General features: G+C 45.7%; 1 protein-coding gene across 1 annotated transcript; it reads right to left on the minus strand.

The window, feature by feature from the left end:
- Positions 1-10,747: 10,747 nt before the first annotated feature.
- Positions 10,748-237,448, minus strand: WIPI2 (WD repeat domain, phosphoinositide interacting 2). The gene is made up of 12 exons (XM_085629180.1): positions 237,204-237,448; positions 205,964-206,046; positions 186,276-186,445; positions 181,578-181,674; positions 181,127-181,224; positions 180,423-180,515; positions 134,502-134,572; positions 131,795-131,902; positions 105,959-106,123; positions 69,698-69,805; positions 13,668-13,798; positions 10,748-12,830 (listed from the first exon to the last, which is right to left on the minus strand). The coding sequence occupies exons 1-12, from the start codon at positions 237,275-237,277 to the stop codon at positions 12,718-12,720; spliced, it is 1,311 nt and encodes a 436-aa protein (XP_085485306.1). The 5' UTR covers positions 237,278-237,448; the 3' UTR covers positions 10,748-12,717.
- Positions 237,449-288,358: the final 50,910 nt, after the last annotated feature.

The following is a 288,358-nucleotide window of genomic DNA, read 5'->3' on the forward strand; positions in this document are numbered from 1 at the left end:
GTTTTTTTGCAGTGATAAAGCACTCTGAAGCACAAACTATGCTGTACATTTAGGAAGTTACCCCTATATAGCCTTTTCACAGAGTTGGATAATAATAATCAAATATACCTCATTGCAAATTTTGTTACTGGATCCAATCATCACCAATATTACTAGCCATCACGTTTGGATTAAAATTCCCATAGCCAATATAGTTACAAAGAATAAAATGTACTGCATAAATTTACATAAACACAACTAAAATGGGATGAGGCGTTTTTAAATTACTAAAAAAAACATTCCTTAGATAACAACTGAAGGGAATTGATTAAGGCCATAGGCAAAGACTGATGTGACAACTTTATAAAAGTCACCTTTCCTCAGTTTTACATAGCACAAACTCTACCCAAAGGGATTGGAGCACTTTACATGATCACCGGTTACATTATAAAATTAAGAATAATGTTTTTAGGAACCTGGAGCGTAAGTGATTTACCCAGAACCACAGGATGTTGAGCTGATGCCAGGACTCAAACCAGAATCTCCAGTGCCAAAGTCGGCAGCTCTAGCCATAATACCAACTCATCAGCAGAATATGTTTTGAAAAAATACATGGTGACTAATGATTTTTATTTTACCTTTAAATGCTGGAAGGAAAACGTTTCTACATATTTCCAAACTGGAGTTTGCAAAAAAATCGGGTTTAGCAAAGTGCACACTGTTGAATGACTGCACCTTGGCTCACCTCACTTACGTTTTCTGCTACCCATTAAATTTAAGTGTGTGTACAGTTCACATTTTAGATTTAAACAGTAAGCAGCTGGACATAACGTTTTAGTGCTCGATGATAGATGGCTTGCACAGTGGTAAATTTGGCATTACTAGGTACAAAATAAAATATATATTTTTTTTTTTTACCTGTAAGCCCGTATTGTTGTTAAATGGATTTTTCAATTCTCAATTTTGTAGGTTTTGCCTCAAAGGTGAGTGGAAAAAGATATCTCTAGGCCTCGCGTGGGAGATTTCAATTTTATGCAGCATACACTATGCGGCTACGCTTTAACTATCTTAAAAAGGAAAAGTAAAATGTGTCAGTTTAATGGCAAAAACCGGCTCAATGTTTTGAGGAAAAGCACATGCAGTTAGGATCCGTTTAGAAACCCTATCTGCTCAAATGTCAAAATACCAGCTACTGAGGTGAAAATAAATGTAGAAGAGCAATGCAAAACAAGGATCTTCCAGAATATGGAAAACTGAAGGCTTTTTTTTCCTGAAGTCCTCATTCTGCTCCTATTGTTCCATTGGGCAGCTGCTAGGAGAGGATATGTGTGTGTCTGCTGGCAGAAGGGCCCTTCTGGTAAGACACCATTCTCATTACGGTGATCTCAAAAGTAACACCACTTGTTCAAAGACTATTCTTTCACAGCACCAACAACAAACTCATTGAGGAATTGGTGGGCGAATAGACTGCAAATAGAATACGATAAGGAATACTTTGAAGAAATCATGGTAAATCATAATAAAATGCTTATAGGGACACACCTCAAACTGAGTTACTATAAACGTTTGTAGAGGTGGTACTGGCCCCCTGCAAGACTCAATGCTGCGGGATACAATGGGGGCAACATGTTGGAGATGCACTGACACAGATAGGGACTTAGTCCATATATTATGACAATATAATTTCTTACAATACTGGGGCTCCATTTGGAGGAACCATGAGGAACATACTAGATATTTCAGGCCCACTGTCGGGTCACGCAGCGCTTTTGCACAAACCTGTAGATTATCTGAAAATCAGACAACCTAAAAAAACTAGTATTTGCTACGGCATTTGCGGTGGCAAACTGTATTTTAAGGCTATGGTGGATCAATGCTAGTCCTGACATTCACGTATGGACAATCCAAATTCATAAAAGAGCGTCACATGAGCAGGTGATATAAAGCTTGAATGATCAAATGGAAAAGAGTACTGTCACATGGGGCAGATTTCTACCAAACAATTCACATTGCACATGAGAGATATAGCAGAGGAACTCCAGACAATTCTTCTACTTTCTTTTTACTTGTTACCTTTTTCCCTTACCTAAAAGAACCGGATATATGAGGAAGGAGAGGTGATTATATCAAGATACATGTGGCCTAGCATGATGTGCTTTTCTAGTGCTGTAAGACGCGATATCAATTTATTCCGCAGCATGCATACAAAGTAACTCTGTTCCTACATTATATATCGGGGTTATGAGATGCGACAATGATTTTGTATGAGATACTTCCAGACAATGAGCGGTATTGGCTCCACTGATGTGGATAATTAGAGAGGGTTAACAGGGGGTAAAAAGGGAACACACCATGCAACCAATTTCTGGAAGTGGAACAAAACAAGGGTAATGCCTTCTTGAGTGGATCACTGTGATCACTGCCCTCATCTGGCACCGACAGACAGGAGCAACGGGATCACAGCGTCATGCTACTCCGGTCTATAATTTCCTGCCCAGTGTCTTGTTTAAATGTGATGCCCATCTTGTAAGAGCCATAACTATAGTGCAAGGCATCAATACAAATGTACAGCCTCCAAAATCCTAGCTTGTGTGGCCCTCAGCATTCAAGTCATCTGCTGCACTTTCTACATATATGTATGGAGGTATTTCTATCAATGACTACGAAAATGTAAACTAGCCTCATCACCGGACAAAGGTTATGTGATATTACCTTCAGTAGGACTCGGAGGAGGGAGCACAGATGGTGCAACGTTATCTTTTGTTTCTGGCAAATAGACATCACTGCACAATGAATGTACATGTAGACGTGGCATTACAGGAGATGTCACCATGCGCATGTGCATAGTGTGCTCGCTCATGCAATGGTGCAGGGTCTACCCTTACAAGCTGCTACCCAGAAACTGACTCCACTAAATGAGTATGAACGTAGCAAATTTTCTTCACATCAAACAAGGTGGTATATCAACCAGTGCGGCACATCGCGCTATGTACAAATTAACAAAATACCCAGCATGTATGAACACAATATATCCAAATTGCAAACATTTTCTATTTATATCCCCCTTTACAGGCAGCATAGTACACATAGACCAGAGGACATAAGGTAAACATCCAACATCCGTGAGACCTAGAAAGACTGCATAGTGCTTGATCTCATCTGGGGTATCCCATGACTCTCGATCACACCCCACGTAATCTCTGAGGTACCCAAAGTAGAGCTAGATGTGTAGGGCCACCAACATGTCAGTCACCCTCCCAGCAAGCATCTCCCTTAAAAGGCTTCTCCCAAAGAAGGAGGCCATTTGGGCAACCTTGTGCACTCAAGAATGACAATGCTGTTACTCTGCTAACAATTGGCCACAGAACAAAGGTCACTGTTGCATCCGCCCTTCCCTGCTAAGAATTTCCTTTTTCGATAATCACCCACAAGTTTGCTTGAAGGAAAGGTATTTTTTTGTTTTAAGTATTCCTTTGCCATGCATATATAGCCCTAAAACACTAATGCACTTCCAGGGAGTGTGACCATGGGAGGCGAGAGGTTGCATTAAAGTATTTATAAAAGACCTGCAAAAGTCAGCAACTACTTTGTGGTCTCATGAGCTCTTCAGCACTGCCTCAACAACCTCTAGACACAACTAACGAAAGAGGGCACGGTGCTGACTTCAGAGCAGGAGCCAACATCGGGGTGTGCCCTCTGCATGATGGGCTGAACCAAGCCTGCGGAGATCTTTGTGTGCGTGTCATGTTTTTGGGGATAATTACAGTGGAATGATAACTCTGGTGATTAATGCACTTGAGGGAGAGATCTGCAATGTATCTAGTCACAGGTTTGACTCATGATACAATAGCTTAGAAGATTAATGTTCCAGATGCAAAGCGCCAACGTATGACATGCAGATCACAGATTAGTATTTTCAGTAGATAGCTAAGAGGGTTGTTGCTTCTGTCCCAGAGATCTTTTTGTTGCCTTGAGTTCTTACGTAACAATCCTAAAATAGCACATTCAGCTACAAGCTGGAATCGAAGTACTGCATATAAATTGAAAGGCGTAGGTTTAGAACCCTATTGTTTTTTCATTCACAATCTTTCATTATTCTAAGGTTGCTATAAAGGCTTCTTTGGATGGCAATACAATTGTACTCGTATGACACCCCAATGATTGGTACCATTTTTGGGGGAGATTTGCTAACTCTTTGTGCCTGGTTTGCCTCAAAAAATGTATGCAATCCTGGTGCAAAGTGTTGTTTTGGGGCTTACTTTCCGGAGCAAACCATGAATTTTGTTGGACAGTAGCCCTACAAAAATTAAAGAAGCACTACATACTACTTTACATCAGAGGCCACTCCCATGTACTCACCCAAGGGTTTTGACACTAACCAACATCTACTAACTTTGGTAGAAAAGCACTGACATAAAAAAATTATGCATGCTCCAGGCAGGTGTAAAGTTGGAGAAAATATTTATTTGCTCCAAATCTTTCCATCTGTGCTGCCCTGAACGGCACACATACAAAGTGGTCAAGTGTTTAACTTGGCAAAAAGCACTACCTTTTGTGCTGGAAGGGTACCCTTCGAGTATAAAACCTAATATTACACAAACACCCTTGCACTATAGTGAAAGTGTGTGTGCATTGGTGCTAGGCAGCCTATGGTGCACAAGCACCAGAGCAGAGAGCAACAGGAACATATCACCGTACAAATGGTACTGTTTGCTCTCTCCTTTTCGCCCAGTGCTGCACAGCACGAGTGATTCCTGCGTATAGTAAAAACGTATCTAATGTGCCCCTTCGTTTTTCCAGACCAAACACGCTTAGCGTGCGATGCCTACCAGTATGGATGACGTTATTGCTCTTCCTATACATTGTTTTACACACTTGTATGATTCATTGTCTCTGTAGAATGTGTCTGTGATGTAAAGCACCCTGACAGCCTACATTGTGAGGAGTAGCGCTATAAAATAAACGCATATGAGAGAGAAGCTAGAGAGATGAGGGGCACCATTGGAGGATGGTAACAAGGGAATCCGTGAAGAAGGGAGTCATTGGGGAGGTGCCAACAAAGAGTGTGGCACCGGGCGCTACCACCTCGACAAAATGGACACATAAAATCCCTTTCTTTTCAGTCACTCCTTTTTCTGAGTCATTTCCGTGACACAGCAGATGCTGCCTTGAGGAGATTTCCGGCAAAGTTAAATCCTTCCGAAATTGTCTGTTTTTTCGAGAGCTACATTTGCTTTTGACTTTTTTTTTTTGAAGGAATAACTTTGTTTTGATGAAGTCCATTATTATTCACGGCCTGAGCTAGTCTTGCCACAGAACCCACGCAGCCTCGCCGTCAGGCAGCTGGGCTGTCTCCCGTCCGCGGCGCGGCCTTGTTTACATGCAGATCACCGCAGCCCCGCCCCCCAGGAGCGGCCTGATTAGCAGGAAGACGGATGGCGCATCCCTGGACTCATTCGCACGCTCCGTGCCTCGGTAATGATTCGCAAGAGTGAACTTTCTAATTTCCTCCTCGTGCACAAGACAAACAAGGAAGTACATTTCTCACGTCCTACGACAGCAACAAACTATGTCGGAGCGGAAAAAAGGTCAAACGCATAATGACAAAATGATGGAGTCCAAACGTTGTCTCAAGGACTCTAGCTGGTAATGACAATTATATATTTAATGTGGCTACCATGGGCCACACACAAGATCACCGCCTCCACAAGAAAGATACCTCGTGGGGAGATATTAATTACATACACACATACATACACACGCTCTCTCTAATATGCCATTTATTGACAAACATTGTTCATAGTGGGGAGCCATGACTCGCAGGAGGTGGAGCACTGAGTGAATCATATTGCCCCTCAACAAAGATAATAATTTGTATATTATACCCTATGCATCTGCATACACGGTTTCTTTTCATGCCATTTTTTCATGTGCCCATTTTTTTTAAAACAAAAAATATTTAAACAAGACCTTGTTTCCTGTACAATGGGGTATACAGAATTGCCTTCGTATGGCTGCAGGATTCGTGAATTTTGAAAAATTATAACTCCGCACAAAAGTCTTGGAGTCAAAATATTTATTATTTTTTTAAGAATCCGGCCCCCCAGAGAGATCATGGCTCCCGATATAGACAGAAATCCCACCCACAATCATACTTGAGGGATTCTTGGAAGGCGTAAGTACATTTAGTGACATGAATGACGAGAAATCTGCAATCTAAAATCCCACTTGGGCGTTGTGGGTTGGCCGGGAGCTTGGTGTAGTGGCCCTTCCAAGACATGGATTTCCTTGGCAATATGGGAATGCTCACAAACATCACATTTGTAGGCAAACCCAAACTCCAACCCAAACTGGACCCATCTAGAAGCAGCTGGAGATTAACTCCTGCCAATTGCTGAACTCCTGGATGGCAAGGAAATGGATCACCGTAAGATTTGCTGGATGTGTAAATGGGGGAAACGGTTTTCTCCCACAGAGAAAATACATTTGCATAGGATGGGCTATTCCCCTTTTGTGAAATTGTGGGCAATAAATAATTCTGCATGGCGTATAGGATGCTGTGGAACATGTCACATGACAATCCCAATAGTAAGCCTGGAAGTCACAGCTTTTCAAGATTACTACCGCCCGTCAATGTTTTTGAAGAGACCCCCCCCACCCCCCCCCTAAAAATCGTCCAGTCAGAGATGTAAATTTCCACCGGTATTTTTATGCGTTTTTCCGGAATATAGCTCTATTTTTACTGAATTATCTTAACTTCAAGAACCAAACAGCGTTTTTATCTTCAAGGTTCATTGTGCCTTATTTGTTTGGTTTGGAAGCAGCACTTAACCTGTACTGGTGGTTTTTGGTAGGCACCACCGGCTCCTATATCATAAAACAGGATAGATATCTTCGCCATCTCAGCTCGGTCTTAGACAAAAGTTGCCTTGATTTACAGTGCTGTAGCATACAGAATATTAGTCGCTCTTTTACTTCTATTAGGGTTATCCGAAGAGAAAAAAGACTGCCAATACAGTGATCTTTCACGATTCTGTGTATTGGCAGCCCTTCCATTTCCACAAACGACAATGAAAATAAAAGAAGGACTGTTGCTCAGACTCCCGAGTGGTTTGCATGTTGCTCCTCAACCATTGTAGAGCATTGTAAGCATTTCCACTTTATGGAAAGTGGTCTCCCTGCCTAGGACCTTGTGATAGGAGGTGGTGTCATCAGGCAGGATAAAGGACTGGGTCCGTGACCCACAGAGGATCCACATCCTACAAACCCCAGGGATTGTCCTGTGGATGCGGGACCTAAGGGTTACCTGGACTATGCTCCCCGAACCCTGAGTTTGGTGACCCCTGAATAGTGAATTAAAGGAGAGCGGGCCAGCAGGAGAGGGTGTGGTAGAAGGAAGGGGGTAGGTGGGTGAGTTCTGTCTCCTCTTGCCTTTAGGCGGTGGTGGCAGGTTGAGTACCTCCTCAAATCTGAGCTTGCACTTAGAGCCATCCTCGGTTGATGCCGGGGGCTGGGCGAGGATGCATCCAGTGTGAGGATGAAGGAGGATGTGACACTGACGGGCATCAAGTTCTTACCGCATGTGCTGGGGAGCATGTTCAAAAAGAAGGGGTAGCCAGCTTACAGAGAGCGCTCACTGAATATTTGGGATCTGGTAATATACTATTAATATAGTGGTGCTCTAGAACAAAGGTTGGCTACCGAGCAACCTCAAAACATAGACCCCCCTCACATAGGGGTAAATGTATTCATAAACAAAGAGTCCTGAGCACTCAAATAGTCAATAATCAGTTTATGAAGTGTCCAAGGTTCAAGTATTTATTCCACATACATCCTGTGATTCATAGAACGTCGGTACTACAACAGGCAGCCAAGAACAAATAGCCAACACGCGTTTCGTCGTATGGCAAATAAGCCTTCAACTTCCCCAGGGCTGCTAAACCGAACTGTGTAGAGTATATTCAATCAAGGCCAGTCATAAACTGTTCCTGCAAATTCCATAGTGTGCGCAGCAGTGTTATGAAAAGATGGTGGTAAATCCGGTCTATTAGCAATGTGTTTGCCGGAGAGTACTCCATGTGACAATCAACGGCGTGGGTCGTCAATGCTGACAACGAAGGTCTGCTGTCGGTACGGAGTGTGTCGGCTTCAGAATCTTCTCCGGCACCGAGGCTGGGTGTCATTCCAAAGTGTGTGCTCAGTGCCAACCATGGCCAGGAGGTAGTGGAGGACCGGACGGTAGCCGGTTAGTTGGCTTCGAGTCTGGACGACTGGGCCCTTGGTGGGAGGGGTGCTTGGAGTGTGAGCGGTGCCAGAGATCCAGGAGAGAGGGATTCGTACTCGCAGTCTGCTGGACAGGAGGCAAGCCCTCGATTTTCAAGGCGGTACCTGAGCTGGGTTCTGGTATAATGGCCTATTACTCGATGGCTGGTGGTTTTGGTTCAGGCTGGACACTTCTCTGTGACATTTCGAGCCTTACAGTACTGAGGAGTTTTCTTCGAGTGGAAGGGGTGGCAGGCATCGCCGGAGGCCACATTGTGCTCGGGAGAGATAGGCAGACGTTGCAGATCTGGTGGAGACTGGCCCAGGGGTATTTGGCACAACACCGAGGACAATAGTGGAACGGCGCCCATTCCATCACAGGCGAGACATGCTTGCTGTGGAGAAACAACAGTGACGGCCCGAATGGCAAGGCCCGGCAGATTGAAGTTGCCCAATCCCGACCCAGATGAGTAGATGCGTATCAAGTCAAAGCAAGAAAGGGGGAGGCAACATAGAGCAATTCCGACGGAAGGGAGGGGAATCGAGAAGGCCTGAACAGATCACCACAACATTGATCTGGAGCTTGGTAACACACGTCCTAACCAGCGGTGTAAAGAAACCATCCAACAATGGAGCCAATGCCCATGCACATTACCAGCAGTAGGAGGAGCCACTACACCACGTGACTCGAGAACACTTCTTTTAAGAAAAACAACCTGCACATGCCCAGGACAAACACTAAAGAGAAGTATCCACAACGTGTGTATCTACAGGTACAAATGCCTCAAACAAATCTTTTACTGTCAAGACAAAATATTTTTAGGTATACAAAACCTCAGCAGGTGTTCAAAGATCCTTCTTCCATGAACAAGAAAAGAGAACAGGATCTGAGAGGCAACTGCTCCGGTTCTTAAAGAGACAGGCTCCCTTCTTTACTATGTTTAATGTAAGCCTAACAGGCTTCATTTTTAGTTTCATATTCTCTGCTGAAAGGGGGTTTTCTCTGCATTTGAATGCTGCAATGAAGTTCTAGGAATATAATCTGGAGAGTTATTTGGAACATTCATGAAAAAAAATAAGGCCACTGTTCAGTTTCCACTCCACAGATCTGTATACGCAATCATGGATGCAGACATTCCAGGATAGTGCGTCAATGAAAGAAAATTATACAAAAAGGTGTTCCGGGTGTGCACACGCAGCAGGGTATCAATAAAGCGTTTATGACTAACAATGAAGATTCTACAATGCATTATTCCCATCTCTTGAAAGGAATTTCCTTAACTGGTTACCCATTTGTTTTTGTTTTGCTAAAGAAGGTATGCTGCCATGAGTGTTAAAATAAGGGAGCCGACCCGCCTTCCTGGAAATGAAATTCATCAACAATTTATGCTTTTAACAGGACATACCCCTTTTCTCTGAAAATGCAAGTTAAAGCCGCTAATTGGACTACTCACCAAAGTAGTACCTAATTTGAGTCGGTGTTTGTCAATGGGTAGCACCGGGACTTATTTTTGGCAACCGGCACTTATTTCTGTATTAGACATTTACAGAGAGAAAGATACCTAAAAACAAAGCTGAAAGACGGGGGAAGAGAAAGATGGAAAAACTGTCAAAGGGAAAAAGAAGGAGCTGTAAGATTGAGATAACGGCACAGGGAGTGTCCAGCAGTCAATTAAAGAGGTGGGTTCAAAACTAGCAGAATTGGTATTCCATGCACCGACAACTGTAACCTGCAGCTTTCACAGCAGAGTGTTGGGCACCGGCACTCATTCCATTACAACTTAAGCGCTGCACCAAAGCAAAGTCAGATATGTTCAATCTCCCTTCAGCAGGCACCTGAAAGGTTGGGGTTGCTTTACAGCCTATGTTCTCTGATATCCAATCTATTAATCTGCTGAGTCATCTGCTAGGTGAGTCTGCATCCTCTAAACGTTTACTTAGCTATAGCACAAGAGTACAAACACCTTTCCTTCTGCAACTCCAACTCCAGCATCAGGATCAACACAACCGCAGTGTGGACATGAGGATGCAAGCCCATCCTCTGAAAACATCTACACTACCAACTCACTCCAGCTTAACAACATTTAGATGAGTACTCCCATTAGATAGGCTTCATTGGTTAGAACTCTGAACACAGGGAATACGCCTCACAACATTTGGGACATTAAATTATTATCTGCACTTGTCCACCATGTATTTCTTCATTCTAAGGATAGCATAATTCATTTTCTGTCTTTCCTTAGCCAGTGTCACCTATCACACTGAATTGTTTAGTGTTGAATTAACTGCATCGTGAGAGCCAGGTGTGACATCTCATTTCACTTAACTTAGTTATCAGCACAAAGGATGGCATCAATTTACATTCAGGTCAACAAAAGGAGGGTCCCACCACCAAGAGTAAACAACTAGAGAATTATTAGAATTGGTCATGTTCACAATATGTTAAATTTTCATATGCACTGGTTGGGGAAAATAGCAAATTCATCACCATTTCTACCAAACAAAATAGAGTCAATTGTTTTTTATTACAAAAATGCAATAAAATTATTTTCAAACAAGCTTTTGTTGGCAGCTTTTTCATGCATGCACGAAGAGCGTTGATAGTTTCGATGTACATATCTTGAAGACATTATACCATCCTTCAAACAGGCACATCACATGACAGTTGTCTTTAATATTATTTATACTTTGTTCCAGAAAAAGTTAATGAAACATTCCGAACAGCTTTTGCGGAAAAGTGACAGATCTTCTTCAGTTATATATGCCTTGGTGCTAGCTGGAGTAGAGAACAAAGGATTCCTAGATCTAAGTCTGCTCTTGATATGTGTACGGGTTATGAAAGTCAGAAGTGGGGGGGTCTGCCTACTTCACTCGCCTCGAACATATATATTCATTGTTTGATAGAGGGCAATCAGAGTCTGGACCCACTTCCCTTGGCTGGGCAACCTTGGTCATAATTCCTGCCCCAGAGTCCCATTGTAGGATGTCCTTTATTCCTGGTAGCAGTAGAATACAAAGATTGGAAATTATTAGATCATTCAAAAGTTCAAATTAAATATCTTTGAAGGGTATAACATTTCTGGAGGGGAATTTTTTGCAAATTCCACTAGGCCCCAACTGTAAACCATAAAAACATTAACAAAAACAATACAGTATGGTACCTGGAAGCATCCCTGCACAAAACAAGATTTATTCTGGCTATTGCTGCTAATCCCATGTGAAGTGGGAATTTGAAACAGTTCCATTTTTGGTTATTTAAATTTTATTTTGAATTATACTGGCAGATCATACCTTGGAGACACATGCATCCACTGCTGAAGGCAGTCTCTTGAAAACTACCAAGACTCACCATTTGAGTAAACAAACCTGGTTTGTAAACATAGAAAAAAGATCTATGGAAGGCGTTTCTACAGTTGCCACTGTAGCCCCACAAGTGGAACCTACAGTGAGATTCCAAACATCAGTTTTACCATCGGCGGGGAAAGGGAGTACATCCAAATAGCATTTTATGAAGATTTTTCTTTTTCTGGGTCTGGCGACAATCTACTTCACAATTAGTCAAGGGCAGTGCATGATATAATTCTACGCTGTGGTCCAATAATTATTTGGCCATTTTAACACATTGAAAATGATACTTGTCAAGCTACTATGCGGCACAACAACAAATCGCACCTATTGAAACATTTGATAAATACAGAGGAAGGCTAAATTACAAACCAACAGCATCTTCGTTTATACTCAGGAGGCAGCTTTTCAACTTCACACATCCAACAGGTAGGAAGGCTTAAAATTCGGCTGTACAAATAGTTCCATTCAAAACAGGGAGGGAAAGTAGGACAATATAACATTACAGAAAAGTTGCACAAGTAGCAAAATTCACAAAGAATTTTAATTAACAAAGTGGTCCAGGAGAGAGGGGTAGGAACTGAAGAAACCAGATGTATTTCAAACAAACAGTCTCGCGTCAATCAGCAATTGTGCCTGCGAGCTCATGCACAGGTAAAATAATTTGGACCTCTATCAGTACAGAACCAAGGAGAGCTACCTTTACATCTGGATCCACCTTCATTTCGTCTGCACCTTCCTTATGTCTCCTAATATATATATATATATATATAAATATACACATTTTTCTTAAAAAAATGATACCCAATGGATTAAAGTGGCTTGTTTCTTTTATATGCTCGCTTGGCACATAAATGCATGCAAAGCTAATAGGCTTTGAGTGCTGCACGAACAGCTGTTTTTGGCAACAAAAACACAGCTAAAACAGATGAAATTTAAAAGCCACTGAAGTGAAAATTATATTTTCCGCGAGGGTAGAGATTTGGACTACAACTAATATCTTAAAACATTTTTCCAGTCTTTCTCTTCTGCTTCAGACTCATGTCAATAGTTCATAGCAGCAAATACAACAGAGTCCTTAAGAAATGTCAGATCAGAGTTCCTGGTTTCAGGAGAGGGAGTTCACAGCGTTCAGTCCGTTCTTAGAATCATTGGCGGATGCTCACTATCTTCGTCCAATCGCAGTGCATTTGTTTCATCTTCCAGGCTGGCTCCGCCCACGGCTCCTAGGTCATCCGAGTAGGCTACAGAAAGGCAGTGGATAAAGCAACTGTCAAAGTTAGTGACAGACACAAGATTTTCTAAGTCTTAACAGAATAAAACCCATGTTCTAGCTCCTAACGTTTGTCATCAAGCATTTTTAATCACGGTAATGCAAAGATAAGGCAATCGTAAAAATCAAATTTCTACTTGGTGTTTGCCGCAATAGTCTGACCCTTAACATAGTACATCTCATTTTCTAGATCGACAGTTTCCCAACTTTTGCCATCGAGCAGTTTTCCAATCCCCACAGCCAACAATGAGTCACTTTTGTTGTCGCCCCTACAGCTTGTAACAAGACATCATTTCTAGCCATCAGCTTTCCACAATCACCAACATTTGGTTTTCCTTATTCTATGAGCTTTACTAGAGAAAGAACATGGTAAAATCTGGATTAAGTATTAGAAATGAAGCCAATAACATGTCAAACACACATCTGAAGGCACTGATGAAAGGTGTATTTATTATTCACCCTTATATTTTATTAACCTGAGAGAATGAGGGGAACCTGCTGGGATCTGAACCAGTGAGCACGGGTTTAAACACGGACCTTTGAACCGGATGCATGAGCCCACAGACCTGTTGAGCTGAGCAGGAAGTCAGGCAACAGGACAGCTTAAATCACTAACAATTTACTGAAGTTAAACTAGCAAACTTTCTCATTGGCTGGCTAAAGCTGACATGTAGCTCAGTCATTTGGCACTCATCAACACATTCAATAGTAGATTATGAATTGGGGAAAAGATGTACAACCCTTCAACAATGTTTACATTTTCAATTAGTACAGGTCCCCCATTACTTCGCAAGCTCATCTGGTTTACCGTGTCTTGTAGGTGATGAAGGTACGAATGTCCCTTTTGCCACAGCGGCACTGTAAGTCTGGGTAACCAACGGTCGATCATGTGATGCAGATTCAAGGATTTCGTTGGCTGGCTCCATGCTGCCATCTAACCTGAAATGAAAGGATTTAAATAAATGGATCAACTATATTTTTATTAACAGCACAGAAATGTTGATCCTACTACATACCCGCATAGAATTGATGTGACAAAGAAATGCACAAATGTAATTCATACAGACATCAGCAGAAGTTTTGGTCAACACTGGAACTTTCAGGAAGTCAAACCAGTGAGCAATAGGGGCAGGGGGAGAGACAAACACCGTGCTCTCTGGTAGTGTATGAATACGCAGGGTATGGGGTGCCCAAAAAAATCTATATTTTACAAAAAGTCACAAATTTGTCTCGGAGGTGCACGCAGGGACACTGTTAAATAATGATAGGCATTTGGTACCTACAATCGAATCTTGGACCAGTAACAGATTGGTCCACAGTGATGGAGAGAACATACACTGTCAAGTGATGTACAAGTAAATTCCTTAAAGGGGGTGGGTGGGGGGGGGGGGGGGAGAGACACTGGTCGGTGATTTGAAGCTGGCTAGTTAGACGCGATTAGTACTCATCTTTCCCCGCTTTGTTGTATTTGTGGGGAAGATGTTGGTAAGACTTTAGGATAGGGTTAAACCACAGTGCCTATTACTATTTAAAAATATGTTTGAACTCCGGGTAAGTTGAAGCATTAGCAAACGTAATGCAATGGCGACTGATGTCAACAACTATTTTGCTTTTGGTAAATCTTGCAAAGACACAATAGAATGCATAAACAAGTCTCACCTCTTCCTACCATACCACAGTGCTCTCCATCATCTTTCTCCATGTTCAAGAAGCAATTAACAGTTTACTTAAAAAAAAAACTACTTACTCTCACTTCTAAAAGATTCACTTGCACTGCACTACCTATCCTCTCCAAACAAATACCGCATTCACATCTCCTGGTGGTCCTCACACTAACATTACCTCCACTGTGCCCTAAACAGGTAGTACCTCCGATCTCATAACAACCCAATCATCTCCTCTGCATCCGTCAACTCCTCAGATTGACAGTTCTGAAAATCGGACCTTCTTCTCACAGCTATCGGCCCTGAATGCCCCCCCCCCCCCCTAACCCTTCATGGTGAAGTCATCCCACACGAAAACAGCTTAACACTGTTAGGCCACACATATGCATGGGACCTACAGCCAAGCACAGCAAGATTGTGTAATACCAGTTGTAGGAAACTGGCTCTGTATGTGGTGTACCACTAGGTGGTTATAGCGTGCACAGAGTCCAGAGATTCCCACACAAGTGTAGAGGGCTCAATTCAAACCCAATGCGCTCTATTTGTGAAAGTGTGGGTGAGCAGCCTTAGGCCTAAAACAGAGGAGTGTAAGACATTTAAAGCACACACATTGACCAATAAGGGACACACAACTCAAAAAGGAGATGCACACCAATTTTATAAAAATAAGCTTTGTTTTGAGTTTTATTTAAGACCAAGATCTTCGCAAAAAGGTATGTACATTTTTCAGGAAAAATACTTTAGTCTCAAAAGTTGACAGTGCAATTTTTAAATAGTTCAATGTTAAACTTTTGGAGGAAAATAACAATGCGGTTTCACGGGTAAGTACCCAACTTACAGTTTTTAGGTCAGCAGAGGAAAAGGTTCAGGTAAGCACAAAGACTGCACCATCAGCGGCACAGGAGCGGCTGGGTGCAGAGGTCAAATTCAAAGATCGGCCTATTGCGTTTCAATGTAGATGCAGGTCAGTAAATCAGTTGCAGAGGCCAAGCTATCGAGTTCAAAGCAATCGCAGGGGCTACAAGGCAGCACCAACCATACACCACCAGTGGCAAAGGAGCAGCCAGGTGCAGGGTGCAAAGACAGCATTGGGCACCTAATGCTTTTCAATGGAGAAACTCGGTTGGACAAACATGATGCAGGTGTTGAACTGGAGGCTGAACGAAGGTCACCAGCGAAAGCAGAGGTAAGTGGAGATGCTGTGGTTCGTAGGACACAGTTGGTCGAGTCCCCCAAGGCCCAGGGGCTTAGGTGCAGGAGTGTTCTTTGATGTCGGGTTTTTCTTACTGGGGCCGATCGTGGTAGGAGGTGCCTCTAGATTTGACCACAGGCATCGTCGTGGGGGGGTCCAGAAGGGATCAGTCAATGCTGGACGTCAAGTCAGGATCGCTGGGCCACCTCTACACAGGCCGGAGGTAGTGTGCAGAGTGGTCAGGACCCACGGTTCTGGAGGGCACCAGAGTTTTTTGTGTAGATTTCTTGGGGACAGGATGGCTGTCCTCGGGAGTTTTGGTCTTTATCAAATGTCAAGCAGGCCTCCTAGGGTTCTGGAGGTCACTAGCTGCAGGACAGGCATACTTTTCTTTGCAGGGTCTTTGAAGCTGGAGACAGGTAGGTAGGGCTGGGGCCAAGTCAGTAGGCGTCTTCAGGCTGCGCTGCAAGGCGTCTTCTTCATCCTCCTTCTTAGGTCAGCAGGAACTAGTTTCTGGGTCTTGGGGAGCCACCTGAATACTAGATTTAGGGGTGTTTTAAGGGAGGACAGGTAGGGCCAATGGGCACCTTACCTGGGGTGTCTACAGCCTAAATTATGCCATCCTCCTGTGGGAGGGCGCATAATTCCTAACCCTGAATGGACAAGTCACACCATCTTCAAGATGGCAGGCACTGAAAACGAAAAGTTTCTTACCTGTCGGTGTAGTTTTGCAGCTTGAAGATCTTTCTGGATTCACTATGCTGTGCATTATTCCGCGATCTTGTGGTTGGGTCCGGATTCGTAGTCTTTTCTTTGTTTTTTTTTTTTTTTTTTGTAGCCCAGGTGGGCGTCGACGTCCACCATTTGGTGCACCTCCCGTGACGTCGTCGTGCTTCCTGCGGAAGTCCCACCTTTGGGGCGCCATCTTCGGGTTCTTTTTTCCCTTTTTTTTTTTTTTTTTTTTAACCCTAGGCGATTGATTAATCCTTTTGTCCATATTTCTGTACGTATCCACTTTTTTGATCCTATCCATTTCACCCCCTCTTCCTCCAGCCTCATCTTCCTGGCGGAGGTGGGTGGGTTCGCTAGTGAATCCAGAAAGATCTTCAAGCTGCAAAACTACACCGACAGGTAAGAAACTTTTCGTTTTGCAGCGTGAATCTTTCTGGATTCACTATGCTGTGCATAGATTTTGTAGCGGTTTTCCTATTTTTGTGGTGGCTGGGTGGAAGATGATCGCTGGTCGTTGAAAATGTGTTGTAGCACCTTCTGTCCGACCTGTGCTTCCTTATTCATTTGAATGTCCACGCAGTAGTGCTTTGTGAACGTGTGCACAGATGCCCAAGTTGCTGCGAGACAAATGTCTTGGATGGGCGTGTTTGCCAGGAAGGCAACTGTGCCCCCTTCTTCCTTGTGGAGTGAGCTTGTGGCCCCTCCGTTAGCTCCTGTCCAGCCTGTTTGTGACAGAATTGGATAGTGAGGGCAATCCACCTAGCGATGGTGCCCTTGGTCACTGGTCTACCCATGAAGCTAGTAGCAAAGGACACAAACAGCTGCTTCGACTTCCTGAGTTCTTTGGTTCTTTCAATGTAGTGCATCACCGCTCTTCTGGCATCGAGGGTGTGCAGGGCCTTTTCTGCATTTGTAGTCGGGTTTTGGAAGAAACTCGGTATCTGTATACTCTGATTCATGTGAAACGCCGACACTACCTTGGGCATGAAGTGTGGGTCCGTCCTCAGGACTACCCTGTCCTTGTGAATTTGAATGTAGGGCTCCTGTAGCGTTAGTGCTTGAAGCTCGCTCACTCTGCGTAGTGAGGTTATGGCCACTAGAAAGGCAGTCTTCATCGTCAACATTTGTAGATTGGCCTTGTGAATGGGTTCAAACGGCGCCTTCATGAGCTCCGTCAGAACCACGTTTAAATTCCATGCCGGCGGCGGCAACCTTTTCGGGGGTGCCATTCTTTTGGCTCCCTCCATGAATCTCTTCACCACCTGCGAGCTGAAGAAACTTCCACCCTTCTCACCTCTGGTGTAGGCAACGATCGCTGCTAGGTGCACCCTTAGGGAGCTCGAGCAGAGGTTACTCTTTAGAAGGTGTGTGAGGTACCTCAGCACCGTTGAGTCTCTTGTCATTCTGTTGTGCAGGCCCTTCTTCCTGCACCACACCGTGAATCTCTTCCACTTTGCGCTGTAGCACTTTCTTGTAGTAGGTTTCCTTGCCTCCCGTAGCACTCGCATAGTGCTCTGAGGTAACCTTAGGTGTGCGAACTCTAGGTCTTCAGGAGCCATGCTGCTAGGTTGAGGGTCTCTGGCTCTGGGTGCAGGACCTCCCCGTTTTGCATTGAGAGCAGGTCTTTTCTTCGCTCGAACCTGTACGGATTGCCTTGCGCCATTTCTTGAATCTGTGAGAACCATGTCTGCCTCGCCCACTGTGGGGCCACCAGGATCAGAGTCATGTTGCTGGTTCTGCACTTGTCGAGCACTCTGTGCAACAGGGGTATCGGTGGAAAGGCGTAGGCAAATGTCCTCGACCAGCTTATCCATAGGGCATTTCCCTTGGATTGCTGATCTGGTTGCCTGGACGCGAAGCTTTGGCATTTTGCATTGTGGCGTGTTGCAAAAAGGTCTATTGTGGGAGTCCCCCATCTCCGGAAGAGTTTCTCCGTTTCCTGGCCATTGAGCTCCCACTCGTGCGATGCTGAGGTCTGCCTGCTCAGCCAGTCTGCCTCCACATTGTCCTTCCCCGGTAGGTGAATTGCCAGTAGATCTATCCTGAGAGGTATGGCCCATCTCCAAATCTCCTGAGCTAGGGATGAGAGGGGAAACGACTGTGTCCCCCCTTGTTTGTTGATGTAGAACATCGCCGTGGTGTTGTCTGTCTGCACCAACACCCTCTGCCCGCACAGGTGTCTCTGGAATGCCTTCAGGGCTAGCAGTATTGTTTTCAACTCGAGGTAGTTGATGTGGCGGACCGCGTCTGCCGGAGCCCATAGACCCCTCACTCTGAGGTTGTCCATGTGCGCTCCCCATCCCATCTGCGATGCGTCCGTGGTAATGGTCACTGTTGGGCTTGGTGGTGTCAGGCTTCTCCCTGTTGTTATGTTGTCTCTGTTCCACCAAGTTATCTCCTCCTGCACTGCGTGCGTAACAACCACTAGATCCTCCCAACTTCCGTTTGCTTGTGACCATTGCTGTTGCAGCCATTCCTGGAATGGTCTCATGTGCAGGCGTACATTCGGCACCAGCTGGATACAGGACGCCATCATCCCCATCATCTTGCTCACCGCCCTCACTGTCAGAGCTCGCCCCTTCTGGTAGAGCTGCGTCTCCTTCAGTAGGGCATCTGTCCTCCTGTCGCTGGGCACTACTGTACTGTTGAGGGAGTTGATCTGTGCCCCCAGGAAAATCTTTACCTGCTCCGGTTCCAGCGATGATTTTCCCCAGTGGATGGAAAATCCCAGATTTGTGAGGGTGTCCGTTACGCGTTTTGCGTGCCTCTCGCACTTCTCGCGTGAGTTTGCCTTGACCAGCCAGTCGTCCAAGTAGGGGTATACGTGTATGCCCTGCTTTCGTAGGTGTGCCGCTACCGCCGACAGGCATTTTGTAAAGACCCTTGGCGCTGATTTTAATCCGAAGGCCAGGGTTGTGAACTGGTAGTGTTCCTGTTCGATGTTGAATCTTAGAAGGCCCTTGTGCCTTCTGTTTATTGGGATGTGAAGGTAGGCATCCTTGAGGTCCACGGTGACCATGAAGTCCCCTTCTCTTATCTGTGGCAGTACCTCCTGCAGTGAAGTCATTTTGAACCTTTGTGTTTTGACGAACTTGTTTAGGTACCGGAGGTCCAGTATGGGTCTGAGGTCTCCGTCTACCTTCGGAACCACGAAGTAGTTTGAGTAGACCCCTTTGTTGCGTTCCCTGAACGGCACTGTCTCTATGGCTCCCTTTTGCAGGAGTTTCCTTGTTTCTTCTCTGAGTATTGCCAGTTCTTGGGCCGATCTCTGTCTTTCCTTCGGCTTTCTGTTTGGAGGTCTTTTCTCCAAGTCTACGCAGTATCCGTACTGCACGATGTTCCGTATCCACTTGTCTGTGGTTATGCGCCGCCACTCCTGAAGGTAGAACCTCAGCCTTCCGCCTACCGGTGACGTATGCTCGTAGGCTCTTGGATCTTCTCTTCCCCCTGATGACACCTTTTTGCGCCTCACCCTTGGGGGCCTGACGAGGGTGGGCGTCTTCTTGCGTGCTGAGTCACTTCGAGGAGGGCTGATCGCCCCCTCTCCTCCTTTGGCCACGTCCGTTCCCTCTCCCTCGAAAGGACTGGCCCCGAGGTTGATATTGCCAGCTTTGCTTCTGCTGACTTTGTCCGTGACCTTCGCCCTGCTGACCTTGTTGGAACGCCTGGTGCGACGTCCCCTGTTGGCTTCCACCCCTACCGTAGGGTCTCCTCGAGGGATTTCCTCGTCTCATTCCCCTCAGCTGCAGGGCCCCCATGGACCTCGCTGTCTCGTTCTCCTTCTTGAGCTGGGTGAGCTTCTCGTCCACCGTTGCTCCGAACAGTGTCTCTCCGTTGAAGGGAGTGCCCAGGATGTTGTTCTGCACTTCCGGTTTGAATCCCGAGATTCTTAGCCATGCATGCCTCCTTTCTGTGACCCCTATGGCCATGAGTCTTGCTGAAGTCTCTGCCCCATCCAACGCCGTCTTTATACAGGAGTTGGCGATGTTCTTGCCTTCATCTACCAGGTGAGAGGCTCTCTGGCGGTATTCTTCGGGGAGGTGCTTTACTAGCTCCCCCATTTCATCCCAGTGTTGGTACTGGTGTCTATTTAGGAGTGCATTTGAATTCGCCATGCGCCAGTGCATTGCGGCGTTCCTCTCGACCTTTCTGCCTGTGAGGTCGATTCTCCTGCTCTCTTTATCTGGAGGTGGGCCCGAGGTTGCTGGCACGTTGGCCCTTCTCCTGGCCGTGGAGGCAATGATGGAGTCTGCGGTGACGCTACCCTTGATGTAAGGTGGGTCCAGGGAGGAGTGTTTATACTTTTTCTCTGTCCTGGGCGTGATCGACCGACAGGTGGCAGGCTCCTTGAAGGCTTCTCTCCCCTGGTTCATCACGCTTTGTAGCATGGGGAGGAACTGGCTCCTAGTCTGGATGGGGAGCAGTGTTTCGACGAGAAAATCTGCTTTCGGCCTCTCCTCGTCGAGCTTGACGCCGAAGGCCATTGCTGCGCTCTTCACCACCATATTGTACACCCCGATGTCGTCTGGTGGCGAAGGCCTCGAGGGGTACGTGTCCACGGCCTCCTCCGGGTTTTCGGTGTCGAGATCTTGCCATTCGACGTCGTTGCCGGTAGATGTCGCCGATTCGAAGAACGATTGTTGGTCTTCTTCCTCGGCTTCTTCCTCATAATAGGGCTCCTCTTCCTCTTCGAGGTCCCTTGTCAGCCCTTCGGCGTCGAACTCCTCCTCGACTTCGACGACATCCGCCGCTGAAACCGTTGGAATCTTGAATTCCTTCATCCTGGCGTCGAACTCCTTCTTCCTTTGAAGGATGTTCTCCATTTCGGCCTCGAGCCGCCTCTTCTTTTTCTCCATTTCGGAGATGCTTTCGGCGTCGACCGCGGGCCTTTTCGATGAAACTTGCGTCGACGTCGAACGCTCTTTCTGCGTCGATCGGCCCGTTTCATGGGATGATTTCGACGACCCTTGCCTTTCGGCGTCTTTCTGCGCCAGGGAGTCCTTTTGTAAGGATCCGCTGGGCCTTTTGTCCGAAGTTCCCCCTTTGGACGTCGAAGTTTTCGGCGCCGGGGCTCCCTTCGTGGACCTTGACTCAGTTTTTCTCGAGTCACCCTCGTGTTTTCGAGGTGTTTTTTGATTTGCGCTCGACGATTCTCTTACCTCGTCTTCTTTCTTCTTGTCGGTCTCTACGACCGTGAAGTTTTCGGCTGCCTCGGCGACGTTGTCCTCGTCGTCCGTGTCGAGGCCCAGCGCGTAGAGTGTCGGGGGTTTTCCTTGGCCCTCCATGTTGGCGTTGGCTCTCCTCTGCCTCTCTCTCACCCTGAGTGTCTTCGGCGCGAAGACTGAGCAGGCGTTGCAGTCGATACTCTGATGATCCACCGGTAGGCAGAGGTTGCAGACCGGATGCAGGTCTTTCTGCGCGAACTTGTGGTGGCAGTTTGGGCAGAACTTGAATGGCGTCTTGTCCATTTCGCTCAGGGTCTCTGAGCGTGCATTCTCCAAGGTTGTCGAAGAAAAAGGCTCGCTGGTCTTCTTTCTTCGCGTTCCTGTCGAAATCTGTTCTTTCCTGATGTCTTCTCTTGATTCTATCGATGAAACTCGCTTTTCTTCCTTCTTCCTCCGAGTGAACTTCTGGAGCTTCCCGATGACGATCCAGACCCAACGGCGGAAAAAAGAATCTGAAGATGGCGCCCCAAAGGTGGGACTTCCGCAGGAAGCACGACGACGTCACGGGAGGTGCACCAAATGGTGGACGTCGACGCCCACCTGGGCTACAAAAAAAAAAAAAAAAAAAAAACAAAGAAAAGACTACGAATCCGGACCCAACCACAAGATCGCGGAATAATGCACAGCATAGTGAATCCAGAAAGATTCACGCTGCAAAAGTGTGCTTTACTTCACCTCTTCCACCTGAGGGGTGGAGTTGGTGAAGGTGGGCATACCTCCTATTCTTACTAAGTTTTCCGGCCGGTTCTCCCGCCCAAAGTGTGGGTTTGCACCGGGGACTGCCATCTGCTGCTAGCAGCAGAGGCTGGGGGTCGCACTACAAAGGCAAAAACAACAGTTGATGGACAGAATGCAGAACAATGTCATACATTCACCCCAGTACAGAAATCTGGCCCTAAATCCATCGTTTTTTGCTCACCATGCCATTCCAGTTTGAACCTAGCCATATGCAAATCTTGACCCTGTGCCTCATGGGAACAGTCCAGTCCGAACTGCCAAGCCAGGTCCTCCCTGGACTGGAAACAAGCATCCTAGGACCGGTTTCGGGGTTTCACCCCTCTTCAGCCAGGATAGCTTGATTCCAGTGGCATGGAGAGCACGGGACCCACGTCTGGGCAAACCCGTCCCACTCGGGGTGACAAATGCAAAAACAACAGTTGATGGACAGAATGCAGAACAATGTCATACATTCACCCCAGTACAGAAATCTGGGCCTAAATCCATCGTTTTTTTGCTCACCGTGCCATTCCAGTTTGAACCTAGCATAGGATCTGCAACATGAGAGCAAATGTGGCAATGCACTGGGTTCCCGACAGCTCCACGAAAAAAGGTGGTTCAGTTCATGTCAGTCTAGTTCTTGCAGTGGTTATCTGCTTCAGACATCAATCTTTCTTATCACAGGTGCACATATTATCTGCAGTTTGTGCTGAACCCCAGCCCTCTTTGCTGTGCAACACCAACCACCTGTTCATCTGAAGACAGATTCTTCCTTGACAGTGGACCCTGGAGAACCAACTTATGGAAAGTCAATTTACAGTTATCTCATTTGCTGTGTGAGGTGTACTACACTGTGAGGGTTTTATCAGGCATAAGTGAATTAAATAACGAAAAAGTTAAGTATTCTCCTTCAGCAAGCTTACAGCAAAGCTAACCATATGCAGATGCCTGCCCAAACCACTGCATTGTCGTGCGCCCTCTTATGCTCTTTGAAAGGGGTTTGCCGAGCTCTTCCACTTTTCAGTTGTGGGAGATGGACCGTGGTCAATGATGTGTCCCTTGACAGAGACAAGTGCTACATCATCAACACTTCCCTTCAGAGGATGGGGTTGGGTTCCCCCTGGTTTGCTGAGATAATGCATCCTCGCTGTGGTATCAGTCCCTAGCAGAATGGATGTCACTGAGCCACACCTCAGGTACGATTTCGGAGCTAGGTGGCCTGCCTTCAATATCTACGTACTGATGTGTGCTGGGAGAGCAATTCTCTATATGTTATTCACAATTAAGCCACAAGAGCAAAGTGACCACCTAAAGGCACAGAGAAATAAGGAAGCCAACGCCTCTTCCATGATTGTCAAAGTTTAGCCCTGTAAATCAGACACCTGAGCCACATTTTCTTCCTATTCAATCGCCACTACTCATCTCATCACTAAAAACAGAAATTCTTACAAGACCACCCTGCGGCTCTCCTGCTATTTGAACTGAAAATGTGCCATGCATGCTGTCAAATCCTCACTTGCTCGTGTAGAATGTATGCACCAGGGTACGTTTATGGTCATTTAGCAGGATAAAACTCAACCATCAGAAGTATCCTGCATTTGCTTCTTATCCTCTTTAAACACATTTTGTTGTTCATCCGACCAACAATACTTCCATCCCATTTACAACTTCCTTAGAGCACATTTTATGGAACATATTTAAACTGGTAGAATATTCAGAAATGGAACAGAACTAAATCAACACCTCCCGGTTCTTTGGACAATGCTCTTGCCATAAAGGCCTTGACCAATGATTCTTTGGGCCCCATACCGTCTGAAATAATATCCCTTTAGTAACTCACGTGGGTCTCATCCACCCACACAAGCTTATCACATGTATGTGATAACATGTGATTACTTGTTCTGAGCTAAAACAAATATTTTGTTCTGGAAGCCGCAAGTACAAATTCATGACCTTAAAACCTGTGACATCTCCAAATGCTAGTTCAAACAGCATCACCTTGACCTGATTCAGAACCTCTGTTTATAAAATACATCAATTCTCCTGACTCAGGATTCAAATGAATATGTGGTAATCTGATCTCAAATCAAATGTCGTGAAAACTTTAGGCTCTCCTGGCAACTGAAGAAATGTAATGTTGAGATGTTGAGCAAAGGATGTGCATCGAGCAGAATGCGGCAAGACTCATTTTTTTCCCACTGAGGAGAGAATGATACATAAGAGACAGCTGCAATATTTAAATGAATACTTAATTACAAATCGAATAAATCAGGTGCCCTTAAGATTTCATTTGGAGCATCAACATTACTGCATAAAGCAATACAATAATTCATTAGTTATGATGGGCCGTCCTTTGTTATAGAAAGCCTACCTACCATCCCACCTAACAATTTTCCATAATAATACCCCTGCCTGCTGCCGGATTAAAACTCAAGGTTTCAGTCTAGATACTCAGTTACCCACAGGTGTTCAGACCATGGCTCCCCAATTCCTCGCCATTTTACCCACATACATTCCCCTCAAAATGATACATTGACAAGAGTCTGGATAGACACGGATAAGAGAGGGATCTGGATTTAATGAAGCCCCAGCTATACAAACACAAGCAACTTCCATGGCAACAAAAACGTAATAAAAAAGTTTACCCATATCCATAACATATTGCTCATCTATTGCCAGCAACATCCGCTGTAATTGAAACCTGTGTGTTCAGGGCAGCACATATGCACGATGTTCGAATTGTTTACTCAACATCGCGGATAGTTAGAATTGGGTCTTTTTCCCCAGCTATAGAGCTTAAAGGGAATATAGCTTATATAATGCTATAGTGCGGACTCTTCAGCACTGTTGAAAAAAGAATCTCCTGGCTTAAATCTGGCGATAGCTGAAAAAATAGGTTGCTCGAATTAACATCTAATCTCCTGGCCCGATTCTCTGCTTGCAGTGCACAGTCATCTACATATACATCAAGGAGTCATTTATAGATTGTCCTAACATAAAGATTAAGAAAATCAAGACTACTTAAATAAATGTGCATGCTCCAACTGCTGTCCTCTTGCATGGTACGAAGCAGACCTTGAACATAATTTACAATTTCTCCTGCAACAAAATAGGAAGTTAAGTTATAACCATCAGCATCCTTCAAGCACGCCTGGATTTTGGTCTAAAAATCAGAATCAGCTCTGGGTGTTCCTTGGTCCAGATATATCAAGTGGTAAGTACACCAAAGTATGGTTCCCCATCTCCAGCTTATAACAGCCTCAACTTCTACTACTCCTGCAGTCCCATGGGAGCAGAACAAATGTCTCGGGGACAGATAGAGCAGAAACAACTGTGCTCACCGAGCATTTTTCCATGAGATCACTCCAGAGTAGAGAGAGCCACAGGGAGAGACGCTCCTCAAGTGGGGTATCGGGTTCCAATGCCCCACCACGGCTGTAGACACATCCAAAGTCAATCCACTTGGTTCAGCGCACAGGTTTCTGGGTAACTATATCAAGAGTCTTTGGCTTTGTTTCGACAAGGACAAGCAGGAACGCGAGAGGGGCACCTAGGATGCAGAATTATCTTTATTACAGGTGAGTAGTTTCTGGCAAGGAGATCAATATTTCGTTCACTCATTACTGGGTGCACAAATTCCTGGAAGGATCGTACATGGAGGTAGAATCAATAGATTGTTGAAACTTTGCGCGTGGCAATGAGTCCGCCCCACATTTGGTGTCCGGCCTAACTCCATGACTCACTTTAACATTCGAAGAGCAAAATTTAAGCAGGACTGTACGTACTTTTAGCAGAATATAGAATTCTTATGGACAGCAAAGGTATTTTCTATGTTCTCCATTAATGATTATGTGAAAGAAGCTAAAGAAAACATTACAGAGGTCCACAGATCTTACCTAATTCTCCTAAGTCTAAGAGTCATAAGGTGGAAGAATTCATGATGGACTGATTCAGGTTTTGCAAAGTAGTGTTTTAATGCCATGGTTTTCATGGGTACAGGAACACATTTCCTTGTGTTGGTGTTTAAAAATAAACATGTGTATCTCTCCTCCAGTACTTTGTGAAACATTATTGAGTTTTTTATGGAGATAAAAATGCATCTGGACAGAGAAGTACAGAATATCTGTAGGAAGTTGGATGGTTAATATAAGGAAGAGAAAAACCTAAATCTTCATGTAAAGCATGGCTGAGCTCTCACACAATAAATAGCTAACTGCAATAATAAAAAAGGGCACCATAAAGATAAGGGATAATAACTTATGAGTTCATGAAAAAAAGACCAAAATGCAACGTTAGAGCACAATAGGAATCTAAAATCTAAACAGTACATCCAATCCTATTAGATGGGGCGGACTGGTGCTAGAGTGAGCTCAGACAAGGCCTAGAGGTTGGACCCTTTCAACAATTTTACCTTCTGACTTGCTCTTTCATTAGAGGGTCAAAATTAATCACAAGACATGAAGCTGTGGCTGATACACGCTCCAGGAGCTCAGACATGCATGGTAAAACCCAAACCATAAAATCATTATTTAAACATTGTGATATGGTCTTGCCACATGCTGGACCGGACTTTCTGGTGGTCAAAATCTGTCAGAAGGGGATGGATGCGGATCACAGTTACACCTGGCTCTATGAGATTAGATACTTCCTCCTTATAGTTGCCTTTAAGGCTTGGATTCTAGGAAGACTTGGCCACCGCGTCCAGTCACGAAGCCCCAGCAACTTGTCCCAGTCATCCAGAGATGAAAAGGTTTCCAAATCACAACTTTAAGGTGTCGCCGGGAAATTCTTGTAACTACAATTTGATTGGTCATAAAGTCCCAACTAACTTGTAACAACAGTTTTATAGCTTGTGCGGGTTTAGCTTCACACCCACTGCGCTGCTATGTACTGTATGGGATGGAGAGCTTTAAAAAAAATTGACAGCATTAGTCAGGGAAGGCATCAAACAGGGATGTCTTTAATGAGACCGTGAGCTGATCTTTGCCTTCCCTCACTCTCTATCACCTTCAGATTAGAATGCGTGCCGCCGTTATTTTTATGTGGGTGTTGTACGTGCACCCTTGTACGTGCACACCTAGATACAGAGGCTCGGAGGTTCACAGATAAATATATACACCATCTTAATCTGTAAAACAATTGATATAAATAGCTAATTTCTTTTGTTGCATGAATGTGCTACAGATTCCAATCAGTGAAAATAACAGCAAAACCCCTAAAATGGGGGTAAGATTGATATTAGAGTAGCTTGGAACAAATTATGTAGCACAGCTTGCCACTTTAGTGAATCTCTTATTCTACTGATGTGATTATAACGATTATGAGTTTGCACCCGTTTTAAACAGGTCTCTTGATGGAATGCTTGACACAAAGTGAATTGTTAAGTCCTATGCTATTGACGGATGCCCCCTTTAACTAAGAAACCATTTTCAACCTGCATTTGCAGGGTTCCTGCTCAGTAAAAGCTCTTTATTTCTTATAAAGGGTTTCGTATTTTTCAGACTGTACATTATGAAGCTGCACACACGCAAAATATGATGGCTCATGTTGGCACACTTCTGTTGGTTTTTCTAGAATGTAAGCGACTCAATGGACTGGTCGATAATAAATGTTGATACATGTTTTGATATGAACTAGTCCCGTCTCTGGGTGAAAGCTATTAAATTGTAGGTGCCTGCAATCTGCTTACTATCTATAGCGATAGAATGTCAATGTCCTTTATGTTTCATCAAACAAAAGAGGTGAACACAAAGTGCATATCCAAATTTACAGCTAGTGGTCTTAACAGGGGTAAATTACATTTCAGGCCTTCCATAAAGTCTTTAATTAAGGGCAGCATGAAAATTATGTGTTTTGCAATATCCCTTTGTAAGCTAAAAGGGCTACTAAATGTACACAGAAAGGCCGTTCTTTGTTAGGTTTAAGAGGTATTTAAGAATATCTTAAACCAGATAGTGTAAGGGTGAGATGTTGTTACTTAAACATCTAACACATCAATTCTATTTATTAAAGTAATTGTTTATGGTGGTTGGTCTCATATCTTCCCAGATTATCGACATATCTGCAGGTTAGACTATCAGGTTTCCAAACACTTTAATCTCAGTAGCCATATTACTAAGTGCAGGGGTTGGGACCACATGAGTGTTTGCTCCCAAATTCGAACAGGAATTGGGGTGGGCTTTGATGTACATATGCTGTACAAATGAGTCCACAAGTAGGTGTGATTATCACAAATGACGTGCCCCTATGGGGGCTACAACTAATAAAGTCATGCAAAATGTATTCATAATTCTAATTACATTTTGAAGCAATCAATTTAGTGTAAAGATATAAACATATGTATTAATTCTTAGCATATATGGATGTGGAATAACAGCAATTTCCGTTTTCTCTCATGTTGCACAGATCTGTGTTTGGTAAACCCCATCTACTGATAATGTACTGAACGGCCGAGTTGTTGTTTGTGAAAGACTAGGTATTGGTAAGATAATGCATTTTGCTAAGCTATGGAACATGGAGTGCTGTGAGGAATATTCTTCTCTCAGTGGTACAGTAACCTCATTTTCTACCCTTTTCTGGATAGTGGAAGAAAACTTTGTACGCAATTTTCCAGGTGAGGTGATGCACGGTTGGGGTTCTAATCTCCTGGATTGGCTCATTCTTCTAATAAATGTCTGTTTCCAAGAATTTGAGAGCATCGCTCAATGTCGTGAGTTAGAGGACATCTATGCGCAATTTGTTTCATGATTTGGTCTTTTGCCCTTGGATGGGTGCTCCAACATCCATTCCAGCATCCAATCCTGCTTGTACCAAAGTTAATTTAGGGTTTTGGCTCCAGAAACGTTCTGCCTCTTCAGAACACTTCTGAATTTTTGTTTATGGAGAACCTCTAGAACTTCTTGGCTACTACCATTAGATCCTTCTCACTCCTAGTTCTTTGACCATTGATTGTGAAGCAATACCTGTATGTTTCACATGTACAGACAACCATTTGGAGTAGATAAGTGCATTAAGTCATTATCCACAACATCCTCATCACCTCTGTCATTGTAAGAGACTTTGAAGTGTTCTACAAGGGACTGTTCTTCTAGAGGGAGGCAACGCATTACTCTCCCTGAAAGACAGGCATGTCTCGGAGTATCTATAATTGCCTACACAAATGTTATTTGGTGGCTGGGAATTGTCTTGTTAGGTCGAGCCTGAGCAGTGCATGCGATGCTCTGCGAGGCATGCTGCATTCGAGTATGGACTTGAATCTACCCCCACTCTCCGCCCATATTTTTCATTGGCTTGTGTCATTGCCCTTTGTAAATGCGGACTTCTGATTCGTTAATAGGCTTGTTAGTCCCTCCTTAGTACCGCCTTGTCTTCATTTGTAACTTTCCATGAGGACTGGCCCGTTTACTTCTGTTGTAACAAGGTATGTCTTAATTTAGTCTGTAAGCACTATTTCCTTTTATGAATTTCTCCTACTTCAGGCACGACATGCTTTCCTGCAACATTCAGCGTGCCATGCCCGCTTTCACTTTCCAAGCAGCCCGGGACAATGGCAGCCGCTTCTTTAAAGTGAAATAGGTCTTGCATTTACAAGAGTTTGAGCTATTGGCATTGTAAATGACAATGCCTTTTATTTATGTGTTAATTATCAAAACAGATAAAAGGCATTGGCTTTTACAAAGCCAATAAACTGTTGCAAATGCTAACCTATTGCATTGCAAATGCTTGTTTTTTATTGGTTGTGAACCTCAATTGTTATGGATGACCTCTTGTAATCTGTGTAGTCTTGAAACAAGAATCACCAGTTTGCCCAATTATCAACCTGTAATTTAGGCAGTGATACACACATACTTCTTTCCTACTTGTATGTACTGACCTAGCACACAGGAAGCAAACTTTACGAGAGAGGATACAACTTTGAACCGATAGTGATTTGCACCTAACCTTAACCCGAAACACTTCTTGAGGATTTGTTTTGATTAATTGTGAACCTGAATTGATGTTTAAGATCTCTTAAATTCTGGATAGTCGTGAAACAAGAATAGCCAGTATTCTTAATTACTAACCTGTCATTTAGGCATCGATACACCTACTCCTACTCATCAGATATGTGGTGACCAATGTCAGACATGTCATACACACTTGAAGCAAACTTTGAACTGATAGTGATATGCACTTAGTCTCAAACGGATGCACCTCTTGTGCATCTGATGTATGGAAATAATCATCCTCCAGACCGATGGTTTTGAGGATTTAAGCTGTTATCAACACAGATACGGCACCCTAAAAGGTGGTCTTCTTAAAGCTCTACATTATAATTCAGTGGATGAGTTGCCTCAGGGCAAGCAGTGATCTATGTATTCTTGTTTTGGTATCAGAAAGTAAGCAGAGGGTAACACTGTTTTTCTCTGACACGGGCACTTTCTATGTTGCTCCATTGTCCATTATCTCCTGCAACTTCATTGCTAAAAGTTGCATTTTCCCCTCTTGCATGCTATATTTGTGTGTGTGATCTTTTGTAGCCTTAGTATAAAATGAAAGGAACATCTGCGTTTTATTGTATGCAGCAATCATTTTCGTGAACTCATCTTGTTACACTGGTCTGCATGGACCACCAAACAGGTTGCTGGTTTCAGGGGGTGAGTAGAAGAGAGAGCATCAGTGTGTTCAACTTTTTCAAGTGTCACATATGGTTTGTGATAAAAAAATCTTGATAATATAGAACACCATCAAAAGATAAATGGTGAATCTGCACTTTGGATTTTAAAGTAGAGATCTGTAACCATGCATGTCTATCCAGTGCTGTATGTACGCAAGTCTTTGCCACGGTGAGTTTTTTGCCTAGGTAAGCGCAGACTTGATGTGTCGGCAATGGCTTACTGCTGCACAATGGTTATTGTCTTGCTTCCAAAATGTTTTGAGACTTTTTCTTGTTCCGATCTATCCATCAACTTCTGCATATCTTTGCAACATAGCTGCAGCACTTGGTAGCAACTCTTCTGCTTACAGCTCCTACCCCAATTAGTAGGTCATAGATAGTTCAAGTATAGTAGCTCTAATCATGATGACAGTCAGCCAACAATCCCCAATAAAAAACTGAGTTGACGGCACCAGCTAATATTTCTTCTCAATTATGGGATTACTTCTTCTTGCTGGTGTGAGCATATGTAGATTGGAAGATGCTGGATTTAAGGCGGTATCCTTTAGAAATCAGATTCTTCTGGTTGGCAAGGATACTGAAACTTGTGCGTTTGCAATCAAAAAGCTATGGCGCACCGACCCCTGCTGTTGAGGTACTGCGCCAAGACTCAATAGAGAATTTAAAGAAAGGATTACACTACTTACCCAGTAAGCATCTGTATTCTCCCAAAGCGGTGGTTAACCAGTAATGTTGCAGTTTGAAAAAGTGTCTTTAGCATTGCTTGCCCTACATTGGCTTGTTGACATAACACATCTATAGAGTAGTGTTTGGTGTATGTGTGTGTTGTGGACCATGTTGCTGCCTTACAAATGTCAGCTATAGGAAGGTTACCTAAAAAGGCCATATACACTCCTATTTTACGAGTGGAGTGTGCTCTAGGAGGTATAGGTAATGTTTCTAGCTTTAGCACAGCAGGTTTGAAGGCACTTAACAATCCATCTTGCACCACCAGATTTAGAGATTGGATTGCCTTTGTGAGGTGTAGCAAATGCAACTAACAGTTGTTTTGTTTTATGAAAATCCTTTGTTCTTTCAATATAATACAATAACGCTCTTCTGACATCAAGAGTATGAAGAGCTCTTTCTGCTACGGAATCAGGTTGAGGTTAAGAACACAAGTAACTCAACTGATTGGTTGATATGAAAAGCAGAAACCACTTTGGGAAGGAATTTTGGGGTGGTGCGTAGTACTAAAGCTTGTAGCTCACTAACTCTCCTCAATGAAGTGAACACAATGAGGACGGCAACTTTCCATGAAAAAAACAGTAGCGGACAGTTGTGTAATGGCTCAAAAGGTGGACCCATGAGCCGTGTAAGCACAATGTTCAAATTCCAAACTGCAGGAGGTACCCTGGAAGGTATTACTCTTTTAAGGCCCTCCATAAAGGCTTTAATTACTGGAACTTTGAATCAAGATAAATGTTGCCTGTTTTGAAAATATGCGGCTACTGCCGCAAGATGCAATCGAATGGAAGTGTAGGCTAGACCAGCAGGCTGTAAATGCAGAAGGTAACAAACAGTATTTTGAACAGAGGCATCTAGTGGATCAATATTGTTGCTGGTACAATATATAAGAAATCATTTCCATTTTGCTGCATAACATGCTCTGGTAGTAGGCTTTCTTGCTTCCTTAAGAATAGTCACACACTCTGGTGGTAAATAGAAATAGCCAAACTCTGACTTCAGGAGCCAAATCGCTAGATTGAGCTCCTTAGGGTTGGGTGTCTGACTTATCCATGATTCTGAGTGAGAAGGGTGGAACTGAGATGCAGCTTTTGATGTGCAACTACTGATAGTTCCAAGAGTGTTGTGAACCACAGTTGATAGGCCCAAGTGGGAGCCACTAGAATTAATGTGAGGGATGTTTGCCTGAGCTTCCGAACCAGAAATGGAAGGAGAGGGAGAGCCAGAAAGAGTAGGCAAAAATCCCCGACCAATTCATCCATAGGGCATTGCCTTTGAATAGAGAGTGTGAGAACCTGGAGGCAAAGTTTGGGCATTTTGAGTTGTCCACTGTGGAGAACAGATCTATTTGTGGGAATCCCCATCCTTGAAAGTATGTAAGAAGAACTTGGGGAGGAAGTTTCCCACTCGTGTATTTGTTACCGCCTTCTGCTGAGGAGGTCGGCAATCTGGCTGTTCACTCCTGAGAGGTGCTCTGCCAGAAAATTAAATCTGTGATGAATTGCCCAACGCCAAATGGTTTGAGAGAGGCGTGACAGTTGCAGAGAATGTGGTCCCCCCCCCTGTTTTTGTACATAGTACATAGCTGTCATATTGTCCGTGCTGACTATGACAACCTTTTCTATGAGGTGAGACTGAAAAGCTTTCAGTGCTAGATACACAGCTAGAAACTCTAGATAGTTTTCTACTTGTTTCCTATTGACCTTAAATTGGCAAATTGTGACGATGGGCACCCCAACCTGTGAGAGATGCGTCTGCTGGTAGCACGATCTGTGAAACAGGGTTGATGAAGGGTTGTGTGTTTCACCAATGCAGAGAGCGATAGGTGCGGCTGTCTATCAACACTTGATCGGTTAATTGGCCCCGAGACGGATTCCACTGACGTGCTAAACACTCTTGTAGAGGACACATGGGTAACATTGCATGAGGCACTATTGCAATGCATGATGCCATCATTCCTAATAGTTTTTTTTTGAAAATTTTATTGAACAACAAATCAATTACAAGAATGGGCCTACAACCACCGGGGCCGGCCGCTAGATTCGGGAAGGATCATACAGAGTTTAAGGCAGTAGTCGACTCCCGGGGTCCAGCCCCGTACATGACTCCGGAAAGTCCTAGGGAAGCAGGATACATAGGTTTAACATAAATAACAAACAAAAACAAAAGGCGAGGCGTAAAGGCAAAAAAAAGGTGGGTAAGGCTACATTCGGGGGACTCTACTTCTGATCTTCAAATAGCTACTAAAAGGCAGGAGTAATAATAGGTCGGGGGGGGGGGGGGGGCACGGGAGAGGAACGTCTATATTCGATCATCCCAAAAGTCGCAGGGAACCATCAAGGGTCAGGGGGACAAGGCAATGTCGGTGTCCACCAGGGGGGGGAACACAGATACCCCCACGATACGCATTCCATTGCCCCCAGATTCTACCCCACGCCCCCGGCTTGCCACGAGCAACATACACAGTCTTCTCCCTGAACATGCACCAGTCCATGTTCTCCTTCCATACGGACACGGTGGGAGGCCGCTGGGAACCCCAAAGCTGCGCTATATCTCTCTTGGCAATCATGTTCCCCAGGGCCGCCCACCGAGTCTGAGCCGCGTTATAATCATTGGGCTCCCACACATTCAGGACACAGCGACGCACCTCCGGCAGCAGCACAACCCCGGTGACTTGTCCCATGACCACATGAATCCGACGCCAGTATTCCGCCACCTCGCGACACTCCCAAAGGATATGGAGAAAGGTGGCTCTGAGTCCACATCCCCGCTTACAGAGCCCGTCTTCAGAAAATCCCATCGAGACCAAACGGGGACCCGTCACATACACCCGGTGGAGAATCTTAAGTTGGACCAGACGGAGACGGGCTGGAATGGCCACTTCCTTGGGGGACGACAGTGCAGACTGCCAGTCCTCGTCGTCCAGTTCCACCCCATCCCCCGTCCACGCCTCCCGGAGGCGCACCAAGAGGTCAGCCCGATTATTGATAAGTTTTTTATAAATTAATGAAATAGTACTGTCGGGGACATGACCATCGAGTATGCGGTCCTCGAGGGGCGAAGAAGCCGGGATATTGGTCCCCTCCTCAAAAACAGAGAGCAGGGCATGCCGAATCTGGGCGTAGCGGAAGAACTCCCTTTCCGTAAGTTCGTATTCGCTCTGGAGCGCCGCAAATGTTTTAACAGCACCCTTAACCCATAGGTCTCCCACTCTACTAATACCAATCGTGTCCCAACGTTCAAACCCCTTCGTTGTCCAGAGGCTTCCCAGGCGATCGGAGGCAAACAGAGGAGTAGCACATGTTAATCGCTCACTCCAGCCCAAGGCTACATTGGCCGCCTTCCAGATCCGTACCGCAATCTTAGTAGGGCCCGTAAGGGTCCGTCCCGCCGAGCTGGAGTAAAGTGCCCTGTTATAGTTCCCGCCGGGAAGCAGGAATTTATCCATTTCATACGCCGGATTCAAGCCAGGCGCATACGTGGCATGGTTTATGGCCGACAGCTGTGAGGCCCAATAATACCTGCGAATGTCGGGAAGCGCGATGCCCCCGTCGTACCAGCGGAGAGTAAGCTTCGCCAGAGCGATACGCGCCCGTCCATCCCACACCAGTCTCCTCTGCAGGCTCTCCACCTCCCGAAAGTAGGACACCGGAATAACGTCGAAGGAGTTCTGGAGTGCATAGAGAAATCTGGGAAGGGACATCATTTTGAACAGCGCTGCCCGACCCAGCGGGGACAAGGGCAGCCTACACCACCGAGCCGTGTCCTCCCTCAAACGCCGAAGTGGAAGCAGGAGATTCTGCTCATAGCGAGCCACCGGGTCCATCGAGACGTATATTCCCAGGTATTTAAAGCCGGACAGAGATAATTGGATCGGAAGCCGAGGCGGCAAGAGAGGAGGGTCACCAGAGATAGGATAGACACAGGATTTAGACCAGTTGATCGTTAGACCCGAATTTCTCCCAAAGGAAGTCAGAACATCAAAGAGAACATTAAGCGACTGCCGCGGCGAGGTGAGATACAGGAGAATATCGTCCGCATACAACGAGATCCGATCCTCGAAGCCCGGGGCCCACCGGATCCCTCTGATCGAGGGCTCCCAGCGGAGCCAAGCAGCGAGCGGCTCCAAGGCGAGAGCAAAGAGCAGAGGGGACAACGGGCACCCCTGCCTCGTACCCCTACCGAGATCGAAGGGCCGAGAGACCCGCCCATTAACTACCACCTGAGCCATGGGTCCCGTGTAAAGAAGCTTCACCCAGCCAAGAAATCCCTCCCCAAAGCCGAATTTGGTCAAGACAGCCCAGAGAAATGGCCACTCGATGGTGTCAAAGGCCATCGTGGCGTCTAAAGAAACCAGCACGGCAGGTTCGGAGAGGTACTCCGCCCTGGCGAGGGCGCCATGAAGACGCCGCAAGTTAAGAGCGGTGTTACGGTGAGGGATGAAGCCGCATTGATCAGGATGAATCAAATCACAGATGACGCTCAACAAACGGTTGGCAAGGACTTTCGCCAGGATTTTAGGCTCTGCATTTAGCAGCGAAATAGGCCTGTAGGAGGCACAGCGGTCTCGTGGCTTACCTTCCTTAGGGATCACGACTATCGTTGCCAGACGTTGGTCGTCAGGAAGGGAACCCGCATCAAGGGACTCCTGAAACATACGACGGAGGAAGGGCGCGAGTTTATCCGGGCGCAACTTGTATAATTCAATAGGCAGACCGTTGGGACCCATCGCCTTGCCCGAACGAAGGGACCGAATCGCAGTTGCTATTTCATCTACAGACAAGGGGGCGTCCAGCTGCTCACGGTCTTCGACAGACAAGCCGGGCAAAGCAATATCCCTCAGCAGAAGGCGAGAGTCTTCTTCATCCCTATCAGTCACCGGGGAGTACACGGCCCGGAGGTGGTCAGCGAAACATTCCACAATCTCACCAGGCTCAGTCACACACACTCCATCCGCGACACACAGCTCCGGGACCACTCGGTTCACTCTCTCCTTCCTATCCAGCCATGCAATCAACTTTCCCGCCTTGTCCCCGGCATCATACAATCGACCCTGCTGTTCCCTATACAACGTTTTGGCGGCGTCAGTGACAAGAGACCTGTATTCAAACTGTTTCAGGCTGAGGGCATGGAGCCCGCCCGGTGTGACACCCGCCTCCAAGGCCGACTCCAGCCCCGAAATGTCAGTCTCCAGCTTCACCACTGCCTCACTCTTGAGTTTCTTAGCCACCACTATCTGGGAGAGGGCGTGTCCGCGGATTACGGTTTTAAAGGCTTCCCACAGGGACATTGCGGACGACACCGACCCCTCGTTTTCAAGGAAGTATTGGTCCATAGCCTTAACCAGGCTGTCGCGAGTCATAGGGTCTCTCAGGTACCACGGGTTAATGGGAGCAATCCGCCCTGCAGACCGCGTCTCGGCGTCAAAGAGCAGCCAGGATTTTAGGCTCTGCATTTAGCAGCGAAATAGGCCTGTAGGAGGCACAGCGGTCTCGTGGCTTACCTTCCTTAGGGATCACGACTATCGTTGCCAGACGTTGGTCGTCAGGAAGGGAACCCGCATCAAGGGACTCCTGAAACATACGACGGAGGAAGGGCGCGAGTTTATCCGGGCGCAACTTGTATAATTCAATAGGCAGACCGTTGGGACCCATCGCCTTGCCCGAACGAAGGGACCGAATCGCAGTTGCTATTTCATCTACAGACAAGTGGGCGTCCAGCTGCTCACGGTCTTCGACAGACAAGCCGGGCAAAGCAATATCCCTCAGCAGAAGGCGAGAGTCTTCTTCATCCCCATCAGTCACCGGGGAGTACACGGCCCGGAGGTGGTCAGCGAAACATTCCACAATCTCACCAGGCTCAGTCACACACACTCCATCCGCGACACACAGCTCCGGGACCACTCGGTTCACTCTCTCCTTCCTATCCAGCCATGCAATCAACTTTCCCGCCTTGTCCCCGGCATCATACAATCGACCCTGCTGTTCCCTATACAACGTTTTGGCGGCGTCAGTGACAAGAGACCTGTATTCAAACTGTTTCAGGCTGAGGGCATGGAGCCCGCCCGGTGTGACACCCGCCTCCAAGGCCGACTCCAGCCCCGAAATGTCAGTCTCCAGCTTCACCACTGCCTCACTCTTGAGTTTCTTAGCCACCACTATCTGGGAGAGGGCGTGTCCGCGGATTACGGTTTTAAAGGCTTCCCACAGGGACATTGCGGACGACACCGACCCCTCGTTTTCAAGGAAGTATTGGTCCATAGCCTTAACCAGGCTGTCGCGAGTCATAGGGTCTCTCAGGTACCACGGGTTAATGGGAGCAATCCGCCCTGCAGACCGCGTCTCGGCGTCAAAGAGCAGCCACAGCGGGGAATGATCGGAAATACCCCGCGCCAGGTGCCTAACCTCCCGAATCCGACTAGTCTGTGCCGCGGGCATAAGGAAATAGTCTAACCTAGAAAGACTCCCATGTGCCCCAGAGTGAAAAGTGTACTGACATTGGGTCGGATGCATTAATCTCCAGCTATCTACCAGGCCGAAGGTATCCAGCAGGCCACCAAGCCATGCCTGGGCAGCGGGGAGGGCCCTGGGTGGGTGACGATCCAGGTCACCCGAAACCACCGAATTAAAATCCCCGCCCATAAGCAAAAGGCCATCCGGAAGTTCAAGCAGCATTCGACCCAAGTCCGCGAAGGTGGAGTTCTGGAGGCCCGGGGGGACGTAGACTGAGACCAGGGAAAGGGGCTGCCCCTCCCATCTCCCAGACAGACACACATAGCGCCCTCTGTCATCCGAGACTACCCTAGTGATATCCAACGGAAGTGAGGATCGCAGGAGAATGCCCGCCCCCCTGGAACCAGTTGTGAAACCAGAATGGGCCACGAGGCGGTATCCTCCCCTGTTCATTGCATGACAAACATTGCCCACCAGATGCGTCTCCTGGATAAACACCACATCAGGAGTAAGACGACGCAAATACTGCAGTACTATACCCCGTTTGATACGATCCCCCAACCCATTGACGTTCCATGACATCAGTCTCAACCCGTCCCCCCCCATCCCCTCCAATAGACCAAAGGCCTCCCCGTCAGTAGCACAGTTCCCGTATCTGGACAAAAATCAATACCTCGCCCTGTAAACGAAAAACACACAGCAAAACAGCCCCTCCCTCCCCCCAACCCCCCCCCCAAAAATCCCAACTCCCCCCACCCTGCACCCCTGCGGGCCTGAAAACCCCCCCAACTTGCAGTGTGCCTGTCGCCCTACTAACCCCATTCTACGAAAAGACCCCGGAGGAGGAAAGGGATCCGTCCCCGCCCGCCCCCCACACTGGTCCTAGTGAGACAAAATGAACAAAAGAAGTAAAACCCAGATGAACAGTGCAAAATGGCAAAATCAAGGACCAAAAGTTACTCCAAAGGGGACCCGTCACCTTCGGCGCCCGCAGAGGGCCCGGGACGGTCACCTCTGTCCGGCAACGAGTCCAGCCAGTCACTCACGGCCACAGGAGAGTCAAAGAAGGCAGTCCGATCCTCATGTTCCACCCGGAGTTTTGCAGGGTAGAGCATAGAGTACTTCAGGCCCAGTTCACGGAGACGGCGCTTCACCCCCTGGAATCCCATCCGCTGTTTCTGAACAAGTTGAGTAAAGTCCGGATAAAAGTTAATGGATGAGTTCTCATGACGCACCGGGCCGTGGACCCGTGAGGCCTGTAGAATCGCATCTCGGTCTCTATAGTGGAACAGTTTGGCCACGATAGGCCTCGGGGGGGCCCCAGGCCGTGGCCGACCGCCCGGAACTCGATGTGCCCGCTCCACGGCAAAGAACTTACTTAGGCCAGCAGGGGCCAACTGTTGGAGGATGAGTTCCTCAACCAGGAGGTCAACCGGTCGGCTGTCGGAGGACTCCGGTACGCCTATGACACGGATGTTGTTGCGTCGGGCCCGTCCCTCGAAGTCCTCCAGCCGCCGGGCCATCTGGTCGTTGACCGCCTTAATGTCACCAAGCGCGGCCTGCAGGTCCGACACATCCGTACCAAGGGTGGAGGTCCGCACATCGAGAGCCTGAACCCTCTCATTAGTTTTGGAGAGATCTGCCCGAATTAAGGTGACATCGATCGCCACCGTGTCGATTTTACGGGCCAGGGCCTCATATTGCGTGGCGATAGTTTCCCTGATGCCCTCAATGGCGCCCATGATGTCCTGCAGGGAGAGCTCCGGAGAGACGGTCGTGCCACCACCGACGGCATCCGGGGGGGGGCCGGTCGCTCCAGGGGACCCTCTGCCCTGAGTGTAACGGTCCATGTTGTTGGCCTGGACCGGTCCCCCGCGGAGAGAGGCCTTAGTCTTACGCCCCTCGGGGCCCCCCTTGCCCCCCATGTGGTCACGGACACCGAAGGGGATCGCCGATCAAGAGTCGTGGGGGGACCGGCACCACAGGCCAGCGCCTCACCATAGACCACAATATAGCGGTGCGGGGGGGCCCAAGGCGACGGGCACTCTAGTGGCAGGTGGAGACAAGGCCTCGCGCAGAGGCCAGGGGAACACCCCGCCACATCAATTGCAGTCGCAGGCCAGCCCCCTGAAGTACGAAAGTGAAACCGAAAGTGGTAGAGCGGCCACTGGCACCGCACTGCAGCCGCTGTTGTTCAATTACGACACGGCTCCACGGTTCACCTTCGCCCCGGGCACCTCCGTCGGGTGGGTCCCAAAAGTTCGAACGACGACAACTCAGGATTCCCAGGTCCGATTCGAGTTCTGAAAAGAGATACGTGCTCATCCGGTCTTCATCTGCCAGATTCCACAAACCACATCAGGATATTCTCAGGATAAATTCCGAGGAGCAGCAAGGGTCCGGGGAGCCCTGTGCTCACGCGACCATCTTGGATGCGCGCTAGGCTCCTCCTCCTCATTCCTAATAGTTGCATGAAATTCCTGACTGCTAAGTATTGATTGGTCTGAAACTGTAGTAGCAGAGTTTGAATATCTTAAATTCTGGCTGCATTGGGAGAGGCTAGAGCTGTGCAGGTGTTTAGATTTGCCCCCAAATAGTACTGTATTTGTGAAAGCTGAAGATGAGACTTCTGTGCATTGACAGCGAATCCTAAGTGGTGGAGTAGGTCTAATGTAGTCTCAGTGTGTTGTAAACACCTTTGGTATATGCTGGCTTTGATGAGCCAGTTGTCTAGGTATGGGAAGATATTAATCTGTTGCTGCCACTACTATTTGACGTTTTGTGAACACTCTGGGAGCAGTGGTTACTCCGAATGGGAGTACTTTGAATTGATTGTGTTTTCCTGCTATCACAAATCTGAGATATTTGCGATGTGCTGGGTGAACCGGAATGTGAAAGTATGCGTCTTTTAGGTCGAGTGTGGAAATAAAAATAGCTTTGTTGTAGCAGCGGAAGCACCTGTTGAAGCGTGATCATGTGGAAATGTTCTGACAGCATGTACAGATTTAACGTCCTTAGAGCCAAAACTTTTCTTAAGGAGCCGTCCTTTTTGGGAATCAGAAAGTACAGAGTGTACACTCCTGAACCTTGGTACTGTAATGGAACTGGTTCTATGGCTCCTTTTGCTAAAAGAGTTTGTACATCTTGTTTGGGGAGCTGTAGGTGTTTTAACGAGAGTTTGCGAGTACGAGGTGGAATATTGGGAGGATTGCTGGTGAGCTCCAGGCAATAACCATGTTGGATAAAGTCTAACACCCATTTTTTGTCTGATGTTATAGATTGCCAAATAGGGAGAAATTGTTGAAGTCTTCCCCCAACAGGTGCCAAATGATTGGGGGAAGTGTAGGGAAGCCACTGTTTATTGGGGGAAGGGGAGTTACTCGTTGGTGTGCTCTTACCCCTTCCTTTAAAATTGTTTCCTCTGTACTCTCTCTATAGAAGCCTCTAGAGGAAGAGGGTTACGCGTTGGACTTATATGAGGAAGTGTTAGGGTCTGAGGATGTATTTTTGGACCCTCTCTGTTCGATGGAGACTTATGCGCTCCCATGGATTTCGCCACGTCGGTGTAATTTTCCATCTTTTTTAAAGACTCATCCACTTAAGGTCTGAAAAGATGTTGCTCGTCATAGGGGCTATTTAAAATAGACTGCTGGACTTCTGGTTTAAAACCCGAAATCTAAAGCCAGGCATGTCAACGTAAGAGAATGCTGGTGTTAACTCCTCTCGCTGCAGTGTCAGCAGCATTAAGAGCACATCTAATAGAAGAATTCAATGAAAGTTTTCCTTCTTGGACTAGCTCTTGTGCCTTTTTCTTGCGCTCTCCTGGGACGTATTGAAGTAAGCTTTCCATCTTGTCCCAGTGTGCCCAGTCTTATCTAGCTAGTAGGCCTTGCGTGTTGGCAATGCACCAGTGGTTAGCTGCTTGAGCAGCCACTCTTTTACCAGATGTATCAATACATTTAGACTCTTTATCTGGGGGAGGTGCATCCCCAGAGGTCTGCGAGTTTGCTCTTTTACGAGCATTCAAAACTACCAGCGAGTCTAAAGGGAGCTGTCCTTTAATAAAAACAGGATCAGAGGGAGATTGTATTTCTCATCAACCCCGGGTGTTAAAATACAGGCACAAACAGGGTCCTTAAAAATCTCATCTGCATATCCCATCATGCCTTTTAACACAGGTAGACTCTGACTAGTTCTATGTGAAGACCCTAGTGTCTTAAGTAAAAAATTGTCATCCAAAGCCTCTTTATGCAGTGTAACTCCATGATATGCTGCTGCACTGGAAATCAGCTCTAGCTAAGAGACATTATCATCTGGAGGTGATTGTTTTGCAGGGTAAAGATCTGGATCATTATCCATGGGTGGATCAATATTATAATCATCCCAAGGATCTGATGGCAAAGGGACATTGTCATCACCATCTCCTTAAATCAGGCTGTGTATGAGATCATCTCTGTGGTGTTATGTGTAGTAGATCTGAACCTGGCATTTGTGGTAAAGAAGAAGATAGTGGAGGGGATGGCAAAGTAGGATGGATAGGACTTGTAGCAATGTTCTTCTTTTTATGAGGAATCTTATATCCAGTGTCCTCTGAAGTGACTCTCCTTTTGGAAGGAGTTTTAGCTAAAATGTGTCCAGTATCTGGATTAATGTATAGCTTTCTCTGTTTTGAATCTAATCTGTGTTTCAGAACATCTAAGATCGGTTCCGTGGGATCTGGAAGATCTTCTTTTGATTTCAGTGCCGAAGTTTTCGAGGCCGAACCGGACTTGTCCTTTTTGTACTTTGAAATGACAGATTTCGGCTCCGAACCAGACTTGTCTTTCAGAGCAGAATGTTTCAGATCCAAAGACTATCAGTCTCAACTTGATCCAGAGCTGGAAGGCTTGACGGTTTGTTTCGGTGCCGAACTCGAGGGCGGAGCATCGGAAACATCGTTTCGGTGCCAACTAAGGCCTGACGGCAGAGGTGGTGCCGAAGCCATATGTTTAGTGGAAGATAGTTTATGAGGTACAGGGGTTTTAATACTCACAACACCCTGTCCCTCTGGAATGTCTTCGGACTGCAAAACGATCTCTTGGTCGGAATCCGATTCTGCAACTGAGAAGGCCTCCTCTTCTTCCACAGCTGTCACTTCATGTTCGGATTCTTCTCCAAAGATATCCAGAGTATGTTGAGTGCCTTGGCGGTGCATTTCTCGTTGTCGAGTCGGACGATCTTGAAGAGTATTTTTCGATCAGATCAACAGACAGGACTCGCAATGTTCTTCTTTGTGCTCCGGTGAGAGTCACAAGTTTCAGACTTGGTGTAGATCGGTGCAAGGCTACTTGGAGTGGCACCGAGGACAGAATTGAAACGGCGTCCGTTCCATCAGCAGGAGGCTGGACCGACACGGCTAGGCCCGAAGGCTACCCACGATGTTTTCGACCAAAGATGAGACTTTACGGATCAAATGAATACGCAGAGAGAGAGGGGAAACGCATACGATAACAACACAGTCGAGGGTATAGTAGATTGCCCACCGAGGGGAACCAGAAGGGTATCATCGAACCGGCGCACAGCAATACGCGTCCGAACCCGATGGCAGAAATAAAATAATCTAACAATGGAGTCGATGCCCATGCGCACTATCACCAAAAGGAGGAGTCACCTTACCTCGTGACTCGGAAAGACTACTTAGAAGAAAAAAACTTGCAAACATCCGGACCCAACACTAGATGGCAAGAGTATGTAAAGCATGTGTATCCAGCACACATGCATTGAATCAGTTTTTTACTTCAAATTAAAATTGTTAAAACTATGATTTTGAAGTTACGAGTGACCATCACAGGCTTTCTTTTCTTCATATGTTTACTGCAGTGAACTGACTACTACTTCCATAAACCTGTGCATATTTTCATGCGATGTGCTACTGTGAAAATATTGCTCACTTAGTATTTCCTTACAGTTAACGTGCCCAGATGTCCCAATTTTACAGTTGGTAGTGTCCTCACATGGTACTAATATACTATCTGGACCATACCACTGCCCCAGAAGGCGCTAGGGTCTAAACCTTGTTACGTTATTGAGTTTTTGTTAAGCTCACATACATATTCGGTTCATGGCATTGAGAGAACTTAATCAAATAAAAGTGCCAGCTAAAGTTACTGGCTAAATATGTAACTTCTTAAGAGTTTGCAAAATTTTACAGGAGAGGGTTTGATCCAATACCTGAGGCGGGAGGCTTTTCCAGATTCTTGAAGCAACAACTGGTAAAGCTGTGTCACCGGTACCAACTGTATGCAAGGAGAGAAATGGCGTTTCCAAGTTTGAAGAGTGCATTGCAGTCCGGGAATCGTTAAGAAGAGTAGTGGTTTAGGACTTCTTTGTTCATGACTTCGTTATTCAGGATTTGTCGTTGTTCGGATTTCGTTGTTCAGGTTTAAAACAATAAAGAATTTAATTGCACGTGACGAGACAAAGCCCCCCGAACCCTGGACTTCGATTTTGCGGACTGATCACCTTGTCAGCGTCTTCCCTAGCTCCTTCTTCAGCAGCTTGCCTCCCTGCCTTTTTTGGCAGCTCGCATTCCTGCCCTTCCTGCCTTTCCTGCCTTACCTGCGGCTTGGACACAGACTCAACTGTAACCGGCTCCTGGTTCCAGGCTCGCTACAGAGGGCAAAGGCATGCCAACACAGGGAATCGCAGCTTGAACTACAGCCACAGTTTGTATGATATGCAAAGCTTTCTGTTTGGAGGAGGTTGCTGTGTCTCAGACAAGGACTGCAAGTCCCAGGGGGCTTGTTGCCGATTGCCCGCACCTGAGCCTACTACACATTATTTCAACGCTCGCCACTCCCGCTTCGCGGGACGTGCCGGGCGTGCGCCGGGCGAGGCCCGGGCCAAGGGCGGGCCCGTTTGAGTCCGTTAGAGACCAGATGAGGCCGGGCCCACTCTCTAAGACTGCTCACCCCATAAGGTTAGTCCTCGACAGCAACCTGGTGTTAACTAGAGGAGTACACAGAAGACGCCTGCTGTGTTTTGTTTTAATTTTACTTCCCATTCCATCTAAATATACACCTTAGGATGAATCTGCGAGAGGGTAAGGGGAGAACTGGGCCGCCTTCAGGAAGTATGGTGGGGACTTTGGACCAGTTTTTAATCAGAGCCAGCACGGTCCTCGCTCATGAGATAACATTGACGGAGCGTCGTCTATATCTTGAAACCCCAATTGTCTAAACGATCATCTTTGGGCGTTATAGCATCTGCACGTACTCCTGACCGTTCATTGGTTGTAGACACTGATTCCCCTGATAAGACAAGTGATGCTGGCCAGTTTTATAATGGGCCATTGGAAAATCTTTCATCGCTGGTCACTGATAATATATCCTACCATGTGGAGTCAGTCCAGACGGATGCAGTATCCACCCAAAGCAGCCCACCTCTACGTGTTGCTACAAGGTCAGCACCCCAACGTAAAAACAAAGTTCCCGCTCCAATCCCAGATCCACCGCTTAAAAGAAAGCGGGGAGGGGGGCCCCAGAGACAGAAACCGGCGAAAACTCAAAGGACAAACACTAATGGAGGAAGTACTATTTCAACAATGGTAGCGACGGGGGAATCGGCTCTTAGTGAGCCTGGAATTTTGACCTCAGGGACCACGGGTGTTTCCTCTGCTGAAGCTAATGAGGCTATGTGGAAAAAACTGGGGGATTTAATTACAACATCTTTAACTCCTATTATCCACAGATTGAATAAGATCGAGGAGAGACTCAATAATTTTGAACTGAGGGTCATGACAAATCATAGTACTATAGAGGGTTTACTGACACAAGCCAATCGATTATCTACATCTAAAGAGCTGAGAAATGCGGTAGTAACTAATTCCAAAACATCAAATCTACCGCCAACCAGGCTAATGTCATTGTTGTCAGGGAACAATGGTACTGTGTCTATTAACCATGAAGTTGGGGTAACAAATGTGGGAAGTGAAGTGGGTGAGATAGAGAATGTGCCCAGTGGTTCTAGTCTAGTTAATCAGGGTGCTCGGGGAGGGGAGGATAGTAGACCATGCATAGGGCTAGTAGGTGAAAATGTACAACAGCCAATTACCCGTGCATTAGTAAATCGGGTTAGCTCTATACCAGGGCCTTATGGCCGAGGGTACCCCCGGATGCGTGAGGAACTGGATAATAGCCCAGCTTTAGAGGGTTCTCGAGTATTACATCTTCCCCCGGCCGCAGCCCCTTTGGCGGAGATCCTGACGAACGTCCCAGTATTACAGGAAGGCCAGATTGAAACCACCGATCAGTTGATGGCTAAAACCATGCACTGGCTTACAACACAAATGAAGGAGGTTGGGGTATGGGACTGGGATATCTGTAATCAGATGATTATGGTCAGATGATCTCCATGGATAGGTTATTCTACAAAGGATGGGGGAGGGGACTGTATAGTTGTTAACTTTAACAATGAGAATGTTGTCAGATTTCTCTTAGACCATCTAGGTAGTACCAATCTAGAGTATCATAAAAGGAAAATCTCTTTTGCCCCTAGGGTTCTTTTATAGACCCCGTCATACTCCTATGATGGGATGGGCGATTTCGCGTCCAGTGAACCACGTAAAGGCACCCCACAGAATCCCACACAGACCACCTGTCATAAATGTAGTTAATAGATTTGCTCCTCTCTCTGGTTTAGATGCCTGTGATTGACTACCAACTGTAAACTCGCCCCTGTTAGAGAACACTGCTGTTCCGGCCGCCTCCTCTTCTGTGATTGATGCGAGCCCCCAGCAAGCTATACCACCTTCCCCAGACAGCAGAATGATTAGGTCTTTTTCAGATAGGAGGGTTAGCATTGCTCCCACCTTATTAAATATAATATCATGGAACATTGCTGGTCTTCAAACAAAAACTACCTCTAGTGAATGGTCGTGCTTTATAGAGAATCCTTATGTTCCAGGAGACTTGGTCATTGAATATGATTTTTTGCCCTGGGTATTTGGCTTTTGGTAAATCGGCTATTGCAAGTCATAAAGGGAGACCATCTGGGGGTTTGCTCATATGGGTTAGACAGCAGGCATGTTGCCAGGTGGAAGAGCTAATAATAGATAACCCGGACATCCTGGTTATTAAAATTCGATTTGAACATGGGCTCGATCTTATTTTTGCCAACGTTTACGCAAGAGGGTTAGGCGTTTACGCAAGAGGGTTAGGAGGAGGGAAAACCTCTCCTACAATTTCTAAACTGGATTCATTTATTAAACCACTGAAAGGGGCAAACCATCTAGTAGTAGCGGGTGATTTTAACTGTACATTTGAGCCCCTGGGCATAGAAGATGGAAGTTTGTCCAGGGAGGAGAATGCGATCTGGGGTATACCATCGCTTGAGCTTTCCCCGATTAATAAATGGTCAGAGGTGGTCCCCCAGCTAAAACGTCTATCTCTGGAGATGGGGCTGAGGGCTGTAAATGGAAGGTCAAAATCCGACTATGAGGGTACCCATACTTTTAATAATGGGATAAGAAGTAGCAGAATTGACTACTTCCTCATCAATTTGGAACTGTGGACAAAGCCTTACGAAGAGGAGCAGGAAGAGTTCTATAAACTCAATGAGACTGGAGAAGTAACAGGGTTCGATGAAGAATCGTGGCACAATCTCGTAGCCGAATTCTGAGAAGAAGGGATGAATGGCCAACTTCCCTTCGAGCCCATCACTACTGGGTGACCTATCCCTCTACAACAGCCTCATTAAAAGATCTGCAGTTAGGAGGTAAAGGAGGCTTGTGCTTCATCCTCAACACTTAGATGCCCTCCAACAAGTGGAACATGTATTTGCCCCTGCTACCAAGCATACAGGACCATGGGAAGGAGGCATTACGTGAACCAGCCACTACAAAGGCTGTAAAGGCAAAAGTAGAGAGGAAATACTTACCATCTACTCGGGACCCTAAATAGATCCAGGAAAACGCCCCAGCACTCAATAATTGTGATGACCACAAGGAAAAAATTCAATGCCTACATATCAACATGCCTGAAAAGGAGAGCAAGAGACTCAACCTGATGAGCAAGAAAATAGAGAGAGGCTGCAACCCAGTGGCGGATTGCCAACTTCAGCGCCCTCTTGAACAGGTAAGGACACCAGCAGTGGGATAAGGTGGAGTCCTTCATGCAAAACCTGCCATAGGAATATAAGAAAAGAGCCAAGGCTGTGATGCAGGAGAGCAAAAACATTGCAATCACCTACTTGAAATCAGCATTAGACACTGTCAGCAGACAGATGTGCTAGGGCACTACACTAAGGAGGCATGCTTGGCTCAGGGTGTTCAACTTCAAAACAAAAGGCGTAAGCCTCAACAATTAACATGCCGTTCACAGGAGACGCGCTGTTCAGACAGGCGGTAGATGAGTCCCTACAACAACTCTAAAAAGACAATGAGAAGACAAAAGGGGGGGGGGCACTACAACACTCAGGCCGATTTAGAGGAGATGGGAATGTATCACAAAGGCTCACTGGCAGAGTGCCTTTCACATCAGGACACCAACAACAGTAACCACAGGGCTGCCCAAACCAAACCAGCCCAGCCAACAAGCCACTTACCAACAATGGAAACACCCTGCAAGACAGTCCTTTCGCAAGCAAGGAAGGGGAAGAGGCCAAACTTCCAGAGGGGGAGGAACAGCAAGCAAGTGACTTGTCAGACAACACATGCCACCACAAAATACCACTGGGGACCCAATAGTGAATTACCCCTAGGAGTGTGAAAAAATCCACCTCAGGCATTTGAATTTTGAATGAGATATGTCACGGATACAGCATAAAACTACTCAAGGAACCCCACCAATGCCCCCTAAACAAAGATGTTTCAAGGTCAGGAGTTCATGCTGCTCCAGGAAAGAAGTCAAAGAACTTCTATAAATGAAAGCCATACAGAGATACCAACAAGGGAAACAGACAGAGGAAACTACTCACCTTATTTTCTGGTACCAAAACAAGACCTCACCCCGAGCCAAATCCTGGACCTCAGATTCATAAACTAATTCATTTGTACACAACACTTCAAGATGGCAACACTCCAAGGAGTAATACCATATGGCAACCTTAGCAGTAAGGGATACCTACCTATAAATAACCATAAACCAAAAAGACAAAAAATACTTAAGTTTTGTATTGGACAAAATACACTACCAATTCACTGTACTACTATTCGGCATACAATTAGCCCTGCAGGTCTCCGCAAAATGTCTCGCAGCAGTAGCAGCAGCAGCAAACCTAAGAAGGCGGTTTATCCATGTCTACCCATACGTAGATGATTGGCTGGTAAAGGCGCAATCAAAACAAAAACGTCACAAGGATATTCAAACTGATCGCCAAAGTACAACGTCTGGGTTTCACAATAAACCACAAGAAATCATCATCACAACCAGAACAGGAAAAGGTGTTCCTGGGAGCAACTTTAAACTAAAGGACAGCACAAGCTTACCCAGTTCTAAGGAGAGCAAATTAAATCACAGAGCAGACTCAGTTCTACCACAGGGGTCGGTCTCAGACAGTGACGACTGTAATGAAACTAATGGGCATAATGGCATCATGCATACCACTCATAACCGTTGCGAGACTACGCATGCGACCAATCTAGGAATGGATCTGCAACAAATAGTCACAAGCCACCAGGAGTTTGGAGGATTTATTATTAGTCACAGCAAAGGTACAAAAATAGAAACAATGGTGGAAATCAAGGAATGCGACACTAAGGAGATCATTCAAAATGCTAACTCCCATAGTGACCATCAGAAAGGATGCATCTCACATGGGTTGGGGAGCACACACAGGCAATCTGAAAATATGGAGACAGTGGAACAGCACAGATACGCTGACACACAACTACTTGGAGATGAAGACAGTTTTTCTAGCCCTGAAAGCGTTCTAAGCACATAACAGGCAAATCCATCGTAATACGAAGAACACAACAACTATGTTTTACCTGAACAAACAGGGAGGTACGATATTGTTCACCATAAGCAAATTAGTCAAGAAATATGTAAATGGGCGATAGTGAGAAGGATCACTCTGCAGACAGTCCTCCTACCAGGGAAGCACAACACAGAGGCGAACAGACTAATCGGAGGAAAAAGCATCTCCCACGAATGGGAACTGAAAGAAGAAACACTGGAGAGAGTCTTCAAAGCCTGAGTAAACCAACAGTAGATCTGTTTGCAACTGCCAAAAACCAGAAATGCCTACACTTCGCCTCCAGGTTTCCATACCACCAGTCAGAAGGGAATGCTCTGTCAATAAACTGGTCATGGAGATTTGCTTACACTTTTCCTCCGAAAGTGCTGAAAAAAGCCAAACAACCAGGGACAAACCTCATCCTCATAGCCCCTCAGTGGGCGAGGCAGACCTGGTACTTGGACCTGCTAGAGATGTCCAAGTGACAAATGATCACGATCAAAGCAGACCAGGATCTGCTAACAATGCAGGAAGGTAGAGTGTACCACCCAAACCCAGCAACACTCAGCCTAGCGGCCTGGCTACTGACTATCTAGAGTTCGGGCAACAGCTGTCCAGAACAATGGAAATCCTTATAAAAGCAAGAAGAGCTACCACAAGAAAGTGCGATGCTGCAAAATGGAAAAGATACATTCACTGGTGCACGGAAACCAGAAATATGGAGACAAGGACCAAACAGGAAACTGAATTAACATACCTCACTCACCGGTTAGACACTGGGTTAACCTATTCATCTTTAAAGGTACACCTGGCAGCGATAGTAGTCTACACCAGGGGCACATCATGTAACAACTTCTTCACATCCCCAGTGGGGGTAGAGGTTTGTGGAGGGATCAAAGAGAATTGCACCCCTAAGATCAGTGCCAGCCCATTGTGGAACTTAAACACAGTGCTAACGCAGTTAATGACAAAACTATTTGAACCTATGCACAAAACAGATCTCAAATCAGTTACACTCAAGACAGTTGAGCTGCAAGGACTAACAATACAGAAACCATACATGCAAACACACAGGACATGGTGGTGCTCAGAACAAACCCACAATTTTTACCCAAAGTGGTGACCCACTTTTATGTCAACCAAAGCATACAGCTACCAGTTTTCTTCAAACAACCTAAAACACATATGGAAAGAACCCTAAATCAAATCAAATTGAGCTTGCAAATGCACAGCTACTCTATAGTGAACCCGGCGCTGCAGGCTCATTTACTGCTGATTTCATAGGTGAGGAACAAACTAAAAGTCAGGTTTTCAAGCTGCACTTAAAGGAACCAACACCCTTAGTGGCATGAAGGTGCAGGGAAGAGCATTCCAGCCTGCAGCAGCTAGCGCAGAGAAGGAGGTAACTCCCGACCTCTTCCTCTTAGGCACTACTCCCAGCAATGCATCAGCAGAACGTAAAAGTCTGGGTGGATGATAGTGAGAAGTCTTTATATTTGGGGCCTAGCCCATAGAAAGCTCTGTGGGCTACCACTAGTCCCTCGAACTTCACTTTTGCCCGGCTAGGAAGCCAGTGCAACTTCTTGAGATGGATCTGGACAGAAATGCTCCTCAGAACTTTAAGCAGGAGCCAGGCTGCAGTGTACGGCACCAACTGGAGTCTGTTAAGTAGATACAAAAGGAAGACCCCAGTATAATGCATTGGCATAGACCTGCTGAGATGTTATAGGAGCATGAACTACCATCTTCTGACCAGCGGCCAGGATCAGGGACAAGAACTTCCTCAGAACCCGGAGAAGGCCAAAACATGTCCGACCACACTCTCCACTTGTGGTTTGAGGATCAATTTGTTATCAAACTTCACTCCCAAGATTCCTAACCCCTGTAGTGGGGGTCGGAGGAGATGGAGCAGAACTAGTCCAAACCTCACCACCTCAAAAAGGGTGCGCGGGGGTGGAGGGGAGATCCAAAAAGTACCTCTGTCTTACTGGTGTTGCACTGAAGATTGCTCGAACACATCCACTGGAATACCGCAAACAGGCACCCTTCAAATCTATTTGGGGCACTACAAATGTTCGAATCCCAACTTAAAATGATTTGCGTTTCATCATTATGAGAGATGACCTGCACTCTAAAGGATTCCGCCAGGGTTGCCTAAAGAGACAAATAGACATTAAACAATGCCGGACTCGGGGCAGATCACTGGGGCAGTAGTGGCTCCTCCGCTATGACAGAGGAGTGTCGCCCCACTGCTTTTAAGCAGTGCGAAGAAGAAACACAAAATGATAATAACTTTAAGTTATTATTATTTTATGCTTCCTGCTGCTTTGCGGGCGGCCGGGGCTACTCGGCTCTTGGAGCAGGGGAGGAATGGTTTGCCCACTTCTAAGTGTGCAATGACTGTTTGGTCGGCCCTCTCGGGCTGCCCAAACCAGTCATGCGCACTTTCCCCGTTCTCCATGCAGGCTGCAATCCAGCCTGCACGGAGAACAAGCCCAGGCTCCCATTCCCCGGTTGAGCATCCAACCAGGATGCTCAAGACCAATTGCACTGCAGCGTTGTGATTGGTCAGGGGGGCCTGGGTGCCTGCCAATCACAACGCATTGCAGCGTTGTGATTGACCATTGGGGCCTGGATGCACTTCCCTCCAAGAGCAGGAGTGGAGACGCAGCACCCGGCGCAACGGTAAGTTTATTAAGTTTTTATTTTTTTAAATGCCTCTTCCACGCAGACACCCCCTGGATCCGCCGACCTAACAATGGAGGACGTTCCTTCTTGCACCTGGCGGCCATGGAACAACCTCCCCCTGCACCTCAGGACCGCACCATCGATCCAGCAATTCAGGAAAGAACTCAAGACCTGGATGTTTGTATGAACAAACCAACGCACAGCAGCAAGCTTCTCCAGCACCTTGACGCCCTTCTGAATGACCTGGACTGTGCTATATATAAGTATGATTGATTAACAGTCTACCTCCTAGTCATCATCGCTGTCATGAGGGACATTCGGTATTTCTTGGGCCACATTGGAGACGTAGCCAAAGAGGGTCCTATCCTCTGATGGACACTGCCATCGAGGGAGAGGCAAAGTATGTCTGCGTAACAAATGATTGTGCCTTTGTGATTTCATAGACATAGGCATGGCACAGACAGACTTAACTGGAGTTGAAGAGTCTCGCTTCGCTTTCTTGTGCTTATGGTGTGTTTTCAGCTTCCACTTACTGAAAACTTCATGCAGAAGAGGACTTTGAGCAAGATCAACCTTGTGACTTGCGATTGAAAATGCCCCCATGACTGGGAGCAGGACCTCTGTTTCGAACACAACTTCTTTTGCGTAGCAATGTAAAACTTCACTTGCCGCTTACTAATTGACTTTTGATGCACAAAGGCACTTTTTGTGCACAGCTGAGTTGTGAACGAGCCTAAGCACCACTGTGACTGAGATCTTGTCCTTGCAGTTCTGGTACAGTTTGAATCTTGTTGCTTCCAATAGAGATATCTACATTGGCAAACGGTCTATAAAACAAAGTTTGGAGTCATGGGAATACCAACAAATTTGGGTGCAGATCTTTGGATGCTGTAATGTAAACAAGGATATATAGTTTTTAGGTCTCGCCTGAGCCAGCGCTTATAGCGCTGATCTGGCGAGAGTTTTAGTAAGCAGGTTTTTGAAGTGCTAACCTAGGTGCTTTTTTCAGGCCTCCAGCTTGCATTTGCGATTTCGTGCAGCTGCTATCCTGGTTTCTAGCATTCCTTTCCTCGCATGGCCGTCTTTCCTCCCCCTCTCTCACCCGCTCCTCCCCCTCCCTTACTGCAGGGAAGAGTTTTGTGAGATGCTAAGTTCCCCTCTTACTTCTCTTCCTCACGCAAGCAAGCAAAAAGCGCTGTTCAATCACTTTACATGGTACCATAGTAACTTTATTTAGTTAATATTTTTCTTTTATTTACAGACTCTAATCGTAATTCTTTTTAAATAAATTACGCTTGTTTTCAATTACACTGGGGCGATTAAGTGATTTGCCCAGGATCACGGCATATCGAGCCAACGCCTAGAGCTGAACCCAGTTCCAGGGTCAGCAGCTCTACCTTAGACGTGCACTCGTTGTGTTAACCCACTAGCCCCTGACCTGCTGCCATGGTTTTTAACAAGCCCCCCTGCTTTTAAAACACCACCTCATCCTGCTCCCTGCAGTGGCATAATGAAATTTGAGCCCCCCCCTTGCAAACTACGGGGTCAGTGGGGGCTTATTTTCCTATCGTGTCAGCGCGTGAGGTTTCACTTTTGTTTTTTTTTAATTATTATGTCAGTGCGTTAGGTTTCACTTTCACTGCTGCTAGTCATCCGGTAACCATCACAAGGGACGCGCACGGCTTCTCATTCCAGCCACTCCATTTTAAATCTGCATTCCTTGGTCCCTCCCGACGTGCGCAGCCGGGACAGGGGTTTTACAATCTGCGCAATGCCGAGAGCTTGTTGTTTACAGACAACATCCCAGCTGCTTTTGACCCACCATGTTCTTCTCCCTGCTCTGTTGCTTTACCCACCCCCCTGCTTCAGCCAGGCCGCGCTTGTTTTTTTTAAGTCTCCGCGCTCAGAAGGGGAGTGTTTCAGCTTGTGTTCTTGTGAACATGTGAGTGGAGAACATCCATAAAACGCATACGACGAAACCAACAGAATCTTGTGACCGTGCTGCGTGATGTCTGTCTGTGCTTGTTCATTTTGCACCTGTGTTTATGTCGCTTGTTGGTGCGTGTCACTGAATGCTCATGTATGAAAGGTGTCATCCCTCTGCCCACTTGTCATTTGCGAGTGCCCTGCCCGTGCTCTGGCCGCATGATTTGTTTTTAATTAATGGCGTGTTTAACTTAATCTGGGCTCGCAGTGTTGTGTGTGTGTCTGGTTGTCGTGGTGAATGTGCGCTTCCCTGTATGCATGTTGGTTGTGGGTGCCTGCATGTATAATCTGTTTTGATGTGCCTGTAGAGTCCCAACCTGCACATGTGCCTATCCGACGGTATATGTCAGCTAGGCCCCTTGAATTTACCAGTGCTTGTTCTTCATCTCATCCATCCCCAGCCCTGCAAGCCTTACCGCCGCTGGGCACGGCACGCTGGGGGGCTGAGCCACAAGTACGCGCAGTGCATGTGATCCTCAACGCATCCCTTGCCTCAAACCCCAGGGGAGCCAGGCAGCGCACGCCCTCCTCTATGTTTGTGGTCCCGCATGTGAAGGAGGGGTCCGTGATGCTGACGAGGGCTCGCGCTATACATCCCTAAGCAGCTGAAGCCGCGAGCTGGAACAGGGGTGGCTGCAACTCATTGCACCGAGTAATGGAATTAACCCTTCCGATGTCTACGCTCAGCCAAAGCACTGGTTTTGTATGTCAGTGGGTATCATTTGTACAGCCCCTGTGTGCAGCATAGAGACTCCTACAGAAGGAGCACATAAGGGTGGCCTATCTTAGCATAACTGCCCCTGGCTGCGTGCTCTCAGTGGGGCAGAACTGCTCCAGTGACAGGGGAGCAACTTTTAAGTTACTGCCCTCAGTTGCATAACTCAAAATGATGGGGCTCCCCTGCAAAATCCAATGACGGACCCCATAAACTTCCGTATCCCACCCAGTGCTACACGTAGTAAAACGTGTAAATGTTAAGCACCCAGAATAATGTGCTGCATGGCTAAAAACGTATAGGGTCCCAAAGGCGAGACCTATTGGCTATGCCTCCGTTCGTAGGAAAGTTACTACAAGCGCTGATGTATTCTTTTTGTAAATCAGACAGACCCAATGTCCGCGTATTTCCTTCCTACATGGACACCCTAATGGTTAGCAGGAGTTCATCCCAGCGAGTACGATTCAGGAAGTGCGAGTCTTGGGTTTTGGGAGAACCGCTGGGGGTCCAATTGAAAACGGTGTAATGATGGTGACGTGGCCGGGAGGACGTCGAGCTTACACATTTTTAATGATGCAAACACGACTGTCATGACATCATGTCTGATAACCCAAGCACTTCCACATAGAAATGATAATAGAACATCAGGGCACAGTTCCCTGATGTGAGAAAGTGCCATCTTTCTTGCATGGTGTGCCCCCACTTTTTGCTAAATTGCTGAATGTACTTTTACTGAGTGTACCCTGGACTCCTGCCAACCAGGTGCCCAAGGCCTATGTGCCTTCCTTAAACCACACAAACTCCAAATTGGCAAACCCTGGCCACATGTCAGCCCCTAGTAATGGTACCCTAGGTACTCAGGGCCTTGTGACCAGGGAAGGCCTCTGATGGCTGCAGCACTCATTTGTGCCACCCTTAGAGGCCCTGTACCCTTACACACACACACTGCCTTTGCAGGCTGAGTGTCTGGGTGCAGGACAAAATGAAGAGTCGACATAACACACCTCTCTGTGTGCCATGCCCATCACCTACACTGCCATGGCATATATCAGCCACCCCTCTGGCTGGGTGCCTTATGCCCATGGTGTGGGCACAGGAGCAGGAGCCCTGTGCCCCTACAGTACCCAGGTCCATTCCTGGGCACTGTAAGTGCAGTGCTGCCATTTAAGAGTACATGGTGCTGAGAGCTCGTCAAACACGAGCTCCACAGCACCATAATGGCAACACTAAAGACTGGGAAGTTTGGTATCAAACTTCTCAGCACATTAAACCCACCCTGATGCCAGTGTGGGATTTAATGTACCAAGCACCCCAGAGGGCATCTTAGAGATGCCCCCTTACAACTAACCTGCAATCCACGTCTGCTCAGAGGCTGCCCAGGCTGCCACACAGCAGACATGTTGCTGGACCCCTGGGTGGGAGAGCCCCTGCTCTCCCGGGCCTGCAACAATGCACATCCTGGGTGAGGTGATATATCTCCTCCCCCAGGATGAGCAAAGGGAAGCTTCAAAGGCATGCGGCCTCTGGGAGTTTCCCCAGGCCACTGCAACCCCCCACTCTGGCGGGAAGCTTGGCCGGAAACCCCATACAAGGACAGGGGATGTGCCAGCCTGCCCACCCCACCCCTCAGGTGGGGGAGGCGAGGTGAAGCACATCTCCGGGATCTCGCCATCTTGAAGATGGAAGGCCCTACCCTATCAGAATTAGGCTACTGCCCCCCTCCCACAGGAGAGAGGCAGGATAGGGGGTGTACCCACCCCAGGACAAGAACCCATTGGTCCCTGGCCTTCACCTACCTGTAACACCCCTAAATCTAGTATTTAGGGGCACCCTGAACCTTCCTTCCCCAGATTCCAGATTCAAAAGACTACAAGAAGAGCAAGAAGAACAAAGACCTGCCCTGCAGCTGCTAAAAAGGGAAGAAGACACCAACTGCTTTGGCCCCAGCCCTACCGGCCTGTCGACTCCCGAACCTTCACCAGCGCGGCATCTCTCGTGGCCAGCAACCTCACCAACCCTGGAGGACCTGGCTACCTTTTGGCTCTAAGCCCCTGGGACTCCCATGAGTAGAGGCTCTACTCAGAAACCTATTTCTAACCCCTGGCAGCAGCCCGGAACCGCGAACCCAGCACACTCTGCACCAGCCAAGCCTGGCCAGTGCCGGAGTGGACAAAGACCCTGAGGACGACCCCACGGCGAATGTGACCCCGAGTCCGGCACCCAAGGACCCCTCTCGACATTCCGGAAGAAGCCTGCAGCCTCGGAACAAGGTGCCCCCCCCCAACCGCGATCATCAGAGGGTAAGATTTCCCGACACCAAAAGGCACCACTGCACGCGGCGCCCTGCGGCCCCCTGTGCCCAATCCCGGGGTACCCACCTAACCTACAACTACCCAACTTACCTCTCGAAGTGGTGGTGGCACCTGAAGCATCATCGTCCCCGAGCTTGCAGCCTTTTTCCTAACCGGAACATTCCCATTGATTTCCATTGAGCGCCCGACGGCTCAAAAGCACCCTGCACCCAGCCGCCCGAGTGGCCCTGGCAGTGCAATCTCTACACTAGCCTACTTCCCCACTTGCCCTGAGTGAGTGACCAGGAGCCCAGCTCCCAAAGCTGCGTGGCCTGCTAGTCAGCAGCCACCAAACCAGGCCCCCCTATTCCTCATAGGCTAACATTGGGCCTAACTCTCTCTGCACCCGGCCGTCCTGAAACCGCTGAGGGTGAACTGACTGTACCTACCTGACACTGGGAGACCCCCGAGTCTACGCCCAGAACTTCAACTCTGCCAGTCGAGAACTTACCCTTAAACCGCTAACTTCATTTTCCTCGTAGGGTAACATTGACTGGCTTTTTCTTGGAAATTCTTTTAAGTGTGAACTTTTCAAAACTCAAAATATTCACCAAAAATCAGCAGAGTACCAAAAACGAATTTACTCACTTGCTCTTAGGTGAGCTCCCAGTGCTGGATCTTGGTGCCCAGCACTGACTCTGAAAAGTACCCACAACTATACTTACCTTTAACTCATTTTTTTTCCATAGGAAACCATTGACTGCTTTTCTATGAAATTTCTTCTAAGTGTTGATTTCTGCAATTTCTAAATATTCCTCAAAAATCGTATAACATTTGAAAACGTAATTACTTACCTGTTTTGGATAAATGTCCCAGTACTGAGTCTAGCCACACAGTACTGGATTACAAAAGTAACGATAACCTACTGTACCTGTAACCTATATTTCCTTTCATAGGGAATCATTGATTGTTTGCTCTGATATATTTTCTAAGTGCTCACTTTTGAAATAGCTAAATATTAGTTAAAAATCACTACAGTACCAAAGTCGACTTTCAACAGCTGATTCTGAGAACTGACCCAGGACTGGATCTAGGGTCCAAGCCTGGAATTACAAAAGTAATCTAAAAAGTAATCTGTTGCATGTAAATTGAATTTAGCATTGAGCTCAATGTATTGTGTTTAGAAATAGAGTTGCCTACTGCAACTATTTGTAACTGTTTACTAAAAAGTCTATTGCATATACAAAAGTATTTTTATGAAACATCTCCTGTCGAGAAAGTATATTTTAATTCCAAGTGTTGGTTCTAAAATAAAACAAGCATATATTTTTTATATACAAACCATTGGCCTAGAGTTCAGTTATTGAGTGTGTGTAACTATTTGCTGACTGAGTGTGTACAACAAATGCTTTACACGTCCTCTGATACTGCCTTACTGCTCGACCAGGCTACCACTTTGGAGAGTAAGGTTATATCTAACTTTAACCTCTGTTAAACCCTTGGGGTCTGTGGACTCTGTACACCCTGTACCTATTAAGGAACAGTATATACAGAGCCACTTTCTCACATTGGTGGATCAGCGGTGGGATACAAACTTGCATTTGTTGGACTACTTGGTTACCATCTGACCACACGACAGAACTCCTAAAAATTGCCTTTAGAATTCTGATTGGTCTTTCCAAAATTACTAAAAGTCTTGCTAGGGCTTGTTTAAGTCCCATTAGAATTCTAGAAAAATAAAAGTCACTATAGTCAGGGTAGAGGGTTAGAACTGTCAGGTTAGAATGTCTCAAACAAACCCAGCTATTAGTGATAATAATAACATGGACCTGGTGGAGGAGCTCGACCTCACACCTTACTTACACTTGTCTTTCAAGGAATTGAGGTCCTTATGCAAACTTAAAAAATTACAAATCGGCCTGCATCCAACCAAACTAGGGCTCCAGGAGCTCTTGGCTGAGTATGCTAAGGACCACCCATCTGAACATGGTGATGGCCAGTCAGATGAGGAGAGGGAAGCAGAGGAGGTTGACAACAACCCCCTTGGGCGATTCCCTAGGGAGGAGAGGGCACCCATACCCTCCCTCTCAAGAATTAGCATCTGGGAACCTAGAGACTACACAGGTGGCTCTGGTCCCAGAGAGAACACTGGGGGACCCCCCAGTGAAGAGGACAGCCTTGTGAGGCTGGCCAAAAGATTAGAGCTAGAGTCCAGGCTCCTGGCTCTAGAAAAAGAAAGGAGACAGATGGGTTTAGCACCCATCAATGGTGGCAGCAATAACAAAAATAAGGATAGGGAGGAAACTTCTGACCTTAAAATCCCCAAAGGGATTGTCCCTAAATTTGAGGAAGGTGATGATATCACCAAATGGTTCACAGCCTTTGAGAGGGCTTGTGATATCAGAAAAGTGAAGAAACCTCTCTGGGGGGCACTCCTGTGGGAACTGTTCTCTGGTAACTGCAGAGACAGGCTTCTGACCCTTTCTGGGCCAGAGGCAGGATCCTATGACCTCATGAAGAAAGCTCTGATTGAGGGATTTGGATTCACCACTGAGGAGTATAGACTTAGATTCAGGGGGGCTCACAAAACCCAGACCCAGTCCTGGATTGATTTTGTAGATTTCTCAGTGAAGACACTGGATGGTTGGTTAGCTGGACATGGTGTGCAGGATTTTAATGGATTGTACAATTTATTCATGAAGGAACATATTTTAAGTAACTGCACAAATGAAAAGTTGCATCAGCATTTGGTAGACCTAGGTCTAATTTCTCCCCAAGAATTGGGAAAGAAGGCAGACCACTGGGTCAAGACTAGGGTGACTAAGACAACCACTGGGGGTGACCAAAAGAAAGTGGTCCCAAAGCCTCCCCAGGGGAAAGGTGGTGAGAATCCCCAAGATAAAAAGTTTGAGTCTTCCAAAGGGATCAAAAACCTGTTCAGGTGGGTGGGACCCAAACGACTCCCTATGTGCCCCAACCATATAGGGGGAAGAACTTTGATCCCTTAAAGGCCTGGTGTAATACCTGCAAGAAGCAAGGACACTTAACTGTAGCTTGCCCCCAAAACAAAGCCCCTAAGGCACCCAGTACAGCTACTTCTGGGGCAGCAAGCATACAAATGGGATCAGAGGTGTACCCTGAGCAAATCTGGGAACACACTGAAGCCAGTCTAGTCTCCTTGGGAGAAGTGGAGTTTGCCACTGTAGCTGTGTGGCCACCCAACTTAAAGAAATACTTGCAGTACCCCTGGGTGAATGGAACTAGGGTAGAAGCTCTGAGGGATACAGGTGCCAGTGTCACTATGGTGAAAGACACACTGGTTTCCCCTGAGCAATACTTGATTGGGAAGTCTTACCCAGTCACCAACGCTGACAGTGTCACCACTAGTCATCCCATGGCCTTGGTAACATTAGGCTGGCTGTCTGCTTGGAAATGATCTGGAAACCTCAGCCTGGGCTGAGGTTGAACTGAAGGGCCATGCAGCCATGCTGGGCATCCCTGAATTGGTGTGTGTGCAAACCAGAGCACAGAGCAAGAGGAAGGGTGAAAAAGTAGGTCTTGAGCCTGGAATAATGGCCCAGCCAACCAAGAGAAAAGGAAAGAAGACTGGGGAACCAGCTTCTACACAGCAAACCATTCAGGACCCCTCTCCCCAGGGAGAGGATTTGGATACCCCTGAGGGAACTGAGTCCATGGAGCTTGACCCTTACCAGGTTGAACTCTTGGGCCCAGGGGGACCCTCTAGGGAAGAGCTGTGCCAGGGTCAGCGAGACTGTCCCACTCTTGAAAGCCTGAGGCAGGAAGCTGTTTCAGAAGCCAGGGGAGATGTCAGTGGTACCCACAGAGCTTATTGGGAAGAGGGATTACTGTATGCTGAGGCAAGAAACCCCACTCCTGGAGCCACCAGGAGGGTGGTAGTGCTACAGAAGTACAGGGAGTTCCTCCTAACTTTGGCTCATGACATCCCCCTAGCTGGACATCTGGGGCAATCCAAAACTTGGGAAAGGCTAGTGAGTCACTTCTACTGGCCCCAGATGCACCAAAAGGGGAAGGAGTTTGTCAGCTCCTGTGTCACCTGTCAGGCCAGTGGCAAGACAGGTGGCCACCCAAAGGCCCCCCTCATTCCACTACCAGTGGTGGGGGTCCCCTTTGAAAGGGTAGGAGTGGACATTGTGGGTCCACTTCAGCCACCCACAGCCTCAGGGAACAAGTTTATTCTAGTGGTAGTGAATCATGCCACTAGGTACCCTGAAGCAATTCCCCTTAGGACTACTACAGCTCCTGTAGTAGCCAAGGCCCTCCTAGGTGTCTTCACCAGGGTGGGTTTTCCTAAGGAGGTGGTTTCAGACAGAGGTTCCATCTTCATGTCTGCTTACCTAACACACATGTGGAAGGAGTGTGGGGTGCAGTATAAGTTTACTACCCCCTACCACCCACAAACCAATGGCCTTGTTGAGAGATTCAACAAGACATTGAAAGGTATGATCATGGGGCTCCCTGAAAAACTCAAAAGGAGATGGGATGTCCTGTTACCATGCCTGCTTTTCGCTTACAGAGAAGTGCCACAGAAGGGAGTAGGTTTCTTACCCTTTGAACTTCTGTTTGGTCATCCTGTAAGGGGACCACTTTGTCTTGTAAAAGAGGGCTGGGAGAGGCCTCTTCAAGAACCCAAACAAGACATAGTGGACTATGTGCTTGGCCTAAGGTCCAGAATGGCTGAGTACATGGAAAAGGCATCCAAGAACCTTGAGGCCAGCCAGGAGCTCCAGAAGCACTGGTATGACCAAAAAGCTGCACTGGTTGAATTTCAACCTGGGCAACAGGTGTGGGTTTTGGAGCCAGTGGCACCAAGGGCTCTCCAAGATAAATTGAGTGGCCCTTACCCTATCCTAGAAAGAAAGAGTGAGGTCACCTATCTAGTTGACCTGGGCACTAGCAGGACACCCAAGAGGGTCATCCATGTGAACCGCCTCAAGCTCTACAATGACAGGGCTGACATCACCATGCTGATGGTGACTGATGAGGAGCAGGAAGCAGAGAGTGAACCTCTCCCTGACCTCCTCTCTTACAGCCCAAAGGATGGGTCAGTGGATGGTGTGATCTTATCAGACACCCTCTCTGCCCAACAGCAAACTGACTGCAAGCAAGTCTTGCAGCAGTATGCTAGCCTCTTCTCCCTGACCCCTGGTCTGACCAACTGGTGTACCCATGATGTGGACACTGGTGACAATGCACCTGTCAAAATTCAAAATCTATCGACAGTCAGACCAGGTCAAGGAGAGCATCAAAGCTGAGGTCAGCAAGATGCTGGAGTTAGGGGTCATTGAACCCTCTGAGAGCCCCTGGGCCAGCCCAGTGGTTCTAGTCCCCAAACCTCATCAACAGGGTGAAAAGAGAGAGATGAGGTTCTGTGTGGACTATAGAGGGCTCAACTCTGTCACCAAGACAGATGCTCACCCTATCCCAAGAGCAGATGAACTGATAGATAAATTAGGGGCTGCCCAATTCCTCAGTACCTTTGACTTAACTGCAGGGTACTGGCAGATTGGCATGGCGCCAGGAGCAAAAGAGAAAACAGCATTCTCCACCCCTGATGGACATTATCAGTTTACTGTGATGCCCTTTGGGTTAAAGAATGCCCCTGCCACTTTCCAGAGGCTGGTGAACCATGTCCTGGCTGGGCTGGAGTCCTTTAGTGCAGCTTATCTTGATGATATTGCTGTCTTTAGCTCCACCTGGCAGGATCACCTGATCCACCTTGGGAAAGTTTTAGAGGCCCTGCACAATGCAGGCCTCACTATCAAGGCATCCAAATGCCAGATAGGGCAGGGCACTGTGGTGTACTTGGGCCACCTTGTAGGTGGAGTCCAGGTACAGCCCTTACAACCTAAGATCCAGGCCATTATGGACTGGATAGCTCCAACAACCCAGACCCAAGTTAGGGCATTCCTTGGCTTGACTGGATACTACAGGAGGTTTGTGAAGGGGTATGGGTCTATTGTGACTCCCCTCACAGAACTCACCTCCAAGAAAATGCCCAAGAAAGTGAACTGGACAGTTAGTTGCCAAAAGGCTTTTGACACCCTGAAAGAAGCAATGTGCTCAGCACCAATTCTAAAAGCTCCAGATTATGCCAAGCATTTCATAGTGCAGACTGATGCCTCTGAGCAAGGGATAGGAGCGGTCCTATCCCAGACCAATGATGAAGGCCAAGACCAACCTGTTGCTTTTATAAGCAGGAGGCTACTCCCCAGAGAGCAGCGTTGGAGTGCCATTGAGAGGGAGGCCTTTGCTGTGGTTTGGTCCCTGAAGAAGTTGAGGCCATACCTGTTTGGTACTCACTTCCTGGTTCAAACTGACCACAGACCTCTCAGATGGCTAATGCAGATGAAAGGGGAAAATCCAAAGCTATTAAGGTGGTCCATCTCCCTACAGGGAATGGACTTTGAAGTGGAACATAGACCAGGGACTGCCCATGCCAATGCTGATGGACTTTCCAGGTTCTTCCACTTAGACAATGAAGACTCCATAGGACAAGGTTAGTCTCATCACCTTTCGTTTGGGGGGGGGGGGGTTGTGTGAGAAAGTGCCATCTTTCTTGCATGGTGTGCCCCCACTTTTTGCTAAATTGCTGAATGTACTTTTACTGAGTGTACCCTGGACTCCTGCCAACCAGGTGCCCAGGGCCTATGTTCCTTCCTTAAACCACACAAACTCCAAATTGGCAAACCCTGGCCACACGTCAGCCCCTAGTAAATGGTACCCTAGGTACCCAGGGCCTTGTGACCAGGGAAGGCCTCTGAGGGCTGCAGCACTCATTTGTGCCACCCTTAGAGGCCCTGTACCCTTACACACACACACTGCCTTTGCAGGCTGAGTCTCTGGGTGCAGGACAAAATGAAGAGTCGTCATGACACACCTCTGTGTGCCATGCCCATCACCTACACTGCCATGGCATATATCAGCCACCCCTCTGGCTGGGTGCCTTATGCCCATGGTGTGGGCACAGGAGCAGGAGCCCTGTGCCCCTACAGTACCCAGGTCCATTCCTGGGCACTGTAAGTGCAGTGCTGCCATTTAAGAGTACATGGTGCTGAGAGCTCGTCAAACACAAGCTCCACAGCACCATAATGGCAACACTAAAGACTGGGAAGTTTGGTATCAAACTTCTCAGCACATTAAACCCACCCTGATGCCAGTGTGGGATTTAATGTACCAAGCACCCTAGAGGGCATCTTAGAGATGCCCCCTTACAACTAACCTGCAATCCACGTCTGCTCTGAGGCTGCCCAGGCTGCCACACAGCAGACACGTTGCTGGACCCCTGGGTGGGAGAGCCCCTGCTCTCCCGGGCCTGCAACAATGCACATCCTGGGTGAGGTGATAAATCTCCTCCCCAAGGATGAGCAAAGGGAAGCTTCAAAGGCATGCCGCCTCTTGGAGTTTCCCCAGGCCACTGCAACCCCCCACTCTGGCGGGAAGCTTGGCCGGAAACCCCATACAAGGACAGGGGATGTGCCAGCCTGCCCACCCCACCCCTCAGGTGGGGGAGGCGAGGTGAAGCACATCTCCGGGCTCTCGCCATCTTGAAGATGGAAGGCCCTACCCTATCAGGATTAGGCTACTGCCCCTCTCCCACAGGAGAGAGGCAGGATAGAGGGTGTACCCACCCCAGGACAAGAACCCATTGGACCCTGGCCTTCACCACCTGTAACACCCCTAAATCTAGTATTTAGGGGCACCCTGAACCTTCCTTCCCCAGATTCCAGATTCAAAAGACTACAAGAAGAGCAAGAAGAACAAAGACCTGCCCTGCAGCTGCTAAAAAGGGAAGAAGACACCAACTGCTTTGGCCCCAGCCCTACCGGCCTGTCGACTCCCGAACCTGCACCAGCGCGGCATCTCTCGTGGCCAGCAACCTCACCAACCCTGGAGGACCTGGCTACCTTTTGGCTCTAAGCCCCTGGGACTCCCATGAGTAGAGGCTCTACTCAGAAACCTATTTCTAACCCCTGGCAGCAGCCCGGAACCGCGAACCCAGCACACTCTGCACCAGCCAAGCCTGGCCAGTGCCGGAGTGGACAAAGACCCTGAGGACGACCCCACGGCGAATGTGACCCTGAGTCGGGCACCCAAGGACCCCCCTCGACATTCCGGAAGAAGCCTGCAGCCTCGGAACAAGGTGCCCCCCCCCCCCAACCGCGATCATCAGAGGGTAAGATTTCCTGACACCAAAAGGCACCCCTGCACGCGGCGCCCTGCGGCCCCCTGTGCCCAATCCCGGGGTACCCACCTAACCTACAACTACCCAACTTACCTGTCGAAGTGGTGGTGGCACCTGAAGCATCATCGTCCCCGAGCTTGCAGCCTTTTTCCTAACCGGAACATTCCCATTGATTTCCATTGAGCGCCCGACGGCTCAAAAGCACCCTGCACCCAGCCGCCCGAGTGGCCCTGGCAGTGCAATCTCTACACTAGCCTACTTCCCCACTTGCCCTGAGTGAGTGACCAGGAGCCCAGCTCCCAAAGCTGCATGGCCTGCTAGTCAGCAGCCACCAAACCAGGCCCCCCTATTCCTCATAGGCTAACATTGGGCCTAACTCTCTCTGCACCCGGCCGTCCTGAAACCACTGAGGGTGAACTGACTGTACCTACCTGACACTGGGAGACCCCTGAGTCTACGCCCAGAACTTCAACTCTGCCAGTCGAGAACTTACCCTTAAACCGCTAGCTTCATTTTCCTCGTAGGGTAACATTGACTGGCTTTTTCTTGGAAATTCTTCTAAGTGTGAACTTTTCAAAACTCAAAATATTCACCAAAAATCAGCAGAGTACCAAAAACGAATTTACTCACTTGCTCTTAGGTGAGCTCCCAGTGCTGGATCTTGGTGCCCAGCACTGACTCTGAAAAGTACCCACAACTATACTTACCTTTAACTCATTTTTTTTCCATAGGAAACCATTGACTGCTTTTCTATGAAATTTCTTCTAAGTGTTGATTTCTGCAATTTCTAAATATTCCTCAAAAATCGTATAACATCTGAAAACGTAATTACTTACCTGTTTTGGATAAATGTCCCAGTACTGAGTCTAGCCACACAGTACTGGATTACAAAAGTAACGATAACCTACTGTACCTGTAACCTATATTTCCTTCCATAGGGAATCATTGATTGTTTGCTCTGATATATTTTCTAAGTGCTCACTTTTGAAATAGCTAAATATTAGTTAAAAATCACTACAGTACCAAAGTCGACTTTCAACAGCTGATTCTGAGAACTGACCCAGGACTGGATCTAGGGTCCAAGCCTGGAATTACAAAAGTAATCTAAAAAGTAATCTGTTGCATGTAAATTGAATTTAGCATTGAGCTCAATGTATTGTGTTTAGAAATAGAGTTGCCTAATGCAACTATTTGTAACTGTTTACTAAAAAGTCTATTGCATATACAAAAGTATTTTTATGAAACATCTCCTGTCGAGAAAGTATATTTTAATTCCAAGTGTTGGTTCTAAAATAAAACAAGCATATATTTTTTATATACAAACCATTGGCCTAGAGTTCAGTTATTGAGTGTGTGGAACTATTTGCTGACTGAGTGTGTACAACAAATGCTTTACACGTCCTCTGATACTGCCTTACTGCTCGACCAGGCTACCACTTTGGAGAGTAAGGTTATATCTAACTTTAACCTCTGTTAAACCCTTGGGGTCTGTGGACTCTGTACACCCTGTACCTATTAAGGAACAGTATATACAGAGCCACTTTCTCACACCCGAGTCTGCCACGGCATTCAATAAACTGCATTTTATTGCAGGCAGGAGTCGGTAGGGCAGTAAGGGTGGCAGGCACCCTTGTACAAGCAGACAAAATGGACACCCACTCTGCTAGTGGGCTATAAAAATAAAACCATAACTGCAGTTCAGGTGTCGCCTAAAACTCCTGCTACCCGGTGCCACTGCACCTGATGCACCAAATATAGCTCCGCCCCGGCACGTAAGCTCTCTCTCTCGCTCTAAATCTCTCTATCTAAATATATCTCTCTCTCTTAATCTCTCTCTAAATCTATTGCTCTCTAAATCTCTCTCTCTCTCTCTAAATCTCTCTCTTTCTAAATCTCTCTTTCTCTCACTCTGGTCGGTTGACATGCTAGCTGTCTATTTGGGAGTAGGACATAGCTGATACTCAACAGTTACTATGTAAACAAGCATTGGCATAGCCAATAGGTCTTGCTTTTGGGACCTTATAAGTGTTTACCCATGCAACAGTTGATGTTGTTGCACCAAGGATATTGTGCTGCATAACTAAATACTTATAAGTCCCAAAAGCGAGACCTATTGGCTATGCCAATGCTTGTTAAACTATAGCTCTGGCTCAACATTTCCCATTAGGGAAGGATCGTGATGTAGATGAGTTCTTAATCCATAACATTCACTGTGACTACTCAACCTCGCTACCTCAAGAAAACCGAGACACCTTTGAAAATGTCAATAGTACCCAAGAACCTAGGACCAACACTTGCAACACTATCAATAAGTATTACCAACTAATATCATGATTAGTCTAAATACCTCTTACCAGTTTCTACCATGACCAGTTGCTCTGAACCTGTGGTACAGGGACCCCAGAGAAGTACATAAAGCTTATTAAGGGGGTCTGTGACTGTTTAGAAAATTAAATAATATTAGCATGTTAATAAAGTGTATATAAAAAATGAAGCAAAATGTAAAATTTTAGTTTTAATCATTACGTAAATGTGAAGGAATTCGAAAATGTAGGTTGAAAATTAAGTTAGTATGTTCAGAATAATTTGTGGGAGCAGTGGAAGTGCATCAAGCAAAATATAATATGGATCATGAGTGGCCTCAACTGAATATTGGAAATGTTACGCCGTTCCCATTAAAACACTTTTTTTTCCAAATATGTGCTTGTGAATTAAATGTAATATTTTATCATTTTGTATTTGTTTGTGTATTGTTTTGCAGTCCACATAATCAAAAATGCCTAGGCTGGGTCCCCGGCTTCAAGTAATAACTCAGTGGAGGACCCCGGATTCCAATAATGATTCAGTGAGGCTCCTTAGACTTCAGTAAGGGTTAAGTGTGGGTAGACAAGTCATAAGATTAAAAACCACTGACAAAGACTGGAATTGCATCTTTAGAGACCTCAACCAAATTTCAGCACCAAGGTCACAGGGACTCAAATAACTGACATTTCTGAGTTTAGAATAAATGCTGCTTGCGGTTCAACTGGTGAAACATTTTATTCTCACCAAATACATTGCTTGATGCAAAAGGCATGGGGCTTTTATAGGAGAGAAGACAACCATTCTATTTTCTAAGGGAAACGAATTTAGACACCACACCACTATTATGCGAAACAATCAAAGAAGTTTGTATCTTCAAAAATAGGGCATGCACACTGCCCTACACCGTAAGGAGAAGACATAGAATCATTAAATTGGAGTAAATGGCAATAACTAAGTAGTAGGTTGAATCCTCAAACATTGTCAAAATGCCATATAAAGATATGGTCCCACATACACTGAGTTCCCACTAAGATTCCTAAACTCAAAGCTTACTTTTAGAGAGAACCTTTGAGCCGGTCTTTGGGACTACAATATTCGTCCAACCATTTGGAAGAAAGGAGCATGGGTAACAAAATAACTACTTCTACAAGAAAAACAAATGAATATTTACATGCTGCTCTTGAAAATTTGTTTCAAAATAGCAATCATTTGGAATCTTTAAGATAATAAAAATAAGAGCCAAACAAAAGTAATTTGGTGCTGGCAAAAATAAAAAAGAACTCAGTAAAAATTCTGGACAATGATGTAAGAAGACACTTTTGCGGTGCTTACTTGTGCTGTTTCATTAGTGTGCACTCGCCCCCTTCCTGAGGATCCAGGTTGTACATGTACAGATAACCATCAGCTGCACCAACCAATAGCCTGGGTATTTTCTGAATCCTAGTAGAGTGTGATAAAAAAAACAACCAAAGAGTAAGAGTTGGATAGTGAAAGTAAAGGCCATTTTACAAACAAAAAGGTGATGGATACCATTTTTATACTGTCACCCGCTGACAAGCCAAACCGGAATCTGTGACTATGCCGAAAGAAAAATGATAATAATGAATGTATGCGATTAATCTTTTCTTGATTCAATAATGATTTCAATTCTTTTGCATTTTTAGAGTTAAACTCCCCAAGTCATAAAACAAGACTGAGGCGTAATGACAATGCTACAGGGAAAATGCAACAAACTGTGGAACTTGCTTTTACGCAATTACCATCAGGGGGTCATATATTATTTTGAAATCTGAATATATTACTTTGGAAATTTATAAGATACTATTTATAGAACTTAGTGTTATTTTCGTTCCTCACACAAGCAATATCAGGTGAGCAAAAATATATTTTCTTCTGAAAATTTATTTATTTTAATTATTGGATAAGGAAAATAGTACAATAGTAAAAATCAGCGATAAGCAGGTTAATAGTATAGTGACCACTTGCCTTTTTAAAAAATATTTCAATATACCCTAAATATTTTTTTGCTGTTGGGGAAAAAGAAACAAGACATTGAAGGGTAAGGATAAAAAAAAAAAAAAAAAAAATTAATAAGAAAAAGTCAAACACTTAAATATAACTTTAAACCACAAAGCGCTGGTCAAGAATTAGCACAAGGATTCCAGTCAGCCATAACACTTATTCACTCATATTGCTCACATTACTTTTAAAATAATTAACTTTCTCATATTTTGAGATCCACTCTTAAATAAACTCCTTGCCAGGATTCTTCCAGATTTGATCAATTTGGACTTTTCCCAATAACATATACCATTTGCTACCCAGGAAATTGAGAAGTATCAATGAATGCTGGTAGATTGACATTGAAGGTATGGATATTTTGAAACCAGATTATTCCCACACAAGTTCATGTTTTTCAAGTTTTATTTATTCAATGTTTTGGAACACCGAAGGGATCCACACAGAAGATCATACAAATAAATACTACGTGCATAGTTTCGGTGACAAATTAAGATTCATAAAATTCATTGTACAAATTCAGACAATTAACCTGCAATTCATAGAAATAGGCTAAACCTGAAATGTTTCTCTGAAACATTAAAAATACATTAAGACACCCAAATTCAAATCTTTTAGCACAAGGTTAACAGCTAGACTAATAAAAATTTAGGAAGCATTTGAAAAAGTAAAAAATTCGATAACAAAACAATTCATTAGGAGGGTCAATTAAAGTCTGTAAAACGTCAGAAGATTGAACTGAAAGTTTCAGGAAAATAGGCCTCAGCCATTTACGGCAATGCAATAATAGAGAGAGGCAAACGAATAATACAGGATTCAAATCCTGAATCCCTTTCTGACAAAAGTTATGAACTTCAGGGGTTCCATACTATTTAGAGGTAAAACAATTTAAAGGAAGGCTATCCCATCGCAACAGAATCCAAAAGCAACTGACGCTGTGTGACATACTCCGCATCAATATGGTTGTGTTTTTATCATTAACAGTGTCTTTTACCTTTAGAAATCCCCTTTTTTGGCACAGGCCTCGCTATCCAAAAGAAAGCTCGAGGGCTGCGAAGCATGCTTTAAACTAACTTTTAGTTGAGCGGGAGGAAGCGTAAGCACCAGACTTGATTCTAGCCCAAGTTGAGATGTGACATACTTAAAGTTCCTGAAGATTACTGTCTTATCCTTCTTTTCATCCAAGATTTCCTTTCTCATTTGGTGTCTTAGTGTATCCTCCTCACTACTCTCAAGACAAGCCATCCAGAGAACAACCCCTGCCAAAACCTTAACGTATACACTTCTAATTCCCATTTCCAATTTTAGTGCAGCCACTGCTATTGATATGTGAGCTTTCTCAATACCTGCCCTTCAGTTCTATTCATGAATTCCCATCTAAAAATATCAATGAGCTCCACTCCATATAGTAGGGTGGTGGGGACTTTAGCCCGAGAAACCTCTAGGAGGTGGGAGAAATGTCTCCAACAAGTAGCACCATAAAGTGCATTTAAACCCTTGGCCTGAGATAGGGCCTTACACGTGTTGTTTTTAATGTGATCACTGTCACTCAGATTGCTGCACATTATTTTCCCGAGGAGCGTATAGGTTTTTACCACTTCCAGTTTTTGTGAAGCCAAGTACCAGGGAAAGTTGGGATATTGAAGTTTTTTTTCCAATGAAAGCAGAGTATTTTTCCTTTAGAGGTGTTAACTTTTAAATAATGTGCATCAGATTACTATTGTAAAGCCACAAACTGGTTATTAAGACCCTTGGGAGTAAGATCCAAAATCAATGTTGTCTGCATACTGAAGACATGAGATTGGTCACCCCTCAAAAATCGGAGATATGGAAGAACTTTGTGAGAGAGAGGTCGGTAGGTCCGAAATATATAGGGAAAATAGCAGTGGGGCTAATAGACATCCTTATTTTAAACCATTCTTTGTCTGAATTTCCCTAGCATGACCATGATAACACCCTAGTAAAATTTTACACCACATGGAAAAATGAAGGGCAATGATTATTGCAGTAAGGTACCCAGCATTGCAAGATCTTACAGTTTTTTCCACAGCACTGGAAATGCAGAGGAAAAGTCTATAAATGTGGCATATACAACACATCCTCCAATAGACACATACTTCTCATTGATTAATTGTAGAGCAGCTATATTGGCAAGAGTACCAGGATTGTTTTTTAAAACCCGCCTGCTCTAATAGCATGATTTCACTGTCCTGTGACCAGGTATTTAACTGAGCTAGGAGACATTTAGAAAAGACTTTGCCCACCGTATCGAACAACACAATCTGGTTATAATTTAGTGGTCTATTGCGATTGCCCTTTTTAAATAGATGGATGATAATACTACTGGTTCGAGGGGAGTGTCCTGCACTCATAACATGTTTTAAAGACCGGACAAAGTAATGCAGCCCGAAGAGTGGCTTGCTGTTTTATTACGGAGATTGGCACTTCATCTGGTCCCATAGCAGCAGAGGAACACATTCCTAAAACAGCGTACTCCATTTCCTTTTTATCTGGAAAATGACATGTGGTTAAACTAGAGTTCAGAATGTGGGGCATTTTAAACTGACCATTTGCTGCATATAAAACAGAGATAAATTAATCCAGCTATCTTCCCTGATTGGGGAAGAAGTGGACCTAACCCTGGTCCCACACCCTTCTGCAACCATTTACCAGAAATTTCTCACCTGCCTCTTAAAAACAGCTTCTCACAAATCAATAGATATCCGATCGCAAGCTTTCTTTTCCAAACTTGCTTTTAGGCGGCGTATAAGCCTTTTTAATAAAGACAAATGAGAATATCTCTCGTAAGTATATAGAATGAATTGCTTCCTGAATTGAAGAATTGAGTAGGGAGTTAGCTTCCTAGAGACCTTTGGTTGCCTTCGAATTGAATTGGTTAAACCTGCTTCATAAACGGATCAAAACACTGTAGAGTGTCAACCTCCCAAGTGTCAAAATTATTAACAGTATCTTCTAATATGCCCTTCAGAACAGTTATAATTTTAGGGTTCCATTGCGTTCTTCCTGATTTTTTAATAAATTTAGAGGAGTCCCCATCTAATTTCCAGGCACTAACTGGGGAGGTATTTACCCTTAATGTAAAAACCAATATGCGATGATCGCTAAGGATGGAGTTAACTATTTGCAAGTTGCCTAGCAAATGGAATGAGGTAAAGCCAACAACCAAATAGTCCAATATTGCCTCCCCCTTCCAAGATTAAGGGGCATAATGGACAGGGTAATCAGATGGTAATCTCCCATTTGCTATTAAGTAGTCATCGCTTCTCAGCTGTTCGAGGAGGATCGTCCCACTCTTACCAGTTTTAGTGTTAAAAGGAAATAAAATGTTGGGGGGGAATACGAAGAGCTTCCTCTTTTTACTTTTCACGGAAAAGATTAAGAGCATGTTTGGAAATTTTACAGTTTAGATCTTGTACCAAAAGTACATGGGAAAAATTGTCTAAGGTGTGTTTAACAAATGTAAAAACCTTGTACACTAGTTTATTATACAAGGCATCTTGAGGAATATATGCATTTACTGCTAAAATTGGTGCAAATGACTCTCCTCCACATGGAAGGAGAGTGACCTCCACAAAAAAACTGGAGGGTTCCTTATAAGTTGCATATGTTCATTTAATTTTACTGGTCATTAGAATCGCTACCCCTCCTCTTCTGCATGGCCTTTCCTAGCTGGAGTCGCTTTACAATCTCCAGAAAAGTCATCGTCACACTGAATCTCATCATTGTACAACACCTCCTGGAGGCATTTATATCCCTTAAACAAAGCAGCTTCTCTTCCTGCCACGTTCCAGGAGACCACTTTTAATTCATTGCTGGTTATGAAAATGTAGTGAAGTGGGCGACGTATGGTTGTTATTTAATGCACCTGCCAACCAGTTCCATTTCTGGATTTCATCATTAGCACAATCAGCAAGAGAGTTAACAGATTGCCCAATAGTCATGTCTTCCATTCTTACCTATGTGAATTTCAACTCCTTTGTGTCAACCGGCAGACCCTCGTTATTCACAAAAGACCACCAGTCCACCCCCTTCTAGATCCCTCAGACCTAGTCTCTTATTCTGTTTACTCGCTCATAAGCAGGGACCACATTGATACCTTTGCATTGCAGACATTTGCTGTTTTGCAGTACCATATTCGCAAAAATATTAGAACAAAATGTTACCCTCGTTTTAGTCCACAGACTAGAATGGGACAGGGAAACCAATGGCAGGTCACTGCTTTGGATTAAATTCAAGTTTTTATTTTCTTCAAAACATGCAAGTAAAGAAGAAAGAGTCAAGATTAGGTCAGTCAAAAATGGTGAAGAAGACTAATGTCGACGTGTTTACATTAGAATGGAAAAGCTCAGTGTCTTCCTTATCCTAGGGTATCAAAGTTTCTTTCGTTTTACATGTGTCCACAAAGAGAACAGTCGTTGGATTAAGTGAAGAGGGACATGCAGCAGGCAAAATAGAAAAAGTCGCAACCACAGTCTGAGAGTCAGTCCTCTCATCTGGGGAGGTAACAGGGATTAGAAAGCTCGGGCTTAACCCTACCATTTGGTGACCTTGGGTAGGGTCCTCCGATCGTTGAGGGGCATCCACTCATCACTTAAGCGACGTTTATTTTAGCGATTCACCTATTAGGTCTTTTCTTCCCTCTCCATTTATTTTTACTTACCCTTGAACTTGACTTGAACATTTTCAGTTGAGGCTACCATGCTTGACTGTAGTCTGGGTTTGGTTTTAAAGATAGAAAAAAATTCAGACGCCATATTTGACGTTTTCACATTAGAGTCATGTATTACAGAAACCAAAGAGCAAGGGTCAAACATATATCTTATAGAAGCAGCAAGGCTTTCTACCATAGATCCATTTCTGGTAGTGCCTCCTGATACTTTTACCATAGGTTTTCCTGATTACGAGCATAAATCAAGAGCCGTGACCTGGGGAGACAGAACACTATCATCTTCTGCTGGATTTGCACAAGTGCCGGGCGGTCTCAAAATACTCTGACTTGGCTTTTCCCGCTCTTCTTTGGTACTAATTAGCACCTTCAGTATCATTCCAACTATGTCTTGTATAGAGTCAGACCCTGGCAAAATGGTTCTAATAAGGTTAATAAAGAGAATACAAAACCCAGCAGTGTATGAGACGCTTGTACCTTCTGGCCTAAGGAATTATTTGGGCCAATGCCAATTAATTCTAAAACCAGAGTAGCCGAAATTTGGAATATTATTGAGGAGTGTTTCAAGGGAGTGCTGCTGAAAAAGATGAAAGCCAGTTGTAAGTAGGGGCATAGACTTAGGTTGTGAACTGTTACTTTTGACTTTATCATTGTCAAATCTGCCTGTACCTGCAGCTAAATCCTGAATCTATACCCACAGGGGTTTTAATTCCTTTCGATAGGCCAGGCAATTTCTCTTGATTTATTACTTCGACTTCTCTAACAGGGGGACTTGTCGACTGAAACTGCGCTGAGAGATCAACAACACTTTTCCCAGGATCAGGTTTCGCGCTGCAAGTAATCTCTTCTAGGACTGTTTTCTCTTTACTCCAAAAGGAAACAAGTATTTGCAATGCAATAGGTCTTGCATTTGTCAGAGTGTCTTTTATCTATGTTTTGATTTGGTGTGTGGTGGATGTATGAACAGAGACACAGCTGTAGTACTGGAACCAGCAATAAAACTTGGCCTATACAAAATGTAGTCCAAAATCAATTGGCCCTGTCTGGCCTGTTGTCAGAACATAGTCACCAAGTGACCCCATGCCCTGTGTTACACCAGCAAGTCCCGACTGTAGACCGCTCTCGGGATTCTGGAACTTGCAGGTTTTTTTTCTTATTTAAATGCATCGGTTTCCATGTGCAGCATGCTAGTAAAAGGAGAATTTTTCCTGCGGGTTGCAAATCCAACCTCTGAAACCATGCAAATATTCTCACAGATGTAGGATAAAAGAATGTGATGTGGATTTTAACTTGGAGCGCCTTATGTATGAACTACTTTCAACAAAATAAGCAGTTATTGAGATATTTTCAGGTAACTTGTAGGTGGAATGTGGAAAAGTGTGCTGAGTTGTGATATGTATTGCTGGACATGGATATTGCGTAGTAATCACACTGGATGTAAAACTATTTTTAATGCACCTTATTTGAAAACGCTGCACTCTTCCTATTTTTGAAGGATTTAAATTCCCAGAGTTACAATTCGGTCTTCTGCTTGAGGGCAGATATTTCACAATAAGCGATAGTCCATATATACTTTCTTCGGTAGCCAAGTACCATCAAAGTGTACCATGTGCAAAACATAACAAAAATACATCAAGAACCATTTTAAAACATCTCAGAACACAGTTAATCTAAAACCAATACTACTTGCATTTCATTTTCTTTGACCATTACTTATGTGGAAAATAAGAGTAGGGTCAAGCAAGCTATGCGCAAGTTAAGCAGGAAGCACATAAAAACACATAACATTTTTCTTTCAGCTTTGAATATAAAACGAACATTATTAGATTAAAAAAGTAGTTAAAAAGTTTGACCTAATCACTTGCGGCCACAGTCAGTAATCTGGCACGTTTGTGCCAGACTGCCTGTAGAAATTTGCTCATAGCAATAACTATTACTGGAGTAGTGTCACTCTTTACAATTCTAAAAGCCACTAAATATTTTGTCAACTTCAGGTTACGACACATGGTAATAATCCATTTCCGGCAAGGGCCATGATAACTAGGGCAGAAAAATAATGTGTGCCTCATCTTCATCTGCCAAGCCACACGACGGACAAATACTGGGGCCTTACGCCATTTATTACCTCAGGGGTAAAGTGGCAAATCAAAAGCGAATATAAAGACTTTTAGCTAAAGGGGAAGAAACAAAATCTAAATATTCCTCATAGTGGGAAACCGGTTTAATATCTAAAAATCTGTTAGTGTGCCAGTTAACAGGTTGTTTAAATTAGTATCTTGAATATAAGTCCAGTAACTAGATTTCATGATGTTAAGATCAATTTTACACATTTTTTCAGGGTTAATCCATAGCCTTGTCACTCCCAGCTTATTTAACCAGTCAGAAACAAATTTGACCCAAGGTATTGACTTGGCACCTCTAATACACAACAGTTCAGCGATGCAATCACTAAATTCCTTTAACTCAGGCGTAACCCATAATAGAACCCAATCAACAAGTGCTCTAAAGGCGGCCAGATCTGCACTTCTTTTAAGTCTCAAATCAAAAAACAGAGGAGTTAGTGGTGTGCTATTGGGGACAGAGACCAGTCGTCTAGCAAATCTATTTTCTGTAGCAGTAAGTTGAGAGACGTTAGTACATCCCCAGCTCTTGGCCCCATATAGTGCTGCGCCTTGCCGTGATCTATTTCCAGGGATTGCGAAATTGCATGGGAGTTTGTTTGCCTATGCAGCCTATTAATAGCATTTGCTCTGTGCTCAAGTAATAGTGTGCTTTTCCTTAGCTGATCTTTCCACTTCAGGCTCTCCATTACCATAACTCCTAGATAATCGAAGCTCCTCACCCTCTCTAATGCTTCCCCCCGCCAGGGTGGTAAAACTGAATTTTTGACCACTTCCTTTCCAAAAACCATATTTTTGGTTTTGTTAGCATTGAGCTCCAAGCCCCTTGACACACAAAAATCTGTGAATTCATCAACAAGGAGCTGGAGGCCCATTGGAGTCTTATGAGATGAGAAGGGAGTTGTCTGCAAATAAATGAATTGGTACCTTATTAACGTTCTGTGAAGGGGAGTCATTTCTACAGTCACACCCTTGTCGTACACCCCACTGTATAGGGATCCGTTTAGCTAGTTTTGCCGCATGCCCACACCGTACCTGGGCAAAGATGTTACTATACAACTGGGACATGAGGTGGATCAAGTTTCCCAGAACCACCCCCATCTTATTTAAAACATGCCACAGATTAGTACGTGGAATAAAATCAAAAGCAGCCTGGAGATCAACAAATGCCACCTAAGCGTTCGGCTGTTGTAATAATGTATATTTCCAGTGCAACCTGCTGAATCTACAAATGAACAAGTTACTTACCTTCGGTAACGATGTATCTGTAAGAAACATTAGTTAGTTAGATTCCTCACCTTAGAATATCCCCAGGCGTCAGACTGGATCCGGAAGATTTTTCGTCAGCAATACCCCTTGCGCGTCGCTAGGCGTCGTCTGCGGCTCCGCGTCCGTCGTCGGCGTCGTGCGCCGGAATGACGGAGTACTTAGACGCCGCCCTCGCGCGCTGACGTCAGTTCTTGTACATAGCTTTCCGCGCCAGGAACGCAGAGCCATGCAAAGACCGACACTGGTGCCAAAAATAAAATCTAGGGGCCTGAAAAGGATAACCTTAACCCTAGATGTCAGTTCGCAGAACGGGGAGGATGGGTGGGTCGGTGAGGAATCTAACTAACTAATGTTTCTTACAGATACATCGTTACCGAAGGTAAGTAACTTGTTCATCTGAAAGAAACACGTTAGTTAGATTCCTCACCTTAGAATAGATACCCAAGCAATACCATCCCCGGTGGTGGGTCTGCGAACCAAGATCACACCAGAAAGTCCTGGAGGACAGAACGGCCAAAGAAGCCATCCCTCCGGACTTGGCTGTCAAGGCAATAATGCCTGGCAAACATGTGTAGCGAAGCCCACGTTGCCGCCTGACAGATGTCCTGCAAAGGGACACCCCGTCCCAAAGCAGCAGTAGTAGCCGCCGTGGCCCGAGTAGAATGGGCGCGCAGCCCAACAGGAGGGTCCTTTTTGGCCAAGGAGTAACAAATTTTGATGCACAAAACGACCCACCGAGAGATGGTCCGTTTGTGCACAGCTTTCCGCTGCTTAGCACCCACGTATCCAACGAAAAGTTGGTCGTCCAACCGGAACTGCTTTGTGCGGTCCAGATAAAAGGAGAGCGCATGTTTTGGGTCCAGACGGTGGAGCCTCTCTTCCTCTTTGGAAGGATGCGGAAAGAAGGTGGGCAAGGTGACAGACTGCCCAAGATGAAAGGGGGTCACCACTTTCGGAAGAAAGGAGGGACGAGGCCGAAGGACAACCTTGTCCGGATGAACAGAGAGAAAAGGAGGCTTTGATGATAAAGCCTGGAGCTCACTCACCCGTCTAGCCGAGGTGATGGCTACCAGAAAAGCAGTCTTAAGCGTCAGCAGACGAAGAGGACAATTATGAAGAGGCTCAAAGGGAGCGCACATTAGAAATGTGAGAACAAGATTCAAGTCCCACTGAGGCATTACAAAAGGGACAGGAGGGAACGTGTGAGTAATGCCTTTTAGAAAGCGTGTAACTACAGGGGACTTGAAAAGAGAAGGCTGATCAGGAAGCCGCAAGAAGGCAGAGATGGCAGCAAGATAACCTTTCAAGGTGCCCAGGGCAGAGCCCTGCCGGGCCAAAGAAAGAAGAAAGAGCAGAACCTCAGAAAGAGGGGCGGAAAGGTGATCCACAGCCTTTGCTGTGCACCATGCCACAAATTTGTTCCACCGGCAGGCGTATACCGTCTTTGTGGAGGGACGCCTGGCTGCCAGAATGATATCACAGACTTCAGGAGGCAAGTCAAATGGCGTCAACTGCCGCCGCTCAATCTCCACGCATGGAGGTGGAGGCTGGACAGGTTCGGGTGGAGGACCGCCCCCTGCTGCTGCGACAGAAGATCCTCCCGAAGGGGCAGACGTATCGGAGGATCGGTCAACATACTGAGCAGCTCGGGATACCAGTACCTTCGTGCCCAATCCGGAGCCACCAAGATGACTTGGGCCCGGTCGTGCCTGATCTACTTCAGCACTCTGGGCAGAAGTGGTATAGGCGGAAAGGCGTACAACAGACCGCAACTCCACTCGTGACGAAAAGCGTCGCTGAGCGAGTGCCGCCTTGGAAATTCCAACGCGCAGAACTGCTGACATTGCGCGTTCTCTACGGTGGCGAATAGATCTAACCAAGGCTCTCCCCACTGCTGAAAGAGACCTTGCGCCACTTCGGAGTTCAGACGCCATTCGTGATCCATCATGCGCCGGCGGCTGAGTTCGTCTGCTCTGGCGTTCAGAGAGCCCGCCAGATGTTGAACCACCAGGGTGACGCCCTGGTGTTCCAGCCATGTCCAGAAGCGCAGAGCCTCCTGACAAAGGGTCCACGACCCCACCCCGCCCTGTTTGTTGCAATACCACATGGCGGTGGTGTTGTCCGTGAACACCTGCACGACACTTCCTCTGACAGAGGGAAGGAAGGCTTTCAGTGCAAGTCGGATCGCTCTCAACTCCAACAGGTTGATGTGGAGGCGAGACTCCGCCGGAGACCAGAGGCCTCTGATCTCCGCCTCTCCCATATGGCCACCCCATCCCAGGAGGGACGCATCCGTCACTACGACATGCTCCGGTTGGGGAAGGGAGAGGCTCTTGCCCTTGACCCAATCGCGGTCCGTGAGCCACCACTGCAACTGCTGTGCAGTGCCCTCCGAGATCAAGACATGGTCGGACAGGTTGCCGTGATGCTGGGCCCACTGAAACTTCAGGTCCCACTGCAGAGCCCGCATGCGCCACCTTGCGTGATGCACTAGTAGGATGCAGGAGGCCATCAGCCCCAGAAGCCGCAACACTAGCCTGACCGAAACCCAGGCTAGAGGCCGAAAGATGGGAATCAGGGCCTGAATATCCCGGACCCGCTTTTCCGGTGGATAGACCCGGAACTGCGCCGAATCGAGAACCGCTCCGATGAAGGAGCTTCTGAGAGGGACTCAGGTGTGACTTCGGCACGTTGATGGAAAATCCCAGCAAATGCAGGAGATCCGCCGTAGTCTGGAGGTGGGAGACGACTGCCTGGGGCGAGCCGCCTTCAACAACCAGTCGTCGAGATAGGGGAAGACTGGAACCCCTGATCTGCGCAGATGAGCTGCGACCACCGCCATCACTTCTGTGAACACCCGAGGGGCACTGGTAAGGCCGAAGGGTAGCACGGTAAACTGAAAGTGCTCTTGACCCACTGTGAACCGCAGGTAACGCCGGTGGGCCGGCAGGACGGGGATGTGGAAATATGCGTCCTGCAAGTCCAACGCTACCATCCAGTCTCCTGGGTCTAGGGCAGCTAGAACCTGAGCCAAAGTTATCATCTTGAACCTTTCCTTCCGGAGGAAGGCATTGACGTTCCGGAGGTCCAAGATAGGGCGTAGGCCCCCTTTGCCCTTCTTGGGAACCAGAAAGTAGTGGGAATAACAACCACGACCTACTTCTGGGCTCGGAAGGCGCTCGACGGCCCCCTTGGCCAAGAGGGACGAAACTTCCTCGTGGAGAAGATTCAAATGATCCCCCGAGATACGGTGGTGCTGCGGTGGCATGGCTGGAGGGGTCGTCTCGAAGGGGAGGGAGTAGCCCCTTCGGACGATTTGCAGCACCCACCTGTCCGATGTGATGGACCGCCAGTGGAGCAGGTGATGGCGAACTCTGCCGCCCACAGGCTTGGAATGGGCCTGAAAGTTCGGACTAGGAAGGCTTTGAGGCGGATGCTGCCGGGGTGGATGTGGGCTGACCGCGTCGTCCTCCAGAACCGCCTCGGCGGAAACCACGTCCGCGACCGCGCGCAGGTTGGTTCTGCGGCTGGTGGCTAGGCGTACGTGAGGAGGCACCCCTTCCTTGGCCACGAAAGGCGGAAGTTTGCGACCGCGGGCCGAGAGGCCCAAGGACTTGGCCGTAGCCCGGGAGTCCTTAAAGCGATTCAGCGCACTGTCCGCTTTCTCGCCAAAAAGGCGAGTGCCATCAAAGGGCATGTCCATGAGAGTGCTCTGGACATCACCCGAAAAGGACGTGGACCGCAGCCAGGCGTGACGTCTAAGCGCCACCGTGGTAGAAAATCGCCCTACCCAGCGAGTCCGTAGTGTCAAGCCCACATCGGATAGCATGTCGTGCTGCATCCCTCCCATCGGCCAGAGCCTGGGTAAGTCGTGTCTGGACCTCCTCCGGACACAGGGGCAGCACGTCCTCCACCGTATCCCACAGAGAGTGGGAATAACGGTCCAAGAGACAGGCGGTGTTCAAGGACCGCAGGCCCAAACTAAGGGAGGAGAATAGCTTTTTGCCAAACTGTTCCAGTCTCTTGGAATCCCGGTCCGGCGGAGCGGTCGGGAAGGAGGATTGGGAGGTAGAGGCCTGGATAACCAGGCTCTCGGGGGTAGGGTGTTGGGACAGAAAACTGGGGTCGCCCGGAGCAGGGCGGTGGCGTCTGGCGACGTTCCTGTCCACAGGAGGAACTGTGGAGGGCTTGGACCAGGTGCCCTGCAGAACGTCAATGAGGGCCTCATTGAATTGCAGCAGAGGCTCTGTGGAGCTTGCTGCAGACTGAAGCACCTCAGTGAGGACGTTAGTCCTCACAGCCACGGCAGGTAGCTCGAGCCCAAGGGCTGCGGCCGCCTTGCGCAGCACCACAGAGAAAGCAGCACCCTCCTCCGAAGCCACAGTCTGAGGAGAGATGAATCCAGTGTCTGGAGAGGTATCCAGACCACTGGCCTCCCCCAGTTCATCTGCCCAGTCCTGTGACAGCTGAGCCTGAACGGCCATAGGATCCTCGGATCCCTCCCATTCGCCCCCGTCATCCGATTCCTGGTATGCAGGAGGAAGGATCGGAGCCGGGCGATAGACATAATGTGTCTCCAGCGGCGCCGAACGCGGTGTCCATAGACGCCGTAACGGCGCCGGGCCCGGTGCGGGGCTGAACTGGGGCTCGACGCCGAGCGGAGCCGGCGTCGGAGGTGGTACCGGTGGCAGAGGAGGCGCGACGAGGTCGACCGGCGTCGGCGGGGACTCGGGAACGGGTCCCTCGGGCACTTGCGGCGTCTAGGCCGGAGCCGTCGACGGCGCCGGAGCCGCCGGCAGGCAAGGTTGCCCAGTCGGGTCCGCGGGGCCCGAAGGCGGGCCAGCGGGCGTCGACGGCGGAGCCAGGTTCCTCATAGCCGAGAGGAAGGCACTGACTTCCGCCGGCGTCGCGTCAGTCCCAGGGACCGGCGGGTATGGGGACTTGCGCGGCGCCTGCGGCTCCGCTGGAGCCGCAGGGGTGGAACCACCCTGACCCTCGGCCGAGTCGCGCGAGGGGAGTCCGAAGAGCGGTGTCACCTCTTGGACTTCTTGGAGTGCTTCGACTTACCCGAAGACTTGGAGCCAGACGATCGATGATGACGTCGGCTGCGGCTCCGCGACCGATCTTTGGACCTCCTCCTGGACCGGGATCGAGAGGGGCGCGGAGCCGAGTGGCGAAGCTCGAGAAGCTTACGGGACCGCTCCCGTCTAGCCTTTGAGGTCAGGGCCTTGCAGTCCGAACACGACGCCGCGTCGTGGTCGAGGCCCAAGCAGTAAAGGCACCGGCGGTGATGGTCCGTAACCGACATCAAGCGGTTGCAGTCAGCACAGGCTTTAAAACCAGGCATCCTACCGGCATCGAGACAAGATCAAAAAAGATCAAAAAACTTAGTCAAAAAAGACTAAAAGGGGTAGCTCTCCCGGATCTGCGCTTACTGGCGCAGAAAAAAGAAGAACTGACGTCAGCGCGCGAGGGCGGCGTCTAAGTACTCCGACGACGTCATTGCGGCGACCGACGACGGACGCGGAGCCGCAGACGACGCCTAGCGACGCGCAAGGGGTATTGCGGACGAAAAATCTTCCGGATCCAGTCTGACGCCTGGGGATATTCTAAGGTGAGGAATCTAACTAACGTGTTTCTTTCAGATCTGATCTACAGTGCTCATTTTGGAGCGAAATCCAGCTTGAAGGTCTGACACGATATTATTTGTATTTATCCAGTGTAACAATTTGTCAAGGATTTGCTTAGCAAAAATCTCCTGGGCATTGTCAATCAGGCTGATCGGATGTAGTTCGAGGGGGCGCATGCATCACCCTTCTTATATATTGTGACAATCTCTGCTCCTCTCCAGGAATCAGGTACATCTCCCCCTCACGCTATAGCATCAAAAAACAAATTAAACTAAAATGACCAGATCTGGGATTCCGATTTGTAAAGGTCCCCTGGGATTGTATCAGGTCTTGGTGCCTTAGCGGTTTTTAGTGCAGAAATAGCGCTCACCGTATCCTCCAAGATAAAGGTAACAGTTGGACCGTCAAATTGCGTAGCATCATAACAAGATGAGCCCCAAAAGGGCGCTATGGCACTAGAAGGACTTGGGAGGAAGTCCACCTTAGACTTATAAAGGTCAGAAAAATGGGAAACCCACCTGTCAGCTGATATATGATGTTGGTGACTCTTAGCGTTCTCCGCTCAAGTTTGGGACACTGTGTGCCCAAAGAGGCTATTATCATTTGTTTTTGCTGCAAGCAGCATGCCCTCCCAGATTCTGTCGTCCCGGCTTTTTTTTTTGCCACTTTTATTGAGACTTCATAGGCATGTCTGGCTTGAGCTATTTGGACCCTGTCACATTCTAGAACAGCAGACCTTAAACAACATTTAGCTTGCTTACAAGAAAGATCGAACCAAGTAGTATTTTTTCTCATAGCTGGATTCTTATTGGCCATGTCTTTAAAGAATATATGTTGTAGCTCTTTAAAGAGTGAATTAAGTAAACTCAAAACTGGGATTTCTCGTTCGTTCACCCCTTCATAGTTAGCAAAGAACTTGGCATATATCTGTGACAACAGCGTTGGATTCGTCATGATTTTAGGCCCGGAAACATAGCGTCTGCAGTTAGATAGTGCAGGTTCGGGTACTACTGTGTGATGTGTTCAATGCCCTTGCCAGTGGGGCTTCAGCCAGTGAGACTATCAAGGAATCATGATCACCATCAGATCGCCTGTCTACTTTCATATCCACCAGAAGTGGCCAAAGTCTCACATCTAGAATGACAAAATCAATGACACGCATGTGATTACCTCTTCTGAAAGTAGGAGCTCGATCAGGGTCAGAAGTGGTGCGACCGTTGCATGCCCTCAGCCCTCTGCAAACTATTAAGGAACCTAATTTACGTCCAGTTGCCGTAAAAATCTTCACAAAAAGATAATTTTAGCATTGACCGGCAGTAAAACAAGATTTGGTGTAACTTGATTATATGTTCACAGGCTTCATGATACACTCCATCTATGTAAATGGACAACAAAAGACTATTAAATCTGACAAAGAAAATTTCTATTTTACCTTTTCATGACGTGATGGCCCTTTCTTTTTCTTTGTCCGCATATTTTAATTATTTAGCTGAATATGCATTTTTTGAAGAATATAGTGGGGCTGCTTTAACGGTTTGAATGAGTAGCTGCATGCAGTCTGGAATGACACTACACAGAAAGCACAATCTGCAAGCCCGGAGGGTGCAGTTGTGGAAATAATCTTGTTAGTGGTTCTGCCCCTGCAGAAAAAGCAGCTCTGTGCACCCATGACTGATGTTTAGTGTGAGCTTCAGCAAGCCGTGCCCCACGGTGAAATAAGGAGAGGGATCAAGTGTACTGCCATGCACTCTAACTGCCCCTCACCCAACATCTTCCCCAACCCTTAGGCAGACTTAAGTAAAATAACTATTTTAAGCCCTATGCACATAACATGAGTTTACTTGCTGCATAGTATAGTCAAAACAATTGCATAATGTGAGCACCGATGTTGCTTAAATCCAGTGGCCCTTATCATAATCAATCCCTGCATGCTGGAAACAGGTGAATGCATGTATGCGCTAAAGGGCTGAAATAATATATATGTATATATGTATGTGGTTTTTTTCCTCCAAGCCTCATCTAAACCAGCTGCTGCAAGCGAAGGCAAACACAAATGTTAAGGCTTCACAGACAAACAGTTTGTGTAATGAATTCCGGGTGCCTACTGTGTAATTTATTTCATTTAGTGTTGCCAACACATGTTTTCGGTAGATTTTGAAAATCCTGAACTGCAGGATTGCTTTGCAGTTACTAAAGTAACCGCTCCTTCGAGAACTGAAAGAGTTTAAGAGCACATATTTAGTTTCTTCTGAAATTTACCAATGTAATGTTGCTCACTTTAACACCCATCAACCTGCTCTTCCCTCTGTGCCTCAGCCTCTTGAGATGGTCGAGTAACGTTACCCTAGCCTGCCTCCCTTTGCCTCTCCCTCCTCTGCAGCCAGCAGTGCTGCTCTTCGTGTGTGAAATCCTTCACTTTTGGTTTTATAAAGAGTCGCTGGTAGCACAGCCTCAGAGGGGTGAACAAGGACTGCCAGGGCGAAGCAAAGGGAAAATTCTTTCTTTTTCGCCAGCAATTCAGTTTTGCAGGTATTAAATATCCAGGACCCTACCCCAGCAGTGCCACGAAGCAAGCCAAGAAGCACGTTGTGAATTCATTTGTGATCTCACCATGTACCATGGTACATTACTGAGGATAGGTTTTACACCTCATAGTGACTGAACAAACAAATGTGTAATAAAAGCAAAAGAAAAACTAAACTCCTAAAACAAAACCATTCCATAAATCTCTAACGGTCAGGTTTCCTGAACGGAAACCAGACAGAAAAAAAGTGCAAAAAAAGTTGTGTAATAAACAAAAGAGCGATTATACTTGCATAACTGGGCCAGTCGACAGGAACCAACCAAAGAAAGCCACAGATAGGAGGGACAAATGAAACAATTAACCACTGAAAGCAAGGAAATTTATACATGCACACATAGGAACGATTGGGAGCGAAAGGTGTGATTAGTGTCCAGAAGGAGATACAACATGTCTCACAGAGCGGTGCATGCGCGCTGCGCTAGGCTCGACCTAAAAATCACGTTCTTGCCTTTTAGCGCATTGGTGTGAGGTGCTCTGTTTATTAGCAGATTAGATCTAGTTTTAGCGCATGCCCTAGGCATAATCAAACAACCCGAGCTCAGTTTTCTTCCACTAATTTTGATTCTTCTCCGCCTATAAAGACATTTCTCAGGGTAGGTAAATCAGTGGCTGACTAAACTCCTTAGGGTGAGCGAATCAGTGGCCGAAGAGACGTTATTCGGCGGTTTGGTTTCCCATCACTATATGGTTTATAGGGCACTGCGCAACAAGTAAGAACGGGAGCGTGGTCCCACAAACCACACCGAGACCTAGGTTGGCTGCTTCCGCTACTCATCGCTCAACCCACCTGGAAATGCTTCCCCTAATGGAGGACAAATGCTCCTTGCACTCCTCTCCGCCTAGATTTTCCCACCTTCTTCTTTCTTAAAACAGTTCACGCCACAACCAGGAAAGATTTACTCATGTCCAGTTCCCATTTGGCAAAGTATACTGCCAGTAAGTAGAAAGTTGGCAAATCTACAGCCTTTGCTCTAGCCACTGTCAATTTTTTGTCCTTTCTGGATGGCTTTTCAAAGCAACTCATGCAATGGGGTAGGAAAGCAGAAAGAATTGGTTACTAAGCAACCAATGGATTGTGGGCCTCTTGGGCCATTCCCAGGGCTCCACTTGGCAGCACAAGCCAGCAGTACTCAGTCCACAGGGAGGAGGGGAGCAAAGCACCTCGCTTACCCTGCTCAACCAGTAACTCTCCACCTCCTCTACACACTTGAGGCTGGACTTACTGGCAGACTCAGGCCTCACTGTGTCCGGGGATCGGACGCTGTATACCTTTGCCACACCTCTACTCCTTTATCATGGGAGGGGGCGCCCCTTCAGCCAAGCGGATCGGCCTGGGCCTCGACATCTCGTTTCTGCCTACTCCTCGCTCTCTCGCGTCCATGCCATAACCATCAAGCACAACGTATTGCCATCAGCGTCTCTCCTTCCTCCTGCCGCACACCAGCCAGGCTACTTCAAAGTCCAGGGGAACGTACCCATGCCCATACAATAATAGTGAGACTTAAAAGGTAACCACCCTAGAAAGCTCAGTCCAGGGTCCAGCGATGTGTCTAACTCTGCGTCATTAAGAACTTTCTTACTTTAAAATTGTATAATTGCTCGGTGGACGACACAGTTCCAATCAAGCAGAGTTCCCCATTTTTATCATCTTTTTATTCAGACCCTATGAATGAGGTTTAACTAGCAAAAAGCTGAGGAAGTATACATTTCTTAAGTGTCCTACTTTGTGGGCATCTGTCGCAGTCCAAATCGTAACAGATCGGCGACTTCATTTTATTTCCGAAGATGAATATAATAAGATGTCTAAATGAAGGCAAAAACAACATAGATGGCAGGATGTACCATGCTCTAGAAGAGTTTCATTCGCTGCACGTTCCTTTGATTTTAAAAACTGTCCACACTTTCAACAAAATGCGTAGTCAAATCACCCAAAATCTTTTCTTAAGTTGGAATCCTTTGGATCCTGATGCTTTATGCCTCTTTGAGTAGCATCTTCTTAAACAATTAACTATCTTAGTTTCTTCTCATTTCTTGGTTTTTGACCTCCAAACCAGTGGAAAACGCGATAGCGACAGATGGTTCTCCTAGAGAGCTTCTCATTTACCACCAGCTTGATAACTGCTTTTCCAGTCGTAGGGTTAAAATACTGTCTTACCATCACAAAACTTTTCATCTCTACGATAGAGGTCCTGACATTAATTTTAGTCTGTTTTTCCTTACTTCTAAGTATTGGACTGTGGCCATCAAGGGAATGATTGATATAATGTCCAAAAACTTCACTTTTTAGGTCTCGCGCCTAGCGTTGCAGTGCGCAATATGCGCAACACTGCTTGCACAGCGAAGACCTCTTGTACAGGGTTTGACAATGGACCTAGGAAATCGCACACGCTCATGCGTGTGCTTTTCCTTTTGGCCCACGCTATTGGCCTTTGCGTGCGTCTTTTTATCAAAGACAGCACGTATGGCCTATTGGTGTCTATTACGCGTACCGCTGCCATGTGGTTTCAATTATCGTGCCCAGACACGGGCGCGATAATTGAAACCACATGGCTCGCTGTGGCACGCGCACCACTCGTTAAACTGATGACTGAATACATGATTGTTTGAAATGGAATATTCTGATTGTGTGCTGCCACAAAGTGATTTTTCTTCATGGGTATTTCAGAGAGCTGCATTGCAAGGCTCAGTGCGCGCGGCTTCAAAGCACTGTTCCTTTGTGCTGTGTGTTGTCTGTGCGCTCCGCTCTTCGTTTATTCTACACTTAATGCATGCTCGATGCCCTTCATGTACTATTTGCACGTTAAGAACATAGCGTTGTAGTCATTGTGTACTTTCCTCAGGGTTCTGAGTGTGCTCATGCATTCTGCTTTTTTTTGTATTCTGCGCATGTGCTGTGGTTTACGCCCGTTGTTATGGTCGCTATTGTGGCACACGCTTCACGGAGGCGCGGGATTTGTATTTGGGAGCAGGGTATCACTTGTACTGATGATTGTTACTGGGGCAGCTGCAGCTCGGAAGCGGTTAATTCCAATTCTGCTGCTTTGTCATGTTATATGTGTGTATTATGTAGTATGCATGCACCCTATACACAGCGATATGACCATGTTAGGGTCTCTGCCTCTACTTCGATCTGTCCTGCACGGTGGTTAACACGTTATCTCGCGTGGTCCCCCAGTTGCTTCCCGTATCTGCCAAGACTGACAGCGCCTAGAACCTGGCTCCGTGTCACACCTGGCTCCGTGTCGCACCTGGCGCCATAAAAAAAAATAGGACCTTTGCACTGCTTCCTAGCAGGACATGATTACCCATTTCAAGCGCAATTCCTTCTTCCCGCTTTTATCTTAGAAGATGAAATGTATATCAGTTTTCAATACAATCATTTCTATGTTCTTATACATGTCCCCGGAACATCCCCCACTAGACACTTGAGTGCTCTTCCTGTTGTATATATTGGCATGAGCTATTGGTATATTCAATTCTGCTTTGTCCCGAATGACACCTTGTGTGTTCATCTTCCTTTCGGTACACGCAGGATGCCTCCTCTGTGTATGTACTGTGCTGCATTAAAGTGCTCTAAAGATGCAAGAAGGCAGCATGTGACGCTGTACAAAACCAATTAAGTCTCTCGAATAAGTCATCGTGGTATGGATGCGCGTACCCCTCCTCCAGCGGGTTGCCCGTTGAAGCAGAGGGGTCATTCGCATTGCAGATGACCACCAACACTCCCTTAAGGTCGTCACTAACCCCCATTTTAAAAGTAGGTTGACCACCTCTCGGCCCTCGGTGTGGCCTGGGGATAGGAGGCTGATACTGTGGGCCATCTGCTGGTTTATTAGCCGTGTACTCCAAAATCCCCCGCCCCCTTCCTTCCTCCGCTTGCATAAACAGATCTGCATAGGAAGAGCTCCCTGCACAGACATAGGTCCCTGCATTCACGGTGGTGCCAGACAGCGCACGATACCTGCCTTACCTGTAAGGAGAGCAGGAGTTACCACCACAGCCTGGTGAGACTGACATGTGACGGACTCTACCCCAGCCCTGCCAGCCGGTAGCCTGTCACAGAATCTCCAGCGCACCCAGTACTTCAGAGGCAGTTGCCTATCACACAATTTTCAGATTACCATGGCCGACTTTGCCCTAACCTTACCAACCATCACCCATTCAATGTCTTCAGAGCTCCGTGAATTACACATTTGACTGGCTCGGCCCCATCCCTAGCAGCCATTGAGAAGGGAACTGTCAATTAATATCCAGATTTCCAGCTGGACACAGGACTGGCTGCACCTCAATCTTACCCTCTTTCAGGGGCAGCAAGCTGTATTTTTTCTCGTAGTTGCATAAAAGATACAATTTATTGCATTGAATACTTAAAATCCAGGATGATGCCATGCAGAGGTGCAACTAGAGCCAAATTTTGGAAGGGGGGGGCGGGGGCTACAAAAAATTTCAGGGATTATCCGGAAGGTGTTTTGTGACTGTGCTTGAGCCCAGCAAGCATCAGTATCAGAGGCACGAGCCTGGCTGTTACGCACTCTCAGGTATGGAGGCCAGGCACTCCAAGAATGGGGCCTTCTACAATATGTGGTCATTTGCATGACGGTTTGTGCACCACATACTTTTGTCAAGTGCCCTCCTATTGAATCGAGACACTAAACAGCGCTGTGATGCAGATGTGCGCTTGTGGGGAGAATGGGCGCGAAAGAAGGCAGCTGGACGGTGTAATCAGAGGCCTATCTGACTCACCCATCTCTGGAGGGGGTCTCGCCTCCATCTGCACAAACCACAAGATCAGATTAATGGAGTGAAAGTGCAATCTCCCCCTCTGCAGTGAGATGTGCCCAAGTGAAGTGGTTACTCAATGACCTCCCTTTTTTCAAATTTTAAGAAGAGAGGACTACAAATCTTGCTGCATAATGTATGCATCCCAGAATACACTTCGCTGCGAATTCCAAAATACAGGTCTGTACCTTAGAGTAATATTTTACATCCATGTGGACTATAGAGTGAATGAATAAGAATGAAGAGCAGACAAGGGAGCTCGATGGCTCACTCCTGTTGAGTAACAGTACTACCTATCATTAAAAACACAAAGAAATACAGCTCTGATGTCATCTGCTTGTGTTGCCTCTTTGTCTCTTCTTAATGTGGCCAAATTTTCAAACACAACACCCATGAGAGCCCTTTAACCTCCCTGTATAATAAGCACCAAGAGGCTATAGAATGAAAGTGCTGCATTATACAGGTTCTTTATTTATTCATTCTTTCATTCATTTAATCGTTCACTCATTCATTCATCCATTCTTGCCAAGCTACGCCAGTTCCTCTTTTGTTGGTCGGTTTTGTGTTGTTCTCATTAGGATATCCTTTTAGAACCAACTTTTAAGACCTGTCTGTATCCAGGTGTTCTAAAGTTTAGTCTGCATATTGAGTCAATATACCCTACAACTGTATGCAGCTACACCTATATTACAGCCTGTGGCGTCTGTTAAATGCATCACTGCTCATATGTTACACTTGATAAGATTGTCCTGGCAAAAACATGTTTTTATTTACTACCCCACCTGAAGTTCTTCGGTGGTTCTTTACCACACATGTATCACATTTACATGAGTTTATGGTATTAGCTCTGAAAATGCATTATATTTATGTTGTTAAAAAACAATCACATTAATAAAAGCCAGTACCATTTACAATACCAATAGCTCACACTAGTGTAAATGCAATGCAATAGGTTTCACATTTACAATTTTTTTTAGCTATTTCCATTTTGTTACTCTGTGCGAGGGCAGTCCAGTCCGACTGGTGGGAGAGGACCCAGGCTGCTGAATGCTAGAGGCTGAGTGATGCAAGCATTCACCCTCAGCCGTATGTCACTGTTGATATGTGCTGTGCATGTGGAGGTCAGCTGGACTGGGTGCAATGGGGACATGTCTGGAGGGCCCTAGTGGGAGGGCAAAGATTGAACTGGTACGAACGCTCCACTTTACATTTGAAAAGGGATTTAATCTGCAAGACCGCTAACAAAATCTCACGCTTGCATCCACCGCCAGCACCAGGTATACGCCCATCTACCCGCCTGACGCGTGTCCGCGAGTACTCTGTGCATGCATCACTCCATCGTGTGTGCGTGGAGCCTGTATACAGGGCACAACTGAAGGGTAGACGGTTCCACTCACCATTTTCATAGGGTGGACGGCGTCCACCGTGCTTAGTTGGGCCATACGCACATGTGCTGCAATGGGCCCGGTGACATTTTCAGACACCGGGGCAAATTCAGCAGCGCCTGCACCTTGCCTGCGTTGGCTCTGACCAGCAACATGCAACCCACCTGCACCTACCCTCTAGAACCAACCCCACCGTGCCCACACGGTCCCCTCGTATGCCCAACCAAGCTCCAAGCTGTGGCAAGCACCACAACTCCCGTCCCCCACCCCCAAACCTCCATGACGCGCTCTTCCCCACACAGATCTCCTGTAGTCCTGTCCGCCCTCCAAGAAATAAACTCACTGAGCTATTGGTATTAGAAATGACAATGAGTTTTATTTTTATTTTTTCCTAAAAACATAAGTAAAAGGCATTGTCATTTACAATGCGAGAGCTTAAGCTATTGGCATTGTAAATGACAATGCCATTTATTTATCCGTTTTCAAAACCAACACATAGATAAAAGGTTTGTCATTTACAATCCCAATAGCTCAAACTTTTACAAATGCGAGACCTATTGCATTGCAAATGCTTGTTTATTGTGTAGCTACTATTTCACATAAATGAAAATTTATTTTTTGACTAAAATAACTTCTTCAGATCAGATGATAGACCTGCACATTGTGTGCTTATCCATAGTCCCATTTTAATTTTTGTGAGACTAGTAGGGAAACGATCTGATAGGATCCTCAATTAAAGCATTGTCATCTATTTAATTATTCAATGCATGCATATACATCGCTTATATATCTAGATACTGAAAATAAGACAAGCATTATCCACACAGATTTTCCAGTGAGCACATGACTAATTACGACAATTTACGAGAAGCAAATCACAGGACTAAAATAAATAGCACTTACAAGAATCATGCCAAATACCTAAAGGCTTTTAAGGCACACTCAGTTGTAGTTTAGAGCCTCTTGGTCAAAAAACTGCAAACATACCTATGGCCAGGTAATTTCAAACATATGAATCCCAATGGTTACAATCGGAAAATATTATTTAAATTTGTTCTTGCAGATGTCACTATGTCTGCTTAATTGTGAGATCAGAAGTCCATATTCCTGAAGAACTGTGAGATCAGTAAATAAAATGATTACTTTTTCTGCAATGTTTACGCATTTGCTCTGCTAGGGTGCACCCAAACCAGCAGCAATGGAAATGCAGATATTTTAGGTTTGGGTTTTTGAATGTCACTAACAGCATCCATTGTATTAAGATAGAATAGTACATTGTTGGAGAGCAGCTGGGGAGCAGTGGAAGAAATTAAGTCCTGCCTTTTCAAAAATGAAGGAAAGAATTTGCTATGACTGCCTGGTGATGCATCAAAATACATTGTGTCCGAATGACCTTCAGAAGCCATGGATGTCAGGGTCTTGCGCGTCTCACTGAAATAATGTAATAACTGTACAAGGCACCATATTGCATGCAAGGGGGAAAGCAAACAGGTTCATAATAGAGATCACAGAAAAAGAATGCACAACAGGGTCCAAAGAGTTTATTTTCCACCATCTACTTTATTGCAAAATGCCAAAAAAATTTAAATCTGTGTTTATGTTGTTGACACAGAATTCAATGGTGGTAATGTTTGCCCTAAAAAAACACGATATTATTTCTTAACCTCTACTGAAGAAAGGCTCTTGTAAGTTACTCAATTCAGGAACAAATTCAAACAATGACCATTTTTTATTTTATTGCTTGATGTAGATCAGACTAAAATATTTTCCACTTACTTATTCCTGAAGAAGTAAAACGCAGCTCTTCAAAGGGCAAGGAGTGTTACAAATTACGAAGCAAAACATACAATGTGACAGCAGATAGAGCCCAGCAGTACCTTCTTGTCTGCCAATTTCTTTCCCGCTCAGGACAGGCAGACCTTTGTGATGCCGCGCTGTACCATTGCAATTTCAATACTATTCCTGTCTTTTTTCGCCAATTAGGTTTAAAGTAATTTAATGTGAAGCTTTTTTTTAACCACTCCTGTTGAACAAGTTCCAATTTTACTACGGAGTTTCCCAAGTGCTATTTCGTAGTATGCCATTTAGATCTAGAAGCACACTTATAGTAGAAACGCAGCTCTCCACACTGTTCCAATCACTTATTAGTCATCCTTGCATGGTGAAAGATAAGCCCCCAAAACTCAGCAATCATGTTCTGTTACATTTTATTTCTAGACTGCATGCCTACCTTTGTTTTTTTTGGCTTGGCTTAGCAGTACAGGTCTGACTTTCCCCTTGGGTTACAGGATCAAGACTGCTATGCATAAGCTGAGCCCAAACTGGGGTGGCGTAGAGAGCAAAAGAATGATGGATTAAACCAAGATCTTTGTGCGGAGGGTGAATGTTTGCATCAGCATTCCGTCTATCATTTGTTCCTTTTGTCACCCCGAATGGGACGGATATGTCCATAAGTGGGTCCCGTGCTCACTGCGCCACTGGATTCAACCTAGCCTGGCTGATGAGGGGTGATGCCCCGAAACCGGTCCCAGGATGCTTGTTTCCAGGCCAGGGAGGACCTGGCCTGGCAGTTTGGGCAGGACTGTTCTCATGGGGAACAGGGTCAAGACTGATCTGCATATGGCTGGGTCTGAACTGGAAAGGCATGGGGAGCAAACAACTATGGATTTAGTCCCAGATCCCTGTAGTGGGGTGAGTGTTTGACATTGTACAGTATTCTATCCATCATTTGTTCCTTTTGCTTTTACCTTTGTTTTTTGGCACTATGGGTAATGAAGAGGCAATATAATATAAAAAGGAAAAGTAAAGAGAAACTTTATTTTCAAATAATTTGGAAAGTAATTGTAAAACATTTAAACTGAGAAAGCCTGATTCACACACAAAAGTCTTAACATTGGGAATGTCTAGCAGACAGAACATAAAACACTTCGGCATGGCATGAATAAGGAACTAAGAAGGGGGTTGAGCTGTAAATAACTCGAACATTAACTAGAGATCTTACCAAGACTCTCTTCAATGGGCAGACGCCAAAGCCAGGCAAGAATTGGGGAGACATGATCCCTGTCCGAGGAAATTGTGACCATGCGAGTTGCAGCATTCTCTAAGAGCGGAGGTCTCCTGAACAGTTCCTTAGGAATGGCACTGTAACATTCGTTTCCATAGTTAGTCGGGACTGCATTAAAGTTGCTACAGACTTCTGGCGAGTTGATTAGACGAAGGCCAGGATTTTTCTCAGAGGCCTAAAATGCCAGAAGCAAGTCCTAGAGACTCTATAGACATCGGAGGTTCACGAGTAAGATTAGTCGATGATATTACCCAGAGTTCAGAATGATTTAACCTGGGTTGTAAAGGACTCATAATAATGGTCAACAGTCAGTGCTCCATTTGTCAATAAAGTTCCTAGTAACAAAAAGCTCTGTTTTGGCAGGAGTAAGCTTTAAAACGTTGGAGGCCTTCCAATGCTGAACTTGTTGACACTAGTGACTACTCAGATCTGACGCTCATCACTGAGCAATAATTTATGGGCAGATTTGCCACCCATTACTTCTTAATAAGTCACGCTCTGATTTGTCAGTCATCACTTCAAAATAGGTCATGCTCTGATTAGACACCAGTCACTTAGCAATAGTTAATGCTAGGATTTTCAACAAAACATTTAGTAATTCCTTCAGGGTGCATAAGAGACTTAAGCAAGTAAAAACAAGTTACCTGAATCAGTAAAGGAAGTAACCCCAATCTGACTAATCCGCTCTGAAAGGCACTCCTGGTTTTCTTAATTTACTACTTTAACACTTTAACACTTTAACCAATGTTTTGGCACAGAGACTAAACGATTCAGTCACCCTGTAGAACGGATTTCACCAGAGAGAAGCGAAGAACCAAACAAGCCTTGGCACTCTTTTCTCTCACTCCAATGTGATTTTCTCTTCCGAGAAGGTCTAAACATGAGGTCGACGTGACGGCTGTACAGATTCATTCATTCCCTAGCCATGTATGTGGGCCTACTTGTGTGTTGTCTGAATACAAGTGCGTGTTGTATGATAATGTATGTGGAATCTTTTTCTGTACAAGTACCAATTGGTTATCTGGTCTGAGCATGAGTGACTGCATGTAGGATTGTCGTAATGCACGAGTGCCTGAAGGTTGTCATCAGTGTGCTTGCTAGTCTGTTTAATTAAGTGCCTCAACGTATTCTGATCTGTATGTGGGTGTGTGCATGGAAGCCTTCAGGTGTGTCGGCAGGTTGGTTTTATGTGTGACCTACGCTGATGTTTGCTTAGATGTTGTGTGTCTGCTATTTTCTCATAATTTTTATTGGCAATATTTCCAGAAGAAACATTTTATCAATCACATGACAGCAATTATAAAATGAATGAACAATAATAAAGTTAAACTAACAAGGAACATTTAAAACAGTGGGCCTATCCTAAAGTAGTTAAAGGGAGAACAAGAAGAATGGCTGGCAATATTTATTAGATGGCCCAAACCAATTGGGACCTGCCTGATGGGTCATTCGGACCTCTTCTCATTGCAAGGGCTAGACAGGCCTTTTATTCCACTGGGCACTTCTTCAGTGAACAGGAGCTATGGCAAGGTGGAGGCTTCAAGAGAACGTGAGACCAAAAGAAAGGAAGGGGAAGCAGAGCATAAGTGATCGGAGATGAAGACAAGAGGGGAAAAGGTGAGAGGAAAAATGGAAGAATGTAAATAGAGTTACATTTTGGCAGGACTTTGATGTCCTCATGCTACAAGAGACCTGGGCTCAATCCACTGTCCCATTAACAGGCTTTGTAGAGTTTTAGAAACCAGCCATTAAAGTCTACAGGTGTGGTTGCCTAATGCGGGGGCTGGGGGGGGGGGGGGGGGGGAGGAGAAGGGGGGCTATCGATCTATATCTCCTCAGCTCTGCACCATATATTGGAAAAAGTTAATTTGAAAGTGCCCTGGGCTCAAGCTATCAACCTCATTCTATGCCAACACGCTAAAGACCACTCACTCATGCTTATTATCATCTACATTAACCCAACCAAGCATAGGAAAAAGGAAACATTAAAGAACATAGTATTAATAACAACCAATCTCAAGTTAAAATATCCCTCCTCCAATATCCTGCTATCCGGTGACTTCAACATCAACCTATTTGGGGGGGCTAATTGGCCGCGAGGCCAAAAGCTTAGATATTGAGAACAACCTTCCAGTTCAAAATCTACCTCAGGCCACTCGTCAGAACAACTTACGTGATTTCTTACTAAACCAGTGCGACTCTCTATGCCTCTGGCTCAACGGCCACTTTAGTGATGACACCCCACCTGGCTGGACAAGATCTGTGGGTTAGTCTATTTCCTACATAGATTTTACCCTCAGCACTGTGGGACTTTTGATTACATCGGAGATTTGACCCTGAGGCTTTGCTATGACAGCGATCATAGGCCACAGCACATTAAGTTCTCCTTCAGCCCTTAAGACCGGAGGCCGCTCTGCCCACTAGCACCGTGGTGCAGACAGAAAACCTAAAACAACTGAGATGGGACGACGAAATCAGCCAGGAAGAAAAGCCATGGAGCAGAGCTCTACTTGCTGAAGTCATAGCCCAAAACAACTCCCCTATCAGGCAGTGGTCTCTCCTAATTGAACAAATTATGCAGGAACACCTAGTCAAACCTTCACCACGAGCAAAGCCACGTAAACTGCCCTCTTCTAAACTCAAATGAACATATGAACTGAGGCTGCTAAAAAGTCAAGTCATTCGTAACACACAAGCTGTTATTCAGCAACCTTCTACTATGGCTGCAAAAAAACTGTCTGAATCTATCAAGATCCTTATTCAGGAGAGCACTCTGGTGTGCCAAAAGGGAAAGAAATGAGGACTTCTGGCTTCACCTGCTAGCAGCCAGTAAGGGAAGGAACCCAAGAAAATGTTGGTCTCTGATTAATCAAGCCATAATTTGAAGCAGGAGGGGGACCAATGCCAACATTTCAGAAACAGAGTGGGTCGCTTTTTTGTCGGCCTACTTTTCATCAGGGCCCAAATGCTCAACTAACCTCAGCAGCCCGACAGGCATCCACAGCGCCAGACTTGTCCCCCCAAAGGCCAGCCAAATGCCTGGCCATGCAAATCCTCCAGAAGCCTGTAGTAGTCTAGAGGATCGCTGCACACAAAAGCTGGCAATTCTGTGCAAAGACTGAGCTCCTGGCCCTAATGGGTTACCCACTGGTTTCCTCGCTTCCGACCCAGCTCTTTGGTCCGAGGTATTAGCTCTTCTGCTCAAACTCTGCCTGGCAACAGATTCCATCCCCGAGTCTTGGAGAGGATCTATAATCCAACCAATTTTTAAAAGGGGCTTGAAATCCAAGCCAGCCACTACCGTCTCACAGCTCCAATTGACAACCACACCAAACTGTACGCCAGCCTGCTACTTGATGACCTCAAAGCCTGGGCAGAAATTCATCAGATCATACCCAATAATCAATGCGGCTTAAGGGACAAGTGTGGCACCTCCTCAAACCCGATGGCTCTGGCCCTAATGTGCGACAAAGCATTCAAAGGCAAAAGGGTGCTTTACTCCTGCATCATGGACTTTAAAGCAGCCTTCGACAGCATTCCTGACTGATCTTACCCTCCCTAACCAGGAGGTCAACCCCCCTCACTCTCACCGAGCTCCCTTTCCTTCCCCTGACTCTCCTCTGTCCCCAGTGACTGCCTAAACCCCACTTCTCTTCCCTCCCTTCAGCCATAAATCGGAACTCCCCTCTACACCCCCCTACCCTGGCACCCTCCCCTCCCTCTCCCCAGGCCTCTCATCTTGACTAACACAGAACACCCTCCTAGTCCCCCTGAACTCCCATCCTCCATCCCTTTCTCCCTCATTCCCCAGACGCTTTTTAATTTAGAACTCCATCTCGCTAATCTATCGTTTGAACTCACCTCTCTCAGAAAATATGTCAATTTCCTCTCCTCACTTAACCGCCCCAATCATTCTAGCTCCCTGTGCACTGAACAAAACAACTCTACATTCACCCAGCTACAGGATACTACCCCCCTCTGTAACGATACACTTAGAACCTTCCGTGCCCGAAAATCCCCCCCGCATCTGACCCCCCTGACCCCTGTAATCCTTTGCCCCCCCTGCTATATAACTACTGACCCTTTGATCCCACAGGCTCCTATCCCCGTGATCCTTGGAACTAACAGAATTCCAACTTCTCCAACTACACCTAGACTTCCCCCGCAATTTACCACAATCCACCCATGCCCTCCCCCTACAACCAACCCTATACCCCTGTCTTGAATGCTGGTTAACTGTCGTTCGGCGGTCTGACATGCGATTGAAATTACGGAAACCATCCTCAGTGAATCCACTGACATTGCCTTTCTTACTGAAACTTGGCTTAAAGATCCCTCCTCTTCCATTCTTGATATACTTTCCCCCCCTGGCTACTCCATCCTCAGAAAAGATAGACCTGTCAAAACTGGAGGCGGTCTAGCAATAATCTATAAAAATGAACTCCAACTCTCCCCTGTGCTTATCCACGATCTTTCTACATTTGAATACCTCGGAGCTGAACTTAAAGTGCAGGGCTCCCCGCCAATTAGATTACACAACATCTATCATCCTACCGGCGACTCCTTTTGTAGAAGAATTGTCTGACGTTCTCCTCCAATTCTCACTTTCCAACTCAAAAAACCTCTTCCTCGGAGATTTTAACCTCCATTGGAACAAAAAGGACAATCCTATGGTCAACCTCCTCACTGATCTACTCGACATCAATGACTTAAACAACTATGCCGCTCTCCCACTCACTCCAAGGGAACCACTCTTGACGCTATCATTACTAACAATGAGTTAGCCTACATTTCCTCCATAGTTCCCATCGATTGGTCCAATCACCACCTCATCCTTTTCACGATCTCTAATACTGTTCTACATCCTCCACCCAAAACCATAAAACAGATGAAACTGACCAGGAATCCTCACCTTATCCCCCCAGGCAAACTTGAGGCCAAAGTTAAAGCTCAACTTCAACTCTCTCCTCCCTCACAAAACACCAATGACCTCACCGAACACTTTAACAAATCCATCGTTGAGGTCCTTGACCAAATTGCCCCAGCCAAACTAAAACGACAGAAAAACTCCTCCAATTCCTGGTTCAATACAGATCTCAACAATGAGCAGCGCACACTTAGATAGACTGAACGCTTATGGAGGCAAAACCCTTCCCCCTTTAACCCCTCTCTCCTTAGATCCGCTAGATCCAACTATAAAAAACACATCCTCAATGCCAAGACATCATTCTTTTGCTCCCAACTTGACCGGGCCAAAAACAGACCTAGGGAACTCTTCAGCATTGTGAAAATCCAAACTTCCTCTGCCCCCCCCCCCCCCCCCCCCCCCAGGTCATTGCCACCACTGAGAGATGCGAGGAAATTGCCAACTACTTCTTAGAAAAATTCTCCAAAATTGATCAATCCTTTGCCCTAACTCACCTCCTTCTTAACCCACTACCCTCACCGGACATTTCCTCTAAATCTCCTTCACTCTCTACGCTCCCTCACGAATCCTTATCGCTCCCTCTTATCGTCCCTATTCTTGAACCCGGCCCCATCATACTTGAACTAAAAAATATTGCTACTTGGCTCAACTTCCATCCGGTCACTGAACTTGATGTCCTTAACATCATTTCCAGACTGAAACCATCATCTCACACTAAAGATCCTCTCCCGTCCAACCTTGTCCAAGACCTAAAACATATCATTACCCCCTATTGGACCTCCATCATCAACTCCTCCTTTACCTCGGATTGTGTCCCTGCGTCCCTCCAATTGGGACAAATCACTCCCATCCTCAAAAATCCCACTGGCGACCCTAATGACCTAAATAACCTTTGTCCTATCTCCAACCTCCCTCTTCTCTCAAAAGCCCTTGAAAAATGCGCCGTGCTCCAACTAGATAGGCACATTGATTCATTCAATCTTTTAGACTTGTTCCAATCAGGCTTCAGAAAGGGCTGTAGTACAGAAATGGCAATGCTAAACATAATTGATGACATCCAACACGCCCTTGACAAAGGCGAATCCTCCCTACTCATTCTCTTTGATCTCTCCGCTGCTTTCGACACGGTTAATCACTCTACGCTACTTAACACACTTAAAGATCGTTTTGGCCTCAACGGTTCAGTCCTCAAATGGTTCACCTCCTTTTTCCAACACAGAACCCAGCAAATTAAAATCCTTGACTGCCTTTCTAAACCTCTGCCCCTCTCCCTAGGGGTCCCACAGGGCTCCATCCTCTCCCCCTCTCTATTTAATCTCTTCGTGGAACCCCTCACCCTCATCCTTAAACAAGCGGGAATCAATTACCACCTATACGCTGATGACACCCAACTTTACTATAAAATCCAATCCTGCTCAGATGTCCTTCACCTCAATGATGCCTTGAGTAAGATTCAATCCTGGTTCCACTACAACCACCTCAAACTCAACACAAAAAAGACCGAAATCATTCTTTTCTCCCCTAAGAATAACTTGCTCCCCCTTCTATCCTGGATCACTGACCTTACTGCAATCAACTGCTCTCTCACTATATCCAACTCAGTTAAATCCCTCGGTTTTAACATTGACCAGAACCTTACTCTTATCCCCCACATAAAAAATGTGTCCAAAAGCGCTCTCTTCACACTCCATCACTTAAAGAAAATAAAACTCTGTTCATTCCAGCAGACGATTTTAAATTAGTCGTCCAATCAATGGTATTGTCAAAAATCGACTATGGGAACTGCATCCTCGCTGGAACTCCTAAAGCCCACCTCGCCCCAATCAAAACGGTCCTGAACCTTGCCGCTAGGCTCATTAGCGACCTCAAACTGTTTGATCATATCTCCCCAGCCCTTAAAGCCCTCAAGTGGCTGCCTGTTGAAGGAAGAGCCTCCTACAAGGCAGAGTGCACTACGCACAAAGCCCTGCATCAACGCTCCCCGCAGTACCTTACAGATAAACTTCACAAAGCCGGCTGCTCTAGATCACTGAGGAGCTCCAACACCCTCGCTCTTGTCCCTCCTCTATTAAACAAGAAAACCACACAATCCCACTCCTTTCCGGGAACGCACCTAACATATGGAACTCCCTCTCCAAAGACATTCATTGCAACCCCTCTAACGCCAGCTTCAAAAAAGACCTCAAACTTCTCCTGCCGAACAAATACTGGGGTCCTTAAATCTGCCCCTGGGCACTCATCCCACCCCTACCTCCTATTATTCTCCTCCCCCTTTCTCATTTTCCTTCGCCCACTAACTCCTCCCTCCAGCCTTTCCTATTGACCTACCCCATCCCACCAGGTATTACCGAATCCCCCCCCCCTCCTCAGCCTCCCCCATTCACTTACCCTTCCCCCCTCTTCTCCATGCTTTCCCTCCCACGCTAGGGTAATCTGAGGACTTGCGGCAACCCTTTGCAACACATGTAATGCGATGGTGTAAAACTAGAGCTGTTTTGACCTTCTCGTTGGGTTTTGAATACTACCTCATTATGATCCTGTTACATTCAATTAATGTTATCTATGTATAGCTGTCTGATATCGACTTAACTATCCCCCTCTCTTGCCTCTCCCCATTCCCATACCCCCTCTTTTACATCCTTTCTCTCTCTCACTAGCCTAATCTCTCTTGATTTGCTGTAACCCTCTGGCAACTTGTTTGTTTAGATTGCGTAATATTTAAATTGCTTTCTACCATCTGTATTTGTTTCTGAATACTACTTCATTGTAAATTTTGCTATATTTCAATTAATACTCATGTAAAGCGCTCTGATATCCCCGGGTCCAGCTAGCCCTATATAAAACATGTTAAATAAATTCCAAGTGGGCCCCTCTGGCGTAAACTGCAGGATTGGGGGCTGCCAGACGACCTACAAAGAGCAACAATACAGCTGCACACCAATACATGGGTTTGAATGAAACTAGGAGACGGTTCCTGCATCTCAAGGTCGATCCCCACGAGCTGTGGATTGAAGCAAGGCTGAGTGCTGGCCCCCATGCCATTTAATTTATATATAGCGGACTTGCCGCAGCAACTCGACGATACAAATTGCCACCCGCATAAGCTAGGAGGTAAAAGCATGTCACATCTGCTCTATACGGATGACCTGGTGCTCCTCAGTCAGACAAAGGTCGGCCTCCAATGGCTCCTGACCACCTTACATGACTACACAGGCACGAACATGCTGGAAATCAATCAGAAAAAGACAAAAACGGTCGTATTTAGTCAAAAGTCATACCAGGCTCATCGGTGGCTGCTCAAGGGCACCAGGCTCCAGCACCGTAAACCTACAAATTATAAGGAATAGTGCTAGATGGCAAATGGTCACTCACATCTCACATATCCACCATAAAGAACAAGGGCTCTAGCCTGTTTACCTGTCTGCTATCGCGCCAAAGTTACAAGGCCCTAGCCTTGACCCCCTCCTCCAGGTGATGAAAGCAAAAAAGAAAAAAAAAAAAGAAAAATCACACCAACTCTAATATACTGCAGCGAAGTCACCCTGGACAAGGAAGCAGGGACTGTAGACAAACTGGTCACAAAGATATACAAATCCACTCTCCGTTTCCCCAAAAGAGCATCACCGGCGCAAGTGAGACTGGAGTTCAACATCATAAGACAGCACTGGGCAAGAGGCAGCTGCTTCCACAACTTCTGCCACAGGCTCAGACAGGCACCACCTAACACCCTGCATTACCTAATCTAGCGTGAACTAGAGCATTGTGACTCAAGATCATCTTGATACAAACAATACCCCGAGGCCACACTGTCTGAATTCTCTCTAGCCGAAGCGTGGAACAAACACCTCTCACAAAAGGTCTTGAAGAGCTTAGGAGCCCACAAGGCCCAAAAACTGACAAAATTAGAAGACAAGACAACTCTGTGTAAGTGCTCTCACACGTGGTCAGTCATCAACTCATATTCCCAAACCAAGCAGTAGTGCTACATCACCTGCACCTACTCAATATGGATCCAACTGCGACTTGTGGCATTAAGAATGGGCAAGTGGAACGTCCATACCCACTTACCGCCATGGCACCGCCTAGCTACCCACGACACCAGCTGCCACCTATGCGGACAAGGTAAAGAAACCCTAAACCACATCTTAGGCACCTGTCATCAGCTCATGGAGCAAATGAGAACTCTCCTCCGAGTTGACTTTATACGACTAGGAATGCGCACATGCCAGCAAGCAGTAATCGCCAGCCTGAACCCAGCAAATACATCACTAAACATTAAAACTGTCAATTTTTTTTTTGAAGTGCAGCAAGTAAACAGGACTCAGCCAACTGTACTGACACTGACATCCCACCCCCCCTCGTACCCGATGTGCCAGCCCCCATTACCATCTGCACAAAAGAGGCAGGCGGACCATGCCACATTTCTGTAACGCATCAGGCCATACCTTTTGGACTGCACAAGGCACACCCTGAGCAAGAGAACCCACCTGCAGTCCGCCACAGCTCAGTTGATTATCGCACTTCAAGTACTATGTTATGTGCCATTTTCACATTGCTTTAAGCGTCTTTGTCAAGCCAGCCCTCCTTGGTGCCTTGTTTGCTTTCCTAACTAATTTTAAAGAACTTTCTCTATTCCTTTTAATTATTTAAAGACTCACGCTCACCCTGCTGAGTCACTTTTTATGCCCTGTCCTGCACGAGATCTGCGGCTTCCTCTTCGGTTCACTGATAAACTTTGTATTGCACCAGAAGCAGCATGACCTACAAGAACTAGGCCACAGGCCCTGGTGAAATCTATTTTTGATTTTATCTGCATGTTGTTCACTTTATCTTTTGTAAAGGTTTTTAATAACCATACAATTAAATATAATTTAAAAAAAAGATAGCATGAGCAGACAAAGAGAGCAGGCTGGTTTGAGCATTTGTGCCAGGGCTGCAATTGGATTCACAGTACAGCCCTACTCATAGCCTCCTTTTGCTAGTGCCTTTTGATGACATACATTTAATATGTCCTGGGCATCCAAGCCATGAGTTTCCATCACAGCAAGCTGATACACTAGATACACTCTTAAAACTTAGAAGCATGTGAACAAGACTACTTAGAAAATGGAGAAGGGATAGTTACTCACACAGCAAGCGCACATATGTTCTTATGACCACAAAAGGGCAGACGAACTGTTGCAAATGCTCTTCCTTGGTTAAACATTTCTGTGACCTGAGAAGGCAGGTAATTAGTGGATGCCATCAGTACTTTTCCAAAATAGCCCGTCCAGGTTGTGGGCTCCTCAATGGGTCTGAAAGCAAAACAAGTAATTTTTAGGATTCTGCATTAACGTGCAAACGTGCAATATAAAAGACCACCACAAAATGAAAAATGGTATAGATTCTTAGACTTGTCTGACATTTATCATCATGAAGCACCATGCAGTGAGGAGACCAAAAAAAGTTACAGAAACTATGAGCACATAAGTAGAAACACTATAAAATGAGAAAAAAAGGCAAATGGACAAGGTAGAAAAGTGTTTTAACAATGCTGCCTGACACACACTAATGAAGTAGTTTGTATTTATAATAGAGCAAATTGTCCATACTAGAGACATCCTATAACCTAAAATAGGTGAGATGTGACAACAAGATGAATTGCATGTTACAGAATGGTCAAAACATGGGATATGTCAATTTGAAACTACAAATATATCTCTAATATCTACACTCAAGAACATTCCTACTTCATTCTGTGTGATTGACATAGATCAATAAGACCATCTGTGCTCGCTCCAGAAAGCCAGATATGGGGGACAAATGAGATTAAGATGGGTGAGCAGGTACCAAGTTCCTTGTTGTAGCTCATAGTACAGCAAGCTGAATTTGCTGTGAAAAGACTATACAAAGCTAGCAAATGAGCTGCCTTTAGAGTTTTACGTAACAATAATACCAGCATACAACGATAGACGCTGTTTAGTGAGATGAAATCATAACTACCAGATAAGCTTTGGAGACATGCATCTACACACTTGGCCAGAGCAGTAACTGCTCATTGGTAAAAGCAGTGAATGGAAAAACGTGCAGTTTGGTAGGGCTTTTTGGGTAGTGGACCTGCTTTACATTTTAAGGCATTTACAAGCACCTACACTTCATGTATTAGAAAGGGGGTATATCTGCAGTTTTCAGAAGAACTCCAATGCTTCCACTGTCAGCGTTCCACTTCCCAGTAAGCAACAGAACCTCTGGTATAAGAAGCACCTGGTCTTGGTTTTATATAATAACAGTATTTGTCCGCTTTTGACTCAAAGACCCTGCATGGACTCCAGCTTTGTTCGTATCACGCTCGATTGCAGGACGTATTTGTCTGAGACCAATGTCAACTCAGTTATTACTTCTGCCCCATCACGTATGCTGAGAGGTCTAATCCCAAATAATTACATATTGATTTATGAATACAAACTGGACATAATATTGGCATGTAGTAGCTCTCACATTTAAGCAGCTGCAAAGGACAGTAGAGGTGATGACTTCCTTAGGTGTGTACTTGGTTTGTATACTGTTGTTGAAGTTCAAATTCTAGAAAGGCTAAGAGGTCCCAGGCTTCACAACTATGATTCCATGGGGTCTACAGAAGTCAAAAGGTTAAAAAACATTGGTGTAGGCCAGAGGTTAACCTTTGTTCCAGGGAACCCTGGGGTCCACAAATGCAACTAAGGAGTTCAGTAAGTGCTTAGAAAATAAATGAAATAATATTAACAATAAAGTGTATATAAATAAAGAAGCAAAATGTACACTTGTAAATTTAAAAATTTGCTGTAGATGTGCATGAATTTAACATTGTAGGCTAAAAATTTATTTTGAACGCTCATTATGATTCAGTGGAGCAGTGCAAGTGCATCAAACAGAATATAATACGGCTGATGAGTGGCCTCAATTGAATTTGGAAACTCTCCACCCTTATTATTAAAGTTAAAAAATATTTACCTTATATAGGTCTGTGAAGTAAGTAAAATATTTCCTAATGTATGTATTTATTTATTTGATGAATGCATGTTGCTGTATTTTTTGTGTATTGTTTTACGGTTCAAATCATTGAAAATTCTTAGGTCGGGGTCCCCAGCTTCCAGGAATGACTCATTGGGGGTCCCTGGTTTCCAATAAGAATTCAGTTGGGGTCCCTGGGACCCAGTAAAGATTAAGTGGGGGTCCTCAGAAGTCAAACAGTAAGAACTAGTGGTGTATGCTTTTGCCCAGGGACTTTGAGAAGGTAGGACCTAAAGACTGTCCTCCGACATCATTCATGACAAAAGTACATTTCTAAGCACATTTAAAAACGAGAAGGATCAAAATAAAAAGACTGCACGTTTGGGGCTTATAACGCAAGCAAGAAGAAAGGTCTCTTGTTGTAACGCCAAAGAAAGACACACACCGAATGGATGAAACACAGACATCAGGCTACTGGAAAAAGTTTACCACAACAGGTTTTGGAATTTAAATATACTACACAAGGATATTGACCATCAGACCCAAGAAAACCATGAGCCATCATTAAAATTCATGTTTACTGAAATCTTGCATAGAATTGCTCTGGTCTGTCTTTAAGGTTAGAACCAGAAAGAAGAGGGTTTCCAACAAAAAGAGGACTTGGGGCCCATTACGATGGTGTAACGATCGTTATGCTATCGTCATGAGATTTACCCCCGCCATATTATGATGGCGGGGGTATCGCGGCATACGGAAAGTCCGTAAACCGCTTTTCCGCCAGTGGCAATCGTCACGATTGCCTGCTGGGCGGAGCAGGGCCTCTAATATGGTGGTGGTGCCTAGCAGACACTGCCCGCCATATTAGGATGGCGAGTTTTAAAGGCCTTTCCATAGAGGCAACGCCGCCATGGAAAGGCTGGCGGGGATTGTGTTTGGGTGCCCGTTGGGGTCCCCCCTTGTGTCTGGGGGAGGTGGGGTGCACTTGGGAGATACCTATGGTACCCCCCTACATTTCACTGCACCAAGTGGCAGGCACCATGTGGTGCAGTGAAATGCCTGGCTTGCGATTTTAACATCGCGGCGGGTGCTGCTGTCAGCAGCACCCGCCGCAATGTTAAATCACAGAATGCGACCGCCATGGTGGCGGTCGCATCCTAATTCGCAGTGCGGGACCGCCGCATGTCTGGCGGCCAGTCCCAACACCGTGGGGATGGCAGGCGGACTCAGGTCCGCCCACCAGCCTAATGTGCCCGATTCAAAGTTTATTTTGCAGGGTCAGCACGGAGTGAAATATATAGTTGACCAGCAGACTAAAACAACTGTAAGTAATGCGACTAATGGGACAGAAACCTAAATCTCTCCTTTAGTGGATGGAGATCTGCTTAGAGAAGACAAGTTTTAATGAAAGAAACGCTGCATGTCTATTCCCTTTGCTATGCCACCTCATATGTCTGTGTAGAATGTTTGGATTGAGAATGGGCTATGGAAAGTTTTGGTAAAAGATTGGTGCCCAAAAAAATATACAACTTTACCTACTCCTTGCAGGAGAGGACATGACTGATACAAAAAGACAAGAGAATTTATCAAAACGTTGTTAAGCCAAAAATGCATACCTTTCTTAACCTAATAGTCCAGCAGCAGATCAATCAAGGGAGAGGTTTGGTATCTAAGATGGGCTGGTCAATCTGATTGTCCACAAAATCTCCCCAAATGTGACCTAACAGATAATGATGACCTTCCGATTTTCTTATAGTCTAAAAGCACCATAATCCAATACACTGTCTCGAAACTCTGCCTCCAGCAAAACTAAAAGGATAGTGACCTAGCTGAAAATGTTTCATTTCCATGTGCATGAAGAAATTCTTCCACTCCCTCAAATCAGATCCAACACCCTAGATCAATGGCTACTTTCTCACAGGCCTCGGCTCCCTACCATTCAAAACGTGTCATGAAAACATTACCCACAGGCCAATCTGACATATCTTACCCAGCGACCTACCTTATCCATGGTCATGAAAAGTGAAGCTATATGACAACTCCAGGAATATCTAGAAAACCCATCATGCAAATCCACCAGTCCAGGCTCGGGGCTAGAGAGGCACCTTATCTCCCAGCAAATATCAGAGAAGAACTTGTGCCATCCTTGAATTTTTTTAAAAAGTGAACCACGGATATCATTGCTATCTCAGTGATCTAGGATACTGAGGACCATAGAATATTTGTCTAATTCAGGACAGTTCCAATCTGATTTGCTAGAGTTGATTTGTTTTCACTTGCAGCCAATAAATTCGGATTAAGTCAATGGACTCATACTAACATGAGCTATTCTACAGAATGTCTCTTTGGACACCCTGACCATGATGGTTTTCAATGTTTACGTGTGACCTGAAGCACAATGCATTGGACAGTATCATGTCGATTTTCAAAAGTATGCTACTACACTTATATCCATTTACAACGTAAGAGCTAAGTGGACTAGACATTCCTCACATACTTGGATAGATTTTCCATTGGATTGTAAAGCCCCGATTTTTTAATGGAGTCAAGTCTAAGACCTTGGGGCACAGAACTCAACTTGGTATGCTTCTCTTGACCTCCCAACTAAAGAACACCACCATCTACAACACTGGCAGTGAGAAACTTAGAAGTCCTATTCAACGCAAAGCTCTCCTTATGCCCCAAGTCAATACAGTGGCAAAGGATTTCATCCTCAAACTATCCCTTCTTTGGAACCCTGCACACCTCTCACCCGACCAACTAGAGCAGAAAAGAAGTCTGGCAAAGGCACACTTCAAAAGGATGCGATGACTTACAAATTAGAGTAATATTGTTTGCTTCGCCTCAAGATTACACCAACACATAAAACTAGACTTTTAAGATCTCCTCTCATTTCGGATGAGGCAAGGCTCAAGTTCACAGTCCTCATCATGCACAGGTTCTATTGGGGTAACCAATAGAGTATGAGCTAAACAGAATGCCCCACTGTGTTCAAAGGGATACCAGCACACCTCACTGCCCAAATCCACTTCAAACAGATTAAGCAGGTAGGTGGGCCTTGGTACTTAAGAGACTCGGGCTGTGGAACCCTGAAAGAAGAGCCAAACTTAAGTGGTTTCAGGAAAGATTCGAAAGCGGACCATTCCAGACTCGCCTGCAACTGAAAAAGAATAGCTAACTTGGGCCAATCCACCAACTGAACTCCCATATTCTCCTTTTTACTTAACCCTAACTTTGCTTCATCTCATAGTCTGAAGTAGCAGAAAGGAGACTACATCACTTTCCAAAATCTTGAAATAAATAAATCGTGCTATTGGTGCAATAATAGTGAAATAACATTGCAAACTCTTCAATGGGCAAGAACTAACATGTAAACACCAACTGTGAAGAAGACAGTTGGAACTCAATGGGACATAAGGTTGACTCTCATAGACATGCAAAAGTAACAACATGTTGATTTAATCATAGCTCACATCTACACAAAAAATACAGATTTAAGAGCACAGTGAATAGCGGGTTATTCATCTTCATAGAATATCTAAGCTCTTTTACTGTTGAAACTGTCCATTACGTTCAGATCCTGTTAGGACGGACGTTGGCATAAGTAATGAATCGTATCAACTCAGAAGAGAGGAACCACAAGGATTATATTGCTTACCCATCTCAGAAGCTGAGGAGCATACCCAGCTTATAGCCACTGGTACTGAACTGTGGTGTACTTCCTTGCGTTGGAAGGTCAGAGACAAAGCTTCAGAGCTATAGACCTGCTGGAATTTGTTGTATGGTGGGCAGTGCTCCTTGAATTTAAGGACCTTCTACCCGTGCATCCTCCCTTCATAAAGCCGAGTTCTTGTGAGACTTCTGGCATACAGTGGCGGCTTACTTTACAGGAGAACTGTATGCAGTGATGTCTTTGAAGTCCTTGACTTCAAGGCCCTGTGTTTTGCACCCTCTTTCCATAAAGTGGAGAAATTAATTGAACTTACCCGCCACTGTAAAGTACTGTGGGGCTGAGCAGTACCTGCCAATGTAAAACACCTCTTTAACAAGGCTCATTACTATTCGTTTTCATTCTTTCTCTTCAAGGAAGGAAGGATATTAAAAAGGCAAAAACAACGAATGGTTACGTCAGGCTAATTCTGTTTTTTGACAGAAAGTAAATGCTATTTACTGATAAACAATATTTGAAAAAATCTTTTCCTACAAATATTTTCCTTTCGCAAATACGCGGTGTGATTCTCCGCAGACACATGAATAATTAATAGAAAATTTAATAATTGAGAACTGCAATTGCAAAGGAATCTTTATTGAAAACATTGCCGCTATTTAGATTTTGGAGAAAAAATAACATGTTGCTAAAATGTTATTATAAATGGAATAAGGGTGACCAGAACTTACGCTTTAATGATGAAAACTACAGCACTTTGCCATAGTATCTTTGGTTCTGTATCTACTAACTGCTGGTTAAACATAAGCCTATCAAGAATGCTCAATCTTTTTTGCTAAAAGAACCCTTTCCAAGGAACATCAGTGGTAGTGGCTTAAATATACAGTGTTCATTAGGGGTAGTCACACACAGAAAACAACATTTTCATACTATTGCTGGTTTAACTAACTGTCAGAAAATAAAATCAATAAAGGTTGTTTTTTTTAAGTCACCAGTCAGAAAAAGTTCTTAAACAATAGGAGAACAATTTTCCTCTAAAATCCATTTAAACACCTATCCCATGGTGAAGACTCAATGAAATAACTACAAGGCATCACATATAGACATGTTACAAAATGAATAAAATAATAAATGCACTACTTTTTATACACTTGTATTATCCCTAGTTTAGTGTTCCCAAACTGTGGGTTGCGAGATGATTTTTGTTGGGTCGCCATACTCCAGGCAAGAACTAAAGTAGCCTTTAAATTCTATATTTATCATTTCCCAATGGCTGCTCTTCAACAGCAGAGGCCAAATGTCAAGCTAGGTCTTCTGCTGCTTATTGTTTTTTTACACAGGAGTTTGTCTTTTATAAACTCCGTACACTTTGCAGTCTGAGAAAGAAAAGTAGAGTGAATTAGATGACAATCCTGCTAGAGTACATGAAGTGTGAAAGGAAAGCTGGAGGATGTCATTTTTTCCTAGCACTCAACAAAATGTAAATACCTGTAAATTAACTGTACGCATTCAGCAGTTAGGAAAATAAAATGAGGCCATTTTCTTTGTAATTCTGAAGTGTGATGGAAACACTGATTTTAGTAGGATTTGAAAAAAATCAAGACACTTTACTTGGTGGTGCACAAATAATAAATATTCACTGAAACACAATTTGAGCAAATTTTCATTTGTGAACAGTGTAGTTGTATCTATAATACTGTGTCTGTACAAATTTGCTGTCTGAAAATAGAAATAAGCTACCACACAATGCTTTATTACATTAAAAAAAAACAGTCACCTCATTTTCATTAAAGATAAGTGGATTGCAAAAGTTTTTTGTACTAAATTGTGGGTTGTGTTTCTAAAATGTTTAGGAAGCACTTCTCAAGTTGGTAAAGCCAATCACTGGAAATACAAGCAGCAGAGAGCTGTAACTACCAATGACACAGGGCTGTGCCAGTTACACCCAAACCTGAAATAAGGATTTAGCATTCCATTTCATCAGACTCTCCTCTGTCGATGCAAAAGGATTTAGCAACACATAAGCAGATTTGGTTACTGCAAGGAAATTTGACATCAGAGTCTTAAAGCCCCGGCCAACTTTTTTCCTTTTCGTTTTCTTACGCACAAGAAAGCGTAAGGAGTTGCAAGTAATGCCAATCAAAATTTCCTATTGGAACTATTGCTGGTTTGTGTAAGACCACAAACAAGAAAGGTCCATAAGAACAAAAACATATCATTTAACTATTCTACTTATTTGTCATGGCAATGTGCCAGGCCACCTCTTCACACAAACATGCAAGACTTGTGCAATTACGTGTAGTAGGTTCACTTGTACTACAAGGACTCTTTCACAGAGGTTTCTGTGGTACTCCTCTGAACGGCACAGAGCTCCTTTATTCATTATGGGATAGTGTACTGTAAAGACATTCTCCAATATATTATTGCTAGTATGGCACACTTTTGTGTTTTTTTTCTGAGGGACATTGATGCTAGCATTAAGCTGAAGTCTGGTAAAGGGCTTATGGGAAGGGACAGAGTTTGCCCTAACTTGAATGCTTCACCACTTATTCCTTCATGTGTATCTTACAGCACACACCAATATAAAAAAGTGCCAGCAGCTACACAGAAACCTTTGTCAGTGTGTGGACAATACATAGGATGTATTTTATGTGCCTGATATTTATAGCGGGAATATATTTCAGGAAAAAATAAACTGGTGAGTATTATCATGTTAGGCCTTTTCTGGGAATCCTTGAGAAATTAAAGCTTATTGGGCAGTATCATGCATGTGAACCATGGTTCACCACTGGTGTCCCAGGACTTCAATACAGGTTTACTGTAAACACATCTGAGTTACTCCCTTTATGTGCATTACTCAGAGTAGATGAGTCAAGCGAACGATGCTTACTCAAGAATGTAGATGATATCAAATCAAATTAAGTATGACAATACATAACACTGCATAACCTCCTTGTCCAGTCAGTGCTTTGTATTAAGAGGAATACCCTACTTTAAAGAGAAGAGACAAATAGGACTGTTAAAATGTAGATAAACGAAAACCAGAAGGTTCTAACTCCTCCAGGGGTCAACATATGGCACTTAACATTTTTATAGGTCCCTAGTTCTAGGGCAAACATTTCATTAACGTTAACCTATTGCCGATAATAACCACATGGGCCTTATTTTTGATTAACCTAGGGATCTTGTTGTTAGAGATCTAACACAACACTCCTAGCTTTACATGGATGTACCACACAGGTAACCCAAAAGATGCTTAAAAGAATAGAATAATAGTCTATGGCCAGTAGATTAACAAATATATAGTCATTTCCAAAGGTTTAGCAGCCGCACAAGTCCACACAGACAACAAAGTCCTTAGGTGCTCAATGTGCAGTCCAGCTGAACCAGCGACCATTCACTGCTGTTATGTTGGGAATATGTTCCCCAACCTTATAATTAGGCAGTGGTCAGTCAGGGGCCCAATTAGTTCCTTTCCTTAGCACAACGGCAGAAAAAACAAGCATTGGCATAGCCAATAGGTCTCGCCTTTGGGACCTTATAAGTGTTTAGCCATGCAGAACATTTTCCTGGGTGTTGTGCAGCCAGGAATTGAAGAGCTATACAACTGCTACACACTAGTTCAAGTAGTCTGATTTGGAAATATATGCTTGCATTAGTAAACATTTATGGACACATTGTAAGGCACTTTAAAGCACAAGTTGGGCGGCTGAAGCAAAACTTCGAGGGAACGCGGAATGTTGCCCTCTGATGGTTTATGCGAGTTAGATATTCTGACCAATGTTGCAGCTTTTTGGTGCACGGTGTTCACAGGAAGCAATTGTTTTAAAGCTGATAATGTGCTTTTGTTCTAAGAGAGAGCTTGCTGCCGCAAGCAGAAGATTTACAGAGCTCTACCTGAAGTGAACTGACAAAGGTGTTTGTTTTGGAACTAAAAAGGAAAGGACGTGTCCTAACCTGGTTACTATAGAGTACTTACTGCGTGAGCATTTGAATGCGTGAATTTCAATTTGCACACAGAGTTCTGCACCAGCTACGTTTCTGGAGAGCATACATCACTAGTAGCCGCCTCGCACGGGGTAAGCGAGGCCGTGCAGGGTGATGGGTGGAGCGGTTACGCTTGGAGGCTGAGCTCGGGCTGGTTTCAGTTCTTCGTGAAGGGGCCGACTGGCTCTACCCTCACACCCGCCTCTAGGGCTGCTTACAATATACAAATTAAAATTAGAAAAATAAAGCGACACAAAGAAGGGAAATGTATTCCAAAAAAACAGACGGCACATGCTTACTGAGTGGGCTTGTGGGAACCGTTTGCAGCAGCGTGAGCAGAGTCGGGGGGGGGGGTGGTGTCGAATGAGAAGGCAACAGACATGGGGCAAGCCGTCTATTTATCCCTCTGTGTGTAATTAAAGATAACTCGAACCAAGGAGGGTTTTACAGGAGCACCACCAGCTACATTATACAAACACTCACTCCCGCACCCAAAGTTCACACATGCCGAGCAGGCAAGCAAAGCGGTTTAGAGCGAGGGATAGAGGGTGGAGTAGATTGGGAGTGCGAGGGCAGAGGGCTAGAGAAGAGAAAGATTATTAAGAATTAAAGAATCAGCCGATAGTAACCAGCCCCTTTTAACAGGGAGTAAAATATCAGGAATGAGAGACAGTCGCTTCTCGAGTGGTGCGCGCGTTGTAAGGAAAACAAGAGCCCTGCGCTGTAAACAGAGCCCTTCAAAGCCTAATGCCAGGATAGTCTCTGATGGATTTTTAAGCACATATTTTAAATATCAGGCATAAACAATTAAATCATCCACTACAAAAGTACCTAAGCTGGACTGAAAGAAATGGATTAGGAGTTTCCAAAACTATATTAGTGTCAATGACAGGCTGCAAAGGCGACAAGTTTAAATGCTGTGCCACTAGTAACCTTTGAAAAATTCTGCCTCCAGAAACTGCTTGAACAAGAAGCACTCTGGGGGCGGTTGTTGGTGGGTGGAGGCGGTCGAGGAGGCGGCAGCGGCCGAGAGCAGTGACTAGGGCAGGCAGGGGAAGAAGTAATCAGCTCCTGTGACCTCTCCAAGGACCGTGCCGGGCTTTTTCTTAAGCTCCTCGCACTTCCTAAACTTGCAGCTGCTGCAGACGCCGCAGTTGATAAGCCGCTTGCAGGGAATGCACACCCGCAGCGCTTGCGCTTCTTCTTCGCCGGGTTGCTTCCGGCCGAGCCTCCGCCGCCAGCCCCCTGGGGGCAGACCTCCAGGTTGGCAATCTGGAAGGTGCTGTCCGTGACGGCGGCGGCCGCTGCAGCGGAGGCATGGCGGGTGAGTGCAAGCCCGCAAAATAAACAAGTGGGAGGGGTGGGGGAGTGCACAGAATGGAAGAGACGCCCTGGGAATGCTTCTAAACACGCACGCCCGAAATAAACAAAGGGGGCTTAATGACTGTGAATAACTAATGCTGAAACAAGCAGTAGCTGTTTTCAAGCACACTTGTGCTTGTGGCGGCATCCACCTTGCGGGAGCGAGCAGCGGCCAATTAGCATGTGCGCCGCTGCTCGCTCCCGCACGGTGGATGCCGCCACAAGCATGAGTGTGCTTCAAAATGAGCAGACTGATAGCTAAAGGCCCTCCTAGAGCAGCGCATGCGCGCAGCCTAGGCGAGACCTAAAAACAGTGGGCTAGTTTTCGATATACGGTGGAACAGATGCATTTAATTTTTTAGGTGCCTCTATCCAATGATCTACTCTGAATAAACACTCCTAGCCATTGGAAACCTACCCCGTAATGAGACGGATCCTGTAGTTGCTGTTGTGAGCACACTCTTTTTAACAAAGACATCTATAACCTGTCTTTTTCACCAGAGAAGGCTGAAGCTCATTCACCTCCTGCTATCTAGCAAACACTGTGCCTTGATGATTGAGGTTACTATGAATACTCGTCAAGACTAAACCTTCCTAAATTCTTGCTACAGCAGCTGCAAGGAGAACACAATGCTGCTTTCAATCCTATATTTGATTTTGAAACGAGAGATCACATCTCAACTTTGTCGTTCACAACCCTGGTTTCCCATGGTAAACCAGATTTGTTATAAAGTTGCACGCCGACCTATAAGTGTCTGCACCATTTGACTTCAATTTATCTTTTATCCTAAATTGGATACTAACCCCCAGGTAATCTATCTAAAGTTCTCTTGATGGAACGCAAAGTCACCTCCATAATGTATGGATGGCGCTTCTTTCGGTTCAGGCGACCACTGTCTGGGATTCTCTGCCCACTAACATGTGGCTCTCTACACTGACTATTTTCAAGAGAAAATAGTAGTCTATTTGGCATCACAGTACGATTAGAGGGCAGAATGTGCTATATAAATGCTATCACATTAGTCAGTAGAAATGGTGGCGGTGATTCCAGTGTAACTGCAGAGGAGATCTGGATTTTGAAGAAGCTCTAGAAGTATGTGCAGGAGAGAGGAATTTGGTCCAAAAACGTAATCTGTCCTCACCAAAAAGGGGCTTCGATGATCATCTCCAGATGATTGAAGCTGCTGTGGACAATCATGTGAATGAGAGCAGGCGAGAGAATGTGTACACTAATTTCCCCATCCAATCAAACTGTTTGAGAAATTATCTACTGATTCCTTTCCTGCTCCCTGAAGAGAGGCACCAGTGAACGTCCTCCATCAAAGATTTATCTAAGAAAATCCACACTTGTAGAGGAATTGGGCTATTCCGCAGTCCCATAATCTACAAGAGTGTTTATCTGAACATTCTTTGTTCCGCTCTACATATAAACACAAGAGGAACATATCTTGTTGCACCCAGATCCACAGGGGGAACAGCTAACTTACACAGTAGTCTCTCCCTAGGTACACAAGCACAACAAGCATTGGCAAAGTCAAACAGTCTCGCCTTTGTGAGAGCTAAATGCTTTGTCCATGTGTTTAGCCATGTTGTACAGCATTATGGCTGCTGTGAAGCATGGCTGAAAGTAAAGGGAAAAAAAAGCTGTATAACGCGGTCAGCACTAACTGCATCATAGATCTTTTTTCTTCACTTTCAGCCAAACTGCAGATCAGCCTGCCTGCCGAATAACATGGTTAAACAAAACATTTATGAAGTCAATAACGTTTTCGTAGGTGAGACCTATCGGCTTTGCCAATGTTTGTAATATCAGGCTTACCACGCAGCAGGGAGTTAATTGACTCACTGCAGAAAAGTCTTTCAATTTGACAACCTTTTTTGCTGCACAATCTCCTCAAGACTTGTAGCAATGCTCACAGTAATAGTGCTGTGTCTTGTTCCATAGTGATTCATGCTGCATTTACAGACGTGTTAGGAGAAAATGATTGGTTGGGACTGTTCATGTGTGGGCAGTCCAAGCCATCAGACAGACGCCAGAAGGGTGCGTGTGTAATTATACATTTGCTGGTCCTTATTGGTCTGTGCAACTGGATGCTCTGCAGATCTTTGGAAAGGGAACTGAAACAACAGATGGTTGCCCCTGCTGCCAGAGCTCACCAGAGTTACACTGATCGAGCTGCTGTTTTCCCCCATGCCTGCAGGCTGGGGGAACTGAGTCCTCTGAGAGAAAGTCTGCTCTTTCGCAAATCTGACTGCTTTGCACACATCAGGGCAAATGAAACCAGAAGCCTGGCCACTGACAAGGTTAGCACAGCTCATTTTGTAGAAAATAGACCCAAAACAAGCCCAGTCCTAACAAAATAACAAGGAGCATTTCAGTGAGCTGTTGGTACTGCATAGGCATGCTCTTCTGCTAGATAGAAACCAACAATCACTATAACCTTTCCGATGCAGTTGCTTTTCCTGCTTCCTGAATCCATTTTGGGATATGATATACGTCTGTGCCTTGCACAGAAGCTCTTTACATATCCAAATGACTGCCTACCTCCACATTCAAAGACGTTGTGTAAATGAAGCTTGGAATTTTTAGAGCAAAGCAAGCCGGCGTGGATTGGTTGGCAAACTAAACCATCCAATAAGTAACCTTATGGTGCAAGAATAAGATGATATAAAAATAGGGGGGTGAGGGAGCCGACATGAGAAGAAAAAAATAGTACTCGAGTCAAACTGCAATCAAGATGAAGCAATTGGTATTTGGTCCAAGCTCCAGCCAAAAGAACAAAAGTCAAGCTGGCCAATTACGAGGCAGAAACAAGTCGCAAAGAAGCCAACAAATGGTATGCTATGGATAGGCTTTAAGTCCCTTATGTATACAATACCGCTTGCAAGCGAATGCACAAGCAGTGCATGCGCTGTCGCAGAAGAGACCTAAAGGCCACTGTGTTATCGCCATAAACGATAATGCATTGAAGAAGGAGAAATTGCTTAATCTCACCTACGTCACTTAACTCGAAATTTTAGTAGAGCATCAATCCCTGCATGGTCATATTCTGGGTATGAGTTTCACAACAGTACTGAGGCGTTGCACTGTTTTTCACAGAACTGGTGGCTAACATGACTGACATTTGGGGATGTTAGATTCCTGAGGCCACAACAGGAGAAAGGCCATAACTGCTTGCTGGAGGAGTATTTTCTCTGACCACGTCTCTGGCAGGAGGTCACAATGAAGAGACAGTTTGTGTAGCAAAACCTTAATTCTTGGACAAACCACTTAAAATACATGGACCCAAAGACTATGAACTCTAGAAACCTTTGAAAACACAATGCTCAAGTATGATGGCTCAGTGAGAACAAGATAATCATTTTAATCAAGTGCTTGTACCCTCAGAGAAAATATCCCACAGCCAGAGAGTTTTGGCAAGGAGCTGGTGAGAGGCTTAATTAAGTTAATTGCACAACAGTATTTGTGAATAGTGTTGCACACTTCCTGCGAGTTTTTGGCTTCCTCCACTGAGTTCTTGGTGCAAACACTGCAGGTGTGTATGGGAAGCTACAGAAGATAGAATATTTGTCCCATTTTTTTTAAACAAACTTTATTGCAAGTTTATTACGACAAGACAATATACATTACAACGATTACTGCAGGATGGGCCGTACCTAAATAAACCGCTCCCTCCAGGGCCCCTGTCAAGCCCCCCTGATCAAATTCCGGTATATCGATACCCCTCTACCATCTCCACCATAAGACAGGGTCTTTCCTATAACTCTCCATGCTTCTATCCTGTCCTGCACCTGCGATATCAAGGCCCCCGGGAGGAGCACCCCTCCCCCTATCCCAATGCCCCCCTGCTGCTCTGCCAGCCCTCCCCTACGGCAACAGTGTCAGGTTAGGCACGGCCTATAATCCCATCCAGAGCATCCGGGTCAACAGTGTCCTACTAGGCCTTGCTGCAAGCCTCCTCAATAAATAACAAATTAACTAAACCCCCTCTGCCCCCCCCCAGCCCCTCCAACTCCCCCCCCCCCCCCCCCCACTGCCAGACATGTCGCTCCCTCCGCTATCTTCCAGTATCACTGATGAGCCCCTCTGATTGGTCCAATGGTAACGTACTGCCAGGGGGCGAATGACCAGAAGTAGCCACTCAAAACCCGCTATCCCCCAACCCCGCCGCCCGCTCGGGGAGGGCAGATCAACCATGCGTGTGCCCTAGTGGAATTGTGAAGGAGATCAGTCCGGGTCAGCAACCGACATCCTAAGCAGGTCCACCAACGCCACCCACGCTCTGGCTGCAATCAGCATTTTATCATTATCAGCTCTCTGGGCCATTTGGAGTCTGAGAGTCCCCTCGCAGTCAGCCCACTTTGTAAATTCTCGCAACCAACGCGCAGCGTTAGGCGCCGTGGTCGCTTTCCAGTGACTGGTGATTTCTCGCTTAGCTAGAACTAGTCCCAAGTCAATAAATTTACTGGTCACCTTGTTACGGGCAGTGTGGGGAAACCAGTGAAGGAAGCAAAACCCCGGGGTCTGTTCAATGTTTCTATCTGTCGTGTCGCCCAATGTAGCCGTTACCTCCCCCCAATACTCATCCAATGATGGGCACTCCCAAAACATATGCAAAAACTCATCATTTTCTGATTTGCAGCGGGGGCAGGCGGTGCGGGATCCAAAAAATGTGTTAATTTTGTGCGGGGTGAGGTATGCCCTATGGAAGACATAAAACTGTATCAGCTGAAATCTCGCATTTCTAGAGCATTTCCACGCCCGCTCCATTAGATCCTCCCACGGTCTCTCCTCAATGGGCATCCCAAGGTCCGCCTCTCATTTGGTTCGCAGCCTCTCCAAGGGGGACCTAAGCTCCTGAGTAAGACGCCTGTAAAGGCAGGTTACCGCTTTAATCGTCCCCGCTGCATACACTACATATTGACAGGGGAGAGAGGTCGGAGGCTCCTCCATCCCCCTCCTCCAGTGCTTCCGGATAGCTGCTGCCACGGCAGCATGTAAAAGAAAGTCCTGTCGGGGCAGGTCGTACCGCCCCAAGAGGTCCTGGTAAGGCAAAAGCACACCATCCTCAGAGGTCTCCAATAGTGGTGACCCCCACATCCTACCAGTTTCGCAGACGCTGCCAATCCAATCCCCCCGTGTGGCAGAGCCTCGCAGACCCTCAACGGAATCTCCGGGGCATACGGAGGATTCATCTTGGCCCTCCTACTCGCCTGATTCCAGCACTGCTGCACCACCCACAGCTCCCTTGGGGTCTCCCGCTCTCGTAGGGGGAGCTGGAGAAGCATCCGAGAGAGTCGACGCAGATCCAGACCCAAGCCCCCGCTGCCCTCTTCCAGGCGCAGTTCCCTGGCCATCCATTTAGTAAACCATTGAAATTGGGCTGCATTGTAATAGGCCTCAAAGTCAGGGGCTGCGAGTCCCGCCTCCCGTCTGGGGCGCTGCATGGTAGTAAGCGCCACTCTGCGTCTCCCAGACCCCCACAAAAACCCCGTGGTCATAGCGTTAAGCTGGGTGAAATACTTTTGCGGTATCCATAGGGGGAGGGAGCCGAAGTAATACAGAAGGCGTGGCAGGGTGACCATTTTTAACAATGCCACCCTTCCCGCCACTGAAAGGGGAAGGGTCCCCCAGAATTCAAAATTGCTCCTGGTGGTCCGCATCGCCCTTCCGATATTCCCTTCCAGTAGATCATGGGGCTCATGGTAAATCCGGGCCCCCAGATAAGTTAAGCAGCTGCTTTCCCACCTCACCTCTGCAACACCTGGAGGTGCCCCTCTACCCCCCCCCCCCGAATAGAGAAAAGGCACGTCTTATTCCAGTTGACCTTGAGGCCCGCCACCCGGCCCAGTCTACCCAACAATTCGCGGGCCCCCCGCAGCTCCTCATCAGCATTGGCGAGGAACATTAGTAGATCATCCGCGTACAGGGCGATGCGATGAACCTGACCCCCCCCCCCCCCCTTCCAATCCCCGGAAACAGCGTCCCAATCGGGCATCCACCGCCAGGGGCTCTATCGCCAGCGCAAACAGGAGGGGAGACGAGGGACATCCCTGCCTCGTCCCCCTGCCCACACTGCAGGCCTCTGAAATCACCCCCCCGTGCGAACCCTGGCAGTCGAGAGGTGGTATAAAATCCTTGTCCAGTCCACAAATCTCTCGCCCAGACCAAACGCCCTAAGAACTCGAAACAAGTACAGCCACTCCAAGCTATCGAATGCCTTCTCCATGTCAATCGATAAAATACATGCCTCTTCCTCGAAGTGCCCTGGATTATGAAGCAACTGACATAAGCAGCGAACATTCATGGCCGTGTCCCGGGAAGGAATAAACCCGGCCTGATCCGTGTGGACCAGAGTGGTCATGTGGGTCAGGAGGCAGCTGGCCAGGATACTGCTCAAAATCTTATAGTCAAGATTAAGCATTGCGAGAAGGCGATAGGCAGCCCGATTCCAAGCCGGTTTTAGAAGTAGTACGATTATTGCCTCTCTGGTAGTACGAGGTAAGTAGCCCTCCCGCCGCGACCTGTTGTAGAGGGCTAATAAGCGGGGGGCCACCTGATCCACGAATGCAGCATAAAGCTCTATAGGGAGCCCGTCTGTGCCAGGGGTCTTATTCCTGGCCATCCGCTTTATCGCTCCCCGAATCTCCCCCAGCTCCACGTCCCGACCCAGTGTCTCCGCCTCTTCCGGCTGAATCCGAGGGAGTTCAATACCCAGGAAGTCATCCTCCTCCAGCGCCCGGGGGTCTAATTGACTGTATAGTATTCTAGGATCTGTGCATTAATAGTCTGCTGCCCGTAGTGTACCACCCCTTCTCCATCCCGCAACTCCAGGACTGGCGTCCCTCTGCGCGCTGGGTTGGCCAACCAGGCCAGTAGAGCCCCTGATTTGTCCCTCTCAGCGTGCGCCCGCACCGCGTACGCCCGATAGTCAAAACAGCGCAGACGTTCGACATGGGTTGCCAAACCCTCCCTGGCCGCCAGAAGCCCCTCCTTCCCCTCCACCCGTTCAGGTCTCTCCCTTTCCATTTCACGAGTTCTTGCTCAGCCCTTTGGACCTCATGCAACAGGGTTCTGCGAACCCCGACCGCCTCTCCAATACAGCGACCCCTTATCACTACTTTAAAAGCATCCCACTCATTATGGATGCTACCGGTCGTGTCAGTGTTGGTCTGGAAATACTCTTCAATGGCCGTGCCTATTGTCGTTCGGAAGACCTGGTCTTCCAGTGTCTCCGGTCTAAGGCGCCAACTGGGAATAGCGGACCGAGCTCGCAGCCAATTCAGGGACACCAGGAGGGGATTATGATCGGACACTGTCCTGGCCAAATATTCACTCATGGTGACGCTTCCATGCACATCTGGGGAACAGAGAATGGAGTCCAGCCTAACATGTAGCTCATGTAGAGCCGAGAAATAAGAGTAGTCCCGCTCCCCTGGGTGATGCGCCCTCCAAGTGTCTATCAGCTCCCAGCGCCTCTGCCAAGCACGGCGAACCTCAGCTATTCTAGGCGAGGAGGCGTCAGGGAGGGGAGGATGAGACCTATCCAGGGTCACATCCGCGATACAGTTAAAACCTCCCCCCAACAGCACAGAACCAGTCAAGACCCGCGCCAGCTTCTGAGATAGCTGTGTAAAGAAAGCCGGCTGATCCACGTTGGGGGCGTATATGCTTGCCAGAGTGATATCTCGGCCATCCAGACGCCCCACCACCACCACCACAAAGCGCCCCTCAGGGTCAATTATCTGTTGTACACATTGGAAGCGAACCCCCGCTGGCACCCATATCAATGTCCCCCGCGCAAAGGCAGAGTACGTAGTGTGGAAAACCTGACCCCTCCAACGGTGCTGTAACGCAGCCCCTTCAGTCTTAGTCAAGTGGGTTTCCTGAAGCAAGGCTATTTGGACCCCCCTTCTTGTCAGATAGGCATGTACTTTGTGCCGTCTGTTCATCGTGTGCAGCCCCCTGACATTCCAGGTCATGATTTTTATGCCTACGGAGGTAACCATAGTCCGGACTCTATATAGCGAGCGCACCGACTCCCTTGAGCGACATGTCTGACCCCCCCCCCCCCCCCTTGTCCCAAACCCTAAACCCTACCCAACTCCCACACTCCAGGACAGGCACACAAAAACAGGTCCCCATCCAAACTAAGGCAGTCATGCTCAAAACTAGGGGAAGGTGGAGGTACGCGTCTCACCCTCGACGTCCCCAGAACCCCCTGCGGCACCCTCCGCCAACTCCTGGTCATCCTATCAGGCCCCGTGAGATAGCCAAGCCCCCCCAGCGGATATCAGGCAGTCCATCGGGCCAGAGCCCATAACAGGTTGCCCACCGGCTCCCCACCAAGAGACAGGCCCACAACCTAGCCAAACACCTCATCTGCAGTCTGTGGGGTGACATCCGGAAGTTCAACATCAGAGAGCCCCCGGACACTGCTTGTCCCTGAGCTCGCAGAGCTGTCTCGCTCTCGGTCCTCAACAGCGCCAGCCGGATCACCAATCCCACGGCTAATAGTCGCCACCGCCAAGACTGCCCTGTCTCGTTCTCGCCAACTGTCAGCAGGAGAAAGGGGCCTCCGCAATGGAGAGATAGGGGACATCCGCCGCCGGGGTGAATTCAGGTGTGGTGAGCTTGGCCCAGCGTCACCTCGGGTGTCCAGCCAGTCCCAGGCGGCCTGCGGAGTGAGGAAAAAGTGCGTCTTTTCCCCAGATGTTACCCGGAGGCGGGCCGGGAACAACATCGCATACGGAAGATGAAGTTGTCGCAGTTTCCACTGCACAGCCAAAAAGGAAGATCTCTGGCGCTGCACCTCCCTAGTATAGTCCGGGAATATCATCACTTTGCTGTTCCCGATCTGAAGGTTCTGTTTCTCGCGGGCCCTCTGCAGAAGAAAGTCTCGGTCCCGATAATGCAGCAGCCGCACCACAAATGGACGAGGCGAAGCCCCAGGCCCAGGCGGACGCCCCGGGACCCTGCGAGCCCGTTCCAGCGCATAGAAGGGAGAGAGACCCTCCGGGGCCACTGCAGCCTTCAGCCAGCTCTCCAAGTAGTGCACCGCATCTGCCCCCTCCTCTCGCTCCGGAACGCCAATTATGCGGAGGTTGTTTCTTCTTGAGCGCCCCTCGCTGTCCTCAGCCCTCAACTCCAGGATCTTAACCTTATGCACCATCTCTTTCAATGAGCTTTGGAGGACGGCGACCGCATCCGGGATGGGTTTCATGGTGGTCTCGTTGGTCACCACCCTCTCTTTAAGCTTCCGGTGATCATCTTTCAGGAGAGTGAGATCTGATCCAATGGAGTCCATCCGCGCTTCCAATGCCTCTCGAGAGTATGATGGCCTGCATAATGTCTCCCAATGAGGGGTCTTTGGGCTGCTCCCCACCACGTCCCTCGGCCATATCTCCCTCGTTATCAGTGTCGTTCCGGCTCGGACGGCCGCAGAGCCTCGTATCTCTTGCTCCTGGACACTCTCCCCATCCTCCAAGTTAGAGTTGTGAGAACCGTGGTGCGTTCCCACCCTTCCGCGGCAAGCAATGAACCGCCTCGCTCCCACGTGGGCACAGTGGCGCCGCAGCCCACACACGAAGAGCCCGGCAGCTTCGGGTCCCAGCGTCTCCAGTCCGGTTCACCCCCGGGAGTTACTCTAGCCTGCCCAGCGGCCAGTTCGTCTGGGTGCAGGCGGGCTCGCCCCCAGGACAGCGCAGGACACAGGAGGACCCGCAGGACTGCCGCTGTGGCCCTCCGATGCAGCAGGCCCCAGGCTTTAGGCGGGACGGGCCCGAATCTCCAGGGAAGGTAGCTCCCACCTCTCGCACCGCAATGCAGGCCCCGGTGCCCGCGTGATCCAGTCACGAACAGCGACCTCACTCGCTCTCTGGCGAAGTCACCGTGCCACACCGCTCAAGCAAGGGGGCCCGCCAGCACCCACCAGGGGGGGAGCCCGCACTCTCCTCTCGCCTCACCCTGGAATCGCCACCCTCGCAGGTGCCGCCGGCCACAGACTACTCACTCCCTCGAAGGGTCCCCGGGGGTCCACGGCAGTCTCGGCAATCGCCAGTCCCTCCAGGCGTCGCAGTCATCCGCAAGCCGCAGTATTCACAGCCACACGACCACAGGAGCGCCGGCCACAAGCCCAGCACAGGGGGACGAAGCCACCATCAGCCGCCGTAGCCAAGCGGGTTGCCCAGCATCTCTACTCCGCGCCCGTGGGCCCCGTATACAAGATATGCGGCCTGGAAGTAGTCAGGCATGCTGGAGGACCGGCGGCGTCCCGTCATCCGCCATCTTGAGGTCAGGCAGTCCGACCATCCGTCGAGTCGATCTCGACCTCGCCGCCCCGCAGCCTCACCGTCCCGGGGGTTCCCAGGGCGCTCCTCCTCACCAGGCAGCCAGTCCGCACCAGCCAGCAATCGCGCCAGAGCCTCCTAGACTCCCCACCGGCTGGCGTCGCTCCCGCCAGTCATAGCCGCCATCTTGGGGTCTCGCTGCAGCAAGAAGCAGCTCGTAACAAGAAGCAGAGTATCTCTCATGATCTGAACCCCTCACACCTCATAGAATGTAGCCGGGGAGGCACCAGGTATGCCACTCCCGTTTTCAGCATCGGGAACCTCTGTATGTCAGCAGGATAAGCTTCGGCGGAGGGCAGCCACGGAGGAGCTCCGAGGTCCGCTGCTGCCTACATCGGCGCCAAGCCACGCCCCCATAGAATATTTGTCCCATGGAACTAATATGAGGTAAAAGTGGGAGTCAGAAGTCCTGAAAATTCCTGACAATCTAGCTCTAAGATACTGCCAATGCTCTTTGTTTAATATGAATATGAAAGTAGGCCCTATAACCATAAGAGAGACAACTCAACTCAGATGCATGTTAACCATCTCTAAAATCTACAGTGAGGGGCATCCATATTTGTTAAAAGGGACCCTCACCCACTAGAACCACTAGTGGCATGTTTCAGCCTCGGGTCCTTTCCCAGGATACCTTGTGTATTTGGGCGGGCTCTATGCTGCGGACCAGTGGAGCTCTTCATTTTCTTGGTGAGGGATCTCTATTTTAAATGGACTGCAGGTATCCAGTACCCTACTGTATTTATTTTCAGATCCTTTGGCAGGTTTAAAACCAAGATGTGATGTCAATGGAGCTTCAATGCACTCCCACATCAATTGTGATGTGGGTGTCCATTGAAACTCCATAAATAAACATCTTACTCCCCCCTTTTTTGGTCGGTTATATAAAACTAGGTCTCCAGATACTAAATCAGACCCTCCGGCAATGCCTCCAAAACAAGTGCAAAAGTGACCATATGAAACGTGTCCTCTAGGAGAAATGGATTCAGGCTGTACACGTTTAGCATAAGTCTGATAACCCCCTTTTTTGAGGGCCTTGAAGTATCTGGTGTGAACTCCTAACCCCTTTATTTTTATTTTAAAACTCTTTTTATAAAGACAAACAATAAACAATACAGATAGATAGGCATTACGGGCTCCGTTAGCATGTCGCTACATTTCTGTACACTTATTTGGTTGACAATTTCTTGCCCCCCCCGTCCCTGCCCTACATCTCCACATCCTCCCCGGAGGTGTGATGCAATAGTCTGGGTGGAGCACATATCCCCTCTGTGAGAGTTCCACTTGCCCCCTATTTGCATCCATTTTTTGGGTCAGCCCCTTGAGACAAACTGTTTTCCCTCGGAACATACACCAGGCCATCCTAAACCCTTTATTGATCTAAAATTAACACCACAGCCCTGAAAAGTAAAAGCTTTTTAATCTCCTGAAGAGGCTCGGATGTAGATTTCAGTAATGTAAGAGGCAATGTTGGTGCAACAGGAGGAAAGTTGAAGGAAAGAGCTATTGAGATTTCTTTCAGAACCCATTTGAGATGCACTGCGAGAAGGTAGATTACTCTTTGAAATAAGAAGAATTCACCCCAGTCTTCACCCAAAGCCACTCCTGGGGGAAGTAAGATTCTCGACTGTAGGATTCAAATGAAGCAGCAAACCACAAAGGGAATCAAACTGATTTTTGGTAATATCTGGGGTAGTTCTAGATCGGCTATTAAAAACGTTATAAAGAGTTTGGAAGATGTCATCTCCACACTATTTAGTGTGTGTGGAGGCCCTACAGAGGCAGAAGTGCCCCTTCTTGGGAAACTGCATCCGTCAAAATCTTAAGAAACTCTTTTCTATGACTAATCAAATTCACACATTCTATGAGGAGCACTAGTAGAAGAATACTCCTTCCTTTTGAGGAAAGCATGAGAAGGTTTGTAAGTACACTTTTGCTGGTTGGAAGTTATAGTACTGAGCAACACCATTTTTGCTTTTTTCTATGACTAACAGTCATAGGACAAAACAGTCAGGCTGTCAAACCGTTAAATTTATAATATTGTCCTCTATGCCCCCATACAATGATATTAAGATCTAGGGATGTCTGTGCCTACTAAAAACTAACAATCACTCTACCTTTAGTGTTAACCAAATCGTTAAACAGTGGAGAGCAATTTCCATGGTAAGAAATTCCACTGCTGCTTCTGCAGTAAAAACTTAGCATAGCTATCAAAGTTGCCTCAATATAGTTAGTAGTTTCCTGGAACAAAAATATTTATTTTGTCATGTTGGTTCCATGCTCCAAAGAATAATCTCTTCTGCTAATGAATGCCATGTTGCAGAGTCCCTTTTGGTGTCAACCTGTGAAGCTGGAAACGGAGGAAGAAAAGGGCCAGTATTCACAGTGTTCTTTAAGACTGAAAACTACAACTGTAAGGACGTATATGTCAAGAACTTTGAAAGAGATTAAGGGAAATGAGGTGGAGGAAGCATAGGAGATGTGCAAGAGCCTTTCAAAGAGCGGAGTTCATCCAGTGAAAAGCAAGTGTGGGGTAGAGTCAGAGAACATCATTAAAGTGTTGATAACTCTGGAGGTGAAACTATAAAGTAATGTGAAGGTACAAACTCTTTTCCCAATGAAAAACCAAGGAGTTTAATTATAGCGCTTCGATTTTTAAATTCAAGTTCAACATGCTCTACCAAATGAGTTGCTGGTATGACTTTTGGTACTGGAGAAGAACTGCTCTCCTCTTATGCTTTTCTCTTTTGTCCTTAGTTTAACAGTTTTGGGATGAGCAAAATAACATCGAAGGTCAAACCTGGTATACGTTTCAGTTCCATACAATGAGTCCTTTCCTCTCGCACTAAAATGAAATATTTTTGCTAACCTCCTACTCACTGAAAAATGGAAGCTGAACTTTCAGCACCTCTCTTCTGCACCAGTGCCAGTTTTGAGTGCTTTCTTATTAAGCCATGTAATGCACTTTTCAGAAGCTTCAACAAGTCTTTGATTTTAATCCAGCTGTCACTTTACATCATCAAATGTAATTAGCCTAGAACTTAAAGCTTTCTAGATCAACATAAACAATAAAACAGAAGAAACGGGGATATGCCCTGAAGTTCCCGAGAATGGTAGCAATTCGGGTTCGCTACAGATTGATACACCACAAGATCTTACATCGGGTATACAATACCAGGTTCCTCTCACTTAAACTAGACAGAATACCAGATGAGAAGTGCTTGCGAGGGTGCGAACCTAGGGGAACTTTCCTCCATACACTGTGGGATTGTTCGACTATCCGTGAGTACTGGGAAGTGCTGACCCATCGGTTGGAGGGTTCTACTGACATGCGAGTAGCCCCAGGGGAACAACTAGTATTGTTGGAGATATGGAGTAGATCTGATGCATCTTCCTGTCAACGGCTGCTATTTAATCTTGGCTTCCTTTTGGCTAAGAGCGAAGTGGCACGCAAATCGGGCTCCCTAGTGGTACCTGAGGTAGGAGACTGGAAAAGAGAAATTGATATTTGCTATGCGAAGGAAAAGGTGATCTATAAGGGGAGGGGATGCCCCAAAAAGTTTGACACGAATTGGAATGGCTGAGTCAGTGCTGATTAGAGTAGTTCTAGCCGGTGACCTCAATGGGTGGAGGAAAGGGATTTTTTTTGGGTTGCATAAGCTTTATGTAATGTGTAAATAGAACAGAATAAACAGCACCCAAATCTTACAGGATGGAGAGAGAGATGTTTATGGTAAGTGATGAAAAACAGGTTCATGTATTTGTTTTCCGACCACTGGCATCACAAACTTACAAACACACATTTCCAAATAAGGGCCAAAATAAATAAAAATTCACGTGATTTGGCAAATAATTTTAGCGAAAAAAGAAATTAAAAAGGTATCACTTCAACAATATGCCTGCATTAACCATTACTGAGTTAATAGATCTTCTGTGGACCACTACGGTCTGGGATGGGCTTTGCTCATTCCACTTTAAGGCAAAAGAAAGCAAATCATGGCATTCTTGCAAGGTGCAACTCAGTAAACTATTTTAGGCATGGCTGTCCTAAAAGGAGCAAGAGACTTCTCCATGAACAGATGTTCAGAGAAATTACAGATATTTATTTCAGACTATGATGATCTATGTAGGAACACGCTGTAATGAAATAAAATATGACTTATCACATAGTAATTCAGGGAAGAACGATTTGGCACGGCCACAGTTGGACAACATGGGGATTGCGCACCCAAACAAAAGAACACTCTTTAAGCAATGTAATGACTGCCCAGCACAAATCCACAATGAACACACACAATGGTAAGAGGCTCATACGAAGTAAAAACAGAAATAACAGTGGCCTTATTTTTCAAATGTTCTCAACTAACCTCTGAATAAAACAGTTAGGATGGCAATACGATATTACATTGGTTTAAACATAATATTCTATTCCAGTTTCTGGACTGCAACATTGCAATTACGATTAGCAAATAACAAATCAAAAGTCATGAGCAGAGTCAGTCCAACACTCCAGTAACAAAGAACTCTAGCTTATAAAACAAAGTAGCAGGCGTTTTGAAAGTAGCCCTTTTAGGCGAAGCTCGTTTCTATTCAGTGGTTGAGAATAACAATATACTTTTATGATGTTATGACTTACTTCTCTTTCACCGTCTCCAGCTTGAAGATATGAACTGTTTCAGTGTTACTGGAGGTAGAAAGAAACATGCCATCCATGCTGAACGCCAATGAGCAAATGCTGACACACCTATAAAAAACAGTAACAGTTATCTAGTGCACACTTTACACCCAGACAACACTAATTTATTCAGTCTATTTGATGTCAATAAACTCCACTCCCAATGTTTGATCCATGATGACACTGATAAAGATAATATTTGTATTTCTGGATGACGTATTGTTACTTGATAAGCTTTATGGGCATATTGAGAACCTGCTATAATACTTAAGGAGTGTTTTAAAAAATCTATATGCATAACATCATGTAAGACTCATATTAAAAACTGCTTTTGTAGCATAAATTATTGTTAACAATTTGTATATTCATATGGTGACCAGGACTCCCTTGACACTGTCTAGTCCATTTTCAAAGATGTTTAACAGAACTACTAAATAGTGGAGGACTACACTGTGTTAACAAGCACTGGGAAAGTCAACAAGTTGGGTGTTGGCTGCCAGCCTTTTGATTTTGTCAACAACTTATTTTACTTTTTCATTGTTTTTGCAAAACCTAATTTTTGGGAAGCTGCCTGGTCTTCACGACGATAGAAGAAAACATTTGCAAAAAATAATATATATTTTAATCTAAAAAGTTACACAATGCTATAGTATTCCCTGGCAATGAAGGGTACTACTTTATGTGTGGATGTGCTTCTTGTAAAAGAGTGGAATGCAGTCACTCACAGTCATGTTAACCACTAGTTGAAGTGGGTTGACCCTCTGTTGCATGGGGTAGAGGGCAGAAGAAAAATATGAATGAGAAGAAACCAATGGATGAAGGGTGTTGGTTGAAATATAATGAAAATGTAGATTTAATTTCAGTGAAACCAAAACATCTTGGCTAGTGACAAACCAAAACATTAATCAGTTGCACTATATTTCGCAACCCTATCTATGTAGGTGACTAGCACAGCACCTCTCCCCACTCTCGGACAACCCATTTGATAAGACCCGTTTAGGTTGACCCCTATGCGCCCTAGCTATACATAAATAATGGAGGAAGTGAGCACTCTAACCTGCTGCTATCAAATTTATGGGATGTCAATGCACAAAGGAGGAGACCAGAACGCTCCAACAGCGTGCAATCAAACAATTATACCGTTGTACTTACACATGTGCGGTAGCATGTGGAGGAGCATACCACTGAAAGGCAGTAAATGCTTGCAGGACTCTTCCTGGATAACAGTGGATGCAATCCAGAGGAGTGAGGAAAATAAATCTTATAATCTTATAACATTAAAGAAAACAAGTGCACATCAAGTGGGTGATGAACGTCTCCGCAGCCAGTTTAGCAGTAGAGGTGCTCCTCTATATCACAAGAGACATCTGATGAGAACAGTTGCATGGCTTTCATCCTGCTAAGGTTAAACTACAGGCATGTACCCAGCGTCACTGCTGCACTAGAAGACTGATTCCAAATGAAAGAGGTGAACACTGTGTTCTAATTATGTGAAACTCCGAAAGAATTGATTGGAAAGTGACACATTTTTCCTACCGAAAAATATGTAAGATAGCCTACGACCAGTTCATCATCCAAAAAATTACAGTCGCTATAAAAATGGTCTCATAGTCACTAGAAATACAGTCGCCAGTTTAACATTACGAGTGGCCAGTGGATTTCAAAACTTAGTGGAAAAACGAAAGGCCCAAATTTAGGTCCCAGATGTTGTGTGTCATTGGAACAAAAAACATGTAATGCTGAAAAGGACACTGGACTATAGCATTATATTTGTTATAAAGACAGTCTATCATAATTTTTGAGTGGCCCAATGGTAGCCAGATATGACAAGGATTTTACTTATATTACATATTTTACTAGGTAGAAAACAATGGGGAAAAATGTATTAGAATTTCATACAAGACTACAGGGGTTGCACTTAAACTGCTTGCTCTTTTTACTTGACCCTGGTAGAACACATGCCCATTCCAATAAAAAAAAACAGATTGGCTTTTAGGAAGGCAAGCAGCTAAGCTCAGAAATACAGAGAAAGGCTTGGGAAATAGTCATCCTGCTGAATTGGGACGTAGCTGATCTTTATGTTATTTGGTTTATTCTCAAACCAAAATAACAATAGTGCAAACAAATGACACCCAGGCATGGTTATAGCACAACAGCAAAAATCACACTCGACAATGTAATGTTCACGACAAATTCCAATGATTTGCATTCCTGTCCAAATGTGCAGTAATTATTGTCAGTTAGAAAGCTGGCACAGTAAAAGCTGTGCTGCTGAGTACATGTCTGGCTAAGAGTAGAAAACCACATATCCACAAAACCAATAACCACAGTAATCAGAAATGCAATTAAAATGTAGATGTCTATTAGAAGAGCCAAGGTTGGCAATCTCTTTAACAGCAAGTAACAAGTTGTACAAAAATAAGATTTGTAACTATCACCTGCCTTTAAAAGCCTGCAGTTCAAAACAGCAGCCAAGTAGGGCAAGGGTTTATTGGCAGTTAATTACTGAAATCCCTGGAAATCAATGGTTTCATGGCACTACAACGTTCAACACTTCAAAAGATGGAGGAGATTATTCAATATGTTGATAAATGGCACCAGTGAACTTTAATGTAACTGCATTAACATAATTCAAGGAAAGCCAGTTGAAAGAATAGGCAATTATTACCTCTTCACTCCTCGCCGGAACTCAAAGACTTTTTGTCCCTCTGGAATGGAAAACACCCTGATCACGGTTCCCTAGGAAGAAAGGAACCCATGTCATCTCAGATGTTAGCCATCCACAATATAAGAGCAGCCTGGTTCAACATTACTTAGTCATGGGACGTGGCGTAGCAAGGGCGCCACTTGCCTCAATGTCCCCACCAAGGGTTAAGTTGAAAACAAAAACATAGCTATGAAGAGAGTTAAATAGCATCTTCTAGAAGACAATCCAGACTTTAAAACTACCCACAATAATACTACGATCATAATACTCAGTGGTCAATTGTAACTAACATCTCTTACATTCCCATACAACATACCTGCTACAAGGATTCTCCACCAATAGTACTGTACAGCCAGAAAATCAGACATCATCAAATGAACATGCAAGGAACATCTGAAGAGATCTGTAAGACACTGCTTGGCAGTCGGAAGAGTTCAATCTGGTATACCCTGCAAGTCACAAACATCTATACACTGTGACTGCTTCTTTACATCTCACACTGAAACTTAGATGGGGGGGTAGTAAACATGCCCATCCCAGCAGATCTCTCCACTTCTCCCTCCCTCCCTCAAACCATGCCAGCTCAAGACCACAACTGTACACAAAATCTGAGATTGGACAACAAAATTCAGTAAACCGATTATAATCCTACAAAATACTACAAGGAGACCTGCAGAGCTGTTCAAGGCTGCCAGCACACTAAAACTGCATGTCTCTCACCCACACTTCATCATTCACCACACTGCTACGCGCTGCATCCCATGACACAATAACCACACCTCAGATGTCCTCACTCACGGCATAAAAACTTTAACATCAAGGGAAAAAAGACAACATGCTTACAACCACATTCCCTACATGGCGTAGCTTACTACAGATGTAGGTATTTAGGATTGTTGAAATCCTACGCTACTGTAGGTATTTAGGATTGTTGAAATCCTACGCTACTGCTCAATGCATATCTTTTATTTTTTTTTTTTTTTTTTCTGGGTATTTTTTTTTTTTTTTTTTTAAAACCTTTATTACAGAATGCAAAAGATATACAAAGATGGGCCTACAACCTTCAGGCCGGCCGCTAGCAAACAGTTGGAGCATAAAACACAGTTATTAAACACAAGCGGCAAGTGATAAAGGTCCCAGAAGTCGAAGGAAGCGTTGGCGGCCACACCGTCCGGACCCCCCAAATGGCGTTTCCATTTTTTATGAAAAACTACAAACAAATCCACAAGGCAGCAAAAGTCAAAGCAGCATTATGAGCTCCCCTGGGGAGGACCCTACCGATCCACAGGAATAGGGGGGGGTGGGGGGGGGAACGGGCCGGGACAGAAACAAAGTGAACACAATACCCAGAACCAAGGTAACAAGCAGACTAGGGAGACTGGGCCACTGCCAAATCAGGCGTCAGCGGCGGGGTACAAATCCCGCCACGATAGGAGTTCCAGGGGCCCCACACTTTCACCCATTTCCCAGGCTTACCTCTCGCCACATACACTACCTTCTCCCGAAACATACACCAATCCATGTTGTCCTTCCACACCGAGACCGTTGGTGACCTCTGGGAGCCCCACAATTGTGCTATGTCACGCTTGGCCACCATATATCCCAGAGTCACCCACCACGTCTGCGGCACCGTGTAATCAGTCGGCTCCCACACATTTAGCAGACATCTCCTAGCCTCGGGAAACAGTGTCACATGCGTGACCGCTTGCAACACCGCATGTACACCACGCCAGAATCGCGCCACCTCCGGACATTCCCACAAAGTATGGAAGAAGGTCCCTAACAAACCACACCCACGCTTACACGGCCCATCCACGGCATATCCCATACGCATCAGACCCGGCCCCGTAACGTAGACCCTGTGGAGTATTTTTAGCTGGACGAAACGAAGGCGGGCCGGTATGGCCACCTCTTTCGGGGAGGCCACCGCAGACACCCAGTCCTCGTCATCCAGCTCCAATCCATCGGCAACCCATGCCTCACGAAGGCTAGTCAGCAGTCCCGAGCGATCGTTGATGAGCTTTTTATAAATCAATGAGATAGTGCCATCCGGTACATGCCCATCTAGCACTCTATCTTCCAGAGGGGAGCACTCCGGGATGGACGCCACATCCGGGAATACAGAACACAGCGCGTGACGAACCTGTACATACCGAAAGTACTCCCTGTCCTGCAACTGGAATTCCGTCTGCAGCACATCGAACGTTTTGAATCCCCCCCTCGTCCAGAGATCGCCCACCCTGCTGATGCCTATCGTGTCCCACTTCTCAAAGCCTTTCGAGGTCCACAAGCAGCCCAATCGCTCAGATGCATACAGTGGCGTCGCCCGGGTCAACCGATCCTTCCACCTCATCGCCAAGTTTGCCGCGTGCCACACCCGTACCGCGACCCGCGTAGGACCCGTCAGACGTGCGTCGAGCGATCTAGAGTAGAGCGCACGATTATAGTCGCCACCCGGCAGTAACAATTTGTCCATTTCAAAAGCCGGGTTAAGGGCGGGCCCATAAAGGCCGTGGTTTATCGCAGCCAGCTGGGAGGCCCAGTAATACCGTTTGATGTCTGGGAGGGCGACCCCCCCGTCATACCACGGGAGCGTCAGCTTCGCGAGGGCGATACGCGGCTTCCCATCCCAAAACAGGTGGCGCTGCAGACCCTCCACCTCCCGAAAGTAGCGCGCCGGGACGACGTCCATCGTGTTTTGTAAAGCGTATAAGAAACGTGGCAACTACATCATCTTAAACAGTGCCGCACGGCCGAGCGGCGAAAGCGATAAGCGCCTCCAACGCGCCACATCCTCCTTCAGGCGCTGGGGGGGGGGGGGGAGTAAATTCTGTTTATATCGGGCCGCAGCGTCCAGGGTAATAAAGATACCCAGGTACTTAAATCCCTGCGGAGCAACCTGGATAGGACAACCCCGCGGAAGGATAGGTGCCTCCCCCGAGAGGACATACACGCAGGATTTAGCCCAGTTGATGACTAAGCCGGAGTTGCGGCCAAATGAACGCAACACATCCACTAACACAATCAGTGATTCACGCGGGGAAGCAAGGTACAAAAGAATATCGTCTGCGTGAAGGGAGACGCGATCCTCATACTCGGGGGTCCATCGGAGACCACGAATCGAAGGGTGCCACCGCAGCCACTCCGCCAGGGGCTCCAAGGCAAGAGCAAAGAGGAGCGGCGACAGCGGGCAGCCCTGCCGCGTGCCCCTGCCCAGTTCAAAAGGAGCCGATACTCTACCATTAACCGCCACCTGCGCCAGCGGTCCAGAATACAACAATTTCACCCAGCCAATGAATCCCGGGCCAGACCCAAACTTAGCCAGCGTCGCCCAAATATATGGCCACTCAAGCGTGTCGAACGCCATAGTGGCGTCCAAGGACGCCAAAATGGCTGGCTCTCGTATGAATGGGACCCTCGCGAGCACCCCATGCAGACGCCGCAGGTTGAGCGCGGTGTTGCGATGAGGGATAAAGCCGGACTGGTCCTGATGGATCAGATCGCACACCACGCTAACCAGCCGATTAGCCAGCACCTTGGCGAGAATTTTCGGCTCCGCATTCAACAGCGAAATGGGCCTGTAAGACGTGACCCGATCCCGCGGCCTCCCCTCCTTATGAATAACCACAATAGTGGCAAGATGCTGGTCCAGCGGGAGGGAACCCGCCAACCGGGCCGCGAGGAACATATCACGGAGATGCGGAGCCAGCGTATCCGGTCGTAATTTGTACAATTCGATGGGAAGGCCATTAGGACCCATGGCCTTGCCAGAGGCGACCGAACGTATGGCGAGGGCAATCTCCTCAGATGTCGGAGCCGCGTCCAACAACAATTTATCCTCCTCCGAAAGGGAAGGCAGCGCAATGTCTTTAAGCAGGTCATGGGAATCCTCTTCCGAGCGGGAAGATACCGGGGAATACACCCCACGGAAATACTCCGCGAAACAATCAACAATCTCCTCCGGCTCAGTGACACACACACCATCCAGTCTCTCAATCGACGGGACAACTCGACCTCTCCTTTTTATCCAGCCACGCAATCAGTTTACCAGCCTTATCACCCACATCATACAGTCGCCCCTGTTGCTCTCTACTCAGGCCCCTGGCTGCCTCCGTGACTAGGGCCCTGTAGTCCGCCTGTTTGAGTCTGAGAGCATGCAGTTTGTCGTCCGTGACCCCACACTCGTCCGTGACCCCACACTCCAGATCACCCTCCAACTCAGTTATCTCAGATTCGATACGGGTCACCTCCTCCCGCTCGCGCCTCCGGGAATGGGAAATGAGGGATAGGGCCTCCCCCCGGAGTACCGTCTTAAACGCCTCCCACAAAGAAACAGCAGACGACACAGACCCCACATTGTCTTCAAAATATCGCTCAAGAGATTTAACCAAATCTGCGCGAATTGTGGGGTCACGCAGGTACCAGGGGTTGATCGGACCACCCTCCCCTCCCCCCTCGGGACAATGTCGAAGTGCAACAGGAGCGGGGAGTGATCTGAAATACCCCGAGCCAGATGTCGCACCTCCCCAACCCTCCCCGCCTGTGCTGCTGGCATCAGAACATAATCAAGCCTCGAAAGACTGCCATGAGCCCTGGAATGAAAGGTGTATTGTATCTGCGTAGGGTGTTTCAGCCGCCAACAATCCACCAGCCCCAGGGTATCCAAGAGGCCAGATAACCAAGCTTGGGCGCGGGGGAGATCCCTGGGCGGGTGACGATGCTCAGTTCCGGAAATTACAGCGTTAAAATCCCCCCCAACCACTAGAATCCCCTCCGGCAGGCCAAGAAGAAGGCGCCCCAAATCAGCGAAAGTAGTTGTCTGCAACCCTGGCGGGACATAAACAGAAACCAAAACAATCACTTTACCCTCCAGTCTACCCACCAGAGCCGTATATCGTCCCCTATCATCATGGAGCACCTCATCAACCTCCAACGGGAGCGAGGTTTTAACCATAATGCCCACACCCCTCGAACCAGATGTGAAGCCCGAGTGAGCTACAAGGCGATAGCCCCGTCTGTTCATGGCACGAAAGGAATTTCCAATGAGGTGTGTTTCCTGCAGAAATACTATATCGGGTGAAATCCGTTTTAAGAACTGCAGGACCACCCCCCGTTTTATCCTGTCCCCCAGTCCATTAACATTCCAGGACAAAAGGCTCAGTCCCCTACCCCCCATCATAGCCAAAACCGATCAGTCTCCCCCCAGAGAGCACTTTAGAGATAGCACAACAATACTTCTGCCTTGTGGTACAAATAAACAATACCCAACCCCAACCCCACATCCCAAACAAAACTCCCCCCTCCCTGCACCCCTGCATGAGCCCAAACAGCCCCCCCAACTTGCAGTGTGCCTGTCGCCCCTGTGTAAACTAAACTACAAAGACCCCCTAGAGGAGGAAAGAGAACCCCCTCGAGACACAGCACAACCTCCAATGGAGGGGGAACAAGACACAACATTCAAGAGACCCTAAGCTTGGCCGAAAAGTGGCATCATCAGGAATGAGCCCCAGTGTCAATACCTCATACCCGGTCCGGTGGGTACTCTCCTCCCGCTGCCCCCATCCCATCCCGATTATGTCCCCCAGACAAAGTGTCCAACCAGTCCCCGGCCGTCTCAGGATGGTCAAAAAAGTGAGTGCGACCATCAGCCTCCACACGCAGCCTGGCCGGGAAAAGCATTGCGTATTTTAAGTTCATGTGTCGAAGCCGCCGCTTGACGCCCATGAAACTCAGTCTCTGCTTCTGGACCGCCTGCGTGAAATCAGGATAAAAGTTCACCTCCATGTTCTCCAGCTTAAGCGGCCCTTGCAATCTGGAAGCTTGCAAAATCGCATCCCTGTCCCGAAAGTTGAAGATACGGGCAATGAGAGGCCGCGGGGGAGCTCCGACCTTCGGTCTGCTGCCAGGAACTCTATGGGCCCTCTCCACCGCAAAGAATTTACTCAGTCCTCGAGGCTGGAGATGGGTAGAAATCAGGTCCTCCACAAAGAGATCCGCCGCCGAATCCTCCCGTCCCTCAGGCACTCCGATAATGCGAACGTTATTCCTCCGGGCCCTGCTCTTGGAGTCCTCCAGGCGCCGATCCGTGAGCGCACTCGCCTGCCGGAGCCGGCGCACCTCCGTCTGGAGGGCCGCTACCTCAGTCGTGAGGCCCGACGCGGTATGGGCCAAAGAGTCAACCCGGTCATTTGTCTTAGATAGATCTGCTCTAACAAGGTTGACATCAATGAGGACCGCATCGAGTTTGTGCGCCAAGGTGTCGAATTGTTGGCCCACTGAGGTCTTCATCTCAGCAATGGTGCCCATGACGTCCTGCAAAGTCAGATCCGTAGGCAAATCCGGGGCATCCGGCGGGCACTCGGAAGACTTATGAGATCCGCCGGGAGACCCCTTCGGGAGGGTGTAGCGATCCATGATGTTGACTTGAAGTGCGGTGCCACGCCGGGTCGATTTGGCCTTCAGCCGATCTCCATCCTGCTTCGTGGCCATCGTCGTGTATCTCGCACCCTCACTAGTCACGCAGTGGAGAGTAGGCAATCAAGGCCGAGAGCCCCGGAGGTCACCTCAGGAAGGCGGAGCGGGTCCCCGCAGACAGGCAGGCAGGGTCCCCCAGCGAGGCCACCACCACACAAAGAAGCGCCGTAATCCCACTCGCGATGACGGCAAGGGGACTCGAAAGTGAAAGTGTGGGGTACGCGACTCGCCAGGCTCGTCCTGCCGTTGTTATTCACTTCTCCACTGGATCACCCCCAAACTCGAGTCCGGGGTCAGGAGAGAAGCAGGCCGCAAACTTCAGTCGATGCTCACCCCGGCACCCGGGGTCCGATTCAAAAACGGAAAACGGGTACCACCTCGGCTCAGGTTCACCGACACAGTCCCCTCAACCGATTCAGGATGAAGACAGGATAAACGTAGGAGGTTGCGGAGGTCCTCGGGAGCCTCGCACCTACGCGGCCATCTTGGTTGCGCGCTAGGCTCCTCCGCCTGCATATCTTTTATAGAACGTTTCTGCAACATATAGACAGCCCAAGGATTTTGCAAATTATGTAAGATCCATATGCCTTTGCTGGAAACAAATAGAAAATTTTTGGTTTTCTGCTGCATGATTTCAAATGAGTCACATTTTGTAAAATAATCAAAAGCATTCTTTTAAACTTCACAAGATAATTCATGCTTATGTTGGCTTTTTCTGGGGGAACACCTTCAATTTCTATGTGCTGTTGAGCCAGGACTCTTTTTGAAGCCAGAAGGAAAATGTCGTCATAGTGCATTTGATTAGGTGTGTTGTGAACGTGGCCCTTGTCAGAAAATTAAATTATTCTAAAACTTCCAAATACCACATTCGCACGGACTACATAGAACCTTGGGAGGCAAGCATGGATTCTCAGTCTACCAAATATGTTATGAAACCAGGGAGAGTTTAACATGCAATGAGTAAAGTATGAGGGAATGTTTTTCAGCAATGCTACAAACAGCCCAAAGTGTTCGGGACTGGGTATGAACATATGACAGCCTCGTCATGGCATTAAAGCAGCATTGCAGAGTCTAATTAAGACTCTGGAAATATGACATTGTCTGGGGTTTGTGCAACAGAACCCCATTTAAATGTTCTGCCAATTTGTGGCAGAAATCTATTCTTTTCCCGTTTGAACCAGTCCATCAGTTGGTTAAATGTTACTGATAAATGTTCCTGTATAACCCAGCTGCATTGTTGCCTGCAGAAGCATTTTGGGGCCTATCTTGTCCATTCTGCCTGTGGAGAATCTTCACAATAGCAAATCTTCCTCAAATTCAGGAACTACAGTGACAGTCTTGTAGTTCTCCATGCCGGTAGGGTGCTGGCTCCATCTCTGCACCGGAAACACCACTGTGACGTCACTGGAGTCATAAAGCACCCCACTTGTGCCTGAACATCCTTTTTCAACACATTTTTTCCGTGCCTTTAAGACCAACAGGATGAGATTGACATCTTATCAGCAAGGTGTAGTGGAAAATCTAAACTTCGACTTTTTTATAATGATTCTAGTAGGAAAACCGGTTTCAGTAAGAGGAGGTGGGTGGGTTCAGTGAGGAATCTACAGTTAGGTAGAGTACTCGAGAAAGACAGTTACCAAAGGTGCGTAACTTTTCTTCTGATGGATACTTCTACCTTCAGATTCCTCACAGTTTGAATAGATTCCCTAAGCAATACCAATGCGATAGATGGGGGAACTTGAAGAAGTGGTTAAGCCGATAGGTCATGGAGGATACTGAGCACGCGATGTCCTTACCTCCGCACTCTAGTGTTTTGCACAGTTATGAAGGGAAGCCGGAGAAGCCGCTTTGCAGTTCTGACACAAGGACTCACCATGCCAGAGCTCCAGTTAAAGATTTCGTCCAAGTTAAATGAGCTTGGATGCCTTCTGGAGGTCCTCTACGTGCCTAGGTATAAAATCTTATTTCACAATACGATCCACATGAACAACGTCCTCTTTTGGACAGCTTCTTTGCCCTTCATCTTGCCAGAGTCCCTGATGAAGAGGAGGTCATCAAATTGAAAATCCTCGGTACGTTCACTATAAAAACTGGCCATCTCCTTAGGATCTCGCCTGCGGTGCCTCCTCTTCTCCTTAGTGGGATGTGGAGGCGGGGAGAAGGTAGCTAAGGTGATGGACTGCCCCAAGTGAAAGGGTGTGACCAACTTTGGCAGGAAAGCAGCAATGGTTCCAAGGGCCATCTTTTTGGGAAAAGGGACATAAAGGGAGGCCAATGCTCAATGCCTGAAACTCACTGACAAGTCTAGAGGACATAATCGCAATTAAGGAAACTGTTTTAAAGTAAGCAATAACAACTGGATTAAAAGGGTGAACACATTAAAAACATAAGCACCAGATTAAGATCCCATTAAGGCATAATGAATGGAGAAGTGGGAATCCTAATGATAAAACCCTTCAGAAACTTCATAACTATAGGGGACTTGAACAGGGAAGGCAGGTTGGGAAGACACAGAAGAGCCAACAACGTGGATAAATTGCAATTCTAGATACCCACTGCACTACCCTGCTGAGCTAATGACAGAGCGACCCATAGGATATCCGATAAGTGTACCTTGAGAAGATACAGAAAGTGCTTGAACACCACTTGACAAACTTACTCCATCTTCCAGAGTACACCATTTTGGTGGTATGTTTGCAGACAATAAAAATAAAATCCACCATTTCAGGAGGCAGATGAAAAGCATTCATGTGTCCCTGCTCAATCTCCAGGCATAAAGGTGGTGACTCTGGAGGTAGAGGTGCAGCACCTGCCCATCCGACAGAGAGGCGTTCTACCCTGTAAGGATCAGAGCAGGTGACGCAGAAATGTGCACTGGGCCTGAAAGCCACACTCTTCTCAGCCACTCCATGGCTTTTGCACCCAAGACCAGAGTCATATTGCTTCTCTACAGAGAAGAAGTGACCCCGCTCGTACCTGCTTGCTGACATACCATCATGGATGTGTTTTCTGGCAAGCTCTGGGTGGTCTGGCCGCGAAGGGATGTCTGCTCCACCAGATTATTATGTAACATCTGCTTCTCTGAAGACTAAATTCCTCTGATCTCCGGCTTTTCCAGATGAACTACCCAATCTAGAGTGTAAGGAGCCATTACCACGGTGGTCTCTGCTGGCAGAGGTTGAAAGGACATCTCTTGAACTAGGTTCTCATTCACACTCCACAATGTCAAACCTGCAATAGCTTCCACCGAGATTACTATGGAATGCAAGAGAGAAGATAATGTTTATTTTGCTTGATTAGTTAAAATCTTTGCAAATACATAACAATACAAATTCCCATTATACACAAATTACTACATTTAAAGACCATTAAAAAGGATTGTCAATAAAATATTCCCAATTTGTGCAATCAGCTGTTTTAAAAGCAGTACTCATAAGTTCTTGTATTTCAGGTAGTGCAGAACTGACAATGACCATCATTAATTCCCAAGCCGCATGGCACAGCTTGGCCAGGTCCATTAATCATGTTAGAAGCTTGGTAATAAAAAGTGCGAGTGCAACTAAAGGAAGATATTTTACATATGAGAAGCATTTTCTTAACCTTTGAGCAATAAGTAAAGTTTTTTTTTTGGAAGCTCCCTCCAGGGGCCCTTGTACTCTTGTCTTTAACTTATTTCTGATAACGACAGGTTTTTAAGTCTCTTGGTTACCGTTGCAAATAATTTTGTTAGCCACCAGTTAAGCTGGGTGTCAACGGAGTTGAAGCAAAGCTTCACTGCCTGCCTACAGGACCGGATGCCGTAATACCTGAAAAAGGGACGTAACAAGGTGCATCTTATATCCTTTAAGTTGGGAGAGTTACAAATTACATGACTAATGTCCTCCTTTCCACTTCCGCATAGACAAGTCGGAGTACCTCCTTTCCTTTCCCATGGTGGAAGACTGGGTTTAATCGCAATGACCCCCAAACACAGCCGTAGGAAGTTTTCCTTCGTTCTTATCTTGATTCCTGGACTCAAGTAGGCTTGGGGTGTGGGCCTTACATAGTCGCTGAGCACTATCAAGCCGTGTGCCTTTTTAGTAAGAATCGCTTTGTCTTCTAAAACAGATATCATAGATGTTGTTGTTTTCACTGCTTTTTTGAATGAAAGATGATCTGTTGGAGCGGCCCAGAGTTCAGACAGGCCCAATAACTCAATAGAGTCAAGCAGGTAGTCCCTGGCTGAGCATTTTTCTTGATGAAGGAAGGCGTTCCAGAGATCCAGCCTCAGCACCTCGGATTTTATGCCAACTTTTAACATAAGCACTCCTTCTTTCCACCGTTTGTCTATGGAGTGCAAGAGATTTCTACCATGTTGCAAACACTGCCTGCGGAGAAACCAACGGAGATCCCTTGTTTACCAGTGTGCATAAGTGACCAGGAGGACGCGGGAAGCTAGTAGACCTAGCAGGCGTAAGACCATCGGGAATAGAAAGCACGCTTTCATCGGGAATAGAAAGCGTGCTCCTGAATAACCCTTATCCTCCGAGGAGGGGGAAAGACTCAACATTGAGCCAGTAGTGCCAATATGAACAGCATTTGCTGCAAGGGCCACAAGTGAGTATCAGGTATGTTGATAGAAAAGCCCAGGTAATACAGTAATGACGCTGTAAACTGCAGTTGGCATCAACTCTGGAGACTTGACTTTCAGGAGCCAGTGGTCTAAATACAGAAACATTGGGTTTCCTGATCTTCTGACCCACGCATCAACTTTGTGAACATTCATGCAGCAGAAGCATCCCCTCCAACAAGCACCACCTGCTGGACAAGAGGGGACTAGGGTTTCTTCCTTGCTATGGTTGGGGAAGAAGAAGAGGAGGAAAAAGATGCAAGAGGTAAGGCTCAGCCTCTACCCTTGAAAGTGTGTAGTGCCTGCACTCCTGTATTCAATGCTAATCTATTTTTTAAAGGGTATATAAATCAATCTTAACAATTATCTGCGTGCTGTCATGTGAAAGGGTTTCAGCCCTAACCCTATCTGTGTAACAAAACGTAAAGAGGTGTGGTGTGATCCATACCTGCATGACGCACAGCAATCATACTCAACAGAGTTTCAAAAAAGTAATGATTCTTTTACTCAACAATTCTTCATAGAGTAATATCAATCTTTAGTTTTCATAGTAAAACACATCATTTATACACGTATTTCTTAGACATACGTAATGGGTACAGCGGGATTCATAAGTTTAAATGTCTCCTCAACAAATGCTGTACATAAACCAATATAATTTCTTCTATTTGAAAAATCCACCAAAATTTTTAACATCTATCCCAATGCATTTCGGGTTGTCAGCCCTTCTTCAGGGGATTCAGTTCATGTGCTTCATTCAACAGTTCCGCATATGTAACACTACAAAAAAATTGAAACAATATTGCTTAATTCACATGTATTTTTAGGATTTGCACTCTTAACTGACAATGTGTTCAAGCGCTTAAGGTCCAGTGTATTAATAAAGAAAGCGAAAAGAGGAAAATGTGTGCGATAGTCAAGTCGACGTGACCCTTCTTAGTGGACACCCGAGGGTGAAGCGCAAACCCATATCGGATTTGCCTTTAAGTGAACAACAAAAATGTCTGTTTAACGTACTCACTGTCACGAGTCCAATAGTGTTTCTATGCAACATTATCAAGAGGTGACCCTCGACTGAAAAAAATAGAGGAATCCTATTAATGCTTAAACGACTGCGTGTCAACACTAGTTGTCAGGGGAAAACTAATAAAGGCTTACCCTTCGATGGGCTGTATGTAATCCTATCCAGGAGTCTGTGAGAGTAAGGAAAGCTACATTAGTTACGGTGCAGGTCCGACGCACGGTCGGTTAGTTCACCATGATACAACGGAAGTGGCTTACCGGTCAAAGGTCAGAGGACACGTAACGTTGGAATCTTGATGCGTGCATGACAGCAACGCGTCGTCATTGGGAGGCGTAAAAGGGCTGTTTTTATACGTATCGTGTATTTGAAAAAACTTTATTGAGTCCCGGGAAAAACATTAGGTGAAGGACAGTATCCCTTGTCTAGTGCGCATTTGAGAATTACGTATTCTACTAGTACTTCGACTTTCTACAAAGGACGATGTCCGTGTCTATCAGCTGCTTGATGTGTTTCAGAAAAAAGTAAAACGAAATAATATTTCTAAATGAACCCATCTGGTGTTTCGAAACGAGTGCAAATCCTTTACAAAACATCAACAACATTCTATGATTGACGGGAGAGCATGCCTCTACTCAAGAAACATAGAGAATGTTAATTTGCATACATTATAAGAAACAAGAAAATTCAATCTGATCATTGAGCCCCCCGGGGATCAGAGTGCCCAATTTTTTAATCCAAAATGTTTCTTTTCTTGCTAACGTATTATGAATGTCAGTGCAATTTGTGGTGTTAAGTTTCTCCAAGATGGTGAAGCGTAATTGTGGTATGGTGTGTCCTATGTTTATCCAATGTGTAGCCAGACAGGATTTCAAATTTTTATTTCGAATTGTACTCTTGTGTTCTATGATCCTCGTTTTTATCTTCCTTGATGTTCTGCCTACGTATACGAGTCCACATGGACATCTTATCGCGTATATCACTGTTTCAGTATTACAATCAGACGAGTGTTGCAAAGAAATCTTTTCTCCTGTCTGGGGGTGGTTAAAAATCTGTCCCACTATTACATTTCCACATTGGCCACAGTTATAACATTTTTGCATTCCTTTGTGTTTGACTCGTGGATTGGTAGGTTTAAATTTCAAGATTTCTCTTAGGTTGTTCGACCTTGTGTGTGCGAATATCGGCGGGCCTTGAAACAAGTTGGCAAAGTCAGGTTCTGTTGTGACAAGTTCCCAATGTTTATTGATGATTTTCTTGATGTGAGGTGCCTGGGAGGAGTATCTTAAAACATATACTTCACGTTGTGATTTTGTTTTCTCTGCTGGAAGTAGTAAATCTTCTCTTCTTTTGTTGCGAATTTTTTTCTCTGCTTCATCCAGAATGTCGTCTGGGTATCCTCTTTCTTTGTACCTTTCCTTTTGTTCCTTAATCAATTGTGTACTTTCTGCTTCATTGGATGTAATCCTTTTTATCCTGATGAATTGTGAAATAGGTAAGTGCTTTTTCAACGAGAATGGATGTCCGCTTGAGAAATGCAATGCATTATTAACATCCGTTGGTTTTCTGTAAACCGAGGTTTGTATGCCCTCCTGAGTTTTGCGAATTTCTATATCCAAGAAATGTATTTTTTCGGATTGTATGTCATATGTGAATTGTATTCTGGGATTGCAAAGATTTAACTGTTGTATGTTGGTTTCAAGAGCTTGTTGTGATCCTTTCCAAAGACATAAAATGTCATCAATATATCTCAAGAATAATATTGTGTGTTGTTGCCATGATGGGTTTTGAAGAATATGAAGGGATTCAAAGTGCGCCATGAAGGTATTCGCGTAAGCTGGTGCTCCGGGAAATCCCATCGATGTTCCTGTCCTTTGTAAATAGTATTCATCTTGCCAAACAAAGTAGCTGTGATACAGCGAAAAATGTAGAAGTTCAAGTAGAAACACGCTCAAATCCCGTTCTGTGGGAGAATCTAGAAGTCGCCATTCGATGGCTTCTAATCCCTCATTGTGAGGTATTGAAGTATAAAGTGCTACCACATCTATTGTGCACAATAAGAAATCTTCGTTCAAAAGATGATTTGCTGTTCTCAGTTTTAAAAGGCAGTCCGTGGTGTCTTTTACATAAGTAGTCCATGATTGTACCAGTGGTTGAAGGTGGTAATCTAAGAACTGTCCGATTGGTTCATGGATGGATCCACACCCTGCCACAATAGGTCGAAAGGGTGGGTTCTCCAGATTCTTGTGTATTTTAGGGAGCATATAAATATGCGGTGTCTTCGGAGTAGGGACTGATAAGAATCTTCTGGTGTTTTCAGAAATCACAGCATTATCACAGGCTTTCTGTAACAAAGTACTTAATATTTCCTGAAAAGTTTTGATCGGGTTTCCTTGTAGGTGAATGTAAGTATATTCATCCTTTACATGTTCATCCACTTTTTGTTTGTAGAATACAGAATCTAAGATGACTAGGGCTCCGCCTTTATCTGCTGGTTGACAGATGATATGTTCGTCTTGTCGCAAAGCATTCAGTATACGTGAATCTTTCGATGTGAGATTGGAATATTGTGATCTTTTGTATTTGATCCGAGTGAATTCTTTTTTCACTAGTAATTCAAAATTATCCAACGTTTTGTGTGATGTAGGAGCCATGAATTTGCTTTTAGGTTTGAAACGTTCAATTGTAGGTTCAGTTGCATCAAGTCTATTTTGGGAGAAAAACCATTTCAACCTTAATTTTCGCATGAACTTAAAAAACGAAATTTCTGTTTCCAAAGAATTAGATGAATATGTGGGAACGAATGATTTCCCTTTGTTCAAAACTTGTAGTTGTTCTGAGTTCAACTTTTTTTTGGAAATGTTGACTACTAGCGAATTCATTTCCTGGGGTTCCTTTGAGGTCTTCCTGATTCCACGGTTTTTTTTGACTTGTCCCCTACGGGTGTGGTATCTTGGGTTGTGATATTTTTGTCTGGGGGAAGATTGGAAGATTGACCTTCTGCCAAAAAAGACGGTTTATTTCCTGAAGTTGAGGGCATGGATTCATTGGAGACTTCTGAATGTTCTGTTCGTGCCTTTGCTGGCGGGCGTCGTGTGGAAATGTCCTGATCATCTACTACACTCTCTTCGGATGAAGTGTTTCCTGGTTTCCTGGAAAAACGTTTTTGGGCATATGTTTCGGCCCATGTATAAACTTCGTCCAATTTATAATCGATCGTGTCTCTTCTGAATTTTCGAATCTTCCTTTCATGTACTTCTCGTGCATAATTGTCTAGGCGACCATTAATATCTTCAAGGACTTTCTTCCAATTTTCTTGTTCCATTTGTACCTGTATTTCTTCTTTAAGTCTGTTGATGTCGTCTGTCAGTTCCGTAAGGATTGTTGAGATTTCTTCGACAATAAGAAGAATCAAATCTAATGAACATTTGTTCAATATTGCGTACCATTTAAGCATAAATGTTTTATTGAATTTGAAAAGCATAGGTTTCAAAGCTATGCGTAGTCCTCTTGGTATTCTTTTGACTTTGTGGTATTCAATCAATGTGGTAGCATGGAGTCGTTGGTTAATCTCCTTCTTTAGAGTGTATTCTAGTTGTTTCAGTAATTGAGTTGTAGTGTTAGTGGAGGAACTGAATGTGCGGGCTTCTTGTACCAAAGAGTATATTGATTCTGCTTCATCCGTTGTATAAGCTTTAGTATCTGCTTGGTTGGTGGTAATGTCGGCTATATCTTTAAAGGACATGGTTAATTCGTGGGTGCTGGTACTAAAAGGGCTTAGAGTAAGAACAATGAAAGTGTGTAGTGCCTGCACTCCTGTATTCAATGCTAATCTATTTTTTAAAGGGTATATAAATCAATCTTAACAATTATCTGCGTGCTGTCATGTGAAAGGGTTTCAGCCCTAACCCTATCTGTGTAACAAAACGTAAAGAGGTGTGGTGTGATCCATACCTGCATGACGCACAGCAATCATACTCAACAGAGTTTCAAAAAAGTAATGATTCTTTTACTCAACAATTCTTCATAGAGTAATATCAATCTTTAGTTTTCATAGTAAAACACATCATTTATACACGTATTTCTTAGACATACGTAATGGGTACAGCGGGATTCATAAGTTTAAATGTCTCCTCAACAAATGCTGTACATAAACCAATATAATTTCTTCTATTTGAAAAATCCACCAAAATTTTTAACATCTATCCCAATGCATTTCGGGTTGTCAGCCCTTCTTCAGGGGATTCAGTTCATGTGCTTCATTCAACAGTTCCTCTACCCTTGCCATGACCCCAGTACTACCAGAATAAAGTTTTCTGTTGCTATTGTTGCTGCTGCTGGCCTTGCTGACAACTACAAAAGGAGAAACATCTGGAAAACCTGTGAAATGTATACTTGTCTGTAAACGAATTGCCCGGTTTGGAGTCGAAGAGTCCTATTAATGTCCTTAACTGTCCTTGAAACTCTGAAAGGGCTAAGTCTGCATATTCCACCGAACAGCCATGAACCATCAACAGGGAGGTCCATTAGAGTTGCTTTAGCGCGGCTGGAGAAACCTAAGGTTGTGCAAGGACATAGGAAGCCTTTCTGTCATGGAAGTATCCATCGCACGGGCTATGGAATCAGCAGTGTCGAGGCCAGACGTATCCCTATTTTTTTTTTTTGAAGGATCCTAACCCACTATTCAAACAAGTGGCATACTTCATCATTAAGGTCTCACCCAGCATCTCATACGTATCTGGTCGAATCCACGCTTATTTAACTGTTTAAAAATGCCTGCAGGTATTCCTACTCTTTCAAGTTTTATTAGGGAGAACCCTTGGTAAAGTTAAAAATATAAAAGTAGAAGATCTACATGTTTCAGTGGTAAACGTATTGCCACTTAGGTCAGACGGCTTTCTTCAGGACCAATAAATTATAAAGATCCCTAGTTCAGATTATTTCAGAGAATAAGCAATTATTGAGATACAAGAGATTATTGGTAATACCAGTGTCATTTGGGTGCTACGCAAAATGAAGGTAACATGAAGATGAGCTGAAAACGCAGCGTACGTACTATTCCTCAACCAGTTTAAACATTCCTAAAACTCATGGTGCACAAAGGAGCTGTCCTTCTTAACACCCATTTGCCGATGATGTGATGACAAGAGTCTTGTGCCATCACAGAGTCAGGGTGGAGCACTCTTAGACCTCATAAATAAATATGTAAAAAAGACCTGCAGCACAAAGAGTGGTGACATGGCAAGCTTCATGAGAGGCCAGAAAATGAACAGTTGGAAGAAACTGCAAAAAGCAATGCAGCCCAATGGAAAATAGTTTTTCTTCTAAGAACATTTCCCAAGTAGGAACTAAAAAAAAGCTCATTCTAGAAAGAAAAACGCATACGGAGGATGCCATTGCTCAATGCATGGAGTAAAGTAAAACAAGGACAAAGTAGGGAAGTGCACAATAGAAAAATAGGAAAATCTCTGCCACAGAATATAGCCACAGAGACCTTGCCAGCGATGTATTCTGAATCAAAGTAGAAAATTAAATATTCATAAACACAGTCAATGACCTAGAGCACCAGTCCCACTATAATAATGTGGAACTTTTAAGAAACTGCACATTGAGGTGAATATTAAAAACAGTTCTTTCATTTCAAAATAGCTGTACATAGAGTCAGTCAATCCTTTGACAATGTGAGCCAGTGCAAGGTTCCAAAGCTAGTGTGATCTGGTCCCAGGATTTCAAGTGTAGGACTAGCCAAGCCACCGACTTTTGCAGAAAATGTATTGAAGAGAAATATCTGAGCTACTAGGTATAGCTAGTTCATGTAGTCCAAATGAGAGAGCACAAGAGAGACTGCAGCTAGAACTCTGACTCAACAAGGAATACTGAAAGGGTGGGTAATTAAGAAGTTAAATAGGTGTTTCTGATTTATGAAAAGTGGGGAAGAAGTCATAGAATAGTCTTTTTTTTTTAAATGACCAACTTCGCAAGACCAAGCCAGGATTGGACAAGGCATTAAGCTAAGTTTTTTTAGTTAAACAAGCGTTTTCAATGCAATAGGTTCTGCATTGTTGGAAGTTAGAGCAATTGGTGTAGTTAATCCACTTAAGAAAGAGATGCTGTACTTTTAGAAGCGTTGCTTGTGCATGGTCAGCTAAAATAAGAGTTGATCTGCCCTCCCTTTACTGTGTTGCCCCCGATTCCTGACGGGCTTGACTTTTATTTTGTTAAAGGACTGCAAAAGGCAACTGAGCCCCTGCGCAGGGTGTGTAATGCGTGGGCACCTACTAAGGGGACTGGTGTTTGATACTGGCAAGTGTAAGTAAATACAAGAACCCAGGCCACCCCCTTTCATCAGTAGAAAGCAAACAGGTACAACAGCATTGTGGGTTAATGCTCCAGCTGCTGACACCTATGAGAAACCTGCTGATGAATGGTGTGAATTTGTGTCGGGCCTCTATATCGTTTTTATTATTTTTCTGAGATTGTTAAACTAGACTTTCAGACTGTTGAATAATACCGGTTACATTTTACACATACATTGCCTTTCGATTCAGTGCCTGGAAAAGGAGGGCTGGGAAGCTAACATCAGACTTAGAAAATGTGCTCACAACAACCCATTTTGTATTGAGTGAATGTAGCAAGTTATTCCAGCCATTTCCAAGTGGATTTGGGGGGCACATTTTATACGTTTGTAGCAGAAAACGTGTGTGTTCCCCAAGGGCAGTTTGCCAGACTGGGCAGCCCATGCTCCACTCCTAAAAGCAGCTCGCTGGCCCTCTGCAAGGGGGTTTTTCCTGTGCCCTGCAGTGCCAGTCCAGCCTTGCATCTGGAGCATGTAGCCTTTGCAAGCACATTAGAAAGATACGGACTGACGAGACACAACTCAGATGTTTACAACCATTTTACAGGCACGGTTTTGTGCCTGCTGTACGAACTGCTAGGTCCATCCACAGAGGACCGAACTTTGTCCTAAGAGGATGTGATCCTACAAGAAAGAAGACCGCGTTTGCTGAAGTGCTGAAAATACAAATTATTCATGCCTGTTGAACTACAGCAGAGAGCCCCTTCAGCTGTATAAGGGCTTAATGAAGAGAGAAAGAGCCGGCGCAGCCAGAAGCAAACTGAAACCATTAGGTGGTGTGGGAAGTGGATGGGGGTGTTGACGTGTCTGGAAGGGAGTTTGTGTATGTGTGGGGGTGTGTGTGATTAGGTGTCTACAGGAAGGTTGTGTGTGTTTGCTATGGTCTCTCTGTGGGGAGTTGTGCATGTTTGGATGTTTATAGGGATTTTGTGTGTGTGCGTCTGAATGCGCGTTTGAGTGTATTTAGGGAGTGTGTGTGTGTATGTGTGCTTGAGTTTCTATATAGTGAGTTAATGGTGTTTGTATGCATAGTTCTGTGTTCTTTGTGTGCATGTGTAGGAAGCTGGCTCTGTATATACTATACCAAAGTAAGGTATAGTGTGCACAGAGTCCAGTGGAACCCCAAAGTTAGGCAGAGGTAAAAGTAGATAGCACCTTACTCTGCATTTGTGGTAGTGTGGTCGAGCAGTAAGGCTGTATCAGAGAGTAGTGTTAAGCATTTGTTGTACACACTCAATCAGCAATTGATATCACACACTCAAAGACTGAACTTCAGACCAATTGGTTTTGTATACAAACATTCTTTTAGTTATTTTATTTTTTAGAACCAAACAAGCCTGGCACAGGTAAGCAGTAAATACTTTACAGTAGTAATGCAGTATGTAAACAGTTTGAATTTCAATTGTAAATGTACTTTGATTTGATTACAGTAGAGCTACTAGTAATGCAATGCTTTTGATATACTGTACATATACTTTGTATTGGCTTTTTAATAGAATATCATGCAAGTTACTTTTCAGATTACTTTTCTTACACAGTGCAGTATACCTGGATACTGCACTGGGACATTTCCTGTAAACAGGTAAGTAATAGCGTTTTGGTTGTTTAGTAACAGTTTTAAAGGATTTCTTAGATTTTCCAACTCCACACTGAAACTTTTCATAGGAAAACAGTCAATGTTATCCTATGAAGGAAGAACAAATGTTACTTACCTGTAAACTGTGGTTCTCCAGTATTGGTGTCTTTCATAGATTCACATGCTTGAATATTCCCCGTCGTCGAAGTGGGAGTCCCACGGTATATAAAAAGCAATAAGTGTCATGTATATACATAAACATACATAACCACATAATAGCATATACATATCCAAATAAGCTTTATATACATTTCAGAACTAGCATATCAAGTGAAAAATACCATAGGATAGTATTGACACATAGGAAAGCATTGAGAAAAAGAATCACTTTACTGACATTTCAATGTCGTTTTATAGTCCAAACTCCAGCCAATCAGGCGGAAGCACCCTCTAGAACCTTCTCCTCAGAGGCTCAGGTCCTCAGATTTTCGAGCACTAGAGTAACAACAGAGCCGAAGGAGGAGAAGAGAGCCTCTGAGGGGAGGAGGGTGGGTCGCATGTGAATCTATGAAAGACACCAATACTGGAGAACCACAGTTTACAGGTAACATTTGTTCTTCTCCAGTATTTGGGGTGTCTTTCATAGATTCACATGCTTGAATAGAATAGTGAGCAGTAAGCAGCAGCCTTGGAGAAGGCCGTAATCATATTGCCTGAAATACAATGACAATGTATTTAATACGCAATAAAGAATTCCCAAGGAGGAGGGAAGTAGCAGAGGCTCACCTTATTTAAACAGATTCCGTAGAACTGCTTGTCCCACAGCTGTGTCCGCTTCATTAATCGATTCCAGGCAGTAGTGCTTCGTGAACGTGTGCCTGCTGGACCACGTAGCTGCCCGGCAAATCTGGTGGATGGGTACACAAGCGAACAGGGCAGTGGAAGATGACATGGCTCTTGTTGAATGAGCCCTTACTCCAGAAGAAAGAGGCTTGCCAGCCCTTTGATGGCAAAAGGAGATTGCTGAAGAAACCCAACGGGCAATCGTGGGCTTGGTAACCGACTGTTTTTTACAAGTGCGTCCGTAGGCCACAAATAGCGGATCCGATTTGCGAAAGGATTGTGTTCTGCTAATGTAAAATTTCAGACATCTCTTCAAGTCCAGAGAGTGTAAACTCTGCTCCGCCGGGGACTGCGGATGCGGGAAAAAGGTCTTTAATTTTACTGGTTCATTGAGATGGAAATCGGATGGCACTTTAGGCATGAAAGCCGGATTAGTGCGGAGAATAACGCAGTCTGATCTGAATTGAAGAAACGGGGGTTGTACTGTAAAGGCGTGGATGTCACTGACTCTGCGGGAGGAAGTCAGAGCAAGGAGGAGGGCCACTTTCCAAGTTAAGAATTTGAAATCCGCCGAGTGGATTGGCTCAAAGGGCGCCTTCATGAGCTGAGCCAATACAATGTTTAGACGCCATGTGGGTGGAGGTCGCCGAATGGGCGGGAACATTCGGAAGAGGCCCTTGAAAAATGGTTGTATTACTCTAGATGAATAGAGAGAGGACGACCCATCCTGTCGAAAGCGAGATATTGCCGCTAGAAAGACCTTTAAGGTAGAGTGTGACAGTCCAGACTGCGCTAACTGCAGGAAGAACGGCAGAATGTGTTCCGGGGAGGCGTGCACTGGATGAATGTGAGCGGACGCACACCAAAGACAAAATCGCTTCCACTTTAGCTTATAAGTCTTTACTGTGGAGGGCGCCCTTGCCCTAGCTAACACCTACCTGCAGGCTGGCGGAATGTTCAAATGGGAAAATTAAAGGTGCTCAGGTTCCAAGCGGACAAGCTGAGTGAACTGGGATTCGGATGGCATATCCGTCCTTCGTTCATCGTTAACAGATTCGGCCTCGGGAGAAGAAGGATGGGTTCGGATTGGGAGAGGAGGAGCAACTCCGAGAACCATGCCTGCCGAGGCCACCGTGGAGCTATGATTAGTATCTGGCACGGTTGTTGCCGCATCTTCCGCAACACTAGAGGAATCAGAGGGATCGGCGGAAAAGCGTACGCAAATATCCTGTACCAATTTATCGAAAGGGCATTTCCGCACGATCCTTTGTGGGGAAACCAGCTTGCGTAGGACTGGCATTTGGAATTCTGAGGGGTTGCAAACCGGTCGATACTCGGGCGACCCCAACGGCCGAAGACAAAGTCCAGAGTCGGCTGATGTAACTCCCACTCGTGGGTCGATGACGTTGACCGACTGAGTGCATCCGCCAGAGTATTGGAAATGCCGGGCAGATGGACTGCCTGTAACGTAATCAGATGGGCTATGGCCCAACTCCAAATCCTCCGAGCCAGACGTGAAAGCAGTAGGAGATCTTGTCCCGCCCTGCTTGTTCAGGTAGTGCATGCAGGTGGTGTTGTCCGTCTGAATAAGGACCGACTCCCCTTGGAGCTGGAGGCAGAAGGACTTCAGCGCCAAGAAAATGGCCATCAGCTCCAATCTGTTGATGTGCCAGACACGCTGAGCCGCTGTCCACTTGCCCTTGATGGATAAGTCTTGAAGATGTCCGCCCCAGCCTTCCATGGATGCGTCCGTGGTAATAACGAGCTCTGGGGCTGTTGTTAGAAAAGATGTTCCTGCTGCGATGTTGGAAGGACGGGCCCACCAATGCAGCGCGTCAGCCATGCGGGATGTTACCACGAGCTGGTCGTTAAAGGAACCGGAGACTTGACGCCACTGCTTGTCCAATTCCTCCTGAATGGCACGACTCCTCAGTCTGCAATTGGGGATCAAAGCGATACATGAGGACGCCATCCCCAGAAAAGACTTTAATGTGCGGACTGAAGCTGACTGTTTTGCTGCGATGGAGCTTGCAAGCTGTCGAATTCGTGCTTGACGTTCCGCAGAGGCAAAGGCCATAGCAGTGTTCGTGTCGATGGTCGCGCCCAGAAAGGTCTTGCACAGAGCTGGTGTAAGCTGAGACTTTTGCAAGTTGATCGACAAGCCTAGAGACTGAAACAGATTGAGGCAGCGCTGAGTATCGAGAGCCGATTGGTGGGAGGATTGGGATTTGATGAGGCAATCGTCCAAGTACGGGTATATTTGTATCCCTGTCAGTCTCAAATGAGCCACCACCGGAGCCAGGATCTTTGTGAAGACCCGTGGAGCTGAGCGGAGGCCGAAGGGCAGGACCTTGAATTGGAAATCCCTGTGGCCCACACGAAAACGTAAGTACTTCCTGTGGCGTGGAATTATGGGCACATGGAAATAAGCATCCTGAAGGTCGATTGTTGTCATGAAATCGCCCTGAGAGAAGAATTGAAGGATGTCCTTTAGTGTGAGCATGCGGAATAATTGTTCCTTGAGAAATTTGTTGAGCGACCTTAGGTCGAGGATGGGGCGCCACTCCCCTGATTTCTTTAGTATGAGGAAAAAACTGGAATAGAACCCCAATCCTTTTTGTGATTTCGGAACCACTTCAATGGCCCCTTTTTTGAGCATTATCTGAATCTGATTGAAAAGTTCTGAGGTGAGCGGGAGGAGGCCCGGATGGAGCGGTGAGTGGGGGAACCTTCACGAACTCTAGAGTATGGCCCCTTGAAATAATGTCCAGAACCCAGCGGTCCGAAGTGATTGAGGACCAAGTTGAAAAGAACTGGAAGATTCGTCCTCCAACAGGAGAAAGGGGAAAACTTGAAAGAGGGGTCGTTTGATGTAAGCAGTCATTGTTTTTTGGAAGAATTTCCCTTGTAATTTGACTTTCCTCTAAAAGACTTGCCAGACTGCTGTCTGTAAGATTGTTGTTGTTGAGACGAATAACGTTGTTGTCCTTGGTTGTAGGAGCGGTACTGGGAAGAGGAGCCACGAAAGGAAGAGGAGGTGCCGCAGCCGCGCGCACCCCGAAATGGCTGCTTCCGGAACTGGAGAGTGCCGAGGGAGCGAGTCGTCTCCGTATCCTTTTTGATGGTTTGCAAAGCGTCCTCCACATGCTGGCCGAATAAAGATTCTCCGTCATACGGCATGTCCAGAATCTTGGCCTGTACCTCCTGACGGAACGAGGTGGAACGAAGCCAACCCTGTCGTCTTAACACAGATGCTCCAGCCAATTGACGAAAACCCGTGGAGGCAATGTCAACTGAGCAGTCGATGATTTCGGAGGATGCCCTCTCACCCTCCTGCAGGATCTTTAGAGCCTCCGCTCTAGAATCTTCCGGGATAAGCTTAACCAAAGCCGCCATGTCCGACCACATTTGTCGGTCGTAACGACCGAGGATGGCCAAAGAGTTTGCTGCCCGGACAGTTGTTGGAGCCATAGTTGAGAACTTCTTGCCAATGGCATCAAGGCGGCGGCCGTCACGGTTTTCCTTTTAATCCATCCAAATTTTTCTTTTAATCCATCAATCGTTGTTACCAATTTTTTATGATCCAATCACTTTATCATCCTTTTGATCCATCCATCGTTTCTTTCCAATTTTATATTATATTGTATGATCTAATCATTAAATCCAGAGGTTACACTTCTATTCCTAATGTCCAATACTCTCAACAGCCGACGCGTTTCGTCCCCTCCCGGGACATCATCAGGGCTGTGAAATAAATGAGAATATGCCATCAACGGATCCACCAGGGAGACCCATAGTGTCCAGCATTGGAAGTGTTACGGAACACCTGTCTGAATTTGTAGACTGTATTTTAAAACCCTTAGTGGTAAATTTACCAGCATATATTAGAGACACTATGGATGTCCTAAATAAATTACAGGACTTTAAGTGGGAAGATGGAATGACTCTTGTGACTTTAGATGTAATCGGGCTTTATACTTGTATCGATAATGGTAAACAAGCCTTAAAACACTTTTTGAGCAGGCGCAGTGCAAGCCTACGTGCACATTCGGAGATGTTGGTCCAAATGAGCACTTTGATTTTGGAGAATAATTTTTTTCTTTTTGAGGATCAATGGTTCCAGCAAATTAAAGGTACAGCGATGGGGTCCAGGTTTGCTCCTTCGTATGCCAACCTCTTTATGGGGTTCTTTGAGAAGGAGCATGCCTGGGGCCAAGGGGCAGCAAGATGGACGGATTGCATTTTATTTTGGGTCCGATTCATAGATGACATTCTATTGATATGGAAAGGGAGTGGGGGAGAACTCCATGAATATTTTGATTTTCTTAATAAGAATGAGTTCAATGTAAAGTTCACTATGAATTACAGTTCAAAGGGTTTAGCGTTTCTGGATGTGGAACTTTTTACGGAAAATGATCAAATTAAGAGTAAACTATACAGAAAAACCACGGCCACTAATCCTATTTTGTGTGCAGATAGCTTTCATCCATGAACAATTGGACATTCTCCATGTTAAAAAATATGAGATTTGAGAATAAATGTTTTTGAATCAAAGATATTTGTTTGGAAATATTGTGTATATATGTAGTGCTCCTTACAAGTGTGAAATCACTTCGCATTTCTCACTAATCGCTTTTTGATTTGTTTCCGATATCTCAAATTTTGAGAAAATGTCTTGACGTAAAGCCAAAAACATCTTCTCCATAAGAGGTGGACCTCTATCCGTACTTAAATTATTGCTTAGATCATCCTTTTTATGCCTGGGACTCTCTGTCTGACCTCTGATAATTATTCCCTCAGATGACTCAACAATGGAGTCAAGGCTAAAACCGGGACTAGACTCAGTAATCCTCTCAGGGCTTAAACTATCTCCTGGTGACTCTGCATCTTGCGGTGACGTTTCCAGCGGGGTAAATCAATTCTCCAAAATAAGTGTGGCTTTTGATGGTAAATCCTTACGTATCTGTGAGGATTCAACCTGCTCCATAATTTTAAAGTAGGACCTCAAGGAGGGTGCGGGTTTTACAGACACCCCCCCCCCTAGGGCCACAACGTTTAAGCTTTTCTCCGTTCTTTAATAACTTCTTTTTCGGAGAAACTGCTGAGGACTCAATGCTAGTCAACAAGTCCCTACTGCTACCACCCTTGCTTCCCTTGCCAGTCCCTTTTACCTCTGGGAGCGACCGAAGCTGGTAGCGATTTTTTACTGAACCCCTAAACTATATTTCACTATGTTCTCAGTACCCCCCTTATCGCGAGAGTCTTCATCGAATCCTCTTACTTCTTTGCGTGATTCTTGCTGCGATATGGATGCTCGAGGGTCACTTTCCATCGATCGCTGAGCCCCTCGCCCGGTACCTTGGACTGGAGGATTTATCCCTTTAACTTCCCTAACTCGTGTCGCAGTGTGCTGAACCAGGTTAGCTTGAGGTTCTTGGAGCATAAGTCTTTTACCAGAACCGCCGCTACACACTCTATTCTCCAATCCTCTCTTTGCCGACACCGCAGGGTCCGTTGTAGAGGAAGTATGCCCTGTGCTCACTCTGCCGTTCGAGCCCCGGAAACCAGCCAGCACGAAGACTGCACGAGCCCTCTGGATCGAACGCGCTGCGTAGCACCAGACACCCTGTAACTCCGAGTCGCGAGCCATAAACAAAAGGAGAGAATGACTTACAGGAGAAAACAGGTAAGCTGAATTCTTTAAAATGAATGAAGAAATTTTACATAACTGCGGGGGACATCCATAATCCGTATTCCGAGGCTGTTTCCTCTAAGCAAACGCTCTCTCCACCCTCTGAGATCGGGAGCTCGCGCGACTGCCTGTCAGCCAGCCGCCATGTTCCCCCACAGTTATTAGCATTAACTGGTCTGCGCAGTTTCTAGTTAAACACACACTGCTTACTCGCAATAATAGTGTTATCCAGATTCGGCCGAGAGGTCTTTCAGTAGACAATAAAAGACACGCGTTTAAATTAATTGCCCACCTGGTCTGTGTCTGGAGAGAGGCCTGCCAGCGCTACACAAACACACTGCCATATGTTGATACCTGTCAACCTCCCGAAATGTCACCTCTAATTCACACATTCTGACATTCTTTCTAATCCAGAATGTGCGTGTTACTTCCGGTGCCTGCCCCAGCACACCTCTCTGCTCCCCGCCGTCGCCTAACAGTCTCCTCTCCTTATTTCACTCACTCCCACCCCGCCACCCTCATTCCAACTCCCTTTTACCGCATTCTCTCGTTTGTTACTCCTCTCATTGTTCTATCATAATTCAATCAATTTCTCATGAGCTCGACATCTTCTCGTCTCCCTTGCTTCTCTTTTTGTGGCCCCCGTTGTCTTCTCATTAAGCCTCTATTCTCCTGCACCCTGCTTTCCACGAGCAGTATCTCACTTGCCTCCTTTCGCAGCTTTCTATCGACATGTTCACATTCTGCCTCAACGCCCCAGTGCTCTTAGCTTCTCTTCCCATTTCAGTCCTCCTCCCCCCCCTTTCTCCAGATTCCAGATGCTTTTTTGTCCTTTTCCTTCCTGCCTCCTGCAGTTTCTACGTCCTGTCTCGCGGTTTTCTTTCAGCCTTGTAAGTAAATTTTCCTTCCACTTCATGCATATCTAACAGTCGGCCTCTCCCATCTCCCTTTAGGTCCCTCCTGCTCTGCTCTTTCCTAGACTAATATTTGGTTTCTTATTCCAGCAGCTCCTCACTACATTTTCCTGAATTCCCTTCAGCTCTTTCAAGTTCAGCTTCATATTCTTTGTCTTTTTATTTTCCCTCAGTTTCCCCTCACGCTCATTCTGTTTCTTGCTCTCTTTCGCTCTCTCTCAGATTTTCTCTCTCTAGCCACCATCTCTTCCTTTTCTCTGTTTGCCGTCTATCTCTATTGTCTCTCCCCTTTTCTCTGATCCTTTCTCCCCACTTCTGCAGGGGTCCTTCAACATGTTGATGTCTCTCTCTCTTTCCTGGCCTCTCTTCCATTGTTTCTTGATTATTATTCTCTTTGCTGGACCATGGCTCTCGTTTTCTAGATCTGCTTAACACGTATTCTTTTGTTCTTCTTTCTCTACTGTCTCTTTCATCCCCAAGCCTCATTTTTTAAGCTCTTACCACTTACTTTTTCATCTCTTTCTCTCAGGGCCCCTGTACTTTCATTAGCTCAAACTGTCCACCTCTCTGCCAGCAAATTCAAATGATTCTTATTGACATTACCAGTTATACCAATGTTGCCAAACTCAACACATGACGCGTTTAAACTGAATTCACAGCGATATTGATACAGTTTCGGTTTTGAGAGAAAAGTATACACATTACAGTGCCTATAAATGAGAAGTCATGCTTGACATTTCATGTCACATCTAGCATCATGCTAACAGTATGGCAAAAGATTTTGTTGACTCCATGCTCCTCAGGGACGGTGAATAACTTCCCTCTTAATTTTTTTTTCCAGTGAGGAAATGGAAAATTGCGAGACCTATATGTCCCCTACGTCCCCCTCAAACGCCTTACTTATACATGCATGTATCCCATGCATTTCCCCTCCATGGCCTGTCTATCATGTGATGCTTATGCTATAAACGTGGCCTGTCATCATCCAGTCTCCCATGAGAGAAACGACAAATCTGTATTGAGGCCTACACGTTTTACATCATGTTTTCCTCCACCACATGAAAACCCGTGTTTTGTGGCTCAGCCAGACCCGAAAAGAGGTTTCAGGTCTCAGACGTTCAGAAAGCTGCAGCTGCGTATCCCTGGCCTTGCACACTTGGGCCTCAGCCAAAGGGGCCCTGTCCGAGACAGTATTGAGCACGGTTATCTGCTTACTCCTACCGCGCCACATTCCTGCCTGGAGAAGGAGGAATAAACACGACCCGTCTGCAAGGAGAGAGCCTAGCCTTACTGTCTCTTTTTTAGGAGATTGCAAAGCTCACGTCAGTAAAAAGCCCATAGCCCCCATGTAAGGCCTCTACAGTAAATGAAGTAAATGAAGAAATAGATGCCACATCGGCTCTTGGTGATGGGCAACCTATGTCACAAATCAGTCCCTGCTCCAGACTTCAGATATCAGATAAAACAAGATGTGCTGGTCGTCCTGACACTGAAGGCCTCACTGAAGGCATCACTTCCAGACTCCCCGGTTGCACAGTAACCCCTCCCCACGTCAGCTACACGTCATGCTCGAGTCGAGCACAAGTAAGGCAAAGTTCCAGTACAATTCCAGCAGATCACGCAACCCCCTCCAGGTATCCACCCACCTATGACAATTACCTATTATCATCAAGTGGACGCCCACATGGACGCCCACCTCACACCTACCTACACACCCACATACTCTTATCTCATTCTCTTTTGCTCACGTATATTATAAGAAATGTATATATACTGTACTCTGTGAATAATGTTTGAGAATACTTTTGAGACCCTTCCAGATCCCTTGTGGTGATGGAACTATTCTCCCTATAACTCGAGTTATTGGAATAAAGCCCTTTTGAACCTGATACCACAGACTCAGCCTCTTGCTTTATGCATGATCATATTGATATATAGAAATTCTGAGTGCGTAATACTTTATTTACGACATTAATGGCGCCCGAACAGGGACAAATCTCCTTCCCCATGCGCCGGAGATGAAGGTCCAGTTTTGCCCCCTTCCACAGCCGTGACGGACTTCAAGTGTACACGCCGCGGGTTTTCCCCGCCAACTCCCTCAGGCCAACGAAGGAGTCGGACTGCGACCAAGCATCCATACGAGGCGATGAGGATTGCGGATTGTCCCGACCCAGAGCCCACCCTGCGAGAGAGCTGTGTCCGAGGTTTCTAGAGATCCACCTAAGATACGCCATTCCCTGCGCAGCGTCAAGTGTCCGAGGCCTTCAAGTTCAAGTTCTGCTTCCCGGTGAGTTTCTCATGGGGGTTGCAATATAGACGGGTTCATTTAATGAACACGGTAAAGACGTGTCTCACTTGTGAGACCGGTATGTTCAAGAGCATGCATCAAGAATTAAAGAATTAAAGTCCAAGTTTTCAGGTGCACCGATTTAACTGTATGAATGTTATTGTCTTAGTCAGGTTCAGTTAGGTTTGAATGTGTCAGGTTTTTATGTAAGTTTGTGTCATTGTGATTTTTGTTTTTGGTTCATTGTGATTTTTGTTTTCGGTTACATGCCAACATGCCGTTGTTTTCGAAACTGCCTAAGATATGTACCAGAAAAGGTGTACTAGAGGAACCAGTTAACATTCCGCCTAGAGACACACCTGGACATTTCATGTACTGTAAGCATGGTTTAGATGCCGTGTTGTTTTTAGAACTGTGGGTGGATTACACGAAAGATTTAGAGACAAAATATAGATGGCCTATCACGGGAACGTGGGATGCGGAAAGCATTATGAAAGTAGAGGAAGAGATATGGAAGAGAAAATCTAGACCAGCTCAGAAGGACGCCATTGAGTTGTGGCGCAAGGAGTCACATAGAAGAACAGAAAAAGAGTTCCACAAAATAGAGAGAAGTAAAAATGAGTCTGAAAAAGCCAAAGGAAAGAAGTTACAGGAGGAAGGGGAACGGGTAAAAAGAGAGCAGATCGAAAGAAAAAAGAATACTGTCGTTGCTGGTATTTACCCCGTCCTTTCAGAGGAACTAGCAAGAGTGACCCCAGTAGAAGGTTCCATTAGAGAGCCACCGCCAGTACCCCGAAAAATAAAACAAACAGCATCCGAAAGGTTTATTAACACCTACCTAGAGGAATCCCCACCAGCATACGTGCACGGATCTTTCCCTGCACCCCCAACGCAAGACCAGCTCCAGGAGCTCGAGGACAGTGGGGAGGGAGGATCCGGAATAGCGTCAGGAGGGGGCCCGACAGTAAAAGTAGACATCCCCGAATGTATATACGATCCAGATCCAGGAAAGGACAGAATGCTCGTGTTTTCACTACGGCTTAGACGAGCAGTCACAGATTTGGAAAAATTACCAGATATGGATAAACATCTAAAGAAAATGTACACATTCATAAGAACAGGGAAAGGTTCTGAGAGCATAGCAGATGCTATACAAAATAGAAAAGTGATTAAGAACTATATCCTTCGCTTCCTAATTAACTGTCTGATCAGGGAAAAAGACGAAGGTAACGGGGATGAAGACCGTCGTTATATTGGTTGGAGTGATCGCATAGATGCCGGACAGCATGATAAATCAGGACAGACAGACAACATGTTGACCAAAATCCGAAAGGCAATAATAGCGTCACACGAAGCAGGACCGAACGAAAAAGCTGCGTTATCATCTGATGATGAAGTAGGGGACCAAGATAAAATACAATATGTGGGCCATGCCCGACGATTCGAAAGGCCCAAGGGCCTCAATCACCGTAAACAGGGAACGGCTATAAAAAAAAGATATTCCCTTGAAAGTTTGTTCCAAATCACCGACAAAGCGGTGAATGAATGGTTAGGTAACGAACAGCCCTTCACCCCGACCGAAAATGAACTAGCACGGTCAGCCACTCTGTGGGTATCCCAATATGATTTATATAATAATGATATCGTAGCACAGACGTTCTTGAGCCTTCCACCAAACGAACAGCGCATAGCTGGTGTTTACATGGTCCAACATTTAATAACATTGTATGAGAGCCAATATTCTGGTCCTGGTCTATTGTATAGGTTGCTGGACGACATAATACTAGACAGATGGATGAACTTGGGTACAGAATTGATTAATGTCATCTTGGATCAGCGACACAAATATATAGTATACGTAACTAGGTCCCTCCTTCCCGCTCCACCCCAGGTTAAGGGGCAGGCATACGACAAGTTGAACCCCCTACGGGAGGTTCATCCTGTAAAGGGTGCAAATAATGAATTGCAACGGGTGTATGTCTACACCCCTCTGTCAAAATTAGAGATACTGGAAATGAAAAAAATGTTACCCTCCCATGATAAAGATCCAGGGGGTTTTCACAGAGAACTAAAAGACATTCTCCGCTTAGGGGAATATACATATGCAGACATTCTAAAGCTATTAAAAGTACTATTGCCTGCCGGTGTTTACGAGAAGCTTAAAGAAAAGGACTGGGAGGTGGGAGAGAAAAAGATCGGCTGGGATGTGTTGCAAAGAGAAGACGCAAGAGGCCCTGGGGTTGGTCTGGGTCCTCGAGCTAAAGAATTACCTGAACTCCTTGTACAAGTTTTGCAGAGATTATTAATTACCAAGAAAGAAGACTGGGATGCTATTTCAGCTTGTAAACAGAAACCAGACGAGGACACTAGCGATTTTTACTCTAGGTTTGAGAAATGTTTTACTATCAACAGTGGCCTTAAGCCCGGTAGCGATTCATATCCCCATCTTTTCGTGAGCAAATTAGTAGAAAATTCCATACCTGAGGTAAAGTATAGGGTACTGAATGTTGAGAGTACTTGGCAAGCAAGCAGCCCTTCCCAAATGTTACAGATGTTACAGTATCACCAGAACAGAATTAGAGAGGAACATGACCAAGAAAAGAGACGCATGAAAGACACAAAGATGAAGATGCTGGTGGCCCAATCGACACCGGCAAACACAAACACGAACAAGAATAGCACAAAACAAACTAGTGGGACTTGTAATTATTGCAAGAAGCCAGGCCACTTCGTGAATGAATGTGCAGTGCTTAAACACAATATAGCCATAGGTAAAACAAAGCCTCGTCAGTATCCTCCCAAGGGCAGTAACACACATCAGACATCAGATACGTTTCCACCGCCGCCACCGCCTGTCCATGCACCTGCACCAGCCCGAGCCACAACACAAATGTATGAGCACGCTCAAACTAACTATCCAGACTACCAAGCATATTCATGAAGCAGCCCAGAGAGGGAATTCGACTTGCTCCTTATTCCAGTTCCTGTGGACCAAGCGGGTCCCTATGTACATGCACGTTTACTAGGACAAAATAAAAAGTTTTTGATTGACACTGGGGCGAGTAGAACTACTATCAGTCATTCCGAGGTGCCAGGGGCACCCCTCTCGGGCTCAAAGAGTGTATCCCTGGGTTTTTCAGGTAGACCTATTATTAATGAGGTTTCGGAACCAATCTCCTTAGGAGTTGGTCCACTAATACATACTACAGACTTACTGCTTACTAAATCATGTCCAGAAAACTTACTTGGTATAAAAACATTAAAAGAACTGGGAGCAATTATCTGTTGCTCGCCAGAAGGAGTGCGACTGTATTTACGTGATTTCAAGGGACATTTTGTAATGAAAGATATTGACATCAGGCTCCAAGACATACCACAGCACCTATGGGCACAAGGCCCGACGGACGTAGGTTACATGAACATTACACCGCACCAGGTCACCCTCAAGGAAGGTGTAGTGCTGCCACGGATTAGACAATACAAAATACCACCTGAGGCTGAAGTAGGGTTGCTGAAAATAATAGACGACCTAATTGCACAAGGGGTGGTGATTGAGACTGATTCAAATATATGCAATTCACCAGTTCTTCCTATTCTTAAAAGAACTGACCCCAATACACCACCTGTATATAGATTAGTTGTGGACCCGCGAGAATTAAACAAATGTGTGGTGCCACAGTACCCTGTGGTCCCGGACATCTCTTCATTATTGACTGCCATTGATGCACATGCTACTTTCTTTACAGTTATCGATCTGAAGAACGCTTTCTTCAGTGTCCCAATACATCCAGAAAGCCAATATCTTTTCGGTTTCAGTTTAAAAGGCCGCAGCTTCAGATTCACAAGAGCACCACAGGGCTTCACGGAAAGTCCTAGCATCTATAGTCAAGCACTCAAAAGACAACTAGACAGTATTCATATGCCTAGCTCTACAGCACTGATACAGTATGTCGATGACATTCTCATCACTGCAAGATCGGAGCATGATTGTGAAGATGCTTCTCTGACGGTCTTACACTTTCTGGCTGACAAGGGGCACAAAGTGTCCCCTTCGAAGTTACAATTCTGTGAACAGCAAGTGGCGTACCTTGGGCACTTACTATCCAAGGAGGGTAGGAGACTGACACCAGAACATATACAATTGATTTCTGGCCTTTCACAGCCCAAGACGCAAAAGGAGGTACGTGCATTCATTGGCCTTACTTCATATTGCAGACAGTGGATTCCCCAGTATGCTTACATAGCCAAGCCCCTCATACAGTTGACGACACAGGAGGCACTTTCTACTAATGTCCTCCCTTGGACACAAGAACACACTGTAGCATTTGAAGAATTAAAAAGAGCTTTATGTCAAGCACCAGTTTTAGCGATCCCTGATTACAACAAATCTTTTATGCTTTTTGTGACAGAGCAGGATGGAACAGCACGATCTGTCCTCACACAAGATCATGCAGGGAAACACAAGCCCTGTGCTTATTTCTCTAGTACATTGGACCCAGTAGCACAGGCTTTGCCTGCGTGCCTAAAATATGTTGCAGCAACGGCCTTAGCCATAAGACAAAGTGACTCGATAGTGCTGGGCCACCCCCTGACAGTACAAGTACCGCACGCAGTGGAGGTTCTCTTGAACCGGACACAAACCCAACACCTGACTGTAGCGAGACTGACAGGTTATGAGCTGACGTTATTTCAACCACACATAGAGATCAGACGATGCAACATACTAAATCCTGCAACTCTTTTGCCCTCCAGTACAGAAAGCGTTTCCCCACATGACTGTGTTGAAGTAATACATACCGTGACTAAGCCAAGACAAGACTGGACAGATGTTGCAGACCCTGACCTAACACTATATGTTGACGGCTCATGCATGAGGACGGCGGCGGGAGAATTAGTGGCAGCGTATGCAGTGACCACTGCTACTGAAATCATAGAGACTAAAAGAATAGACATACTGTCAGCACAAGCAGCAGAGCTCATCGCCCTGACACAAGCGTGCATAAGAGCTAAGCACCTGAGAGTAAACATTTACACCGACTCACAATACGCATATGGGGTAGTTCATGACTTCGGAGTACTGTGGAGAGAAAGGGGTTTCTTGACCTCTCACGGGGCCAAGATACAGCATGGCCCCCTTATTCAAGCCCTTCTGGAAGCGATACATTTACCAACAGCCATAGCTATCCTGAAATGCAAAGCACATACTAAAGCCACAGATACCATTTCTCAAGGCAATGATCTGGCAGACCGAACTGCTAAACAGACGGCTCAGACCCCACTAGACATGACAAACTCACAGATACCATCAATGACCAAAGCCATGACAGTCAGGGATCCTTCCACGGATGTCCAAGACATACAGACACATGCTACTCTAGACGAATTAAAGAAATGGTCGGAACAAGGAGGGGTACTGACTGATCAGGGTTGGATGACTAAGGGCAAAACAACATGGTTTCTTCCTGATTCGATGGTACAAATGATCATAAATACCGCACATAGTCCTGCACACTTAGGAGAGAAAGCAATGCTAGACAGCTTACAGAATATATGGTTCAACAAGCACCTGCGTGCAGCAGCGAAACAAAAGGTCAGAACATGTATGATCTGTTGCCAATTCAATCCAGGTAAAGGCATACCGATGGAACAAGGTGGATTCCATCCACCTGACCATCCTTTTGAAGTCCTCCAAATGGATTATATCCAAATGGACAGATGTAGAGGTTACAAATATGTCCTGGTAGTAGTATGTTCACTGTCAAGGTGGACCGAAGCTTATCCAGTCCCTGATTATACTGCTGTAACTACCGCCAGACAACTGGTGCGAGAGTTTTTCCCACGTTATGGATTACCGCGTGTCGTATATTCCGACAACGGTCAGCCTTTCTCCTCTGAACTCATGAAACAAGTGTCCCTTCTGTTAGGGTATACCTGGAAGTTCCATTGTGTACGACATCCTGAGGCAGCAGGCCTTGTAGAAAGACATAATCAGACCTTAAAGATAAAACTAGCGAAGATTTGCGCAGACAAAGGTGTAGATTGGATGGTAGCCCTGCCGGTTGCCCTCTTTTACATGCGAATGGTAGCCCATTCTAGAACAGGCTTATCTCCCTATGAAGTGGTCTTTGGTAGACCACCGAATATGTGGGGCACTCCAATACCTAAAAAGATTACTGATGTCGATAGTAACATGCTGACAGATTACCTGGCTTCCTTGATGTCTGCACAACTCTCTTGTCGTTCGCAGGTTGCCGCCGCCTTCCCTGACAACACCCAGGTCAAAGAACACTCGATTGCTCCTGGGGATTATGTATTGATAAGGAACTTTGATAGATCAAGTCCTCTTGAGCCGAGGTGGAAGACGCCAAAGTTGGTGTTGTTGACCACAAGGACCGCCGTTAAAGTCGAAGGACGGAAAGGATGGGTTCATCTTCATCATTGTAAACGTTACTTCGGGAATAACGATTCTTTCAAAAAGGACACTAACTTTTCGGACTTTGAGCCCCCTTTACTAGAGGAGACTCCGCAGCAGGAGTACAAAGCTAAACTTAGATATAATAAGTCAGAACCCGTTTGATCAATTAAGTCCACTAGGTGGTGAAGCGGTTGAACATGTATTCTGGCTTGCATAAGATCTCGAACGATACGAACGATAAAAAGAGCAAGATGAAAAGCAAATACTGTAAAATATTACGTGGTAGATGTATAGTGACTTTGATTTTTCTATCTCTTCTGTGTATCACGATAATATGTATCAGCTTAATACTACATGCTATTTTTCCTCCTATTGCTTCACTCTTACAGTCCTCCACTAATGATACCATAATACACACATTTAGTGATCTGCCATCCCATGAGCTATCATATCGACTTGCTTTACGCAACAATACCTTTATTCAGATGCTGCACCGTTCACATCAGACTAGTAATGCTACAGACTGCTGGGTCTGCGGTCGACTTCCCCCGTATCAGAAGGTGAAGGGAGTGTTGCCTCTTTTCCCTTTTCCGTTCTCCCATAATGGATCTTGCGGAGCATGGTTTGCCTTAATGACATCCATCAACGGTGTTGCCAAAGAATGTCAAGACAAGTAGTGTAGGGGCGAGTGGGTATGGGGTAACTTGAATAAAGTCATGAATGAAGCATGTTTTCCAGATGAAGAGGGTCTTCCCCAAAGGAAAGGTACAGATCTAGAAAATGAAGAGTATCTGCAAGGAAATGCGACCCTCGATTTTATAGTGTTGAATGTAAAGCCCATACACATGTCAGGTCCATCCTCAATTACAGTCCTGCCAGTGAAAGGGAACTTGTGTGTCAGAAAAGAAGGTTCAGTACATTTGGGACACAGCGAGTGTAATACTATAATAGTGTTTAAAGACAAAGGAAAGTCCTTCTTCAGAGCATCACGACACACCTATTTTATTTGTGGCCAGACAGCCTATGTGCAACTGCCCTTAGACTGGGGTGGGACGTGTTACATATCATTTCTTTTACCACCCGTTTTCCTGGCCCCATCGAACTATCATCAAGATCTTCGACTCGCACTTGTCAGACACAGACGAGGGCTCGGTGCCTCTGGCATTGACCAGACTGAGACAGCTTGGGAGCAATATACAGATTTCAACAAAGGATTCTTTTTCTTCATAGGTCCCGTCCAGAATAGTAAACTTATCCGCAGGCTAACAAGGATTCTAGAAACAGTTGCTAATGAGACTGCATCAGCCCTGGGGAATTTGACCCAGGAACAGTCTGCTATGAGACTGGTCGTTCTTCAGAATCGTCTTGTTCTTGACGTCATCCTGGCGGATAGGGGCGGGGCTTGTAGGGTCATCGGTTCTAGCTGTTGCGTTTTCATTCCTAATAACGCACCGTCTGTATACAAAGCAATAACAAGGCTCCACAAGATTGCCCGAAGCATACATCAAGACCCAGGCATGTGGACTTGATCCAGTTGGCTCTGGGGATTAATATCGGCATGGGGATGGAAAGTGTTGACCATCTGTGGATTAATACTACTAACGATATTTAGTTGTTGTCTATGTCTACAGTGTGGTCCGGCCATTTGCAGCCTGTGTGCTACCGCATGTGTTCCACATCCCCATTTGCAAAGAATTGAAAACGGAAAAATAATGCTGCAAGAACAGATTGACTGTCTCATGAGAATAGACGTGACATGAAGCGTCCACTAGGGGACAAGGAGGGAATGAGGAAATGGAAAATTGCGAGACCTATATGTCCCCTACGTCCCCCTCAAACGCCTTACTTATACATGCATGTATCCCATGCATTTCCCCTCCATGGCCTGTCTATCATGATGCTTATGCTATAAACGTGGCCTGTCATCATCCAGTCTCCCATGAGAGAAACGACAAATCTGTATTGAGGCCTACACGTTTTACATCATGTTTTCCTCCACCACATGAAAACCCGTGTTTTGTGGCTCAGCCAGACCCGAAAAGAGGTTTCAGGTCTCAGACGTTCAGAAAGCTGCAGCTGCGTATCCCTGGCCTTGCACACTTGGGCCTCAGCCAAAGGGGCCCTGTCCGAGACAGTATTGAGCACGGTTATCTGCTTACTCCTACCGCGCCACATTCCTGCCTGGAGAAGGAGGAATAAACACGACCCGTCTGCAAGGAGAGAGCCTAGCCTTACTGTCTCTTTTTTATGAGATTGCAAAGCTCACGTCAGTAAAAAGCCCATAGCCCCCATGTAAGGCCTTTACAGTAAATGAAGTAAATGAAGAAATAGATGCCACATCGGCTCTTGGTGATGGGCAACCTATGTCACAAATCAGCCCCTGCTCCAGACTTCAGATATCAGATAAAACAAGATGTGCTGGTCGTCCTGACACTGAAGGCCTCACTGAAGGCCTCACTTCCAGACTCCCCGGTTGCACAGTAACCCCTCCCCACGTCAGCTACACGTCATGCTCGAGTCGAGCACAAGTAAGGCAAAGTTCCAGTACAATTCCAGCAGATCACGCAACCCCCTCCAGGTATCCACCCACCTATGACAATTACCTATTATCATCAAGTGGACGCCCACATGGACGCCCACCTCACGCCTACCTACACACCCACATACTCTTATCTCATTCTCTTTTGCTCTTTTGCTTACGTAGAGTATAAGAAATGTATATATACTGTACTCTGTGAATAATGTTTGAGAATACTTTTGAGACCCTTCCAGATCCCTTGTGGTGATGGAACTATTCTCCCTATAACTCGAGTTATTGGAATAAAGCCCTTTTGAACCGGATACCACAGACTCAGCCTCTTGCTTTATGCATGATCATATTGATATATAGAAATTCTGAGTGCGTAATACTTTATTTAAGACACCAGGATATCTTATCCTAGGAGATAGGATGTGTTTTATATCACAGTGTTAAATGGACAGTGTAAGACTCAACGTCACTCAGGTTCTACTTTTCCATATGCGTGGATATGGTTCTCCATTGTCATCCTAGTGCAGAGCATGGCTTCTCTTGGTTTCCACTTCTGTTTTTCTCGACGTTTCGATCTCCAGTTTGTGGCCATTAAGTCTGTGCCTGGTGACTGTCTGTCTTTGTTGGCTTCCCTTTGGATCTGTTGTTTGCTTGGCCATAGCCCATGTTAAGGGATGGTCAACAATCTAAATTGGTGTTCATCTCAGAAATGGGGCGGCACTCTTTTTGGGGGCAGCAGATGTTTGCAAGTCTTGTCTGTCAACTAACACCACTACCCCACCCCTGTGAACAAGTCGTCAGTTGGCTGCCATCCCTCCCGCACCCCGAGAACAAGCTGTCTCTCGCCCGCTCTTACCTGCACCTAAACTTACGGTCTGCCCTGGGTGGCAGTAGGTCTAGCTACCCCACTGGCTATATTTAGTGTGTACATCAAGACCACTGAGCTTACCCTGGCTCTCATACCATGTCACTTCTCCTCAGAGAGCACACATGATCTAAAAACTTGAAAATATACCAAAATATGCTGTAAATCAGGGCAGGCGTTACGCACTACTGAGCCATGCTTGAGGACATTTCTGTCCTAACTCTATGCCTCCACATATTGTTTTCATGATAAATTTATTGTGTCCATGATAATTATGATGAATTATTTTTGTAGCTAGGTGAAACTTCATCCCTAATCACGGACCAGATATGGCCCATACTCAGCTCTCAGTAATCCCACTTTCCAAATACAGATCAACCAAAAGTTCAGAAATTTCTAAGGAGTGGCAAGTAGAGCTGGCATTTAAATAAATCTAAATCAGGGCGAGTCCACTCTACCAACCATCTTGAACCTCTCCATATGGACCCGGGTCAGGAGATGCTGTGAATGCTCTCAGCCCTCTTAAGAGCTTCCTGCACTGAGGACAGCAAAGAAGGAGCAGGAACCTTGAATTGCACAACAATGTAGATGGACAATGGTCAGAGGTGGTTGACTAATACATTTCCAACTCGTATGATTTACAAGTAAACCATTGAGACGATAAGTTAAATCTCACCAAAAAGCACAGTGATAGTTCTGGCAAGGATAGCCAAAGGAAACCTGAAGTCAACTGTCAGCATTCTGTGCTCCCTGCGCTCTCTGCACACAGACGGGCGCAAATGGGCTTGCTGCAAGTGCATCTTCTTCACTCTAGAACTGGGGTCTTTAAACTGGGGGGGTGGGCCCCCCTAGTGGGGCCTCAAGTGATTTCAGGCGGGGAGCAGGATTCGTCCAAAAGAAGCATTATGCTATTAACAGTGCTTAGTTATCAGCAGGGAAAAAATGAGTGGCAGTAAGCCACTCTGTAATGGGCCATCACTAACATCTTTATTCATTTAAATCCTGGCTGGGAGAAGGTGTCAAAAGGGAAGGGACTCCAAATATCTTTCAAACCCTCTGCCCCCATTTTTAATAATCACACTGTGGATATTTTTAAACGTTAGTAAGGCCTGCCTGACCAGAATAGTATGTTTGGCCATCATGTATTTGATTGCATCTTTAAAATGTTAACAGAACTTAGCTGCAATGTTTAAATAAGTCTAGACATATTTTAAAATTGCCAATTTAATCAAATAAATCAGAAAATATTCAGGGGAGGGCATTGAAGATTTTGTTTTTCACTGGGGGGGCGTGTCATTAAAAGGTTTGAAGGCCACTGCTCCAGAAGTACTTCCATTGCCGGACAGGCACACACTCATATGAAATGGCCACCAGAGTAGAGGAGTACAGAAACAGCAAACGGGCAACAACATCAATATCCAAAGAGACATAAAACATCACTCACCCTTCCAAGCAGGTAATAAGACTTAGATACTTGCCGCCTCAGACTGGTCCAAACCAGGTGATACCGCCCTAATGTGCAGTGGGGGGTAAACAGGAAGTGAATCTCACTGTACTCAACCCTGACAAGAAGGACTCACCTATGCCTTGAACCCACCGACTATTTTTGGAGATACAATGCGCAGCTGCACTTGAAATGCTACTTGTACTACCCAGCCTCCTCGGAGGCGGCTGGAAAGCGATCAGAGAAATCCTGAGGTTACACGGGATTGGCACTGTATTTTATGACTGTACTCACAACGATCTATCGACCTATACACCGGGAGGTTTAACAGCCACCAATTGAAAACCATAATGCAGAAGACAGGACTTCAGAGAGCAATCTCAATAGGGTGACCAGGCGAGCCGGTTTTCATCAGCTGTCCTGGCAAATTTCGACCTATATGGCTCTTCCCGGGTGTTAGAGAGGGCCAAGTGAAAACAGTGAGAGGCACTTTTTTGGGTGTTCCAAAGCAGGGCTGGTTGGCTGCTGTTATAAGTAAGCTTTTTTTATTTAACAGGTATGATGCTGGTTTTAAAAATTACATTTTATTTATTTGCTTAGTGCCCCTTCTGCGTTTCCATGTTGATGAGGGGTGTTATTTTTTACCACTTCGTTGATGTAAGACACATTGCCAATAGGTCTCACCTTTGGGACCTTATAAGTGTTTAGCCATGCATCACTTGATGTTGTTGCACCAAGGATATTGTGCTGGATACCGAAACACTTATAAGGTCCAAAAGGCGAGACCTATTGGCTATGCCAATGCTTGTGTCTGTTTTGTAGTGAGCCTTGAGTCGTAGTCCTATGTCTATATCCCTGAATTGATGTGGCAAGAGTAGTCCTTTCCCCATTTATATAGTTATGCCTGCCATTTTGAGGAAGGGAACAGGTGGTGTTTTTAGAGCGAGCCCAAAATGGGGACCTTGCACTGCCCACCAGGTCATCAAAGATGTCAATTGTGCAAGTGCAAGAATGAGTGTTAAGTGTGCAACTATGAGGGGGCCGCCCAATCGACCAGTGGCATTGATAAATCCGAGGGTTTGGCTTCCCAGACCACAATTCAGCGCTCTAGTGCTCAGCAACGTGAGAATGACGTGCATAAGTACATTTGTTCTTACTTAGGAATCGGATTGAGCTGGGCTCCTCCGTGGCCGATCAGTGTAGATTCCAGGGTAGTGTGTACAGGACATTTGTATGAGAAGGATAGTGTGCACGTGTTGGAAATTCGATTAAGTGTGTTTGTGTCGGATTGCTCGCATGCATAATGTGGCGCTTCTGTGTTTGTGTGTGTGATGGGTTTGTGAAGTCTAGATTCACGAGTTGTGGCTAGGTTGTAAATTGCGCAAAATCAAAATAAAGTATACCACAAATAGATAGCCATAGAAAGAATGCTCAAGGGAACAAGGGGAAGCAACCACAGAGAGTCCCCAAATCTTCAACTAAACAAGTTAATTGACGATGAACATGTAAGAAAATGGTTTGTTCCCGAGCATAAGCAAAATCAAACTGTCCAGTGTAGTTTGACAATTGACAAAAATCAAGTCCAATCCCTTTGTATGAGGATTTATCTTTTCTTTATTTTCTCAGTTGTCCTGATCGCATATTCCACAGCATCGAGCCAGAAGTGGATGCGGCCAACACGTGTTTCGTCTTGGGGTAATTGAACCCCCACGACTTCCTCAGGGCTACAAACAGAATGATAAAAAAAAAATTTCAGAGTACAAGAAACAGTAGCACATAAGCAGAGTTGCATTCTGGTGATAGAGCAAAGGAATCAGAGAAAAACACCCTGATATAGAGAGTAAATATTTACTCTCTATATCAGGGTGTTTTTCTCCTACTCTCCTTCTCTGGTTCCCTTTTATATTTAGATTTAATACTCGATTTTTCATTTCTTTCTACAACTTCTATGTGATGGGACTTTCTCAACTTACCTCACAACACCTTTTAGTGAGCACTCACTGAGGAGTCTCGGGTTTTTTCAGGTCGTTTTTTTCAGGTCGTTCCTTTGCTCTATCACCAGAATGCAACTCTACTTATGTGCTACTGTTTCTTGTACTCTGAAAAACATTTTTTATCATTCTGTTTGTAGGTTTGTGAAGTCTGTTAGGGGTTTGTGTCGTGAAAGAAATACATTTTAAGAAAAGGCCATGGTGGGAGGGATAGCTCGAGGTTTAAGTGGGCAGTTTTACTGCCAAAAAGAGCTTCAACGAAAACACTTTCAAATAAGCTATTATTTTTAATCTAAACTAGATCGGCAGTACAGGCATATGAACTCAAAAGCGGGATTCAACTTGCAGATCGTGTATGCTGCGAGACGCTAGACAAACCATGCAGGAGCAAAAGAAAACAAGCAGGTGCATGTAACAGATGTTCTAGGAATGCCTCTGACGAACTGCAAATGCTGTGTGGGTTTGTTAGCTCGAGGGGGAAGTGCACCAGACATGCTCCCTCGGAATGCAACAGATGGCCAGAGATGGCCAACCAAAGAAAACCAATTTGTGGTGGCCAGTGGGAGGGAAACAAGCACACATGGAACAGTATTGACCAACCAGAGTAGAGGAATTTAGAAAGGCAGGCCGACTAACCAACCAGAAGTACTGGGCATGTTAAATGCTCGTATCCTGACAGCATGTCTCGAATAGACAGCGCAAGCGCTGCCTCAGTGAGACCTAAAAAAAACCACATCAAACTTGCATTCATGGATAAGATCATATAACTCTCTTTTGACAGAGCGCGTGTATTCTAGAGACCACATAAAATACACGGAGATTTATGCACAGGAGGCAGATGCACTGGACTTTTTTGGTGCAGAGTTGAATTGCTGAACAAAATACTTGGTTAAGTGCTAAGCATGGTCAATGAGGGGGAGCAATCTTTGAATGTCTAGGTGTTGCATCAAGCGTGAGTGAGCATTTTTTCCACTGCTCTGGATGAATTTCACAGGCTCTCTCCCTTCCAAAACTGGTCAACGCTGTCTCAGGAGCATGTGTAATGGAAATGTATGTACAGCCATTTCAAAGGGAGATGTTGGTCACAAAGAGGTAAGGGGAGGGATGGGTTAGGCTCTATTAAAAGGAAGCGACTGGCTACTATCTTCTGACCACCAGGCTTATCTAGTCTGTGTGTTTATTACATAGGCATGTCCCAACAGGAAAACACCAGGCCTGCTCACTAAAGACTAGTGCTTTGTGAGGCACACTCAATTCAATAGTTCCAGTATTCATCAGTTCATTCAAACAGTGTACTCCCCACACTTGCCATTAATCAGAGGACTCCTTCAAACATGTCATTCATTTTATTGATTAGTAGTTTTAAATAGTGCAAACCAGGCAGCAGAGCGCTTTACATAGGATTATGTTGCATAGTGACATACTTATGCACTATTACCAGGAAAAAAATGTGCTGTTATATCGAATACAGGCATATTAAGGAAATAAAAGTAATGTCAAACAACTCAAATGTATACTTATAATATGTCCTCATAAATAATGAAGAAACAGTACCCTAGTTGGTAGGGGACCGAAGAGAACTTAATAAAGAAAGCAGGCAAGCAGTCCCTTAAATCAGTAAAGGTAAATATGTGTGTGGCCAGACAACAAAATATGTTGCTGCCACTGTCAGCCTCCACACAGCCGGAGAGGAAAGTAGACACTTTTAAAACACTAGGGAACTTTTTGCTCAACCAGAGTTCAAGCAGCAAGACTAGGGATTCGCCATTAGCCATTGAAAGTCTTCAGTTGAGACTCCACTGGCAAAGAAGACTATTAAAACCTCACAGCCAGTATCCTTGGATACTTGCGAGAAAAAATATTAGAAGCCTACCTTAAAAACAAAAAAAAAGCATGCTGTCAGGCATGCTGAAGAGTGAAAACCACTGGTTGCCCAAGCCAGCACCATTATCTGCTACACCTTGCCCACAAGAAACGAGGTAACCAAACATTCAACTTGAAGTCCCCAAGTGCAACCAGAACGCGGAAGAAGCAGCAGAAATGTAAAGCTGAAGTAAAGTGTGCGAGAGTCGTGGTTGAGCTGGTTGGACAGTGGCAAATTGGAAACACTTGATACTGCATGTGCTAGCCTCAATGGAGGTGGATTGTCGTGTGTGAGGAAGTGAGAGTGTAGCGAGTAAGAATGTAAGAGAATGTGTTGTGAAAAAGGGTGCAGGAGAATAAAATGAGAGCAAAACAACAAGAGTAGCAGAGCATCTTTCACTGCTGCTGGCTTGTGTGTGCACAACAGAAGAGATGGTGCGGCATGTGAATTCCTGGAGCTTGGGAAAACATTTACATTACTTACTAGTCAAAAAAATGAAATTAATTGTTGTCTTCCAGACTGGACTTATTAGTAAGCTGGCCCAAATAAGGCAAGGGATGGGGATTTTTAAGGGTCAATTTGCCAACTTAAAGAATGTTCTTTATCCATTGTCCCAAGGGTTGGGTTTATCAAATATATAAAGAAATGTCTTGCTAGATGATTTTGAAATGTACATTTTAAGTATTTAGAAAAAAAAAATTTAAAACAGCAGCCCCTTACCGTATTCCGGTGGAATAAGCCGTTGGATGGCAACATAAGATAAACGTCACAATACAACTTAAAATTTTTCAACTAGTATAAACCTCCCTTGAAAGCATCGAAATATCCAATTACTAAACAGAAACATCTGAACAAGTTATAAAAATTAAAACAAAGGATACAGGGGCAAATATTTCTTTACACACCAAATGCAAATACCACAAAAAGTAAAAAGAAGAAAATCTAATTTAAAATATTAACTTCAATGGAGAAAAATTAGCTGATCTTTCTCAAGTTACCTACCTTTTCTGAGGCTGTGGCAAGCTTCGTGCCACTTGCATCAAATGCCAGTGCAGCTAAGGGACTGTCATGAGCTGGAATCATGTTGGCAGCTCGCTAAAAAACAACAAAAAAACACTTTGGCACAATCAGCTAGCACAGCTTTTATAATAATATGCGAAGTAATACCACATAGGGAAGTGTCAAAGATTTAAATATCTAATTCTTAAGATACTGAGTATATATTCCGCCATAACCACTAGATTTCCACACGCTTCTCTGCCTCTGTACCAGTGTAAAGACATTCAATACTGAGGTTTGTTTAGGAGAGCAGCTTTTTTTGCAAAAAGAGTTAATGATTGCTCAGTAAATATTTCCCAATGCGGAGATGCAAAGAACTCAGAAGAAGAGGGATGAGAGTGTAGTATAAAAGTTGTGATTTTAGGTAAATTTGGTTTGTGAACAAGGCTCACATTTGAGTCTATACTGATCGAAGACACAATGCACTTGTTATGAGGTTAATTTCGTCTACTTAAGAGAGTACGCAGGCATGTTCTCTATTTAGTACAAGACCCAGATACTTCTGGATTTGAACAAGCGAGCAACAGGCTTAGATTTCTGCCTCTACGTCACCGTAACCTATTACCTATAAACGGTAATAGCCTACATTTTACCATTAGTGATATATATTTTATTGGCAAAGGCAAAAATGTGAAGGTAATCCTCACCAGATTGATGGTGTCAAACACCTGGACCTCTCCAATGGTGGCACTCCCAGGATAAGCCAGATAGCAGTTGTCACCGTTTATAGAAAGTGCACACAATCCTGTGGGGACCAGAAAACCCAAAGACTTCAAATTCAGACAAAAACTCAGCATAAAGTATGTTATTGTTAGTAAAACTTAAGGAGTTAATAGAACTATGTAAAATATTCTTTACACAACATATACAATACTATGGCTTGATTCCGGCAACGTTTTAAACCATGCAGCAAGATGAAACTCTAATTAAAAGGCATATAAATTGTTTTTGGAACACGGTCAAGGTGCCTTATTAACAAAGACAACGTTCGAATCATAAGGTACATGTTCCACGTCACTAAGAGGTTTATCTACACTTCTGTATGAAGGGGAGACAAATTATTCCATTAGAATTTATGCAGTAAATAGGTGACCTTACCTGTTGGGTTTGGGGGAGTCTCCCGAATAGTGTGCAGCACTTTCATGTCTCGTATGTTGTGTATGTAGAGAGATTCTTCCAAGCATACTATCAATCTCTAAAATGTAATTGAAATAATAAAAACATTTCAGATTAAAACGATCTCACTAAACACCAAATGACTATTCATGAGCTTTCTAAAACAACTCAAAGCGTGGAGATAAATACGTGAGGCACCTTCCCGACAGCAACAGGCGCACAGCACTGCCCCATAAAAAAGCGTAGTTATGTTTTATAACGGGATACTGATCTTCAAGAAATAAGTTTAAAATATCCCTATCGATGTGTCACCCAGATGTTGTTAGCAAGGCTTGAACTACCTTCTTCTGTTATTTAACTTCGGATTTAGGATTCTGCACCCAAATGAAACTGAACTTCAAGCAATGCGGATTTCGATTTGAAAGAGAGACTTGCCTGTAATGTATCTATTTATTTAAATATGCACTACAAAACAAGCTATTTTTTCAAATTCGTTTTTTTTATCTTAGTGTAAGTGACGAAATGGATGCCACACCCAATCAATACCACGGGACCGTAGTAACTAGACTGTATGTATTTATTTCATGCATGAAATAATGCAGGTATTACTTTTCTTTGAAGGTGATATTTAATTTATTGTACCAGACTGACCTCTCTTGGGCACTTCTTAATGAATTTCGAACCGTATTTGTTTCCACCGTCTAGTAAGAAGCTTTATGAATAACTTTTCAAGTCTAGACAACGCCCCTGGTCTCCACCGGTGTCTGAATATCCTATGCTCAATGTCCATGCTCCCTGCAGTCCAGGGACTTATCCACAAGAGTGGGAAGGCAATACCTCCTAACCAAGCCAATAAGGATTTGGGTTCGAAAGGGGCCCAGTCCGCTTGACAGAGCAGTGTGTTGTGGGAGCACTGATAAAATCGGAGGTATACTACAAGGTTTAAAACAAGTGAGGCACCCAGGGCTTTAACATTGGTTCAAGGAAGTATGTGAAAAGATGCAGGCCAGAACAAATGAACCCAGGCAACATGTGGCTCTGGCAAGGACACTGGAACACATGACACTTCACCAAAAACAACTCCTGGGAAGCAGCTACTAGTAGTTCCCTCCTTGGCCAGGTTTCTGTAACTACTGGCCACGCCGCCCTTTCCTCTGCTTTAGAGTCTTTGTCTTTTTTCCAAAGACATACAAATTTGGTTCAAGAAGCTAACATTAGCCTTGATTCAAATCTTTTGTAAGAGCCACCAGTTCATAGCTTATTTGATGGTCAGCCACCTAATTACCATTAAGGCCCTTTCGCAAGGAAGGTGCGTTCCACTCGGGTACAATAGGGTTTTCTCTACTCCTTCATGTAAGTGGCATATGAACAGCAGGAAGTGCCACGTCTGAAGCCTCATAAAAAATTGATTCTTTAGATGTTGAAAATTCGGGCGGACTGCTCTGTCCAGTTCACACAATAAACCCGTTTCTTCTGCAGAACTGCATACATAATGACAGCCTCTCAGGTTAAAATATACAGGGAAAATCTGCAATAGTGCCTAACCATATAAAACATGTCCTACCAACACTGTAGGTTTTAATATACAGGAACAATACACCCTTGAAGGCTTATTGACTTTAACAAATGCTTATCAATATGCCAGGCCTTCTGCTTTTATTGTAAACGTTTATAATAAACAATCAAGTCTCATAGCCTTTATATTTCGTTTGTCACCATACCCAACTCAGGCCTCGTGTGTTGGTCATAAGCTCTCCTACAAGCCGACCATCAGGTATAAGGTAATATTAGAAAGATGTGCAAAATTACAGCTGTCAACAATATGAAAGGACTACCATCGTGCAAATATTCTGTCCCCAGGATTTGTTCGGGTGAATCACCAAAACCCTTGCCAACTACAGAAATCTCCAAATTCAGTGTAACAAAATGCTTGCCTACAAGCTTTTGCACAGAGCAATAACAGTCCTTCCATAAAAGCATATTGCCTTTAACACATACTTTTCATACTAAGTACTGTGTAGTCAGGATACTCAGATTCCCAAGGGTTAAAGGGCAATCTCGATAGCACAGAACATGATTATAGCACCAATGCAGGTGAGAATGTGATACCTATTAGAATAGGTGGTCCTACTACAATGTCAAAGAAATAAAATAGAGTTCACATATCATCTTTCCCTATACTCTACCTTAAATTAAAAATGTCAGAGGCTTACATGGATCGTTATACAAAGGATCAGATTAACAAACTACTGGATAATTGATTGCTACTCAGTAGCATCCCTGAAAGCACAAAAGTCTGAAAAGTTAGAAATGTTAAAGACTAAAGAAAAACAAATAAAGACTCACTTCCATGCCCACGTTCCGCTATAACACTAAAAAGTAATATTATTCCATGAAGCTCGCAGGTAAAAAAAAATAAGACTGTCATTTTCATTGAGGGCTAACAAGATCTAACAAAATTCAGTAGAGTAGGCACTAAATGATCGAGCCTGGCTTCCACCATAAAAAGGAGCGAATCCAAACTCAAAGACTAAGAAAAAATTGGACAAAATAAATTTGGCCAATCGCAATATAGAAGAAAGGAAGGATACCACTTTTTCAGTGGAATCATACAAGTTCTGACCAATCAAAACATGTACACCTATCCAGAAACATATGGGTAAAGCCAAAGCCCCTTGCTATAGTACTCCTGAATGCTCATGTTTTTTTAAGATTGATAACATAATGTCTCAAGACAGCTGCATATCAAGCCACGACTAAAACAAAATGTGAGATCGGGATTAATAGCCTGTTTGTGAGCATATGGATCCTAATCAAAATCTTCTAGTGGTATCAGCCCTATCAACTTAAAACAGAACAAAATACATTTAAACAGCCAAAACCGGTTTAAATTCACTGAATACCTATTGGGTCTGAGTTCTTTGTTACATTCGCTCACGTAGAACTATAGTATGGCCCTTGCCACTCATCTTCAAGCTTAATGGTAGAGGTGAATGTATGGCAGCACAAGTTCTTAGTCTCCCAGGTAAAAAGTGAACAATAATACCCATTTGTCAGCTTGCAATGTCTTTCTAGCCTCTTTACCAATGCTCAAACTTTAGCCATGTAGTTACACTGTCATTGAGAGAAGACCAGAAGTTTTTCTACCAGACCATAAATCTGTGGATGGCAGAAAAATAAAATGGTACAGACAGCCATGATTCTGCCAAGGAATGCAATGTCTTCATGGTTCCAGCCTACCATGGAGTAGGTCGATGCTGCCTTTGTTATCTAGATTACATTTTAAATTAATCTCAATTTAGCTCCACAACGTTTTTAAAACATTCCCAATTTTCTTTGCTCAAAATTATTATGCTGTCATTATTTCTTCATTTCAAGAAAAAGTCAATCGAAGCAACAGCATTTTTGCTTCTAAAAACTCCAATCCGGATTCATGAGAACACTCCTACACAGTAGGTTTTTTAACTATTAGCAAGGCATTGACAGATCAGATATAAACATATCTTGATAGTCATAACCTTCTTGACCTTACTGCTTGGCATGGTTCATAACATTCTCCACTGCAGTGACGATCGAAGAATTTGCCAAGAGAGAACATTCATTATAGGTTTGCTGATTACAAACTGGTTCAGAAGTATCCTAAGTTATTACTGTCAGGTTTAATCGTGGGAAAAAACTTGTTAAAATGGTACCACATCCATCAATCCTTCGTGTGGGGTATTCCAGCACTCATCACAATCACAGTTTTCTTTAAAATCTACTTTAAGCTTTTGCTCGGCCTGATCTGATATCATGGTCTTTTTTCATTCAAAAGGAATCAACACTTCAAAAATAGTGAAAAGAGAGGAGTCCGTAGACAATCATGTTGACAAAGTCATGAAAAGATCTTTACATTATGTCAAGAAATTACACCCAAAATAAAAGAAACTGTTTTCGTGTCCAACTAGATGACATTAGTTTTATTTGTGTATGGGTGTAAATGATCCTGAAAGGATCCAGTTTAATTCTATTTTTTATTATGAAATGCACTCACTTGAGCAAATCTAAACTGAAAATTTCACAATTAGAGCAAGCATGGCCCTTTGAGTGGTCTTCGGTTTCCATCAACAAAACCATCTTTAACTGGTGAGCTTACCATGTACAATTCAAAACCCTGTGTGTCGTCTTTAAATGCAGGCACGGACTAGCCTCAAAATATACAGAAATTATCTGGTGCTATAAAATTTAAATATTCCTTTTAATATAATGATAAAATCAAACTCTGAATCTTCCTTTTAAACTTCGTACAACAGAGGGAAAAATACCTACATTGAGATTGAGAATATGAGAGAAAGTGAGAGAGAGAGCAAAAGAGTAGCAGTGTAAGTGAGCGAGTGTGCGTCTCAAAGTGTCTGTATAATGCAAAATGACACACTTGGGGGGAAACTGATTTAAGAAAATTAAGAAAAAATAACGAGAATGATAAAGTAGTAAAAATGGCATCTACTTAGTCTTCACCTGTTTTTGTAATTAAAGTTCTCAAAGTACACCTGGTAGGAGTTTTGCAGTCTAAAAAACTACATCTAAATTCTTGTACTTTGTTCAGATGTGTGTTTCTTTTTGTCTGTTGTATCATAGGATCACAGAACTTTGAATGCTTTTGGCCCAAATACTTAATTGATATTGGAAAGAATTACTCACCTGACGGTTAAGTTTTACTGCCAGGATTGTGTTGGAGTAGCTGTAATTACATATTTCCGTGCCCTTTTTAAAGTGACAGACTTTCAGTTTACGGGGAGCTTTGAGGCTCACAATAGCTACCAGGCTACTGGAGAAAAGCCTCTCCACAATGCACACATCTTCAGTGTCATCTGCAAAGATAACAAGAGTGACATTAGGTCAGCAACTTAGCATACTCAGGTTACATAAGAGTACGTGTGTGTGTGTACATATATACACAAACAATTCTGCATAGGCTACTGTAACAATTTTGCTTCAAGTATGTAGGTCTATAATAACAATTTTTCATACATAAGCAAGGATGGATAAAGTATATTTTTATAGAATTTTACATGCACAGAAATTCATGAGTAGTAACAAACTGAGCCATGTTAACATTAATGCACATATAAAATAGCAATGAAAGAGCTTCCAACAAAAAGTGAAGCACATAGCTGTACTGAACTCCGCGAAGTGCAAAGAAAACTCTGCTGCACTATGCGGAGCTCCGCGAGCGGAGGAGTTTCTTTAGATAAATGCAGTTCGCGGTGACTTTCAGTGCCAGGTGCTCGTCCGCACTGTGCAATCATCGCAAAAGGTCACCTCCTCTAGGCAGTCCCTCATGCTGTTGCGTGGGGCGGAGGATTGATTGAGAGCCACCACTAGCTGAGTATCGTTGGCGTAGGTGACTATTTTTATTCCAAAAGGGCGGACTATCTCAGCTAGGGGGCTCATGTATATGTTAAACAGGGTAGGGCTTAAGGAGGAGCCCTGTGGCACACCGTAGCTGAGGGGTTTATCAGGGGAGGTAAAATCTCCCTTCGAAGACCTGGAAGTAGCGGTTGGAAAGAAAGGATTTGAGCCAGTCCAATGCAATCCCTGAGACTCCTAAGTTGGTGAGTCGATGTAAGAGGATATTATGGCTAACAGTGTCGAAGGCTGCGCTTAGGTCGAGAAGGATGATTGCCGCGCATCCTCCCTGGTCCAGGATGTTTTTGGCTTCCTCCGTTACTGTGAAAAGGGCGGTTTCGGTCCCATGCATGGGCCGGAATCCAGTCTGGGAGGGGTCGTGTAAGTGGTTGTTTTCAAGGAATTTTGCCAGAATGGTGTTGGCATATTTTTCCCAGAATTTTGCTCAGCCATGGCAGCAAAGATATTGGGCGATAATTAGTGGAGTTGCCTGGGTCTAGATTAGGTTTTTTCAGAAGGGCCTTGACCATAGCAAGCTTCCAGGGAGGCGGGACGCTGCCAGTAGATAGGGACGCATTAAGTAGGTTGAGTATGGTGGGGAGGATGTTGCCAGTAGCAGTCAGCAAGGTGCGTGGAGGTGCTGGGTCATTGGGGGAGCCAGATTTTACCTGGCGCAGAAAGGGTTCTAGCGTGGTGGGGTTAAGAGGGGGGAAGGAATCAAAGGTGGACCGGGGCTGGAATCCTAGCGAGGAAGGTAAAGGAGGGGTTGGGTCGGTCAAGGTGGGGGAAAAAGAGGTATAGATAGTTTGAATTTTTTGGTGGAAGAACTCAGCCCAGTCACTACAACGGGTTTGTGTGTTAATAGTGTTAAAAGGTTTGTCCGGGAGTTTGAGGAGGGTTTTTGCAATACGATAGATTTCTTTTGGTCGGGAGACAGCTGCGTTAATTTTGTCTTCAAAGAAAGTGGATTGGGTATTTTTTTATCTCATGTTTGTAGGTTCGGATCGCTTGTCGGTTTTCCTGGATGAAGAGTAGTCCAGCCGCCACTGCCTTTCTAGTTTTTTGCATTGGCGTTTCAGGTCCCGCAGTTCGGTGGAGTACCAGGGAGCGGTTTTTGTGGAGCGCTTAATTTTAGTGCATTTCATGGGGAGCACAGAGTCAAGTGTGTCCGAAATCCACTGATTTTAGTCCTCGTTTGCTATGGTGGGGTTGGGACTGTAGGGAGGTCTGGAGGTTTCGAGGGCTGCCTGCCATTTTTCTAAAGGAAGCTTAGACCAGTTGCGATCACTACGAGTGTCGTTGATGGGAGGATGGAAGACGGCAGTGGCCCATAATAGGGGAATCGACCATGGAAGAGGAGAGGGGATTCCTACAGAGAGGTCTTCACTGTTACTAAATACAGGGTCAAGTAGGTGGCCTTTGATGTGGGTAGGTTTGGAGACTAGCTGTGTCATTTGTAATGCAGAAAGACTTGAGGATAGTTCTGAGGCAGTGTGGTCCAGGATGTTATCGAAATGGATGTTGAGGTCGCCTAGAAGTGTAAAATTGGATGAGCTACAGGCTAGGCTGGCAATGATGGGGGGAAGGTTATTGGTGAATTGTCCTAACGTACCGGGTGGCCGGTATACGAGTATACCGGAGAACGTGCTGGTAGAGGAAAAGTCAATGGCAAAAGAAAGACTTTCGCAATCAGGTAATGTGTTAGGGGTGCTACGGCACTTATAGCAGCCTCTAAAAATGATCGCTAGGCCACCTTTCCCTGTTTTCCAGTCTTCCCATGAGATTAGATATCCCGGGGGGAGAGTCTGGACAAGGTCGGGCTCTGAATACAGATTGAGCCAGGTCTCTGTGAGGCATAGGACATCAGGATGAAGCTCTTCTAGTAGTAGGGAAATTTCCATGGAGTGTTTAGGCAATGACCTACAGTTCAGGAGGTACATGGTTATTTTGGTCTTTTTAGTGGGTGGGGCCGAATGAGGATGGAAATCGCAGTGTTGGCACAGTGTATGCAGTCGGCGAACGGCATCATGCACAGCGCAAGCGGGTGCTGCTTCCTTTCTGCCGCTCAAGTAGATTTTTACTCGAGCGGCAGCTTTCTCAACGCGAGCGGGTAGTTTCTCAATGCGAGCGGTTGCGAGCATACGCAACCACTCCCAATGAGAAATCTGACTGCCCGCGTTGAGAAATCTCACCGGGAGGTTCATTTTCCTTGCTCACACTCACCAACTTGACGTTGATGAACGCGAGCAAGGGAATAAAACTCCACTCCGCGAGCTCCACGGAGTGCAGAAAACTCAGTGAGCGGAGCAGAGTTCACCACCCAGACTTAATCAATACTACTTTTCTTCATGTTTAAATGATCACCCTCTCTGATATCCTTTAGTTTAGCTATAAATATTTTGTTTTCATGACTCATGTCCTTCACCCAATCTGATGTGTTTTCCATCACCTTCTATGATGAATATGGCTTTTTTCAAATCTGGATTCCTCACAATAGCTTCTCTTTAACTTACAAATGTTGGTGCAACGCACTAGTTGATCTCTAATCAGCCCTAGTTCGAAACTCAAGTTCTTGCCTAGTCCTCAAAGAGGCTACATAGTTCCCTATCTTCTCTGTTTTATCTTGCTGAAATGCAAATAATGTATGCCTCTCTAGAACTACAATCAGCTGCGTACTGTGAGAAAGTGGCTCTGTATATACTGTTCCTTAATAGGTACAGGATGTACAGAGTCCACAGACCCCAAGGTTTAACAGAGGTTAAAGTTAGATACAACCTTACTCTCCAAAGTGGTAGCTTGGTCGAGCAGTAAGGCAATACCAGAGGACAGTGTAAAGCATTTGTTGTACACACTCAGTCAGCAAATAGTTCCACACACTCAATAACTGAACTCTAGGCCAATGGTTTGTATAAAAAAAAATATATGCTTGTTTTATTTTAGAACCAACACTTGGAATTAAAATATACTTTCTCGATAGGAGATGTTTCATAAAAATACTTTTGTATATGCAATAGACTTTTCAGTAAACAGTTACAAGTAGTTGCAGTAGGCAACTCTATTTCTAAACATAATACATTGAGCTCAATGATAATTTCAAGATATTTGTAACAGATTACTTTTTAGATTACTTTTGTAATTCCAGGTCTGGATCCTAGATTCAGCCCTGGGTCAGTTCTCAGAATCAGTTGATGAAAGTCGACTTTGGTACTGTAATGATTTTTAACTAATATTTAGCTATTTTAAAAGTTAACACTTAGAAAATATTTCAGAGCAAACAATCAATGATTCCCTATGGAAGAAAATTCAGGTTATAGATACAGTAGGTTATCGTTACTTTTGTAATCCAGTACTGGGTGCCTAGACTCAGTACTGGGACATTTATCCAAAACAGGTAAGTAATTACGTTTTCAGAAGGTATACGATTTTTGAGGAATATTTAGAAATTGCAGAAATCAACACTTAGAAGAAATTTCACAGAAAAACAGTCAATGGTTTCCTATGGAAGAAAAATAAGTTAAAGGTAAGTATAGTTGTGGGTACTTTTCAGAGTCAGTGCTGGGCACCAAGATCCAGCACTGGGAGCTCACCTAAGAGCAGGTGAGTAAATTCGTTTTTGTCACTCGGTTGATTTTTGGTGAATATTTGAAGTTTTGAAAAGTTCACACTTAAAAGAATTTTCAAGAAAAAGCCAGTTAATGTTACCCTACGAGGAAAATAGAGTTTACGGTTTAAGGGTAAGTACTCGACTGGCGGAGTTGAGGTTCTGGGCACAGACTCAGGGGTCTCCCAGGGTCAGGTAGGTACAGTTGGTTCACCCTCAGCGACTCTAGGGCAGCCGGGTGCAGAGAGAGTTAGGCCCAATGTTATCCTACGAGAGATAGGGGGGGGCCTTGTTTGGTGGCTGCTGTCTGGCAAGCCACGCGGCTGTGGGAGCTGGGCTTCTGGTCACTTACTCAGGGCAAGTGGGGAAGTAAGAAAGTGTGGAGTTTTCACTGCCAGGGCCACTCGGGCGGCTGGGTGCAGAGGGCTTTTGAGCCTTCGGGCGCTCAATGGATTTCAATGGGAAATCTCCGGTTTGGAAAAAGACTGCAGGCTCGGGGACGAGGACTCTTCAGGTGCCACCACCACTTCGAGAGGTAAGTTGGGTAGTTGGAGGATAGGTAGGTACCCCGGGATTGGACACAGAGGGCCGTGGGGCGCCGGGTGCAGGGGTGCCTTTTGGTGTCAGAAAATCTTACCCTCTGTTGATCACGGTTGGGGTGGCACTCTGTTCGGAGGCTGCAGGCTTCTTCAGGATTGTCGAGGGGGGTCCTTGGGTGCCGGACTCGGGGTCACAGTCGCCGTGGGGTCGTCCTCGTGGGTTTAGTTCACTCCGGCACCGGCCAGGCTTGGCTGGTGCAGAGTGGGCTGGGATCGCGGTTCCGGGCTGCTGCCAGGGGTGAAAGGTAGGTTCTGAGTAGAGCCTCTACTCATGGGAGTCCCAGGGGATCAGAGTTCAAAGGCAGTCAGGTCCTCCGGGGTTTCTGAGGTTGCTGGCCACAAGAGATGCCGGGTTTGGCGCAGGAGCAGGTTCGAGGTCGACAGGCCGGTAGGGCTGGGACCAAAGCAGTTGGTGTCTCCCTCTCCTTCGCAGCTGCAGGGCAGGTCTTCTTTTCTTCTCGCTCTTCTTGTAGTTTCGGAATCTGGAATCTGGGGAAGGAAGGTTCAGGGTGCCCTTAAATACTAGATTTAGGGGCGTTACAGGTAAGTGAAGGCCAGGGACCAGCGCTCCGGTCTACTCTCAGGCAGGGATAAATAAGCAGTTCGCTAGTTATTATGCAGGGTTGTACGACAGCACCATGCAGGGGGAACCTGAAGGCCTGGACGAGTTTCTATTGGCGGCTCGGCTGTCCCGGTTGGACCCGGAGCACGGGAAAGACCTAGGGGGTGCCATAACATTGGGCGAGATTCGCGTGGCGATTAAACACATGGCCCGGCGAAAGACCCCAGGGGCGGATGGCCTGCCCGTCGAGTTTTATGCGGCGTACCCGGAGCTGTTGGCTCCGCGGTTGCAAGCCCTCTATAGTGAGGCGTGGCGAGTAGGGCGTTTATCCGCCTCCGCTCGGGAGGCGATCGTGGTGCCCCTGCTGAAACCCGGAGGGGATGCTAGTGCCCACACGGCGTACCGTCCGCTCTCCATGCTGACGGTGGATTACAAAATCTTGAGTAAAATATTGGCGTCGCGCCTATTGCCTCATATGACCGCCCTGATTCATCCGGATCAAGCGGGCTTTATTCCCCGGCGTAACACGGCCACCTCAGTTCGACGTTTGCTGCAGGTGATGGAAGTGGACCGGGACACATACCCAGAGGCCTTCACACTGTCGGTCGACAGAGAAGGCCTTTGACAGTGTGGAGTGGCCATACTTGTATCGGGTGTTGCAGGCATTTGGCCTGGGGGATGGCTTCGTACGCTGGACCACCTTGCTCTATAACGATGCCACGGCCCGTGTGAGGACGGGGGCGACCATATCAGCCCCCTACCGAGTGTGGCGGGGGACGAGGCAGGGCTGCTCGCTATCCCCATTGCTGTTCGCCCTGGCCATTGAGCCATTAGCGGTGCATGCCAGGCTGGGGCGCTCCTATGCTGGAGTTCAATTGAAGGGGGAAGCCCACTATATATCCCTTTATGCGGATGATCTGCTGATGTTCTTGGCGGACGCGGCTGGCGCATTACGCGGAGCAACCGCCTTATTGGAAGTCTTTGGTCGCCTGTCCGGGCTTAAGGTCAATTGGGGCAAAACATGCTTGTTCCCGGGTGGACAAGCCCCCCAGTCGCTGGGAGTGATACGATGGGAGGGTAGCTGCCTGCGCTATTTGGGGGTTAATATCTATCCCACCCAGCCTGATTTGCTGGAGGGGAATGTTGGCAGGGCCATCCGAGGCTTGCGCGGTAGCATGGGTTTCTGGAGTACGCTCCCACTTTCGTGCGCTGGGAGGGTAGCGCTGCTGAAGATGGGGGTGTTACCCCGCCTCCTATACTTTTTTCGCACCCTGCCCATATGGATACCTGCGTCGTTATTCGAACGGCTTCGAGCACTGTCTACGGGCTTCGTTTGGGGCTCGGGACGGCGGCGGGTGGCTTTGACCACATTGAGGCGGCCGAGAGCCGAGGGGGGGCCTAGCAGTCCCGGACTTTGAATGGTACTATCTGGCGGCACAGCTCCAATGGCTCACGCAGGCGGTGGCTAGGGAGTATAGAGGCCCGGAGGGCCCACAGGGTAGGGTGATTCCGCGCCATGTGCTCGCATTCATAATCCTTCAGCAGCGGCTGGACCTTACCCAGCTTACTCTAGAGGAACGCACCCTCAGGTTGTGCTGGAACCGGTGCCAGAGGAGGGCCGCCATAACTCACCCCTATGCCCCGGAGATCCCCCTGGGTATGTGCACGGCGCTCCCGAATGGGGGCGATTGGTCGGGGCTAGCCGCTTGGGAGGAGCTGGGCGTACAAGTAGTGGGTGATTTATTCAGAGAAGGGGTGCTGCTGCCCTTCCAGGACTTGCAGGACTCTTGTGGGCTCCCGTGGGGGGATTATTTACTTCATGCAGCACTAGTAGCGAGCATCCAGAGGCATTGGAATATGGGGCTCTCTGAGCAACCGATGGCCGCGGGCTGCCAATATGTAGTAATGGCGGCGGGGACGACCAAGGCCATTACATGCCTCTACCGCAGACTGTCGACGGAATGCCTGCGGCCTCTTGATGCGTTGAGGGATAAGTGGGAAGCGGACCTCGAGAAGTCGATCCCCGAGACGACATGGTCCACGCTGGTGCGGAGGGCCTGGAAGGGAACGCGTAATGCCCGGTTTCAGCTGGTTCCGTTTTTTACGCTACACAGGGCTTATCTGACGCCGGTTAAGATATTGCAATATTTCGGGGGCGCCCATTCTCCGTGCCCGCGGTGTGGGGGAGATGGGGCTGATTTTCGCCATATGTTTTGGTCCTGCGCGTAGCTGGGTGACTACTGGGAAGCTGTTAAGGAGTGCCTGAATCAGGTGACAGACCGCTCTATTGCCCCGGAAATGGGGGCCTGCTTGTTGCTCTGGTTTCCCCATACCCGCCGAACGAAGGTTACCAGCAAGTTCTACGACTTAGGGTTGATCATGGCTAAGAGGGAACTGACTATGCACTGGAAATCACGGGCGGGGCCTAGCTTTTTGAGGTGGAGGACGGCGTTTGCGAGATAGGCAGGCGCAGAGGGTACACTCCGGTTGCAATTAGCCCTTCGGAGGGATGACGAAAAGGCACTGGCGACGGCCCGAGCATGGGAGGCGTTGGTGGTGGAACTTCAGGGGCTGATGTCTGATGCAGGGGGCGAGGGGAGCACTTCTGACCGACAAGAGGAAGTGGCGAGCGGGGAGTAGGAGGGGAGCAGTGGTGAGAGCTGGATGCATAAAGTGTGGGTTGACATGGGGGACAAGCCCGAGTTGCCTAGGGAAGGTTGAGCACCCGTACATGATTCATTGTAAGGTGGGGGCACATCAGGAGGGGGAGAGGCCGAGGGGGGCACACTGACGTGGGTGGTGGGAGGGAGAGGGAGGGGGGGCTCCACGTGGGAAGGGTGAATGATCTTTTGCCTACTTGGTAGCAAAGCTACATGTAACAGTCTCCGTTGGAAGGGGGGGGGGGGCAGTGGAGAGCTGTGTTGAGTTGTTGTTACGAAAACAATAAAAAAGGTTTCAAAAAAAAAAAAAAGTGAAGGCCAGGGACCAATGGGTCCTTGTCCTGGGGTGGGTACACCCCCTATCCTGCCTCTCTCCTGTGGGGGGGGGGGGGGGGGGGGGCAGTAGCCTAATCCTGATAGGGTAGGCCTCCCATCTTCAAGATGGCGAGCCCGGAGATGTGCTTCACCTCGCCTCCCCCACCTGAGGGGTGGGGTGGGCAGGCTGGCACATCCCCTGTCCTTGTATGGGGTTTCCGGCCAAGCTTCCCGCCAGAGTGGGGGGTTGCAGTGGCCTGGGGAAACTCCTAGAGGCGGTATGCCTTTGAAGCTTCCCTTTGCTCATCCTGGGGGAGGAGATTTATCACCTCACCCAGGATGTGCATTGTTGCAGGCCCGGGAGAGTAGGGGCTCTCCCACCCAGGGGCCAGCAACGTGTCTGCTGTGTGGCAGCTTGGGCAGCCTCAGAGCAGACGTGGATTGTAGGTTAGTTGTAAGGGGGCATCTCTAAGATGCCCTCTGGGGTGCTTGGTACATTAAATCCCACACTGGCATCGGTGCGGGTTTAATGTGCTGAGAAGTTTGATACCAAACTTCCCAGTCTTCAGTGTTGCCATTATGGTGCTGTGGAGCTCGTGTTTGACGAGCTCTCAGCACCATGTACTCTTAAATGGCAGAACTGCATTTACAGTGCCCAGGAATGGACCTGGGTACTGTAGGGGCACAGGGCTCCTGCTCCTGTGCCCACACCATGGGCATAAGGCACCCAGCCAGAGGGGTGGCTGATATATGCCTTGGCAGTGTAGGTGATGGGCATGGCACACAGAGATGTGTGCCATGTCGACTCTTCATTTTGTCCTGCACCCAGACACTCAGCCTGCAAAGGCAGTGTGTGTGTGTAAGGGTACAGGGCCTCTAAGGGTGGCACAATGAGTGCTGCAGCCCTTAGAGGCCTTCCCTGGTCACAAGGCCCTGGGTACCTAGGGTACCATTTACCAGGGGCTGACATGTGGCCAGGGTTTGCCAATTTGGAGTTTGTGTGTTTTAAGGAAGGAACATAGGCCCTGGGCACCTGATTGGCAGGAGTCCAGGGTACACTCAGTCAAAGTACATTCAGCAATTTAGCAAAAAGTGGGGGCATACCATGCAAGAAAGATGGCACTTTCTCACACGTACTCAAATGCAATTCACACATTCTCACGAGGTTCTCGAATAAATCTCTAGGCTCTGCCTCTGAATTTCTTATAGGTATCACATCTAAAATGTCACGTTTCTGCCTTCTGTGCCCAAATTGTGCAACAGCACTTCTTGTTTGTGATATTCTTGCAACTGCAATATTTATGTAAGCGTTCTACTTTTAAGTATTCAAGCAACAAACTAAAATAAAGAACAAAACAAGCCAAAAAAAATCTGAAATAATAGACTAGCATAAATAACCAATCCGCAATCTGTCAGTTGCTGTTAGTTATTAATGCAAGTATAGAACAAACAGATTCCACAACCAGTTTGGCTTCTTTTCTGAAAGAGTACCTTTGCTGTGAGCTAAGAATGCTAAACTCTACCAAAGAGACTTACTATTATATTTGTCCAACCACCACCTGCAATGACTAAATCTATGCTTCATGTACTCTGTTGCACTACAGGTGTGTTCAGAGATCTTCCTCTCCGATATCCTTCAGTTTAGCCACAACAAACTTTTTTCTCTTCATGTCTCATTTCCTTCGCTCAGTTCGATGTGTCTTCAATTTCTTTTATGATGGATATGGCTTCTTTCAAATCTGGATTGCTCACCAACAGTTTTTCTTGAACTTATAAATGTTGGTGCAAGTGAACCGGTTCCATGTATTGACTCTATTGTGTTTCAAGTTCTTCCTATATGGCTGCCATGAGTGACCCATGCTGGTTCACGCAACATGTTGACGTTTCTGGGAAAGTCCTTTCTCCATTTTGTAGCAGTCATGCCACACTATTTGAACCTTGCATTAACTAGTCCTGTGAACATACAGTCATTATGCAATGTTATAAGCAGCAGTTCTAGGACTACAAAAAAGACACTCATATCAAAAAGCTCTGTTATTTTACATCAACATGTGCCTTTAGCTTGAGCTTACTGGGTGCTGCAAAAATAAATCTAGTTTCCAGCACAGGAGATTTTTTTCAGATGCTCAGTCACTCAGAGGCAGAATTTGGTGCCTGCTCCCGCCCTCTGCTCAGGATCCTGAATTTGTTGACAAAACTGTGTTCTTTTCACACACGAGAAATACTCATGAACGGATGTAATAATCCTCTTTAATGATACGTCCAATAGCAACCGAAGCAAAACTAACAGTTAAGCGAACCAGTTGTGTCTCAACATTCCCCATTCCATTAGAACCTGCCCATTTTACATTTTTTAATGAACATAAAGAAAACTTAACCCCAGCGTTGATCTCACTTACAAATTTTCAAGAAGATTAGCCCAGACAGAAAATAGCCAGTAGTTCAATAACTTAATACTGGCCCTTCTGTAGAAACAATGGTGCTACATGCATTACTCTTAATTGAAAAGCTATTGGAGTTTAAGGACTAAGTTGCAGGATCAGATCTTATATTAAAGGATTTACCTTTCCAGTATTGAACATAGGAGTCTGTCAGTGACAAATCTGTTGAGATTCCTTTCACTCTATCACAGTGGCACGAATTACATCTGGATCCCCTTTGATCCCTTGACCTATCTGTGGAAAAAATTAATTTCACAACTAGGGCCTTGCCTTTGGATAAGACTATGTCAAGAGGAGTCCCTGGCCAGATTAAATACCAGCGTTAAAACCTTTACTTAAAGGGGAATGTGATGACGTGCGGCTGCTCCTGCACTGGCCTCAGATCCCATTCCTGGATTCTGATTCTGGTGTAGGCAATTAGGCCAGCTAGCAGCCCCACTACAGGGCAGATCTTGCAGGGATAATTTGGAGGTTGCCAGATTTGCCGGGGCCTGATTGAGGACCCCGAAGGTAAGAGTGTGCCAAGACTGTGTGACCCAGAGTGTGGTTTGCCACCATCCTTTTCTTGGATTTCAACACTGAGAGAAGCTCAAACTGCTCTAAATACTCTTAGTTGGTGGCCCTTACCCACCCACCGAAGCAATCTACTTCAGCCTCAGTTCGTTGTGTGGCAGGGGCGGCACCAGAGACAACCAAAAGTGGAGGATTGAGACATATATATGAACCGAATATGGGATAAAGAGGCTGGTCCCCGTCATGCAGAGGCATAACCTGAGAATTAGACATAACTGATGACTGGAATCCCAAAATTAGTGTACGGATGAAATGTCGTTTGTCATGACTGCTCGTGCCACAGACAGGAGTTTGGCCTGTCAGGTCCGCCTCTTGCTTCTCCATGCAATAGCGAAAATCTAGAGGGGATGTGTCCCTTCTTCTGAGAGACTATATTTCCACTGCAACTGGGATAATGGTCAAGGACAAAGCTCCACGTGGGCAGGGCAAAATGAATAACTTTGCTAAGCCAATCCACTTGCCTGACAAAGTGATCTCGACAACAGATACTGAACATCCACAGTGCTCGGAGGTCGCAGAAGGGATTCACCCAGGAACAGACGGTATTGTGAAAGCAAATGACTTGTCATGACTGGCTTTTTAACCAAATTAGAGGAAGTGGGGTGGACATCCCCTCCTCAGAAAAGATCAATGTAAGACAATGGGCCACGTGACTGAAGTGAAAACACAAGTGACGTAACTGGAGGATACAATCAAGAAGCTTTGACAAACTGTGCATATGCTGAAATCTTCACCTAGGGAGATAGCGGCTAGTTCTGAAGATATGATGGGCCACTCCCATTCACTTTAGGTGATTTTTATAATTGGACAAATACTTCTAGGTAGGAAGGGTGGGTGGCTGGGACTTCAGGGGTTGTTGAGGAAAGGGTAGTTAGTTTGTTTAAAGTAGAAGGAGTTTCAACTAAACCAATAATGCACAGGTACTTATTCAATGAGTGGGGCCCATGGAAGTTCTAAATCACTGACTTGGAATGTGAAAGGCTTGTTTGATAAAAACCAAGTAAGGAGCGGTCATGGCATACGCCAAGCACTTCTCCCCTGAGATTCTGTTACTAGAGGACCACAATTTGTTGTGGAACACATGTGGTTTTCTTAGTCAACACGGTTATTGACGTTCTGTGCAGGAATTACTTGGGGGTCTGCTATTTTGCTGTCTAAATCATTACCTATGGTAGTCTCCAAGATTCATTTAGATGGATTAGGCAGGTTTGTTATAATCAAAAGTTACACTAGAAGGTCCCCATGGACTATTGGTAGTCTGTTACTGCCTCCTACCCTAGTTGGCAGCCCTTTGTTGGGCACACTCTGAGGTTCTACTTTGATCTCAGATTGGTATGTCAATTCTAGGGTGGGATTTTAACGGAATTATGAATGCGGCCCCTTGATGTAGAAACACCTGCAGTGGCCACCAGATTCCTGCAAATAAATGTGTGACCACAATGGGACTGGGAGATGTGTGCAACACCCTCACCTGAGCGAGAGACGCAACATGTATTACTCGGCACCTAAAAGTGCCACTCTAGACTAGACTACCTATTTATTCCATTGACTGAGCTTGATGTGCTAGCTGGCTCCCTCGTACTACCAAGAGAACGGTCTGATCATGCACTATGTGGCATACAAGGACACAAAGTAGCCAGAGGGCTGTATGGCACTTTAACATATGGAGGTTGAAGACTGAGACCCTGGGTGGCCAACTTTGTGATACAATTGAGGAGTACTTTGAGATTAGCAGGCCCTCGGATTTTGTCCCCCTTTGCTAGGCCCTTAAATCGGTATTTATAGGCTTGGCCTTCTCCTATGTACGAAGAATGGAAATGGACAGGGAACAAGAGATCAAGGAGTGAGAGTCGCCGATATTGCTACTTGAACAAAGTGTGGCCCAGAGTCATACGGAAGACTACGACAGACACCTGGAGAAGCTTAGGCACACACTTACACAAAAATGTATTGATACGGCTAAAGTAGCCTGGAAAATATCCAGACAGAGAATCTCAGTTGGGGAATAAGGCTGGCAAGCTGCTCTATTGGCTACCTCAAAGAGACCAAGCAGTTCATATTGTCCTGGCACACTGAAATGTACACAGCCACAGGGTTCCAGACTCCTTGGGCATTGCAGACATTTTTCCAGATTATTATTAAGAATTATACCATAGATGACCCCCCCCCCCCCCCCTCAGAGGCAACACATCCCTTGAATGTAAGCATTAAAAACACTCAGAAGAGTATAGAGAGTTCCACTCTAGTCGGAAGAGGTCCAAAAGGCTATAGTCGAGATTTTCTGAGCAAGGCTGCTGGCCTAAACGGCTAACCTTTTGAGCATTAAAAAAAAAATCCTACCGGCTGTTCTCACATTTGTTAAAGATTTTTGAGGAAGTAGGTTGTACAGCTTCACTGCTGAGAAATCTACAAGAAGAACCAATAATCACTATTCTCATACCTAATAAACACCTGGACGAATGTGACTCACAGTGGCCCATTTCATTCCTTAATGGTGAAACCAAGATGCTAACCAAAACTCTGGGAACAAGGTTGGCCAGGGTGATTCAGAAACTAGTGCAAGAGGATCAAAATTGCTTAATGCCCAGCAGATCTACTAGACACTGCCTGCACGAGGTACAAATGGCTTTAGCCAGAATCTCTCTCCTACGTATTCCACCTGCAATATTACTCACAGATTATGAGAAATCGCTCGACACCGATCATTAGCTCTTTCTGTTCGAAATGCTCTAAAAAATTAATCTTGACCAGAGGCTCTGGGCATCCTATTTGAGGGTCCGATTTCACAGGTGAGAGTCAATGGAGTATTGTCTTCGTCGTTTCCTGGAGTGCGAGGAACCCGGCAGGGGTGTCCCCTCTCTACACTGCTTTTAGCCCTGGCCATTCAGCCCTTGGAAAATGTGGATCAGAAGGAATTCTGACATTGATGGCTTCGGATGGCAAAGTGGGTGAGAGGGTAAAGTGTCTCTTTACACTGGTGATAGCCTTCTGTTTTTGCTGAATCCTCTAGCCTCTCTACAATGATTAGTTAAAATCTTTGAGATCGATGAGGAAGCATCATGTTTGACAGTAAACTGGAGAAAATCAACTTACATTTAACTTACTGGGCCTCCGTCGAAGCTATCCACTTGTGCACTAGTACAGGGGGCGGCTGATCGGTTTCAATACTTAAGGGATCATGAATTTTTGCGATATTGCCCCTCTGATGAGACGTACCAGGGAGGAGCTGGAGGGATGGTCTCTACTACCTATTTAATTGATAGGGAGGGTGGCTTTGTATAAAATGATAATGCTTCCCGGTTTTTACACTCTTTGCAATACAACCCCTTTGTCTTTGCACATGCCTTTTTCGGTGGACTGCAGAACTGGCTACAAAATTCCTGTAGGCGGGAACGCTCCCCACGGTCTTTTTCTGGAAATGCACTATGTCAGTTTACGATACGGGGGCTCGAGCGCCAGACCTTAAGCTTTAATTTTGGGGGGCCCAGCTGGTCCCCATAGCAGACTGCCTTTTCGGAGACAGGCTAGATTCTGCCCTTGCACTGGTGTTGGGAGGTTCAGGAGGAGGTTGCGACTCAGCATTTCCTATACAGTGGCCCACTTTGATTATTTTACCACAAATAACTAGAATCCCAGTTCTTTGTTGGTGAGATGGCCTAAGACACATCAAATGTTTAAACAAGATGACTAACCAGATACCACTCTGGGCCAGTACTAAGTTAAAGCATGTGACACAAATACCTGGGTTTAGGGCATGGGATGTTATAAGGCTATGGTGTTTTTGGGGGGGGGGGGGGGGGTATCTGGAAGCAAGACCATATTGAGTCATTTGAGCTGCTTAGAGGAGCGTTTGAGCTGCACATGCCATAATTTTACAGATATCTGCAACTGAGACATGCACTATACAGATATAGAAAGAAGCCGAGAGGGCTTCTAGATTCAAATGCATTAGAAGTCAAGCTAGTAATGAAACCTATTGGTCGCAAGGGAATATTTCAACATTATAGCTCTTTTATATGCATTATCCCCTGACCGGTTAGTGGGGGGACATGTGCAGTCTGAGAGCAAGATGTAGGAAAATTGGGAGACAACAAGAGTCAGGAGGCCAAAATAGCATCCAGAGTACTTGCAATTCCCTCTAATCTGAGAATGATTCTATTCAATTAGTTTCACTGGACAGGTTTCGGTTCAGAAAACATTTGGAAAATAGGCGAACTGGAGGGGGTACTGGATTGAGGTTAACAGTCCACTTTGTGTTCGATGTAAAGGAGCTTGACTAGAGGAACCTTCTGTCACTTTATCTGGGAATGCCCCTCCATCCAAAGATATACGTCTCTGGCGATGTGCATAGGTATCTTGCCTAGCCCTGATCTCAAGCGGGGGGTGTGTTCCTGTCTGCAAAATGAGACATAGCATGCTGTTGGCGAAGCAAGAGTACCCTTAAAGTGAGAAAATTATATGGAATAAGGTGCAGCTGCGAAACTGATATATACAAATGGGGGGTTGCAAGGCGAAATAACAGGATATATGGGATCGATGGCTGTCCAACTGATCTTAATTGCATGTGGCTACTGCAAGACTGTAAAATATGCAATGAGATGCGGCTTTGAATTGTGACTCCGTGATACACGCTGTACATCAGTTAAATGTTTGTGTAATGAAGTTATAAAACCAACAAAAAGAGACCCTAAAAGACCCTTTACTTGAAAGACCCTCTATGGATTTGGAGGATGTGTTCAATTTTAGACAGTTTTACTTCTCCATGTTGCAAGAACTGTTACCTGAGGACTTTATGGAAAATAATACTATTTTGAGACCCTTTTCAGGCAGGTGTTCACCCACAGAGAAGAGTTGAATCTGTTCTACTGGCAGTACTAGGTGATCTCATTGTGGAGGCAGATCTGAACTGTTCATGGCTTTGATTCATCTGGAACTAGATTTTCTTATGGGTGACTATGCCATGCTCCTGAAGTGTTTAGGTATATCCTTATGACCCAGTTGTAAGCCAGTTTGAATTTAATTGTTCATTCGCAGGCAGATGTTTTTCCTTAACATAGTGTAATGCGAATTTCTGAAATCCACAGGTATCTTTTTCTCTGTCGTCTTAATCAATGTTTATGCTCGCCCTATGACTTTGCTCATCAATGTCTCCAGCCACCAGCTGTATTTTTATGCATGTGACACCCAGGTTCTCCTACAGTGGAGTGAAGAAAGAAATTTCTTTCAACACTTTCAGGCATGAATGCTGGCTGTAAACAAAAGGACTGGCATCCACTGATGGGGATCAACTCAGACAAAACGGAGGCGATTACTTTGGTCCATGGTTTAGGACCATAGAGGTTAAGTGAATGTCCCACAGGGCTAAACCAGGTTCAAACCACAGCATTACAGTTGGAGGCTTGACATTTACACGCATCCAGGTACGTTTTTTTCCTAAAATTTACACATGATAATTGCGAGCAAGGCTAACACTAGGGGGGGGCAGTAATTTTGGGGGGGAAATTAACTCCTGTCTGGATTACAGCGATAGAACGCATCAGGGTCAGCCAGATACTCAATCTACAAATCAACAACACAACTGCTTATCTTGCTTTAGGCAAGCCAGGGGTTTAAGCATTCATCCCATTACATCCGAAGGCTGTAGTGACTCACGGTGGAACAGCTCTCTTTAAGGCCAAGTGCTTGGCACACACTTTTTTCCAGGCACCCTGTGCAGCAGCTATGCTTTTCGGAGCCATGGAACATACAGTAGACACGTGTTCCAAAAGCCAATATAGTCTGAGCTTTGCAGTTGGTACATTTACCTTCTTACACAGCATTTCAAATGCACTTTTAGCCAGACCTGCAAAATGTCTTTTAGAAATGTGCATCAAAACTGAGAGACAATAATAGTGGAAAACCCACGGGAAGTGGAGAATATGCTACAGGACCCAGTCATCAAATGACTGGTCTTAGGATGCACTAACGAGGGGCAGAAGTACATGCTCTTTTTGTAGAGATAAATGACCCCGCCACCGCCAGAACCAGCCTACACGATGGGATGAAAGACGTCGCCGAGTGGATGAAGAACAGCCGCCTGAAACTGAACTCAGACAAAACGGAAGTCCTCATCCTGGGATCATCGCCCTCCGCCTGGGACGACTCCTGGTGGCCCCCTGCCCTGGGCACCACTCCCAAACCAACGGACCACGCACGCAACCTGGGCTTCACCCTGGACTCCTCCCTCTCGATGACCAGACAAGTCAACGCCGTCTCATCATCGTGCTTCAACACCCTGCGCATGCTCCGAAAGATCTTCCGGTGGATCCCCACCGAAACCAGGAGGACGGTCACCCAGGCTCTCGTCACCAGCCGTCTGGACTACGGAAACACCCTCTACGCCGGAACCACAGCCAAACTTCAGAAAAGACTCCAACGCATCCAGAACGCCTCCGCACGTCTCATCCTGGACATCCCCCGTCACAGCCACATCTCCGACCACCTGAGAGACCTGCACTGGCTCCCCGTCAGCAAGAGGATCACGTTCAGACACCTAACCCACGCACACAAGGCCCTCCACGACCTGGGCCCCAAGTACCTCAACAACTGCCTGAACTTCTACACTCCCACCCGCCAGCTACGATCAACCAGCCTCGCCCTCGCCGACGTTCCACGCATCCGCAGAGCCACCACCGGAGGAAGATCCTTCTCCTACCTGGCAGCCAAGACATGGAACTCCCTCCCCATCCACCTCCGGCTAACCCAGGACCATCTCTCCTTCAGGAAGCAACTCAAGACCTGGCTTTTCGAGCAGTAACGTTCCCCTCTCCCCCAGCGCCTTGAGACCCCTCCGGGTGAGTACCGCGCTATACAAATGCAATGATTGATTGATTGATTGTGCAGATGGGACAAGTCCCCGGCGGAATATGTTAGGAAGAAGTGACGGACAAAAAGCCATTATTTGCTTGCAGGCTCAGAAATTATACCTTTTGCTAAACAAACCCCATGACAGAACCATGATTTACAGAAAAGCGAAGCTGCATTAGGTCACACCAACACGATCCCCAAAAAACATACAGGTTATGATCACCCTCTCTAAAGCCAAATTGTGTCCAGACATCAAATGTAGTTGGCAGGAAAAAAGTGCAAGAAGAGAAGTAACAAGACTGTCAATGATCCCTTCGTCATTACCCTAAAAAAAACTAACGATTTTTGAGGTGTAATTATTTTAGGCTTGGAGTAAGACTAATGATTTAGGTGTTCCCAAAACATCAGAGAATCTTGCCTCCAGTTTCTACCTTCACATCAATATAATAAATAGGCTGGTGTAGGCTTTTGGTGAGGACTGTCAGCAACTGAGCTCAAACATTAAACCCATGATCAGCCAACAAAAATTACATTTTCAGAAAGCCTGACACTGAAAGGAAAGTCATATTTGGAGGCATGTCGAAAACTTGGGCAGTCTTTAAAACTGCCCTGTAAATGCTGATGGGCCCAATAACAGGAGTTACTGGGGCAGTTATAAGTTTTAGCTTTTCACATGGTGATTTTGGCAACTGAAAGAAGCCCAACATAAAACGCTAGGGAAAAACATCCATAAACTGGAGTGTAAAACCAATTACTGCATGTTATTCTCCAAAATACTGAAATCTCAGTTATTTCAAAGGAATTATTGGGACACCCAAGAATTTTAATTCTGAGACGAAGAAATAACAGGGATTTTTTTGGTCCACTCGTACGAAGGGCCTCAGTATGGTCTCTACATGTTAATGGCTAGTTAAAAGGAATGGATGGTCTTTTTCTGCCAATAACATATCTGCGCATCATTTTAGTACTTTAAGAACACTTTAGCCTCTTGAAAAGGACAGGCACAAAAAGATAAAATGCTGTCACAAGAGAGGCAGATCTGACTAGTTGCAATGAAATGTCAAATGTAAAAAGAACTAAATGAAAAGCGGTTATACTCACAAAAATAGAAAGTTAGAAATTAAAACAGAGCACTGCGCTTACAAAATAAAATGTCTGTAATATAGTTTTCATTTTTCTGAATACGAGATAAGCCTGTAAGTTCTGTGTCGTATGTTAGGTTTAAATAGGGACTTTGAGATGAGCCAACATTTTAAACAATTGCATTGTACAAATTATATATTTACAAACAGTACTCGATTCCCACTAAAAAAGAATTCCATTCTCTCAGTTCACACCAGAATTAAAAGGACTTTGAATATATTTAGAAGAAGGAGCACTTACTGCATTCATATATTTGTTCAAGCTTATCCACGGATGAAAGGGAGAAGAATTTGTAACCCACTTTACTACCAACAGCTAATGACCTGCAAAAAGAAAGGGACATATTTTAAAATAGAAAACCTGCCAAGAATCTTATCTAACAGAAAAAATAAGCATAATGCCCTGGGTTCAGAGACCCTGGTCCCTGAATCCACAGATTAATCTCTGTAAATTTCACAGAAGTAAAAACTGAGACCATTTTAAATTGGAAATTACTTTGCTATATTTTGCCTTAAAATAGTTATCTTCATCAAAACTCCCCCTACTTTTGCAATATTTGTATTTTTCTAAAAGAGTTTTAAAAAAAAAAATATTCTGAAACTTTAACATTACCTCTATCTCCTTCAATATGTTTGATCCTATAGAAAATTCTAATCTAAACCCAGCACTGCCTGTGCCCACACCTTTATCCTAACCATTATCCTTTGAACCCGAAGTCTCACCATTGTCCCTAATCTAACATTAGTCCCTAACCCTAAATATGAAACAAAGCTTTGCCACAATTCTAAATCAGAATCCAACACTATTCTTCACCCTGCATTCTCCCTTCATCGTATTATCTTAGATCGGATTAAATGTATTTCTCTAATGGTTATTTCTGGGTTTGTGTGTAAAAAAAAATTCATTCAATGATTCCAGTGGAATGCGTTAGCTCAGGAAGTTACTGGGATGAAATGGAAGAATGGCCTCCTTCCTTTCTGTTACCACACCTGCTAATGTCTTCTTTCCATCACTTTAACACCGTGGTCCTAAAAGATCAACTGGTCCTCTCCGCTGCTCCATTTGTGAAAATTTGCAACTATGGCCATTTCCTTCTATTTAAACACAGTCTCAGTACCCCATCAATCCTCAAACACAGAGAAATACCGGATAAAAGCTACCTCACTGGCAAGAGAGCAGCAATGGATTCGAACACAGTAGGTGACTGCAGCCTTCTGCAAGTAGAAGGAACTATGCAGGGCCACAAGGAATCAGTAGCACCTTGAAGGAAGTAGAAATCAAAACATGTTGTTTTAGAAAAGATAGAGCATTTCCCCAAACAGGAAATTGAAAGGTATGCCGCCTGCCAAATCACGTTTATATTTAACATTCTAATTGAAACTATAGTGATGAAATATTTTACATGCAGCTTGTGGAATTCTTATTTCAGCAAAATAAGGCACTACATCAGGTACAAGTAGAAATATTTATGTTAAGTACAGAGCACGTTCACCACCAAATAGAGAACAGAACGTGGTCCATGTAATGCACCAAATGAAGGTAATGATTTCATGTACAGCAACATATCTGCAGCCCAGTACAGCACACAGTATATGTGCTGTACATCCACAGTACTACACCAGGAACTTAGATCACTAATATTTCAAGGAAATCCGTGTGTTCAATACTTGGCACTGTCCATGTACTGATCAATGAAGCATGAAGTACTCATGTAGCCAAAGTAACATAACGTACATTAAAACAGCAACTAAATGTACAATATCACTAAGGCACAGCCAAGAACAGCACAAGCTTTGCTCTTCACAACATTCACCCATGGCAGACAAGTGCCATTCAATAAAATGAGACAGCAAATAAGTACTATGCAAATGTTTACAGAACATCATCCACTAATGTTGACATAAGCATAATATCTGAAAAACAAGAGAGGGGAGGTAGAGGAGATAGACAAAGGTCTTGTCCTCTGATTGGTCTTAGTTTAATTAAAAAGAGCCCACGGTCTTTCAGGACTTTCTTTCCACTTCAGTTGTTATTTGTAAAACAGAAATTTTTCTTTTAATAACCCTCGCCCACCAGGGTTTCTCCTTGGTGGCATGCTTCATCATTGGGTTTTTCCCGTTCCGCTGCGGAACGGGGCATGCTGCAACCTACAGGTTATGTGGGAGCACTTTTTGGTGTTAACTATAAAGGATGGAGAGACAAGAGGAGTGTGGGGGAAGTTTGTGGAAGATTAAAAATACCTGGCTAGTAGGAAAATAATTGATTCGTACCTCTAGCAGGTACAGTTAATTAAAATGGGGAGAGTAGAAACTCATGGACTTATTTTGCTGAGTTTCTACGGTCTACATGTTTCAAGCCCTAACCCACGGTTATGGTAGTGTGTTTCATACAAGCATATTTAGATTCCAGCTAAAATCCATAGGCTTCCATTTTGACTCACACCAGGATTTCAAAATCCATATGACAAACAAACATGGACAGCCTACGGCAAACTTAATCTCTTCAAGAAAATAAAACCATTCCTTCTACCTCCCATCATCAAACAACTGAGCTGGTTCTTATAGTGCACAAAGATCTCCAAAAACATGGTAACTAGACTATTCTAATCTCACACTCCTTCCATATGCTAAATCACTAGACTTACATAATGATTCACAGTTGCTGCCGGTATCATATTGCAAGATGTATAGGATAAACATTCAAGCATCTGTGTGCAAAAGGTAATACTTTTGTTTCATGTGGGCCAGTTTATTTAACTTACCCTGTCTAATAGCTCTTGGTCGCACTTCTCTCGGTTACCCACTTGATTACCCAAAATCGTGCCAACAACACTAAAGTCTAGATAAACTGTTCTGCTGGTGATTAGAAATATGCTTCTCCAATATAAATATTCCAGGTAAATAAGAAAATAAAATCCAGACTAAAATTACAGCAATTGTGTATGGTTTTATCTTGTGGTATGTCGGATTTCAGTTATAAAATATATGACTGAGGAAACAGCTTGTTGAGCTGCCAAGCAGATGCCTCTTTGCATACTTCCAGAGCAGTTACTACTCAGAGGCTGGTGGCGCCAAGAATGGGCATGTTGAGGTCAATACCACTGAAAGTCAGATGTTGAAAAACATAGAAGCATGCAATGGAATGCCCTTGACGTCCACAGTCTTGCAAAGTGGCCAAAAACCTCCAGGGAGATGGCGCTCACTACTGAGTGTGGTCAGGGGTCTGCCTGAAGAAAGGCCATGCTTGCTGCTCAGGGACGGGAATAACAAGGGTACCAAAGCTGTGAGCAAACAGATCTATGCGATGAAAGAGGGGGCACAATGGAGAACCAACTCCTGCAATGCTCTCTACTAGCATCCAAAGTTACAGTTGTGTGTGCCCAAATATGGGCGGAGCTTCAAATCCCTAACTCAATACAGCATGCCTTACAGAGGAGCGCATGCGCTGCCCAGGCTCGACCTAAAAATGAAGGGTGGATCTGGACAAGTAAAGGGCATTTTCTTTACCGATATCTTAATTTACTATGCCTTTAAAACTACTCTCACTTCTGAGTGGAGGTTGTAAACAGGTTGTCCCACACCTATGAAACCGCTCCACCTTAGCTGTCTCAGTTCCTGTAATCATCAACTACTCCTCAATCGATTTCATGGTCAGACCTGATGGCTCTGAAATCAGATCAAAAGAACGTTCCGCTACTGTTTGGTGGAAAACTATAATTATAACTGTTATTGCAGTATTAGCACTCTGGACTTCAGAGTGGTCTTGAGTAACATTTTCAGAAGTTGACGCATGAAATGAGATGAAAGAAATATTCAATAGAAAAAAATGTGTTGCGCTAAGCTAATCATTCAATACCTACTTCCGTGGAAATTAAAGTTGAATAAAGACCACTGGGCTGACACTGCAAGTAGTTCACACTTCACAAATAAAAATAGTACAGTTCTCTAAATAGGAACATGACTAGATAAGTAGTGTAGGAATCAGACTTACTGGTTATACAGTACTGCTGATAATAGTAGAGATGGAAATCTAGACTAGAAATTTTACATCAGAACAGATGCAAACTTAAACTGTAACCTGTTTAGTTAGAACTTTTTACTGATCAGATAATCCCCAAGGGTTGTCATTACCAGCGGACAAAGACACAGCGTCACTGTTACTCATTTACACGTACACAATAAACCAATCTTCTCTTCCTTGGAACTAAAGGAAAGAACTACAATCACTTCACAGGTGATCAGTCACCATTTATATAAACAAAATGACAACGTTTTTGGAAACAGCAACATTCACATATGCAATGCCGTTGAAGGCAAAACTGGATCAGATCAGTCAAACACATGTCTAGTGACTGCCTTGCATTACATTTGTACATGGATACACAAGCAGTAATTTCGAGAGGCTGGTCCAGATAGGCATGCACCAAAACATTCCTGCAGAAGTAACTGGACGGGACAGGGTAAGCCTAACCTTAGTACTACCATCAAAATGGTACACATCTGGGATTAGTTTATAAATGAATAGTCTCGGCTGAGCTACTCAGACAGGTCTGTAGTCTATTTATGAATTATTTCTCTCGAGAGTAATCAAAGTCTGTTCTATTTCACATTTGATTTGTTGCATATTTTCAGTCTCACCTGCACGCCCTTCTTCAAGACACTGCCTGACTTCCATATAGCCTTGCCCTATTCACTGCAAAATTGATTCAGAGTGATGAGCTACCCGATATATGCGGTGGTTGGACTTGAAGTCTGCTCTATGTCAATGTGGCCTCCCACAGATACATTCCCTCATTATGAGAGGTACGCTTTTTCAGATCCCCATGAACACACATTTGTTAGGAACCACAAGTTTAGCAGTAATTACTGCATCCCTCTAAATATCTTCCTGGTGAATGTTGACAGGCCAAACTTTGAAAATCTACTGGGTGAAAATACCAGCATATACAGATTTTGATGTGGACAGCACCAACATCTGCCGTGCAATTATCCATTTGGATGTGGAAACCTTGTAATAGCAGTTATGGGCCCTGATAAATACTGATCCATATGGTACCTGTATTTAATGAGTATCCTATGGTTAACTACGCCTGCCCCCACCCTGGGCTACTCATAATGAAGGCCTCGTTGCTGCTTAAATGAGCCATCCATTGATGGCTCTTGCTAGTAAAGTTAGACCATGCCCATTAGGCAATGCCTATTGTTCAGAATATATTTAAACAAAGAGAGAGAGAGAGAGAGAGAGAGAGAGGGAAAACAATGGAGCCAATGGTCCCCCTAGTGAAATAGCAAATAAACAACAGAAGAGTGAAAACAAATTTACGAAGAGCTAGCAAGAGAAGTCACTCTGGTTTTTAGAAGAACCCTTACTCGCCAACCTAGTTGGTGACATGCTTCATCATGGGGTTCGCACCAGAGAGGCCGAGTGCCTCCCTGGTGTGCCGCGACGCCCGATTACAGTGGAGCGTTTATTTTTTATTTTTTTGTAGGTGCTAAAAGTGAAGGTGAAAATGTTAAAATTGCCTTTACCAATCCAAAGTATTTAGTGGTGGAGTAGTAAGGCAAAGTTGTTATAAGCAATTTAGGTGAGGTGGATGTATGACTGTGTAGATTGGCCGGTCACATCCTAATGTGGCAATCAAGTGTGGTCTACATGTTTCAGCCTCATAATGCCCATAGCGAGGCTTTCTTCAGGACCAAATGCCACAGCGGTATGCACACGCTAAGGTGCACCCTAACCTATGGCATCCAAAAAAACGTGTGACTTGCGGTTACTGTGGCGCCTTCAGAACTCCTGAAAGCGACGTGACTATAAGGTGTAGGAAACCCTTACAACATGGGTCCTGGCAGGGGGCGGTGGCTTGTAGTCACACGTACTCCAAAGCCAGACACTTGTGTGGCGCCTGGATCTATCCATCAGCAGGACCCCGAAGATGTCTGAGGCTGAAACATGTAGACCACACTTGATCGCCACATTAGGATGTGACCGGCCAAACTACCCAGTCTTACATCCACCTCACCTAAATTGCTTTTAACAATTTTGCCTTACTACTCCACCAATAAATACTTTGGATTGGCAATGGCAATTTTAACATTTGCACCTTCACTTTTTGCACATACACAAAAATAAAAAATAAAACGCTCCGCTGTAATCAGGCGTCACAGCACACCAGGGAGGAACTCGGCCTCTCTGGTGGGAACCCCATGATGAAGCATGTCACCAACTAGGTTGGTGAGTGAGGGTTCTTCTAAAAAGCAGAGTGACTCCTCTTGTTAGCTCTTCGTAAATTTGGTTTCACTCTTCTGTTTATTTGCTATTGTTCGGAATAGAAATTTAATTTACACACATGGAAGATCTGGTTTCAATCCTTGCCATCTGTCGGGGAAGAGGTAAATAAAATATAAAGCAAAAAAAAATAAAAAAAAAGAGGAAGCAATAGAGTTCAGACGCACAGCAGATAATTTGTTTGGGCACTTTCTCCAGCTCACCAACAAACATATCCTAGATGGTAGCTAGAAACCTTAAGTCCATTAGTGGATGAGGAAGTGGTCTCCCAAGTAGGAATAATATCTGCATGCTCTGATGTAAACAGATTGGCCACTACACTTCCCCAAAAGACGTTTCCTATCGCTCCACTATCACTAGGAGTTTCAAGGGAGTCAGTCCACACTTCTTGAGAATTTTTAAGACCTTTTTGTAACCACTTCCTGAGTTTCATCAACTATAGTTATTTCCTGGAATATCCATTGTGCTGGCCATCTCCGTGTGTGCCCTTCATAGGGATCTTCGCTCTGTGAACCATCACTGGGATGCCACATATGATGCCAGCACAAAAAGCAATCTCATGGTTGCCTTGATCCATATGTAAGTTCTGGCATTCCCCTATCCTTTTAGTAGGTTTAGTGTGTCTTTTGATACATTTGCTGAGCTTTAGCATATGTTATTAAGTGCATTGACACTTGTTTTACTAGAAGGTGTTGCAATTTATGAATTAAAACATCCCGGTCATCCTGAAACCTGGCCATCCCGAAACCTGGCCTTCTCCATGACCTTTGCTCCTCTTATAGGTCATTCTAACTTCTCAATGGAGAGGTGAAGATTTGGGCAAAGGCATGGGCCAACAGACTGACTCCGTTCACTGGCTGTCTTCTCTACCTGCATCAAGTGGGCTTCATGCCCAATCAGGGTACCAGACATAACGTTAGGTGGGTCCATGCACTCTAGCACTGGCAGAGAAACTGCCAGGGACACAGGCCATCCTCCTAGTTAGTTTCACAAGGTGTTCAACTCCGTGGGGTGTGACTGCCTGTTCTTTCTTCTGACAATGTGGCCCTGACTTTTCAAAATCGGTCCAACTTCTGTACACTGTTCTTAGGGCGTGGGTCAAAATTGGGGGCTCAGTCTGACACTTTTCACATACAGCGTGGCACCCGATAGGGATGCCCCCTTACTTTTTGCCATTGCAATAGAACCTTTGGTCAACTGGCTCAGAATGGACGCCCAAATTAAAGGAACAGAATGGGCACCTGGCATATCAGAGTGGTGCTATATACAGACGACGTCCCTATATTTTAGATGAGCTTCATCGCTAAGAGCCCTCTAGGTATTGCAAATTGTGAACTTTCCTGGATTACATATTAATAAAGCCAAGACCTCGGTATATCCCATTGAGCGCTCCCCACAGCGAATGGAGTGGGCTAGTGACATGCAGATGCTGCTGTGAGTATTTAAGTACCCGGCGGTGTACGTAACTGGCGACACACGACTGGCATGGGTGGATGAAGAACAAGTGGCCACAGGTAGATCGATTAAGCAAAGCCCTGGAGTTTTGGTTGACGCTCCCCCTCTCCTTGGGAGACTTGGACATCGTTAAGATGATGGTCCTCCCTCACTTGCTATATCAGCTGAAAAACTACCTTATGCTATTCCTAGCTTGATCTTAACCTGTGTCAACGCCTCATTGAGGGGTGTTCTTGTGAAACCAACATCACGACGAATAGCATTGTCGAAATGTTTCAAATGTACATACGACGGGGGGGGCTGACCACCCCAGACCTAGCTTCTTAATATAGGGACGCCCAACTGATCGTATTACTCGAATGGTGGTTTCACACCTCTGAAGACTCAGTGTGTGCCTCTGAGAAATGGGCAATGTGGGATGAGAAGATCCCCCATTTTCTTCATGAGGGGGGGGGGCATCTCCCGGGACCTGCCGCCAGCCATAAGGGTAGTGTTCCAGGTGTGGGTGGCAACTGTGAAGACACCGGGTTTGAAACGATGCCCGACAAAGGAAACTGGAGGATCTCCTTGATCATAACCTACTGGAAACAAAGGCACTGCTGTCAGCATGCCTGGGTCTCGGTTGCTCCTCTTGATGCTCTGCGCTCTCTGCCTTCGGGCCGGCCTCGCAGCGCCTCCGGAGCTAGTGGAAGAAAGTCAACAGGAGGAGGCGCCGCCATTGCCCCTTGAGCCATCTAGCTTCGGCACTCTGTGGCCAAAACCTCAGTCCGTGCACATTTCCCCGGTGGTGTACCACCTCTCCCCCGCCGCCTTTAAAATTGTGCACGGACCACAGTCTTCAGCCGGACCGTTGTGTGTCATTCTTCCGGGAGTAGCGCTCTTCGCTCTATTTTTTAAAAAAAAACTGCTTATTGTGTGTATTTTATACTTCTTGATTGCACTTACCCCTGGCATATCTTCATCACTTGGCTCTGACACCCCCCGCACAGCGGAGCTATCGCTGCAGCGGGTGAGGTGTTTGAATTGCTATTGCCGCCATTTCGCCGCGAGCCTTAGGCCACGCCCACTCGCGCAGGCCACGCCCCCTCCCAACCCTCTCTCTCACTGGTATATAACATGTGTCACCCCCGGCAGCGCAGCGGACGAGCGCAGCGGGTGCGACGATTGCGCGCCGAAGGCGCGCCTAAGGCAAGCCCGTCTGCGCCCGTCCACGGCCGGCAGGGGCCCGGGGCCCGTTACTCTGCCCAAATCACATCCTATGCCCCTAGGGACCTGATTGCATTACACTCTCTCTGGCCGCTGGAACCCTCCAGCCATTCAAAACTACTCCAACTGGGGATTTTCAACGCCCGTAGTGTTTTTCCAGAGCTCAGGGCACTTTCATCCTCCATCACCCCTGAGCACTCTGCCTCCTTCCCACCCTCTATAACCCGGCCTGCTCAGTCACCTGTCAACATGGAGCTAGCAGTTGCATACCTCAACACCCGGTCTCTTGTCAGTCACCAACACGACATATACCACCTTCTGGACTCAGACCGTCCCGACATCTTGTTCCTAACTGAGACCTGGCTGAATGAGGACTCCTCCCCCGACATCTTGGCAGCTATTCCTCCTGGGTATTACATTCTCCAAGCCAACCGACCAGCTGGCAAATCCGGAGGTGGCGTAGCCGCTATTATCAAACTCTCTCTCAGATTCTCTTCCCTCTCTCTACTCACCATCCCCCAGGCTGACTGCCTGGCTATTAGACTCGAATCCTCGGTGTCCCCTCTTACCTGTGTCCTGGTATACCGCCCCCCTCAACCCATGCCCAATTTCCCCTCCCTCTTTGGCGATCTTCTATCCCAGCTCACACTCAATAACTCCAAACTCCTGGTCTTAGGAGACTTTAACTACTGGCCATCTGACCCACATGAAAGCCCCCACTCTTTGGCTTTCACCGATCTATTAAGCGGCCTCAATGGCCGTCAACATGTCCACACAGCTACTCATTCCAAAGGCCACACCCTAGATCAGGTCTGGACTTACAACCTTGAAATCAAATCACTCACGATCCTTCCTTGCTTTTGGTCGGACCATTTCTTAATCTCTTTCCTTCTTCTGGTCCCCCCACCGCCCCCCCGTAGTCGAGGCCCTAGCCTCCTGGCCCGCAACTGGAATAAAGCTAACCTCGACCTCTTTCTCTCCTCCCTAACATCTTCGGCTCCGCCCGGCCTAGGTCCTCTAGACTCCCAGGAAGCCGCAATCGTCGATTGGTTGGAATCTGCCAGCGACAAAGTCGCCCCCCTTAAGTCTATCCGAACGAAGCGCCCTCACGACGCACATCGCTGGTTCTCCGACAGCCTCAAAACCCTTAAACTGGGACTTCGCCAAGCCGAGCGTCGCTGGCGCCGAAACTACGACCCCTTAGAAAAAGCCCACTTCCTAAAATTATCCGGAGAATACAAACATGCAATCTCAGCTGCAAAATCTGCCTACTTCTCCACAAAAATTCTCAACTCCGCGCAAAAATCTAAAGACATCTTTGCTATTGTGGAGGAACTTTCACACCCGGATAGGGTGACCATCAAACCCCTCCCCTCTCAGGCACTCTGCGATTCCCTTAACCATTTTTTCATAGACAAAAATCAGTAAAATCAAAAACAGTATCTCCTCCGGGGACCAAGCAATGTCCCTCCCAGAGGCCGCACCCTTTCTCAACTCTCGCTCCCTGATACAGCTCCCTCCTATACCCGAAGAATACTTCTTCCCCCTGCTCCACAAAATCTCATCTGATTCCCCCACAGACTGCTGCCCTCCGGCAATTCTCCGGACCGCTTTTTCGACCTGCCCTGGCCCTCCATTGGCCCTCCTGAACAACTCTCTCCTGCTCGGCGTGGTCCCCAGTCAGTTCAAGAACGCCGAAGTGGTCCCCATATTAAAAAAACCCAACGCCGACCCCACGGTCTTGGGCAACTTCCGCCCCATTTCCCTTCTGCCTTACCTGAGCAAGGTACTTGAGACGCATGTGACCAGCGTCCTCAGCTCCTTCATCGAGGACTCCAATTTTCTAGACTCCCAGCAAGCTGGGTTTAGACCTGCCCATTCAACAGAGGCGGTTATCCTCTCTGTTATGGAGGAACTTCGTAGAGGCGCTGACTCCAACATCAGTCAAGCCCTGGTGCTCTTAGATCTGTCAGCGGCCTTTGACACGGTCGATCACACCATCTTAGTCGACCGTGTCAAAGAGGCAGGCATCAGCGGGACGGCCCTTAACTGGGTTTGTTCTTTCCTTGCGGACCGCCATCAATCGGTCCGTCTTTCCCAGTTCACGGCAAACCGGACGAGAGTCACCTGCGGTGTGCCGCAGGGTTCATCCCTGTCACCCCTTCTTTTTAACCTTTACCTCACCCCCTTGATCCGCTCCCTCCGCGGTAGGAATGTCACTGCATTTAACTATGCAGATGACATACAGCTCGTTTTCAATCTCAACTCCTCGGACGAAGCGGCTCAAGATTTCCAGTCCACCCTTTGCCATATCAGTAACTGGATGAGCACTCACCATCTTAAACTCAACCTCGACAAGACGGAGCTCGTTCTTGTCGGAGGCCCATCCAACCCCTGGAATTCCACCTTCTGGCCCCTTTCCCTCGGCCCTCCCCCCCACCCTGCTGACAAAGTGAAAAGCCTCGGGGTTTACATCTCCCAAGACCTCTCAATGAAGCACCAGGTCAGTGCCACTGTGTCCTCCTGTTTTTTTCAGCTCCGGAAGATCCGGAAAATAGCCCACTTTCTGACCACTGAAGGCCTCACCTTGGCACTGCTGGCGTTCGTCATCTCTCGGATCGACTACGCCAATGCCCTGTACGTTGGCATCCCACAATACCAAATCAACACATTGCAGCTGATTCAGAATCAGGCAGCTCGCCTTATCTACCACCAACCAAAACATCACCACGTCCGTCCCCTCCTCAAGGCCCTCCACTGGCTTCCTGTTTCGGAGCGCTGCAAGTTCAAACTTGGCTGCCTGACTCATAAATCTCTGGCAGGCACCGGTCCCTCCTTTATTTCCTCCCTCTTGCATCCTATTACCCCCTCCAGGAACCTCCGTTCCTCTCATCTTGCGCTCCTTCAAACTCCCCGCTTCAAGCGCAAAAAACACGGAGGTCTCAGATTTTCCTTTTTGGCACCCTCATTCTGGAACTCTCTGCCGCTGGAACTGAGACTTTCTCCCTTTCACCTTCATTTCAGGTCTCTCCTAAAAACCCACCTCTTCCATGGCATTTACTCATAAATTCTTCTCTCCCCGCTTTCTGCCTCTTGCCGAATAAAGTGAATAGCGCCAAGAAACCGTCCGGTGAATGCCGCGCTTTATAAGTAATTTTTACATTACAAGAGATAAAGCCCCACAAGATCACACAGATTTACCACTCTCTGGTGGTAAACACTCTTGAGAGATTGAGGGAGTTTTGGGAGGGAGACCTGGGCTCTCTTGCCGACAAATGGATGGAGGCGCTAAAGTCTCGAAGGGAGGCCACAATACTCTGCCATTTAAGTGAAGTATCTGCATTGTGCACTGCTTTCACACAACAGGTTCTGGAAGCTTGAGGTTTTGTCTTCACCACTGCTTACAGTGCTCGACCCAGATGGAAGACCTGCCCCACATGGTATGGGAGGGTGATAGGTTAACCTCCTTTTGTGAAGGTGTGGTCAAGTGTTTGGGTGAGGTGCTCAGTTGGAGGCTGCCCATGGATCCCAAAATGACTCTCTACATGTCAAAGTATACACTGACAGATACAAAGTGGCATTGTTGTGGTTTGGGCTAATGGTGGCCAAGAGAGACAAAGCAAAAGCATAGAAAGATCCTGAGCCTACATCACTAGAAGACTGGATGAGGGGTTGGATTGATGTACGACCATACCATGGAGAGGCGTGTGTATATTACCAGAAGGTGTCCAAGGAAACATGCTAAGATCTGGGAGGACTGGTGCCAATATAGAGTTGTTCTCATTGGACCAAATGCTGGTCACCCGCGATAGTTGGATGCAATGTCGGATGTGCTTGGGGAGCGGCGGCATTGCACAGGTAGAGTGGGCCATGGAGACCATTCAACTAAAAAAACGTAAAATGTTTCATAAAAAGATTTACGTAAATCCCTTGTTCCACTGTCAAGGCTTCACTCCTGTAGGTTTCCCTTTGTGTGCTTTTTTTGTGTCCTGGACTCTATTTAATGTATGCCATCTTCAGTCAAACCCCTCGCTATTTTAGGGCCATTCAAAGAGGACCCCTCTCTCCACATGACAGGTCCTGGGTTTTCCCACTGTGTCCTTTCTGTGTGGTATCTCCCTCAGTATGTGTGTCATCTCGTTGGTGTCCCAGAAACCACCGTTTAGGGACTCTGGGCATTTGGCAGTAATTCAGGGCCCCAATAAGTCAGTTTTTGCTGCCCTCCGTCCCCAAGCTACCTACACCCTGCTTCGCTCGGTATGTCATCTCATTAGTGCCCCAGATTACAGCTTTTAGGGACTCTAGGCATTTGACAGTTGTTCGGTCCCAATAGGCCTGTTTTTGTTTCCCCAGCCTTCCAATATGCCACATCCTAAATATCACCAAATTGCCATCTCCTAGGAGCTGTATATATCGTTCACTCTTCCTGTGACACCATAATATATTCTAAGCAACGCTCTGTTACCCAATGAGTTTCGTTGTCAATAATTAGTAGGCAATTCCTAATTCTTGATCCTACCTTAAGGAAGCGGACATTCTAGAAAATCTTCATTGCAGGTGCTAGCATTGTATCCATTTTCCTGTTTTTACTAAAAATAATAGTGAATGGGACCACAAAAGCTATCAAAGATAAGTATTGTGGAGTCAATTGGATGGGGGAACATGGCGTCTGCTAGCTGAACAGCCGCGCGTGTCCGGACTACCTATCCACATCCCCGTCTTTAACAGAGCAATGTTACCTGGCATTTGAGAGGAAACTGAGAGGGATTTCTTTGTGAAAATTTTTGGCGGTGCTGTGCGTTGGCTTGGGCTCGGCGGAGAGAAGCAGTGAGAGAAGCAGTGAGAGAAGCGGATGCGGAGGGTGGATTCTCGGCGCTCCCTGCCCGCCATGCCTTCCGCGTTGGTGCGGGCCGCCCTGGAGTTGTGGCGCGGACGCAGCGCGGCAGCTCGCAGGCTCCTCCGGGTCGGCAGTGGCAGCGCCGGTAAGGGCCGTTTTTTCGGAGCGGCGGCTTCTGGCTGAGCTGGGGGAGCGTCTGCAGCTGCCCCCGAGGAGTTGGTGGCCCGTCTATCCCGCCTGACCCAGGTACTCTTAATGTCTTGATCAGCTCGGGGTTGCCCTTGGCCAGTGCAGGGGTATTGTCCCCTGGCCAACTTGTGGAATCCCCCAGTTCATCCTTATATGGACACAAGCACCTAGGAGGTAAAAGTTTAACACTTGGTACAGGTGACCGCGGGGGCACCAAGAAGCCCAAAAACCTAGAAAGCCGGGATAAATCTGGACCAAAACAAGGCGGGAAAAAAAGGCAGGAAACGCGGGGGGCATCTGGTAATAGCAAGAGGAAACTTGAGGAGAAAAAAAGCGAGAGACCAGGAAGTCAGCTGGAGGACAGGTCTTGGAAGGTGTCAATAATAGAAGTACCTCTAGTACCCCCAGAGCTCCCAGTGTCTGTTCAGCCTTTCAAACATACCAGGTCAAGGGAAGGAGCATAAAAGGGGGAAAGAATAAAAATATCTCCTTACATAGCAAAGTTAAAGTTACCCCCTCATTGAGGTCCTTCTTTAGGGTACAGCCCGAAGTTTTGACTATAACAAAACAGGGAGCGGACCACAGAGAGGATTTCAATATTTGCTCCATTGGCTCTACATTAGGCTCTACATCCGAAGTATCCAGAGATAACATGGAGCCCACGGGAGCCCCCCTCAGTCAGAAGGACACATCCATCGTGACTTCTGAACAGATCCCCGATCCGTTGTTGAGGGAGGAGGTAGAGCTAGATGTCCACAGCCAAGCTGAAGTCACTGGTCAACTTATTGACCAGACTGAGTCAGGTCATATGCATCAAGAGCAGATTGGGAGGAGGATATCAAGCAAGGCTTCGCGGTATCAGCCGCTAACCAAGGAGAGATTAGAAACTCTTGTGAGATTCTAGAGAAGAAGGTGGATCTACTAAATTCTAGAACTGAATCCCTGGAAAATTCTGTAGACGAACTTAAAGCTAATTTAGGGGCAGCAGAGTCTAAGATCCAGGACCAACAAAGAGGGGAAGCCGCTCTGCGGGATAGAATGGAGACGCTTGAAAATAACTCTCGTAGAAATAACCTTCGCATTATGAACCTTCCGGAAGGAAAAGAAGGGTCAGACCTCAAGACCTTCTTGGTTAAGTTGCTTAAGGAAGTCCTACCATTAGAAGAGTCAACAGAATTCCTAGAAAAGGAGATACAAAGAATTCACAGGGACCCGTTCCGCTTGAACCCCAAATAGGGCTAAACCAAGGAAGATTCTTATTAACTTTCTCACTTATGCTGTAAAAGAAAAGATTCTGAACTTGGCTCTGAAGACAAAAACGCTGAGGAGCAGGGATTTTTCCTTTGAAGTTCAGTCGGATCTCTTGAAAGCTACCCTAGAAAGGCAGTGGGAACTCGGCAGAAGGATGGACAACTTTAAGAAGATTGGCGCAGTAGTACAATTCAAATTTCCGGCCTTGTTAAAAGTCATGCATAACAAAATGCATAACATGAAATCAGCCCAGGAGGCAGATGAGTTGCTTGATACTATCAGCAAAAATGTTCCATAGGCAAAAAGGTCCCATAGGCTAGTATAGAAAAGCCTGGTTAGGTTGCTAGAGGCTCAGGATAGAGAATAACAGAGTTGGGCCGAATAGAGTCTCATATTGTTTTACATCTTAACTATTTCATCATAGTACCTGAAAACCCGATCAGCCGGGTAACAAGGGTTCAGACCCTGCATAAGCAAGTCAGAGAAAAAGAAATGTATAAATGAAGAACGTAGTAAATTTAGGAGGTCCCTTAGGCTGTGGGGGCAACACAATTTTCATATTTTCCTTTGTGTTTCATAGCATCTACTATATATAAAATATATTTTTTTTTTTATTTTTTTTTTGGGTTGGGTAACACACTTGTAATAGGGATGGGGGGGGGGGGGTAGATCACGGACACAGTATCTGGATAACACCTGGTCCACACAAATGGGAGAAGGGTTCTCCAAGGGGGGGTGGAAGGGATGTGAGGTGTGTAGGGGAGCACACCGCGGAATTTGCACAAAGCTTATTTGCACCGTTTTAAAGTGAGATACCCACTTCCCTGATTTCCTCCGCTGCGGTCCCTGAAGGAGTCACCCCTCCCCGGTCCACCACGGGTCTCGTCCCAACTGAGTGGTGGAGGGAGGAATAGGTGACTTGCGGTCTGAGGGGTGTTAGCGCTCTAGTGGTTGCACTCCCCCTCTATAAAACCGTATGCCCTGCTCGACGCGTAGCGGGCGCGCTATCGGCGCGCCAAGGGCAAGCCCATCTGCACCCGTCCGCACCAGGACGTCGCCAGGAACCTTGCCGGTTCCTCACAGGATTCTGTAATACCTTTTAGAATCTCTTACTCCCGTGAGGCATTGCATAATATAAGACTTGGACTCTCAAACCATAGTGGGGATCCCGCTAAGTCTCATCCACAGCCTCGGTTAACACTTGAAGGCCCTTTTTCTTGTATCCATTGCCAATTCCAATGCAGCTCCCTTAGTAGCACAACAGCCTCAACAGATAGCTTGTCCCCTCCAATCTCCGTCCCCAAAGCAGTCTCTCCCCTCTCACCAGTACCTGGGAAAGAGCCTAACAAATCCATCAAAGGATGGAAGAGTGTTTTATGTAATGTGAGATCCCTCCCTAAACATGCTATAGAAATATGGGATTTAATCACTTCAGCAAATCCAGATTTAGGATTTTTGACTGAGACTTGGCTTAAGCCACATTCTATCCTTGCAATCACTTTAGCGCTCCCTCATGGTTACAGGCTACTCAGGGTGGACAGACCATCAAAAGTGGAAGGTGGAATTGCTTTAATCCACAAAGAAAACACTGCAGTTTCAATACTGGAGCAATGCAGCAACATCAATATAGAAATCATGGTCTTTCGCATTGACTTACACCCCCGGCTTAGCTGGAAAGGGGCCTTAGTATATCGGCCTCCCGGTCCGCTGGTAGATTTCTCTATACAGCTTGCAGAAATTATCGCTACCTACGTAATTTCGACTAACACATTTTTACTGTTGGGCGACTTCAATTTGCATAGTGAATGTGAAGCACTGACACATTGTTGCTCCTGGCAGACCTAGCTCTCCTTGGCCTCACAAAGCTCAATGATGGCCCAACTCATTCTGCGGGCCACACACTGGACGTTATTTTTTCTAACGCATCCTGTATCCAGTGTGAACCCCCTCAACCTTTGACGTGGTCAGATCAAGCGTTCATTAAATTTACTATTCAGGGTCATAGCATGACTACTACCTCTATTGCTAATGTCCCCAGCATCCGCCGACTATGGCATAAGATCTCCCCTGATAACTTCAAGGCAGCTTTCTTACCTTCCTGGAAAACCAAAGCCAAACCCCCCTTGTTGAGGAGGGACTAGCTAGGTTTAACCCGCTGATCATCAGGACCATCGGCTTACTGGCACCCCTTAAATCATTTTCTAACACACCAAGGCACCCTCAATCAGCATGGTACTCTCCTGAGCTGCGTGGTGAAAAACAAAAGTGCAAAAACTTGGAGAGACGTTGGCGTACGTCCCATGCACTGAGGGACAAAGATATATTCAAGAATGCTCTCTCCCGCTATCATAAGAATATAAAAGGAGCACGGAAAACGTTCATTGCCCATCAGTTAACTAAAGCAGAGAACGCACCGAATACCTTATTTAAGATACTGCAATCCTTTACTTGTCCAAAGGTGTGCGAAAATCCCGATACTGCTTCTCAAGCCCTTTGTGACGACATTGCTCAGTATTTCAAACAAAAAAAAATAATAATAATCTTATTTATGATAAGATCGCCCCCTTGGGGAGTTATCAACTGATTACATCTGCTCCTACTTCTAATGTTTTCACCACCCCACTATTGCTTGACAGTTTTTCCCCCTATGTTACATGAGGTGGCAGCTGTCTTACTTTGTGCGGTCAAATCTGGCTCTCCTATGGATGTTATTCCAGCAAAAGTTGCCTCCTCCCTTTACAACGAACTATCCTCATCTGTAGGCACCTTACTAAACCTTTCTATTGAAGAAGGACATCTTCCACGGGCCTGGAAGGCGGCTCAGATCATCCCTATTCGAAAAAATACCAAGCCTCCATGGAAGAACTATCCAATCTCCGCCCCATCTCTCTATTACCTCTTCTCAGCAAAATCTTGGAAAAATACATCAATCAACATCTATCCGCCCATGTCAAAAACAATAGCTGACTGGACCTCTCTCAATCTGGCTTTAGGCCCAATTACAGCACGGAGTTGGCCCTACTTGAGGTCATTGATAACATCAAAATGACCTTAGATAGTGGCCACTCCACCATTCTTGTGCTTTTAGACCTTTCCGCAGCATTCGACACGGTGTCGCATCCGATTCTGCTGAGGAGACTAAAAGAGATTGGACTCAGTGGAATGGCCTTGCAGTGGATGACCAGCTTCCTGTCTGATCGCACTCAGACTAATAATTTGGGTCCTTTCCGGTCAAAGACCATGGAATTGATCAAGGGTGTTCCCCAGGGCTCTTGTTTGAGCCCTACATTGTTTAACATCTATGTTGCCCCCTTGGTCAACCTTCTAAGGTCCCATGGTTTTCAACCCATCTCTTATGCTGATGACACTCAGCTTCTCTTCTTTTTTGAGAAATCTTCTTCCCAAGGCGTGTCCACCTTTTCAGGAGGAATGGCTGCTATTGCAGAATGGATGAAAAGTAATTTTTTACAGCTTAACGCTGGCAAAACAGAGATAATGCTCTTTGGAGACGCCTTTCTTTGGTCCCCGAATTGGTGGCCGGTAGCGCTCGGCTCATGCCCTAATCCCAAGTCCTTAGTCAAAAACTTGGGCATTCGCCTTGATCGTGCGTTAACATTAAAGAAGCATGTCACTCACACTGCTAGCACTTGCTTTTATGTGTTGGGTCTGTTATGCCAAGTTTTTCCATCTCCTGCCAGACTATACGCGAAAAACTCTCAACCAGACCATGGTCATGAGCCGTCTCGATTATTGCAATGCTCTCCTGGTCTCTGCCAATGAGTCATCCCTCAGCAGGTTCAGAATACTGCTGCGTGACTTGTTACGAACTCTCCATTCAAAACCCCGTCCCTCCCTCTACTACAAAAACATCATTGGCTTCCAATTCGCAAGCGCGTAAAGTTCAAGGTTTGCTGCACAATCTACAAAGCCTTACATAACAAAGGCCCATCCTATATTTCAAGGAAGATTAAGCCTTACGCTCTCTCAAGAACTCTCAGATCAGCAAGCAAATTACTTCTACATATCATCAGAATTAGGAAAGCAAGATTAGGTGGTAAATCCTTCTCATACCTCGCTCCCCTCTACTGGAACCACCTGCCCCTTCATTTGAGGCTCTGTCCCGATTAACCTTCGCTTTAGGAAACTTCTTAATTCCACTTTGTTTTAACTCCTTTTATTCAGCCCGCCAGCAGCCTCTCAGGGGGAGATTCAGGCGCTCTACAATTTAATTAAATAAATAAATAAAAACAGGGGGATTCAAATATAAAACAACCTCATTCGTCTTAGATCCTTTAAACATATTAATCGCAACTTGGATAGACTCATGTCACCTCTGCCTCAGCACAGTGTGTGTTGGTAAAGTCAACCTTCAAATAGCATGACAATACTCCAGATCCTGTCCTGGAATGTAAATGGCCTGCGTGTGAGGTCACGAAGAGCTAGAATTTTGCAATACCTGAGAGATTCCCCAGCGCAGGTCATTGTCATCCAGGAGACTCATCTTTTGAAGGCAGAGACGAAAGAAATCTTTAGAACTAAGAAATGGGTGGATTCTTTTATCTGCACCGACCAGACGGCTAATATTAGAGGGGTGTTAATTCTTTTCAAAAGGCAAGTTAAAGCCCAGATTTTAAAACATAAGGATGATCCAGGGGGAGGTGGTTGATACTGAAGATCACTTTAGTGGGTATCCTCTTTACTTTAGTCGGGTATTACGGTCCGAATCAGGATGACCCATCTGGTCTTAAATTGATCTTTTCACATCTCCTGGATTTTCCAGAGCCAGTGATATGGGCAGGAGATTTTAATATCGTTCTCGACCCTAAACTGGATAAATCTTCAAACAGTAGAGCGATGGTTCCTTCGAGATCTAGGGCGTCTCTCCTGACAATAATGTCCCAAACAGGCCTCTGCGATATGTGGAGGGAAAGGTCAGGTCAGCAACTGGGGGTATTTTAAACACACATAAGTCAAGAATTGACTATATTTTGCTCAGCTACAATCTCAGAGATAGAGTTAAAGATATAAAATACCTTCCATCTCATCTATCAGACCACTCAGGCATCTTATTGGCTCTAAATTGCATACAGTCACAGCAGACAAAAGTATGGTCCTTTGATCGATCATTATTAATAGAAGAGGAAGAGATAGGCTTTCTCTCCAATGAAATGAATTTATTCTTAGAGATCAATTTAGGTACAGCTGATATTACTATAGTCTGGGATACTCTCAAAGCCTTTTTGAGGGAGATTATTACCAATAGATCAAGCCATAGGAGTAAAAAATATAAAAAAAGAGACCTCAGCCTTGGATGCAGAAATGAGGGAAGTGGGGCTAAAACTGAATAGCCAGGCCGGTATCGGTTCAACGGAAGATCTGGATAAACTTAAAGAATTAAAGGAACTGCTGGAGGGTATTCTCCAAAACAGGCTCATGCGTAGATGGGAGGCAAGCAAGATCGACCACTTTGAATATGGGGAAGAAGCAGGAAAGTTACCTGCATGGAAAAATCAAAGCAGATCAGCTCCAAAACCACATAAAAGAAATTATTGGGGGAAATGACGCAGCCCCTATATCTTCAGGTGAAGGTATTGGTGAGGCCTTCCTGGAATATTTCCAGGACATATATAAAGAGACCTCTACCAAAGATAGAGCTAAAGCTCAGATATGGTTGGAGGAAACCAAATTAACATCTATTACTTCCAAGCAACAGACAGATCTGGAACAAGTTATTACTAAGGAGGAAGTGAGGAAGGCCATGGTGGGATGTAAAAAGGGTAAAGCTGCTGGACCAGACGGACAACCAGCTGAATTATACAGCTCTTTGGGGGGAGGGCTTAATTCCAGTATTAACCCAGAGAAGATCCTAACATAAAGCCTTTTAAACGCGGGGTATGGGGGAGAATGGTGTCCTTGTATGCGGATGATATCCTGATACTTTCTGCAGATTTGGATACATCCTTACCGGCAGTCATTAGACTAGCAGAGGAATTTGGGCAGGTCTCGGGATATGAGGTAAATGCGGGGAAGACCGAGATCATGACCTGGAACATCATAAACAATTTGCACCAGGTCAGCTCCAGCATGTGTTACGTGGGGGTCAGAATTGTCCAAGATATAGACAAAATTGCAGAAACTAACTTAGCACGAGTCCTCAGGGAATGCCATACACAGATGAAGTCATGGACCCACCTCCCCTTATCCATCCTGGGGAGGGTGAATCTGGTAAAAATGACTATACTACCCAAGATCACTTTTCTTTTTAATACAATCCCCCTACACTTCAACAAATGCACCATAGATAAATTCCAGCAGGAAATAAACTCCTTTATTTGGGTATACAGATCCACTAGAATAGCGTGGAAAAAAACTAAGGCGTAGGAGAGAGAAAGGAGGTCTCGCGCTACCTGACCTACAGTATTATGCTTGGGCGTTCCAGCTTTCACACTCCCGGATGCTATTAAAAATGCATGCTAGTACTGGGGAGACATGTTTCTGGCCATGTAAAGAGGGGCGCGTCTACCGGAAGAGGGCTTCATGTTCAAATTTGGAGACCAAACGTTTTTTAAAGAAAGTCAAACTTAAGGTCCTTCAGGCATTCGCCAGAATATGAGCAAGGTTAAAAAATATGGTAGGTCTCAATTACTTCTTGAACCTAGCGCCACTTGGGAATTCACCGGGCTCGCCGGAATGCCTTCAGGACAGGCTGGCGACACCACTTAAAGAAGCTGGGCTAAAAGTATGGGGAGATATGGTTAGTGAAGAAACACTCATCTCATGGGAAGATCTAACAAGCATTGGCATAGCCAATAGGTCTCGCCTTTGGGACCTTATAAGTGTTTAGCCATGCAAAAGTTGCATAACTAAATACTTATAAGGTCCCAAAAGCGAGACCTATTGGCTATGCAAAGCGGCCGTGTGGCCGCGAAAGTGAAAGTGATCGCGATCACCATCAAACATCAAAGCGGCCGTGAAAGTAACCGCGGTAAAGCGCGTTGCGCGCGCCCGCGCACATGCACTGTAGCTCTAGGCTGGCCTGGTAGCACTTTTTGGAGCCCTCTCAATAAGTCTCGCCAGACCAGCGCATGCGCTGGGTCAGGCGAGACCTAAAAAAGCAGGTGGGCTGTGGCCTCTCAAGATTTAAGTATATCCAGTTACAAAGCTGGATCCAATCCCAGCTAAGACAGAAAAAATCTATAGGTGGGGGAAACAGTCTTGAGCAACAGTTAGCCGAGAGGCCAGTAGGGAAGAAGGAGGTGTCACACTGGTATTGCCATAACAGTGGCGGTGGATGGTGAATTTAAGCTTGCAAATGATCTATGGAGTGAACAGATCCCAAACACACAGTGTGATCTCTTATGGCAGGATTCGTTTGAAAGTCTTTTTAGTTTCGTTAAACCTGCCTGGTTGAAGAGGAACCATCTATTCACAGTGCATAGAGTATATCTATCCCCCTTAGGCTATCTAAATGTTTTAAAGAGTCTCAAGTTAACAGTAAGAAGTGTGGGTTGGTTGAAGCCTCAGACTGTCCCCCCATTGGGTTATTTTGGGAAGAAATACGGACAACGGTGGAGAGCATCTTGAGAGTACCAATCCAAATGGACCTGACCTTGATAATCTTTGAACTTAACAACCACATTGTAGGTCCAGCCAGATCCCTCCTCTTCGATCTTGCTGGCCAGGAGACATATGTAAATATTGGGAGGACCCAGCCCCTCCTAAACATTCAGATTGGTTGACCTCACTATATGAAACATCTAAGATGGACTTGTCTAGAGCTTGCAGTAGAAAAAAGACTGCGTATTGGGACCTGCTGCTTCAATGGAAATAACTTAAGAATTAATTAGTATATTATCTATGCTTTGTTATTTTACTTATATATTGGATCGAAGGGCCTGTCCGAGGATTATGCCTTTTGGACACTCCTTGGACGATGTTGGGTTTCCCCAGGTTATCAAAAGCATCCATCTGGTTCACATAGACCAAGCTGGAGTGAAACCTATTCCCTGTCTGAGGGGAAGTAATATTCCGATCTGACATTGTACCCTTACAGGCTGAATGCACTGAGAGATTCCATCAAAGAGCCTATGTCATCTCAGGTCGTTGAGTAAGGGTACGAACAGATGGTCTGTTTACTAGGGTTGAACGAGGATAAAAAAAAAAAAAGATAAGAATTGTGACAAAGTTATTTTGTACTTCACCTCTTTATTCCTGCAAAGAAGCGCTGCTCCTGTGTTGTTGCTGTCTGGCCACTACGCCTCGCGGCCCCCGCTTTGCGGGTGCCGCTCGTAGGCTTAGACTCTCTCTGGGGAACATCCTTTTTGCCTCCCTTCATGTGCTTTGAGCACCAACGCGCCCCTTGCAAGCTGTCATCTGGTCAACAGGGGTAGAGGCGGGACTGCGAGGACCAGCATTCCTAGCGGCGTGGATCGGCCGCAGCTGGTCCTCTTCCCGCCCCCTCCTCCTCCTCCTCTTTAAAATCTGTGTGGATTGAGTGAGCCTTGGGACCCTTCCTGCAAAGAAGCGCTGCTCCTGTGTTGTTGCTGTCTGGCCACTCCGCCACGCCTCGCGGCCCCCGCTTCGCGGGTGCCGCTCGTAGGCTTAGACTCTCTCTGGGGAGCATCCTTTTTGCCTCCCTTCACGTGCTTTGAGCACCAACGCGCCCCTTGCAAGCTGTCATCTGGTCAACAGGGGTAGAGGCGGGACTGCGAGGACCAGCATTCCTAGCGGCGTGGATCGGCCGCAGCTGGTCCTCTTCCCGCCCCTTCCTCTTGTTTTTCCTTCATAGCTTGTGTGGACAACGCGCACGCGGGGCAACGGCCGGGGCGAAGACCAGGCTAAGAGCGGGCCGTTTGAGGCCGTTCGAGGACGGCAGAGGACGGCCCAGGCCCACCCCCCTTATTGCTCCTAACCTGCTTGTTATTGTATCATCGTGCTGAGACAGGTTAGCTTAAACTGAAGCTCCCTAGTTAGTAAGTCGAATGACGACCCTGATCTCATCGTAAGCACCATGAGTACTAGGATGACACGTAGCAAAGCCTCCAAAGGTGGTTCACAAATCTGTGGCCCTATGGACGACTTCATCACCCGCACAAATATAGCCATCGATGAAGAAATATCTAAACTTCAAACCCGGGTATCCCTAGAATTGGTAGCTGCACGTAGGCTGTCCGAGGTAATTGCCCTCTCGAAAAAATCATCCCTAGGACATATAGCCTCTGCTGTCACTCCAGCACGCCCTGCCCGCCCAAATAGTATTACCGCCCAGGTTGATTTACACCAGCCCCCGATTACTTCCACCCTCACTCCGCCCTTAGAACAATCACGCATTACAGAAGAGCTAAGTTTCGCTGCACCTTCTCACGCCCAGACCCCCACCCTTAATCCCCTTTCCCAAGCATTCCCAACTACTTCCCGTGTTAGTGGTGCACAACCCAAAAGAAAACGCCAATTACGCTCGGCCTACTCTCGTAAAAAGGCAAAGGTCGCAGTCTCCCACCAGCTTACAATGACCAACACTCAGGCATGTAATGCTTTACCTGAGGGTTCCTTGAGCACACAGTCAGTATGCCAAAGTATGGGAGAGGGTCCAGCCAACACCACCCCAGTAGACGAGGGGGCGCAGGTACAAGACCAGGGAAGGAATGATAAGGAATTTATCGATCAAGTCTGGGAAACATTAAAAAAACTTCTCTCACCACTCGACTTAAGATTGTCTAGGATAGAAAACAATCTACTCGAGATGGAGAAGAGCATTATTGCTCTGGCCACTCTCGGCCTAAGAAGTCTCGAAAACCAGGGCGTGTCCTTATCTGACCCACTTTCGCCAGCCCCTGTTTTGCAAGCTGAGCAGCACCCCCCACCAGTACCTGTTGCTGTAAGGTCTGTTCCTAAGTCGAGGACTGTGGCTGTGGATCAAGTTTCCATAACCGCTAAACCTCAGGCTACCAAACCGCAGATTCCCACACGGAACTCTAAGCCTGGAAAAGTAAATCCAAACCTGGTAGCATCCGCCAGACCCCAGCCTGCCGAAACCCAGGGTCCTCGTCCAAAAGAAAATTTTAGAGGAGGCTATATAGACCTTCCACCAGAGGCCAATGACTATGTGGTCGTGTTGACAGGCGTCCCTGTGATTGGCACCGACCAACACGAAAACCACTGGTCATTGAAAAATAAAACTATGCACTGGCTTAACGGCAACAGACCGATTCCCAATGGCAAAAGAAGCCGAGTAATGATGGTCCGTAGAATACCCTGGGTGGGCCCAACCAAGAAATCTAAGCAAGGGGACTGTGTAGTTGTAACTTTTGAAGACCCACATACGGCGCACCATATCTGTTCCTGGCCAACTAGTGAAGATTCTTTAGTCATACCAAGGCCGCTATCCTATTTTTACCCCCCACGCCAATTGCATACCCAAGCGGATAACTGGTCCTTGGTGCAGCACCACCCATGGAACACCCATCCCATGAGGCAAAAGAATACTCTCTTACACTGGAATGGCCTTTCAACCTACAATAGATTTGGAGGCCTGGAGGAGGTCGATTGACTTTCTATGTTCCCAGCATGCCCACAACTAGAAAAAGCATTGTCTCCACATGTTATAGACATAATTGGAAATCCAACCAACGGCCCTCCAACTAGCCAAGCCGGGCTTCTGACTCTCTTGCCCCGGGCCATGGAACCGATCAAAATGGCCATTTTAGATTGCAAAAGAGTGGAAATGAGGCCAGACAGCCCCTGTTCGATCCCCCCCCCTCCAGTACAATCTAATCCAATGGAGATCGACCTGCCTGATAGAGTTGCCTCCCCAGGCGATTCTTCACTGAGGGTCTTAAGCTGGAATGTGGCTGGCCTTGCACGTAACTTTGATAACCCGGAATGGAACACCTTCCTGGCACCCTATGACATTTGCTTGCTACAGGAAACATGGTGCCAGGAACCTAGACATAGAGTGGGGTTTTCGACCTTCTATGTTCCGGCTGTATGTCACCAAGGTTCTAAAGGACGCCCATCCGGTGGTCTTCTCATCTGGATCAACATAGCACTAGACCTCAGTGTTTCTCAAAGGACCACCGAAACACCTGACCTTCAATGGCTAACAGTGCACTACAAAGGGGGAAGGAAACTAGAACTATTTAATCTCTACTTAAGGGGCAATAGGAACGGAGGATCTCTAAACTCTTTAGGCTTAAGTAACTACCTGTTTGCCTGTGACGCCGACTCTCTCGTCCTGCTGGCAGGCGATTTTAATTGCTGTTTTGAGCCTTTAGCCAAAGAAGATATTCTGGATACCAACGAGGAGGATAACAGGAGGGGCATCCCTATTTTGAACCTCGAACCGATCCCTAAATGGACACAAAAGGCGATCGATATAAATGCTCTTTGCATGGAGCATAACTTGAGAGCAACGAATGGGCGTTCTAAATCAGATCCCATGGGTGCCCATACATACAATAGGACGGGCCACTCATCCAGAATTGACTTTGTTATGCTCAACTATAACCTCTGGCCATATCATCATGACATGGAGGTTATAGAGACCTGTGACAGCGACCACAACCCTCTCGCTTTAACCATTTTTGTTCCCTGGCAAACTGGGTCTCAAGAAGCTACTAATCAGTTATGGAAAGCTTCACATGAGATTCTTCCCTCAAACTGTGGCAGACGTCTTAAATGGGCAAGAGTCTCAGCGGATGAGGCTAGGATGTCACAAGCTGAAACCATCTTACTAGAGGCTGAATCTAGGCTTGATAGCACGAATAGCGATAGCAAGATGTTTTTATCGTTATTTACGGAGACTGTAACGGCACTAAGTGGGCTGTTCATCATTCCCAAACCCAGCTCCAGAACTGCTTCAAAGGGGGCCCTGAGAACAAGTGAAAAGTGGTTCACAGCCAAGTGTCGACTTGCTAAGGGTGATCTTGTTGCTGCAGTAAAAGGAAAAGACCAAGCTACCATCAGGTCTGCAAGGAAACTTTATAGGAAAACTGTGACTGAGGCCAAGCGGACATATGATTTCAACTTTTGGCGTGACCTAACGGAGGCGAGCACAAGGAAAGATGCTAAGGGGTTCTGGGACTTGCTAAGATCAAGAGACAAGCCCATTGATCAACAACTGACTTGTAATATCCCTGGTGTTGCCTGGTTTGCCCACTTTTCGAAATTGTATTCGGCTCAGACAGGGCCTCCGCAACCAGACCCGCTCCCAAGGCTCAGTTCCACAGATCTCCCACCAAATGAAGTCCTATTTACCACCTTGGAAGTAGAGAAGGCAATCAGGTGTATTGTTTCTAACAAAGCGGCAGGACCTGATGGGATCCCGGGCGACTTGATAAAAAATAATCCCCCATTTTGGAGCAGATTAATTGCTGCTCTTCTTAATGAGGTTATGTTGGGGGGGGTCTTTCCCTGACTCTTGGAGGGGCGCTGAAGTAGTCCCCATTTTCAAGAAGGGTAGCAGGGAAGACCCAGCCAATTACCGCCCCATCAGTTTGCTGGATTCGACGCAAAAGGTAGCGGGGAAAGTGGTATTGGGCAGGATTCTGGAGTGGGTGGATGAAAATCAGATATTGTCTGATTTCCAAGCGGGTTTTAGATCAGGGACAGGCACCGTCGAGCAGACATTCCGCCTTTTAATGCTCTATTGGAAGGTAGTGGTGCTAGGAGGGGGCAGCTTATACTTAGTCTTCATAGACTTAAAAACAGCCTTCGACCTGGTTCCAAGAGCATTATTGTGGAAGGTCCTTGACGAGTTAGGTCTACCTCCCTATTTGTTGGCCTTGCTGATAAAATTCCATGAAAACAACTTTGCCCAAATCAGATGGGGTGCCCAGGGAGAAAAAACCCCGTGTATTCCAGTAGACAGGGGCGTCCGCCAGGGGTGTGTGCTTGCTCCCACTCTGTTTTCGCTTTACGTCAATGGAGTGGTGGAGCACCTTCTTCAACATCCTGCAGATGCACCATCCCTGGCTGGAAGGAAAATCCCGACGCTCCTGTTTGCGGACGACACCCTCCTGATTTCGAAATCACCTGTAGGCATACAGTCACTACTTTCCAGCTTCAAGGCCTTCTGTGACACCAAGGGACTGGCCATAAATATTGGCAAGACCAAATTTCTTGTCCTCAACCCCCCTAAGAAATCTGTTAAACCCCCCACTCTAGACTCTGTCACATTAGAACGGGTCAAAGAATTTGACTATCTAGGCATACGTCTTTGTGATAGTATGAGCTGGAAGGCCCATCACCAAAAAGTGTTTCTAACCCATAAGAGGGTTGTTGGTGCGTTACTTAAAGAGCAGCGTGCTTCCTTCATAAAACCTATTGGGGCACTTCTTGATATCTATAGGGGTAGGGTTGTGAGTGCAGCACTGTATGGCGCAGAACTTTGGGGTACCCAGAGAGTGGATACTTTGGCCCACCTAGAAAATAAATTTCACAAAGATCTGATGAGGCTACCCCAGAGCACCCCCACAATCCCCCTCTTGCTGGACGCAGGTACCCGTCCAATCTGCGAGCAAGCTAAATTACGCCCCTTACTACTATGGTCTAGAATTTGGAACGTCCCCGAACTCCACAGCTATGCAGACGCCCTAAAAGATGTACTGTCCTTACCTGGCTGGCATAAGATCGCCTGGCTCAGAGAGGTCAAGAGGGCATTATACAAGCTCGGTCTGGGAGCTGCGTGGGAAAATAAAACAGCACCTCCTAAACAAGAACTGAAGAAGGCTTACTGGTCTTGGGTGGATAACGAGAGACTTGGTAAATCAAATCACCCAAGATCTGTTGCCAACTTCTTGATGGTTAAAGATATCCCCTCCAGAGAACCATATTTGGACTTGATTCACAGTCCACATGATAGGGCATTATATTTTAAATTCAGGGTTGGGGTCTTACCTTTATGTCAGTTTACCTCTACCTGGAAACCACCACTGCAAACTGTACCCTATTGCCCATTCTGCGAGTTAAAAATCGAATCAGTCGCACACTTTCTATTTGAGTGTCGAGTCTATATGGCCCCTAGACGGAGGTGGTTGAAGCCTCTTTGTAGGAGCCTGGGAACTCGCTCACATCTGGAAGCTATAAGAATACTGCTCTCAGATACAAGACCCTTTTTTGCCATTTGTTTGGCTAAATTCCTAGGCTGGGCTTGGCGCATAAGATCTGCTAAACAACTGACGATACAGTAAAGTGTCCCTTTTTCATTTTTCATAAATTTTAAGATTATCCCGTGTAAATATGAAATGTTTTTAATGGTAATATGAATTGTAAATTGCTTTGTTTCGACCATTGTTTTTATGCTGTCATGTTTTGCTTTTATGATATGTTTCTATATCGAAATAAAGCTTTACTACTACTACTACTACTATTAAACAGAATTTATTAGCAAACATCTCACTTTCTGAAACATTGTACTACATTAATTTAAAAAAAAAATCCTATTCTCGATAGGAATCGAGGGCCTCATCAAAATAATGGTGACTTGTATCCTAAATAAGCCTCTGACTCCCTAGGGAAGCATACTGTGCAGCTGTATCTGTACGGGGTCCTTTAACTTTGATATTTTGTACTAGGCAACCCAGAACTGAGAATGTTTCTTAATCAGTTACTCTAACCAATAACCTCTCAAGCAACTTCATGAACTAGATCCCATCACATCTCAGGCATCCAAGCATGCCTTAACCAATGACTCACCTCACTACTTGCCTCACTGTGTGCCCAGACTTCCTCTCTCACCTCAATCTGACAGAGCCTGTGTTTGGAAGCAATGTTTACACACATCCTGAAGGAATGTCCTCTTCTGTAGAGTCCACCTTTCATCTCAGCCTATTTCTCAGGAACTTGTTTGCTCCTTCCGTTGAATAATGCTTCGGATTCGGATCCTGTGATCTAATACGAGGTGCCTAATAGTCCCATTATTAGACAAAGACCTACTATTCTTATCAGTTGGACTGCTGAACTAAATTAATCCTGGTGCCCCCTTTGGTCAAAATGTGTCAATACTCAAAACTGGAAATTATTTACTGCTCATAAACAAAAATAATTCATAGTAAGCAAAACCTTAAAACCGGGAAATTTTCACTCAATTTACATTCTCTCTGAACCTTTTCAATCTGTCCTTTCACTAGACGCTAAACACACACTCCTAAACGCGCCACCCATTTGCCCTCAACATTTGCACTTAATAAATACCCTTGCCCATCCCCAATCCTTTTTCTAGCACCCATGTCGTTTGCCGTCTGTTATGATAAACACTGTCTCTCCTTTATAAATCCCGATGGCATCTCCATCTGTTGATACCTTCTACGCACCCGGCCCATTTTCCACTTCATTTACGGTTTACCTGCATATGCAATGTGCTAGCCTTCTAGTAAACGTGACACCAAAACTCGAAGAACATCAAACAAAGGCTCATTTACGAGTCCTTAATCTAAACAAATAGCTGTGCGCAGGATTGAGAAAACAAAGCATCACGTGTCATTAATTTTCATAAGGCCCATACAAGGTATGAGTGGGTGAAATCTATTTCACATAAGCACAAAGTTACAATGTGCTCATTTATACTTTTCTAAAAGTTCCTCCATTCCCTGTCATTTTATGTGAACTTCTCGTCTGACAATGCTACATGGTACAGTTAGCACAAGATTCAATTATGCTAAACGTTCAATGAAATGTTCGTAGTTACTCAATGCTACCCAAAGTATGGCGCCCAACCCGCCACCCAATGGGTTCTGTATCCCTGGTCATCCAATGGCCACTGCCCCTATGCCGTCCCCGGGTGCTCATCTAATCGTCATGCCTTTGTACCCACCCTCTGTCTCGCCAGTGGCTTCTATCCTCTATGCACTCATTACTTTTCACATCCCTCATATACAGCAGTCAGCCAGTCAAGCACCCTGCCGTAGTTTTCAAGTGACTCGTCATATGAGACAGTTTCAACAAGTTCCAGAGCTAATGCTTTGTCTGCTGCTATTATTACAACTGTACTTATTGGTAAAAAGAAAAACTACACTGAAGTTGGTTAGCAGAAGTGGTCACATATGTCATGCGACCACTTGGCAGCTATAGCCCCATATCATCTCTTACGAGCACACCCATACACACACCATAATGTCGGATTTCTTCCTTCTATGCTGCCCAAGTGAACCATCCGACACGATTTCATGGTCTACTCACCGCCCGCATTCACCACAGTATGGCCCTGCCATGTCCCCCAGCATGGTCTAACACAGTCCCTCCCATGCATTTGGCCCTTACGTGTTGTCCTGGTTGAAGTTTGCGAAAAGCAGCTGTCCGTTGCCGGCATCGCCACTCTGACTGGCCAGGTTCATGGCTGCAGCTGATCTCGCCGCCCCCTCCTCCTCCTGCTGGGGCTCAGCGGACCTCTTCAGGTCGCCACATTTCCCCAGAACCCGGTTGTTTACGCTCGGCCACTCAGACACTTGAGCATCGGCTTTGCACAGGCGCACTTCCCAGTTCACCGAAACTTCGTCACCTGTGCGCGTGCGCAGTCGCAGTATCTAGCGAACCAACCAACCCTCGTCAAGTAAACCAAAATTTTACGGAACTCCGAGCGCAGAGTAAAGCTAGGATGTCGGCCATCTTGAAATTAAGTCTCACGATGTTGCTACTATTGGTTTAGCGCTAGGAACAATAAAGGCAATGTATGTTATGCATAAATAGTTTTTAAAAGGTTTTGTTCTCTAAAAAACACATTGTACGTGGTAGGTTTTGTTCAAAATTTAGAAAATTGATTACCTCAAACCCTTTTGTTTTTTTTAGCTCTATCATTTGCAGATATTTAAGTAAATTTATATGTATAATATTGTCCTTCTTATCTGTTGGTCTCTTGTCGTGTCATTTAAATTTTTCGTGCTCCCACTACTGCATGAAGCCTTTGGCTGACCCCCTGTGAACGACGGGGTTCGTTTCCTTCAAAAGGAGCATATTCGCACATACAATAGTTCCCTTTAGTGTGAGTGGACTAATATTGCAATGTGGGTTTTGGAGAACAAAAATAGTCGGGTTTTCCATAAAAAAAAAAAATATATCAGTAAGCTCCGAGAAAGTTGTTTTACAAAAGAAATCATGGCAAAACACGCAGCGCAAAGCCAAAAGTTTGGCACCCAAGAAGCCAGACCGATTGGCTTTGCAAATACCTGTTGAAATGCCATACATGCCAATAGACCCGATTCAGGCCGGAGACTCACGATTTGTGAAGCTAAAAATTGCTCTATTTTGGCTGTCACCCGCCTTGAATTGCCTCTGCTTTAACAGAAGTCAATTGGGGGAAATAGTACATTCTCCCGATTATTTTGTTTAAACCTCCCTTCCTTTCCTCTTCTAAAATGTTTCCATGTTTGAACTGTATACTTGGCTAGTATGGCCAACCAGTTTACTGATCCTAACACAGCAGTTGCTGAAAGTAGAGAGTATCCTAATTTTTCTGGCATAGGTTCCACTGATGACTGGCATATTTTAATACAGGAAATTGAAATGGTGAGTGTTCAAAATCTAATACTGCATAAAAACTCAATGTTCCCTAGGCTTAGGCTTAAGAATATTTGCATGTTTGATAAGTGGAATGTACTCGGATTTGTAACTTGAGGTTATTGTGCTACGTTAAGTTAGCTGCCAAGTTATCTTACATTACGTTAACGTACATTATCATACTTACGTTAGCTTCCAAGTTATCGGTATGCTTATGATGTGTTACAGTTCCAGTTTTTCGGAGTGCCTATTCGTAACTGACATTTCATTGCCGCAGAAGAAGTTTGCAGCGATCTTGATCAAATTTAATACGATCTGTAATCAAATTCAGGATTTCTTTTCTTATGTATTATTATTCTTATTGTATGTTCAAATGCATTTTATTCTTGGTTGTACATCAAAGGAGGGGGGATGCGTGGTGCTCTATCCTATCCTGGCCCCTGGAATGTCTTGGAATGTCTTGGGACAAACATCTATGGAATCCAGTACATCCCCCTAAAACAGGAACAAACTTTTCTTTCCAAACCCTCTCATTAACGATCTATAGGGTGAACCTGAGTCTGCTGTGACTGTTATCAGTAGCCTCCTATAACAATGTCGCACTTGTGTTTTTTTTCTCTGTTGCTCCCCCATATTGGGAACTCCTTCCTTCGACATTCAATACACACAAATTAACATGGTCATCCATAGAGTCTTCAGAATCTGTTGAAGAATCCTGTGTAAGAAGGTTCACTCCTTTGGCGTTCCCTGTCTCCCACCTGCACACTCTCTGGAAGTGTCCTACTAAGCCTCAACCTGAACGGTTTTGGTACCTCGCAGGACATTTCTTATCGTTCGCTAAATGCCTTTTGTTGCCGCATCTAAAACACCTACCGCTGAATGTAAAACAATCAAACTGTTCAAAAGTTTTTCCTTCTTTCGTACCCTTTTTTGTTTCTCAAATTTAACAGTACTCTTGAACTTATCCTTTGTTCGTAATTTGCTCATACTCCTTTTTCCATTTTATCACACACTTTATCTCCTTTCTGTGGAACAACTGTGATGGCACATCTTCCAGTCAATTCTGCTTTCTTCACCCATTTATCACTTCCTGTGTGTATGACTCCCCCATTGTCCATAATTTATCTTGAATGTTGGAATTTGCGCAACACATGACAATTTGGTCTCTTATGAACTCATTGTGTAAATTGTCAAATCTACATGTTAATGTGAGGTTTTATAAAGCAGCCACTTAATCTTCCACTGGCTCTTCCTTCTCTTGCCTCCTGCGCAAAATGTATATCTATCTACCTATACGTATACTGTAGGATTGAAGTATCTAGCTAAATCCTCAAGAGCATGCTCATACACTTTTTCTTGACCTTCTGGCCTGACTTTCTTTTGTATATAGTTGTAAATTTTCAACCCTCCTGTGCCCAAGCAAAGTAGTAGAAATTTCTTCATCTTTACCAGTGTCAAATCTTCATAATCTGCAAAGGTGGAAATATAGTTAGCAAAATACTCCTTCTACTCATTCCACTTTAATATAGGTTCTCCTTTGCCTGCTAAGAACACTTGCGGTGGAGATAAATTCCATATGTTACCTGAAGCCATACTATTCAATAGGGATGTTATGTACTTAAAAGAGAAAAAAAAACAAATAAGTCAATAGAATGTACAGGACGTATATATTTTTCCTTTTTTTTTCCTTCCACAATTAATCCCAATGTCATGTGACAGGCAAAAGACCAGACTTTAACTACCCAGAAAAATTGATTCTATCTATGGGCAGTACTTTAAAAGTACTTTTTTGTAGCTAGAACAATTATGAGTAAATGGGATGACGCAAGGAGCCTGGCACTGGGAACATCAGTAGTATAGACATTCCTTTGCGTAGGCAGCATTTGTTTACAGGAGAGACTGTGAGGAAGGATATCTAACACAATAATTCTATGTCAACAGAAAGTAGCAGCATAATTGTGTCCCGATATCTGCTAGGCAATAAGTGTGCAATTTGGGTACCTGTAAGAACCGTTTTATAAAATTAGTAGCACATTGCCTGATTGAGCAAAATTGTTTCAAATAATATCAAGCGCATTTCAGATGGCCTTTTTGGGACATGCCAGAGACAGCGCATGCGTTGTCGCTTGCAAAACTATTTATTGCTCTTTAAAAAAAATATAAAAAGGGCTTAGAGACCACCGATTACTTACCGTTGGTTGGCTTCCTTATCACTTTTATTTCTTTTACTTTGATTCCTCCGCGGAACCTGTATCATTTTGCTGTTTGTTCAAGACAGCTTTGGAAGGTTTTTAGTTTCAGCTCGTTAGATTCAACACACATACCAAAGCACTGCGGGAAATTAGCTGCCTGTGCTTGATATAAGTTGCTCAGTAGCCCTACCAGGTCTAAAACACATTTATTTGCAAACAAACCAGTTCTCGCAGAAGCGCCATACATACTAATAACCTCCTGCTAATAAGCTTCTGCATTGGATCAAAGGCATCAGATGTTTACAGAGATCATAGTTCGAGATAATTTGAACAATACTGGATTATTATTGCATTTATATAGCACAAGGCTGTGAAGGGCTATAGGGCAATTTATTGGCAACTTGGGCAACATTCCATATCATACAATTCCACTCCACTCCACTCCACTCAGTTGCACTCCATTCCACACAATTCCATGCCACATATTGCCACGCCCCTCCATGCCACACAATTCCACTCCACTCTATGCTATTCAATTCCATGCCATATAATTCCACTCCACTCCAGGCCACACAATTCCACACCACAAAATTCCACTCCACTCTAAGCCATACAATTATACGTCACACAGTTCCTCTCCACTCCACGCTACACAATTCCACATCTCACAGTTCCACACCACGGTGCACAATTCCACTCCACTTCATGCCACACAGTTCCACTCCACGCCCCACAATTCTACTTCACGCCACACAATTCCATGCCACACAATACCACTCTACACCACACAATTCCACTCCACTTTATTCCATTCCACACAATTCTACTCACTCCATCCCATACAGTTCCACTCCATTCTACTCCCCCACACCACACGGTTCCACTCCACTCCATGCCTCACAGTTCCATGCCACACAATTCCATGCCACACAATTCCACTCCACTCCACACAATTAAACTCCACGTCACACAATTCCACTCCACTCGATGCCACACAATTCCACTCTACTCCATGCCTCACAATTACATTCCATGCCACACTATTTCAAGCTACACAATGTCACTCCACACAATTCCACTACAGTTCACTCCACACAATTCAACTTAAGTCCACTCCACACAATTCCACTCCACTCCACGCTAAACAATTCCACGCTACACCATTCTACACCACTCCACACCAAACAGTATCACTCCAATTGGTGCCACACAATTCCACTCCACTCCCTGCCTCACAATTACATTCCACACCACACTATTCCAAGCTACGCAATGCCAACAATTCCACTACAGTTCACTCCACACAATTCGACTTAAGTCCACTCTACATAATTCCACTCTACTCCTCGCAAAAAAATTCTATGCCACACCATTCTACACCACTCTACACCAAAGAGGGTCACTCCAAACCACACAATGGCACACCATGCCACACAATTTCACTCCACATCACACAATTCAACTCTTGTCAGTGCCACTCAATTCCACTCCATGCCAGACAATTCCGCTCCACTCCATGCCACACAATTGTAATCCATGTCATACAATTCCAATCCCAGCCACATGATTATACTCCATCAACACAATTCCATGCTGCTCCACACCACACAATATCATGCCACACAATTCCACTCCACTCCACACAATTCCACTCTACTCCACACAATTCCACTCAACTCCACAGCACACAATTCCCCTCACCTCCACACAATTCCACTCCAGCCACACAATTCCACTCCATACCATTAAATTCCAGTCCATGCCGTACAATTCCACTCTGTCATGCAGTTTTCCTCCACGCCACTCCACACAGTTCCACTCCTCACCTCACGATTCCATGCCACTGAATTCCAACCACTCCACTTAAAGACACAATTCCACTCCACACAATTCCATTCCACTCAGTGCCACACAATTCCATGCTACTCCACACCATGCCAAACAATTCCACACTACACAATTCCACTCCACTCCATGCCACACAATTCCACTCCACTGCATGCCACACAATTCCACTCCACTCCAAACCATACAATTACAATCCACTCAGCGCCACACAATTACACTCCACACCACTGAAATCCAAGCTGCACAATTACACTCCACTCCAAACAATACCACTCCAGCCCACTCCACACAATTGCACTCCACTTCATGCCACACAATTCCATGCCACATAATTCCACACCAGTCCACACAGTACCATGCCATTTCACACTGCACAATGGCATTACATGCCACACAATTCTTCTCCCCGCCACACAGTTACACTCCACTCCACACCACACAATTCCACTCCATGCCACACAATTTCACACTATACAATTCTACTCCACACCACACCACACAATTCCACTCCGAGCCGCACAATTCCACTCCATGACACACAATTTTACACTACACAATTCTACTACACACCACAGAATTCTTCTCCACTCCACACACACAATTCCACTCTACTTAGATCATCCCATGCCACATAATTCCTTGCCACATAATTCCACACCACACAATTCCACTTCACTCTACACAATTTCACGCAATGCCACACAGTTCCACTCCACTCCCAAAAAGTCCTCTCCACACCTTGCATTTCCTGTTCACTCTACACCACACCACAGAATTCCACTGTACACCATACCACACAATTCCACACACGCCACACATTTTCACTCCACTCCACCCAGTTCCACTCCACATAAATCCACACAATTCCATTCCATTCTATGTCATACAATTCCATGCCACACAATTCCACTCCACACAAAACAATGCCACTCCACTCTACTCCATTGCACACAATGCTACATCAATTCACTTAATGCCACTGCACCCCACGCCACACAATGCCACTTTGATCACCTCCACTAATCATCACTCACTGCCACTCCATTCCACAGAATACCACTCCACTCCATGCCACACATTGCCACTGCACACCACCCCACCCAATGCCACTTTACTCCCCTCCACACAGTAGCACTCACTTCACACCACACAATGTTAGTCCACTCCACGCCACACAATACCATTCCACTCCACAACATACAATGCCACTCCACTCCACAAAATGCCACTCACTCCACAAAATGCCACTCAACTCCATGCCACACAGCTCCACTCCACTCTATTCCACACAATGCCACGCCACTGAACTCCACACAAAGCTACTACACCCCATTCCAGTCCTCTCCACTTATACCACACATGCCACTCCACTCCATACCACACTCTGTCACTCTACTCCACTGCAGACAATGCCACTCAATTCCACACAATGCGACTCCACGCCACATTATGCCACTCCACACCACACAATGCCACTCCACTGCACTCCACACAAAGCCACTCCAATCCAGTCCTCTCCACTTCAATCACCCAATGCCACTCCACACCACACCACACAGTGTCATTCTTCTACCCTCCATATAATGTCAGTCCTCTCCGCATCACACAATGTCACTCCACTCCACGGCTCACAGTACCACTCCACACCACACAATGCAACCCCATGCCCCACAATGCTTTTCCACTCCACAACACACAATGCTACTGCACTCCACACAATGCCATGTCCAAGATTCTTATAGATGAACAACATTATAGGTGATTAAATCAAACACAAGAGATGTTTTTGTACAGTGTACATCATGTAGTTGTGTATTTGAAGGTGCCCTTATATCTGTTGATGAACAGACAGGAGGCTCGGTGAGATAAAGTGCATAGGATCGAACAATTTAGTCAAGCAGGGAAGTCAGGATTAATCCCATATTTTCCAGTTTCTAGCCCAGATCATTAGGGCACATAACTGACAGAGACTGCCTTACATTTTTTTACAGCACTCGTAGATTTGCCAGGATTCATAGGAGTCTACATCGAGGCCAGGATTCGAACTGGGTTCCCCATGCTACATGGTCAGCAGCTGCTGCTACTAGGCCACATCACCTCCGTGAAAGCTCGGCTCGTTTTAGGCTTTAGGTTCCAAGAGGACCTAGAACTGTGCCAGGCTTAAGGCTCGAGCCTTGCTTAAGCTTTCAGTGGTTTGCCCACCTCTTTGACTGACAGCTGAACAAGGATGGCCAAAGTGGTTAATATTGAAGACCAATAAATCTCAAAGCAAAGGTTTCAGACAGGGCACACATTCCCAGCTAAGGTCTTGAAGCAAAAAGTCTACTAGCAAAATGTCAAGCTCATCGCCAAAAAGAACTTTATTTTTATAATGTTTCAGGAGCAGAAGGCACATTCATTTTATGACATCATATAACGTGGAAGGTTTGGAACAGAAAAGTTTCAGTTATTACAACCAATATCAACATATTAATACGAGACTGCACATAGTCAAACTCAGCAGTGGGGCAGAATGGAAGGCCTAGGGCTATTACAGAGAGGTTGTCATGTGTTAGCTGTCTCTGAGAAAGTTTAACCACAGTGTTGTTTATCAAAACACCATCCATTTATTGGCTCTGTGTTACTGCCCTCTTCCTTGCTCCCACTAGGGCCTCGGTATTGTTTTTGAACTCTTTCCTTCCTCTGTTTTGTCCTCTTTTTCCTCTTCCTCCGGCTCCGCGTCCTCTTGTTCATCTGCCCCTGTATCCTCCTCACCTGTCGTTGTCTGGTTGTGGTATTGTCCTGCCCTTTCTCAAGAGGCGATATTGCTAAAAAAAAGTCATAATTTTCATTCTTCATACTCCCTCTGATGTTCTAGTTTCACCAGTATCAGATATGTCGGTCGCCTCAGTCTCTGTTCCTTTATCTGATACAGTAGACTCCATTTCCAGAAGGTCTTGTAAGGATTTATTCGTACCATAGGCCCTATCATAACTCTTGCTGAAGGTGTATGCCCTGCCGCTATCATAGTCTTCGTAGTCCGTGATATATATCCTTTGTGTACATCTGTTTATATCATCTTCCAGCTCCTCCAATCTGTGATCCATTCCTTTTAGAAATTTATTGATAATGTCATTTTCTCTTCTACTTTCTAACTCTTTTTGCAATTGGGTGATTTCTTTAAGTATTTTGTCTCTTAGACCATGCATATTTCACTAATATTTCTAGCCTGGTTCTGGAGCTTTTGGTAGAGTTATCAAACCAGTCATCTAGCATCTTTTGGTCTGGGAATTCGTAGGGTGGCATAGTGTAGTTCCTGAGTCCACTTGGTACTATGTTGGTATCTAAATAGTTTTGTAAAGAAGTGGCTTCCCACTATTTGTAAAGTTCTGTTCTGGATAACGTCTCTAGTTTTAAGCTTATTCTTCATGCCTTGATCTTTGTCAGATATATTGATTTGTCCTATGGTGTTCTTTTTGGAAAACAGCAATTTAGCTTATTGAATTCACCTGGCAACTCTTCCCTCTGCCATGTTCTTTACAAGTGCAATACGAATAGGCACCGTTTAATAACAACACTGCCCAGAGAGATATAGGTTCCCCCCCTTCCTCTTGTTGAGATGTTTAGTAGCAATTGCAGACCTGTGAACACCAATTATCATGTACTGTGCAAACATTGAGAACTACAATTCGCCAAATCCCCTACTCAGCCATGGTAATGAAATGAATCATACTGCAAAAAGGGCACTCAAGTTGTATCTCGAAAACCTCTCGTTCTTGACGAATTGCCTGCCCTCCCCAGAGACATGATAGATGGTGGGCACTGAGGGCCCCTGTGCCCCTCGACTCATAAACCCCCACTCAACAAGCGGCCCCCTCCCACACACTCCTCATCTCTGGAACGAGAAGCAGATCAGTCCACAACCATTTGCAGCTTTCTTTGTCACTAACATCAGTTTTGAAGCGCTTCCGCTCGTTGCAATCCAGGTGTGCTGGTTGTGACCGCGACACTTTCCTATCTCTTGGGAGCACCTATAAATTATATTGTCTACACTCATAACAGTTTGGGTGTGCAGGGTAGGTCAGTGATGTGCGCGCCTTGCTAGCGGAAAAAGCTTGAGTCAATTGGATCGCTCCGGCAGTCCGGTTGGTCCTTGTTGTTACCTGGTTTTCACCTGGGCTTCATTCGTAATGTATTCTATACTCATTCCAGTGTATGAAACAGTAGGGAAAGCGTTGGATTTCGGAGGGGTGACATTTACTATTTCCACTCCAAACAGCGCAACAGTAGGGAAAGTGTTAACTGTGAAGAGGCTCATTCTACTATACTTAATTCAGTTTAAGCAAGAGTAATATATATATATATTATCTACTGGCGGTCGCCAGTAGATAGTTATAGTTAGGACCGTGTTTCCATAGGAAATCTGAAAATTCTATTTTGAAAAACTTTGGCGCCGGTTGACGAATCCTCGCGAAATTTTCAAAACTAATGGGGTGCTCCGCTCAGCTCCTACCCTGAAAGTCTCGGGGTGATTCGTCAAGCGGGGGCCTAGAAAAAAGGGTGTCCCAAAACGCGTTTTCCCCATGCATCTTCCCATAGGACCTTTAGTCGAAGGTACAGCCCGAACGGCTGAACAGAATTACTTGAAATTTGGCAGAGAGGTAGTCCTCAGGTCAGGCATGTGCCTTTTGCATATATGGAGACAATCTGTTCAGTAGTTCCTGAGAAAATTGCAGTTAAAAGTACATAAATATCTATAGGCGCGCACCGTGCGCGCACCCTAATGTGCGCGAGCGTAATTCTGATTGGTGGTTACATGTCAGTCAACGTTCGAATCGGTCGAAATCAGGAAGTGTCGGCCGCCATTTTGTTTGTTTTGGGTGCGACAGTGAAAAAGAGAGGTGGCGAACGTGAAAAGGGGGCAGGGTAGAGAGTTCCTGACCCCTAGCCTTTGTCAGGGGGTCCCTGAAGGACCCCGAAGGGTGAAAAAAACATTTTATTTTCTTTTAAAAAAAATCGCTTGGTGCACGCACCGTGCGTGCACGGTGAAACACCTAAAAAAAAATAATATAATAATACATACATAACTTAGCATTTAAAAAACCGTACAAATTCACTTAAAAAACCATAGGTTTCACACACGTTATAGTTAGGAATTAGCATTTAAAAAACCTTGCAAATTCACTTAAAAAACAATAGGTTTCACACATGTTATAGTTAGGTGGACATTTCACTCGTAAAAAACCAACGATATTCCCCCGTTATAGTTAGTTCAGATAACTATAACTCGCGCGACCGCCACTCTATCGCAAGGATGATGTCATCAGTGATGTCATGAGTGATGCCACTGACCATGTCATGAGTGATGTAATATGTGACGTCATGAGCAGTGGATTGCGGGTGCGCGAGTTATAGTTATCTGAACTAACTATAACGGGGGAATTTCATTGGTTTTTTACGAGTGAAATGTCCACCTAACTATAACATGTGTGAAACCTATGGTTTTTTAAGTGAATATATATATATATATATATATATATATATATATATATATATATATATTCACTTATTATGAATGAATTGTGATTTTGCATGTTCAAAGATGGCGACCAAGTTAGAGAGTACTGGTCCCTCTTTCATGTTTACAGAATGAGTTAAAATCAATTTCCGTTTTGAACGCGAGCCGACACTGACGAAAGCTACGGCTGAAACGCGTCTGTTTGCACTAATAAATCCGTACTGGGATTGAATCTAACCGGAGTGCTGGTCCTTTGTTCTGGTTGTGGAACTTTTGGAGCGTAATATATATATATATATATATATATATATATATATATATATATATATATATATATATATATATATATATATATATATATATATGTATATGTATATATATACATATACATACATATATATATATTAAAGAACTAAAAACAAATAACCAATTTACTTAATTTATATTCAATAAAAAAATTATCAATTAATAAAAAATTGTTATTCAATTATTAATTAACCTCCCACCTTGTACCCCCACAAATCTGCATTAGCAATGTCGCTGCTTGGATGAAAAACAACTGCCTCCAGCTCAACACATACAAAACCAAAGTCCTAATCTTGGGCAATAACCACTCCCTCTGAGGCCGCCTCTTAGTGGCCCTCCAAAATTGGCCCCCCACCCATCCCTGCGAACCATGCCAAGAATCTTGGGATCATCCTGGACACAAACCTCTTCATGAGCAAACAGATCAACACCATTACCTCATCATGCTTCCACATCCTGTGAATGTGCTACGCAAGATTTTCAAATGGATCCCACTAAACTCCAGATGAACGGTCACCCAGGGTCTTATTACAAGTAGACTTAATTACAGAAACACCCTCTACATCACGGGTACTCATAGTACGGCCCGCTGGCCGGCAGCGGCCCGGCAAGCCTTCCCTGGCGGCCCGCGGACCTTGCAGACATCGTACCTGTGCAAGCACCGCCGGTTGCAGCAGCGCGGACCGGGCGGGCGATTCTTTTAAAAGCCAAGTCACTTGTTAATGAGGCTTTGTTGTATTTCACCTCTACTTAGCGCCCCTGCATCTCCCCTCTGAATGAGGGGAGATGCAGGGGCGCTAAGAAGAGATGACATACAACAAAGCCTCATTAACAAGTGACTTGGCCTTTAAAAGACCTGTGAAGTACTTGGGTGCGGCGGCCGTTTGGGTTCCAGGGAAGCTGACCCAGCGCGGGGTGAGGTGACGGACAGGGGGCGGGGGGGGGAAGGGGGTGCAGGTGTACAACTGAAAGGGCACACAGTCCTAAATTCAGGAACTCTTGCAAACTGTCGACTTCGTTTCCAAAAGTCAGGATCAGAAAATTGGTAATCGAAGCGCTAAATGTTTTCAAGAGGGCCTCAAAATTTGCCTCCCACCAAAAGACCACCACATCTTTAACAGTCTTAAGGAAGGCACTACTCTTGGGGGCTATAGAGACATGTAGAAGGAAATATTAGGAGCAAAATGTCCTGTGAGCTAAACAGACAACCTAAGAGAAAGGTGAAAAAGAATACCTCCGTTTCCGAGACCGAGAATCCTAACGAAACATTTAAGAAAAAAAGATTAATCAGAAGATATTTGACCAGAGCTTATCGGGTCTCTGAGACAGAAGTTAGGGAGGCGAATGCTGTTCACTCTGACCCTATGCCTCTGGCCTACGCTTGGGTCATTTTGAATATGTTGGGCAGGCTACGAAAGTGACAACGTGTACATATTTTTCAGACTCTGTTCGACACTACACTGCTGTTTCTGGTTACTGTGGGACTCCAAACTCGATGACGGGGCTTGAGAAGAACAACACTGTTGAAGCCCTATGGAACACACTAACACTTTGAGCACTTAAAGTCCCAGTTGTCAGGAAGAAGCTGGACAAAAGAACGGGGAGCCCCTTACCTTTCTAGTTTCCCAAAGTAATTGGTTCAATGAGACTGGAGGCTTGCTCCGGCCATAAGTCCAGTAATAGGGCACTGTTTTGTAACGATGGCCCTGCCAAGCTACTTTGTGGAATTCTTAAGACTGTGTGGTCCTTCAGGGAGGGAGACCGAGAGGGAGGGAGGGAGACAGAGAGAGAGGGAGGGAGACAGAGAGAGAGGGAGACAAACAAAGTGAGTGAGACAGGGAGGGAGGGAGGGAGACCGAGAGGGAGGGAGGGAGACAGAGAGAGAGGGAGGGAGACAGAGAGGGAGGGAGACAGAGAGAGGAAAGAAGACAAGAGGGAGGGAGACAGACAGACAAGAGGGAGGGAGACAGACAGACAAGAGGGAAGGAGACAAGAGGGAGACAGAGAGAGAGGGAGACAGAGAGGGAGGGAGACACAGAGGGAGGGAGACACAGAGGGAGGGAGACACAGAGGGAGGGAGACACGGAGGGAGAGGGAGGGAGACAAGAGGGAGGGAGAGGGAGGGAGGGAGGGAGGTACTGAGACAGAGAGAGGGAGGGAGACAGAGTGAGTGAGTGAGACAGAGGGAGACAGAGACTGAGGGAGGGAGAAAGGGAGACAGAGGGAGAGAGAGAGAGAAATAGATAGAGAGAGAGAGGGAGACAGAGAGAGGGAGAGTGATACAGGGAGAGTGATAGAGGGAGGGAGGGAGGGAGACAGAGCTAGATAGATAGATAGATAGATAGATAGATAGATAGATAGATAGATAGATAGATAGATAGATAGATAGATAGATAGATAGATAGATAGATAGATAGATAGATAGATAGAGATGTGTGAATGCCGGGTCTGGTGGCTCAGTGGACGAAGGCGTCTGCTGCAGGGGCCTGTGTTCAACCTCATGGTCACAGTTTTTTTGTTGCTCTAGCCCCGCCCCCTCCCCCACTGACCCCGCCCCACCGGTGCGGCCCTCGGCCACAAACCACACTGTAAATTTGGCCCCCGAGAGAAAGTTTGTGAGTACCCCTGCTCTACATCGTAGTCCCAGCCCATGTCTTACGCTGACTCCAAACCACCCAGAACGCCGCCACCAGACTCATCCTGAACATCCCTCGAAATACCTACATCTCTCCACACCTCAACAATCTCCACTGGCTCCCAGTCGAGGAAAGATGTAAGTTCAAACTACTCACCCATGCATACAAAGCTCTCCACAACACCAACCCAGCTTACCTCAACCATCGCCTCAACTTCTGTCAACCTACCAGACACCTTCGATCTGTGTCCCAGGCAAGAGCACATCTCCCTCGCATCAAGAAGACCAGAAGCGGAGGATGCTCCTCCTCATACCTCACAGCTAAGACCTGGAACAACCTCCCGAAACACATCAGAACCTCCCCCTCTCGTATGGACTTCCAAAGAAACCTCAAGACATGGCTCTTCCAGACAAAACAGGCATGAGCTCCTCCCTCAAGCCTACCCTACGCAGCGCCTGTATACTCTTACGGGCGATGAGCCTTGCTCCACAAATTCACATAACTTAACAAAATATCGCATAACTTAGCAGCCCGCACTTAAAATATATATATTTTAAAAAATGACTATTCCATAACTTAAATATTCTAAATGAATTAAATAATAATGATCAATTAATAACTAATTGTTAATTCAATATTACTTAAGTTCCCATCCTAGACCTCTACAAACCTAGCAACCCACAACTAACATAAAATGAAATTAAATAAGTATCCCACAAGTTACATACTTAAAATTCAATTAAATAATTATTTGTAAATAATAATGAATGGCTAATTAGTTATTACTTAATTAACTTGCAGAACTGTAACACTTCAACCCTAGCATCCCACAACTAAAATAAAAGTTAAGTAACTCTGTATTCCATATTTTACATAATTAAAAATCAATTAAATAATTAATTAACAATTAATAATACATTGTTAAGTAGTTGTTACTTAATTACCTTCCCAACCTACACCCCAAAAAACCTTGCAGCCTGCAACTAAAATATAACTAAAATAAATATTACTTAAATTAGATAATTTAAAATCAATTAACTAATTTATTAACAATTAATAATGAATTGTTTGTTTATGATTACTTAATTAAGTTCCCACCCTAAATCCCTACAAACCTAACAGCACGCAAATAACATAGAATAAAAATAAATCAGTATTACATAAATGACGTTATAATTATCAATCTATCTCCCTACGAACTCAACAACCTGCTACAACACTATAATATACTATTAAAAATTAATTAAATATTCTAAATCACTTAACATTATAAGCTATGTTTTCAAACCAATAACATTTTTGTAAACATTAGCAACACATGAAATTAATATATCAAGTAAAATACATTATAATAACAATATTTGTAACCACTATATTAGTAAAAACGATTTTAAACATCATTATTATTTACCACAATATTACTTACCTCAAAATATGTTATTCCTGTAAACAATATTTGTGCATCACAATATTTGTGTGTCAGATATTTAATTTTCGATCTTTCTGTTTCCCGATATTTTTAAATCAAAATTTTGTCCAAACACCCATAGGCATAAGCCTGCAGGAGTATATTAAAGTAGTTTTAGCCACCTTTTATAGTACAGTGGAATTACTAGTGCATTCGAATTATCTCAAACTCCCACTGTATATTTATCAGTTGGGTGAAAGGATTTCAGGTTTTTCCTGCTCTTATATTAAGCCTACAGTTTTAAAGTTCAGTTCTGCTTAGTGGGTATTCAGAATACTGCTCAATTCTTTAGATCACCGATTCTCCATGGTGCCATTCTTCAGTGAATTAGCAAATCACTGAGTTTTATTGCTGGTGAACTTAGATGGAATGACAACTCTGAGGTGAGAAAAACTCACATGCACAACAGTCTTTTAATTGACCGGTATTTTTCAGCTGATGCATTCATGCATGTTGTTTGTTCCTAACCTATCTATGTTTGTTTCTTGTTTCATGCTCTAAGCACCTTATTCCGTCTACTGAGCACATTTCTTTCTTTGATAGTTATACAACGACAAGTGGGATTTCACACACTGTTAGAATCAGAGACAATCTTATGAAAAACGAATTACTAGATGTTCGATACCTTTGCGGTTAAGAAGTTGATCATAATGTATATTTGAACGCATATAATATTCCCTTACCAGCTGCTTGAAGCGTAAAAAATGATTTCTAAATTTTCAATTTAAACTGTAGAGTAGGCTGTTTGTAACAGGTATGTTACATGTGTTGTGGAATATGCGACCCGGTTTGTTTAATATGTATTTGCTGATTCCATTGTTATGTCTTGTTTCAATAATATTAACACTATGTCACATTTTGTATGTATCTTGTTTGAATCTGAACAATCTGGAGTTAGCTAATTTTAACTTGAGAAAGATGTTGAATATAATTCATAGCCACTACATTACATTTTTATTGCACACAATCACTAAATAAATGTAGCCTTTTTCCAGAGAACAGCAGTTTTTTTAGACTCACCAAATTTGAACCATTTTTCATTGGTCATAAATGCTGCATCTATCCCTTTTTGCAAAAAGAACTTCAGCGTACAAATATCATTTGAACTGGTTGTGTTTAATTCATCATATATTACAATCTGTTTATATTCAAGAGAATGCCCAATGTACTAGAGCAATCCTTTGCATTCAAATAAACAAGATTTTTTTAAAGCAAACAATGTTATGAAAACAGAATGTTCCAAGAATAATGTATAAACACATTTTCCATTTGTTTATATCATCCTACTTCTTTTCAATGGAGGCAGCTTTCAAAATGCATTAATTGTTATTGTCGTAATGAAACAATATATAAACTATGTAATACCTCTTTTCTCATAAGGACTACACTAAATGGCGAGATTTCAAACTCCTGTACAGAGACTAAACTAAAGGTCGAATCATGTTTACTTAACATTCTTTGATGCTCTATTAGTTTGTAAGGTTGTAAACTTGTTGCAGTTTAACACCAATAAAATCGACCTCAATGCAAATATTGCTCATGTGGCTTTCTATTGTGTTTTTTACAAATGTAAAGGCAGCCAATATTAGTTATGTAACTGAATATATTTTGTCCTGCAGAAGTTTAAGATCACCATCTATCACTCTGAACGTTCCTCTAATATTCTCCGTGTTTATTTCTCTAATTTTCCCTAATGCTTCCGTCGCATAATTAGATGATTTTTGCATAAGGGTCATGGAAATCCATGTCATCAAATCTGTTTTGGACCTTCTTTTGCATTTGGACCTTCAAGAAAAATATTCTTCTTCATTCATTCATGAAATCTTTCTATATGTTGAGTGATGGTGCCTAATGAAGATTTTGCACATCTTTGATGACATTCATTTGTATGTAAATTCTAAACACATGTTATTTTAAGTTCAGAAGTTATTTTCTGAATGTGCCACTAGCAGTCAATATTTCCATGTTATCACTTCTCAATGTTCTTCTCCATCCCCAATTTGTAAAGTGTGAATAATTCTGTCTAGGGCACTCATGGAAGGAATAATTCAATATCACATGCAAAATCAAAACATTTGGGGGCCGATTCCAATCCTGGAAAAAGGCTGTACGAATCGTTGGAGCGTTTTCTCCGTACGACTCGTACCCGGTAAACTTTCCTTACAACTTAGGAAGTACGATTCGTACAGAAAGCCTCTTTCCGTGCGAATCGTACAAAAGACCGTACGGGTAAAAAAAAACAACGATTCGGATCCGGAACAGCCTGTACGCGACGTCCGGACGTATTTAAGCAGCGGTTTCCGGCCCAGCAAGTACGATTCATCCCTACGGCACTCCGTACTGCTCTTTTCTTACGGGAGCCAAAAACAGCCGTAAAAGCAGAGTCCTACAAACAGAGCCCCGGTACGCGACGTACACGCCAAGAACCCCATCGTACGTGTCATCCCGGTCCTCTTAGCCTATGACCTGGTGCACCGAAAACGACGCAGAAGGTGAGAACAACACCCAGGGGCCAGGGTGGGGGTGAGTGGCAGGAAACATACCCCATACCCAAAGCCAAACCTATAATATGGAGCCCATACAATACCACCAGGGTCTGGTCACTTGGGGGGGCGTGTCCAGCAACCCCTGCGTACCGCAACAACAGAAGTGGACGTGTACGGTGCGTTTCACATGTACCCGTACGGCACCAGTACAATAGTGATACGAGGCGTACACACGCAATGAATGCGGGGGTAAGGTGCGTTTCACACATACCCGTATGGCACCAGTACAATAGTGACACGAGGCGTACACACGCAATGAATGGGGGGGTACGGTGTGTTTCACCCGTACCCGTACGGCACCAGTACAATAGTGATACGAGGCGTACCCACGCAATGAATGCGGGGGTACGGTGCGTTTCACATGCTTGCAATGGTGATACGAGGCGTACACACGCCAGGAATGGAGGGCTACGAGTCATACAAGGATGTCCATCAAGTACTTGTCATTGCATACTTTCATGTACAGACCCTAGGTGTGGCAGCCAGTGATATTGCACAGGTCATCTCATCTAGTTGCACAATTGATGTGTGATGACCTGTGGCCACATGTCATGTGTGATGGGGCACTATGTGGCACACATCACCTTGACACTTGCCACATGTGTGTCTGTAGTCCAACTGTGTCATGCACAGCAGCAGTGGGATGGCACAGTTATCAGCACCCGCACCTGTCTCCTGATGCCAGGGACAGGGACACTCTATCAACTGACATGTCACGATCAGCGTGCCCCTATGTGACTATGTCAGGTGTGTGTCATGTGTTCCCATTAGCTTGCTGTTAGTGTTCCGTCAACTGCATCTGCTGTTGGTGCATCCAACATGGGTCTGTGTGGAGATGGGCATGGCACACATCTACGCACACCATGCCACATGTGGATTCCCACGGCTGTAGGGTCTGTGTGCATCGGACATCATATTTTCCCAGGCATACATGTCTGCGTCGTCTCAATGGCTGTGTTTCTTTGTTGTCACGTGTACCCCTTCATCGCAATGTGTTTGATATGTACATTTGACATTCCATGTGACCTGTGCGTGTGCCTTGCAGTCAGCTGTCTGGATGAGATGACATCCTTCCAATGCAGCTATGTGGATGTGTGTCACTCCGGTGATATCTCTGGCTGTTCACTCAGACTGACCCCCAGCTCATTTCAGGGCATGTCATGTAGACTTGACAATCAACAGGTGTATCTGGCTTTTCATAGGAGTGCCAGCAAGCTGGCATATGTGTCCTGGATGTATTGCACACACCAGACTCCATAGGTACCTGATATTTAGTAGCAGTTTAGCATGTGCTATGTTCATTGACATTGATGTTGGCAGACTCTCAATCTTCATTATTCCAAACAATGTCCTGCAGGGCACCGCCTGTCCCAAGACCAATGCCAGACTTAGCTGCCATGAGGGAACGTGCCTGCATCCGACGTTACAGATTCACTCGACAGTTGATTGAGGACTTGACTAATAAGCTGGCACCACACCTCCAACCGCGACACAGGTATCCTACTGCGCTGACCCCCAAGATGAAGGTGATGGCAGCCCTAAATTTTTTTGCCACAGGTACGTTTCAGTGGACCATAGCTGATGTTGGTGGGATGTCACAGACAATGTTCAGCCGTGTCCTGCGTGATGTTTTGGCAGCCATGTTGGTGCACCTTGATGAATTCATCAAATTTCCTACTCCTGAGGAGTTGACAGATGTCAAGGGTCATTTCTATGCCCTGGGAAGGATGCCCCATGTCATTGGGTCCATTGATGGGACACATGTGGCTTTGGTACCACCACAGGCAGAGGAACAAGTCTATCGCAATAGAAAACATTACCACTCGATAAACCCTTGTGGTGTGTCTTGCTAACATGCTGATTTCCCATATCTGTGCACGTTTTCCAGGATCAGCACACGATGGCGACATCATGAGGCGTAGCAGGGTGCCACAATTGATGCTGCGGCTGCACAACGAACTAGCATGTCTTGTTGGTGGGTATACTCTGTTTGTCCTGTGTGTTGCGGTATCTTTGGCTCTTACGGCATCTCCTGACCCACTTATTTACATGATGTTTCCATGTAGGGGACTCTGGATATCCCAACATGCCATGGCTACTGACACCTCTCCGCAACCCAAGAACAGCTGCAGATCACCGGTACAACAATGCACATGGGCAGACCAGGCGAGTGATTGAGAGGACGTTTGGCCTCCTGAAGAGCCGATTCCGGTGCCTTGACAAGACAGGCGGGTCCCTCCCATATGCACCGGAGAAGGTCTGCAAAATCTTCATCGTGTGCTGCATGCTGCACAACATGGCAGTTGAGAAGGCAGTGCCACTCATCCTGGATCCGGATGAGCAGGAACATCCACCCGTGGAGGATCAAGGGCTTGGTCACGAGGCAAGTGATGAGGAGGAGGAGGAGGATGATATCCGGAGTCAGCTCATACGCAACTTCTTCTCATAATGGTGAGTCACTGGGTATGAGTGTGCAAGCTTGTAGTATTGAGTGGCATGTGTTGCAATGTGTGTGTCCAGCTGACTGAATGCAAAGTGACTTTGATGTGTGTTCTGATGTGTCACTCGAGTGATGATGTCATGCCACACAGTTTTGCGGAGAGACTTTCTTTGAAATTTGCATGTGTCCAACATTGTTCATGTTTCGTAACTGACCATGTGTGCGGCGAGAATTGTTTTAGGTGACTTCTTGTGTGTCTGTCATTCCCAGGTTTTTGTGCCAGTTGTCTGCTCGTGTCATCTTTGTCCTCCTGCTATTCCTCATGAGGATTGCAACGTGTGCTGAATCAGCGTTCCATGCACGGACATGTGGAAATGTCAGTTTGGGTAAGGATTGCAGCAAGGCTTTTTGGTGGTGGTACGGGTTGGGAATGTGTGGGGACTGCTTCTGTGCATGTTGTGGTACCATGCATACATGTCTTCTCACCATGAAGCATATAACATATAGCATCACTCCCATGACATGATAGTCACCCTTCTTGACAGTCATCTGTAGTGGAGTGTGGAGTCTGATGAAGGCATCAATGTGTGTAAATCTTGCCTCTGAAACATTGCGGATGCTACGGGTGAACATAGTGTGGGACATCACAACAACAGGCTCTATGGGGAATTTCAGCCTCTCCGTGTGTAGCAGGATGTGTTTGGCTCATCCCCTTAACTTGTGTGCCAGTTCATTGGGATTTACAACATCCGTGTTGTGAAGGGGGGGTCCAGCTTATGTCCCACATGTTATGTCAACTGACCTGTGAGTCTGTTCATATTGATGCATTTCCCTTTGTGTGAGTTTGTGTAATAAAGGTGTTCACCACAATCCAAAGTGCCACATCTCTGTCACTGCAGATCTCTTGCCAGTTTGCATGCGTCATCTATGGCATAATTGTCAAAGATTGAGCATATGAGTGTATGTGTACTTCGGCAACATGCATGCAGTTCTTCATGGCTAATAATCTCTATTGTGCATTGTAGTATTTGTGCAGGTTGCTCCCCACAACGGGACGTCAACGCCTGCTGACGGCGTGTCTCCTGTGCGCAGCTCCGCATTTTGTTGCCTGATCCTGTGGCCGTCATTTTTGGTGATTGTTCATACATTTTCTCGGAGTGACCGTAGTGACCCATGAGTAACCTGACACTCCTTCCTTTACATACACCTGTTGCACTGTGTCTTTCTGACCTCCTTGTCTTTGTGTGCTACTTTTTTGCCTAGTTTCTCACCCCTTCTGCCTGCTGCTGCCTCACCTGCGACACCGCCCCACCGAGTGCCCTGATTCTGCAACCCACACGCCTCCAAAATGCTCCTCCCTTCCCCCCTCCACCCATTCTTAATGCAGCCAGCAGCTTGTCTATGCCACTGTTGCGCCAATGCCGTGCCAAAGGCAGGACCGTCTGCGCCTGCAACGTGCACAGTGCACGACCCTCTGGTCCTTGCATGACCCATGTCACATTACAGGCTCATGCTGCAGCCACCCTCCAAGCAATGTCCACCAGACAATCAACAGCCTGCTATCAGGCAACCCCTAAGCGCACACACGACACCTTCGCATGCTGAGTGTGCAACTCCAACTGCCTACACAGCGCTGCCCCGCCTACCAGACCCTGTCAGAATAACTAGGTCATGTGCCTCCTACTCCACACCCACTCCGTCCACCAGCACGCCATTGGACTCTGTTACCTCCTCAACACAACCGCCCCACACATCACCTTCATGACAGTAACCTGGATAAAAGCATACTCAGCACACAACTTCTTCATTGCCATCTCAGACGGATACAAGATCACCTGCAGGGACGGCACCAACAATCCCGGAGGATGAATTGCAATTTATTCACAAGTACACCCTTAGAGTCACAATCCGGTTTCGCACCAACCCCCTGGCAACCCTCAGAGTAACACTCATCTACAGATCTCCAGGCCTACATCCACAATTCCGCTAAGCCATCAACACGTACATCTGCACGCACGCCCTCACCTCCACAGGCTACATGTGGCTGGGGGCCAGTAACTTCTTGCTGGAGGAGAACCACACCACCATCCATCATTGGTCCATCAAAATTTGCATCCACGTCTTCGACAAGCAACACACTGCCCCACACCCCGCTACCGATCCCCCAAATATGCTTGATGTAAGTCACCACAGACAAGCTGTGTGGGACACTCGAACCAACACCACCGCCACACCCTGCAACCTCACACACTGGATCAGCAACTGATCCAACAATCTTGCCACATTGACGGACTTTCCTGTGAAGCACAACAACAGTTAAGCCACCTGGGACAAGGCAGACCTACTGGACTCATACAGATATAGCCGGACTCTTGTGCAAACCTTGCAACACAAAGAACCATCAGTTACCTTACAGCCCTGGAAAACGCCACACACAGCCATCACCATATCATCAGCAAGGACAAGTGGAGATCCTTCAGATAGGGGCGAGGCACCAAAACACACGACATCAAGGAGGTCATCAGCATTGTGAGTGAACTGACAGCAGCTCTCCATCCAAAAGACACCCTACCCTTGCAAGGCAGATCAAATCCCTTGCAACTTTCTACCACTGCAAGCTCATGGACATACACGACAGCCTTGGCACACAGAGGCAGACAGCACTATTATCCGCTGGACAAACCCCCCTCAGGTTCTGGACTCCTGTCAGCAGCAAATACACCACCTGGCTCATGTGCACCATCCACTCTGGCTCTCCATCAGGCCCCTTCCCACACAACATCTCAACCACATCATTCCCCATCCTTGAAGCCCACGTCCAGCACGTCATGAATGTCTCCTTTGAGTTTGCCACATTCCATGGGAGCTGGAGGCATGCAGAGACCCAGGCCCTTCTTAAACAACGGACGGCAGTACCGCAGGATCCCCTGGAACATCACCCTGCTTCCCTACCCAGCAAATGTCATCAGGAAGACACTCAACGAGCAACTGACAAACTTCCTCCACGCAAACAGCTCCAGGCAACCGGCACCAGACCATCTTCTACAGTAATCACACCACTGCAACCGTCATCATTGCCACCACCAACGACAACTTTGCCCTGCTCAACAATGGTGAGACCACCCCCCTTGACCTCTCAACGGCATTCTACACCATGTGCTACCACACTGTCAGCTCACACATCTCCAACACCGGTATCCAGAGGAGGGCCCAGGATTAAATCAACAAGTAGCTCACCAGCAAGGCCCAGGGAGTCGGCCTCCACCCTTCAGCATGTAGTACACTGGGGTCATCTGGCCCATGCCCCAGGGCTCATCTCTCAGCGTGACGATCTTCAATGTCTCCATGACCCCCCCTCTCCACCATCACATGCGCACACGACCTCATCATCATCTTGTATGCCATTGACACCCAGCTGCTCCTCACCCTCACCAAAGACCCAGCCATTGCCAGATCCAACCTTCAAGAAGGCATGAGATCCGTTGACGAATGGCTGAACATCAGCCACCTGAGGCTGGACTTGGACAGGACTGAGGTCATCATCTGAGGATTGTCCCCTTACAGCTGGGTCAACTCCTTGTGTCCCACCGGCCTGGGCACCGCACCAGCACCCAGTGGCCACGCACGCAAGCTGGTGTTCATAATGGACTCATCGCTCACAATTACCATGCAACTCAACACCATCTGTACCTCATGCTGCAACACCCTCCGCATGCTGCAAATGATCCACCGATAGATCCACTCCAAGGCAAGACAGACCGTCCCCCAGGTCCACGACACCAGCCGGGTCAACTACAGCACCGCCCTCTACGGAGAAACAACAGCAAAACTGCAGGAGAACTTGTCCACATCCAGGGTGCATCCGTGCACCTCATCTTCAACATCCCCCGCCCCAGCCACATCACCGTCCACCTGAGATAGCTACAATGGCTCACTGTCTGCTGCAGGATCACCTTCAGACTCCTCAACCACACTCAGGAGGCAGTCCACAACCCCAGACCCAAAACCGACCTTGGACGTCTGTCATCCAACACCCCGTTGGCCCAACTCCGTGCAGCCAACCTTGCCCTGGCCACCATTCATCACATCCACAGAACAACTGCATGCAGGAGATAGTTCTCCCACCTCACCAAACAGACCTGGGACTCCCTCCCCGGGCACCTCGACATGACCCATGACCTCTACGCCTTCATGATACTCTTCCAAATTGGTCTGTCCAAGCAGTATTGCAAGCCCCCCCTCAGCAGCTTGAGGCCATCACGGGTGAGTATTGGGCTCCATGTCTGTATTTGATGATACATTGTGACCTATGTGTGTCCTCGACCGGACTCACATCCCAGTGTATGGATGGCTGGAGTTAGATCCACACTCAGGCATACTTTGACATATCCCCACACGTATGTTGTGGACTCATGCTAAATGACTGCAACATAAAATTTCAATTATTCTTTTTTGTATTATAGTGATTTGTGCAAAGAAAAAGGTGCAATACAGGGACCATAGAATTCAAAGTTCACAGGGGGAGATGGGATCCTTGGCATTTGAAGTCAGCAGAGTCCAGACCACAGTATTTGGCATCATTGGTCAGACTGTGACCAGCAAGTCCATGTGGCAGATAATGTCAGTCAATGAGGTGATGCTGTCGCACATGAAGGCCAGGTGCCAGGCCAGGTGACCTGGGAGATGTGGATGGGCCGCTGCCTCTCACGGTCTTTTCCGTGGACGACCCACCTTCCTCGGGGGACCCTCAAATGCAGGCATTGACGATGCTTGGGACGCTCCGTCGGACGAATCCTCCTCCTCCCTCCCTCCCTGTGGCTGGTGGTAGTCTTCGCCTGGTGGCACAGGGAGGGTTGCCCATGTTGTCGGCGATCCGACGGAGTGAATGGCTTATGTCCCTTTGCATCGCCAGGAGCTCAACCAGTCTTGCCTCCATCCGTCCTTGGTGTTCTTGTTGACTGGCGTGTTGCTCGGCCTGCTGGTTCTTCTTCTCTGTGATGGTCCCCTTTATCTCTGTGAGGGTTCCCACTACCCGGCTGAACTCCCTGGGGTCACGCCGGTATGCGTCCATGATGTTGTGTATGTGTGACATACCGGTCCCTTCAGCTGGCTGGTCAGGTTCTCGCCTCCGCCTGCCTACACTCCCACCACCCCTGCCCACACGAGCCTGGGCTGCTGTTGTGGGCACATCAGGTCTACGGGACCCCTGAGGGATGGCAGTGGCGGTGTTGTCTGCCTCCTCCTGGGTGCCCGGCGCACCTTGTCCCTCCTGGTCAGACTGGCTCAGTTGTTCACTGCGGGCACGGCTCCTCGGTGTCTCCTGGGATGTGGCAGGAATGGGGGTGGTGGTTGGCACAGATGTTCCTGAACCAGGTGCTGCAGGGGCTTGGACACCAGAGGGTCCAGGTCAGTCGGGGTCATCCGCGGAGTGTTGAGAGGCGTCGCTGCCGGTGGGTTCAGGTTCCTCCCGAGCCTGGGACTGTGATTCTTCACCCCCATTGTTGGGGGGAGATTCATCACGTTGCCCTGTGTGTGAGAGACAGACAATGTTAATGCTGTTTCATGCAACATCCATGTTTCATACACATTAAAGTTGGCACTGTTCCTCCAGGTAGTTGTATGTGCCTAGCATTCTCCTCAATGTTCACTTGTGGATGGGTATGTTGCGGGGGACAGATTGATATATTCTCCTGAGTCTTTGACATGTAGATTTTTGGCTTGGATGCTTCTTCGGCTATGTATTGGTCTTGTTGTGTTACATGACAATGAATTGGATGAGAGGCAATATGATGACACAGGTAAATCAAGTACAATACAAAACAAATCACATATCAATGTTTTGTATCTTCCGTCTTTTATTTTCCTTGTTATACTTCGTAAAAACAGCCAGCCAACGCGTTTTACCCAAACATGGGCTTCTTCAGGGCTGCAATGGCATACAATACAAAACCATATTTAAAAACAGGCAAAACAAAAAAAGAAAACAAAAAATCATTCTCTTAGAATGACTATACAGTAGTGGTAGACCGAGAGGAAGAGGTGAAAAAAAAACAAATGTCTTCAACCAATGGTTGTATAGGCAAACCACATTTCGAAATCACGTGTGATATCAAAAAAAGATCCATGAACTGAAATTTCACACCCGTGAAAGAAGAGAATGCCTGAGCAGTGAATGATTCTAAATCAAGACAAAAGAAAGAGAATTGATTCGTAATTAAAATCAAGTGAGACCAAGAAGAATGTAGAAAAAAGGAAAAATTCAAATAAGATGAAAGAGAAAAAAAAAAAAGGAGAAAGAAGAGAAAAGGAAAATGTCTTTAACCTAAAGTAGGCATAACTACGACGCAACTACAATGACTATTAAGGCTTACCAAAAAAGTGTGAGTATAGCATACGTCTTCTGGCGAGCAAGTCAACAAACAATAGGACATCGATTATGTCAAACTATATTAGACAGAAAAACCTTTCATTAATACACATTCGTGACCAATAATACAAGAAATTGATTAGGAAACAAGGAAACCCTACCCACAAGGAGCCTGGGTATTATGTGTTGTAAGGAAACAATGGCTCATGTGGATTAATACTTGCTAATATAATGTATAATACATGATAGCAGTCCAAAGAAGAGGATTAAATGTGATGTCAGAAAGAAAAGCACAGCCATACACATTAGATCTTTTGTAGAAAATATTTTTCTCTTTATATAATAAAGAAGTTTTGTAAGAAGTGGACATAAATTCACAATACAAATTGACAATATTTATACGAATTTCAAATAGTGTCCCAGTGAAAAAATTAACCTAAACAAACAAGTAACATAAAGTGCAACATACAGAAAGGTTTCAATTTTTCACTACGAAGGCAATCATAAACAATTAATAAATCAAATTATCAACACTCAAGCCTTCTGAGTGTCGAAAGAATGATTCGCCTTTCACGTCAACGGCGTTTCGACCCTATGCCAATTAAAGGGTCTCGTCAGGACATTCTAATATAGGGACACCTACGAAAGAATAATAAAGAAAAATACTTGTCAGAAAAAATGCTCTTTTATCTCTAAGAAAAAGGTTTTAGAGGAGCATTGATATTAAGTCTCTCTACCTGGTCGTCATGGATGATGTGTAACGTTTTAGTGTGCAGTGTCACCGTGCTTAATGTGAAATAAAATACTCACAAGGACCCAGCCGGGTGCTGCGTGAGAACAATGAAAAAAACTATTAATGCCAAACTCGATGTCGTAAAAATACATGATTATCAGGGTGCTCAAGCTTTCTACTTACCCCTGTGAGAGAGGACTCACGAAGAGGCAGTAGCCCACTGGTTGGATATCTAGTGTTGAATGTACTCGGCGTGAGGGTCTGATTACATAGGATAACGAACGGGAGCTGCAAACGCGAACTGCTGGATACCTGTCGCTTATTTTCCAAGAGTCCGATCAACTGTAACAAGGTGTAAAAGGGAAATATAATAGGCTCCTGGGGTTGGAAACTAACCAATTAATTGCAGAAAAGACCTGTATGAAACGACAAAACAGAGCTGTCCCTACCTCTCTTCTCCGCTTCCGGGTGTACGAATCTCCCGTGAAGTGCTTCAGCAGGCGAACGAAGTTCTGTCTGCTAGGTACGGTCGCATTGATTGGTGGGGATACTCTAATATTTAAACATGATTTGCTGGCGGTCGGCCAATCCGGAATCCACATCTACAATGAACCAGTGAAAGAAAGCGCGTCACGTTGCTAAGTGACCAGCGCATTCTGTCGTTCCTCTTCTTTTTAGTCTGTCTAGGGTCTTTCTTGAATGCTCGAAATAATAGGTCGTCCCGGTGGAAATGGCATTTTCTTATGTACCTTAGGGAGCAAGTAAATGCAAGGGTACCTAGTGTTACTTATGGACAGAAACCTGCACTCTGTATCCGATATGAGTCCCAAATCTTTCCAATGTGTTAGTTGCATTATGATGTTACTATTTATTTACGTAAAAATAGTAACATCATAATACGTGAGGCTGATAAGGGAGGGAACGTTGTCATTATGAACAGGACTGACTACGAGAAGGAGGTTGAAAGACAGCTCAACAACACCACACACTACACCAAGCTTGTTCTTAACCCTTGTACTACTGCCACCATCAAGATTAATATGCAACTAACACATTGGAAAGATTTGGGACTCATATCGAATACAGAATACAGGTTTCTGTCCATATGTAACCCTAGGTAGCCTTGCATTTACTTGCTCCCTAAGGTACATAAGAAAAAGCCATTTCCACCGGGACGACCTATTATTTCGAGCATTGGCTCTATGACAGAGGCTTTGGCTAAATTTGTTGATACATTCCTGCAGCCGTTAGTCATCAATTTGCCATCGTATATCAGGGATAGTACTGACCTACTTAATAAACTTTCAGATTTGGAATGGGATGACAATATGTGGTTTGCCACATTAGATGTGGAATCCCTATACACGTGTATCAAACGTGAATTTGGCGAAATAGCTGTAGATTTTTATCTTTCCACTAGACATGCCAGTCTGTTTGATCACAATCTGATGATATTAGGGATGATAGACTTAATCCTTGATAATAATTTGTTCATGTTTAACACCACATGGTACAAACAAGAGCAGGGTACTGCTATGGGTTCTAAATTTGCGCCTTCATACACCAACCTCTTTATGGGGTGGGTGGAGCGCACCCATGCATGGTCTGTAGCGGCGTCAGATTGGACTAAACATATCCAATTCTGGGGTCGCTACATTGATGATATTATTATCATTTGGACTGGCGCAGGGACTGAACTTAAGGAATATCACAACTTCCTCAATGTCAATGCTCGGAATGTCTCGATCACTCTTGAAATGTCCCAAACAAGAAATCAGTTTTTAGATCTGGAACTGTACATTAAAGGGAGTACCATTCACAGCACTTTACATAGGAAAGAAACAGCAGTCAACAGTATTCTACATTTCGCCAGCTCACATCCTCTTTCGACAAAGAAAGCAATCCCGTATGGGGAATTTCTGCGGATTCGCAGAAATTGAAGTGAAGATGGAAAGTTTGCTGAACACTCAAGAAAGACCATAGACAGACTAAAAAGAAGAGGCTATCATGCACAGTTACTTGAAACTGCGGTTAGTAAAGTGCATAACATCAAAAGAGAAGACATGTTAAACTGCCACAAAAAGAACACTGATCATGAGACTCAGAGATTGTCCTTTATTACCACTTATTCAACATTAAACCACAAGATTTTTAAGTCTCTGGGTAAACATTGGGCACTTCTCAAAGGGGTACCAGGAATTGATAACATGATCACTGAAAGACCATCCATGACATTCAGACGAAGTAGAACGTAGAATCATCCCACAAATCACGGAGTGCCGATTGACATTGCTAAGGCGTGGAAACTACCTGTACCAGTGGACCTCGGGGGCAGAGTGACACCAGCTGCAGCCCCTCCCTTCCTCCGGCAGCAGTCTTAAGAGCACCTCGCGCCTCCCGCTTCGCGGGACGCGCAGCGCACGGAGTGCCGATTGACATTGCTAAGGCGTGGAAACTACCTGTACCAGTGGACCTCGGGGGCAGAGTGACACCAGCTGCAGCCCCTCCCTTCCTCCGGCAGCAGTCTTAAGAGCACCTCGCGCCTCCCGCTTCGCGGGACGCGCATCGCACGGAGTGCCGATTGACATTGCTAAGGCGTGGAAACTACCTGTACCAGTGGACCTCGGGGGCAGAGTGACACCAGCTGCAGCCCCTCCCTTCCTCCGGCAGCAGTCTTAAGAGCACCTCGCGCCTCCCGCTTCGCGGGACGCGCAGCGCACGGAGTGCCGATTGACATTGCTAAGGCGTGGAAACTACCTGTACCAGTGGACCTCGGGGGCAGAGTGACACCAGCTGCAGCCCCTCCCTTCCTCCGGCAGCAGTCTTAAGAGCACCTCGCGCCTCCCGCTTCGCGGGACGCGCAGCGCACGGCGTGCCGATTGACATTGCTAAGGCGTGGAAACTACCTGTACCAGTGGACCTCGGGGGCAGAGTGACACCAGCTGCAGCCCCTCCCTTCCTCCGGCAGCAGTCTTAAGAGCACCTCGCGCCTCCCGCCTCGCGGGACGCGGGCTGGGACGCGCCGGGCTAAGCCCAGGCAAAGGGCGGGCCGTCTACGGCCGTCCAAGGCCGACAGAGGCCGGGCTGGGCTATTTCCCTTGTCCATTGGTTCTGAAACACATAAGTAAGACTTGTCTGTTAAAGCGCTGACATTTTGCTGTATTGTATTACCTTATAGCGTGACATTGTTTTGCTTATCACTGTTATACCATGACTACTCGCCTAACCCAAATTAGGAAATCCGTGGTGGGGGGTTCAGTCAGGGGGACCTTGGATAATTTCATTACTAGGGCTGCTACTGTGTTAGAGCAGGAGATAGCTATAACCGAACGCCGTTTGTCTCTGGACCCATTCTTCCAGAAACGTTCGTCTTTAGGCCTTATTGAGAATGCTCCCTCACCCCCCACGATTACTATGCCAGCCATGGACTCTGCACTTGAAACGGACTCTACCTCGCAGCCCCATGATGCAACTGATACATCTCTTGTTGCCAAGGTTAACACTAGGCATACCTCAGATACTCAATACATAACTGATAACTCAATTGAGGATCAGACTCCAATTAAAAGCGTAAGAAAAACGAAGAAAAAGGGCCCTAGGAGTAAACCTACCATTGTCAAAAATCCTGCTAATCCAACATTGCAAACAACAAAACGGAGGAAATTTTTTCACTTACCTTCCTCCAAGTCGACTCTCCAAACTAAGGTGACTCCAATACCGGCAGAACCTCTGCAAGAATACCCCCAGTCATGTACTTTACATTCTCCCAATCTATTAACTGACATTGAGCACTTGGTGAAATCGTTACTTTCACCATTAGTGGAGAGAATCAAAAACATTGCTATTCAGCTAACGTCCCTGGAAACATCTATTGCCTTACTCACCGCATCTAACAAGGACTCAAACATCAGTCTCTTAAACAATCCCATTCATTCCTTAAATACTGGGCATATTTCACCAGATCAAAATGACAGTCAGCCAATATTATCACCTAGAACGGCAAATTTTCCTACCGCCATGCACATATCGGAGAATTGTGTCTCTGGCAAAAAATATCCCAGAGTTAAGCAAACGCACAGACCGGCAGATTTTCATCGTGATAATGTTAACATACAGTCACCCGAGCTTGGTAAGGAAGGAAAGACTGATCATATTGATCTGCCCCCAGAAGCAGCCCCATATGTGGTGATACTTACAGGCGTTCCTGAATTGATTATGGGTAAAACAGAGGGACATCAGGAGCTTAAAAATAAGGTGGTCCATTGGCTGAGTAAAAATAGGCCACTTCCCAATGATATCAACGGTGAAATACTCCACGTAAGAAGACTGGGTTGGGTGGGTTATAGACCAAAGGACATTAAAGGAGATGCGATTATTATAAATTTTAGAGACCGTAGGGTACTGCGCCATATTATAGATTGGTATACTCCATCCAATGGTGCAGGCATTTCGACACATGCCCTAAGTTATTTTTACCCTCGCTCTCTCTTGCTAAACCCACCTAAACCACATTTACTACTCACGGCCAATGCAGAACCTCTTTATTCGTCCTTTCCAACCTCAAACAGATATACCATCCTTTCGGGTCTGGACGACTTAGACTGACTCCCAAATGCGGTTAATGAGATTAGTAAAATTGTCACCTGGAGTCCTTCCCTTTTAGATATTGATCCTTTACATCATAAGATCAACCTCACGAGTCCCGTAAGCTTGAAACCAAGATAAAAATATCCACTGATTTCCACTCTTTAAACCTTGAGCATAGTTCATCTAGTGATGGTTTAACTTCTAACCCATCTCTGACCCAACACCAGATTGATGATACTCTATGCCCCTTAGTTTCCTTAGTTACTTGCCAGTCACTGGATACCACTGAGTACCCCAAGGCCGCTATGAGCGGTAATACCGCCATTAATAAAAGCCCATTGGCCAAATGCCTATTGTCTTGGAACGTGGCAGGTCTCCTCGACAAGCTGACGAACCCCTTATGGGTTCAAGTTGTTTCCCCTTTCAGTGTTATCTGTTTGCAGGAAACATGGAATATTAATGAACTCCACCTCTTAGGATACAAGACCCTACATACCCCAGCACTCTCTAGCTTACATGGCAGGAACAGGGGTGGATTAGCGACTTACATATCCGTAGAATCCGGAATATCACATACTAATTTCATTGGGACGGAAAATTACCAGATTGTTTCCTTAAAAGGCAGTTGCTGTAAGGACGTTATCTTGGTAAACTTTTATAATAACATTTCCAGTTCCCACCATGATCGGGTCCTCAATGGCTTAAAAGAAGACTTAATTAAAGTTGAGTCCCACCTTCAAACTGATATGCTGCTCATGTGGGTAGGCGATTTTAATTGCTCTTTGTGCTCACTGAGCAATGGAGGTACCTGTGGTCTGGATTCTATCAGAGGTGTCACCACTTCACATTTTCCACACTCTAAATTAGGTGACCTTTTAAATGGCATAACATCCTATTTCAATTTATCCTTCATGAATGAGTTGTGTGATCCACCGAAGTGTTTTAAACCTACCTTTAATGGGAGAGGTTGCAATTCTACAATTGACTATACCTTGATATCCTCCAGGTACCCAGAGATTATATCAAACTGGGAGACACTGGACTATGCCATTAGTGACCACTACCCACTGGCGGTGGCTTTAAAACTAACCACAACCGCTGATGACGATCTAAGGGTAAACTCGTTTCACACACCGCCACTCACTCTGGGAACTTCGATGCGGCTTTACCTTAAATGGGACAAAGTAGTCCCTTCAGTGTTTCTTAACTCTCTGATTAACAACACATATGAGCATATACAGACATGCCTGTCCATCTTAGAGACCCCTCAGGCAATCAGTCAGGCTTTTTCTGTTATCTCGGCGGAGATTAAGAATTTACTTGCTAGAGCACCGAGGAGAACCTCACAAGGCAGCATAGGTTGGTTTGATAGGTCCTGTTCAAAAGCTTTGAAACACTTAAAAACTACCTTAAAAACCAAACCTAGAAATCAGTTGGAAATACGGCAGGCCAGACAAAAATACCGTGAAGCACGGGCGGTAAGAACAAAACAGCTAAAAGCAGAGGCCTGGTTAGCCTTACAGGAAGCCTCCAATAGCAGGGACAATACCGCCTTCTGGAAAGCGGTCAATGCCCCCTTCCTGCAATGTACACGGGCTGCGAAGATTGAGATGGCTATAACTGCTGAAACTTGGGTCAGCCATTTTGGCACACTATACGACCCAATAGACCATACAGCGCCTATAGATAGTCTGGATCTTTACTATAACCATCATAAAGAGTTGAATGACCCTACCCTTTTTCCTTTAGATCTCACTTTTGATTGTGCTGAGGTGCTTATGGCCCTGCAAGAAAGTCCCTCTGGGAAGGCTCCTGGCCCTGACTGTATACCTATTGACGTTTTTAAATCACAGCTGGACCTGTGGGCTCCTTTACTTACTAATGTCCTAAATTCTTTAAATAAAATAGGTTTTATTGACACATGGCCTGAAGCGGTTGTTGTGCCAATTTTTAAGAAAGGTGATAGGAACAACCCTTCTAATTATCGCCCAATTTCATTGCTTGACTCTCTTATGAAAGTCGCAGGGCGAATTATTTTAAGCCGGATTCATGCTTGGCTGGGTGAACATGACATAATTTCAAAATTACAATACGGTTTTAGACAAGGCAGAGGCACTATTGAGCAAGGCTTGAATTTGACCCTTATTATTGCTAAATATACCCAAGCAAAAAAGGGGAACCTCTTTGTCACCTTTGTAGACCTTAGCTCTGCATTTGACTGCGTCGACCATGAGCTTCTCTGGGAATCCCTTGTCGAGATTGGCATAGAGCCCCCTATCCTCGCATTTATTAAAGAGCTTTACAGGGGAGCATCAGCACGTGTCAGATATGGCAGACAGGGAGAGTGTTCAGATAGATTTGATATTAAAAGAGGTGTTAGGCAGGGATGTATTTTAGCCCCCTTACTCTTCACTCTCTACATAAATTCTGTCGGCAAGTATCTTAATAGAAACTATCACGACTACCCCACTATAAATGGGAAACCCATACCCATATTACTTTACGCGGACGACACAGCAATTATGTCACAGACCCGCATGGGCCTTCAAAGAGCAGTAAATGATTTCACTGAGTTCATGTCACAGCGAGGTTTAAAAATCAATGCGTCAAAAACTTTTACCATGTCTTGTGGCCTAGGAATAGGGAAAAGACAATGCTCCATTTTTATAAACGGCAATAAGCTTGAAAGTGTTGATAGGTTTCCCTACCTGGGCATTACTTTTGAGAAGAAGGGCTCCTGGCGGGCTGCTGCCCAAGCTAGAGGAACTGCATTTTCTAAAGCTATAGGAGCCCTGATTAATTTCTCAAAAAAACTGGGGGGACGCCCGATCAACCCTTTATCACAGATTTATCGTACCAAGTGTGTTTCGACTGGAACATACGGATCCGGGATTTGGGGAATTGATCCGGCAGCTCATATACAGCGCTCCGAGAATTTATTCTTGTGCTACCTCCTGGCCACTCCACGTGGTACTTCTGTTTTTGTAATGCACCAGGAACTTGGTTTGACATATATCACTGATACTATAAAATCTGCTCCTATTATTTTATGGCATATAGTTTGGACCACTCCTGAAACACACTTTAACAGGGAAATTATCACGGATTGTCTCAGTTTAAGTGAGGCTGACAGCCTCAAATGGTTGAATTACGTCAGAAATTTGTCATGTGACATAGGGCACCCAGAATGTTTTAATGATCCCTCTACACTAAATAATATCCCTAGAGTTACCTTAAAACGATTAGTCGCTACCCACTTGGCTAATCGTCATTGGCTCATTGAAAATTCTAAGCATACCGTGTTGGAGTACCAACTTTCCACCACTGTCGAAGGGATGCAACAATATCTATCTTTAATTCCTTCTCCATTTTCCCGCATGCTTGTGACCCGCTTTCGTACTAATACCCTTTTCAGACTGCTGACATTCCCTGATCAGAATAGCTGGTCAAGAAACTTGGAGAAATGCCCATGTGATGGTCTGTCATTGCAATCTAACATTCATTGCATTTTATTTTGTAAGTTCTACCAATTGCAAAGGGTTATTTATCTGAAACCATTGCTTAAATCTTGGGGATTACGTTCCTGTAGGGCAGCTTATCTTAAAATGAAAGCACTAGATAGCCCATTAACTATTGCAGTGGTCTCTCTCTATCTGAAAAAGATTGTAATAACAAGGGCTTCTATGCAGATATAGATGATGAACGCTCTCTTCTACGTCATGTATCTTTTCCCTCCATTAAATGAATCTCGTAAGGGTTGTTTCAACACTAAAACTATGTTTATTATTATTCCTTTTAAACTTTCATGTCATTTATGATGTTTTAATAGGATTTTATTGTACTTTTATGATAATGTTTTTACATTTCGAATAAAGAATTTTGACTTTGGTTACTTTTCAACACAATGTCTTAAATAATTATTAACTACGGTATTTAACGTGACGCTTCTGTTGATTCTTCTCTGTGTCTTCTCTCATTATTTACACATATTTCACTACGACCAGCCACTTTCTCTTTGCCTTTGGTGGCGAGTAGTTCATGGTTTGTTTCTTTTTTGGACTGCATTATTTACAGTAAGACGTTTATTGTGCTGCCAACATTGTTACTCCACTAAGGAATGAGGAATTTGTGACTGTGTGGCATCTTGATTTCTCATTCGTATAGCATTGATTAAATTTCATTAGTCTTACAATTGTATGGAATTTGTATGTCAGATGACAGTTTGTTGTCGTCTAAATAACGTTATATGCATTTAACACTTTGCACCAATTACTCTGTGCTTTTGAACGTATTGCAGATTAATAGACGGTGACCAACTTTCAATGCGGGCATGGAACCGGAAGTAAGGTTCTGTTAGCCATTTCGGTTGTCGTTCTAGCTGTTTTTTGCCTTCCGCTTACGTTTTTGATCCCGGAAGGGCTTCAACTAATTTACTTCCTGGATGGCGGTCCGGTGATTGCCGATGCTTTAAATACCTCTTTAGCCGTTAAGTACACTTTTCGTGTTTACCAGGCTTGGTACGGGACGCCGCTTACGGAGACGGCTCCGGATAACCTGTTTGGATGCGGCAATACCGACATTCAGTAAGTTGCCTGTACGTAGTTTGTGTATATCGATGATTGTTCTCGACAACCCGTCGGATTACTCCGAACTAGCTGCCGTGTTGTGTATTAAGTAGTGTGGACTGACACAGGGACTCTGGTGGTACCGCTTTGCTGGGCATGCGGTATAGCTCATACTGACTAGTTTTTACGAATCCCCCGTTATTTCCTAAGAATTGCTGTGTGGCGTAGAGGTTAACATAACAGACGGGGGTATCTGTTGGTCGCTGTTGGATGTTTTTTGCATTTTGGTTGTTGGCAGTACATTGGTGGCTTACGTCCACCATTCGTTGTAGTTATCGTTTTATTTTTGTCTCATATGCAATGTGGCGTTTAACTTACTGTCCACATATGTAGAGCTATCACTTACGTTAGGTCGGATTTCACTATAAGCTTTGTTGATACTCATACATACAGTGTGGTTTTATTGAACCACTTGCTTCGATACACACGTGGTATATTAGGGACTTTAGCAGCTCGTGTTGCTTAATAGTTGCACTTTTTAGTGTTGTTTTGTGTGAATTTTGGCTTTGGAGGTTGACAGCCTTTTCTTCTTTCTTCTTTTTTTTCTGATTTTACACGATCTCTCTGAAAATATGGGTTTAGGATATTCTAGTAGAGTGATACGTACCACATAGGAATTTCCTTGAATGAGAATGGCAGATTGCTTTGCTTGCAACTTTTCAATGTTCCCTGATTTTTTAGAGAAAGCCCACTGATTTGAGATTGTTTTTCCCTACAGATCATTCTCTACACAGACGTTGATCGATTACTCTTGCCTCATTGAACATCATTTCATCATACTTTAGGTATGTTTACTGTTTACATTGGCTTCTCAGTCTGTGCTTATCTTGTATTATTGGTCACGAATGTTTATTAATGAAAGGTTTTTCTGTCTAATATAGTTTGACAGAATCGATGTCCTATTGCTTGTTGACTTGCTCGCCAGAAGACATAGCCTATACTCACACTTTTTTGGTAAGTCTAAATAGCTATTGTAGTTGCGTCGTAGTTATGCCTACTTTAGGTTAAAGAAATTGTTTTTTTCTCTTCTTTCTCCTTTTTTTCTATTTCTCTTTCATCTTATTTTAATTTTTCATTTTTTCTACATTCTTCTTGGTCTCACTTGATTTTAATTATGAATCAATTCTCTTTCTTTTGTCTTGATTTAGAAACATTCAGTGCTCAGGCATTCTCTTCTTTCACGGGTGTGGAATTTCAGTTCATGGATCTTTTTTTGATATCACACGTGGTTTCGAAATGTGGTTTGCCCATACAACCATTGGTTGAAGACATTTGGTTTTTTTTCACCTCTTCCTCTTGGTCTACCACTAATGTATAGTCATTCTAAGAGAATGATATTTTGTTTTCTTTTTTTGTTTTGCCTGTTTTTAAATATGGTTTTGTATTGTATGCCATTACAGCCCTGAAGAAGCCCATGTTTGGGTGAAACTCTTTGGCTGGCTGTTTTTACGAAGTATAACAAGGAAAATAAAAGACGGAAGATAAAACATTGATATTTGATTTGTTTTGTATTGTACTTTATTTACCTGTGTCATCAGATTGCCTCTCATCCAATTCATTTTCAAGTATATATTTACGTTCTACAAGCAGCAGAACGTTTGAGGTGGGCAATATTGCATATTGTTGGTGGCTGATTCTGGTGGTGCAGTCTCCTCTGACCCGGCTGCTTTCATTCTTTTTCTACTTGTTGTGTTACATGTCCATTGTGACAGTGGATAAATCCATTGCCTGTCCCGGGGGTGCCTGCTTGTGTAAGGGGTGTGTGTGACAGGGCCTGCTGGTGGGTGTAGTGTGATTTGGCACTGGGGCTCCCAGGTGATGTAGCTGTCCCCTCATGGAGCATGCTGCCATGACAGTGAGTGTGAGTTCCTGTCCTAGATATCTGACCTTGTTGTCTTGGTGTTTGTGTTTACACTGGTCACAGGAGGGCCTTGTGCTGCCTACACCAGGGCCAAGTGTCAGCTATCTTGTCAGTACTTTCCCAGTCCCTGTGCATTGCGCATGGTGCATGGGTATGTACCTGGGCCATATGGGATGAGGGCAATTGTGTCTGATTTGGAGTTTTGTGACACCCACCCTCCCTGCATACCGGACATCCATTCTTAGGTTAGAGCTTCGTGTAGCATGGGACATAGCATGACCTTGCTTTCTCAATGGGGCATACACATGTTAGTGGCATTAGCGTTGTTTTTGACTGTGGTTCTGGCCGGTGAGGGCTTGGGGGTAGTTGCGTGCATTTTGTGTAGTTGGGGTGTGGATGCCATTACCCCCATGTTACATAAGTTGTTTGTGTACTCACCAGGCTCTGGAAGTCCTTGAAGTCCATGTACTCCCACCTTCTCCTCCCAGGGATGGAAATGTACTGGTCTGCGGGGCCCACCACCTCCAGTGATGTTGCTCTGGGCATAGTCGTCATTCATTTTTCGCTTGACTGACCTCCGCAGATCGTACCACCTGGCTTGGCATTCAGTCCTGGTCCTTCTGATGGGTGCAACAGCATTCACCCTATCGACGATCCTCTGCCACAGGCGTGATTTTTCGCCTATGCTGGTCTGTCTGACCAATGTTATAAACAGCTGTGGCTCAACTCTGATGACTTCATTGACAAGGATCTCCAGCTCCTCCCTTGTGAACTTTGGATTCTTGTCTGTGGGCATGGTGTGGGGTGAGGGTGTGGATGGTTGTGGGTGTGTGGGTCTGAATGTGAAGGTGTGGGTCGGAATGTGAAGAGGGGGTATATGTGTAGGAGGTTGTGTGAAGGTGTATATGTTAAGGTGGATGGGTGCAGTTGTTGGTGTGTGCTCTCTAGCTGCAGTGAGTGTGTTGCAAAGGCTCATGGTTTGTGTGTGTGGGCCCTTTTTATTGGTCCATTGTGGGTGGGCCTCAGTTTGAATTTTTGGTGGGTGTGTTATAAGGGGTGGTTGTGAGTTTGCCCCTCTGTTTGCCTGTTTGGACGTGGCCAGGTCAGTTATTTCCATGTTTTGTGCACTGTAGACGTGTTTTGTGTTGTGCGAGTCGAATAGACCCTCCTTGTGCTGTTTTACAGTGTCCGTGGTTCAGTACGACTCGTTTCATTGTATTTGCTTCTGTTTTTTTGTGTGTCCGACTCGGTCATATGCGACGTTTTCCGCGGTACAAGTCGAACTCTGATACGTTCTCAGGGGTGCGAGTCGTACAGGCATACACCCCCATGCATTGTATATGTACGGTGCGTACCCCAACATTGCGTATGTATGGTGCGTACATACGCGATGTTGTTGTAAGGTGCGTACATATGCACGGGGGGGCCTGTATGACTCGTACCCCTGTACGACTCGCACCCCGGGAACAACTTTTCCCGGGATACGAGTCGTACAAAGTTCGCTTCGTAGCGGGTAAAGTCATTCCCCGTGTACGGAACGTTTTCCGTACGATTCGTAAATCGGAAAGCCGGTCCGGATCGTAATTGTACGGTCAGACTGTATTTTTACGATTCGTACGGAAAAGTGTCCGGGTCCGTCTCGCACAACTTTTCCAGATCCGATTCGTACGGATCGGGCCGATCCGTATGTATTTTTCCCGTACTTCACGGGTCGGATGGGACTTGTACGATTCGTACGGAACTAATTACGGATACGAGTCGTACAGAAAAAAAAAATACAGGATCCGAATCGACCCCTTGGTCTGTTGAATATTGTGATTCAGAAAGATAATATCTTTAGGGAATCAGCATACAGGAATTAATTAATCTGATCCCTGTATTGCAAACCTTCATTTTCCCACACAAATAATCACAGAATTGTTTTATTTCAAACCTCAAAACCCTGTTCAGTGTGTTCATGTTAATATGGAAATCATTAAACCATCATGTGTTTTCGAAAGAAACAAAGGAGTCTGTTCTGTGTAATTTGGTTATTGAAGTAAGCAAACCTACACTTTGAAATGAAGAAAGTTTGAACAAATTCATGTTCACTCCCCCACATCAATGAGGCTTAGTGTTCTCATTGATAATGCTGGAACACGTCCTTGCAAGATCGAGGCCCAGATTTACTAACATTGTGCATTGTAGTTGGACCACGTTTGTTGGTACGGCCGCAACGCAAAATGCCAGTCACAATTTACACAGACGCGAAAGCGCCGATTTGTGTTGCCTTGTACGGCATTGTTAAAGAAGTAACGCAATGCAGTGTCATGTGATGTGGTGCGTTACACTTTGTCAGATAGGCAATTCATGGGTGGAGCATGGGTGCTCCCATGCATTGAATCCTTGTATTTTGATGCAAACTCAGATATACTATGGGCAATAAACCTTGGATTGCGCCAAAATAGTGCACCTTCCCGAGAGAGGCGTAACAAGGAGAAATACTGTCAATTCACCCTGTGTCATCCTCGTTCCATGTGTGCTGCATTGCCCAGCATACATAGAAAGAGGTATTTGCCTCTGTGGATTGTTTTGTGAAGGTATGTATGCCTTCCTGAACAAAAGAAATCCTGACCACAACACAGGCATTCTTATGATATGACACAACCGTCCCTGCCTTGGTGCTAGGGTAGCCACAAGTGCGCTAGCACAGGGATAGAGCTGAACAGCGCAGTATCGTTGTTAAATATGGCACTGCTATGTTCTCTCCCATTAGCACAACACAGGGCAGCAACTTGCCTTTCTGCGTTGTGTGAACGTTGAGTAAAAAAAAAATATATATATATATATATATATATATACATATATATATATATATATATATATATATATATATATATATATATATATATATATTCACTTAAAAAACCATAGGTTTCACACATGTTATAGTTAGCTGGACATTTCACTCGTAAAAAACCTATGAAATTTACCCGTTATAGTTACTGTAGGCAACTATAACTCACGCGACCGCAATCCTCTGCTGATGACGTCAGATATTACATCACTGTATTTAGACACTTATTTACCCATGTCTTCTTCGATTAATCTTTAGCTATACATATATTACAAATATTTATTTTTCATAAAGACACATATGTCATCAGTGATGTAATATCTGACGTCATCAGCAGAGGATTGCGGTCGCGTGAGTTATAGTTGCCTACAGTAACTATAACGGGGGAATTTCATAGGTTTTCTACGAGTGAAATGTCCAGCTAACTATAACATGTGTGAAACCTATGGTTTTTTAAGTGAATTTGCAAGGTTTTTTAAATGCTAATTCGTAACTATAACGTGTGTGAAACCTATGTTTTTTTCAGTGAATTTGTACGTTTTTTTTTTTTTAAATCGCGATGTGCGCGCACCCTGCGCGCACCTCACGATTTTTCCCCCCCCCAAAATTTTTTTTTTCTCCCTTGGGGGTCCTTCTGTGACCCCCTGACCAAGGCTAGGGGTTCAGGAACTGTCCACTCTGCCCCCTTTTCACGTTCTCCTCCTTTTTTTTCACCCCCTCAGACTGCGAGAGACAAAATGGCGGCCGACACTTCCTGGTTTCGACCGATTCGAATGTTTACCGACATCTAACAACCAATCAGAATTGCGCTCGCGCACGGCAGGGTGCGCGCACTGTGCGCGCACGGTGCGCGCGTATAGATATTGATATGCTTTCAAATGCTATTTTCTCAGGAAATACTGAACAGATTTACACCAGACCTGCAAAAGGCACTTCCTTGACCTTATGGCTACCTCTCTGCCAAATTTCACGTAATTCTGTTCAGCCGTTCGGGCTGTAGCTTCGTCTAAATGTCCTATGGAAAAATGCATAGGGAAAACGCGTTTTGGGACCCCTCCTTTTTCTCGGCCCCCGCTTGACGAATCACCCCGAGACTTTCAGGGTAGGAGCTGAGCGGAGTGCCTCATTAGTTTTGAAAATTTCGCGAGGATTCGTCAACCGGCGCCAAAGTTATTCAAAATAGAATTTTGAGATTTCCTATGGAAACTAGGTTGTAACTATAACTATCTACTGGCGACAGCCAGTAGATAATATATATATATATATATAACCACAGGTTTCAGGGATGTTATAGTTAGTTGGACATTTTACTTGTACAAAACCAGAGAAATTCGGGCGCTATAGTTAGTTCAGCTAACTATAATTCGCACCCCCGCAATGCATTGCTGATGACATCACATTTTACATCATTCATGACATGTTCAGTGACATCACTGATGACATCTCACATGACATCACTGATGCCATCACTGATGGCATCATCCAGTGGCTATGTGTTTCTGTAAAGTTTAAGTATTATTTTCCAAACTTTTGGCCAGCTCCGCTCCGCTCCTGCCCTGAAAGTTTCGTGGTGATTCGTCAAGCGGGGGCCGAGAAAAAAGGGGGGGTCCCAAAATGCGTTTTCCCCATGCAATTTCCCATAGGATCTCTTGTCGCAGCTACAGCCCGAAATGCTGAACGGAATTACACCAAATTTGGCAAAGAGGTAGTCCTCAGTTCAGCCTCGAGCCTTTTGCTTAAATGGTGTAAATCCGTTCAGTAGTTCCTGAGAAAATTAGAGTTAAAAGTACATAAATATCTATGGCCGGGGAGGATCCCCGGACCCTCCCCGCACCCTCCCCGAACCCTCCCGAGCACGAGCTGAATGCTAATTCTCAACACTCTGAATCAGGAAGTGTTGGCAGCCATCTTGTGCCTCGGTAGAACCGAGGCACAAGAAAGCACACAAAAAAAGGCGCAAAATGCGACAAGGGGGCAGGGTAGAAACACCCTGACCCCCTAGGCCTGCTCAGGGTGTCCCACAAGGACCCCCAAGGCCCAAAAAAATGTGTTTTTTTTTAAATAATCGCGGGATGCGCGTAGGGTCCGCGCATCCCGCTAATGAAAAAAAAACGAAGCGCGGGCTTCCGCGCTTCGTTTTGATTTAGCCCTCGGGGGGGCCAAGTCCCGGGGGCAATTTCTTTATTATACTGGGGGGCCCAGAGGGGCCCACCAGCCCCGGGGACCGCCACCTCCCCGGGCACTAATTATTTAAAGTAGGGGGTCCGTTACGGACCCCCAAGCCCCAGGGACCACCACCCCCCGGGGGTTTAACTTAATGGGAGGGGGGCCACCCAACCATACAGTCAATCACAGATGCACTCTTAAAACCATGCACCCATAGAATCACCCACTCACACATGTATGCACAGAGTCACACACACCCCACCCACACAAACACTCAGGCACCCAAACAGATACTCAGACAACCAATCAATAACTCATAGAGACACTCATATAGCTATTCACAAAACCATGCAGCCGCTTATACACCAACAGACAGACAGATACAGACATTCACACAGTTTAGTCACTAGTCTGCAGTAAGATACGTTTAATGACTCACTTATAGAGTCAGTCACGCACCTACTAAATCATCCATTCACACAGTTATACACCCACTCATTCTTCCATAGGTTTTTCCCTATATATATATTAAACATATTTAAAAATTTACAGAAACACACACTCACTGGATGACATCATCAGTGATGTCATCAGTGATGTAATTTCAGATGTCATCAGTGATGTCATCTGTGATGTCACTGACCATGTCATGAGTGATGTAATATGTGACGTCATCAGCAGTGCATTGCGGGGGCGCGAGTTATAGTTAGCTGAACTAACTATAACGGGGGAATTTCTAGGGTTTTGTACGAGGGAAATGTCCAGCTAACTATAACGCCCCTGAAACCCATGGTTTTTTCAGTGAATATATATAGCACAGATACCCCGTTTTTAACTTTCATCCAGGACCCATGTGGGATATAGGGAGCCGTTCAAGAGACATTTTCCCAGTTGCTTGTGTGAGGAGCATTCTGGGTACTGTAGTTCGCCGATGCGACTACAGTGGTGCAGTGCCTCTGACCCAGCCCACCTGGATGTGTCATCAATGACGAAACGAGGGGGAGTATTTCAAGTGTTCTGGCAGGAGAGTGCCGTGGCAGCAGGCATCTGAGGAAGACATTATGTTGAAACGCGTCATGCCATTGCTGATTTGAAATTAAACTAACTTACCTGGATTCCCCGTTGTGTCCCTCCAGTTCTTTGGTATGAAGGAACTTCTTTGGCATAAATTGCGCGCTGTGTCCTGGGCGCGCTAGGAGAAGACCCGCCTCGTTAAGTGGAAGGAGTCACAGGGGCAGCTTCGGCATTTTCTTTTCGTCCAAAGGTATTTGGAGTGCTCCAACCCACCGTACCCCTTTCCAGAATCTGTGTCGCTGCAAAGTGCATTCCGTGACTGCACGGAGGAATTCCGGGACATTGTATCCGTTATTTCAGGCCTGGCTGCATTGGGACCATTACGGCAGAGGCGTCTTGGGGGCCCAGGTGAGGAGCTTGATTTCAGCCACAGCATTTTAGCCAGAGCACAGATACCCCGTTTTTAACTTTCATCCAGGACCCATGTGGGATATAGGGAGCCGTTCAAGAGACATTTTCCCAGTTGCTTGTGTGAGGAGCATTCTGGGTACTGTAGTTCGCCGATGCGACTACAGTGGTGCAGTGCCTCTGACCCAGCCCACCTGGATGTGTCATCAATGACGAAACGAGGGGGAGTATTTCAAGTGTTCTGGCAGGAGAGTGCCGTGGCAGCAGGCATCTGAGGAAGACATTATGTTGAAACGCGTCATGCCATTGCTGATTTGAAATTAAACTAACTTACCTGGATTCCCCGTTGTGTCCCTCCAGTTCTTTGGTATGAAGGAACTTCTTTGGCATATATATATATATATATATATATATGCCAAGGTGTATTGAAGAATGAGTGGGTGTATAAGTTTCTGAATGGATGATTTAATAGGTGCGTGACTGACTGTATAAGTGAGTGATTAATCGTGTCTTACTGAATGCATGGGATAGTGACTAAACTGTGTGAATGTCTTTATTAGTTTGTCAGTTGTTGTGTAAGTGGCTGCATGGGTTGGTGAGTAGCTACATGAGTGTCTATATGGGTTATTGATTGGTTGTCTGAGTATCTGTATGGGTGCCTGAGTGTGTGTGTGGGTGGGTGGGGGTGTGTGTTTTTGTGCATTGATGTGTGAGTGGGTGATTCACTGGGTGTATGGGTTCAAGAGTGCATCTGTGAAGGGCTGTATGTGTGGGTGAGTGTATGGATGGGTGTGTTGGTGAGTGTTTAGATGTCTCACTGGTACATGTGTGTGTAACTACATATGTGAAAGGTAATATATATGAGTATTGGAGTATATAAATGACTATATGTGAGAGTGAGTGATTGTGAAAGTGGCTGTATGGATGAGTGTGTGCTTGTATTAGGTATTGTATAAGAGTGTAGGTATGTGTTAGTATATGTTCGAATAAGTGAGGGTGTGTGTGTATAACTGTATAGGTGAGTAAATGAGAGTGTGATTGATTCTTTGCATGACTGACTAGGTGTGTTAGTAACTCTATGGATGAGTGGCGGTGTGTGCGTGTCTGTATAGGTATATAAGTGCATATGATAGTGCCGTATTGATGGTTGACTGCATGTATGAGTGACTGTATGGGTGAATGAGTGGATGTGTGTTTAGACCTAGGAATCAGTGTGTGGGTATGTGTCTATGGTTTTGAAATTGGTAGTCTGTATTTTAGAGTGGGTGTATCAAAGGTTATATTAGGTGCATCAGATTATCACGAGGATGATGTCATCAGTGATGTCATTTGAGATGTCATCAGTGATGTCACTGACCACGCCATGAATGATGTAATGTATGATGTCATCAGCAGTGCATTGCGGGGGCGCGAGTTATAGTTAGCTGAACTAACTATACCAGCCACATTTCTCTGATTTTGTACAAGTGAAATGTCCAACTAACTATAACGTCCCTAAAACCTGTGTTTTTTTCTGTGAATTTCAAAGGTTTTTTAAATGCTGAATTCTAACTATACCTACAGAGGTAGGACATGTGCTGAAAGAGGAAGAAATGCACAGAAAGAAGCAAGAGAAATGCAGATAGAGGCAAGAGAAGTCCAGAAAGAAGAACAAAGGTGCAGAAAGAAGCAAAAGATGTGCACAAAGAACCAACAGAGGAGCAGAAATAGACCCTTTTTGCAAAGTCATCCTGTGTCCCCAACTTTTTGCTGACGGGTACTGGTGGTAACTGACTCTGACTAACCAGGCCTAGAGCCAGTGCAATGCTAAAAGACATGTAGAATACAGTGAAAACACCTACATACACTAGGGAACACTATGCATTGGAGTACCCCTGTGATTGGCATGATCTCCTCTGTAAGACCCTAGTACATAATAGGGCAGAGGGATTAAAATTACCTCTAAGTCAGAGGTGCAGAAAGATGCTTCTTTAAGTAGTAGTCACGTTTGCAGAGTGGTGGCGAAAGGGTGCCGGGCCTCCGACCAGCGCTCAGGAATTCCGCTGCATAGGACTTAGAGGAGGTACTAGAAGGGCTTATTGGCACCCAAAGTCCCTCAGGAGTAAATTGGACTTCATCCTCCATCCCGTAGTCTGACAGGAGGCGCTTTTGCAGAGTGGTGGAGAAAGGGGGCATGTCCTCCGAAGACGTCTTAACAATCCCACTCTGTGGGACTTACTGGAGGTAACAAGAGGGATAGTTGACCCCCAAGGACAACCTTGGGGGCCAACTACCCCTCCTATTATCTCCAGTAAGTCCCACACAGCAGGATCGCTAAGTTCTCATAGCAGGCCATGCCCCCTTTGCCCACCACTCTGCAAACGCGCTCCCTGTTGCGCTCTTGGATGGGGATTGAAGTCCCCTTTGCTGCTGGGGGTCCTTTAGGGGCCAACTAGCCTACCTCTTACCTCCAGTAAGCCCCACACAGTGGGATTACTGAGAGGTGTACAATCACCACGCCCCCTTTCCCCACCACTCTGCAAACACACCCCTGCTGTGCTGTAAGTTGGGAAATTAAGTCCCCATGAATACTGAGGGTCCCTGGGGGCCAACTAGCCCACCATGTACCTCCAGTAAGCACCACATAGCTAGTTTGCAGAGAGGTGATCCGAGGCCACACACCCTTTTTACACCACTCTGCAAACACAGCTCCTGGCGCACTGCTGCTCGGGGGATGAATTCCACTTGTGTCTTGAGGTCCTCATGACACAAGAGGACCTCATTGCCCCACCAGCAGTGAGCCAGGAGCTGCGTTTGCAGAGTGGTGAAAAAGGGGCGTGACCTCAGCCCACCTCTCTGCAATCCAGCTGTGAGGCGCTTACTGGAGGTACCTGGTGGAATAGTTGGCCCCAGGGACCCTCAGTATTGAAAGGGACTTAATTCTCTAACTTAGAACGCGCTAGAGGGCGTGTTTGCAGAGTGGTGCAGGGAGGGGGCGGGGCTTCCAGTGAGATGCCCTTGTCTTTGTTTTAAATATTTCTTTTACTATTTTTAGAGCCCTGGGGAGACCATCCCCCAGGGCCTGAGCATTAAAAAAAAAAAAAAACGGGAATGGGGCCGCGTGGCCTCCCTTCCCTGGGCCGTTATTGACCCTGGGGACCCCATCCCCCGGGGCCTGGCCAGCATTTTTTTTATTTTTGGAGGGAGGCCGCATGCCCCCCCCCCTTAGGCCTATAATGGCCCCGGGGACCCCCTCCCCGAGGCTTGGCCTCTACATTGGGGACCGTGGGGGGAGCCCCAATGCCCCCACAGTCCCGCTGGCTCCCCTCCTCCTGCGGGAGCCGGCATTGCTTTTTCACAAGGGGAGTTGCTCACATGCAGCTCCACTTGTGCAAAAGCAATCTGCTTCGGTTTTTGGAAGCAAGAGCAGGTTTCCCGCTCTCAATTCCAAAAACCAAAGCAGGAGTTTGCTATGACAGGGCGGGAGCCGTGCTCCCGCCCTGTCATAGCAAACAGCAATGTCCCTGGGGTGGGCATCCCGGGACATTGCAGGAGCCGGCCCTGGGGGGTGGCGGTCCCCAGGGCCATCAAGGGCTCCAGGAGGGGGGCCGCGTGGACCCCCTCCCAGCATTTCAAAGCCCCATGGAGGTGGTGGTCCCGGGGCAGGGGGTCTCTACGGACCCCCGCATTGAAATGAGTATGTGCCCCAGGGAGGTGGTAGTCCCCGAGGCGTGTGGCGGGGCTATTGCCCCCACACATCTTTTTAAAAAATAAAGAGCCCCTGGGAGGTGGCTGTCCACGGGGCTGCGGGGGTGGCTGCGTGCCCCCCGCATACAAATTAAATAAGCCCCTGGGAGGTGGCGGTCCCTGGGGCTGCAGGGGCCCCCACAAATTAATTACACATTGCACCGGGACCTGGCCCACCCGGGGGCTTATATAAAATGAAGCGCGTTAGGCCATGCTTCATTTTAAGAAAAAATGTTGTTCGGATTCGCACACCCAACGCGAATTCGGCCGATTTTTCTTGTTTTTCACTTTTCTTTACTCTTTTCTTATGGCTGCCAACACACTTCCTGGTTTGGAGTGTTGGCAGCCAATCAGAGTGAAGCTCGTGCCCAGGAGGAGTCGCGACTCCTCCTCGGTGCTCAGATATCGATTATTTTCAAAATTTCTCAGGAACTACTGAACGGATTTACACCATTTAAAAAAAAAGGGCGCTTTCTGAACCAAGAGCTTCCTTTTTGCAAAATTTTGTGTAATTCCGTTCGTGCTGTAGCATTGTGTAAAGTTTCCTATGGAATTAACATGAGGAAAACTTGGGACCACCCTTTTTTCTTGGGCCCCGCTTGACGAATCACCCCAAAACTTTCAAGACAGGAGCTGACCGGAGGGCCCCATTAGTTTTTAAAATTTCGCGAAGATTTGTCAAACGGCGCCAAAGATATTGGCAAATTAAAAAACACTTTTCCTATGGAAAATAGGTTCTAACGAATATATATATATATATATATATATATATATATATATATATATATATATATATATGTATATATATATATCCGGCTCACATTTTCCGTCACGCCCCTTCACTCGCGGTCGGGTGCTTTCTATGCGGCGACGGACACCGCACTTAGTCAAAGCTCCGGGTACAAAGGCACCAGCACTCTCGGGAACAGTTGTCCAATTTTATTTTATTTGGACCAGCTTACAGCAAAACGCGTTTCGGCTATCGCCTTCGTCAATTGCTAGAGGCACTAACTTTTCAGTGGACATAAATACTCCATTTACAAACATAAACATCAACATAGGACTTACTCCAGTCCACATTGGCGGCCATTGCTAAACATGCAAACATCGTTCTCAGTTGCCGTACAATTCTGCCCTGAATGGGCCTTTCAAACATGCTTCATTTTAAGAAAAAATGTTGTTCGGATTCGCACACCCAACGCGAATTCGGCCGATTTTTCTTGTTTTTCACTTTTCTTTACTCTTTTCTTATGGCTGCCAACACACTTCCTGGTTTGGAGCAGACCACCTGAGCATTTGAAATACCCCGCCCCAGTGGGCGTATGCTCAAGAGTATTCTGGTACATGAAGTCCGCTCAAATTAAACCACAGTGGGCGCATTGAGTCCCGGAAAAATGTTAGTATTACCCCAGTGGGTATGTGCATACAGTCAGACTTTCGATGATAAATCCTCCTTAGAACGGACACGCTGTTTCATGTAGTGCCTCTTGATACTCCGCACCACGAACCCGCATGATGTGCAGTGGGGCTCCGTCGCGGCAGGGCCTGTACCAGAATACTCTTGAGCATACGCCCACTGGGGCGGGGTATTTCAAATGCTCAGGTGGTCTGCTCGTACTTCCGAGTCCCGGCGCCAGTGATCAAGGGCGTTCTCAGCCCGAAACGCGTCTGGCATTTCATTTGTGTGCTGAGCCAGGCTGTTGGAAATTCTTGGAATAAATGGTTTTACACGCTGGGAGCGGCTCCGTCATTTGGTGGCAACTCTTGTTTTTGTGTTTAGCGGCAGGCCCTGCCGCGACGGAGCCCCACTGCACATCATGCGGGTTCGTGGTGCGGAGTATCAAGAGGCACTACATGAAACAGCGTGTCCGTTCTAAGGAGGATTTATCATCGAAAGTCTGACTGTATGCACATACCCACTGGGGTAATACTAACATTTTTCCGGGACTCAATGCGCCCACTGTGGTTTAATTTGAGCGGACTTCATGTACCAGAATACTCTTGAGCATACGCCCATTGGGGCGGGGTATTTCAAATGCTCAGGTGGTCTGCTCGTACTTCCGAGTCCCGGCGCCAGTGATCAAGGGCGTTCTCAGCCCGAAACGCGTCTGGCATTTCATTTGTGTGCTGAGCCAGGCTGTTGGAAATTCTTGGAATAAATGGTTTTACACGCTGGGAGCGGCTCCGTCATTTGGTGGCAACTCTTGTTTTTGTGTTTAGCGGCAGGCCCTGCCGCGACGGAGCCCCACTGCACATCATGCGGGTTCGTGGTGCGGAGTATCAAGAGGCACTACATGAAACAGCGTGTCCGTTCTAAGGAGGATTTATCATCGAAAGTCTGACTGTATGCACATACCCACTGGGGTAATACTAACATTTTTCCGGGACTCAATGCGCCCACTGTGGTTTAATTTGAGCGGACTTCATGTACCAGAATACTCTTGAGCATACGCCCACTGGGGCGGGGTATTTCAAATGCTCAGGTGGTCTGCTCGTACTTCCGAGTCCCGGCGCCAGTGATCAAGGGCGTTCTCAGCCCGAAACGCGTCTGGCATTTCATTTGTGTGCTGAGCCAGGCTGTTGGAAATTCTTGGAATAAATGGTTTTACACGCTGGGAGCGGCTCCGTCATTTGGTGGCAACTCTTGTTTTTGTGTTTAGCGGCAG

This window comes from Triturus cristatus, chromosome 10, assembly GCF_964204655.1.
Source record: "Triturus cristatus chromosome 10, aTriCri1.1, whole genome shotgun sequence".
Lineage (NCBI taxonomy): Eukaryota > Metazoa > Chordata > Amphibia > Caudata > Salamandridae > Triturus > Triturus cristatus.

Excerpts from the sequence above, each read along its gene's own strand:
- WIPI2 (XM_085629180.1), bottom strand. The coding sequence starts at position 237,277 with ATGAACCTGGCCAGTCAGAGTGGCGATGCCGGCAACGGACAGCTGCTT. Across the intron at positions 186,446-205,963 it reads TGAACAAATATATGAATGCA|ATGACACTGAAGATGTGTGC; the intron begins GTAAGTGCTCCT and ends TTATCTTTGCAG. Across the intron at positions 13,799-69,697 it reads ACACTAATGAAACAGCACAA|GTTAGATGGCAGCATGGAGC; the intron begins GTAAGCACCGCA and ends CTTTCATTTCAG.